The sequence below is a fragment of the Myxocyprinus asiaticus genome, chromosome 16, assembly GCF_019703515.2.
Source record: "Myxocyprinus asiaticus isolate MX2 ecotype Aquarium Trade chromosome 16, UBuf_Myxa_2, whole genome shotgun sequence".
Taxonomy (NCBI): domain Eukaryota; kingdom Metazoa; phylum Chordata; class Actinopteri; order Cypriniformes; family Catostomidae; genus Myxocyprinus; species Myxocyprinus asiaticus.
The window spans coordinates 4236180-4524537 of NC_059359.1; the positions used below are offsets into that span (position 1 = coordinate 4236180).

Sequence of the window (288358 nt, forward strand, 5' to 3'; positions counted from 1 at the left end):
ATAAACAATTGAATTACAATGAGTGAAAATGCCAATTCCTGATGTCTGGAAATGGATTTCATATATCAAGAAATTGGAGAGTAATTAAAGGTATATTAAAAGGCTTTTTTACTAGTTACTAGATATCTGTATCTGTAATGATATCTGTATTTGTAATTCAGTTTTTTATATCAGGAATGAATGGACATTTGCACTAGTAACAACGTAATTACTGATATGAAAAAATATAATTTTTACTAGCGAGAAGTGCACTGCTTATTTGCTACATTTAGAATTTTTCAACTAGTAATACATTCATTATAGAACCCTTTCATTGCATTTTGAATAAGAGTGAATTACAGATCTTTGAGAAATTCTACTAGTGCAAGTGCAATTACAGAAAAATACATATGTATTTTACTAGCTGAAATAAAATGTTTGGTTTCAAGAATTGGCATTTCTGCAAGTAATGACACTGTTAACGTTTTTACTAGTGCAAATGTAATAATTGATATAAAAAATGTGCACTTTCCTTAGTAGTAATCCCATTTCTGATTTCATGAATGAGCATTTTAATTAGTACAAATTTAATTGATGGTATCTACAATTCATATCCAATGATTAAATGCCAAAAGGGCTTGCGATAGAGGCCATGCATTATAGTGATTTTAAGTTTGCGGTAACAACAAAATTGGAGACAATTTATACAGTAAATGACAATTCAGCCACAGTGTTTATTTATGGTGTTTTTCCATGAAGCAAGTGCACAACAGTCCATTCTGGCCAGAGGTGGCATGTATCAATATGTACACATTATATATATATATTTTTTTATTTTTTATTTTTAATTCACAAGCAAGTCTATTTTCAAGTGGCTGCCAAGACGTTTGAGTTTAAAAAAAATACAAACAAATCAAGGTGAGCCGAGTTTAGAGTTTGATGGATGCAATTTGTCATCCTGATACATGCACATTGCTTTACTGACTTCTAACAAAAGGAGTGAAAATGAAAAGAAATACGCTACTGGTATATGGTGATGAAAAAAGTAATTTATAAGTTGTACTTATAAATACTGTATACTGTTCCTGATGCCACTTAAAAAGAAAGGATATACATACATTAAGTTGAAGGACAATAATAATAATAATAATAATAATAATAATAACAACAACAATAGTATTCCTTTTCTCCTAAGGTAATTCAAACATTCAGATAATTGAAAAATAAAGTCCCAATCTATTCTTTGTATAAAAAGAAGCTTTCAAGTCAACAAGGAACTAAAGGACAGTTGTCTTCACAGAAAGGGCTACAGAAAGTTGAAGGAAGAAGGGCCAGATGTATTGTTGCACTTGGTGAGTGTGCTTTGAGCAAATGGGGAGAGGTAGAGAGGCACGGAAGGGGCAGAACGGAGGGGATATAGTGTGTGTATAATGTGGTAATACTGTAAGGGTGATTTATGTGGCATATCTCTTCGTCCACTGTTTGGCTATTCTGTCATGTTCCGTTCTGTTGGTCAAGTACTGTGTGGCGATGCTCCCAACCAGAGGATCAGCTGCAGACACAAGAACATCAGCACATAAATGAGCCAAATAATCTAGAGCACAAATACGAACCACGTTTTTCTATGTAGGGACTAAATGACGTGGTAATTTAAAGGTGAAGTGTGTCATTTTGTGCCACTAGTGTAAACAAACACATTCCCAGACTTAAATTTGTTGTTTTGTTCACACTTTTTCCTAACGAAAGATAGACTTAAATGATGATGAAAGCCAAATGATTAAATGCCATGAATCAATATTTACCGAGTAATCCATTATTGTGTAGAGAGGGGGCTCAAAATGACAATTTCCACCTATGATTTTGGGGCAAAACTAAAGGTAAAATTTTTTTTTTTTAAAACGTTAGAAAGGTGTCGGCATCATTTTATTTTTACACACAGATAAGTAGGTCAATTACCAAAATCAGTTGACTTCAGCACCCCTTGTTGGATTATAAGCCAATGGTGAGAGTCCAAAAATGGGGAAAAAGCACTTTTTTGTGTTGTTTTTCCATAAGTTGGAGTGCCTTTAACTCCAAAAGTATTAAAGATATATTAGGCGTAAAAGTAGCAAAATCAATGCGTTTTCAAACAAAAACACGTTAGTGTGGATGTGGCCTTACAGACTGATGATTATCACCAACCCAAGTCCAGATTCACCACATTCCTTGTAAAATATCACAGAACTATATGGAGGACGAAGACTGCCGTTATTAAAAATAAATGCTTATATAAATATAATTCCAAAGAAAATGTATAAAAAATGTATGTACATATAAATACATAAATAAATGTTAAAATCTGACATACATAAGCATTTATACTTTTATTTCCTTATTTATGTATAATTGTATTAATTTATTTCCACATTTATTTATTCCCCTATTTATTTCTACATTTATGTATTTTTACAAATATTTATTTCTACATTTATTTATTCATGTTTATATTTCCATATTTATTTATTTCTACATTTCTTTGTCCGTATGGTAATGAGGGGGGCGTGCTTTATCCCTGAGGCATAGCAGTTGAACTCCGAATGCTCCAGGGTGGAGCTGTTTGGAGGTCACAGTGACATCTTGTGGTTGACAAAATTAAATATAATTGAAACATAGTCACAGATGGGTGTGGGCGTGCATTAAGAGATTGTGAAATGTACCTGGCTGTGAGTTGAGCGAGTTTAATGGGAAATGAATATCTGTATTAATAATATCTGTAATATCTCAATCTTATATCACTACTGTTTAACAAAATGTATATCTCTATACAGACTCTTTTAAAACTCCCTGCAGGGATTTCTAAAACAGCCGGGACTCTGCTGAAAATTTTGGCTGACAATCTGAACAAAAACTGCGACTCCAACAGATCTGATAACAGACACTTTTTACATTGTCAAAATGTAATTTAAATGGTTTCTGTACTTCTCACTGTTTCTCGCTGCGTGTCCACAGGTGCTGAAGAAATCCGCTCAGTGGCCGAATCACAACGCCAAGAGCAGCCGCTTTGAGCAGTGTGCTTGTAATATGTCAAATGAGTGTGTATTGTATCATTGCTTTCAGTACACGAGCAAAAATATCATCTTAAATATGCACATTTACAGTTAGAAAGATGCCAGCGGGCAAGTACCGTTAAAGATTTACACTGCACGACGCAGCTGAGAGCCCAAGGCCAGTCCGCAAGTAAACGCACCTGTTCTGCCTTCACGCATCTCTGTCCATTAATCCAGGTAGCACACAGCGCTGTTTGCCAGTTGATATTGCTTTACAGAAAACGGCAGCTTATAAGAGGAGAGAGAGAGAGAGAGAGAGAAAGTTGACCAACACTGTAGTCGCACCAGTGCAACCTATAATAATATTTAGTCGCACCGACGAGAAAAACGGTCTGAAAATACCATTTGGTCGCAGTCTGGAGCCCTGGTGTGTTAGTGTTTGACTGGATACTGTAGGCCTACTGTATGGAGAAGACAAGTGCATGCGTGAGGTCTGCTTGAATGAAAGATGCTCTAGTAATCAGTATCCAGTATATTGGAAAAGAATATTGGCAAATACAAATACGCATTGTATTTTAAGCATTTCAGTTGTTTTGCCTCCTATCGCCTTTGTCCAACTGAAAATGAATTGGGACTCTCGGTTACTACGTGCCATGTAAAATGCCCTTACAGTGCATGTCCTTGGCGGGCGCATTGCGCATGATACGTTAATTCCTGTCATTCCTGTGTAAATATATTTATATTCTTTCCCATAATTGTACATATACATGATGATTTTATTGACTGTGTAGTATACGGAAAGCAATGTGGTAGACAATACACACTTGCTGTACATGTTACAGACGTGCCCCAAAGCAGCAGCTGTGTAGCGTTATGCATGGGCATTGAGCGGATTCTCTCTCTTTCCCTCGCCCTTTTGCCACCCTCGCTGAGCTGCCTAGTTTGGCTATACCTATTCGGCAAGCTCCTATCGCCAACATCAGCACGTTTGCATTACATATTACGTATTACATATGATACTGGATCATTTCATGTGCACACCCTGCTTTTGACAATGTAAAAAGTGTCTGTTATCAGATCTGTTGGAGTCGCAGTTTTTGTTCAGATTGTCAGCCAAAATTTTCAGCAGAGTCCCGGCTGTTTTAGAAATCCCTGCAGGGAGTTTTAAAAGAGTCTGTATAGAGATATACATTTTGTTAAACAGTAGTGATATAAGATTGAGATATTACAGATATTATTAATACAGGTATTCATTTCCCATTAAACTCGCTCAACTCACAGCCAGGTACATTTCACAATCTCTTAATGCACGCCCACACCCATCTGTGACTATGTTTCAATTATATTTAATTTTGTCAACCACAAGATGTCACTGTGACCTCCAAGCAGCTCCACCCTGGAGCAGTCAGAGTTCAACTGCTATGCCTCAGGGATAAAGCGCGCCCCCCTCACTACCATACGGACAAAGAAATGTAGAAATAAATAAATATGGAAATATAAACATGAATAAATAAATATTTGTAAAAATACATTAATGTATAAATAAATAAATAAATATGGAAATATATACATGAATAAATAAAAATGTAGAAATAAATAAATGTGGAAATAAATTAATTCAATTATACATAAGGAAATAAAAATATAATGCTTATGCATGTCAGATTTGAACATTTATTTATGTATTTAGATGTACACTTTTTTCTTTTTTTACCTTTATTTGCAAATATATTTATATATTTTTAATAACGGCAGTCTTCGTCCTCCATAGAACTGCAACTACAAGAAAACCCTGTGGTGTATACTAAATGTAACCACATATAAAACGTTAAAGCAATTACATTTTAAGTTGAAGCTGAAGGTTTTGAGTCTCACCTGGGTTACAGTCTGTGAGTAGAGAGCAGATGGACAGCAGCACCTTTGAGATGGTGAGAGCTGGACTCCAGTTGTCCTTCAGAATGTCCAGACAGATCACACCCTGACTGTTGATGTTACAGTGGTAGATCCTCGTTCGAAAAGTTACCTGGGAAAACATACCAAATTCATTGGAAGACTAAAAGGAAGACTGATTTTCTTTTTTCCATTGGATCGCTAGAGAATGTGCTTGCTTGTCTTTCGTAAAGTGCTTCTACGTTTGATTTACAAACTTTTTAAGTAGGCTAAGTACTAGGTGATCAGCACCATCTATTGCAAAGGTGTGAATGTGCAAGTGGCGAGTATTTATGTTGCTTTTGGTGTAAAGAGGCCATTTGTCAGCAATTTGTCCTGCCTTTTCAAGTTGCGTTCGATATGAAAAAGCTTTGAGGATTAGGTTTAGCTGTATGTAAACAGCATTTTTTCGGAAAACTGAAATCGTGCACCAACACAACACATGCAAATAAATGACTATGAACAGGTACATTTCATTCTCAGAATTCCCCATGTCTTCATTTCTTTAGTTAATATTTGTCAGGCCAGATAGAGGCCATAACTAGGGCTGGTATTGACACAGATTTAACAAGATCTTAATTTTGATAAAATTATTATTAATTTGGGTATACTTCCATTATAATGTTCATTTTGCTAACATACAAAATCAATTCTCCCATAGCTAATGCTGTAAATTATACAGAAAACCTTCTAAATTTGTACATTATATAAATATTAATTTTAAAAATGAACAACAGGACCCAAAACTATGCAGTTCAATACAGACATAATAAATCAAAACAACCAAAACTGGTAAATAAAACATCTTGGGATTTTAAGATTCAATATTGGGATCATTCAAATGAAGATTGCGAATAATCGGAAAATCAATGTTTTTTTTATTTATTTTTTTAGCCCTAGCTATACCACACTAAAAAGGAGCTTAAATCATGTCAGAAACAAACTTTTCCATTTTTGGGCAACATTTTCCCCCTGCCCTTTATGAGGGCACATTTTGTCATACCACAGAAAAAAAAAAAAAAAAAAAAGATATATATATATATATATATAAACTATATTGCCAAAAGTATACGCTCACCCATCCAAATAATTGAATTCATGTTTTCCAATCACTTCCATGGCCACAGGTGTATAAAATGAAGCACCTTAGCATGCAGACTGCTTCTACAAACATTTGTGAAAGAATGGGCCGCTCTCAGGAGCTCAGTGAATTCCAGCATGGTACTGTGATAGGATGCCACCTGTGCACAAAGCAAGGTCCATAAAGACATGGATGAGCGAGTTTGGTGTGGAAGAACTTGACTGGCCTGCACAGAGTCCTGACCTCAACCCGACAGAGCACCTTTGGGATGAATTAGAACAAAGACTGCGAGCCAGGCCTTCTCGTCCAACATCAGTGTCTGACCTCACAAATGCACTTCTGGAAGAATGGTCAAAAATTCACATAAACACACTCCTAAACCTTGTGGAAAGCCTTCCCAGAAGAGTTGAAGCTGTTATAGCTGCAAAGGGTGGGCCGACATCATATTAAACCCTATGGATTAAGAATGGGATGTCACTTAAGTTCATATGCGTCTAAAGGCAGATGAGCGAATACTTTTGGCAATATAGTGTATATATAGTGGTGTAGTAAATATAGCAGAACATAAGTCAATTTAAGTGTGAACTAGAAAATATTAAGTAAATTCTACATTCAAACCTGTAAAAATGAATGCTCTAGCCTATAAGTATTATTCATGATTGTTTTATTTTTACAATGCATTATCATGTATTAATCCTAAAGTAGATAACCTTTTCATATTTATTTGATAATTTGAGTAAATTTCACTGGTAAATAAAACAAGTTAATCTTATATACTTTTTGAAGCTGGTCTTCCCAGCATGCACCAGGCTTGAATAATTAATTAGCTTGCATGGATTCACTGTTTGCAAATTATTTACACCATTTCTATTTTAAATTTTGTTGTCACGTTTGGCAACTTGTTGTTTTGTGCAGTCTAAAGGCCTGTTCACACCAAACCCGTTTTCCCGGTACGAATGTTCGTTCCGAACAAGCTTTTTCTCCCAATCTGTAATGCCCAATTCCCAATGTGCTTTTAAGTCCTTGTGGTCACCTAGTGATTCGCCTCAGTCCAGGTGGCGGTTGACGAATCTCAGTTGCCTCCACATCTGAGACCGTCAACCCACGCATCTTATCACGTGGCTTGCTGAGCGCGTTGCCACGGAGACATAGCGCGTGTGGAGGCTTCACGCCATCCACCGCGGCAACCACGGTCAACTCACCACACGTCCCACCAAGAACGAACCACATTATAGCCACCACGAGGAGGTTACCCCATGTGACTCTACCCTCCCTAGCAACCGGGCCAATTTGGTTGCTTAGGAGACCTGGCTGGAGTCACTCGGCACGCCCTGGGATTCGAACTAGCGACTCCAGGGGTGATAGCCAGCGTCTTTACCACTGAGCTACCCAGGCCCCCCTGAACAAGCTTTTGAATGGTAACAATGAATTCCGATGGCACTAATCATGCCCAGTCCGACAAATCGTCCTCCGACAATCCTAAGGGTTTTTTTTTAACTGAGAGTGATCCGATTTTTTTTTTTCTTCGGACTACGATGAAAACTGACTGACCAATGAGATAAGAGATTTTTGTCAGCCGCTGCCGCTGCTCAATCCTGCGCATTGGTGGCGCTAATCAACTGGCAAACACCGGCATTGGACGAGCTGATGATACACACCTGAAAATTATTTACTTAAAAACAAACAGTTGCAGTTCATGAACACTTTGTACTGCAAACATAAACCCGGTCTGTTTTTGAGTGTCTGCTCATGGCGTTTTGTCATGTGCATTATTGAATAAATTAGTGTGCCTGTTATATTCTAATGGCATTAAAAATAGCAGCGAGGTTCGGCAGTTTGTTTGGACTAAGCTCATTTTAAAATATACCATAAAAAGATTTATGCAATGTTTTAGACAAACGAATTGCAGAACCACACTGCTATTTTTATTGCAAAGACAATATAACAAATTATTGCAATAATTTAAATAAAGAAAAGGCAGTGAGCAGTATTATCTTTTATAATATTCGTATATATTATTTATTTATTTTTTTGTGGATTTTTTTCCCCTTTTTCACCCAATTTGGAATGCCCAATTCCCAGTGCGGGTGGCGGAGGGCGAATCCCAGTTGCCTCCGCATCTGAGACCATCAACCCGCGCATCTTATCACGTGGCTTGTTGAGTGCGTTGCCGCGGAGACATAGCGCCATCCACCGTGGCATCCGCGCTCAACTCACCACGCGCATCTTTTATGTTATTTAAATTTTATGCATCCTATTTTATCCTAAACTGTTATTCTCAATGCACATTATTCCACATGTATTTATGTCGCTGTAACTTGCGTTATATTATCCAGGCATAATAAAAGAGAAGTTGGATTCAGGAGTCCGCTTGTAAGATATTTGTTGATAAATACATGTGCAAATATAAATAATACATATTTATGCAACAGCGCTTTTTACTCATCTTATATACTCCTAAAAATGCATTAACACCATGAAAAGAACATAATGAAACAGTTATGCCGAATTAGGTAAATAAATGTTTTAACAGCATTCATTATATTAATATCTAACAGCTGAATGTGCAGGGAGGAGACTGGTATAACAACAGCGCCACCTACTGTACAGGGGTGAAACAGTTTCGGACTCTGTGTGAATAGATGTCAGAATTCCGTCAGAGGTTCGTTTCGCAAAATCATCATGGATTTGGTGTGAACAGACCTTTAAGTTCATTTTCTCCTCAAAAATACCCATGATCAAAAAAAAATTATCAGCTGATCGTCACCGTCATCGTGTTTTGTGCACAAAGTATTGAGCAAATACGTGTTTGTAAGGAAAATTCAAAACGTGACATGTTCTAATAATATGTTGAATTAAATTTTACTATGTTTAAGACCATTTATATCATTCTGAATTTACTAAATGTTTAGGTTGAATTCACTCACTTTAATCAATACTGTCATAAAGTCGATTTTACTTTGTTTTATACCATTAAGATTTACTTTGAAAAACTGTGTAAAAACGTGCGAAATAAATAGCAAATTTTACATCTTTTTTTTCAGTGTTAATTTTTTTAAGCCAAATAATTCAATTAAACTCATTTGAAATTCTCCGACTGAATAATTGGATTGTAACTTATCAATTTAAAATCAATATCAGCTTATATTTTAAGCAATTATATGTATAACTAGGCCTAGAATTGATTGGTAAAAACTATATCAGATGTTTAAAAACAAACAATAACAACAGCTTTGTTCACATCAAAAGACGTTTTTGCGTCTGCACATTTTTTTTTTTTTTTTTATGTTTTTATTCGTAAACATGCACTACTTGGACATCTTTGACTGCTGCACCGCATCTTTAAGACACATTTAAGAGTTTAAATGGACTTTTAAAAGCGTGTCTTGAGATACCTGCATTCTGTTCCATTCGTCGCACAGCGTCTCACTTCTTTTTATAGCAAGAATATGTTTGTTCAGAACAGCCCCTTAAAGGGGCATTTTTTTGCCAACAATTTCAGGGGCATTTATTTCACTTTTGGTAGCATTTTTGCCCCAAGTCCCCATTAATTTATGTCCCTGCCTAACATGCAGGAGGCTTGAATCTGAAGGAGCTACAGGAAGAATAAAAAACATCAATGTGTTCTGCGTATGGGAGACATCTAAGTGCCTGGGGCTTTCAGGGCAAACCTTTAATGGACCCTGACATTCCATGCCTGAGATTCATGACGGTTTAATTGCCACTAGAACGACTTCCACTATCCTGCCTCCCTACAAACCCACAAGAGCTAGAAGAACAAAAGCATTATATTATATAATGTGGCCCTCATGCAAACAAACATCTTAGTTTACAAGGGGTTTAAGAGAGCGATTGAAAGTGGTTTAATAGGACAATGGAAGACACAGGGGGCCCAGGGCCGCGTGCCACTGAGACATGCTGGGGTGTCTGCTGCTGTCAGTCTGGGTTCTATTGGTGGGGGGCTGGGAAGAGAGATAGCGAGAACTGTCCCTTGAGGCACAAAGAGAGAACAAGAGGCCCTATGATCAGACTAGTGCACCTTCCATTACCAAAGAACTCTCTCACACTAGAAAATCACCGGGATAACACAAATAAGCCAAACAACCATTTTCGCTAAAATCTCACCCTTTACTGTCAGAGGTCTGTCACACTCACTGATCAAGAATGGAAAAGGGGTGAAAAATAAAATAAAAAATTTAATCAACCAAATTCGATAACAAAATGGCCAAATGTGACATTTATGTGCCAGATATTATAATTTTTTGCTCTTACCTTGGGGGGTTTAAAAGGGTAGTCAGGTGTAAAGGCGATGTCGAGGAAAAAGACCCCTCCTTCATACACAGAACCTGGCGGTCCTAAAATAGTCGACCTCCATTCATAGATGTTATCTCCTTTGGGACCAGCACTGTTGATGAAACAAAGAAGAGATATGAGAAGAGGAAGAGCAAGTGACCAGTCATTACAGGAAGATGAATCATCATTAATTCATGAGTGAAAAGCCAAAAGGGAACAAGACATTAGAAGACACTGGTGCCAACGGAAAACTCATAAGCATCATGGTAAATGGAACGTATATCATGGAAAATAGGATTTTTTTTGCTCCTTTTAAATAAAAAAAAAATGAAAGTTTGATCTAGAAAGCTTCCTCCTCAGCAGGGCTGTTACGGTTGCAAATTTTTACCCAAAATATCGTACAACAAAACAAAACATTGTTTGCAATGGCTTTAAAATTTCTATGTTACTGCACCAATAACCTTTTGTGCGACGCTGTGTCCACGTGCATGGACGCTGTATTTTGGCTTTGCTATAAGCAATGCATAATTTAAATGAATACAATTTTTCCCCATTCTGATGGTTGATGTGAATATTAACTGAAGCTCCTGACCCGTATCTGCATGATTTTTTGCACTGCAGCCACACGATTGGCTGTTTAGATAATCGCATGGATGATTGTTGGTGCCAGATGGGCTGGTTTGAGTATTTCTGTAACTGCTGATCTCCTGGGATTTTCACACACAAGTCTCTAGAATTTACTCCGAATGGTGGCAAAAACAAAAAACATCCAGTGAGTGTCAGTTCTGTGGACAGAAATGTCTTGTTGATGAGAGAGGTCAACAGAGAATGGCCAGACTGCTTCGAACTGACAAAGTCTACGGTAACTCAGATAACCACCATGTACAATTGCAGTGAAGAATATAATCTCAGAATGCTGTTCTGTGATGCGAGTTGGCACTGTTTTGGCGGCACGAGGGGGACCTACACAATATTAGACAGGTGGTTTTACTGTTGTGGCTGATCGGTGTATATAGGCTATATATACAGTATACATGTATATTGCATAATGAAAATGTCTACATTTAGCATCATTTACATTTTTGCATTGTGACATTATTTTCAGGACACTTAAGTACATTTTATGTATTTTATCACATGCATTTCACAAAAAAAAAATAAAAATAAAAATAAATAAATAAATAAATAAATAAACGTGCTGCTGTACAATTTGTTTTAAATTAAAAAGAGTGATTTCATATAATTGGCAGTATCAACGGAGTACTACTATGATGTATAAATACTTCAGAATGTAAATAATATATATATTTTTTGCATTCATTAATGTGATTGGGGTGGGGGGTAAATATGTGTAAAAATGGCTTCATTTTCTATAAGTTCACATATATATATTTTTATATTGAGAGAATCACCCTAGGAAATTATATTAATTCACGCATAAATAAAATATCAACGCAAGGATTTAAAGCATTGATGCAATATTTATTTATTTTTAATTTTTTTTTTTACAATACATCGAAATGTGATTATATCTGCTTATTTTATTAATATTATTAATAAATATTCAATATTTCCTCATAAAAGGCAAAGATTTAGGTAAATGACTGGGAAAATGTTTACTGTGTGTTCAACACTGCTGATTACAGAAGGCACAAATATTGTATTTTTGTCTTAAGTCTACAATTTGTATGCATATTGAATATTTAGCTATTATGCATTAAATAATAATATAATGGTGAGGCTGAATAAAAACAAAATTTCCCAAATGATATCGCACTTTTTGAGAAAAGCCCCCTACAAATAATATTAGGTCCCAATAATCCAAAAAAAACAACAAAAAAAACTTTGTACGACCCTGTCGGGACTCAATAGGTCTTGCAGTGTAAATGTGGCCTTTTTAATGCAGATGAGTCACCTAAGATCATTTATCCAGAATTCACAACAATATGACACACTGCTTCACAAGACACCGCTAACACTGCACTTTCATGTTAAATTCATTCCTTTTAAAGGCAAACTAGATACTTAAAACATGGAATTTTAATGCAATAAAGGTTTATCAGATAAATAAGAAGCACCTGAAAGTGATACTTTTAAGAAAATCAGCAACTGACATTTATCTTGCAAAGGCGTTTCTATTCCTCTAGCTGACAGCGACATTAATGCATAAAATAAGTGTAAATTCACTCTAACATCTGCTAAAATGATGTTGACAGCTGAGACAAACGTGGTAGCATACTTTAAGAGCACTAGTAGCCATGTAATGGTTTATTTGTCAAAAGGGTCATCATATCTGCTAGATTCCCCTGAGATGAGTGTCATATTTAAGATTTATGGGCCGATCAGTCTATTGCTGGGATGACATTCAGCTCTGAAAGCCCATGATGATAAACAATCATTAGATTTGTTCTCAGTTTTACTGCAGCGGACACAAATACACACTTCAGTCTGCACTGGTGTATTGGAGGGTGGTCTGTCAAGAGGCTTTCCCCCCCCCATTATGCCTACTGCTTACACAGGCAACTGCCATTAAAAGACCACGTCCACAGCAATACATTTTCGATTGAAAACTCTTTCCCATTTCCAAACATCATTTCCCAAAGTATGTAGTAAAGGAAAGTGTTCTTAAAATGCTGTTTTCAGTGGAGGAAAAAATACCGGTCCAGTGTGGATGAGGTGCATAAACATAGGGAAATCAATGTGTTTTCAAAACAAAAACATATTACTATGGACGTGGCCTAAGAGCACGAAACAAAATGTAGTAAGCGTAAGAAATGTGTAAATATAAAGATATTTCAAGGGGCTCCTAACGTCTATGCAGGGGTTTGGTAAAAATCTGTACAAAGCCCTGCCCCATAAACCTAATGTTTTTTAACACAGTACTTTTGATATAGTAGCAATTAAATATGTGGAATTCTATTTTTCATTATTAGGTTCCAAACTTGTAAATATTTTGTGTTAAAAATGTCTCACATTTCAAACAGTGACAACAGCTTGTATCATCATTTTAAGTGCAATTTCATGACATCATATAAATTGATAGAATGTGAAATTAAAAAAAAAACTAAAATGTGATAAATGTTCACTGGCGGCCAAAAGTTTGGAATAATGTACAGATTTTGCTCTTATGGAAAGAAATTGGTACTTTTATTCACCAAAGTGGCATTCAACTGATCACAGTGTATAGTCAGGACATTAATAACATGAAAAAATAATATTACAATTTAAAAATAATATTCAGAACTTCTTAAACTACTTCAAAGAGTTCTCATCAAAAAATCCTCCATGTGCAGCAACGACAGCTTTGTAGATCCTTGACATTCTAGCGGTCAGTTTGTCCAGATACTCAGGTGACATTTCACCCCACACTTCCTGTAGCACTTGCCATAGATGTGACTGTCTTGTCGGGCAATTCTCACACACCTTACAGTCTAGCTGATCCCACAAAAGCTCAATGGGTTTAAGATCCAGAACACTCTTTTCCAATTATCTGTTGTCCAATGTCTGTGTTTCTTTGCCCACTCTAACCTTTTCTTTTTGTATTTCTGTTTCAAAAGTGTCTTTTCTTTGCAATTCTTCCCATAAGGCCTGCACCCCTGAGTCTTCTCTTTACTGTTGTATATGAAACTGGTGTTGAGCGGGTAGAATTCAATGAAGCTGTCAGCTGAGGACATGTGAGGCGTCTATTTCTCAAACTAGAGACTCTGATGTACTTATCCTCTTGTTTAGCTGTACATCTGGCCTTCCACATCTCTTTCTATCCTTGTTAGAGACAGTTGTCCTTTGTCTTTGAAGACTGTAGTGCACACCTTTGGATGAAATCTTCAGTTTTTTGGCAATTTCAAACATTGTATAGCCTTCATTCCTCAAAACAATGATTGACTGATGAGTTTCTAGAGAAAGCTGTTTCTTTTTTGCCATTTTTGACCTAATATTGATCTTAAGACATGCCAGTCTATTGCATACTGTGGCCACTCAAAAACAAACACAAAGACAATGTTAAGCTTCATTTAATGAACCAAATAACTTTCAGCTGTGTTTGATATAATGGCAAGTGATTTTCTAGTACCAAATGATCAATTTAGTAAGGATAAGGTGTTGGAGTGATGGCTGCTGTCTAGATTTGATCAAAAATGACCTTTTTCAAATAGTGATGGTTATTTTTTTTTTTTCACTATTTGTCATGACTATACTTTGTGATCAGTTGAATGCCACTTTGGTGAATTCAAGTACCAATTTCCTTCCATAAGAGCAAAATCTGTCCATTATTCCAAACTTTTGTCCGCCAGTGTATATAAATGTGATAAATAAATGCTATATACAGTATATGTGAAGATGCCCTTCTCGATTTGCTTTTTAAGTTGCATTATGCTTACATTTCGTCAAAAGTCTGGTGAGTAAAAACGAACATTTTCTAGCTTATTCCGATTCTTTCTCCGACGTGTCCATTGAGGGTTGCGATGGTGTATTTATTAATTATATAAATGTATTGCGTTGTAGAGCGGGATTTTGATCAATAGTTAAGTAGCTTACACAGAGTGCTTTTTCAAACTCAAACCATATGAAAATCAAGAGAAATGCCATCACTGACAACCGACTCAATGAGAGATACCGTTACCGTGCCAACCGCATCCACTGCCAAACTTATTCTGTCGAGATCTCACATCCACCCGAGCCAATACACCATTGCTGCTCTTTTCCCAAACAAACGTTCATCCAACACAGAGGGAGAGAAAAAACAAAACAAAAAAAACTTAACCACAACCTACTTATTTCTGAATCCACATAACAGAAACAGTGGAGCAGAACGACAATATATACAGATGCAACGATAGAAATGTGTGAACCAGATATACCATTTATACCACAGTAGATATACTTGCATTGGCCAGGACTGCATACATTATTTACACGAGAGTGACGAAGAAACACGGAGTAAAATACATAGCGTGACCTTATATTATATTAGGGTTCCTACTCTTAAGCCACAATTTTCCAGGACATTTTATGAGCCCAACCGGTGTAATATTTAAGCAAACACACACGAGAGATCAGGATGTATATTGTGGTTATTTTTTTCTGAATTCCATTTCCAACTGTTTAAAGGTGCTGTAAGCGATTTTTTCATGGAAAGGTATGCAAAAATATTTTACTAATCCCTGAAAGATGTTAATGAAATAAGTGTCATGAGATCTCTCACTGGTCTCTGTGACTGCTCTAGATTCTGTATACAGCAAACAAAAATGTGTCTGCGGAATGCGGTCAGTGATGCTTTATGCCTGTCAATCATTTTGCAAATTCTCATAGTATTGTAGTTGCAGCAAATTATTGAGGCTTAATGCTATTTTTATGCCATGTTGCTCATAACAGTTGTCAGTTGAGGGCGCTATTTTGCTACTGTTGTTTTTGACAACCGGTTCTGCTTATGTCGGTCTCAAAAGCTCATTTGGTATCTTTGGAGTGCGGGGGTTTTGAAAAAAAGGGGGCATGGCCCAACGGCTCAGCTTGATAGTTTGTGGAAATTCTAAAATGTTATTATCAAAATGGTGTATATTATAATGAATTTATTAAAACTTTAAATCGAAGGAAAATAGAATTACTTCAATTACATTTTTTTTTTTTTTTACACATTGCATTATTTTTATAGCAGTACATATAAACAGTTTTGTTTTGCCTTTTTTTTTTACCATTTAATGCGTCCATCTAAATCAAGCTTTTATTTTGGCTTTTCTGTGTCATTTTGATGGTAGTTTCTCACCTCTGGATAAGCAGTTCTCTACATGGCCCAGTGTGATTATTAAAACCCCAAAAGCTTTGATTTAATTAAACACATACTGTATATAGTCTGTATGTGCTAGGGACGCACCAATACCACTTTTTCTCTTCAGATATTCAGATATCGGAAATCTCAGTATCGGCCGATACGATCCCGATCCGATACCAGTGTTGTCTTTTTGCATAATCAGTTTAGAATATCTTTACATTGTTGTGTGGAACTAATTGGGCATGCTCTTTAATATGTAAAGAAACACTTAAATATTGTTATAATTTGTAAACAAATAATAATGATAATAATAATAATAATTATTATTATTATTGACTTTTAGAATTTTAAATATAACAGTAATATATTTTAATCATGCACCTTCCACTTTAAAACCCTCAGGCTTTTATTTTGACATTCCGAACTCTCCAGGAAGTCCTGTATGTGTCTGTTTGTAGGCAAGTTTACAGAAGTTTAATTCACTTCTTATTCAAATTCTGGTAAAATGCTCCTCTGGTGCTGTTCTAAATGCATATTATAAGTGAACTGAAATATTGAGCATCTACATCAGAGATGTTGTTTGTGAGTAGCACTCAAATACTGCACACTGTGTGAAGGCTAAAAATAGCCGTGAGTGCTAGCGGCATGTGCATGCTTATGTGTGTGTGTCAACAGAGCATCACCATTCCCTAACACGCTGGCGTAGTATTTACTTATTAAACACAGCCTGTTGCGATTCACTGAGCTATCACACGTCTTAAAGTGGATTTTAATAAAATGCATGAGTCATATGCACTGCTTTAATGGTGTTTTTATGGTTCTTTTATCTTGTTTTTGGAGCTTGACAGTAACGAACATGACTAACACACTGTATCGAATTTGAATCGGGCTCATCAGACCGATACCCGATCCATCTTATAATGTCAGGATCGGGGCCGATACCGATCCAGGTATCGGATCGGTGCATCCCTAGTATGCGCTGTGCACTTTAGGGCACTCTGCTCTCTGTCATCTACAAAACAGAGTGAGTGATGATCATGATGCAGTGTTTTCAGTGGACGATCGGAGGGATTTACACATTCATTTTGAAGCGCGCAGCACCTGCAGATTATTTATTTTATTTTATTTAATTGCAACCTTTTGTGGTTTAATAATCACCCTAAAAAAATATCATGATTTTAATTTGATTAATTGTGCATTCAAACATTAATTTTCCATTCTGTGACATTCTGCGTTTTGTAGCTAGTGCCATTTTTATGACTGGATTCCATGATTCCCATCCGTGTTTTCCACATCGCGGAAATCATTGGGTCCTACATGTGGTAAACACGGTATATGCAAACTCAAATTGTTGTATTATTAAAAATGAATTCACATCCTGTGTTGTAAAGGCCGCATCACCACGCTATCATCGCAGGGTCTGAATTAATTATATAAAAAAAAATCTGTGATCCTACCATTGTCATTGTCTAAAGTTTACAACTCAAATGTTTTTGTAATTAACACTAAAGCAATGTTGGAACGAACAAATAATTTTTTTGCATTATATCAATACTTCTCATAGCAAAGCAGAGATGACAGCAGATGAGCAGAGAATGTAAGGTACAGAGCTTCGTTCATGACAGTCGAACGTTGATGCTGTTTCACAAAATGCAGAAGCCGGCAGTGAAATAATAAAAAAAAAAAAAAAATTTGTATTTGACACCTATTCTGAGTCCCGATTGTTACCATATTTTTTTACATGTAAAAAAAAAAAAAAAAAAAACCTTGTTAGCGACATAGTCTTGGGGCAAATTTGTAAACGTTAAAATACTCACCATTTCAAAAGTATAGCCACAAGACATAAAAATGTGCGTTAACATGGTTTTAGTGTGATAAAATCGTTTACTAACCTTTTCTGTGTAAAGTTTTAGCCAATTTTACAACTTCGCCATGACAATGTAGTCAACAACCCTAAAATGACTGTAAGGACGATTTAAACAACTTTACTGCTCATATAATACATGAGTTTTAGCAGAAGAATTCATGTAAGTGCTTTTATAAAATTATACGTTTCACATTTCTGCCTTTAAACCCAACAAAAATTGGCCCCATTGACTTCCATTGTAAGTGTCTCACTTTAACCTCCATTTTTGCTTTTTTTTTTTTTAAAAAAAGGACGGATGAGTCTAAATTATTTTTTGTGGTAATCAACATTATGCCACAAATGCTGTAACTCTTTTCTGCATAACTATATAGAGTGCATAAGTCGGGTTCTGGAAGTAAATTTCCCGTTAATTTTCTCCATAGGGTAACTTATAAACCTTTAACGACAGACCTACAGTGAGCTCCAAAGTTGTCATCAATGGTATATGACTGTTGAAGCCATCAGCCCACGTTAATTCAACTTCATTATTTGAAAATTATGTTTAATATCGGAATTTCTGGTAAAGAACTACACTGCCAATGATCGCGGCAAACAAAGTGCGGCAAAAGAGCTCTGCAGCGACCGCCCACTCCCATGACGCAATTAAACTGGTCTCCCTACACTCTCAAACTACTTATATATTTGAATACATCTGAATATTTTGCAATAAAATACATATCGTTTCTCTACTTATAATCAGTAGTTTTACACCATTCCATCATTTTTAATCAATTACATAATTCGCAATGCTTCATGTCATTGTAGTTCATTCCCTCATTAAAGACATTAATTATACCGTCTTTGTCTTTTTGTCCAATCTTCAAATAATTTTTGCTTCAAATCAAAGTTTTTAACGTTGTGATTCACATCAGAGCTGGTTGGTTTGGTTCATAGCTTACAACATTTTTATGAAGGATTTTAAGAATTCCCTTTGGAAAAACTGAATGGGAAAAATACTTGCGGAACAAAGACATCTGAAAGAAAATAAATGTACAGACACTGTTGTGAATAACTAGAATATTGTTATATATAGTGATACCATGATATAAAATTACTCATACCCTGATGTACAATTTTGGTCATACCTCCCACTCCTACCCTAAAATGGTAGCTGTACAAGCATTTGACTAAAGCTCTTCAAAGTGTGATGTTCTTTAACACAGAAAATGATCTTAATATTAATCATGCGATAAAAAAAAAAAAAAAAGATTTCCACAGATGTCTGAGGATTGACGTCACTCAGCGCAAAAAACAAGACGGACCTCAAGAACTAAATGAACAATTTCCTTTAAAGTGCATAAAAAAAAAAAAAATAATTAAAAAAAATAAAAATAATCGTATCACTTGTGCATGGAAATCTCATCTTTGCTGAGACAACCACTGAGCTTTTGGAAAGAAAATTATGTAGTAAACTTGGAACAGAAAATTAATAATCTCCAAAGGGAAATCAGTCCAAATTCCCTTTCCATGCGGCTCTTTCAAGCTTTAAAGACTAGATAAAACAAGTCACCTCTGAATGCGAGCTGCATTCGTATGCCAATTAAGGCTTGTAAGGACAGAACTCTTTCTCTGCAGGCACATACGGACCACATGATTTAGCATTGAAACTAAATGACCCACTATAATCCAGTGTAATACATCAGCGATTCGTTCTCTTTATTGACACAGGGCTCTACAGGGTAAGCATTTCCACTTGCATCTGTGGGTCAAAATTACTACGTGCGAATGTGGAAAATGATTTAGCCGTAATGGTTCGAGTGACGTCTGAATTTATAAACTTATATATAACTTTTATAGTACCATCAGAATAAAAAAACTCCCTAACGCATATAACATTATATACAAAATAAAAAAGCGTTTTTTTTTTTTTTTTTTGCATCAAAAGTATACCTGTGACCTGTCATGTGCACGCAGAGACCGAAAGAGAGTGAAGCAGCATAGGCAGATATATCACGTAAAGGAGGTTTAAGTAGAGTTTCTTGCTTGTTTTTTATCTGTCAAAGTAATAGACACCGTTTGAATGATCTGTCACTGTTTTTCAGTCTGGTAAAAGATGGATGCCTTAAAAACATGGCGCAACGATCAAAAACGGTCGTCTAGCGCATGTTACATAGAAAAACAATTACAAAACAGCATATATGAACACATAAACATGCATCTTCAATGAAGAAAGTGAGGTATTTTATGTGTGTGATTGTGCGTCATAGGAAATGTATTGTTAACATTTTATAATAACTTGATAACATTAACAAGCATTGTCCACCCCGTGCCACCAAAACAGTGCCGACTGCCAAGGCATGGACTCTACAAGACCCCTGAAAGTTTCTTGTGGTATCTGGCACCAAGACATTACCAGTGAGGTGGAGCCGGCGTGGATCGGACTTGTTGGTCCAGCACACCCCACAGATGCGCAATTGGATTGAGATCTGGGGAATTTGGAGGCCAGGGCAACACCTTGAACTCTTCATGTTCCTCAAACCATTCCCGAACAATGTGTGCAGTGTGGCAGGGCGCATTATCCTGCTGAAAGAGGCCACTGCCATGAGGGAATACCATTGCCATGAAGGGGTGTACCTGGTCTGCAATGATGTTTAGGTAAGTGGCACGTGTCAAATTGACGTCCACATGAATGGCTGGACCCAGGGTTTCCCAGCAGAACATTCCCAAGAGCATCACACTCCGTCCACCGGCTTGTCTTCCCACAGTGCATCTTGGTGCCATCACTTCCCCAGGTAACGGCACACACGTACATGGCTGTCCACGTGATGTAAAAGAAATGGGACTCATTGGACCAGGCGACCTTTTTCCACTGCTCCAAAGTCCAGATCCGACGCTCGCGTGCCTATTGTAGGTGCTTTCAACGGAGGACGGGTCATCATGGGCACTCTGACCGGTCTGCGGCTACGCAGCCCCATACACAGCAGGGTGCGATGCACTGTGTGTTGTGACACATTCCTCCCGTAACCATCATTAAAATTTTCTGTGACTTGTGACACAGTAGACCTTCTGTCGGTTTGGACCAGACAGGATAGCCTTTGTTGCCCCCGCGCATCTGCTGACCGGGAGCACCACACAAGCCTTGAGGTTTCAGAGATGCTCTGACCCAGTAGTCTGGCCATAACAATTTGGCCCTTGTCAAAGTTGCTCAGGTCTTTACTCCTGCCCATTTCTCCTGCATTCAACACATTGACTATGAGAACTGATTGTTCACTTACCATCTAATCTACCCAGACGTTGACATGTGGCCTTGTTAGGAGATGATCAATGTTATTCGCTTCACCTGTGATTGGTCATAATGTTTTGGCTCACCAGTGTATATTTCTTAACAGATTATCAGTTAAAACTATATTACATTCAGAAAGTTAGATTAATATATTGTATTTTCATACACTGTAAATATTTGAATGTTTATGAAGTACTAATATGTTAAGAAGAATATATTTTTATTTGTAAGATGTTTATGAAGGTGGTGAGTCAGGACTGATGTTTTTTGTTTAACTGAAAGACACAATTTTCACACAATTTTTGTTCCGTTAATCTCAAAACAGCCTTTCTTTTTTTTTTTTTTTGGCAATCAGCCTGGTCTAAATCTTGGTCCATTACTAATCCAATGTGCCTTTAAAGTCACAGATGAGACATCAGCTTTGTCTAAATTCTTTCAAATAAACTGCTACATGATTAACCGTTTTTACAAAAAAAAAAAAAAAAAAAAAAAAAACATTACATTTGAAACCTGATCTCATGAAAATTATGTGACCATGGCAACATTTTTGCAAAATTAAAAACGCAATTGCTGAAGCATTTTGAGGTGCTTCTATGACACTTTTGGCTCACGTGTCGACTCGCGTGCTCTTCAGGACTCGTAACCCGGTTACCAGAATACGCTCTCAGTTGAGCTACAATTTGATCACACTCGAACAAGCTCGTCAACATAGTTAGTTATGCACTGCAAATGTTCAAATGTCCTGCATTATATGAAAAGTGTTTTGATGTAATAAGATAACATTGTGTGACAAAAAGGGCAAAAATTAAGTGTTTATAAACTGATAATCTGCCATTTTACCTGTCATTTGCAATAAAAAAATGCCGTTTAGGGATCCTAGTCTTTAATTCACCAGAAAACTGCCGCAATTTAGCAAAAAAGGTACATTAAAGTGGTTCTATAAGACCTGGTAGTACATTTGGGACGTTTTCGCATTCAAACAAACTCTTTTCACTCTAATAGTTTTCAAAAAAGAAAAACTTTATAACCAAAAGTTGAATTGTTTGCTACAACAAACAGCATACCATCGTCCTGTTTGCTTTTGAACCTTTGCTTTACAGAGCCTCCAATTACTGCAAAAAGAAAATGCGATGCAATGAAAATGTGATTAATAATGTGTGGGCTGAAGGCAAGGTTGCGTGATCTGTCAATGTGCAAAACTAATTAGCAAACACGCACTCTGCCACAGGGTCCGAGCGGAATTAAAAAGAAGCTATAACATAGTGCAGATTTTAAATGAACTGAAATGTTTGCAGACAACAAACGTTGTTAAATATGTGCCTCGTTTACAGTAAGACAGAAATCAGACAATGCTGTGCTAGAGTATAGTTAACTTAAAAAATATAAAAGTTAGGGGGGCCTGGGTAGCTCAGTGGTAAAGACGCTGGCTACCACCCCTGGAGTTCGCTAGTTTGAATCCCAGGGCATGCTGAGTGACTCCAGCCAGGTCTCCTAAGCAACCAAATTGGCCCGGTTGCTAGGGAGGGTAGAGTCACATGGGGTAAACTCCTCATGGTCGCTATAATGTGGTTCGTTCTCGGTGGGGCGTGTGGTGAGTTGAGCGTGGTTGCCGCGGTGGACGGCGTGAAGCCTCCACACGTGCTATGTCTCCGTGGCAACGCGCTCAACAAGCCACGTGATAAGATGCACGGGTTGATGGTCTCAGAGGCGGAGGCAACTGGGATTTGTTGTTTGTTGTTTCAAATCTTTTTTTTTTCTTCTATTGAACACAGCAGGTACATTTTTGCCACTTTTTTCCATATAGTGTAAGGTGACTGGGTCTGTCAAGCTCCAAAATGACAACAACAAAAAAAGCACCATAATAGTAGTCCACACAACTTGTGTGCTATACAAAGTCATATGGACTAGGTAACACTTTCTATGAAGCCCATATTAACAATGCAATGCAAGGACTGACTTTTAGGATTGTCATGTGCTTGTCCATCGAACAAGTAAATTGGTCATTCATTTGTCTGGGTAAAAAAGTAACTTGTGTGGAGAGAAAAATATTTAATTTTTTTCACCTGTGGTGTAAAAAGTGTTTTTTAAAAGCAATATTCCCATCAATATTCTTATTCAGTCACTTGTTTTCCAGCTACACATGATACAATCAAGTACCAACTTACATTAACATTGATTTTCTTGGCAAATCAAATACTTAAGTCATTAAAAGGATAGTTCACCCAGAAATTAAAATTCGGTCACGATTACTCAACCTCATGTTGTTCCAAGCCCACAGAAGAGAGCAATTTAAATGAAATACAAAGGCGGAATGTTAGCCCCAGTCAGTGGTCCAAGGATGAAAGAATAAATGTCATACGTGTTTGCGATACATTAGGTGAGTAATTTAAAACAGTATTTACATTTTTGGGTCAACTATCACTTTAAGAGTTCACGTCAATGCTCACCAGACTAAAGTTGACAAAATGCACCAAAAACTAACAGATGAAATCTTGAAAGAGGGTACCTTGCAGCTAAATCAGTTATGATGTTTATGAATATATATACACACACAAGCATTTGTCTTAAGATGGTTATTTATATTTTCATCTTTAGTGCGTCAATAAGAAATATACAAATATTGTGGAATGTTAAGAAATATTGTGTGCAGTCCACCTCAGAATTTCATGCCCAGTTTGTAATAAGTGAAACAGGCCTAGGCTATATCACAAAAATAGCCAGCTATTTTTTCATTATTGACGTTTTAAGCAGGCTGCTTGTCTGGTCGGACAAGTAAAATTCTCTTTCACTTGCCCCTTTAAAAACCCACTTGTCCCAGACAAGCGTTAACGTCGAGCCCTGCATTGTAAAGGCATTATAATGCATTAGTAATCTCTCATAATACATCTTATAATATGTTATAACTTCACACAAATAATTGTAACCACAATTATAATAATTACCTATTCATTTTGATCACATGCAGCCAATCTTCTTGGGTGTAAACAAAAAAATAAATCTAATTGATTCTATATTGGACACTATTCAATAAACTTATTTTATAAATAACTTCCATTATATATGTTTGACTTGTAAAGTATTGTCTGTTACAAGTTTATGTTATGGCTGTTTATAAGAAGATACTGCTTGTGTAACTTAAAGCAGACAAAGACCACTTATAATATGATCACGTCAAGGTCTTTTGACTGTTTACACTATACAGCACTTATACAATTAACTTTATTAACATCTGCTGCATTAAAATGAGATGTTGTTTGTGTTATAATGCATTATACTCTATAACTATGAATAGGGGAAGTCTTATAATGTATTATAACTGTAGACTTATTATGAGGTGTATTATGAGACATAATGAATTCAGTATAATGCATTTATAATGCCTTTACAATGCATTATAAATATGGGCTTCATAGAAAGTGTTACCACAAGATTTAATTACAAGGAAAAAAAAGCAGTTTGGATATTTTTCAGATTCACTGTGTTCCACTGAAGAAAGCTATATAGGTCTGGAACAACATGAAGGTGAAAGGATGATGATTTGGGTGAACTATCCCTTTAAATAGTTTTATTTTGTGTGTATATGAAGCAACTCTATCTAAAGAAACACTACCTGCTTGATTTTACCATTCAAGTTCATCTCTGTGCAGAACTCTTGTGTAATTGTGTATTTATTCAGGCAATATCTATTATGCAGAGCAGGAGCAGTGTATATAGGAAGAGGAACTTAATTTCCTTTGACCGTGAAATCTCCTGGTACCAATTACAGCTGCAGTGCGGAGTCAAGACGGTCTTTTCATTCGCCTTGTATTTTCACAGATGATATGGGTTCTTTTAATAACACCATCCAATAGCTCATCTCATGTACAAATGTCACGATAATATGCGAAAAATGTGTGTCGAAACAAGCGCTTAAGAGTGAAATATTTGCTCTATCAGGGCCCAAGTGAATATTGTATTGCAAGGAATTTGTTGATATGATGTTGATATAAATAGAATCTATTCCACCTGGCTGTGGTATTCTATTTCAGAAAGTACCATGATGAAACAGTTTTAGCGTTGCGGTTGTTCTTTTAATCTGATGCTCAAGCGAATCTATTAGAAATGCCATGGGGTCAATATTAAAATTTTAAATATTAAAATTAGAGAATTTAGGAGTTACGCTACACGCCAAAATTCAATCAAATCTGCCTTAAGCCACCCGAACAGTCAAACTCAAATGATAGCCTTGGGCCATCCATGAATAATGCATCACAGATAATTATAATAATAAACAGGCTTTGCAGAGTGTGCATGAGTGATATTACTTCTGAAGTGTAAAAATACACTCAGCCATGTACGAGGAGCAAATTGACTTTAATTCTTTCTGAATTAAAACATCACTAAAAGCCCTTTAAACTCAGGAATATGGTAGCAATTTAGCTCTGATGTTTACAACAGACAACTGAAATAAAAGGAACACGGAAAGGATTGCTTTCAAGGAAAAGATCAGTCTTTAAACCTGATAGAGTTTCTTAGCTCACACGGGTAACGGATAACCAAAGAAACGCTCATTCACCTCTTTACGTGTTTAAAATGTCCACATCAGGTGTGAGTTACAACTGCTACTTTTAAAATGTATTTTAGCTGAACTGTAAGCTTTTGTACATGTTAAAATAACTGTGAAATAACATTAACTAGGGCTATTGATTTAACCCTTTAAAGGTGTTTTTAAAGATTTCCTGTTTCAGTGGCAAACCCAAAATTAAAGGCTTATAACTACAAAAAAAACACAAGGAGGGTGAAGTGTTTGGTATCATTGTAAAGAAAACATTTCAGTTGTTTCAATGATATTGCTTATGATACTTTCTGAGACTCTCAGCCTAAGAAACTGCTGAAAAATAAAAGTAACAAATTGAGCCAAAAATTGACTTTTTTTCTTATTTGAAATTATATATCTCTGGGTGTAAATAAGGTGGCTCCGAAAAACTGCTTTTATTTTATTCCCAATCATGTCAACTGTATCAGATTTTTTGTGTGTGTGTGTGTGTGTGTTGATATGACAAAGCAATCAAAAGCTATAGCATTACAAAAATAATTTAGCATAGTGTCCATGTGTCCAAAAGCCTCTCCAAACAAATAAAACATAATTATACATAAGAACTAATTACACATGCAAACACAACAATGTCTAAAGGTCTGCATAGTTTGCAGACATGATTTTAGTAATGAGATTTCACAGAATGAGTTTCATTCTGTGCCATTTGAGTCATCACTGAGTCTGTCATGTACTTTGCGCCATCTACTGGTGGCCATATGAAACACTGTGCTTCGTGTGGATTATCTAATGATCTGTGCATCCGATTACCTTGTGTGTGGACTCGTTTGAATGATAATCGCCTCCTGGTATGGTATATGATGTTTTATGGTATGTGATATTTTATGTTCCGTTTATTTTTCGTGAAGTTCCAAGCAAAAACGCGGCATACAAGCAACACCAACATAATGTCAAAGACATATACTCAGCTACTACTCGTTATATTTTTGTCTGTGAGTAAAACACTCTTTGAGAGCTTTCCAACAACATATAACACATGGCTATTTGATGAGTTTAATATTTTTACTGATTGGAATAATATGTATAGTGTAATTTTTTTTAAATAAATTATCAAATTGGAACATTTTCTCTGCAAATTTCAAAGCACTTGTTCAGTTTTAGTCATAATGCCTACATGCATTGGAAAGTAGAGCTTTGAAGCTTTCAAACAATATCTATTTTGTGTTGGTAGTTTTTATTATTTTGACAATTATATTTTTTTTCTAATGGGCCCTCTATCCAAGCTTAAAGGTTTAAATGTGATTCTCATCTCATCGCGTCCTAAAAACACACCGTTCACGACCAGAGATGCTGAAAACTACTGAGACGCGCCGCAACTAAAGTGAGTTGCTCCAAAACAGTCCATCTGACACACGAGTACATAGAATAACAATTAAAAATAGCGCTAAATGCTTGTCCGCTTCCACAATACATGTTTATAATGTAATGTATTTAAATTTTCAGAATGATAATATTTTTTACATATTATTTTAAGTATTATATATTAAATAAATTACCTTTATTTGGGGGCCTTTTTCAGTAAATACTGATATAGTCGATTAATTAATCGGCAAATCATCAAAACTGATGCGATTAAAGATTTTAATTGATTGACAGCCTTACTAACAACAAATCATCAACAATTTCTATTGCATCATATTTAAATAATCCGACAAATAATACTATTTATAAATAATATTTATAACACATTACATGAATAATTATTTTTATTATTAAATACCAAAATCTCTTTATTTGTGGGTCTTTTCAAGAAAATATTGATATATGATTAATTGTTATGAATTCCATTACTTAATCGGCACATCAGGTCATTGATTCGATAACATTTTCATCATTTAACAGCCCTAATATCAACATTAACAATCAAAACATTTTTATTACAACATCCTAACTGACTGCATGAAAAAAACAACGCACTCTGCTGTTCACGTTGCAAACGAATAGCTTGATTGGTCTGGTTAGCTTTCATGAATCAGTCGAACCACTGGTGAATTAGACTGAAACGAACACAGAAGTCGTTGGTCTCAAGCTCTAGCCAAATCAGTTAGACATTCACAACCTGAATCAGATCAGATGTCTTACATTGCTCAGATTAGCCAGCGTCAGATTCAAAATGTGACAAGAAACGGTATGGAGAAATGGTACAGTGTTGTGTAAGCACTGAGAATTTAAAGAGTTAAAGATACATATCCATATTAGAGTGCCAAAGCTTTGTTGTATCTTTGGTGTAAAATAGCAAATAGAAAAAAAATAAATAAAATAAATAAAAATAGTAGGCCATGATATACAGAAATCAAGATGAAAATAAAGCACTATTGTTGTGAAACCTTTCATGTGCTAATTTTTTTTTTTTTTTTTAATGGAATGATAGATGGTGTTGGGATAAACATTGCACAATGTGTTAAATAAACACCTCTACAACAGTCATGCAAACATGCCCAAAAGATGTGGCATTTGGATAACACTTACTGCAAGTAAACAGGCATCTAATGAAATATTTTAAGTGTCATGCAGTGAATGCTGCTGTTCTGAAGATCACAGAGGCAAATCCCTCCTTCCTGTTTGTTCGTGAGTTATAACATGATCTGGGTAAGTAGCACAGCAGGATATGGCATACATTTCCTGCCTTAAAGACAAAGTATCGACAAAGAATCCAGATCAAACGACATACTGCCATACTGTTTTCCCCAATGCTCTATACTGGGAATAAAAGCAGGACCTGAACACATAGGTACAAATGTCTGAAAAGTATTCAAGGCAGTTTCCACGAACTGGGCGCAAATTAGGGCCTGAATCTCTTTAAAAACAAATTAATAGGGTTCCCACACTGCTAACATGCACATAATAATATTAAAATGATTGTGATGATTCCAAACCTGGAAAAGTCATGGAAATGAATACAGTTTTAACAATAAACATTTCATATAGTGAATATACATGTACTATTTCTCTAAAACATTCGGCTATCGAATACAAACTGCTTTTCATGAGTGCAATCACTAAAATGATTTTTTTTTTTTTAATCTGGTAACACTATTTTTTATTTTTAGTTTTAGTTAAGCATGTATAAGTCAGTAATTAAAATTAGTAAAACTAATGCCATAATTATGCCTTTAATATTGTTCAATAAACTTAAAATACCACCTTATAAGTGCAAAACAAACCAATAACTTAAATATTATAATTTAGAAGACAACTTAACCCCCTGTTTTAAAGTGAAGGTTTAACCTATTCAAGTTATTGGTATGTTTTGCACTTATAAAGGTGGTATTTTAAGTTTATTGATATTAATACAATATTAAGACGTAATTATGACATACTAGTTTTGCTAAATTGTTACTAATGAATTGATAAAATCTTAAAATAAAGACAATCTGACTCCTTGTCCTAAAATGTAACATTTACATACACAAGTTATTAATTTGTTTGACATTTTATTAGGTATTTACTGTAGTTTACGCCCTGTGTGCAGTCAGCGAGGATGATGCAATTCAAAATTGCTGATTGCTAATCATTGTATTGTTAATATTAGGGCTGTCAATCGATAAAACTATGTAATCGAATTAATGACATGATGTGCCGATTAATTAATGGAATTAATCACAATTAATCATATATCAATTTTTACTAAAATAAAAAAGACCCCCAAATAAAGATAATTTGGTATCTAATAATAAAAATGATAATGTGTACAAATATAATAAATATGATTTCAGATAATTTAAATACGATGCAGTGGAAATTTGACGATTTATAGTTAACAGGGCCATCAATCGATTTGAATGTTTAATCGCATCAATTACATGATTTGCCGATTAATCAAATTAATCGCATGTATCAGTATTTACTGAAAAAGCCCCCAAATAAAAGGTAATTTATTTAGTATATAATAATTAAAATAATTATAATGTGTATTTAATATTATAATTCAGAAGACAACTGATCAATAATCTTAAAATACCACCTTATATGTGCAAAACAAACCAATAACTTGAATAGGGTAAACTTTCACTTTAGAACAAGGGGTCAAGTTGTCTTTTGAATTCTAATATTTATGCGACATTATAATCATTTTAATTATTATATACAAAATAAATTACCTTAATTTGGGGGCCTTTTTCAGTAATTACTGATATATGCGATAAATCAGCAAATCATGTAATTGATGCAGTTCTTAAGCCCTGTTAACAATAAATCGTCAACAATTTTCCAAGTTGTCTCTGATACAATATTTTTGCAATTTATTAGCAACAACTTTGTAAAACCAATATAATTAATTATAATTACTGTATTTATATAAACTTGAATACCACCTAATAAAATGCAAAACAAACCAATTACTTGAATAAGTAAAATGTACTTTTAATGTGAAGTTATCTTTAATAAAAGATTATAGTAATTTACTAGTAACAGCTTTGTAAAGCCAATTCTAATTAGCTTTAATTGCTGGCTTAATATTGTTTAGTAAACTTGATTTATGACGGATCTCTGAAATTGAGCATTTATTACTAGTACATTACTTTTTACGCAAAACATAAGACAATATGTTTAATAAGTTGTAAATTATGCCTATGGTAGCCTTACTCTACATTTCGTTCATTGTTAACTTTTAGTTTTTTCATGCTTAACTCTTTAAACTCTGAGGGCGTTTTAAAAGATTTCCGGTTTCAGTGGCATACCCAAAATTAAAGGCTTATAACTACAAAAAAAAAAAAAAAGAAAAAAGAAAAGAGGGTCAAGTGATTGGTATCATTTTAATGAAAACTTATCATATTTTTATATGATATAAATTGTGATAAACTGTGATACTCTCAGCCTATGAATCTGCTAAAAAAAAAAAAAAAAATCTTATTTTTCTGATTTGTCATTAAATACCTCAAGATGTAAATAAGGCGGCTCAGAAAAATTGCTTTTGTTTTGTTCCCAATCATGTCAACTGTATCTGAGAAAGATTTTGTGTTGATACGAAAAAGCATAAAAACATAATTACTTAAATAATTACAATAAATTGAATATTAATTCAGCAGATAATGCCAAAATTAAAACATTAAATTGTGTAGTATGATTTTAATTGTTGTCGACAGTTGAGAACCACAGGCCAGAATCAGACAACTGATGCATTTAAAGCTACCTTTCATGCAAGGTTAATTTTATGATAGATAACAGTTTATCTCACATTTCTAAATTTGTGTTAGATAACAGTTTATCTAACAAATCTAATAGCTTTACAACAACACCAAAAAAAAAAAAAAAAAAAAGGAACGGGACATCAATGTACCCTTTTCATGGAAAGTGCCTTTATAATAACTAATTATTTTTATACTTTGTGTCTGGCCATTGGGCACATTTTAATTAAATGTCTTACATGTGAAACCTATGCTAACGGTTCCTTTATCCTGTTTGATTTCCAGGTTTTAAGATGGAGGCCTTCCACAGTGATGATCAAGATGAGTCCACCCTGCCCCTCCCCCCTCATGAATATTCATATCATCCCTGCTGCAGCTAATGGTCAGAAGGTGAAAAATGACTCGTGCTAATTCCCCGAGGATCGTAATGCTAATCAACAGCCAGTGCCTTTCCAAGGAAAAGAGAGCTGACATTCTGATTGGCTGCTGATGCGGCACCTTACAGAGGAGAATGTCAAAACGGAGAAACAGTCGCATGCACTGCAGGTATTCAGCTAGAGACAGATGCAACAGAGCAAGGTATCAGGGTGGACATTATGACCAAAGCTGTACATCACAGTAGGAATAATTTTAGCTAATGCTTTATCACAATGTAGTAAGCATACGCCACTAGACTTTACCACAGGTAAGGTGTTTTCTTAAGACTAGGGTATACTTTTTTTGTTTTTTTCCATGTGTAGTTTATTTTTCAACCAAAATCCCAATAATAATCAGAAAAAGAAGATTAGGTGCATAATGTGGGACTTTTAACACTAAATAAGCCTGAAACACATCGGGGACTCTTATGTGATGAAATGATGGCGACTTGGCTCCGTTGCTATGCTCTATTTTTAATATTTACCAAATTAAGCTTTTTATAGCCTATATATTATTCATTATTCACCATTTATGAAGCTGGAGACACAGTGTATGTGCTGAAGAGAGACATCTCCATGTAGTCGCATTTTTCTTTGCATTCCCTCGCTTCAATAATAATAATAATAATAATAAATAAATAAATAAATAAATAAAAAATAAACAAAACTAAATCCGCAGATTTTTGCCGATCACCGATAATTACAAAAAGCAACCATCGGCTCCGTTAAAATATTCTTTATTATTTTATTTCTTTTTTTATTTTCTCCCCAATTTGGAATGCCCAATACCCAATGTGTTCTAAGTCCTCGTGGTGGCGTAGCGAATCTCAGTTGCCTCCGCGTCTGAGACCGTCAATCCACGCATCTTATCACGTGGCTTGTTGAGCGCTTTACCGCGGAGACCTAGTGCATGTGGAGGCCAACGCTATTCTCCGCGGCATCCATGCAACTCACCACACGCCCCACCTAGAGCGAGAACCACAAATTATAGCGAACACGATGAGGTTACTCCATGTGACTCTACCCTCCCTAGCAACCGGGCCAATTTGGTTGCTTAGGAAACCTGGCTGGAGTCACTCAGCACGAACTGGATTCGAACTCGTGACTCCAGGGGTGGTAGTCAGCGTCAATACTCGCTGAGCTACCCAGGCCCCCAAAATATTCTATTTTTAATATTTACAGAATTAAGCTTTTTATAGCCTATTTTACTATTATTATTATTTCACAATATATTTAGTTGGAGACACAATATATGTGCTGATGAGGGACATTTTCATGTAGTCGCATTTCTCTTTTGCATGCCCTCGCTTCAATAAAAAATAACAACAATAAAAAAAAAACTATTGGCAAAGATTTTTGCCGAAAACCGATAGTTAAAAAAACAACTATTGGCACCGATTAATCTGTAAAACCGATATATCGGACTATTTCTAGTACAAACAGTATAGCTGAATCACTACTGGTAAACACATTTGTCCTGTTGCACGGTTACGGTTATTCTGCCCTGCCCTACCCTAACAATGCATAAAACGAAGATCACCATGAGCCATCCAACCGTACATCACATCACAGTGAGTTTCTGGTTTGGTTATTTAGACTCTGGCGGCGTTATTAACTTCTTGTAAAATCACAGCTGGTTTCACAACAGCCTACTAACCACATAACACAGCTGGAAAAAAGTGTAACAGAATTTATTCCTAGACCTCGGCATCCAGTCTCAAACAGTGCCTCTTGTTTTCTTTGTTGACGAAATCCTACTACTGTCGATTCAGTTTACAGGCACAAAAACTCCCTGTGCACAAATATCGAAAGAACACCTACAGCTTTAGCGTGCAGGCGGCATAAACTCAAAATCAATTTGAAGACACTATTATTGATATGAAAAGTGTTGAAAAGAAAGCTCTCAACACAAAACACACAACTCAATTCTGTCTCCAGCCTTCTAGTGAATGTCTTACACAGTAATATTGATCAGATACATATACTGTATTACACTGGCATCTTGTTCATCAGTCATCTGGATGGAAAGGATGGCAAGTTTTGCACTGGTAAACACTTAGTTATCCAACTTTGTTTGCATTTTATTCTCAAAAGATGTGTCATTTAAGCTTATGTGAGGCCCTTCGTGATTGCTCTGAAATTTCTTGTGGGCAATTATTCTTTTGATACAAACATGAGGGCAAACAATGACAGTGTAAGTTCCAGTTATGTGCTTTATTAAGGTCTGGCTTTTTCTCTACGGTCCCTGGGGAGCCCTAGTCACTCACCCCCGCTGCAGCACATGTGGCAGCTCTCTTCTCAATCGCCTGCCTGACAGCCTCATCAACACACAATAACCATTATCCTCTCTCTGCCATTATCCACACCACCCCCCCCTCGCTATCTCGCAACAGAAACCGGCACAATAAAGCAGCGCGTTTAGAAACATGTGCTTACCTGCAGTTTGGTGGAGGGTCAAGTGTGATTTCTGCAAGTTCCTTTTGAATCCTGCAATGGAAACATCATTCATTCATTAATTCATTCAATACAAATTATTAATTCACCAAGGCCTCAGTTTCAATGCAGCTGAACATATTCGTCGCTCGTCTTTAAACACATTCTGTCCTAGGGATGGAAATTTAACGATTCTGATTCCTTTTAACAATCCCAGTAAAAAAAAACAAAAAAAAAAACAGAGCATTTACAATCATTCTTCTGTTAAAACTATTTTTGAGCTGTACATTTTTTTAAATCATAATATTTATGGTCATTTTAGGCTTTACAGGGTTACGTCGTCATGGCAACGAAGTTGAAAAATTGGATATAACTTTACACAGAAAAGGTTGAGATTTTATCACACTAAAATCATGTTATCATGCATATTGTTTATGTCTTGTGGCTATACTTTTGAAACAGCGAGTATTTTAACATTTACGGATTGGCCCCATTCACTTCCATTTGCAAGTGTCTCACTGTAACACAGATTTGGTGCAAGAAAAGGAGGGAAAGGTCAAATTGAATTTTTTTGGCAATCAACATAATTCTACAAATGTCAAGAAAAATGCACTTTTGCAAAAATGGAACTGTTTCTGAATTTAACTCCCAAAAAATGTGGTGATAACAAAATTTACATTCAGTCTGTGTAGTGTGTATGGAATTGAATTAAACAACTAGTTGTTAAAGGGTTAAATCTAGGGATGTCGAAAATATTTATATATCGATTATTGATCAGTGCGTTTTTTTTTTCCAACCAATTTGGAATGCCCAATTCCCAGTGCGCTTTTAAGTCCTCGTGGTCGCGTAGTGATTCGCCTCAGTCCGGGTGGCGGAGGACGAATCCCAGTTGCCTCCGCGTCTGAGACCGTCAACCCACGTATCTTCTCATGTGGCTTGTTGAGCACGTTGCCACGGAGACAGCGCGTTTGGAGGCTTCACGCCATCCACCACGGCCTCCACGCTCAACTCACCACGCGCCCGACCGAGAACGAACCACATTATAGCGACCACGAGGAGGTTACCCCATGTGACTCTACCCTCCCTAGCAACCGGGCCAATTTGGTTACTTAGGAGACCTGGCTGGAGTCACTCAGCACGCCCTGGGATTCGAACTAGCGAACTCCAGGGGTGAAAGCCAGCGTCTTTTTTACCACTGAGCTACCCAGGCCCAATTTTTTTGATATATTAAAATTAGCCGTCATTTATATTAGAAGCCTAATTTGCGTGCTTTCCAATTCACTCTGTTGGCTTCTGTTTAACAATCTGCCGTAATAACGTAGGGAAACCACAAGAGGGTGATATAACATTTACTGAAGCCGGTCACAATCACAGACACTCACACACACACACACACACACACACACACACACACACACACACACACACAACGAGCTGATGCGGCGCAGCAGATGGCAGTTCAAAGTCGCGAAGGTTTTTGTACTTCAAGAATAAAGTGATGTTGATGAGTTTGCAGGTTAGTGTAATAACAAAACGACATACTTGTAACTGAAAATACATTGTGTAGGATAAATGAAAGATACACCTGTGCAATATATCATCCAGCGATGGCTAGAGTACATAATCTTTGTCCTTTGTTAATGATTTGGGTCGAATTTAACGGAAACCTAAGCACTTCAGAATTTTGAAGCCAAGTGTTGGCGGTGTGTGCATACCTTCGTAGAAAATAATTGTTTCTAATTTTTGAACGTGCCACGTCGTCTGCCAAATGCGTCCGGTATCCCTTTAATTTACCCTGCCACTCACACTTTACCAAAGTCGTGTTGAGGAATATATTTGAAAAGATAAAAAATATTGCGCAACGAGCAGCCCTGTATATATCTGAAAAAATAAAATAATAAAATACCGAGATAATCAGGCATCAATCCCAAGCCTAGTTAGCTCACCAAAAATGAAAATTATTTCATCATTTACTCATCTCACGTCCTTACAAACCTGTATGACTTTCTTCCGTGGAACAAAAGAGCAATTTTGAATAACGTGGATACAGCTCTTTTTTTATCCATACAATAAACACAAATGGTGACTGAGGCTGTCAGTCACTATTGTTCTTCCGAATCTCCTTTTGTGTTCCAAAAGAAGAACATCATACAGGTTTGAGAGCAAATAAATGACAGAATTGATATTTTTGCCTCAACTATCCCTTTAATGCACAGAAGCCACTCTCATTAGGACACTTCTGCATTTCATACACACACAGGACGACAATTTAGATGATTCACTCCTAATAGTCTCTCTTTGATAACAATTACATTTTACAATTTTCAAAATGCACATCCAGGACCCATCTGTTGCTACATTTAAAGTCTTAACAATGCTGTTATCTTCTGCGAATGATACCTGTCTTTATCTCAGATGCCAAAGCGAGCGAAGGCGTGTGAAATCAGGCAGCTTTTCATTTCCATGAAAAAGTGACTCACTCACTCACACACACACACACACACACACACACACACACACGAGAGAGTGACTCTGACGATGCCTGTTATTTAGCCACACGTTTCCTTCGACAGTCAGCTACGACAGGAAACCATGCATCATCAAAACATCGACCTAGAGTAGCAGGTTACTATTTATGAGCTTTTAAGGCCCACTCTATCAGATGCAAGCTACAATAAAAGCTAAAGTCGTTCAGACCGTAAATTTATGATGCCTACCATTGAAGTCATTATCCAGTTGTGGTTCTGGTTAAAACAAGACTTTGGAATCGAGAACTGGTTCATATTCAGAACTGTCTCAGTGTTTTTTTTTCTTCTAAAAAATTAAAAAAATATGGAACTGAATGACTGCAATAACATGCAATATAAGCATCAGAGCTATTGTCATGACTATTAGCACATCTTGTTTTCTGTTCAGCTGTGAGCATATGTGTGATTGAATCATTTCTAGGATTAAAAAGGCCTCGCGAGATGTGTCACACATGACATGCCTCAAAGACAAACTAAATCCAAAGTATGTGTTTAAGAGAGACAAAGACAGCAAAGCTGCTGGATAAAATGAATGAATGTCACCTTTTTGTTTGCAATTTTATACAATTTATGAATGTATTATGGTTCTATTGAAAGCATTAAACAGACATTAAACAGACTTCTAAGGGTAGTGAATGCATTAAAGGAATATTCTGGGTTCAGTCGACAGCATTTGTGGCATAATGTTGATTACCAAAAAAAATTAAAAAATACAATCAGTGGGGCCAGTTCATGGACCTGGAACATTACTTTAAGAATTGACTTAAAGAGCACCTATTATGGTTTTTCAAATATTACCTTTCATGTAGTGTGTTATATAGCTGTTTGTGAATGTAAAAAAGTCTGCAAAGTTTCAAAAATCAAAGTGCACGACAAATGGAGTTATTGACTCCCAAAAGAATGAACCGATTCTGAACACCTGAAACGAGTCGTTAGTAATTCCAGACTTACTTCCTGTACTAACCTACGTAATTTGGTAACAAAAAACCCACCTCTGGTCTTCATTGGCTGCTCGCGAACAACTTGGACCCGCCCTCAAACACTACACTAAGCGGTAGACCAATCACAACAGACTGGGACATCTGACCAATCAGAGCAGAGTAGGCTCTCTGAAAGGAGGAGTTTAGAACGGATCATTGAACGAGTCGTTTTTGACACTGGGAAAAAAGGTAGTGCTGCAATTTAAATTATGAGCAAATTAAAGTGTTTTTTGACCTTGGATGCATGTAAATCTATTGTATGAGACCTTTAAAACAAAATTAGGCACGTTTAAAAACCATAATAGGTGCTCTTTAATGTCCATTCTTCCTCAAAATAACTAAAAGAATTGTTAACAGGGCCATTAAAGGAACAGTGGAATCAGAATCATTAAATTCCTTAGATGATTGTATTTATATGGATGCCCAACACATCAATGTATATTTTCTATTCAGAAACAGGAACTAACAGCTTTGTCAACATCAATCTAATCCCTTCCCCTGAGGCTTCTAGTATTGCGTAATGTCAAGCACGGAAAACCCTCAAGTTTGAATCTTGATACGCATTAACAAGCAGAGGAAACAGGGTGCTGCAGTCACTGTTATAAGAGGCACCAAAGCTTTGCTCAATGCACGGATTGCATAATTCAATCGTACTGCAGTCAGGCCTTCAGAAAACCTACAACATTGGCAGCGAGGGCCGTTTCACAGCGCGTAGAACAAACAGAAATGCAGTGAAGCACGCTAGAGTCACTTGTTGCAATCATCTACCTGCAGTTCTCTTTCAATCTTTACAGGTAATAAAGAGATCCTTCATATAAATGCTTCTAATGAGTTTGGATCGAAGTTGCAAGCTTTGATGTGGAGCGGTTTACAAAAAAACAGTCGCAGGTCTGTTCTGATCAGGTTACATGTAAATAATAATCTGCAAGTAAGCATATAATTATGGATACACGGATCAACTTTTAAAATAGAGAAGATGCTTCTCATAGCTTTTGTTGTTGACATTAAAGGCAGTGTGTCCAATCAAACTCTATGCTATTTTGATGCAAATTTGTCACTTTTAGGCAGATGTCAACATGGACAGGTTGCGTGACATGCTATCATCCTCAAACACCATGAACAAAACTCCTCAAGGTAAATAAAACATCCTAGACTACATTAAATACTGGTTCACTTGCAGCAAGGATAAACACATTTTGTGCTGACCACACTGCATTTTGTGAGATGTATAATTAGCTGCCAAGAGCATGAAACCATCATGAGACATTTGAAAATAAATTTGGTACATTTTCTGGTTCAGCTCATGTCATGTTATAAATGTTCCATTTTGTTGGGCTAATGCAGTTTATGGTAAAATTAACACATTTCAAGGTTTGATTTTTAAGGACATTTTTGTTCTCTTTTGCACTTGATGTCAAATGTAGGGGTGTGCAATATAAGCAAAAGATTTTTGGTCGATAACATTTTTATGTAAAAGTGATTAAAAAAAAAAGACATGAAGAAATAATGAATCTTCCTATACACATGAAAAATAGGAATGCACCAATGTTTCGGCTGCCGATATTTATATTGACCAAATTAAAACCATCAGCATATCAGTAAGAAGCATGAAAACGCTGATATGAAAAACCAATGGTTTATTTATAATTGATTAGTATTACACTTTGTAAAAACTCAGTGAATTCAAATGCACAATCCAGAAATAATTACAGCCACAATATGTAGAAGGGAAAAATGCCAAAAATGGACATGACTGTTGTGACAGTGAAAACAGTCCTTGCATGTACGCTACAACATGATGAGGGAAACTATTCAAAATGCTTTAAAACCAGCAGACTTTGACTTCTGAGATACCGGTATGATATCCTTGTACATTGCAATGAAGCTACTTTATCAGTCAAGTACTAATTATTAAAAATAATATTTGATCTATGTTATCTCCTCTACAAAATCTTTCAATCCAAGCAAAAATTCAGCTTCTCATACTTGACCGTATAAGCATTTGCTTTGATTCTGAAGCAAATATTGCACAACTGTGATATATATGATTCTCATTCTTCACATTTCTACCAGTATATTATTTTAACCAGTATATCGCCCAATGTAAAATCTGGGTCCTGCAGCAAAACCAGTTGAGAACCACTGACGTAGACCAGCTTTGCTTGACGCAAAATGACAGAAAGTTACCTCTTGGCACTGGTGGAGAGTTTGGCGGCGGTTTTACTGGAGATCTTGGTCTCCTTCTTCTTGGGCGCAACCAGATCGCGCTCCTGCTGAGGAGGTGCCGTCTCCCGCTGCTCTATATCAGAACTCCCTCCACTTGTGCTGGGGCTATCGTCTGGTCTCTGCACCTCACTGGACATCTTGGCCCTGGAAAGACAGGATTTACACATGATTACATTAGCAGACTCTCGGTTGAAGTCATTGGCTGTCTTGATTACAGCTGTGCTGCGTCTAGAAGTGACAAATGTAAAAGCGATTTTAAGAACAAATAATGCAGCAATACAATGCAAGCAGCAGATTATGAGTTTAAAAAATAGGGTTTGATGGTGGTATTCCTGGTAAACAACTACACTACCCGTGGTACAGCAATGAAAGATCCACCAATCGGAAAACTGCAAGCCCACGTAAAAAGCCTAGAAAATACCGCCCACTCCCATGACGCACTCCGAGTGACGCATTACAGTCGGTCTTCCTTCACCCTCAAACTACTTATTTATTTGCATATATCTGAAGTTTTGCAGTAAATGTAAAATATATAGTTTCTGTACTTATAGCCAACAACCTAAAATCAATAGTTTAATACATTTCCATTGTTTTTTGTCCAATTACATCATTCGCAATGCTTCACGGGATTGTAGTTCATGCCCTCGAGAAAGATAGCAAGTATACAGCGTAGTACCTTTGTCTTTCTATCCAATTTTCAAATACTTTTTTGCTTCAAATCAAAGTTTGTAATGTTGTGATTCACCTCGGAGCTGCTGGGTCTGGTTCATGGTTTAGAACTATTTAATGAAGGATTTTTTGAAAAGTCAATGGGAAAAATGAATGGGAAAAATCCTTACATGGCTGAAAAAGTGGGCGGGCACTTTTGCGCTCTATTGATAAACAATAATACATTTCATTCTCTTGCATGAAAAAATATCATCTCTCTTTTCCCCATTAAAAGGTACAGGAAATCTAACCTATAAATTGCTGTTTTAAACCCAAGATGAAATCAAAATTGACGTCTGCTTCCTTTCGTAATGTACGTTCCTGTTGTTTCTGTAAGATGAGTCTTCTGTGCATGTTATATCCCATATCATGAACTTTTATCAAAATGTAACACCCTGTCTACACGTTGTGCAAAAGCAAACTGATCCCATTGTAATCAATGAAGCTGTCTACATTGAAAGCGTCCGTTGCGTTGCATAGCGCCGACAGTAAACGTATATCCCGTTCTACTGCTGACATTCTGCAGAGCTACTTGAGCCACTCTATCATCCTGTCCGTCTGAAATAAAAGGATTTTCCTTACTAAATATCATACGTTTAAATGTGTTTTCCAACAGACACACCCGGTGTTGACAGGGTGTAAGAACTTGCTCTACCTCTGAAATGACTTACCACCATTCAGGTATGGAACACCCATTTCTCACAATGCAATAAATCCTCAATGGATAAAATCATGTCCCGCACTATATTCTTTCTTGTTAAATATATCCCATTTCACTCCGACACACTTCAGACCATGTTTGTAAAATATGTTGACAGTTAAATTAAGAGCATGTCGACAACGCCGCCCCACTTTTCATTCAAGAAGAATTTAAGGCATGTATTTCCTGTACACCACAGGAGGTACACTGATATGAAATAATACTCCTATGTTCTCCCAGACATTTGATCACAGTTAGATCATGATTTAGATGTTTATCTAATCTCTGAGGGTGACGGTGCTCTTTTCAAACGATCATGAGGAATTGTCTCTGTTATCAGAAGATGTGGCGGCAAGGAAAACTCTCTCTTCACAGGCTTTAAAAGCCACATGAGTCCAGCTAATAAATACCTATAGAACTTCACACTCAGCTCATTATTTAAATGGAGATAAAAGAAATGTTCCTCGAGTTGCCAAGCAGGGTTTTCACTGGATAAACTTGCAGTTAGGTCACCTTTTTAAGATTGCAAGTCTCAAATGATCACGGATACACCAAAGTGAAAGTATTAACCCTTCTGAAGAGTGCATTTTACGGGTCAACTCGTTTTGTGATAATGTGGGAAATGAGTCGTAAAACATTTAAACTGCAGCTTGCATGGAGACAGGCCAGAGAGGTAATAGCTAAAAGCCGAGTTCAAATACATTCAGGGTTTTTCAGTGTTTGACACAATCCTGCCTGCAGTTCTGCTAGAGTTATTTCCTTTTAAATAGAGGATGGTGGCTCATTCCAGTCACTGATAAATCACATCAACATGCGAGTTTCAGATTCTGTTTAGCGACCTTTAGTCCTTGGTTCACTTATTCGGGGTAGTGTGTCCTAGTGCTTAAAAATATGGGTTGGTGACTTAAAGGAATAGTTCGCCGAAAATTCTCTCATCATTTACTCACCCTCATGCTATCCCAGATGTGTATGACTTCTTTTCTTCTGCTGAACACAAATGAAGATATCTCAGTTCTGTAGGTCCATACAATGGAAGTGAATGGTGACCAACATTTTGAAGCTCCAAAATGCACATAAAGGCAGCATAAAAATCCATAAGACTCCAGTGGTTCAATCCATGTCTTCTGAAGCGATCCAATCGGTTTTTGGTTGAGAACGGACCAAAATATTCTCCTTTTTCACTGTACAGCAGTGCGATCATGCTTGAAATCATGATCACCAAGAAGACTTCTGATGTCAAGATTTATAGTGAAAAATGTTTTATATTTTGGTCTGTTCTCTCTCAAAATGGACTGCATCGCTTCAGAAGACATGGGTTGATCCACTGGAGTCGTATGGACTACTTTTTTTGGAGCTTCAAAGTTTTGTTCACCATTCACTTGCAATGTATGGACCTACAGAGCTGAGTTATTCTTCTAAAAATCTTCGTTTGTTTGAAGACAGAAAGTAATACACATATGGGACAGCACGAGGGTGAGTAAATGATGAGAGAATTTTAATTCTTCGGTGAACTATTCATTTAAAGGTTTTAAAGTTAGGCTGCCCAAGAGATACTGTACTTATTATAAATGGCCTTGGATAAAACTGCATACTAAATTATAAATAAGTGATTTTTGCCCTCCATTGTACATTTAAGTACAGTTAAAGTTGTGTGCACTCTGTAAAGGTTCTTTTTAAAAGTTCTGTGCACCCCATGCGATTTTACAGTTTTAAATAATTAGGCATCTTTATGGGCTGTATTTCACCATTCCAAGTATACATAAGTAGCCTACCTCTTTGGGGTATATAACAGAATCCCAAAGTACATATTTGCTCTAAAAGGAACAATAATACACCCTAAAAGCACACCACAAAAGTACTATTAAAAGGGTTTGCATCATTTTAAGTAAACAAAAGTAACCTTTTGTGGTATATATTTACCACAACGTCAATGGTGTGTACCATTTGTACTGTTTTGGGTACCACCACAGTGCACGGATGTGTTGTTTTGGGTCAAATATAGTATTCCAAAGTACATATTGGTTGTATAAGAACAATTTTGTACTTAAAAGGGTACCACTACAGGTTTGTACCATTTTAAGTACGCAGATATGCCTCTTTGGTGTATATATATTTTACCCCAAAGTACACATTTACTTCATCAAAGGGTGCCACTACAATGTCAAGGGTTTGTGACATTTTGTGAACATAGAGGTACCTTTGTGGAGTATATACTTGTTGTCAAAAGTGCATATTTGCTCCATAGCAACAATCCAGAAGCGTGCCACTACAATACACAGAGGTATCTTATTTGTATACATCATAATATGCAGGGTATTTTATGAAATCACTGAAGCACCTGGATTCAGTGCTGTCAGATTGCGCTGTAAACGCAAAAAAATCTCCTACTGCCGCAGCTGCATGCGCGATGCGCTTTATAGACGAGCGTCTATTTATGCGGGAGGCCGCGAGCGCTTCGCAAATCCCGCAGAAAATATGCGGATAAAGCGCACCCGTCGAGCCGCGTCGAGCTTCAACTGTTATTTTGTTCCAAAGCCAGGGAAAAACACGTGAGGATAAACAACACACAATCATTCACCCACGATGAGCAAACTGGCTCGGCACAAAGGACAGGGCTCGTCCCGCACATCCCCGCACACAGATGGACAAAAACAACCTCTTTCTTGGGATTTTTAGCGACTTCTCACGCACACGCGAAGGTATTTACCTGCCGAGCGGCCGTCGATGAAGAGTCCCGATACGCTTTTCTTGGATGATACTTTGTAGCCAGAGTCGGGCCGTCCGCTCGTTCTCGTCTCCTCGATATTTAACTGAAGGCAGCAGCAAAAAAGCGATTACACAAACTGAAGCAGCCGGACCGCCTCTGCGCGCGCTCTCGCTCTGGCCGTGATCGCGCAGCGCGTTCACGGTCGCGCCTGTGTGTGTGTGTGTGTGTGTGTGTGTGTGTGTGTGTGTGTGCGCGCGCGCGCTTCAAAATGTGACCTGTGAAGGAGTTAATACTTAAAAGGCTGGTTTATAAATGGGACAAATGTTTGAATTAAAATACAAAACTGTAGTATGCATTAGCCAAAACTGTCAAAGAGCGTAAACAAAATGAAAGAAAGACTCTTAATGCTTTTTACACAGTTTAAAAGACAGACATGGGGGCACGAGATTGTTTCTTGTGGTAGTGGGGATTTTGTTTCATCTCAGTGAGTCTTTTGATTCAATCACCCACCAAATTTATTCAGATTCGTTCACGTATGCGTTTAGTCAACATTTCTACAAATTACATTTGTATCCCATTAGGTAGCAAAAAATTAGCGGTTTTGTGTTATGAGTTAATTCAAATGATTCGTAAAAAAAAAAAAAAAAACAGTATTGGGTAAGCTACTCTTAAAAAGTAATTAATTACTAACTACTAATTACATCTTCTACAGAGTAATTAGATTACTGTACTGATTACTCTGTCTGAAAAGTAATTGCATTACTTTCTAAAACCCTGATCAACCTCGACCAGATAAAAATACAAGGATAGACATGAAACTGTTCTCTTAATTATTTCAAATAAGTAATATAAAATAAAATAAATTATTCATGAACTGGAGAATTTAAGGGAGCAGCGTTAAATTAGAAAACATACGTTTTAACATTAGTCGTTAAATTTTGATTTTAAATTCACTATTGTTTTATATAGAATTGTTCTATAGTCGGGGGGCCTGGGTTGCTCAGCGAGTATTGATGCTGACTACCACCCCTGGAGTCGCGAGTTCGAATCCAGGTGTGCTGAGTGACTCCAGCCAGGTCTCCTAAGCAACCAAATTGGCCCGGTTGCTAAGGAGGGTAGAGTCACATGGGGTAACCTCCTCGTGGTCGCTATAATGTGGTTCTCGCTCTCCGTGGGGTGCGTGGCGAGTTGTGTGTGAATGCCGCGGAGAATAGCGTGAAGCCTCCACGCGCGCTACGTCTCCACGGTAACACGCTCAACAAGCCACGTGATAAAATGCACGGATTGACGGTCTCAGATGTGGAGGCAACTGAGATTCGTCCTCCGCCACCCGGATTGAGGCGAGTCACTACACCACCATGAGGACTTAGAGCGCATTGGGAATTGGGCATTCCAAATTGGGGAGAAAAGGGGAGAAAAATAAAAATAAAAAAACTTTACAGTATTTAACACAATTACATCAGAAGTAACTGTAATTAAATTACTGAAAAATCAAGAGTAATCCCTTACTTTACTTTTTTCAATGAAAAAGTAATTTAATTACAGTAATTAATTACTTAGTAATGCATTACACCCAACACTGAAAGAACGCAGAGCCGTTCTCGTTCGCGATTCAAACAATGCAAGTCAACAAAAACGATTCGTTCAATTGAAAGATTCGTTCAAAAACACCGATTCATACACTCATTTGAATTCGAACCTCTGAGGTCTTACAAATGACAGTTTTTAATCTGTGAAACTAATAAGAAACCTGAGTCTGTTTATTTTATTTATATATTAACTAAATTGTAAATAAAAATGCTGCAATTTTGTATGTTTTCTAATTAAATACAAACATTTCGTTATAAAAAATAAAGAATTACAATTTGAGTAAAAAGTTGATTTTGTACGAATTTCTTAATATTTGGTATATGCACGTTTTTCTTGCTGCCACAAGATTTTACCCCCTCTCCAGCCTGTTGATCATGTTATCCAGCATGATTTGAGAATGTCCCAGAGACCATCTTGTGTGCTTCAATGGATGCAAGCAAATCTAACAGTTAAAGTGAAAATCGCACATGTGCATGACTTTCTTTCTTCTGCTGAACACAAACAAAGATTTTTAGAGGAATATCTCAGCTCTGTAGGTCCATACAATGCAAGTGAACATTAAATCAAACTTCAAAACTTCAAAAAGCACATAAAGGCAGCATGAAAGTAATCCATATGACTCCAGTGGTTTAATCCATGTCTTCTGAGCGATCTAATCGGTTGTGGGTGAGAACAGACCAAAATGTAACAACATTTTTACTGTATATCTTGCCATTGCTAGGCACGATCATGATTTCAAACTCGATTACACTTCCTAGTGCACGCACAGAGCACTAGCTGGCCCTAGGAAGTGTAATCGAGCTTGAAATAATGATCGCCAAAGAGACTGCCAAGATTTATAGAGAAAAAAAGGAGTTATATTTTGGTCTGTCCTCACACAAAACTGATTAGATCACTTCAGAAGACATGGATTAAACCACTCAAGTCATATGGATTACTTTTATGCTGCTTTTATTTCCTTTTTGCAGCTTGAAAGTTTTGGTCACCATTCACTTGCATTGTATGGACCTACAGAGCTGAGATATTCTTCTAAAAATCTTCAGCAAAAGAAAGAAAGTCATGCACACCTGGGATGGCATGAGGGTGAGTAAATGACCACTCAGTTATACAAACTATATTGGTAAACTACAATATAATGAATTATGCAATTTTTTATCCTTTTATACACTGCCTGTTTTGCTACTATTTGCATATTTCATGGATTTCATTAGAAACTATTATATTAATTCTAACCAATTAAACAACAAATTAGTCAATGCTGTCGTTTTGTGACTAGATTACTGCTGTTCATATTAACATACACACACACTGTATATGTTTGTATGCTTTGTATAAATTAAATATGTGCCAGCATGAGGCGGAAGGCTTCCCCAGCTGATTGGTTCCTCTGAAGGTTTCTTCCTCATCTTAGGAGGTTTTTCCTTGTCACTGTTGCCTTTTGCTTGCACACTGTGGGGTTTATTTAGCACTAGTCATAGTAAAGCTGCTTTGGATCAACATGTTGTGGAAAGCACCTATACAAATAAATGTAGTTGAATCAATTTCAAAAGCCTGGATTTCCAAACAGCTGCATAGTAATGACCTCCAGTTTGTGAAAATACTGTATTTACAGTATTCTTTTTTTTTCTCTCTAGCCACATGAGGGCTATTGAGTAATAAAATTGCGTGTCGCTCTGATGCTCTCTGGCTTTGTCTTTTCAGGGGCGGCCATCGGATCAGCATGATAATATGGCAGGCAGGCGGCGAAGGGCAGCCAGAGACTGTGTGTCTGTGAGAATGGAGGAGGCTTCAGTGTCAGTACTTCCTCTCTCACACCCCGTCAGGGCTGAAGGTCAGGGCCAGACTCTGCCGAGTGCCTTTGTCATGGTAACTCCCCTCTTGCTCCCCCTTTAATTTAGTCCTTATGTCCAGCCCCCTATCATTTGTCACAAGTGGGTCTTCCCCACTGCAAACATATACCCCAAAAAGACATCTCGTTGTACTTTAAATTCTACAAACTTTTGCTGTTATAGTGGTAACCTTTTGGGACGCATAATTGTTCTTCTAAATAAAGAAACAAATACCTACATGGGCTATATGGCACCGCTGTAGGAATTGGCGATATGACGGTAGAAGAAATGTTTCAAAATTTTGCTATGCCATTTATATCGTAGATATGTTCGTGCAGCTATCAAGGTGGGTAGAACTGCTTTACGTTATTTACAGAACATCATTACAATGCGAAGGGGAGTTTACTTTCTTTTTTAAAATTCTCCCCAATTTTGGAATGCCCAGTTCCCACTACTTACTATGTCCTCGTGGTGGCACAGTTACTCACCCCAATCCGGGTGGTGGAGGATAAGTCTCAGTTGCCTCCACTTCTGAGACCGTCACTCCGCGCATCTTATCACGTGGCTCATTGTGCATGACAGCGTGGAGACTCACAGCATGTGGAGGCTCATGCTGCTCTCTATGATCCACGCACAATTTATCACGCGCCCCATTGAGAGCGAGAACCACTAACCGCTACCACGAGGAGGTTACCCCATATGACTCTACCCTCCCTAGCAACCGGGCCAATTTGGTTGCTTAGGAGACCTGGCTGGAGTCACTCAGCATGCCCTGGATTCGAACTCGCGACTCCAGGGGTGGTAGTCAGTGTCAATACTCACTGAGCTACCCAGGCCCTCACAGGAGTTTACTTTCTTAATAGTTTGCAGTTGTGCAATTTGGGTGCAATACAGGTGTGCGTATATCAGCTGTTTTACTAACACTTTGAAAACAGCTCATTGAATCATATCTATTTGTTTTATAGAATTAATTTTACTCTTTTTAATCTTTGGTTTTTAATTCCAGTGTTGCTGTAAAGCTGTTTTTGCACTGATGCTAAAATGTGTAAATTCAGGCATATCATTAATTTGTTATGAACAGTGTTGGGTAACTTACTCAAAATAAGTAATCCAAAACAAATTACTAACTACTTGTCTAAAAATGTAATCAGATTACTTTACTGATTACTTATCTAAAAGTAATCACATTACTAATTATTTTACTTTTAAGTTACCTTCTAACTCACTGTCCTAAAAGTTTTTTGTTTTCTGCTCAAATTCAAAATGTCTGTTTCCACATTCATTTGTCGCACACACTTCAGCTGCCACAGAAAAGCTAACAGACGTACATATGAATTCGTATTTTGAATGTAATATACATATTAATTTAGTGCAAGTAATGTACTTAAAAGGAATTACTTTAATTGAAAGTCAGTAATTGTAATCTGATTACAAGAATTTAAAATGTAATGTGTTACACTATTTATTTTACTAAAAAGTAATTAGATTACAGTAACTAATTACTTTGTAATCGGATACATCCAACACTGGTTGTGAATAATTTACTCATTTGTTTCCCATCCATCAAACTCCAAACACCTATTTTGAGCTAAATTTCAAGTTAAAAATAACTACATTGTGATGCATGCCATTACTCTGATATAAACTTCATCATACTGTGATATAAGGTTTTGGTCATAATGCAAGAATGAAATTTATGGTGTTGATATGGTGTTGATATTGACTGACAATCATTCTGCTGTAGCGCTCAAATATCAATTACGCTAACGCGTTAAATACGTGTTGCGTCAGGCTTGCTGTTCGCAATGCAAAACGTAACTTGTTGTAACGTGTCTTGTAAGCGATTAATGATACGGCAAATTTGAATATGTGCAAAACACGTATGAAGTATGTGGAGTATTTTAATGCCTTTTAATTGGTGGTTACACCACTTGACATTTTAAAAGCCGTTAAATCAATGAATGTTTTTCAAAGATGTATGAAGCTATGGACACAAACATTTTATATCTTTGAATTTCACACGTGTTTTAAACACATTTTTGTTTTTATATTTCTTAATAATATATAACCTCAGACAACCTTATTTGTCAATGACACTAATGACTTATATTTCAAACCGTTCATCACACAAAGCTGTCTTATAACTTTAAAAGACTTGAAATGTAGCACATGCCAAATGGACTAATTTGATGTTTGACTGCCCCTGTTCATGATGAACTGTTGTTGAATGGAAAAGAGCAGCTCAGAGATTCTGCAAAATATTTCCTTTTCTGTTCGACTGATGAAAGTAAGTCATATGATCATTATAGTTAAGAACATGAGGGTGAGTAAATGATGACAGATATTCAGTTTTGAGTGATCTGCTCAATAAGGGAAAGTGAAACTCATAGGACTGTTTAGCTTCACCAACACCTTTGATTCAGTGATACCTGCCAAACTGTGAGATGTTTTACATAAATTTGTTTGTGATGAAGGCTTCAAATCAGTGCTGCTGGACAGCGGGGGTGAGAACAGGACATGTTAAACTCTTGTAGTTTGAATGAGCAGTGGGTTTTATAGACCAGCTCCCCTAACAGCTATTTGCTGTTTACAAATCACCAATTACTCACTCACAAATGGATTTTTGCTTCTGTAAACTTTTACAGAAGCAGAGAGCAATTAATGGATAACGTCTTTTATTCCTCTCAAAGTCATGTGCAAAGATTGGTATGTATTTTTTACAGGCTCCCTCAACCACTACAATACACCTCATTACAAAAAACGCCCATGCTTCTATTAAAACATACCGAAGAATGAATTTCATGTGGCTTATGTGTTCAGTCATGTACAAAGAGGCCAGTATTAAGGAAGTCTCCTGGGGCATTTTGTGGGTAATGTGCACATTTGAGATGGTTCTAGAACCAACGTACAAAAGAAAACACCTGCCTTTCACAACATTGGGGCTTTACAGTGTAAAAACACAAATGTTTACTTTGTCTGATAACTGAACAAAGCCATAAAGGGTATGTTAATGAGTATTACAATAATCTTGAAGGGTTTTATTTGTTATCAGTGGCCAGTTACATATATCTGAGTCAGTGTGTTTGGAATAACAAATACACCTGTTCAGGAACAATTGTGAAAGTGAGTATGCTGGTGTTAACATGGTACCATATCCAAAAATAGCATGATATTACCATAGTACATGTCCAAAAACATGGCATTATCATGGTACATCTCTATAGGGAAACATGGTATTCACATGGTACCATTTCCAGAAAACCATGGAATTGCCAGGGTATAGGTCAGAAAAACAGTACTACTACATGACTAGAGAAACATGTTATTACCATGGTACATGTGGAAAAACATGGTACAACCATGGTACTACATGCCAAAAACCATGGTATTACCATGGAACATGTAAAAAAACAGTATCACCATGGTACATGTCTTGAAAAATATGGTATTACCATGGTACATGTCCAAAAAACATGGTAGTACAATGGTACCATATGCCAAAAACCATGGTATTACTATGGTGCATTAAAAAGGGGAAAAAAACATGGCATTTACATTGTACCCTGTTTGAAAAAAAAAAACACAAAAAAAAAAAACAAACAAAAAAGAACATTGTATTACGATGTTATATGTCCAAAAGCATGATCTACCATGGTCTAAAAACATAGTATCACCGTGGTACATGTATAGAAAAACATGGTATTACCATGGTAAATGCCAAAACCATAGTATTATTATTGTTCATGTCCAAATAACATGGTAGTACAATGGCACCATATGCTAAAAACATGGTATTACCATGGTACATAAAAATAAAGAAATAATTAAAGAAATAAATAAAAATCATGGCATTTCATGGCCTTTACTGTACTTAGTATACTGTTTGAAAAAAATCATAGTAATACCATGGTGCATGTCTAAAAACAGTATTGCCATGGTACATGTCTAAAAAAAACACGGTATCACCACGGTGCATGGCCAAAACATAGTATTACCATGATACATTTCTATAGGGAAACATGGTATTCCCATGGTACATGTCCAAAAACATAGTATTACCATGGCACATGTCTAAAAAAATGGTATTACCAGGGTCCATGTCCCAAAACATGGTATTACCAGGGTACATGTCCAAAAACATGGTATTACCATGGTACATGTCCAAAAACATGGTATTACCATGGTGCATGTCCAAAAACATGGTATTACCGTGGTACATGTCCAAAAACATGGTATTACCATGGTACATGTCCAAAAACATGGTATTACCATGGTGCATGTCCAAAACATAGTATTACCATGGGACATCTCTATAGGGAAACATGGTATTCCCATGGTACATGTCCAAAAACATGGTATTACCAGGGAACATGTCCAAAAACATGGTATTCCCAGGGTAAACGTCCAAAAACATGATATTACCAGGGTACATGTCCAAAAACATGGTATTCCCATAGTACATGTCCAAAAACATGGTATTACCAGGGAACATGTCCAAAAACATGGTATTCCCATGGTAAATGTCCAAAAACATGGTATTACCAGGGTACATGTCCAAAAACATGGTATTACCATGGTATATGTCCAAAAACATGGTATTACCATGGTGCATGTCCAAAACATAATATTACCATGGGACATCTCTATTGCGAAGCATGGTATTCCCATGGTACATGTCCAAAAACATGGTATTCCCATGGTACATGTCCAAAAACATGGTATTACCAGGGAACATGTCCAAAAACATGGTATTCCCATGGTAAATGTCCAACAAAATGGTATTACCATGGTACATGTCCAAAAATATGGTATTACCATGGTACATGTCCAAAGCATAGTATTACCATGGTACATGTCCAAAAACATGGTATTACCATGGTGCATGTCCAAAGCATAGTATTACCATGGTACATCTCTATAGGGAAGCATGGTATTCCCATGGTACTTGTCCAAAAACATGGTATTCCCATAGTACATGTCCAAAAACATGGTATTACCATGATACATGTCCAAAACATGGTATTACCAGGGTACATGTCCAAAAACATGGTATTACCATGGTACATCTCTATAGGGAAGCATGGTATTCCCATTTTACATGTCCAAAAACATGGTATTCCCATGGTACATGTCCAAAAACATGGTATTACCATGGTGCATGTCCAAAACATAGTATTACCATGGGACATCTCTATAGCGAAGCATGGTATTCCCATGGTACATGTCCAAAAACATGGTATTCCCAGGGTAAACGTCCAAAAACATGGTATTACCATGGTGCATGTCCAAAACATAGTATTACCATGGGACATCTCTATAGCGAAGCATGGTATTCCCATGGTACATGTCCAAAAACATGGTATTCCCATGGTACATGTCCAAAAACATGGTATTCCCATGGTACATGTCTAAAAACATGGTATTACCAGGGAACATGTCCAAAAACATGGTATTCCCATGGTACATCTCTATAGGGAAACATGGTATTCCCATGGTACATGTCCAAAAACATGGTATTACCATGGTACATGTCCAAAAACATGGTATTACTAGGGTACATGTCCAAAAACATGGTATTACCATGGTACATATCCAAAAACATGGTATTACCAGGGTACATGTCCAAAAACATGGTATTACCATGGTATATGTCCAAAAACATGGTATTACCATGGTGCATGTCCAAAACATAGAATTACCATGGGACATCTCTATAGCGAAGCATGGTATTCCCATGGTACATGTCCAAAAACATGGTATTCCCATGGTACACGTCCAAAAACATGGTATTACAAGGGAACATGTCCAAAAACATGGTATTCCCTTGGTTAATGTCCAAAAACATGGTGTTACCATGGTACATGTCCAAAAACATGGTATTACCAGGGTACATGTCCAAAAACATGGTATTACCATGGTACATGTCCAAAGCATAGTATTACCATGGCACATGTCCAAAAACATGGTATTACCATGATGCATGTCCAAAACATAGTATTACCATGGTACATCTCTATAGGGAAGCATGATATTCCCATGGTACATGTCCAAAATATGGTATTCCCATAGTACATGTCCAAAAACATGGTATTACCATGGTACATGTCCAAAACATGGTATTACCAGGGTACATGTCGAAAAACATGGTATTACCATGGTACATGTCCAAAAACATGGTGTTACCATGGTACATGTCCAAAAACAGTATCACCATGGTACATGTCTAAAATACATGATATTACCATGGTAAATGCCAAAAAACATAGTTTTATTATTGTACATGTCCAAAAAACATACAAATAAAGAAATAAAAATCATGGCATTTACTTTGTACCCTGTTTAAAAAATTACCCTGGTGCATGTTCAAAACATAGTATTACCATGGTAAATGTCTAGAGATTAATACATATACAATGATAATACTATGTTTTTGTACATGACTAAACAAACATGGTACATGTGCAAATACATGTAATTACCATGGTACAGGTCAGAAAAACATGCATGTTACATGTCCAAATAACATGGTATGACCATGGTACCATATACCAAAAACCATAGTATTAGAAAAGTAAAATAAAAATCATGGTATTACCATGGTGCATTTAAAAAAAAACATATTATCACCATGGTACATGTCTAGAGAAACATAGTATTACCATAATAAATGCTAAAAAATAAATAAATAGTAGTATTATTGTACATATCCAAAAACATGATATTACCATGGTACATGTCTAGAGAAACATAGTATTACCATAATAAATGCCATACCATATGCCAAAAATCATGGTGTTAGAAAACATTTAATAAATCATGACATTTCCATAGTACCCTGTTTTAAAAAAAATAAAACTCATGGTATTACGATGGTGCATGTCAAAAAACATAGTATCACCATGGTACATGTCTAGAGAAACATGGTATTACCGTAATAAATGCTACAAAACATAGTTTTATTATTGTACATGTCCATAAACATGGTAGTACCATAGTACCATATGCCAAAAACCATGGTATTTACATGGTTCATAAACCATGATAAGGTAATGATATTTTCTGTAAACGTATTCACTAGAACAAAAAGAAGTTCAACGGGATTATAGGTGATATGTAAGTCATCAGATGTATATGACTGGATTTATTTTGTAGCCTATACAGTTAATCTAATGTAAATGCTTTAATCATATGTGATTTGAACACAAGGTGGTGCTCATTGCCTGTGTTCTCTTATAAAATGTTTAGACAGCCTAGTTGAGCCAACACACACTCTGAAGGTCTGCCCCTACACACCCTTAAGCCACTATGATGACAACACTGTCAGTGTGATGTCACCTCTGCCCCAGGAGGTGAAGACAGCTTGAAGATTATGTGTACTGCAGGAATGCATGCACACACACACACACACACACACACACACACACACACACACACACACACACACACACACACACACACACACACACACTTTTAGTTTGAATTGTTTGTTTGGATCCTTGTGCAAAAAATTGTCAAGTACAAATACCTTTAAAACAAGAACAAGATTTAAAGTAAGATTTGGTTTATCATGTTTTGTTTTAAGTAACAAGTAAAACAACTAAAGACAATTTGCTAATGGGGAATAAGAAAAATAAACTTAATTCAAGAAATATTGTCAAAAAATAAAAGTAAATAAATTATGCAATTTTAGTAAATGTATGTTTAGATATTGTAACCTAAAAACAAGGCAAACATTCGGATTAATAAAATAATTATTTGTAGATGGTTTATTTACATCCCACGACCCATGCAGGAAGTTTATATCAGAGACATAATACTGTAAACTGTAAAAGTCAGTTGTGATAAAGATGCTGCATCTTACAGGAAATTGTTGTTTATTGGGATAAACACATGTTTACAGATTTAGTAGTTGAAGAAAGTTGTGATTAGGGGCATGATGTCAAGCCTTCAGTTTAGAGTTGCCTCGATAATAAATTATATTCATTAAAATTTAAAACAGTGTGACACTGAGCTTTTTTTGTACTTCAGTCATGAAAGTGGCTCTGATTTAGGATTGTTTATGAAAAGCCTCTTGAGTGAAGTTATTTTATCCAAGGCAGATGTTTTGTTTGCTTTGAAACTGCTTATATGGAGCATCTAATTTCTCCCGGCTGCTCTGGTGAGTGTGAAATAAATACATAATTTCAATTAAATCTTTTTTATTTTGACATATGGGTTGATGGCTGACAGCTCCTGTGTTTTAGGCAATGTTGTATTTTATGAATTCAAACACTTGGCTACTTAAATATGTAAACCCAATACTTTTGTAGTGAAAGTAAAAATAACATTTCAGGATAAGAACTGATCATTTATCAAGACTACTCTTATTGTCCTCTTTAGCTCTGGTCCAAAAGAGGGCGCTATGTCGCAAAAAAAGTTTACGCTTACAATTGTTAAGTCTCCATATACATAAGTCAGGCATATGGGGTATCGATTAAAAGCTTAGAGTCTGAACTTTTCATAGATAACCATCACTTCTGCATTTATGTTATATAAAATAACAAGATAAGGCCTGAAAACATTTGCGTCACAAATAAGCACCACCTGGAGGTAATGTGGTAGACATTTTAATATGAATATAAAAGTCTTTCAAATAGCACTTAAATAGACAAATAATATATCACATGAAAGCTCTCTTTCTCAGGAATGCAACTTTACAGTTTATTTTGTTGCCATAATACCACATTTGAAATATTTTCAAAAGAATTACAAAGTGAAATATGATTTCTGTAAGACATAAAAACCAATGTCTCTTTTATTCGCCGATCACTGCTTCTGTAAGCAGTTAGGCAGGTTTCTACAAAATGAGCCATTTTTAACTTCCCTGTGAGATTGCTTGTGTGATGTAAGGGGGTTCAGTGGAAAGGAGGAGGCGAGAACCGGGTTGACAACTTAAATAATAATTTAATAAACAACTTAAACAAAACACACAACCAAAAACACACAGTACAGCTGCCTGCAATTCTCTCTCTCTCGAACTGTCGTCCCCGGCCGCCTTTATCCCTCGTGCGCCCCATCAGGCTGATTGGGGACCGGGTGTGTCTCATTCCAGCCCCCGGCATGACGTACATCCCCCACCCTTCCTCTCCGGGGGGGGGGCAGGGGCCTTATGCCCCGACTGCCGGCGGGTCCTCCCTGCCTTCCTCGACCTGGGAGGAGACAGGATGGGAAAAACAACAAAATAAAATGGCGAGGTAAAGGCCAACACGGAGCGACAGAGAGAGAGAGAGGAGAGAGAGAAAAAGAAACTCACCGGTTCTCTGATGCGCCGTCGCGTGGTCCTTGATCACTACTCCACCCTCTCAGGCGGACTGCAGCCGCTCCTCCCCGGGCGGACCGGAGTCAGACCTCCGACCCCCAGCGGACAGAATGCCCCTCCGCGTTCCCGGCGTCCCGTGGGGACACTCCTCCGCCCCTGGCAGCGGCCCTACCACTCCAGGCGGTCGGGGAGTCGCTTCCCTCCTCCCCCCGCAGACGGCGGTCTTCTCTCGACCCCTCCACGTTCCCGGGGGACGGCAGGGCACTCCTTCGCCCCCGGCAGCGGCTCCCTCACTCCAGGCGGTCGGGGAGTCCTGTCCCCACTCGCCTCGCGGACGGCGGCCGTTCCCCGCGTCCGGGTGGTCGGGCTACTCCGTCCTCCGTCGGACGGCAGCGGCGCTCCCCTGGGTGGATGGCAGTGTCGAGGACTCTGCGACGGGAATCCCTCCTCCTTCCCGGATTTCGGCACCAGTGTAAGGGGGTTCAGTGGAAAGGAGGAGGTGAGAATCGGCTTGACAACTTAAATAATAATTTAATAAACAACTTAAACAAAACACACAACCAAAAACACACAGTACAGCTGCCTGCAATTCTCTCTCTCTCGAACTGTCATCCCCGGCTGCCTTTATCCCTCACGCGCCCCATCAGGCTGATTGGGGACCGGGTGTGTCACATTCCAGCCCGGCCCCGCCCTCCTCGGCTCTACATGTGAATAATCCAATGTTATATCTTAGATGTCCAGAACAAAATATGCGGTCCAGTAGGAAAAGCATGCTAAACATCATCGGAAATATATGTTATTTATATTTGTTATCATCGCAAAGGGAAGGATTTTAGCTTTCTAATGACACCTAGATTGAGCTTCTAGTACACTCAGGGGTCGAGATATTCGATGAAACAATGGGGGTGGTGCATGAACCGAAAATTAGACTTAACGTCTATGGACGAGCACATCTCTGAGAGCTAAAATCCGTTAGAGCACCACCTACATTTCAGATTGGCATTTTGTGGAGGAAGGTGATAAAGGAAAAGTTCCTTCTGCCATCTAGTGGAATAAAATAAGACATTTTGGAGGGAGATGAAGTGAACAGAACCAGAATTACATGTTTACAAAGTTAGGACAACAAAAAAAGATAAAAAAGAAAAACAATCTATTCATCATAAGATTGTAAACATATACAATATATTTATGAATACCTAGAGTCTTTTAATTTAGGAGGTTTCTGAAAAATCTTTTACCAAATTTTGGCAATTATTCCACAGTATGTGTAAATTGTAAGCTTTTAAATTTGAGTGTGAAAAGTTGCAGGCGACAGCCCTGAAATGCCCCAGAGTTGAAGAGGTTAAGAAAAGGGTTTTTGTTAGATTTTGAAATGGTACTGCTGCTTACAACTGGAAACAGAACAAAAATATGTTAATATATTTAAAGTCATTTATGTTACAGATGCTTCAAATATGAACAATATCATGATAGTGAAAAACTATTTGGCAGATAAAGTGGCTACAAAAAGTTTAGGAAACATAAAATATAGGAATTGTATTGCAATAAATAGCAAAATATAAAACCAGGTGGCATCTGCAAACAAATGATGCCAGAGCTTTTCTTAGAACTAACTACCTGAGCCATTATTGCTCAATGACTTTATAATCAAATACTTTTTGTGGCTACTGTATCACTGGTTTGTCATATAATAGGGGAGAGGGCTACAATTTGACGCTTATCCAGCAGAGAGCAGTAGCAGAATTGGAGCCAATCTTCGTGCATTTCCTTAAGTGTATTAAAAATGAAACGCTTCTAAAATGTAATTATTTGCCTCTGTTTGACCTTTTAGATTGAAGCAATTAGTAGAGCTTCTCTGCTATAATCCATCTGTCTTGCCTGTTGAATTCAAATATATAACCAAAGTGCCCCAACCGGAAATACATTTGGAATACAAAGGAAATGTAATAAAAAACTAGATGATATCTTTTTATGAAGAAAATGTGAGTGTTTTTTGCCCATGCAAAAGTGGCATGCACATTGCTAGGGTATTGTGGGTGGTTGGCAGGGCGTTCCTATGCAGTGTTCAAGATGTTTTGAGTGTTTATTGATGCTAGGCCTGCTGACTTCATGGTTGAATCGAAGCTGAAGTACACAAAAGCACAGCCTATTTATATTTTCAAGAGCTTTTGTGAGCGGCAACTTATTGGCAACAGTTATTTTCGTCTCCACCAAGGGAACAGCTCAGTAAACCATAAGCAGGTCTGTGGTCAAGTGAAAAATTGATTTTCTAAATAAATAAATAAATTAAAAAAATAAAAATAAAAAATCCCATTTTGCATTTATTTTGCAGTCTAGTACAGTTCCAATAATGTGAGAACGGTTTGCTGATGGGGTCAAGACAGTCTGCTGACATTTTACCGCAGTATTTATCAATGTTGCAAAAAGCTCATTCTCACCCGTGGATTTGACATGTTTCCACAAATTAAATCCATGGTATAGCATTGCATCATATAGGTGGAGAAAAAACCTAGTGAGTATGAAACCATTTTAAGGCAACATTGGCGTACTCCTAATGCGACGACTGTTCCAAAAAAGCACATTAAAGAATTTCCTTTGCATTGCAGAAGCGTATGTTTTATTATACAGTTTGTGTTTGCAATATTTCTATTAGGCCCTGACCTCCATTACTGTATTGATTAGATGACTCATGGTATCCAACTTGCATAGCATAGCTTATTTTATATGTAAAGCACTTTAGTTTTACGTTTGTTATAAGCAATGCCAGACATTTGTGTATGCAGTTTTTCCAACAAAGAGACTTGAGAGTGCTTAATAGAAATAAATAATTAAAAATTACTACATCAGAGGGTTTCAAGTGCTTAAACAGTGCTTCAGTTTCAGTACCATGAATAAAAATTTAAGATAGGGATCTTAAAGTTTAGAGGGCCAGTTGTCGGGATACAGTCTTTTTATGGGGTTCACTATAAGACATGAAAAATACAATGTCTGATGAACTTACTTAGCTTAACTGGGGTAAACTAGAGCTAACCATCTTAGACAATACATTTCCATTTCCAATTTGCTTACCCTGTGATCCATTCAACCAAAACAATCAAGATTGCGGCCCATGTTGTTGCGCCGTTGTTGTGCCTGATATTCACTTTGATAGCTTTGTTAAAGATAAATGTTACTTTTTACAACCTTCACATTGTATTCCTTCAAAGGCGACGGGAAGTTTACTCAGAATTGCTGTCCAGCAATGGAGCATGAGGACAATTATGTATCAGACCGTACATGGAACGGTGATTTTGCATGCGCTGCAAGGGGATTTAAGAGTTTTCATACATTTCAGTGTAGAAAACACTTGAAAATGCCAGTGAGAGAACTGTCAAACAGTTCAAAAATAACATTTCTCAACGCAAGATTGCAAAAAATGTAGGTGTTTCACCATCTACCGTACATAATATTGTGAAAAGATTCAGGGAATCTGGAGAAATCTCAGTCCGTGTAGGACAAGGCCAGAAACCACTGTTGAATGTGCGTGACCTTCGAGCCCTTTGGCATTGCCTGACGGCATTGCATGAGAAACCGTCATGCTACTGTGTTAAATATAGCCGCATGGGCTCGGGAGTACTTTGGAAAACCGTTGTCACTTAACACAGTCTGCCGCTGCATCAATAAATGCAACTTGAAACTCTATTACGCAAGGAGAAAGCCACACATCAATTCTATGCAGAAATGCCGCCGAGTTCTCTGGGCCTGAGCTCATCTCAGATGGTCTGACAGACATGTGTGCTGTGGTCAGATGAGTCCACGTTTCAGCTTGTTTTTGGGAAAAACGGACGTTGAGTTCTCTCTGCCAAAGACGAAAGGGACCATCCAGACTTTTATCAGTGAAAGGTGCAAAAACCAACATCTGTCATGGTATGGGGGTGTATCAGTGCCAACGGCATGAGTGACTTGCATATGTGTGAAGGTACCATAGATGCAGAGGCGTATATTGGGATTTTAGAGAGACATATGCTTCCATCCAGATGATTCTTTTCCCGTGAAGTCCATGGTTATTTTAGCAAAACAATGCCAGGCCTCATTCTGCACGTGTTACAACAGCGTGGCTTCATAGACACAGAGTGCGTGTGCTTGACTGGCCTGCCTGCAGTCCAGATCTGTCTCCTATTGAAAATGTATGGCACATCATGAAAAGGAGAATCAGACAAAGACAACCACGGACTGTTGAGCAGCTGATGTCTTGTATCAAGCAAGAATGGGCAAGAATTCTGCAACAATTAGTATCCTCAGTTCCCAAACGATTAAAAAGTGTAATTAAAAGAAAGGTGATGTAACACAGTGCCTCTGTCCCAACATTTTTTTGAGTGTGTTGCAGGCATCAAATATATATATATATATATTTTTATATTTACAAAATACAATTAAGTTGGCCAGTGAAAACACTGGAAATCTTTTCTTTGTACTTTTGTCAGTTAAATAAAGGTTCAAGAGAATTAACAAATCACAGATTCTTGTTTTTATTGCATTTTACAAAATGTCACAACTTTTCTGGAAATGGGGTTTGTATATAAATGTATAGTCTGCATGTGCTGCGCACTTCACAGTGAATAAAGTGATCTGCTCTTTGTCATTTATGTGCACACAGAGCACACGTGATGTTAATGATGCCGTTAGCGTATAAGCAGCGGCTTCTCACATTCACTTGCTGTTGAAGCTCATGCAGACTGTATATTTGTTTAATTAAATTTCAGTCTTTTGTGGTTTAATCATCAGACTAAGTCTAGGACATACCACAATTTCAATTTGATTTATTGTGCATGTGTACATTCATTTTATCCCAAATATGTCAAATTCTGTGACATTCCGCATTTTTCCGTTAATTACGTTTTTTTTATGACTGGATTCCACAATTCCGTTTGTGTTTTGCACATCATGGAAATCACAGGGCCCTGCCAAAGATGAGCAAACTATCTTAGGCTGGTTGAATATGGTTTCTGTTTCTATTTGTTTGTTTTTTCCGGAAAGTTTAGCACTGAAATTCATGTTGTTCTAACCAAATCTAAAAATCAATCAGTTTTTGTTTTTTTCCAACTGTCTGATATTCAATCTAATATCCCTATCCTGCAGCACATAGATGCCATCTTTCTACATCAGTAGAGTGGATCAGGTTTTTTTTCAGAGACACATCGGGAGATAAAGTAGATGATAACTTTGGCAATGGTGCTCTTTACTCTTGCTAAATGGCTTGGAGAGCGCTGTGGAACTTCAAACACACATTTATCTGGCTCAGACAGGGTCTTGCGGCTGTAAATAATTAATGCATATGTCTGTATGAGTTTTCGAGTTCGTCCTGTGGTGGCGATTGCAGTCATTGGATACATTTTACATTTGAGCATCACCCACTCTACATTAATGTTTGTTTTTAATCACTGTGTGTATTCGGGGCCCATTAGCAAAAGGGCCATAAGTGCTACATATACAAATATCTCATGAACTATGTGTTTTTAGTGTATAACAATCTTTCCGTTCATCATAATAGACTAGCCTGGCTTTTCAAGACAAATTGCATGCAAATGTGCTGTTTTTGTAAGTGGAGCTGCCCTTTAGCTGGTCAGGACATGTTATGAGGTCTTTTGTCTTTATTACCTTGTCAAACATATTGCAGTCAGGTACATAAATCTAATCTGTATATTAGGAGTTTTCTCCTCTAGTGTGTTAAATGAGTAGCTGTCAGTTAATGCAGTCCATAAATTAGCATCATTAGACTCTAGCAAGATTAGTGAAATTATATTGTATAAATAAAAAGATTTGTTGCCATGTTTGGTAATTATAAACTTACAAATGAATTTCATTTTTGTCTAAGAGCATTTGCTCTTGCAATTAATTCAGGGTATATTTACAGCTAGAAACTAATTTCTTATCCAGTAAACGAGCAAGCATAAGGCTTTCAATCTGAGATAACTTTGCCAATTTCTTCTTATTGACCTCTGCAGTAACTATTGTGTTTGCTTTACCCCAAGTTCAACTCCATTTCCTCTACGAAACTGTAGACAGCCTTTCCAAATTCTGTGCCAAGTTTAGATGTCAGGGGTTTAAGATGAATTAAGAGATTCTTTTGCACCCAGAAGAGTTTAGGCTGAGTCCTAAAACATCCGGGCCTGCAGGGTCAGCTAATCTAGTCCTGACAGAACTCTCCCCAAATCTAGATTGCCAAAGGGTAGGAACAGAGATTGCTCTGAGATTTGGCAGCTGTTTGGTTTTATTTCTGTATAGAGCATTCGCTCTTGATAATAATACTTATCAAGAATAGTTAACAAAAAGTCCCATGAAGAAGCATATTTCACTGTAGGGTTCTTGATGTGGTGATATTGTTCTTTGGGGATTACGAAAATTCATCATATGGTACTTAAAAGGTTCTCTGATGGCATTAAATGTAGCTTGAAACAGTTGTCTTAGGGCATCATATGGATCTTAAAGAGGGTCTCCTATGGCATTATATAAAGGTTCTCTTAAGGCATCATATGGAACTTGAAAAAGTTATCTTAGTGCATCATATGGAACTTAAAGAGAGTCTCCTATGGCATTATATAAAATTTCTCCTATGGTGTCATATGGAACTTAAAAGGTTCTACTATGGCATCATATGGAACTTGAAAAAGTTGCCTTAAGGCGTCATATGGTACTTAAAATGTTCTCCTATGGCATCATATGGAACTTGAAAAAGTTGTCTGAGGGCATCATATGGAACTTAAAGAGAGTTGCCTATGGCATTGTAAAAAAGTTCTCCTATGGCATCATATTGAACTTAAAGAGAGTCTCCTATGGCATTATATAATAGTTCACATATGGTTTCATATGGAACTTAAAAATATTCTCCAGTGGCATTATATAAAAGTGGTGTCATATGGAACATAAAAAGGTTCACCTATGGCATCAAATGGAACTTGAAAAAGTTGTCTTAGGGCATTATATGGAACTTAAAGTGTCTCCTATGCATTATATAAAGGTTTTCCTATGGCATCATATGGAACCTAAAAAGATTCTCCAAAATTATTATATAAAACTTCTCCTATGGCACCAAATTTAACTCAAAGAGAGTATCCTATGTCATTATATAAAGGTTCTGCTATTGCATCATATGGAAAACATTTTCCTAGGGCATTATATAAAAGTTCTCATATGTTGTCATATCAAAATGAAAAAGCTTCTCCTATGGCAAAAAGATTATCATATGGCATACGTAATGGTTCTCTTATGACATCATATGAAACTTTCCTTTAAAATTATATAAAGGTTATGTTGAGGCATCATATAATGGTTCGCCTATAGCATCACATGGAGCTAAAAACTGCTCTTATGGAATCAGGCTGTAAATTCTTTTTTATTCTAACTGGAATCTTTATTTTTGAGAGTGTTTTTTCAGCAGGATTACATTAGATTTAGGAAGACAGAAAGTGCACTGACAGCATCAATGGGCCTTATCATGTCTATCATCTCAGAGTGAGATCTGTCTGAGCTTGACCTTGAGTTGATCTAGAGCTGATAGATGCATTGGAGATACATTCTTGCCTCTACTCTTTATTTCCCAAGGTGAGAGGAGTGTTGGTCATACCAACCTCACACTTGAGTCATGCAGACGTTTTGTGAGCAGGCAGGAAAGAGTGAAAGGGAAAAGAAAGGCTGAGCTTTGTGTGTGGCAGATTCAGTGCAATCATCTTAGAGGAAAAGACAGTTATTCTTGTCCCTAAAGCTTCCGATTGGGCTCTGCAGATAGTGGTGGGTGACAGGAGGATTGATTATCTGTCCCAGAGCCCATCTAAGAGACATTCTCTTCCTCTGGCCGATTGTGGAGTCTACAGCTAATTGACCTCAGAGCATTTGTGCTCTTAAAGGAAGGACAGTTTGCGAGAATGCTTAGAGCTCTGCATTGTGGGAATACACAATGAAAAAATAATTGATTTGTACCTTAACTGCATTTCTAAATAACAGCCTTAAGTGCACATCCTCTGCTTATTTATTTTTAAAGATATCAATTAAATGAGACTTTCAATCAATTCAAGGATGCTTCTGTTTTAAATGTTCTATTTTTTTTTTTTTTTTTTTGCAGTATTCATTAAGCAGACAGTTTTATCCAAAGCAATCAACATACATTTATTACAAAGGCAGGCCTCAAAGGCCAAGGTTCTCTTATGGCATCAAATGGAACATAAAACGTTTCTCCTGTGATATCATATACAGTAGAAGTTACAAAAGTTCTTTGATGACATCATATGAAGAAACCTGAGGTCTTATATGGAGTGATATTATAATTTAGGCCTGTAAACACACATATATATATATATACACTACTAGTCAAAAGTTTTGAAACACTTGACTGAAATGTTTCTCATGATCTTAAAAATCTTTTGATCTGAAAGCGTATGCTTAAATGTTTGAAATTAGTTTTGTAGACAAAAATATAATTGTGCCACCATATTCATTTATTTCATTATAAAACTAAAATTTAAGTTTTTGAAATTGATGACTTGGACCAAATAATCAAGAAAAGCAGCCAATAAGTGCCCAACATAGATGGGAACTCCTTCAATACTGTTTAAAAAGCATCCCAGGGTGATACCTCAAGAAGTTGGTTGAGAAAATGTCAAGAGTACATGTCTGCAAATTCTAGGCAAAGGATGACTACTTTGAAGATGCTCAAATATAACACAGTTTTGATTCATTTTGGATTTTGTTTAGTCACAACATAATTCCCATAGTTCCATTTATGTTATTCCATAGTTCTGATGACTTTACTATTATTCTAAAATATGAGAACAAAAAAAATTATAATAAAGAATGAGTGTTTCAAAACTTTTGACCGATAGTGTCAAAATTATTCATGGAGGAAATTGTGGAAGAATGCACGTTAATCATAAGCATAAGGAATATGATGCTCTATCCCAAATTGTCATAATTATTTTGGCTTGACTTGATTTGCCAGACTCATAGAAAATAATCCATCTTAATTGGGGATGGTTGGATCCATATAAAAAGACATGCCGAGAAGACAAATAGTCTTGATAAAATAAGTGTCTTATTCCTGATCTCTTTTTGGGAAGGTATGAACATCTGTGCTCACTTCTTCCATCTCTGGAATATTTTCCTTTTACGCTTTCAGTAAATGACTAATGTCCCATTCCCGCTTTTTCACCTATAAAATCAGCTCTTAAATTATAAACAGTATTTTGACTTGGCTGACACTGTTCCGGATAGCTCCCACCTGTAGGAAAGGAAAATCACAAATGAGATCTCTTTAATATTTCAGTTGTTTCTCCTAGACTGCAATTAGATTAAAATCAACGTGAAACTTTATTTGCAACACATTTTACTTCTGTAATGTGTTGTATTTCCAGGGAAAAACAGATATTTAATGACAAAAATGTAAATAAATAAATAAAATAAAAATATGGAAGAGAAAGACTTAAATGTGCGCTCAAACACCCACAGATAGAAAATAGTAGCATAACTATTATTTTTTATTTTTTATTTTTTATTTTATTTTTTTGTAAGTTGACAAAGTATATTTAAGAGCAGGGTTGGGATGGTTACTTTTAAAATGTATTGCACTACAGATTACAGATTACATGCTATAAAATGTAATTTGTAATGCATTCCAATAGATAATTTAAAGTCAGTAACATCATCTAAACACTTTGGATTACTTCAGCACTGGCAGATTTTTTATTTTATTTTTTAATTTTTTTTTTCCACTTGTTTTGACTATAAACAAGTTAATTACAAGTAAATAATAAATCTGCCTGTACAGTAAGACAAAATATACTTAAAAATACATTCTCTGAAAAAGGCCTAAATATTGTATGCAGTGTAGCTTCTAAAACAAGTAAAAGTCAACTGATCTTGTTTTATGGATTTTTAAATATTTTTACAGGAAAACAATACAAAAATTATTATGAAGAATACGATTTTTGCCCTTACATCAAAGGTCTTACTAGAAAAAAAGAAATTATGATCTAACATGAATTTTCTTGATAAAAAATATGATCATGCCTGGTAACGTGCATGTAAAATGGCTAGAAATAGAATTTTAGCTTAGCGTAAAGCTGACAATTTACACAAGGATTATTTCTATTTCTTGTGCTCCAAACTTACTTCAAACATACTTCTCTGTGTGCTCGTATGAATGTAACACATCTTAAGAAAGTGTTTCACCGCTGTTCAAATGCTCCTCGGATCGCATCATTTATATGGATAAATGTTTTCCAACTGAATAAACGAAATATTAAATGAAACAAAAGACAATAAAATGCAAAGTAATCTCTTCAGTAATCAAAATACTTTTTGAATGTAACTGTATTCTAAATACCAATAATTTAAATTGTAACTGTAGTGGAATACAGTTACTAATATTTAATATTTTAAATACGTAATCCTGTTACATGTATTCCGTTACTCCCCAACCCTGTTTAAGAGTACACTAGCGTATAGATCAACAAGAGATCAAACAATGTCTCAAATTGTGCTCAGATTTGCCAACAGTCTTCAATCAAAAGTCTGAGATTTCACATCAAATCCTCACAAGAGCAAATTATTTGAGGTATTCTGCCCTACAAAGCCAAATGTAGTAACTACACCAACACTGAAACTGAGAAAAATTGCTTTAAAGTTGTTTGACTGTCCAGCTAAATGTGGATTATAAAATAATCTCACTATGTTTTCTCTGAATCTGAGCATAACTGAGCCAAACCTGTCTGTCACAGGACAGACCATCATCTAAGAGACTATAGTTTCGGTCCTAACTCAATTTTGATTACTGCATTTTCCCTTTGCAGGTCAGTATCAGTTTTATAACTCTATACTCATATAGTGTGTCAACAATAAAAAATCTCATTTGTGTCTACTTTATTTTTACTACTTCAGTAAAACACAAATAGGAGCTCCATTAAGTCTCCTGATCTATGAAAGAGCAACCTCTGTGCAATAGCATTTTCATCTGGGCAACCCTGAGGCTGCATTTTCCTCCTGATCCATTTACACAGACTGGTGTTTACCAAAGCAATTCAGGTTAAGTGCTTTTGTTCAAGAGTGCAGCTGCCCTATTCACACCTGGGAAAAGATGATAATGCAATTAGGATCTCCTTGCCAAACTATGGACGTCAAATTCTCTATATGCTATCGGTAAGCCCTGTTTGAATGAAACTCTTATGGCAAATGCCACCGTTTGGAAAGCCAAAGTTTCAGAGATGAAGTGGCTTCTCACCCCCTCCTGCCTAGTAGCACCAAAGACAGTGGAGGTAATTGCATATTGATAGCAGAGCCATAATTAAGGATGATGAGCTTAGTGGCAATGCTATCTGCGCAGGATCTCATCCAAAAGTGGGGTGTGATTATGCCAAAGGTCTTCCATTGAGTCGGGCAGCCATTTATCAGGCTCTTTCACTTAAATCTGCGGCATAATTTAATTCGGTCAGACAGCGAATGCATTGAATGAAATGCCAAGTTGAACGGTCAATAGTTTAGAAATTGACTTGTGAGATGAAGTCAGACAACGGCCTGTTATTGATTACAGAAATCAGTATATTAGCTATTGACAAAATGTCGCCCGAAGGTCCAGCTGGCTCACAAGGAGAATTACGACATGGTCAAAAGTATATGTGACACCTGAACAACACATTCGCACCCTAAGGCCAGAAATATGCTGTACTTTCCACAAGTATGCGCATGTACCCAAATGTGAGCGCTTGGCCAACGCATTACTAATGCATGGTCTGGTTTAATATGCTTAACATGCATGCACAAACCTCAATACTCAAGGGGGCAATAGAGTTATCTTCAACAGTCTGTGCTATTAAACTGGATGTGTTATTATTCAGGTAAATTGCTATAAATATAAAGGCTGTTGATTTAATGCGTTAATTTAGTGCGATTAATTATATGCAAAATAATGCGTTAAAAAAGTTTGACTGATTGATTGACAGCCCTAATAAATATTTTGACTTTTACTAACTTGCTCAGCAATTTTATCTTCAAATTGTTGCTCTACTATGACAGTAGCTGACTTGAAAGAGAAAGCACATTGTAAAAGCCAACAGTTTACACTAATATCCGGTATAGCGCCCCTTGTGACAACGTTGAGAATGCAATGACAACTTACGTTGCGTTATGAATTGCGTTGTGTAATGAATTATGAACTGACACATTTTGGAACACAACTATGCACAAAATTGAGCTTGTGTAGTTAGAACCGTCTGCGTTCACTTTGGTTTGCTGGTATCAGCTTGTTTGTAGTGGTTTTAGGCACTTTTTAGCTGGTTAAGCTGGGAGATAGGGTCACCACCTGTCCAGGATTTTCCAGGATCGTCCTGGTTTTTGTCTGTCTGTCCTGGAAAAATGTGATTCCATTCCAGGACGCGAAATGTCCCGAAATTTCAGTATTTTCCCAACGCATTCAAACATATGAACCCTTGTTTATAAGCACACTATGCAAGGTGGAAAATCAAATGCACTCTTTTAATTAATCATAAGAATGTCTAATTGATTTAGTGAACTGTTTTTTTCGGATGATTGAGATTGAGATTTTTCAGATTTACGCATTTCAATTTCATAACATTTCTCCATCAAATTGAATTTTGTGATCTTTAACTAAATTAAATTAGTAATTCTTAAAATATTTTCTTTGCCTAGAATTTGCAGACATGTACTCTTGACATTTTCTCAACCAACTTCTTGAGGTATCACCCTGGGATGCTTTTTAAACAGTATTGAAGGAGTTCCCATCTACGCTGGGCGCTTATTGGCTGCTTTTCTTTATTATTTGGTCCAAGTCATCAATTTCAAAAACTTAAATTTTAGTTTTATAATGAAATAAATGAATATGGTGGCACAATTATATTTTTGTCTACAAAACTAATTTCAAACATTTAAACATACGCCTTCAGATCAAAAGATTTTTAAGATTTAATTTTATTAAAAATTACACAGATCATTTTGATGGAATTTTGCTATGAAATTGAAATGGGCATCTTAAAAATAGGCGAGAGTATTGATGTTATTGTTTGATTGAATTATATGCTATACATGCAGTAATTTCCATATCAATCAAGAGGTAGCCTAAACAATCAAAAAATAATATATTTTATTTCCTGTATGATGGCCAGCGATACGTTTTTTCGTCATTGATCAGGTGTCCAGGAATTTTACAGGACCAAGGTGGCAACCCTACTGGGAGACCAGATGAAGACCAGCTTAAACCAGCTAAATCCAGCTCAGGCTCGTTTAAGCAGTTTTTCAGGACGCTATGCACCTGCTAGACAAAGGTGTAGCTCAAACATCTGAACTGGTTAATTACAAAGGGGTGTCCATTTACTTCTGTCCGTGTAAGGTATTTGTTTTGTTTGCCTTTCCTTTCTTGTTGTGCTGTTCTAAAAACAAAAAAAAACAAAGCGTGTGTTGATGCTTTGATTAGATATGTCTCATCTGGTGTGTATCAAGTAATGTGTGTGTGTTTGTGAACCCGCAGGGGACAGAGCTTTGTGAGAGTGATGGTCCGTGTCTACAGGACTGCAGTGAGGACAGTGTCAGTGTCAGCGTGACTGATGGCTGGAGCTTTGAGATGGGACTGTGTTGGAGGTAGTGAAGCGTGTAATGAACGCTAACTCGCCACTGTTCTCTCTTCTCCTTGCACCTCTGTACCGTTCTCTTGGGCCAGGTACATCCTGTGAATCCTGTATAAGTATCTGGGTGTTTTTTAATGAGCTGTGGTTTGGGCTGTGCGGTATGACGGTATATACCATTGCAATGGTAGAAGTGTCAAGAGATTTTCTACATTGTTTATCATTGTAAATATATTTGGGTGGCTATCAGTGGCCAAGACTGCTTTGCGTTATTTACATGTGAAGAAACATGGAGTTATGTAAATATACAAAGTGTGCGTGTCCCAAACAAGTCAAGATGAGGAAAAATTGTTATTAAGAAATGAAAGGTAAAGCGGATTTTAGATGTTCATTGTTATTAAGCATCATCGCAGTTTGTTTATTAATATAGAATTCAACTGATAAAATGAAATATAAACTGATAAAACTGATTTTATAAAGGATAGTTCCAACTCTAAATTCTAATTGGATGAGCCACAATCAAATCCGTTGTTAAATAGCAGATATACGCATACCTGTGACTGCACAACTGACATTTAACAACAGATTCGATTGTGGCACATCCAATCAAAATTAAGAGTTTAAAGTTATTTTTACAAGGGTTTTTTTTATACATATTTTTCTTTATATTTTTGTTATTAGTTTTTTACACGAAGGTGTTCTTTTCCTTTCCTATTCATTCAGGGGGAAAAGACCTTGCGGAGACCACATCATGCCCAAAAGGGGAGGTCAACATGTGGCAATACGACACATGGGCTCAGCAGCCACACATGGAAGAGGCGCTGTGATAGGTCCCGCCACGAAAATCTGGGGGGGGGGGGGGACTCTACAAACACAGCGACCGGGGACAGAGAGAGCTCTGCCCAAGAGAGACGCGGGTCCACCGACAGGGAGATCGTACCGCGGAATATACATCACAGGGTTTACCAGAGTAATCGGCACCTGTGGAGCACCTATTCCAGTACAGGGCATATTAGACCCCATAGTGGGGCTGGCTGCGAACTCCTCCGCCGAGTTCGCGAACCGTAGGGATAGGGAGAAAGGACATCCAGGGTCCACGACTTCGTGAACTCAACTGGGGGTAAAAGCGTACGTTTTCGCCTCAGGGGAGGGGAAAGGCGCTATACGCAAGCGATACACCCAGCCAGCTGTTCCGTATTACTGAACTCTACCTGTTCGTACCTGAAAGAACACGGGATGAAACCGGCTCAACCCGGAGATTGTGAAATCTCGCGAAAGTATTGGGTGTTGCCCAGCCCGCTGCTCTGCAGATGTCTGCTAGAGAGGTGCCATTGGCCAGTGCCCACGAGGATGCCACACTCCTTGTAGAGTGTGCTCGAAGGGGCGGGCACGGCCTGGGTCTGGTAGGCCAATGCAATGGCGTCCACAATCCAGTGGGCAAGCCTCTGTTTGGAGACGGCGTTCCCTTTCCGCTGTCCACCCAAGCAGACAAAGAGCTGTTCAGAGCGTCTAAAGCTCTGCGTGTGATCCAACTAGGTGTGCAAAGCATGCACCGGACACAGCAACGACAGGGCTGGGTCTACCTCCTCTCGAGGCAGTGTTTGCAGGTTCACCACCTGATCCCTGAAGGGGGTCATGGGAACCTTGGGCACATAGCCCGGTCGGGGTCTCAGGATGCGTATTTGCACAGCCCCCGGGGTCAGCTGTGTGCCAGCGCATCTGTCCCGAGGGGGGCTCCCATCAGGGAATACCAGAGTGGGCAGTGGGAGGATTCCCAGGAAGCGAACAGGTCTACCTGTGCTTTGCCGGATCGACTCCAAATCAGCTGGACCACCTGGGGTTGGAGTCTCCACTCTCCGCTGAGCATTGCCTGACGCGACAGCACATCTGTTGTGGCGTTGAGGCTGCCCGGGATATGAATGGCCCGCAGCGACTTCAGCCGCTGCTGACTCCAGAGGAGGAGATGGCGGGTGAGTTGCAATATGCGACAAGAGCGTGTGCCGCCTTGGCGATTTATATATGCTACTGTCGCTGTGTTGTCGGACCGGACCAACACATGCTTGCCCTGGATCAAAGGCAATAGCCTCCGCAGGGCGAGTAGTACAGCCAGCAACTCTAGGCAGTTGATGTGCCAACCCAGTCGCAGCCCAGTTTGGAGGCATCTGTGGTGACCACAACATGTCTGGACACTTGCTGTAGGGGAACTCCTGCCCATAGAAATGCAAGGTCTGGCCAAGGGCTGAATAAGTGGCGGCAGAGCGGCATGATAGCTACGCGATGTGTGCTGCAGTGCCATGCCCATCTTGGGACTCGAGTCTGGAGCCAGTGCTGAAACAGTCTCATATGCATCAACCCGAGCGGCGTGACTGCCGCTGAGGAAGCCATATGCCCCAGGAGCCTCTGAAAGTGTTTCAGTGGAACCACTGTCCTCCACCTGAATGACTTCAGGCAGTTCAGCACCAACTGCACATGCTCGCTTGTGAGGCGCAGTATCATTGAGACCGAGTCTAACTCCATGCTGAGAAAAGAGATGCTCTGAACCGGGGAGAGCTTGCTCTTTTCCCAGTTGACCCGAAGCCCTAGACGGCTGAGGTGCCTGAGCACCAAATCCCTGTGGGTGCACAGCAACTCTCGAGAGTGTGCTAGAATCAGCCAGTCGTTGAGGTAGTTGAGTATGCGGATGCCTACTTCCCTTAACGGGGCAAGAGCTGCCTCTGCGACTTTTGTGAAGACACAAGGGGACAGGGATAGGCCGAAGGGGAGGAACTTGTACTGATACACCTGGCCATCGAAAGCAAACCGTAGGAAGAGTCTCTGTTGAGGCAGAACCGAGACGTGAAAGTACGCGTCCTTCAGGTCTACCGCCGTGAACCAATCTTGATGCCGGACGCACGCCAGAATGTGTTTCTGCGGAAACTGTGTTCCCTGCAAGCGACTTAAAGGAAGACCAGGTGACAAAAAAATGGCAAATGACTGTGTGAGTCGTAGCACAGAGAAGAGAAGCTTTCCTGTGCGGAACTTGGGCAGAGGAGCGCCGAAGCGAAGAGGAGGAAGAGGCAAGGGCGTGGAGAAAGAGTACAAGGAGTTCGTCCTAGGAGGAGAGGTTTTGTTGAGTTGAGGTTGGCCACACCCCTAAGGTGTTTTGAGCCAATCAGAAGTGTCTTTTGCTGGGTCAAATGATAATTTCTGTCCTTCCCTCAAGATAATTAATTTATGGCCCATTGTGTGTGAATCAATTACATACCAAACACTTGTACTTTCTTATTAAATTACAGTTATAATGCATAAAAAAACTTCCTACTAATTAGTTTGTTGGTTTTAAACAAGAATAATACATTACACATTATGAAAAACATAATTGTCAGGGTTACTACCAAGTTAAACCTTGAATGAGAGTTCTAGGCACTTTGGCTGATTATGTGCAGGATAAAATTACAGTAAGTTTTGTGATTGTCAAAGTTCCTGGATTAAGATGAGATGTCCTGATATGTGTATACACTTGAAAAGTTCATTTGTACATTTTCAGTTATGAGCAGAGCATTTGTTTTGTGTCCTGCTAAAAAGAGTTCAGCGGTTCAGATCCAGTGTGTGTCTGTTCAATCTCTCTGTCTTGAACAATGAGAATAGTCATTTAGTATATAATTAAGTGTTTGTGTTTGTAGCAGGGTGGAAGGCGGGGCCGGGTCGTGATTCCACACACCCGGCCCCTAATAAGGCTGATTAAGCCCGAGAGGGATAAGGCCGACCGGAGACGGCAATGTGAGAGAGAGAGAGTTACGGACAGCTGTCCGACACCTGTGTGTTTGTGCTTTTGTTTTAGTTAATCATTAAATATTATTTATATTGTCAAACCGGTTCTCGCCTCCTCCTTTCCATTGATGTGTTACACTGGTGCCGAAACCCGGGAAGGAGGAGGGATGCGCTGTAGTAGAGTCTTTGCCTCTACCATTCACCCCAACGGAGCAGCCGCGGCCATCCGCCGGGGGACGGAGGAGCCCGGCCGCCTGAGAGTGGAGGAATGGCCGCCGACCGCGAGGGAGGAGGGGCTCCTAACCGACCGCCTGGAGCGGGAGAACCGCTACCAGGGGCGTTGGAGACCCCTTTCGTCCACCAAAAACGCGGCGGGGCTTTCCGTACGCCAGGGGCCGGAGGACTGCCTCCAATCCACCTGTGGAGGTGCGGCTGTTGTCCACGAGAGGGTGGAGGAGCGGCCGAGGACCAAGCTATGGTGTATCAGAGAACCGGTGAGTAAAATCACTCCTCTCTCTCTCCTGTTGCTGCTCCGCGTTGGCCTTTCCCTCTCTTTTTAAATATTATTTATATTATCTTAAGTTGGTACCGGCACCGTTACGGTGTGTATGTACTGTGTTTTTTTGTTATTGTTTCCCTCCCCTTGTTCCCTCCCTCATCCAGGAAGGCGGGGATGACCTGCCAGCAGACGGGGCAGAAGGCACGTCCCCCCCCCCAGGGAAAGAGGAGGGGGGATGTACGTCATGCCGGGGGCTCTCCGGCCTGAGAGAATGAGGGAGGAATGTAGCAGGGTGGAGGGTGGGGCCGGGTCGTGATTCCGCTCACCTGGCCACTAATAAGGCTGATTAAGACTGAGAGGGATAAGGCTGACCGGAGACGGCAATGTGTGAGAGAGAGAGAGTTACGGACAGGTGTTTGCGCATTTGTTTTAGTTAATCATTAAATATTATTTAGATTTTCAAGCCGGTTCTCGCCTCCTCCTTTCCATTGATGTGTTACAGTGTTGTTCTGACTGAATGAATGGAACAACGGAGCTTCTTTTGGATTTCTGGAGATCGTGGAAGGTCAGGCGTTCCACAGGAAATGTCTCATGTTCCCTAATTAGTCTAATTTAAGTGTAGCAAATAGTTTATATCGAAAGACAGAAGGAGTGTCTTAGATTTCCATGGCAACCATGGGGGTATCTTCAGAAGATGGCCTTTAAGTCATGTGAATGATTATTAACATGATGGTTTTCTGGTATGTGCTATCCTAGACAAGTCTCCTTTGTTCATTGACAGTTTTATTGGCCAGATGTAGGTCAGATCAGACTCCTTGGCACCAGCAGAGCAGAGTCTTTAATTTATGACGTTAAAGAATTTTGGGGCTTCTCTGTGTCCTAGTTTTAATAACTTGGAAGGAAATATCAGCGTAGCCCCAGGATTCAAGTCATCTTGCGCAGAAATGTAATTGTTAATTCTTAATTTCCTTCTGCCTGGTTAGCCAGATCCTACAGGTGATAGCAGCAGTGATGACAGTGTGCTCGTGGTTTTCGAATTACGTACATCACTTAAAGCGTGAAGGCCAACTAGAAGGCCTTGACTGGGACATATCATAAGACCACCCACCAAGATAAATGTGTCTGCCAAATGAATAAATGTAAATGTATTCATTTATAGATGATTTAGGAGTGGAAAGCAATTGATACATAGGCAAAAAGGTCAATGAGAAAATATTTATTTATTAGGCATGTTAGGCCAGCGGAGAAGGTTTTGCTGGCCCTGAGAATTTGCCACTGCCAAAACGCATCTTAATACTAGGTGTAAACGGGGCCTGAGACACAACTTAACTTCACAGGTCTTCTTCAGTGTGTCTGATATCAACATGCAGGGACACAGATTAGAAGAACACACATCTGAAGCTCAGTTAATACAGGTACTCCACTGGCCTTTCTTGACCAGACCAAGCTGCAGTGTGGACCAGACTTTTTTTTGGCTATGTTATATTACTTCCTCTATTGCTCTCCTTATCTCCTCTAGTGTGCCCTTGTGACCAGTGATGTGGTGGGCTCACTTTGACACTTCCATGCTGGTGGGTGTAAGCGATGATGTTGGTTGGCCTTCGGTCACAGATGGATCCCATATGCTTGAACACACCTTTATCTTCTGTGATGGATATTTCCCTCCCTAACACCCTCACGGCACACACCAGTGCCCTCTTCTTTGCATATTCACTTGGTATGTTCATGCCTTTATAAATGCACACACACACTCACTTTGTTTATAGGTTGGTACGTTTCACGAGAGTCCTTGCTGCATTGACAAGTTTGCGTGATAAATAGTCGAGAGCTTCCCATTATGGGTGTTCTGTGAGCGCATGTTTTAAATACAGCTTGTGTCAAGTCAAAAGGTTCCTCCATTCATCTGTAGTTGATGACTGACCTGCGAAATGTTGCATGGGCAAAAATTGTGCCAAGGAGGCAGATACAGTATTATGAGCAAGAAAATAAATGAAGTGATACGAAAAGAGAAAAAATGGTGTTCTGCAGAGTGTTGCGGAGTAACTAACTAAACTTAGAGTAAATCGTCCCCCCAAAATTAATATTCTCATCATTTATTCCAAACCTGTATGCCTTTCTAAAGTGGAACACCTCCCGGTTGCACTTACATATATATATATATATATATATATATATATATATATATATATATATATATATTATAAAAGTAAATGAAGACTGGCTCTGTCAAGCTTCAAAATGATAAAAAAAAGCACCATAAAAGAGTCAGAAACATAGTTCTTATGACTTGTGCGCTATATTCCAAGTGTTTTGAAACCATATAATTGCTTTGTTTATTTACTGATAATGTTCCCCTTTGCCGAAGCTCTGAAATGAACTACAGAAATTACACAGACAACTAGAATGCCATGTTGATGCTGTTTTACACCAAATGCCATTGGTTTTTGCAGTCTTGTGACTGAACATCATTGATGTTTGATTTGAAAGTTACATATTTTCAGTGAATTAAATTTCAGTCTGTTCGATGTGCAAATCTATCATATGGCTTCAGAAGGCCATAGAAATATTGAGTCATATGGACTATAAAAATTTTGGTAATACTTTCTATGAAGCCCATATTTATAATGCATTGCAAAGGCACTATAATGCATTAGTAATGTCTCATAATACACCTTATAATATGTTATAACTTCTCATAAATAATTGCACCCACAATTATAATACATTATAATAATTACCTATTCATAGTTATACATTAGAGTAAAATGCATTATAACACAAGCAACATTCAATTTTATCTGCAGAAGTTGTAATGTATTATATATATTTGTAATATATACTGTATATTAGGTATGCTTTAAGTAAAGCAAAAAAAAAAAAAAAAAAAAGCAATGTCTTATAAACATCCATAAGATATTTTTAAGTGGTTATAAGTCATGCTGGAAGTTATATACATTACACATGCACAAAATAAAAAATAACACACATTCAATGTAAATTTAGATATTATGAAAAGCACTTGTAAAGCTACATGGTTAAAATATATCAGAAATTCTTTCTTGAGAACAAAATATGTATGTTGATCACACATGTAGCCAAACTTCTTGGGTGTAAACACACCCAATAAAAATAAATAAATTAATTAATTAATAATAAAAAAAAAATCTAACTAATTCTATACTGGACTCTATTCAATAAACTTAAATGTTTGTGCATCTTATTTGGAGACTTATTTAAAAACAAACAAACAAACAAACAAAAAAAAAAAAACACTTCCATTATATAAGTTTGACATGTATTGTTTGTTACAAGTTTATGTTATTGCTGTTTATAAGAAGATATTTCTTTTGTAATTTTACTTAAAGCAGACAAAGAGCACTTATAATATGATCACATCATAAAGTCTTTTGACTGTTTACACTATGCAGCACTTATACAATTAACTTTATTAGCTGTGTTAAAATTGGATGTTGCTTGTGTTATAATACATTATACTCTAAAGCAGGGCTATTCAACTTCATTGGCAAGTGGGCCAGATGGCAAAAATCTCTGCGGCATGCGGGCCCAGCCAGAAAATTTTGTTAACGAAAAGCTGCTATTAGATATTGTGTTATTGTAGGCCTATAATATTTGAAAATAATAAAAAAATCAACTAAAAAGTGCTTTGAAACTGGTCCATAACTGACAGAGTAAATCAGATTGATAGTAAAAATTTTATTGAATAATAACAGTAAAATTAGTTAAAGATGCAAAGATTTAAACTTTTCAAATTGAATGTTTTCTTGAATAGAACTTTTCTGCTTCTCCGAACTCACGCTTGTCAGTCATCCATATTTTTAGTTGTTTAATCTTTCCATTTCGTTAATGATTATTTGTACTGTTTTGCAGATGGTTTTGCTGGCCCTGAGAATTTGCCACTGCCAAAACGCATCTTAATACTAGGTGTAAACGGGGCCTGAGACACAACTTAACTTCACAGGTCTTCTTCAGTGTGTCTGATATCAACATGCAGGGACACAGATTAGAAGAACACACATCTGAAGCTCAGTTAATACAGGTACTCCACTGGCCTTTCTTGACCAGACCAAGCTGCAGTATGGACCAGACTTTTTTTTGGCTATGTTATATTACTTCCTCTATTGCTCTCCTTATCTCCTCTAGTGTGCCCTTGTGACCAGTGATGTGGTGGGCTCACTTTGACACTTCCATGCTGGTGGGTGTAAGCGATGATGTTGGTTGGCCTTCGGTCACAGATGGATCCCATATGCTTGAACACACCTTTATCTTCTGTGATTGATATCTCCCTCCCTAACACCCTCACGGCACACACCAGTGCCCTCTTCTTTGCATATTCACTCGGTATGTTCATGCCTTTAAAAAATGCACACACACTCACTTTGTTTATAGGTTGGTACGTTTCACGAGAGTCCTTGCTGCATTGACAAGTTTGCGTGATAAATAGTCGAGAGCTTCCCATTATCTGAAAGCGTTTAAAAAAGCGCCGCTCCTGCACGAGACACTGTAAAACATTGAGACTTGGCGTGAGTTCCATCCAGCGCAAGTTTCCGTAGGAAAACAACTAAAAAACACGGGCTGGATTTTGCTCACTGGCCACCAGTTGAATAGGCCTGCTCTAAAGTATAACTCTTAATAGGGGAAGTCTTATAATGTATTATAACTGTAGTTATAATTATTTATAAGAAGTTATAACTTATTATAAGGTGTATTATGAGACATTATGAATGCTGTATAATCACTTTACAATGCATTATAAATATGGGCTTCATAGAAAGTATTACCAATTTTTTTTTTACTTTAATGGTCCTTTTTTGTCATTTTGAAGTTATTTAAAGGAATATTCCAGGTCCAATACAAGTAAAGCTCAATTAACAGCATTTAAGGCATAATTTTAGACTTGTCCCTCTATTTATAAAAAAGAAATCACTAATACAGTAAAGCTCTTAATTAGCATGGAATTGAATGGGGTCAGTCCATAAATGCTAAAATACACATAGTTTCAAAAGTATAGCTGCAAGACGTAAACAAGATACATGTTAATATGAAATCGCTTAGTAACCTTATTTACGTGAAATTTGACAAGCAACTGTTTCAATGTGGCTTCCCCAACACTGGTTCTGCAAAACAATTTAGAGGAAGGTTTCAGGAAGGCTTCATACCAGAATAACAAATTACTGCTGATTCTGATGCAAGAGCGAACATGGGCACATTGTTTCAAAATGGAAAAAATGAGCATGGTGCGTTTACAAGGTCTCACGCATATAGTGAAGACGAACATCTGGAACCTGTGTTTGTGCCACCTCTCTTCTAGCTTATTCTTAATGTATATAATATTGTCTTTGGTTCAACACATGTCTCATGGAACTTGACTAATGAAAGCTACTTATGTAAGCTTAATACAGACCAGAGCCCTGTCAGGCTTCATTTTTGTGGTTAGTTAAGATGATTGTGGGGTTTGAGTTTTTCCCAGTAGGCTTAAGCTTTCTTTTCAGAGAGGTTTGTGGCCGTTAACTCTCTGCTAATGTTTTACTCTGATCCTAACCAGGTATGACGCAAAAGAGCAACAAACATAAATCCTATTTCTTTTATGTTAATCTCAGTTTTTGTCTGCCGGTCGCTTGGTGTCTATTTCTATTACATTGCACGGGATAGTCACACCCACTGTAAAATCTCATTGGTCCAAAATCATGCACCGCACAGCTGTATATTAACCCTTTAAGCTCGGAGGGTGCTGGCGGGCCAGTGAGAAAACAAATTAATCGTCAGTAAATTAATAACAGTGCTGACTAACACAAAATAAAGTTTAGAAGCTCTGCTTTCCAATGCATGCAGGCATTATGACCAAAACTAAACAAGTGCTTTGAAATTTGCAGACAAATCAGAAGTGTTCAGTTTTGATAATGTATTAAAAAAATTGCACTGTACATATTACTGCAGTCATTAAAAACATCAGACTCATCAAATAGCCATGTGTCATATATTGTTGGAAAGCTCTCGATGAGTAGATTACAATCAAATTTGTTTTACTCACAGACAAAAATATAGTGAGTAAATGTCTTTGACAGTTATGTTGGTGTTGCTTATATGCTGCATTTTTGCTTATAACTTCACGAAAAATAAACATACAATATCACATACCACTACTTACAGGAGGTGATTATCTTTCAAACCAGTCCACACACAAAGTAATCAGATGCATAGATCATTAGATAATCCACATGAAGCACAATGTTACATATTGCCACCAGGAGATGGCGCCATGTAAATTAATGATGCAGAAAAGGCACTCTTTCTGTGAAATCTCATTACTAAAATCATGTCTGCATGCTAGGCATACCTTTAGTCATTGTTGTGTTTGCATGTGTAATTAGTTCTTATGTACAATTATTATGTTTTATTTGCTTAGAGTCTTTTGGACACATGGAGACGTTTTTGGACACTATGATGAATTATTTTTGTAATGCTATAATCTTTGATTGCTTTGTCATATTTTTCTCGCATACAGTTGACATGATTGGGAACAAAAAAAGCTGTTTTTCGGAGCCACCTCATTTACACCCAGAGATATATAATGACAAATAAGAAAAATAAGAAAAATTACATTTTTGGCTTAATTCTTTGTGTAATTGTTCATCAGTTTCTTAGGCTGAGAGTTGCAGATGATTCATAAGCTATATTATTAAACAATTTGAAAGTTTTTTTTTTTTTTTTTTTTTTTACAAAGATACCAAACACTTGACCCTCTTTTATTTATTTATTTCTTTTGTTGAGTTATAAGCCTTTAATTTTGGGTATGCCACTGAAACAGGAAATCCTTCAGAGCTTAAAAATATAAACAAGGTAAAACATAAAATATGTTCTGATTGAATGTGATTTTGTTGCTTTGTGCAGAATTTTTGCTTTTAGTCAAACAACTTCTGAAAAAATGGAAAAATATTTGACACTTGAACTTATTGTGTCCTGTTTAGAACATGGTATTTTAATACATTTGGAAAGTTGCAAAGTTAAAAATGAATTCTTAATGTTGCAATGGATGGTTTGCCCCTAAAACTCATTAACCGCTGTTTTTAATGAGAGTACAAATATAATGGGTTAATAATGCTTGCTAGTACTTTCATATCAGTTTAAAAGAATATTCCACGTACAATACAAGTTAAGCATAAGCTACAGAATTTGTGGCATTATGTTGATTTCCAAAAATTTGTCCCTCCTTTTCTTTAAAAAAACCAAAAATGTGTGTTACAGTGAGGCACTTACAATGGAAGTGAATGGGGCCAAAAACTACTAAAACCCTAAAACGACTGTAAAAATGATGATTTATACAACTTTACAGCTCAAATAATACACAAGTTTTAACATAAGACTTCACGAAAGTGCTTTTATAAAATTATTAGCTACACATTTCTGCCTTTAAACCCTCCAAAAATTGGTTCCATTCACTTCCATTGCAAGTAAATTTTTGGTGGTCATCAACATTTACCTCAAGTAGGGCCGTTTCTAGGCATAATCGCCTAGGGCGACTGCCTAGTGCTGGGGGGGCGCCAAAGAGGAGGCCACCGCAACGCCCCCCCCCCGCAATAGGGATTTTGCCTAGGGTGCCAGAATGGTCTGAAATGACCCTGACCACAAGCATTGTGCTTTTAAGAAAAGAAAGAAAGAAAGAAAAAAAAATGTTCAACCCCTGCATTTAATTCCATTCCCTTGCGCTTCATCTAGCTGTTTTTAAATGCAAGAATGCTTCCTCTGTGAACGCCCTTTATAATGCTTTAAGTTAACTTGAAATGACCTAACTTTGTTAATGCACGTTCCTGGTTTTATTGTACATGTTTTATCAGTGTACGCTACTCCAAATATAAAAAAAAGAAGGTGAGGCTTCGTAATCTTTTATCAAAATATAAATTGCTCTGCCTCTAAAAAGTCTTTCCTTTTCGGCTGATACCACCAAGCCCTCTTCTCTTTTCACAATCCAACAAATTCCTAATGGATAAAACCGAGTCCTGGCCAACATTTTCGTAACTTTTATGTACGATTTGAGTTGCAAACGGCCTTTCATGTTGACTGATACAGCTCATGTAATATTCTTCTAAACAGAAAAAAAAAATAAAATAAATGATGCCTGTATGTTTTATGTAACTTATTGAGAGGCATGGTCCAAATTTTATCACTGTAATTCACACTTTGTTGGACGTCATGTCACATAAAAAAAAAATTTCAAAAAAGGACTAAAAACAACAATATAGTGAAAGTGTCAACAGGAGTAGCTTCAGGCAGCATTATCTCCATGACAGAAAATCTCAGGGTGATCTTCAGACAAATGACTCTGCTTTCCCCCCTGATCTGAAGTCCTCTATAAGATTAATGTGATCCCTGCAGGAGGGTTGCGAGCTCTAACATGATGAAGTAATTGCTCCTCTCTGAGCCTGCTGCCTAGAGTCGACTCATTTAATTGTATAAATATTATATGCACTGCATTATCTTTACGCATCTGATTGCCATGTTCAACACATAGCATAAGAAATGTGCTGCTTTTACCTATCTAAAAATTTAGTAAAGGGGTTGTTTCTGTTTTGCAATACTGAAAGTACCTACTGAAATCTGTAACTTTAAAAAATGTACATGCTCACCCAAAAATAAAAATTCTGTCATCATTTACTCTCTCTCATGTTGTTCCAAACCCACACAACTAAATTTCTGCAGTGGAACACAAAAGATAATGTTAGGCAGAATGTTAGCCTCAGTCACCATTCACTTTCATTGCATCTTTTTTCCATACAATGAAAGTGAATGGTGACTTAGACTAATATTTTGCCTTGCATCTCCTTTCGTGTTCCTAAGTGTTTGAAACTAAATAAGGCTGAACGAATAATGACATAATTGTCATTTTTGGGAGAACTGTCTCTTTAATTGTGCAACTTAAAAGAAAACGAATTAATATGATTTCAGTATTAAAAATGGTGAATTACACATTTTATCCAATATATTTAAAAGTGCTCTGTAAAAATATTGATTTTCCAATGAATCGCGATCTTGATTTGAAGAATATTGATTCTTAAAATGCAAGATTGATCTTTTACTCTATGTATATCCCTCCAGTGTTGGGTGTAATCAGATTAAAAGTAATTACTGTAATCTAATTACTTTAGTCAAAAAAGTAGTGTAATGCATTACATTTTAGATTCTTGTAATCAGATTACAGGTACTGACTTTCAATTAATTTAATTACTTTTAGGTACATTATATGGTTATGTTTATTTCTAATATATTATTTATGTAGAATACATGAATTATGACCCCGTAACAAGTCAGTGTGAAGGAGAAATTAGGTGCTGCTGAGTGTATGATTGTAACAATGAACAAGAAAGAAATATAGACATTATTTTTAATTTGTTGAGCGGAAAAGAGTTTTCAAATGAAGTAATTAGTAACGTAATCTATTTACAATTTTAGAGAAATAGTTAGTAATTTGTAGTGGATTACTATTTTAAAGTAACTTACCCAACACTGCAACCCTCTACAAAGCAAGTAAATAACACATATGCGACCAAATTCCATGCTATGCGACTAAAAATGTCTGTGATTACCCACTGGCCTGTAAATGTTCAGATTACATTCGGCAGTGATTGAGTAATATATTGGCAAAGAAGTTTAGTGCTGAGATCCTTTCACAGCGTGTTGAAGGTAAAAGTTTGGTTTGACTCATTTGTTCCACACAAAATGTCATTGTGTTCCAAATCCCTGTTAGTTTGAAAGAGGTATGCTAAAAGGGAAGGCAACATAAAAAGGATGCGTGCAACTTTGGTATGGAAACAAATTAATGTTTATTAAACAACCCATAATTATAATAAGAAACTCAAAAGGGGAAACACACATAATCAGGAAAGTTAAAGAAGAAAGTCAACATAACACTAACGAGTAACTTAACACAACACAAAACTAACAAACAATTGAAATACCTAAAATTCTTGAATGTAAATTGGTGGTGACACAATAGGAAAAAACTGAGCATGTTTTAAACGTAGAAAATAAACTAACCACAAGAACAGAAAAAGGGCTTGTTTGCTGGACTGGTAAACTTATCTTCTCTCTCCATGCTCTGCTTCAGTGTCTTTTTTGTTCTCAATTCAATCAGTGTCTGCTCAGATGAGCAGACGAGTCACAGGTGCGTAAAGGCAGACCTAAAAGAAACTCACACGCTCGAAGAGAGAAAGAAGAGAGCGTGAGTGACAGGTTCTGGGCAAAGTGAAACAGTTAAAACAAACAAGAAAGGGTACTAAACAGAAAAAAAAAGAAAAAAAAAAGAAAAAAACAATCACAAATCCTTACCCCCTAGAGAGGGCATCTGCAACGATGTTCTCAGCTCCTTTTTTGTGTTGAATGTCAAGGTTATAAGTTTGAGCCATCAATGCCCAACTCATCAAACGTTGGATAAGATTGATTAAGATCTTAATTAGGAAAACCAACGGATTGTGGTCCGTATAAACCATGACAGGAGTGGAGGTGGAACCCGCATACACATCAAAATGTTGTAGGGCAAACAACATAGCCAGTGTCTCCTTCTCTATGGTGGAATAGTTCATTTTATGACAATTGAACTTGGCAGAGAAGTAAGACACTGGATGAGAAATGCCATCAGCACCATCTTGAAGCAGGACAGCTCCAGCTCCTGTTGCACTGGCATCCATCTCAAGCTTGAATGGCCAAGACAAATCAGGAGATGAGAACACCGGAGCACTACAGAGGAGAAGCTTGGCATGCTGACACTCATCAGACCAAATAAAAGGTACTTTGGGACTACACAATTTTGTTAAAGGGGCAACAACCATAGAGAAGTTCTTACAGAAACACCAGTAATACCCAGTCATTCCCAAGAATCTTCGCAGATCTAATCTACGCTAGGGTAGCTGCCACCTTCACATCCACTGGACACACTTGACCATTGCCGACCTGCTTCCCCATACGTTACCGTCGCTTTTGTGAATTCACATTTAGCTAAATTCAATGTCAGGGAAGCTGCAGCAAGTCGATCAAAGACAGTGCGCAGTGTTGACAATGGTATCGCCACTGGAAATCACACATTATTGTCAGAAGGTACTGACAACCAGATTTAGTGCGAGGGAGTGGACCAATGCAATCAACAATAACGTGCTCAAATGGTTTGCTGACGGCTGGTATAGGATGAAGAGGAGTGGGCGGCACCACCTGGTTCGGTTTGCAGGCCACTTGGCAGGTATGACAGGTTTTACAATGCTGAGACACATCAGCTTTTAACCCCAGCCAAAAGAAATGTTGGAGCACCCTGTTATAGGTTTTGGTTATACTAAGATGCCCAGACCAAGGGTGATCATGGGCCAAAACTAAAACATTCAGCCAAAATTTTTAAAGGACCACAATTTGATGTACCACATTCCAAACATCTGAATCCTTATCATTCAACGGATGAGCACTCCATTGACGCATCAACACTTCATTGTTCCAATGAAACCGATGACTACGTGACTGCTGTATCTCTGTATCAGCGTTCGAGCAACATTTTTCTAATGTAGGATCAATTTTTTTGGGCATTAATAAGTGATTCACATGAGATGGGCAAAAAGGCAATGGTTTCTGGAATGATGGTGGGACTCTGAGTTAGTTTAGTGACACATGAAGTCCCAGGGAATACATCTTTCCCAAGAGCGTCTGCGAGAACCGACTCACCTAAGTCTACGTCATTCTCCTGAACCGTGCGTTTTGCTTGTGCGTGCCTAGTAATCGCACTGACAGAGAACACATCTGGACATTTTTGTGCAAGTTCAGGTTGCAGATCAGTTTGTGGAGTATCGGTAACATGCAAAGCTGGCATTACTTTACCCCCGGCAATATCATTTTCCATAATTCTTTTGTAAAGTGTACCCAGAATCAAATGAACGCTTAGCAAATACGGTGCTGCACAGAAGTTACCTTTTGTTTGTTTAAGTAGAGAGCTGTATGTTCTGGAACACAATTCTTAAACTCTTCAATGAGCAAAAGCTCACGCAAGGAAGTGTAATCGGTAACTTTACATGCCTTAATCCACCTGTCAAACAGTATACACTTCTCCCAGGCAAACTCGACATATGTTTGAGAGGCAGATTTTTTGTCGTGGGAAAACGCTGTCTATAATGCTCAGGCACCAATTCATATGCACAAAGAATTACATTTTTTACAGCTTCATACTGAACGCTTTCTTCTATAGAGAGAGAAGCACACATCTCCTGCACTTTAAAAGAGAGTTTACACTGTAACATTAACGGCCAGGCCTCGCTTGGCCACTTCAAAGAAGTAGCTATTCATTCAAATGCCTGAAAGTATGCTTCGACCTCTTTCTCATGAAAAGGTGGAACTATTGCAATGTTCTTTGCCACACTAAAAGGAAAAACAGGGGAAACAGTCAAAGAATCCATCAATACTTATGTAGCAACGGAGGCTGGAACAACTGAGTCACTTGCAACTGCTGTGGGGTATGATAACCCAACAGCAGCCCCAGACTCAGGACTACCTCCTGACACACACATTTTTTGGATAGCCCTGAATCTATTTGACCAGCCTGTAATTCTAACTGCCTCAATCGGATTTTTGTATCCGCATCAATGCGATATACTTCAGGCTGATGCTGCAGTTCATCTCTTTGCACTTGAGCTCCATCTTGAGCCTCTAACTGCAACTGAGCTAACTGCACTTTTAAATGCAAATGCAAAGACACCGGTGTTGCTTCATTAGACAGTGATAATGGCTCGAACTTGGGCATGGAAAGAGGTGGTCCTACCTCTGCACGATCACTGGCAAGTGGATTGACTGGATCACATACAGGTGGCCGCGGTGAAAATTGCTCCACCTTTTCGGTGACAGCTGCCTCTGCTCGAACACCACCCATTGCCGGTAACACTCCTTTATTAGTTAAACCAGTCAGCAAACAAGCCTTTAAGTATTTTTTAAGTAGTGCTCTATGAGTAGTATCTCATAATGTTGTAAAAATAAAATAATAAACAAATTGCCCTTCCTACAATTTGCTATTACCTCAAAACCTGGTTGATCGATAAACTTGTTCAAATCAAAGGTTGCCATTATCAACAACCACCAAAACTGCAAGCGCAAAAAGAGCAAACATAGGCAACATGTAATAAGCAACTCTGGACCTAACTGCCTAGCCAAAACTAACTAAAATCTCTGTAGTCTTCAGAGGATTACCAATTGAGAGGTAACCCCCCCCCCAACACACACACACCCACCACCCCCCGCCAATACCTCCAAATACAACAAACCAAAATAATAAAAAACAAAAAAACAAATTAGTAAACTGTAGGAAGGACACAGCTCAGCTGGTTTACTCTACCTACCCGGAACCTCATTAACTCGATCAACAGAATTCAGTGCTGATCAATAAATAGATTGACTATCCCAGACGAGCCCCCAATTTATGTTACGAACCCCTATTAGTTTGAAAGAGGTATGCAAAAGGCGAAGGCAACATAAAAAGGATGTGTGCGACTTTGGAACGGAAACAAATTAATGTTTATTAAACAACCCATAATTATAATAAGAAACTCAAAAAGGGAAACACACATAATTAGGAAAGTTAAAGAAGAAAGTCACATTAACTCTAACAAGTAACTTAATACAACACAAAACTAACAAACAATTGAAATACCTCAAATTCTCGAACGTAAATTGGTGGTGACACAATAGGAAATAACTGAACAAGTTTTAAACGTAGAAAATAAACTAACCACAAGAACAGAAAAAGGGCTTGTTTGCTGGACTGGTAAACTTATCTTCTCTCTCCATGCTCTGCTTCAGTGTCTTTTTTGTACTCAATTCAATCAGTGTCTGCTCAGATGAGCAGACGAGTCACAGGTGTGCAAAGGCAGACCTAAAACAAACTCACATGCTCGAAGAGAGAAAGAAGAGAGCGAGAGTGAGAGAGCGAGAGAGAGAAAAACAAACACCCGAAGTCACAAACTGTTACAACTGAATAATGTCTCTTTTTAATACCCTTTCTGTTCTTTAAAGTCAGTTGTTGGTCAAAAACAACTAAATAGAAACTTTTAATTCTAATCACACATACTGTAGCATGAATGCGGTAAAGAAGCCATCAGACTCTACCCTCGTTAATATATGCTCAACCAAAATACTTCTGTTAAATGCTGCTGAACTGTCGCTATTCTTAAAAAGAGTACCATTTTAGCATTTGCTCTACATATCAATGTAGGATGTACAAATTATGCATGTAAACAACAGACATGTAACTGTAACAAGGTTGCAGTGGGATAGGAGGAGGTGGGAACTGGCTGAACTGTCAAAATAATGTTTAATGCAAACAAAAAGACACACAACACAAACTCACACATGGCAGCTGCATGTGGCTCTCTCTCTCCCGAAATGCCACGTTCCGCTGCACTTATCCCTCTCCTCGGCTGATTAGCCCAATTGGACGCTGGGCATGCGTAGATCACTGGAGCAGTGTGAAGTTCCCTGTTGCTTCAAACGCTCCACCATCATTCCGGTCCCCAAAAAAACCCAAATCACAGGACTTAATGACTACAGTCCTGCCGCTCTCACATCTGTGGTCATGAAGTCATTTGAGAGACTGGTTTTTGCCTACCTAAAGGACATCACTGGACCCCTGCTGGACCCCGTTCAGTTTGCTTACTGAGCAAACAGGTCTGTGGATGATGCTGTCAATATGGGACTGCATTATATCCTGCAACACCTCAACAGATCTGGGACTTATGTAAGGATCCTATTTGTGGACTTTAGTTCAGCCTTCAATACCAATATGCCTAATCTTCTCTCAACCACAGTGACCCAGCTCTCCGTGCCCATCCCAGTCTGTCGATGGATCACCAGCTTTCTGACAGATAGGCAGCAGCTAGTGAGACTGAGGAAACTCACATCTGGGACCCTCACTATTAGCACTGGTACTCCTCAGGGATGCGTTCTCTCTCCACTGCTCTTCTCCCTGTACACGAATGACTGCACTGCAAAGGACCCCACTGTCAAGCTCCTGAGGTTTACTTAGAAAAACACATTTAGAGATCCCTAAGTTTGTATTTGCGCTCCATCAAGCTGTGTTTTGAATGCAAGAAAGCGTCCTCATGTTGTGCTGTCTGCTGAAGGGTTGGTTTGTTCTCTGTATAAGCTGCGTGTTGCCTATACAACTGAAGTTTTGCTTACTGCCCCCTGTAGAAAAGAGGTTGTACTTCAAGCTTGAATTGCTTGGGAATCTTTCTTATTACGGTCCGGGGACATGATTAATTGCATATTTTTCTTTTATGCATTATTTTTTATATAATTAATCGCACTGAATTAACACATTAAATTGACAACCCTAGTCTTAATATATATGATAAAATATTAAATTCACATTTTTTAAACAGAAATTTACAAAGAAAACAAAACCCTACAAGTGCTCCTACATCTTAATAACCTCACTGGTAATGTTAGCTAAAATCAACGGGCATTGACAATGTTCCTCCATGGACTAGTAGCTTGGCACGAAATCAGATCCTTTATTTAATTGGACAATTTTGAATTTCTCTTCTTCTTGGTATGAGGTTTATAAAACTAGCCCAAGCATGGTAGCAGTGTCCCTACAGCTCAGCGTTGGGTGAGAGAGAGAGGGCAAGCGTGCATCAGGCATGCTTACGCACCAGGAAACCTTTAACTCACCATCCCTATTGTTCTGGAAAGGTCAGGTGCAACCGAGTGGAATGAGAATGGAATGAGATGACAAGGCCGAAAGATAACGCACAACAGAGGGCGATCCAGGGTCACAGCACTTTGTTTTACTGGATCTTTAACACTCAGGACAACGGCTCGGCCATGATATAGTGCTCAAAGCAACAGTACTAGGTTATGCTGCAGGTCTTTCTGAAAAATTATACCCTTAAACATAAAATGGACCTCATAAATGTGGGAAAAGCCATGCATTTTTCTTCCCTGTGCATGCATGTTTTTGCTTGCCTTCATGGTTTTACAGCATATGTTTGATCATATTTTTTTATGTTGTGTGTGTGTGTGTGTGTGTGTGTGTGTGTGTGTGGGTTTGGATGGTTTACGAGGACATTTTTTTTAAGGTTACAAACTGGTAATTACAAGGATAGAACAGAATATTTATATGCTATAAATGTGGTTTATGAGGACATTTCTAGAGTCCCCATAATTCAAATCGCTTAAAAAAACATACTAGTTTTATTGAAAATGTAAAAATGCAGAAAGTTTTTTGTGAAGGTTAGGTTTAGGGTAGGGTTAGGGTTAGGGGATAGAATCTATTGTTTGTACAGTATAAAAATAATTATGTCTATGGAGAGTCCTCATAAGGATAGCCACACCAACATGTGTGTGTGTGTGTGTGTGTGTGTGTGTGTGTGTTTTAAAAGCTTTTAGAAATTTCTTACAAAAAAATCTACCATTTCCTGATGCCTGTCATCTGTAGTCATGGCGACTCTGCATAATGCATAAGCAGCACTCTAAGTCATTGAAGAGCATGGGGAAGGCAAGTGTTGATTTTAGCAAAGAAAAATGTTCCTCAAATGGTCACAAAAATTTTAAAAATGTTAACCATAGTAATTGAGATAAAGGTTTCATTTATACTGTTAAACATTCTGATTTTTTTCCCACCAATATCATACACAGATAGAATCTTGTTGAATGCATATGAACAGCAAAAAAACAAAACAAAAAAAAAAAAAAATATTGTTATTTTTTGCATCTAATTTGGGCCATTTTCTAAATCCGATACTTCATCTGTATCAGGTCACCTGACCTACATCTAAACACTCATATCCAATGCTCATCTTATTTCAGGATTTTTCATCCAATTTACAAATCTATTCCTGGAAAATAATTGCAAAATATAAATGAAAATGGAAGTTGTAGCCACTGGGGACGACTCTGTGGTTCTTTTATTAAATGTAATAAATTACTTGTGGTTTTGAGAGTGTACAGACAAAACACTCTTACGGGTAGAAATAAAGGGCACATTTACACTGTTTACACTGATACAAATCAAATTTTGTTGCATGCATGTAAATAGCAAAAGCAGTGGGGGTTTTTTAGCATCCAATTTGGGCCATTTTGTAAATCCGATACATATCTAAAGCAGCACTTCCATTCCATGTGTTCAAGAGAACAAAATAGTCTCAAATCGTCTTTTTAAAAATAGAAATGAAAATGGAAGTTGAAGCCAGCATCTCATTAATAAATGTAATACATTATTTGCAGTTTAGAGCATGCAGATAAAACGCTCTGACAAACTTCATGTTTGCTAGCAAAGGTTTTATGCACATCTTGGAAATTGGTCACAAAAACTGTAAAAACTTTGAAAATCAAAAAGTAATTGTTAGAGATAAAAGCTGAATTTACACTGATAACCAGTTTAGATTTTTTTTTTTTTTCACTGACCTCTGTCACAGATCAGGTCTTGTTGCATGCATATAAACAGGAAAAACACATATTGTTTTAGCATCCAATTTGGGCCACTTTAATCCAATACATAGCTGACATATGATCATCTCACTACATCTAAACATTCATATTTGATTCTCCTCTTAATTCAGGATTTTTCATCATTACACAGGTTTCTATCTAAGTTGCGAATTTAGTTGGTGCAAAAATTCTTCGTGAAACAATTCGTGAATAAAGCACCGTTTTCATTCCATGTGTTCAAGAGAACAAAATCATCACTTTCCAGGGACATTAGTACAAGATAGAAATGGAAATGGAAGTTGTAGCCATTGTGGAAACCTATGTGGTTCTTTTATTAATTTTAATAAATTGCTTGCGGTTTTGAGAGTGTGCGGAAAAAACACTCCGACTAATTCATGTTATATGCATTTGGTAAATTTTGGTCACAAATTTTGCATCTGACAATTTAGATCTTGTTGCAGGTATGTAAACAGCAAAAACACTGATTTTTTTTAGCACCCAATACATATCTCACGCCATCTCACTACGTCTAAAACTCATATACGATTCTCCTCTTATTTCAGTATTTTTCATCATTAGTCAGGTTTCCATCCAAGTTGCGAATTAGTAAAAAATCTGAATATTGTAAAAACAATGTGCGAATAAAGCAGCGCTTCCATTCCATGTGTGGAGTGGTGGTGGCATAGTGGGTTAAAGCACAGAACTAGTAAGCAGAAGGTTGCTGGTTCGATCCCCACAGCCACCACCATTGTGTCCTTGAGCAAGGCACTTAACTCCAGGTTGCTCTGGGGGGATTGTCCCTGTAATAAGGGCACTGTAAGTCGCTTTGGATAATGCATAAATGTAAAATGTGTTCAAAAGAACAAAATAGTCTGAAATCATCTTTCAATATCATACAAAATAGGAAGTGGAAGCCACTGTGGCTCTTTTAATAAATGTAATAAATTGCTTTAATCACAAAAAAAAAAAAAAAAAAAAAAAAAAACTTTAAAAGTAAAAAATGGAAATTGTGTAGAGATAAAGGTCGAATTCTGACGGTGCATCCAAATTTGGCCACTTTCTAAATCTGACTAAATCTCACTCCTAAACTTACATATGGTCATCTTACTACATCTTAACCCTTGCATCCAATTCTCCACTTAATGTAGGATTTTTTTTCTCATTTGTCATGTTTCCATCCCATGTGTTCGAGAGGGAAAAATCAACACCCCTAGGGAAATTGGTGCAAATTAAAAAATTCAATGGAGGTTGTAGCTACGTGGGAAGCCACTGTTTTATTAATTGTAAAAAATGTATTGTGGTTTAGAGCACGCAGCAAAATGCTCTGATGAACTTCATGTTTGCTAGCCAAGTATTTATGGACATTTTGGAAATTGCATATGGAAATTACACTTTCGACATTTTGGCCACAAAGACTGTGAGAAAGTAAAAAAAAAAAAAAAAAAAAAGAAAGTTAATTGGTACAGATAAAGGACACATTTACATTCTTAAACAGTTTCATGTTTTTTTTCACCAACATCTGACACATAAAAATACTGATTTTATTTTCCATCCAAATTGGGCCCTTTCTAAATCCGATACATATCTGACATCTGGTCATCTGACAACAGGACAACATATAAACACTTGTATCTGATTCTCCTCTTTCCAGAGGATTTCCATCCAATTTGAAAAATCAGAACATCACGAAAACAATTTTCGAATAAAGTAGTTTTTCCATGCCATGTGTTTATGGGAACAAAATCGTCAGATTCGGGGATATTAGCACAAAATAGAAATGGAAATCAAAGTTGTGGCCACTTTTGCTCTTTTATTAGATGTAATAAATTGCATGCCATTTTGAGAGTGCACAGACAAAGCGCTCTAATGAACTTCATATTTTGTGCATGTTTCATGCACATCTTGGTGTTTCCATCTACTTTTAATGCAATATCCCAAAATTAGCATTCAAATACCTGAATAGAAACCTATTTATTTTTTGCCATATATGATTTATAGGCTCAGGTTAAAGTTCTGAATCCATGGGAAGTCCTACATGTAAATCATAAAGGGAGAACACAATTGGCAAATGAGCATTTAGAGCGAGAGCAGTTCATATTATATAATACACCTGAATAGTTATGAGCTGTACGGGATGCAAACATGCTCCAAAAGATTGACAAAACTGATAGCATGACGCTGCACTGTCTGGCAGGGTAATAATGTAAACACAGTCAGTTATGTCTAAAGTGAATATAAACAGAGAGAGAAAAAAAATTGTGGATATGTGTCAAGATATTACAGTAGATCTGTGCATTAGGCCTTGCAATGTAAATGCAGCCACATTTACAAGATTTGACTGTTGTTTCCAAAGTTACTTACAAATAAACGATGTACCATTATATCATCTTGGTAATATAATGGGGTACAATAGTGCTGCTTACCAGTAATGCAGTTACTGGAGGTGAAGGGTGTAGTTTTTCAATCAGGAAAACTAAATACATTTTATCTCCCTTGTTCTTCTCAGTTTACCCAAACAGAAGTGGCTCTTGCCTGATAATTTTTTTGGGCTTACTGAACCAAGGAAATTCAAGGACTTAGAGTCTACAGCAAGAGCCAGGGCCTTAATTAGAAAAGGATGATGGGAGGGAATGAAAAGATGGAGGCTTGGAAGGCAAAGATTTGCACTCAGATCAAAGGGTATATGAGGGATGACAAATATCAGAGAGCCAAAGACTGCTGGAATTCTATCTAACCCTCGGGAGAGGGAGAATGGGGGGCTGAATCTATCCATCTTAATGTTTGCCCTGCTTTTCTCTCTGATATGTTTGGCGAACAGAAAAAAAAAATATCTTCTGGAAATGCAAAACAGGTGGAGTTTACTTGCGTAGGGGTCTGCGTAAAGGAATAGTTCATTTAAAAAAAATAAAATAAATCTGTCATTATTTACTGACTCTCGTGTCACTCCAAAACCATATGCAACTCAAGAAGAATTTTCTAAGAGCATTTCCTTAGCTCTTGCCATACAAAATCAAATCAAATCAAATCAAATCACTTTATTGTCACACAGCCATATACACAAGTGCAATGGTGTGTGAAATTCTTGGGTGTAGTTCCGAGCAACATAGCAGTCGTGACAGTGATGAGACATATACCAATTTACAATAACATCAAATTAACACAACACAATTTAAACATCTGTTATACACATAATTACACTCAACAATATACAAATAATAACATACACTGTACAGTATACAATACGCACTATATAGATACACATTATTCAATAAAAATAAAAAAATAAATATATAAAAAAGTATATATAGTATATATAGAATGTACAGTATTGTACTGTATTGACATTCAGCTGTCGGTTGATAGTCAGTTATTAAGAGAGAATATAATATAATAATAATATAATTTATGACAGTCCGGTGTGAGATATAAGAGTAAGGGTAATAAAGTGCAGTGCTGATGTATTTTGATCATGAGAGATCAAGAGTTCAGAAGTCTGATTGCTTGGGGGAAGAAGCTATCATGAAGTCGGCTGGTGCGGGTCCTGATGCTGCGATACCGCCTATCTGATGGTAGCAGTGAGAACAGCCCATGGCTCGGGTGGCTGGAGTCTCTGATGATCCTCCGAGCTTTTTTCACACACCGCCTTGTATATATTTCCTGGAGGGAGGGAAGCTCACCTCTGATGATGTGTCTGGCAGTTCGCACCACCCTTTGCAGTGCTTTGCGGTTGTGGGCGGTGCTATTGCCGTACCAGGCGGAGATGCAGCCAGTCAGGATGCTCTCTACAGTGCAGGTGTAGAACCGTGTGAGGATGTGGCGGTTCATTCCAAACTTCCTCAGCCGTCTCAGGAAGAAGAGGCACTGATGAGCCTTCTTCACAACGACTTCAGTGTGGATGGACCATGTGAGTTCCTCAGTGATGTGGACACCCAGGAACTTGAAGCTGCTGACTCTCTCCACTGGTGCTCCATTGATGGTGATGGGACTGTGTCTTCTCTCCTGAAGTCCACCACAAGCTCCTTTGTCTTACTGACATTGAGGGAGAGGTTGTGCTCCTGACACCAGTGTGTCAGAGTGTGCACCTCCTCTCTGTAGGCTGTTTCATCATTGTCAGTGATCAGACCTACCACCGTCGTGTCATCAGCAAACTTAATGATGGCATTGGAGCTATGTGTTGCCACACAGACATGTGTGTACAAGGAATACAGTAGTGGGCTGAGAACACAGCCCTGCAGGGCTCCAGTGTTTAGGGTCAGTGATGAGGAGATGTTGCTGCCTATTCTAACCACCTGGCGTCTGCTTGACAGGAAGTCCAGGATCCAGCTGCACAGCGAGCTGTTTAAGCCCAGAGCCCGGAGTTTCTCATCTAGCTTGGAGGGCACTATGGTGTTGAATGCTGAGCTGTAGTCTACAAACAGCATTCTCACATAAGTGTTCTTTTTTTCCAGGTGGGAGACAGCAGTGTGTATTGTAGATGCAATGGCATCATCAGTGGAGCGGTTGTTGCGGTAAGCAAACTGCAATGGGTCCAGTGATGGAGGCAGATATAGTCTCTGATTAGTCTCTCAAAGCATTTGCTGATGATGGGGGTCAGAGCAACAGGACGCCAGTCATTTAAACAAGTTATTTTTGATTGTTTTGGAACAGGCACAATGGTGGATGTTTTAAAGCATGTGGGGACTACAGACAAAGAGAGGGAAAGGTTGAAAATGTCCATAAAAATACCAGCCAGCTGGTTCGCGCACGCTCTGATGACGTGGCCCGGAATGCTGTCTGGGCCCGCGGCTTTGCGGATATTCACCTGTCGGAAGGATCGGGTTACATCCGCTACAGAGACGGAGAGTGAACTAACCTCTGTAGCTTCAGCCGCGAGAGCTCTCTCCACGAGAGCGGTGTTATTTCCCTCGAAACGAGCATAAAAAGCATTTAGCTCATCCGGGAGAAAGGCAGCGGTGTTCCTAGCGGAGTTTTTATTCCCTTTAAAGTCCGTGATGATGTTAATTCCCTGCCTCATGCTTCTAGAGTTGGTGGTGTTAAACTGTCCTTCAGTCTTGCTCCTGTACTGGCGTTTTGCGGTTTTTCGGAGGGCATAACTGGCTTGTTTATGCTCCTCCGCTTTCCCGGAATTAAAAGCGGAGGTCCGCACATTAAGTGCCGCGCGAACATCACTATTAATCCAAGTTTTCTGATTCGCATAGATCCGTACTGTTCTGGTCAGAACCACTTCCTCTACGCACGTTCTGATGAAACACATTACGCTATCAGCGTAAAGCTCGATGTCATCATCAGAGGCAGACCGGAACATCTCGTGATCAAAACAGTCCTGTAGCGTAGAGTCTGATTGGTCCGACCAGCACTGGATCGTTCCGAGGGTGGGTGCTTCCTGTTTCAATTTCTGCCTGTAAGCGGGCAGAAGCAGAATGGAAGAGTGGTCCGATTTGCCAAATGGTGGGCGGGGGAGGGATTTGTAGCCATCCCGGAAGGGAGAGTAGCAATGGTCCAAAACCCGGTCCTCTCGTGTGTTGAAACTAATGTGCTGGTGATATTTTGGTGCGACTGATTTTAAACTGGCTTTATTAAAGTCCCCGGTCACAATGAACACGGCCTCAGGGTGCGCGGTTTCCTGCTCACTTATACTCCCATACAGTTCCTTGAGTGCCCGGTCTGTGTCGGCTTGTGGGGGAATGTACACAGCAGTGATAATGACCACTGTGAATTCCCTCGGTAGCCAGAATGGTCGACACAGAAGCATAAGAAATTCCAGATCAGGAGAGCAGAAAGACTTGATAGAATGAACGTTCCTCTGATCACACCAGGATTTGTTGATCATAAAACATACACCACCTCCTATAGTTTTACCTGAGAGGTCTTTCGCTCTGTCCGCTTGGTGCACGGAGAACCCCGTGGGTTCAATGGCTGAGTCTGGAATCTCCGCAGACATCCAAGTTTCCGTAAGGCAGATAATCCAGCAGTCCCTTGTATCTCGTTGATAAGAGATCCGCGCTTTCAGCTCACAGAGCTTGTTATCCAGAGACTGAACATTTGCCAGAAGAATAGTGGGTAGCGGGGGTCGATTTGCGCGGCGTCTTACTCTGATGAGAACGCCGGCTCTGTTTCCCCTTTTCCTTTTGCGTTTCCGCGGCCGTGCTGCCCAGACAAAGGGCTCCGCAAACAGCGGGTCGGCATTGAGGAATGTGAAGTCCGGTTTATGGTGAGAAATTGCTGAACCAATGTCCAAAAGTGTTTGTCTGTCATAGACAATAAGGCAGACAACATCCAAGACTAAAAAACATAAGAATTGTGAACAAAACAAACAAAACATTACTATATTGTGTAATATTTCGAACTGTTCTGAGACCAGTGCAGATAAACAGTACACTGGAGGTTAAGTAATTTACTAAATAGGGAGCAAGGGAGCATCTATTAGCTCTCTATGCAGCTAAGTGCATTCACTCCTAAAATCCAACCAAAAGTTCAGTTTCAGGCTGAAGATGATGTTTGGACCACTCAACATGTTTGGCAGACATGGGACAATGGTAATCAGTACATATATTCAGAATTTATAATGTGTAATTTTATTTTAACATGGTTGGCAGTGATTGGATGATGCTGGACATTACTTTGAATCAGAATTAATTATGCCAATGTCTGATGTAATGTCTGTAACGTCTCACAAACATAAACAGAAAACACTCCTGGAAATATAAACAATTTGATGAAAAAAAATCTGACATTCTTTAGCTTGGTATTATTATTTTTTTATTTTATTTTTATATTATATTTTTTGGGGATTTTCTCCCCCAATTTGGAATGCCCAGTTCCCAATGTGCTTTTAAGTCCTTATGGTCACATAGTGATTTGCCTCAATCTGGGTGGCGGAGGACGAATCCCAGCTGCCTCAGCATCTGAGACTGTAAACCCGTGCATCTTATCACGTGGCTTGTTGAGCGCATTGTCACGGAGACATAGCGTGTGTGGAGGCTTTACGCCATCCACCGTGGCATCCATGCTCAACTCACCACGCGCCCAACAGAGAACAACCATATTATAGCGACCACGAGGAGGTTACCCCATGTGACTCTACCCTCCCTAGCAACTGGGCCAATTTGGTTGCTTAGGAGACCTGGCTGGAGTCACTCAGGACACCCTGGGTTTCGAATTAGCGAACTCCAGGGGTGGTAGCCAACGTCTTTACCACTGAGCTACCCAGGCTCCCTTATAGCTTGGTATTATTTAAAATTTCACAACTTAGTCCAGCTGTCCACATATGTGGACATACATTTTTAGGAAAACTATTTGCTCTAGAAATTGTTTATTTAATATCTTTGCATGTTTATTAGGTACTACTAGTTACAATTCAAAAAGGGAAATGGAAAATGCACGCAGTAGTCACACTCGGGTCTCACGAGGTTAATGCTCTTTCGAGTTTTAAATCAACAAAACCGACCTCCCTACCATTGACCTTCAACCTAAGCCTAACCGATAGTGTCAGAAAAAGCAAATGTGAGATCATTATTATTTTATTTTTTTCATTTTGTGGTGCTTATATGACACTTTTGGCACACGTGTCGACTCGCATGCTCTTCAGGACTCATACCCCTGTCCTTTGCATCGCAAGTGCAACGCTCAGTTGAGCTACCGCGCAATTCGATTGCGCACAGACAAGGTTATAATGTAGTTGGTTATGTAAAGCAAATGTTCAAATGTATCGCCTTACAAGTCATGCGCTATAGTAAAAGTGTTCAGATGTCATAAGAAAGCATTATGTGAGGAAAAGGGCGAATATGAAAATCTGCTGTTTTACTCTTGATTTTTGTGAAAGTGAATAAAATTAATTGTTGTTTAAGTGCCACTAGTGTTCATTTGACCATAAGTTTGATCTATATCCAAATCTTGTTTTATTGTTCCCCCTTTGTGTGCTAGAGGATTTCATCTATAATTATCAGTTCATCTTCCCAGGATGAAAGAACTTTTAATCAACAACCGGTATGTTTCTGTGGAGCAAATCTGCATATTTATTTGCTTATTGCCTCCCTCTGTTGACAGCTGTTCTCTTGTTGACAACTCAGACCAACAGAAGCTATGCTGAATTCTCAATGTGGTACACAAAAAGCAGGAAATCAGCCTTTTCCTGATTTGAAACATGCAAGCGCCCCTTGGCTTTTGGGAAAGAATCCCAGCTCCTTTACGGCAGGACTTCTGATGGTTCACACACTGCCTCCATCCAACCCTGGGTGGGTTTTATGAGCAAATTCATTGTGCATTGCTCAAGTGCTGGAGGACCCAGGCATTGGATGAAGACAAACCTCTGTAGATTTGCCAGAAATGTGACAGCCGATAAAGAACCTTTTTTTGAGATGTGTTTATTTTGACAAATGACATTTTGGATGGGATTAACTATATGGCATTGAATTTTTGGGCTTGCATGTTTATTTTGTTTGGGCTAACGGGTTTGTGATATGACTCATTAACTGAATCCTGCTGCCTAATTTGCTTTCCCGTCGTGTTCATGGCTAAAAGTGTAAGCGGATATTGGTGGCCCTGGAGTGAGCTTTCGCTAAACTTGGTGCAAGTTTTAACAAAGGGTCCTGAGGAAATTGCATTCACCTCTGGATTTTGGGGGTTGTAAAAACAGTTATTGAAATGTTTTTCATTGGAGGCCTTGACATCGGGCCCTCGCTATATGTAATAGACTGTTGGGGAAGAGAGACTAAATTTAGCAAACATCTTAAACAAGTCCATATGAACACAAGACATCTGGTCCATGACATTGATGAAAACCATCTGATTCTAGTTCTTAACCCTTCTATGCATTACCTTGATGTTTTTTTTTCTTTACTTATTTTGTTCACATCAAGAAACTGAACATATACACAGTGATTGGAGGAATCTTTTGCAAATATATGGTCAATATGATAGTATTTGGGTGTTTCTTGAACAATGGCCATTTTGGCCCTCTGAAATTTTAGAAAAGAAACTCTCTTTAATGCACTTTTCATTCTCTCACTCACTAGAGTTTATTTAATTTGTCTACAATATCTAACAGGAAAATGCTGTCATTTATGTCATTTTTCTGAGCCAACGGTTTAATTGGTACCATTTCTCAAATTATCATTCATTATGTGGTAAAAATGGCATTTTAAGCATTTTTAGGATAAAATGAGAGACTCCTTTGTCTTTCTAAGGCTATTGTCATAGCTGGGTGTTTCTTCAACTTAGAGCAATGTCCTGGGGTTAATTTGTATTAAAACTAAGATTTGTTTTTTCTTTCTATTTTTTTTTTTTTTTTTTTGTATATGAAGGTCTCATTAAAACTGACTTGGAAACTTTTTATCAGGCCTTCATAATTTACTTTTGGTACTTTTCAAATGCCTTTTATGTATAGATTTGACTGTTTTTCTATTTTGGCTTTGTCCCAGAGCCAGACTTTCAAAAATAAACTATGAAAATCCATTTTAAAAATACAAATTATTACATTTTTAAATATGATTATCTAAAGAAAGAGTGAAATAAACAAAAACTTTTTAGTATTTATTGTGTGAAATTGATTATTTATTTAAAAAAAATTACTATGTAATTTATATATATAACATTTTTTGATTTTTTTGGTTTCTCCTTGGTAACCAAATACAATGTTAAATAAAACATTTGTAATATATATATATATATATATATATATATATATATATATATATATATATATATATATATATATATATATATACACACACACACACAGTATAGGGTTAGGTTAGGGGTTAAAGTGTTAATTTGTATAGAATAAATATTGAAATGGTTTGTTTATTTCACTCTTTGTTTAGATGATCATAGTTTAAAAATGTCAAAAATAAATACATTTTATGATGGTTTTTCACATTTTGAAAGAATGGGTCTGGGAAAAGGGTAACACAATAAAAGGCATAAAAACATAAATTAAATAAAAATGTTTACATTTAAGTAGCAACAATACATTAAATGTTTTAATATGATTTAATATAACAAAAATAAAAAGTTGAATTCTAAAAATGTAATACATAAAGTGCCTGTAAAGAAACACCTAGTTATAACCTTGCTTTTATGTCAAAACGAATGAAAATATACTGACATGGTTTGATAAATGCTGTAATCGTTCATAAACTCCTTTCCGATCACATTACATCCAGAAGGTCTAATTGCATGACTTGTTTAGCTTTTAGAGGCCTCTTAAGGTGAACATGAGACTTTTTAAAACACTAAGAGCATAATTACCCAGAACGAACAAACGTCGACAGGAAATTAATGAACTACAGCCAACTGTTTCAAAGTTGGACTAGTTACAAAATGTTTTTTGGGCCAAGTTGTGTATTGAGTCAGTGAACTGCACTCTATCTGAGAAAGAAATGTTGAATTTTGTGGACAGAGTTACGGATTGCACTGCACTGTTTGTGTGTGTGTGTGTGTGTGTGTGTGTGTGTGTGTTTATGTCAATATCAGGCATCAGCTGGCACTTTGGCGGTCCCATTCTTGTTTCCTGTAAAAAAACTCAACTCACTCTCCAAAGAAACAGACCACACCAGAGTTTTGTAGCTTCTGCATTACAGTGCCAAAAATCAACTAAACAGAACTGTAAAATGTTAATGAGGTTGTAAATTGTTTTTGAGTGGCAATTCACTCAGCAGTTCGCACAATATTTGTTTGTAGTGATGCTGGGAATTTCAAATAGATATTGATTCTGTTGTCCTCATAATATAATAAAACACCAAATATTATGTAATCAGCACACTGCATTTGTTAAAGAGCTTTTTGAAGCTTTAGTGCTATAGATACAGTCAAAAAAAAAAAAAAAAAAAAAAAAAATATCGCATTTTGGCTGCAATCTTTTGAGCCATACTGCAGTTTCTTAGCAGCACCAGGCCACCTCAAAACAGAAGTTTTCATTTATTATTGTCTCGTTAAAGTTTTGTTATTTGATTGGTACCTACATTTAAAGTACCTGCATTTAATTACATCTGTAGTTACACTGTTAACCTCACCCCTAACCCTTAACCTAACCCTTACCCTAAACCCTATCCCTACTCCTAAACCTACCTGTACCTCAACCTCAGTAGCACCAAATATAAATCTTGTAAGAATTTTGCAGGACAACATGTAGTTACACAGTAAAAACATTGTATTGTATGTATTTTAATGTTAGTATAGTAGTTAAAGACAACAAATATAAAGTGGTACAGCAGCTCTCCACTCCGAATATGTCCAGTTTTTTTCAGGTATCTACTATTGTACTATTAAACTACAGAACAGTTTTTCGTCATGTTTCGTCATGTAACCAAATATATTGCATATTTCTCCTCTTTTCCCTCATAGGAATGCATGAGTAACTATGGTAACAGGGCCCGATTTCCTCCACGCTAAAGCAAAACCTGTCCCTATAGGCTAAGAAAGCAGAATTCCATGTGCATGCAACTTTGAAATTCATGGGTAGATTACGAATCAGATCTCTCTTATATTCGTTTCTTGGGTCACATTATGTCATTCAAGTCATGACAAATCTCGAAAAGATTTAGCATGTTTATGTGGGTATGACATATTGATAAGATATTGGTCTTGGCAGACTAGATCTGCTACGCTGCTGCTGCAGAGCAAGTACAGAGATTTGCTACTGCTAGAACATACACATTAGAAAAACACAAGGCATGCTGCATCAAGCATGTATGACATGCTGCTTCACAATTAGACATAAATAAAATCTCCATGTAGCAGATCTAGACAAGTGGAGCTGGGGAGGTGGAGGGTTTCAGAGAAAAATCTTGCAGCGCACAGCAGTAAAACCGACTTGCAAACTGAGCAAAATTAAATGAAGATTGGCTACCCGATTACACGATAAAGGACCTATCAGCTCACGCCGTGTGAGCCGATTGGCTTGACATATCACAGGTAAGCGAGCTGATTGGCTAACAGACAAGTTTAAAGAACCCATCAGCTTGTGCCATTAAGAGTTTAATGCCTGAACTTAGTCATTTATCAGTGATTTTTCTCTGTCAATGTTAAAAAACAACAACATCCAGAACCAGCCGCGGCATGTGCATTTTAAGTCTAGGCCTTCTGTGTGATTCATGCCATTAAGAAAACACAGTTTCACAATGAATAAGACGCCGTATCCTCATCATACATTACGTGGCAGTCAACTAATAATACCAATTGACATTTTAAAAACACGTCCATGCACAAAAGCCAGAACCAAGGAGGTCTAATACCAAGAAAAAGCTCTCTAATAATATTTGCGATTTCAATTTTGCTTGCAATAAATTTTGTTTCGTCAGGGTACACGGTTACTTTTCAAAACTTGATCCGACACTGAATGCTCAAGCAGCCTAATTTACACTTAGAAAACTCCTGATGTTGCTATAACAATGCAAAAAGCACTTACCAATTTGCTTGAAGTGAAAATTAGTCCTCCTTTCCTGTTTATTTAATCAATCGCACAATCATGCAGAACATCTCAGGTTTTTAAATCCATAAGGATCTCTTTCTCAACGGCAATACCAGCAGTGATGACAGCCGACTCGTCAGCAAGATCTCGCGCTCTTCGCTTTCAAATTACGTACATCACTTAAAGCGTGATTGCGTCACTCAAGGCCAGCTACAAGGCCTGGACTGGGACATATCCTAAAGACCACACCCACAAGAACAAATGAATCAATCTGATTGGCTGATGAATCTGACAATCTGACTTTAGATGCCTATTCACTGCAGTGTTGAGGGATTCTGCAGAAATTCTGAAGGCCTGACGGGGTGGAGCTCAGACTCACGTGCTGCTTCGGCTAAGGAGCATGGCTTTGGGCATGCGATTTGTGAAAGAGTTGTCACACTTTGCTTGTAAGCATCAAGGAAAAATTCTGATTGGATAAACTTTGTTTTTTGCTATTCATTGGTAGATGAATTAGGAGTTGAAAGTGATTGAAAATACATAGGCAAAAAGGTCAATGAGAATGAAAGGATGAAAAAATATTTATTTAGTAGGCATGTTGCTGCAGCAGGGTTTACTTCTTATTTTCTTCATCTCTTAATTGTGTGGAGCACACATGCAAAAACGTTCCCTCTGTTTATCTCCTTTCAACTGTCTGTTTTTGTCTGTCTGTCTCTTGTCTTGCATTCAAATATTCTCAGAGGCCTCACTTATGAATCATTCTTTACCTGCTCTTCAGGACATTATTGTACTTCAGACTTTAAGCAGGTCCTCACCTGTTTCAACTTCACTTCACTATAACTTGTCTCAGTTGCGCTAGACGATGAGGAGTTTTAAATAAGAAAGGGATATGGACGTCAAGGGTTTCCATTTTGCACGGATTCATTGTCTTTCAAATATACTTTGATGGGACTTGTTGTGTTAAAAGGACAGCGCTCGAGGAGCCATTTTGACAATTTAATCTTCTGTATTCCCTGAATTATACTTCTGCGTCAATAGCATGCTACTGCAAACATTTAATTGAAAATGCACTGAATCAATCCAGTGCATGTTTATTTTTACACAGTGCACTTCATTTCCTTTGCTATTTCCCCTTCTCTCTATATACAGTATATACTGTATATATCTATGTGTTAAAGGGATAGTTCACCCAAAAATGAAAATTGTATCATTTAAACTGTCTTATATGTAGTACTATATTATAACTGTATTATTACCACTCCTCTATTCTCATTGATGGCTGTGCAGTAGAGATCAGCAGTAGTAACAGCTACGAGCACAAATTCCTCAGTGTGCACATCAATAGGGATGGGTAAAAATACAGTTATTCTGATGCATCGCGATCTTGATATAGATTCTTAAATCCTTAGATCGATTCAAGTTCCGAAACTAGCGTCTGGCGCTTGATATGCTTTAAACGGATTTGCGCAGTGCAGTTGAAGCCTGGTTTTCATGTGAGTGTGGCGCGAGACATCACAGAAGCTCGCCCAAGTGATGTGCTCTGCTCATCAACACTCTGCATGCCCCAAAATAACATTTTTCTTAAATTACACATCATCACCCTTGCTTACATTTATCATGATTTTACAGTAGGTACAGTAACTATAGTATTTTGACAGAATAGGTGTTAATTAAATTTAGTTTAAATTCACATAGTACCTTAAAGTAAAAATTCACTGTCAAATTCAAAAGGTTCCAGATGCTAAGATTATGCAAACTGTACAAATTATGCATGAAAATAATAAACATGTACCAAAATACATATGCAATATAACATATGCAATTTGTCATATATTATAGTAAGACATCATATTTATTGATGGAATACATGGAATTTGTGCATTTTTAAAAATCTAAAATGTGACCAAATTGATGAAAAACTACTGATGAAATAAATTTGTCAAATGAATCATTTCATAATGTACCAAGTTAGAAGGTCCCCTGTATAATTTACATAATGTACCCATATGAATTGATATTGTATTGAATTGCGAAATTTGTTTCAATACCCAGCCCTACTCGTCACTGAAGACTTTATACTCCCTGTCATACATGCTGCCAGGTAAATTGCAGGAAAATCATTGGGTTGTCCTTACTGGTAAATGTACCACATGTGCTGTTTACACATGAAACCACTTTCCATCTTTTTTCCATTTTGCTACCATTCACACATCAGCACAAAATGCCGTTAAGTCTATGAGACTGAACAACACCATATGCGATGACTTTAAATGAGACTGTTGAACAACATCCGAAGGCAGAGATGCTATCTGTGGCTGAAACGCACAGTAATAAATACATATTTCGCTACACAGGTCTGCATGAAGAACATGGGTTCATCAGAGAATACAAGGGAAGTCGCTAACTGTTCCTTTCATCTGTCGGGAAATTTATTCATCCACTCAGTTAAAGAAAAGTGCTCTAGTTTCACTATCTGACCAGTTTGTTGACATTTTTCTTACTTCCCAGTCACCGGTGTAATACAAAGTAATTGCGTCATCTGTGTCAGAACATTTTTATGTCAGCGTGCCCTGACCTCGTACGAACCAAAACTGGTAATCTTATGGCTCTGTTCGCACATCACATCTGTATGGAAATGTATGGGTAATGATACAACTACGCATTACGGAAAACTGCAAGAGCAAAATTTACCAGTATTTTCAAAAGGGTTGTGTTCACACATGACCTCTAAACTGGAAATTGTAGGTAATTTTCTGGATAAGGCTGTAGGTGTGAATGCGACTTGATACTTTAATTGTTTTTTGTCCTTTGATCTTTAAAGTTTAAATCACCATCCACTTTCCTTGTATGAAAAACAGAAGGTCAGAATTTTTGGCCTACATCTTTATTTTCATTGAAGAAAGAAAATAGTATGGGTTTTAAACAACATGAAGGTGAGTAAAATATGGTTTTTGGGTGAACTATTTCTTTCAAATGAGTCTCCTGAGGAAGTTGGGAAATACTACAAATAAATCAATTGTGTCACCAGGTCTAAAACAAAATATTCCTCTGCTGATTTAAATTCTTATTTGTTGTGTGCTTTAAATCATACAAAAGCTTCATTGCTTTCATCTCCACCTCACCGTTCTCTTGCGTACTCTCTCATTTCATTGTATCAATGGAAAAAAGATTTATTTTACTAGCAGCGTGTGACCGTTTGCTAAAAGCAAGGGGATGTGTTTTGTATCTGGCAGTGGCATCATTTAGATTGAAACATGTATGTGTGTGTGTGTGTGTGTGTGTGTGTGTCATCACTCAAGGCTCTTCTATTCAGCACTCTAACTGGTAATCACACGCGCTCATCTTTGTCTGCCTAATAAACATCTTGCTGGAATTCCTCAAGGACGTACTTCCCCCTGTATCCCACCCAACGTGATGACCATTTCTCAGCTGTCATCCACCCAGCATCCTGTGCAACTTTTGTCCTTTCATTCTTCCCTCCGTTCACTGCGTTAGGATAGTGGAATGATACTGCAAAAGATCATACGGTATTTAGCAATTCTGGTTCAGATTCTGATTCCACTTAACAGTTCCAGTTCCTTAATGACTGCATTAATGATCCTTATGGTCCTTACTATACTTAACAAATATACTAAGCGATACTACCTGTTAGTAATACGTTTTAGTGTTATTTATTTAATAGAGCACAACAGTGCCCGCCCTCTTTTTCAGTCATTTTGGTAGCCATTTTTCCCATTCATTTTTTCCATAGTGATTGATTGAATCTTTAATAAAATAATTCTAAACCATAAACCAAACCAACCAGCTCTGATGTGAATCACAACATTACAAACATTACAAAAGCAAAAAAACGGTTTGAAAATCGAACTAAAAGACAAAGGAACAAGACTGTGCACTAAACGTCTTCAATGAGGGAATGAACTACAGTGACAATAAAAAGTACTGTATGTGAAGCCTTTGGAATGACCTGCATTTATATATAAATTTGTCTTAAAATCTGGTTTGATCTTCATCTTAGTTAAAATAATGAACAAACACAATTTGTTTTAACTAATAACACACAAATTATTGTTTTGTTTTTGTACATACTGAATACATCATTCAAACATTCACAGTGTAGGTTGGAAAAAGTTAGTGAATCCCTAGGCTAATGACGTCAAAAAAAGCTAATTAGAGTCAGGAGTTGGCAAACCTGGCATTCAAAGAATGCAGTGTTTCCAAATCCTGGTCATGGAGTTTCATTTTATAAGTCACACTTATTTGACAGACCCAATTCTGCTCATGGAGCCTCTACTAACAATCTAATGAGTTGAATCAGGTGTGTTAAATAAGAGAGACAAGAACAATTTGCAGTGTTGGGGGTTTTCCAGGACCAGGATTGGGAAACACTAAAATAATGAAACGAGATTGGAGGTGCGGGTTAGAGCTACTTTGACTTAGAAAAGCACTCAAACATTTTGAGTTTGCTATTCACAAGAAGCATCTGCTGATGTGGACCATGCCACACAAAAAAGAGATCTCAGAAGAACTACGATCAAGAACTGTTTTCTTGCATAAAGCTGGGAATGGTTACCAAGTTATCTCGAAGAGCTTAGATATTCATCTGTCCACAGTTAGACAAACTGTCTATAAATGGAGACGATTTAGTACTGTGGCAACTCTCACTAGAAGTGGCCGTCCAGCCAAGATGACTCAAAGGGCACACCACAGAATGCTCAGTGAGGTCAAAAGAAACGTAGAATAACAGCTAAAGACTTAAAGAAATAATTTTAACTAGTTAACATCTCTGTTCATGAATCTACTATATGGAAAACAAACAGAATTGTGTGTGTTGTTAGCTTAAGCACACTGTATTTGTATATACATGTGACTTTGATGAAGATGAGATAAAAAGAATTTGACCAATTAATGCAGAAAACCACCGAATTCCAAAGGGTTCACATACTTTTTCTTGCCAGTGCACAATCACTTTAAGTATTGCAAATCATGTAATCAAATTGAAAACGATGGAAACATATAAAACTATTGACTTGGTTGTTGATTACAAGTATAGAAACAATATATTTTAATTTTATTACTAAATAATCAGATATTAAGAAAAAATATAAGCACTTTGAGAGTTTGGGGAGACCGACTTTATTCCGTCATTCACAGTTGCGTCATTCATCATTTCCCTTTAGGATCATGGGTAATCAGGGTTGGGAGGGTTACTTTTGAAATGTATTCCACTACAGATTACAGAATACATGCTGTAAAATGTCATTTGTAACGTATTCCGTTAGATTACTCAAGGTCAGTAACGTATTCTAAATACTTTGGATTACTTCTTCAGCACTGGTAGATTTTTTTCACTTGTTTTGACTATAAAAACTCTGCCAGTACAGTAAGACAAAATACACGTTAAAAATACATTCTCTGAAAAACCTTAATATCTTATGCAGTGTTGTTTCAAAAACAAGATTTTTACAGGAAAACAATACAAATATGATTATCAAGAATATGATTTTTGCCCTAATATCAAAGGTCTTACTAGAACAAAATTAATTATGATCCAATGTGAATTTTCTTGATAAAAAAATATGATCGTGCCTGGTAACATGTGCATGTAAAATGGCTAGAAATAGCATTTTAGCTTAGTGTAAAGCTAACAATTTACACAAGGTTTATTTCTATTTCTTGTGCTCCAAACTTACTTCAAACTTACTTCTCTGTGTGCTCGTATAAATGTAACACATCATAAGAAAGTGTTTCACCGCTGTTCAAATGCACTTTGGATCGCATCATTTATATGTATAAATGTTTTTCATCTGAAAGGACTAAATATTAAATGAAACAAAAGACAATAAAATGCAAAGTAATCTCTTCAGTAATCAAAATACTTTTTGAATGTAACTGTATTCTAATTACCAATGATTTAAATTGTAAATGTAGTGGAATACAGTTACTTATATATTGTATTTTAAATACGTAATCCCGTTACATGTATTCCGTTACTCCCCAACCCTTTGGGTAATGTAGTTATTCAATACAAATTCAGCTATTAAATGCACTTTTTTGAAAAATAAAGTTAAAAATAACACAGACTGATGGCTTCAACAGGAGCATATACCATCGATAAACATCCTCAGAACTTACGGTAGGTCTGTTTTTAACCATTTCGTGCAGTTGGTGATCAATTAACACTGTAACACTTAGCGGGTCAAATTGACCCGGCACAGTTGATCAATTCACAATTTGCTAATTTTCCCCCAACTACTGTTTTAAAATTAATAACCAATCTTCCACTAATTTGCAAATGTAATATTTATAAAATGTTCAAAGTGATTTTCTGCTCAGTGATGTCATACTGTGGCAGTTTATGGTGACCACTTCTTCAATTCAGAAGTATAATAAATTATTCCATGAATCTAATGATTGTTATGAAAGTTCATGCAGCCCCCTCGCAACATTGGGGCGTTCAAGCGAAAACATGTTTGTTTATCTAAAAACAGGTCCGCCACAGCAATAGTGACAACAGAACACAACACAGCTGCACAAAAAAACAGAGAACAGAACTTAATAAACATGTCTGAAGAGTTTGTACTCGAAGAATTGATGCATTTCTATCATCAACACGCACAAGAGATCAACAGTCAGTGAATATTTTCACTAAATAATACATTAGATTTCAGTTTGTTTCTCACCAAACCTTATCGTATTCTTTCATAACAATCATGAGTCTCATGGAATAATTTATTAGACTTCGGAATTATAATTTTATGTTCTTTTGAAACTTGATGAGGTGGTCACCATAAACTGCCACTGTATGACATCACTGAGCAAAAAAAATTTTTGTGTTAAGAAAAAGAAAGAAAGTCATATAGGGTTATAACAACACAGGGGTGAGTAAACAATGACTGAATTTTCATTTTTGAGTGAACTATCACATTAAAGTTAAGTTTATGTAAATTGGTGTTATAAGTTTAAATGGGTCAAATTGACCCAGAACTGTATTCAAGGGTTACAGGTTATCATTAAAAATACATTTCCCTGTGAAAAAATGAAGGCGATTATTACTTCCGAAACGAGAGAGTCGTGCACTATTAAAGTACTTTTTATTGTGACAAAACTCTGTTCTGAATGTGTATCTTATAACTAAACGTATATCACGTCATATGAACAACCCATTAGTAATTTAGTAAAACGATTTAAGTCTCACGGTCCTTAAATATACACAGCACAGTAACATTTTGAGTTTTACATGACGAAAGTAATAACTTGCTGTTTAGTTAATAAGTCAATAAACAATTTAATCAGGACATTAGACGGATTCAAACCAAGTCAAACTCATGTGCTTGAATCTTTTTGACCGATTGGAACATTTTGCAGACAACATCATAAAGTAAAGTTTCATCTTTATAAAAGTCATGGTTCTGTAACCGTGACAGTAGCTGGGGAGGATTCAATCATCAATCATAGGTTCAGTGGCTTCTTGTGGATTTATTGGACTTTCAGTGTCAAAGGTTGATGATGTGCACATTCTTTCCCAGCATTAACGGCTGTATGACAGCAGTTAGAAAACGCTAAATAACCTTGAGCATTTGAGCTTCATAGAGTTCAGCTAAATTTATGGACACAAGGATATCCTGTGGAAGATCTTTTGACGCTGGAGCTGCATCAAGAATTTAGAGATGGTCCCTGAAAAACAGAATTAAGCCTATGGTGTAACTATGGTTTGTGTTGATATTGTTTGAGGGATAGTTCATCCAAAAATGAAAATTCTGCATTACTTACCGACAATCATGTTGTTTTGAAAACCCGTATGACTTACTTTGTTCCATGGAACACAAAAGGAGAATTTTTGAGGGAAATCGTGGCTTGCTTTTTTCCATGTAATGAACAAGGATTTTGCTGCTTGTTCAATTTGGTTAATTAACATGAGACAAAATTAACACAATTTTGAACATTTTATCTTACTTAATGGCATTGCGTGCAAACAATTTAAAGGGATAATGAAAGTTCTGTTAGTTAACCCTCATGTTGTTTCAAACCTGATTAATTTTCTTTCTTCTGTAGAAAACAATAAATGTTAAGCAGAATATTAGCCTCAGTCACCATTCATTTTCATTTCATTATTTTTTTCATACATTGAGAATAAATGGTGACTGAGGATAACATCTCTTTCTTATAATAGATTTGTAATTTTTTGGAACAATCCCTTTAAATTTGTAAAAATGGAATTTAATTTAAGCCATTTGCTTTGGGACTTCATTAATAATTTTGACCACATCCGGATGTACAGAAATCGAGATCCAGTTGTGTGTGCAAGTGACCTAAGTTCAAATCCATCTTAATAGTCCTTCTAATTTTTATTATGACAAAGCATAACAAAATGAAATTTTTGCTACAAAAAAATAAATAAATAATAATACTGTCAAACAGTCAAATTCTGCCTCAGATGCTGTTGATCAAGCTTAACTTGTATTGAATACGGAATATTCCTTCAATTTGTTAGAAAGAAGTCTTAAATAGTCAGAAATGTAATTGTGTGGAAAGGTCTTCCTCAATTTTATAAGTTCACGGATTATTTTTTAATTTTAGAGTGTTCCACTGAAGAAAGATTGTCATATGGGTTTGGAATGACATGAGACAGAATTGATTTCTTTAATGGATCTGAATGACCAGCATGTTAAGAGAGTACATAAATCCATTCCAAAGCTCAACATCAGTGCTGATGACACTCAGGCAGTCCCTTCTGTGCTGTTTGCCATCTAAGTATGTGATATAATGGTCACTTTGTATTCCATCTGGTTTTAAGAACAAAATAGTCTGAAATGAACTTGCCCTTAAATTGCAGATTGAAGAGGTGGGTGGCTTTAGACTTATCAGAAATGCACAAGAATCACTGTTCATGTGGGTCATTCCTGTTATGCAGTAACTTTTAAAAAATGAATATGCTTGTATTGTATTTTAATGTAGTATTTCTATGAAAAGCCATACCAGACTTTTAGAATTATGGTCTGGTCAAGCTCATGCACTTTATTAATATATAATGTAACAAATTACACAATTGCGAGAAAAGTGTAATTTAAGAGCTAAAGTTAACCATCGCTCAGTGAGAGACTGAGAATTAGCTTAAAGGGATAGTTCACCCAAAAATGAAAATTCAGTCATTATTTACTCACCCCTGTGTTGTTATAACCCTATATGACTTTCTTTCTTTTTCTTAACACAAAGGGAGAAACTGTGAAAAACATTTGTGTTCAGTGATGCCATACAATGTTTATGGCAGTTTATGGTGACCACCTCTTCAAGCTTCAAAAGGACACAAAAGTATAATTCAGAAGTCTAATAAATTATTCCATGAGACTCATGATTGGTATGAAAGAATACAATAAGGTTTGGTGAGAAACAAATCGAAATCTAATGTATTATTTAGAGAAAATGTTCACTGACCGTTGATCTCCTGTGCGTGTTCATGATAGGGCACGAGAGCAAAAGTTCATGCAGCCCCCATTGTGACATGGAGCGTTCAAGCGAAAACGAATTTATCTAAAAACAGGTTTGCCACAGCGATAGTGACAACAGAACACAACACAGCTGCACACAAAACAGAGAACAGAAATGACTAAACATGTCTGAAGAGTTTGTATTCGAAGAATTGATGCATTTCTATACCCAGCCTTATTTATTAACGTTTTTTTTACGTTTTTGGACCTGTGCTAGTTCACAGTGGATGGAGTTTCCTGCGCGATATATGTTACTGCGCGATAATGTTACTGCGCTATATTATCCAATATATTATGACATATGATGGGGACATGTAAATGTACTGCATATAACAGAAAAGACCTGTATGGTCCCTCTTCAGTATCGTGCTTAAAGCTCTTTGCGATTCAGGCTCTCCCCTGGCTGTGTTTATCCACAGGCTTCTATTAATCTGACTCATGCAAACATCTTCCCTCTCTCTCTCTTTCGCTTGCTCCCAGAAAATGTGATTACAGACAATGTTTTGGTCCCTGCAGGAGTTTCGCAAGGCCGTGTTATTTCCAGCGGCATGGACATTATCAGCAAGACAAACTCTGCAAACACTGTTCCTGTCAATATCTGCATCCCACAGTCACCTTTGTCATTTTAATTTTCTCTCTGCTGAATCAGCTGCACAGTTTCTTTGCGGTTGTATGTTTTCACCAAGCCTGACTCGTTTTAAGCTCACGTATATCAAATCCATATTGACCCGCCGTGCTGAAGGCTTAAGAAGCTCTGGCAGAAATCGATGGCCTCCTATGGCAAGATCGGCTTCAGCTGTACTTTCCGATCCGTCACCACGCGGCTCTACTGATTCATGTTTACAAAAACTCACTGGCTGCCAAACCCCCAATTAATGTCTGATTGGCTAAACTCAAGTAGCAAGACAGTTGTTACTTATAAGTATGGAAAGAAAGAACGAAAGAAATAAGAGCCTGATGGTGTTCAGAACTGTTTTAGATGATTGAATTTGTTGTATTACTGTCCAATTTGTTTTGCGTTACCATCTACACTAATAAGTAAAACGGTGAGATGATGAATATCGATGTCCGTCAGGACAAGTCAAGTCAAGTCATTTTTATTTGTATAGTGCCTTTCACAACACACATAGTTTCAAAGCAGCTTTACAGAAAATCATGCATTAACAGAAAATGAAACCGTATGTGGCAGTGGGGGCGTGATTGAGCATCCATCTGGGGAGAGAGAAAGCAGTACGAGTGGGGTTCTATGTGGATTATAGAAAAGTCAACGCAGTGTCTAAATTTGATGCCCACCCAATGCCTCGTATTGATGAGTTGCTCGATCGGTTAGGCACTGCTCGTTTTTACTCGACACTGGAATTGACAAAGGGTTATTGGCAGATCCCCTTGACATCAATTTCCCGTGAAAAAACGGCACTCTCCACACTGTTGGGATTACACCAATTTGTGACACTTCCGTTCGGTTTGTTTGGGGCTCTGGCCACGTTTCAGCACCTCATGGACCGAATCCTCAGACCGCATTCTGCTTACACCGCTGCCTATTTGGATGATATCATCATTTATAGCAATGATTGGCAGTGGCATATGCAGCATCTGAGGGTGGTTCTGAGGTCGCTGCGACGGGCAGAGCTCACAGCAAACCCTAAGAAGCGCGCAACTGGGCGGGTGGAGGTATGGTATCTGGGGTTCCACTTGGGCCATGGGCAGGTGCGTCCCCAAATTGACAAGATGACAGCGATTGCGACCTGCCCGAGACCCAAGGCCAAAAAGGGGGTGAGACAGTTCCTAGGGCTGGCTAGCTGTTATAGGAGATTTGTGCCTAACTATTCAGATGTCACCAGCCTGCTGACTGATCTCACTAAAAAGGGAGCTCCAGACCCAGTCCAGTGGACGGAGCAGTGCTAACAGGTGTTTACGCAGGTTAAAGCCGCACTTTGCGGGGGGCCACTTTTACATGCACCTAATTTCTCTCTCCCTTTTGTATTGTAGACAGACTCTTCAGACAGGGGGCTGGGGGCTGTACTCTTGCAGGTGGTGGAGGGGGAGGAGCGCCCCGTGCTGTACATCAGCCGCAAGCTCTCCTTGAGGGAAACAAAGTACAGCACCGTGGAAAAGGAGTGTCTAAACATCAAGTGGGCAGCCCTCACTCTCCGTTACTACCTGCTGGGATGGGCCTTCACCTTCTGCTCAGATCACGCCCAACTCCAATGGCTCCACCACATGGAGGATACCAATGCGCGGATCACCTGGTGGTATCTGGCTCTCCAGCTCTTTAAATTCAAGGTGGTCCACAGACCGAGGGTGCAGATGGCTGTCGCCGACTTCCTTTCCAGAAATGGTGGGGGGAAGTGGTAGACAATCCAGATGGCTCCACAGCCTGAGTCGGGCGGTGGGGATATGTGGCAGCGAGGGCATGGTCTAGCATCCATCCGGGGAGAGAGAAAGGGGTAAGGGCGCTGACACCTGAGCTAAATTATGTCTAACACCTGTTTCAGTGAGCATGGGGAGAGCGGCATATAAGCTGCCACGCCACCAGCAGACGGGGAGAGAGTCAAGGGCAAAAACCTTATTGTGGAGCTGATGAGCTATTGTTGTGAAACTGATTAATTATTATTGTGAAGCTGAAGAGTTATTATTGTGTAGCTGCTGAGTCATTGTGAAGCTGTAAAGCGCTGGAGTATATTAAAGCCTTACTTGTGAGAAAACCGCTCTCCTGTGTCCTCCTGCTGTGGAGGTCTTTTTCACCGTAATATCTATAAAGTCTTAGAGTCATCATTGTGTAGTTTGATTAAATATGATTGTAAATTGTGTATAAAAATAAGTAATTAAATAATAATTGTATTTAGAACACCAGTGAGCAAGCTGAAGGTGACTGTGGCAAGGAACACAAAACTCCATAAGATGTTGGTTAATGGAGAAAAATAACCTTGGGAGAAACCAGGCTTACTGTGGGGGCCAGTTCCCCTCTGGCTAACCAGCATGAATATAATGCCAATATTAGTTATTTGTGTGCAGTGCAAGCCATGATTTAAAATGTGTAAACTAAGTAAGTGTTAAGGGCCAGTGTTTAAACAAAGATTTTGAATGAACTGTAAGATTAATAACTAATGTCTTTGAAGTTCATCCTGGATTAACTGCAGAAATTCACATATATGCATTGTCCTTTGTTAGTTGGCTGATGAAGGCTTTTGTTGGCAGTTTATTGATAGTCTTTGTATTCCATTTTAAGAGTGTAGTCCATCATTAGACCAAGGTGACGCTGGTCGAGATCAGTGAGGTGCTTTGCAGTTCAACCGGCCGGTCATTTCATTGAGATCTATCCTAAGTCCAAGGTTCAGGCAATGGCATATGAAGTATCCCATGTCTTATGGTTGGAGTTCGCATCAGTTCATCTGCTGATTTTAAGCATTTTAAGGCTTCATAAATGTGCTCCCAACTCGAAGACTGTTTCAAGAGGTAGGCCTCCCGTCTTCCATGGTCGATAAAATGATAAAGTTGGAACAGTGGGAAGGTGGTACTTCAAGCTTGAAATTATCCGATGGTAGAAAAATTTCTTATAAAGTGCAACCATTCCAGATTCTATAGGGGAATTGATTTTTAACGATAACTTAACAATAACTTATAAACCTTTAAAGATAGGCCTACTGTGAGTTCCGAGGTTGTTGATCGATGGTATATGCATTTATTCAAGCCATCATTCTGCATTATTTCAACTTCATAGAAAAAAGAAAATCCACCAATCAGATGAACACGGCAAAAAATCTTTGCAGCGATCGCCCACTTCCATGACCTACTGTGAAAGACACAATCAAGTATTTATTCGATACATCGATGTATTTGAATATATCTGAATATTTAGCAATACATGTAAAATATATTGTGACATAGTCTTTTTTATTATCTTCCCTGAGGTCCACTGATAATGTTACATTTTTTTGCACCAAAACAGTCATAATTTAGTAATATATGATCATTTTCCACCCTGTTTTTAGCCCTCTGTCTGAAACGTTTGGTTTTGGCCTAAGCGGCATCTTAAAACTTCAACGTAAACACCCACTGTTATGACTGGTTAACATCGTGCAGCCCCTCAAATACAGCCATATTTGAAACTCAATCGGAAGAGAATGAGCAGCTCCACAACATTATAAAACTAAGTTGCAAGGTTTACACATAACGCACACTGTAAGCACAGCAGCGCCATTAACTATCAAACAGTCATGAAATTTGAAATATTTTAATGAAACTGTTTACTCACAGTTTTGCTCGGGTCCAGTAGAGTTTTTAACTGTTCCATCCTTCAATAACAATCCCCTTGCAAAGCTTGTATCGTATTATGACTGGTTCACTACCAATCCACACTGATATGAGCCAAAAGAAAATGCATATACGTAGTCCAAAGCAAAATGAAGATGCACACACATACAGTATCATCATGCACTATTGCTGGGAACGCATCAAAATGGTCAAAGACAGCCATCTAGTGCATGTTTACATACATAAACAAATCAAAATAGTGCAGATTGGCGAAATAACAGTTTGTTGAGCAGTTTGTGCTCAAAAAACAAGAGGCAGCAGCTGAATGACAGAAAATTGCATCTCCTTTTCAGAGTTGTATTTTGACACCACGTTTTTTAAAAGAGGCGTGAGATACATAACAATGGTCAAAGACGTCTGTCTAGTGCAGAGCATGTGAGCGAAGTGGAGCGGTGTGTGACGCTCAATAATCCGCTCCATGCGTGTGCGCTCCGATCAGCCACTCAAGGCCCAAGTGGACATGTGACTCTGCTCAAGTACTGCTCACACTCACCGTTAAAAAAAAAGTTTACTCAAATTTCGCTCCGACATGAAATTTCTCTGTAGTATACTTGTTTCCAGGCACACACATACACACCCAAGCAACTGCCCCTTTGCCCACATGGGCTGAGGTGCCCCTCTGGGTGAAATATAGGTTATAGGCCGACATTTATTAAATAATCAAATGCTTAGTAATGTACACTTCTGAAATTATGTATTGTTGTGTTTTAGTATATAATAAAACCTCGCCTGGTTTACAACGGCTGTTAGATAATCGGTCTACCAGACCTTCATTATCATTTGCAATCGGTCAAATATTTCTCTGTTAGCACATATGCCATTGAACATCTTCAAATAATGCCATAACATTTTCAGTTCTAAATTACCTTTATTTACTTTAAATAAGTTATCAAACATGCCTCCACAAGTGATAAAACATATATGTGCTGGCGCAGAAACTCGCATTCGTGCAAATTCCCGTTTTTCAGATTAAACTGGATCTGAGGGACACAACCGACCCAGAAAAACACAATCTTTTCAACTATAAAGTTTGTTCGAGTCGTTTATGGCAGTAACAAAAACATGGACTGGTATCAGGAAATACAGGTACAAGTGAAATTCATAATTGTTCTTCAGTTGTCTCCATGGAATGATTATTAGGCTTCTGTAGATTTGATACATTAATAGGTTACTTATTTAATGCTATCAGACTTTAGGTCTGTAAATTAAAATGAGCAATTTCTCATCCTAATTTTGTGTTCAGCTGTAAAGTGTGTATTAAGTTATCCAGAAATTAGCAGTGAATGTTTTTCTCTTTTTCAGTATTGTTGCTTGATTAAAATTCCCAACAATTTTATATGTACGAATTGTATGCAATGTAAAGGACTGTGGTTAATTATATAATAATTATTATATTAGTAGATACCATGTGCCCCCTTTGTTTTTCCTTAATATTTTTAAAGCAGCATAAAGTGAATCTGGACTTTATATGCATCAAAAGATCATGTGTTGTGCATGCACTCTTTCTATGTAAAGCAGGGTTTAACCTTGGATTTAACAAATAAAAAATAATAATCCTGCATAAAGTAAGATTTTGTCCAATATATACTGTATATATTAGATGAAATCATGTTTAATGATCCTGAAACACATAAAAATTATTTAAGTTACGAATTACACTGCCTTCGTTTAAGCAAAGTTGTTTTTTTCTAATGGACACACATTTATGGATTTTTCTCTGCGCATGAATGCAGCAAGCTGTGTTGGAAAATGCTATCCACAACCACTAATCTAGAGTCAGTTTTTTATATTTCACTTATCATTAAGGTGTGGATTTGGCTTTGGGAAACAGACCAGTAGTTATGTGCACTTTATCCTGAAGCAGACATCAAAAGCAACAGGTGGTCGATTAAGTGAGATAATTCCATTATTAAATTCTCAATGCGAGAGAGAAAATCTTTACCAATCAACTGCTCAATTGTACAATGAAAGCATGAAAGCAGAATGCTACGCCTGCAAATTAAGACACACTGATCTGCAAGATCATACATGTTTATTAGTTTTGATGCAGGGATTTTGTGTGTGTTCACCGGGATTCAAGGAAATACAGTTGTGCTCAAAAGTTTGCATACCCTTGGAGAATTTATAATATTGTAAAATTTTTAAAGAAAACACGAGTGAGCAGGCAAAACACATTTATTTTATTTCTTATGGGATTCATATTCAACTGTAGGTTATAACAGAATGGCATAATCATAAAACAAAACATGGCAACAAAGAAAAAAATGAAATGACCCCTGTTCAAATGTCTGCATACCCTTAGTTCTTAATACTGTGTATTGCCCCCTTTAGCATCAATGACAGTGTGCAGTCTTTTGTAATAGTTGTCTATGAGGCCCCAAATTCTTGCAGGTGGTATAGCTGCCCATTCATCTTGGCAAAATGCCTCCAGGTCGTGCAAAGTCTTTGGTCGTCTTGCATGAACTACATGTTTGAGATCTCCCCAGAGTGGCTCGATGATATTAAGGTCAGGAGACTGTGATGGCCACTCCAGAACCTTCACCTTTTTCTGCTGTAACCACTGGAGGGTCAACTTAGCCTTGTGCTTAGGTTCATTGTCGTGCTGGAAAGTCCAAGAGCGTCCCATGCGCAGCTTTCATGCAGAAGAATGCAAATTGTCTGCCAGTATTTTCTGATAACATGCTGCATTCATCTTGCCATCAATTTTCACAAGATTCCCTGTGCCTTTAGAGCTCACACACCCCCAAAACATCAGTGAGCCACCACCATGCTTCACAGTGGGGATGGTTTTCTTTTCATTATAGACCTTGTTGACCCCTCTCCAAACATAGCACTTATGGTTGTGACCATAAAGCTTTATTTTGGTCTTGTCACTCCAAATTACAGTGTGCCAGAAGCTGTGAGGCGTGTCAAGGTGTTGTCGGGCATATTGTAACCGGGCTTTTTTGTGGCATTGGCGCAGTAAAGGCTTCTTTCTGGCAACTCGACCATGCAGCTCACTTTTCAAGTATCGTCATATTATGCTCCTTTTTCCAGAGCAGCCTGTATTTCTCCTGAGGTTACCTATGGGTTTTTCTTTGTATCCTGAACAATTCTTCTTGCAGTTGTGGCTGAAATCTTTCTTGGTCTACCTGACCTTGGCTTGGTATCACGAGATCCCTGAATTTTCCACTTCTTAATAATTGATTGAACAGTACTGACTGGCATTTTCAAAGCTTTGAATATCTTTTTATATCCTTTTCCATCTTTATAAAGTTCCATTACCTTGTTACGCAGGTCTTTTGACATTTCTTTTCTGCTCCCCATGGCTCAGTATCTAGCCTGCTCAGTGCATCCACGTGAGAGCTAACAAACTCATTGACTATTTATATACAGACACTAATTACAATTTAAAAAGCCACAGGTGTGGGAAATTAACCTTTAATTGCCATTTAAACCTGTGTGTGTTACCTTGTGTGTCTGTAACAAGGCCAAACATTCAGGGGTATGTAAACTTTTGATCAGGGCCATTTGGGTGATTTCTGTTATCATTAAGATTTAAAAAGGAGCCAAACAACTATGTGATGATAAATGGCTTCATATGATCACTATCCTTAAATAAAAGATAGTTTTTTTTGCATGATCAGTCATATTTTCAAAATCAATGCCAAAATGTCACAATTTCTGCCAGGGTATGCAAACCTTTGAGCGCAGCTGTATGCTTTGCCAATATACAGTATTATTAAGCTAACATATTCAATTGAGGGTGCTCTAACGTTCACAACCCTGCAGAACCGGGCCTGCATCTAGCTGGCAGCTGCACTGACATGATTGCAAAATAACAAGATACCTTACTATCTACTTATCTATTAATTTATTATCGAATAGTAGTGTAGCCTACTAGCTCAACTTTTGCTGCACTGCTGTGTTTGCTTAGCACATGCTCCTACTCTCTGGCAATGTGACGCATTCCAAAAGCTAATTCTCACAGTCTCTCCACACTCCCTTTCGATTTCCTCATTCTTAACTTTGATTTGTATACTTTGCATTTATTTAGGCTATAAGGTTTGAAACTTCACTAAAACAATGTTTGATCTCCATAACCTCAAGCCTATTGCTTATTTCGCAGGTTCCCAAACCAGCATATCACGAAGCGCATTCTGGGTTGAGCGAGCGGCACCGAGCGGCTTGAGCAAGCGGAGTGGAATCTTTAAAAAAGGCTCCCTCTGCTCAGGTGAAATTATCACCACTCCACCATGGCCGTAACCAGCTATGAGGTCACAGAAGTCCGGACCTCTGTAAATTCTTCATATTCAAAATTAAAATTTGAAGATATATGCAACTGAACAACACGAAACGACAATTTTGAATTCCCTTAGGTCAGTTCATATCTCGCAAGTTCACAATACAGTGCACGTGGCATCTGTTACTTTTCTCTGCGCTGGTCAGAATGGTCCAATCACAGTTGTTTATTATTTTCTGAATGAGGAGTTTAAAAACTGGTGCAGAGGGTTTCCATCCACAGGTATGAGTCCCTGCAATTGTCTTTTTTTATATATATATATATATATATATATATATATATATATATATATATATATATGTTTTTAATCATTAATCGACTAAATTATTGTGAAAAGATCCATACAGCTACAAAACAGCAGCTTGACGGTGCTGTCCGTGGCGCCTGTTACTTTTCTCTGCACTGGATGAGGAGTTGAGAAATGCCTGTATAGATACTGCTGTGGTGGGGTTACATCCACAGGAACGAATCATTGAAATTATCCATTTTTTACTAAAAGTTACTGTACAGTTTATAAATGTCTACAATCAGATATAAAACATCCAGAGGGGATGTTTTGGGGATAAATGGAGGATTCAGTTTTTAGAGCCTTAAAGTGCCCCTGCATGAAAAAAAGTTTTGTGTCTCAAAGGATACACCTCAGCAATTTTGGTTTGTTTCTCACACAGAGCTATTGTATGACTTTAGAAAAAATGGAAATAGCACATGAGTCACTGAAGAAAAAATAATAGGAGTTTGGAATTATTTGAGGGTAAGATAACAGAATTTTGGGTAAACTATCATTGGTCATATTTTGTTTATATCTCACCCTGCTTGAGAAACTGATTGTATAGCTTACTGATTGGTGTAGGCATATCTTACTATTTGTAACTGTTACTTTATTAGTAACTACATGAGCATTTAAGCTATGTTCAGACTGTCAGTCCAAATCCGATTTTTTTATCAGATCCTCATGATTGTCTCTCGCAACTCATCAGATCCGATTTGTGTATCCCATCTTAATCTGCATCGGTATGCAAAAAACCCCCCAAAAAACCAGAGTGGAATGGAATAAAGATTTTAGCATATACTGTAACATGGCAATGTGTAGCCGTGGTGCTGGACTGGTCTAATGAGGCAGCGGGGCTGGCATGCGCCGCTTTATTTCATACTGCTGTCTCCACTGGTATCACAGTTAAAAGAGGTGTGTGAGGTCCCGACAGACTAGCAGTGAGTGGTGGACTCGTATGGTAGCCACCTTTGATGGAACAATGTTGCTGTCGGACTTCAGAATACACGCGGGAACATTCGCTATTACATTTCATTTTTTTCTGCCACCACTTCCTGCATGTTTCCTGCAAACTTGCCTTTACATAGCGTGAGAAAGTGATATACAGCAAAAAAAGCCACTTGAGGTCTGATCAGAGCGGTCAGACTGAAACGGATTTCCAGAAATGTGATTTGAATAGGATTTCAAACCACATATGAATGTAGCTTGAAACGGATTTGTAAAAATTGTATTTCATGTGATTTTGTGCCATTCAGAGATGCTAAATATGATCGGATTTGGACTAACAGTCTGAACAAAGCTGAAATTGAATGCATGTTTTTAGAGTAGAATGACTTTTATATGGCAAAATATCAAAGAAAATTGTATTCCTTAAAAATCAGTACTTTTGTACATTTCCATTGTTTTGAATTGATTAGCAAGTCAGTTACAATGCTTCATGAGATTGTAGTTAATTCATTCATTAAGAATGCACCTTTGTCTTTTTGTCTGATTTTCAACTACTTTTTTGCTTCAAATCAAAGTTTGTAATATTGTAATTCTCTTCAGAGCTGGTTGGTTTGGGTCATGGCTTACAACTCTTTTATGAAGGATTTTATGAAATCCCTATGGAAAAAATGAATGGGAAAAAATACTTCTGGAACCAAAATGACTTAAGAAGTGGGCAAGCACTGTTGTGCTCCTTTATGGAATTTATGTACAGGTCAGAGGACATGCTTACATTTTTAAAAGGCTATTTTTTTTTTTCATAAAATTAAGATTTTAAAATTAAGATTGTAAAGGAATATTCCAGTTTCAATACAAGTTAAGCAGAATAAACAGCATTTGTGGCATAATGCTGATTACCACAAAAAATTATTTCGACTCGTCCAACCGTTTCTTTAAAAAAAGCAAATATCTGGGTTACAGTGAGGCACTTACAATAGAAGTCAATGGGGGCCAATTTTTGGAGAGTTTAAAGACAGAATGTGAATCTTATAATTTTATAAAAGCACTTACATTAATTATTTTGTTAAAACTTGTGTATTATTTGAGCTGTAATGTTGTTTAAATTGTAATTTTTACAGTCATTTTAGGGTTTATAGCGTTACATCATCATGACAACGAAGTTTACACAGAAAAGGTTAGCAAATGATTTTATCACAGCAAAATCATGTTAACACGCGTATTGTTTACGTCTTGTGGCTATACTTTTGAAACAGTGAGTATTTTAACATTTACGGATTGGCCCCATTCACTTCCACTATACGTGCCTTAATGTAACCGAGATTTTTGCATTTTTTAAAGAAAAAGAGGGACAAGTCCAAATTATTTTTATGGTAATCAACATAATGCCACAAATGCTATCGATTGATCTTAACTTGTGTTGAACACAGAATATTGCATTAATTTGACAGCTCTTTTAACAGAAAAAAAAAATGCGCACATCACCCAATGGTTCAACCTCAGCGAATCAATGTTACTTTTATATCAGTGAACCAATCAGATGAATCTGGGGGCGGGATTAACATCCAAGTGTATTGAGCGTGTTCATTAGCAACAGTGTGTGAAAGTTAAAGCGTCTATAAATGCACATTTTGCTCAGTTCCATTACGCTCCATCTAGATTATAACACAAGAACGCATTTTGTATGAATGGCTCCTTTTCTACTTCCAGGGATATTTCACTCAAAAATGACAATTATGTCATCATTTACTCACCCTAATGTTGTTTACAACATGTATGACTTTCTTTCTTCCATGGAACACAAAAAGAGATTAAACAGAATGTTAGCCTCAGTCACCATTTACTTTCATTGTATGGAAAAAATATGCAGTGAAAGTGAATGGTGACCGAGGCTTCTCTTTTTTAGAATGTAAATGAGGGTGAATAAATGATGACAGAATTTTCATTTTTGGGCAAACTATCCCTTTAATTGCATTGCTTTAATGTGTTTGGAAGTCAGGATTTACAAGAACAAAGCAGTAGTTCACAATGTAAAAGTTCAACTCTGAAACACAGAGAATACACAGCATTTTAACTGAAATATCTTTACATTAGGCTCTGCTGTTGCCAAAGGGGCTTATTTTTCCGTTTGACATCTGGTGCGGCCCCTGAGTGAACATGCTAGAGTTGCGATGATGTCAGGCCAGCATAAGAATTTAATTTTCAGCTGTTCAGGCTGGGAACCCATTCTGTAGAATGTATTTTTCCCTGTGTCCTGAGAATTCGCCATGAAAGGAAATAGTGTTTCTTGCGTAATGGTGACAGTGCAGCTATAATTTAAATAAATAGAAAATTAACATACTCTTTTACCACAGATGCTCAGCATGTTTATTTATCATTTAATTGTCTGAAATGTATCATTTATAATGGTTACAATAAATAGTTTTAATTTAATTCAGAACTGTAAACATAACTATATGTTTATATTTTCTGAAGAGAATGTGAGTGGTGTTTGCCTGTGCAAAAGTTGCTACGGTTTTCTGTGCATATGGTTTTAGCACATTATTAAGCAGCTGATAGGTGGTTTTCTAGGTGGTTGGTGTTTAAATCAAACGAGCCCACCAATGTGGTTTGATTTGATTTATCACAGTTTGTTAAATATCAGTGAATTGCCTAGATTTTGCTAGCACTTTAATAAAATCTTTCTTGTGGCTGATGTTGAAAACAAAACGCATCTCTGAGCCCAAATAAATAACTAACTTGTTTCAGCACATACCACTATTTACACACAGCAAAATCTTATTAAAAAATAAGGCATGAGAGAGTACCAGCATGAGACAGAAAAAGATTGTTGTAGCGTGTTTAATGTATGTTTTGTTAGCACAATGAGGATCTATGAGCGGAGAAACGTGATCCATATCGCAGTAGTTACCTCACTGAAAATCTGCTTTTAATAAAAGGGGTTTATTTACATTTATATTTAGTCATTTAGCAGATGCTTTATCCAAAGCGACTTACAAATGAGGCACATAGCAAGCAATTTGTCATACAAAGTTTAACAACATTTTCAGTATAGGACTGCCAAGCTCTCACAGTGGCTGGAGATGCTAGCACGGAGGAAAGAGACAGACAAGTTTTTTTTATATTTTTTTTTACATTAAGTGCAGGTTAAGTGCAGTAGTAAGTGCAATTAGTGTTGCTTTGGTTAAGTGCTTGCGGAACAGTTGTGTTTTCAGCTGGTTCTTGAATATTGAGAAGGTAACAGCAGATTGTGTGGAGGTTGGAAGTTCATTCCACCACAGAGGAGCAGAGAAAGTGAACGATCGTGAAATAGACTTTGAGCCTTTTTGTGATGGGACCACCAGGCGTCGCTCATTCATAGACCGTAGAGAGCGAGTTGGAGCATAGACCCGAATAAGTGAATTGTAGAAGTTGTGGTTCCACTGGCTGTCCTGAAAGCCAGAGTCAAATCCTTGAACTTGATGTGGGTGGCTACAGGTAACCAGTTGAGTGAAATCAAGAGTGGGTGACATGAGCCCTTTTTTGGCATTCTGGACCATCTGCAGTAGCTTAATTGTGTTAGCTGGAAGGCCAGCCAACAGAGAATTGCAGTAGTCCAGTCTTGAAATGACCAGAGCTTGGACCAGGATCTGTGTAGCGTATTCAGACAGGAAAGGTCTGATTTTCCTGATGTTGTAAAGTGCAAATCTGCGAGACCGGGTGGGTGATGAGATGTGAGCAGTGAAATTAAGTTGGTAAGATGAATAGTTAGGTTGTGGTCAACAGATGGGTTGGCTGGGATCATGAGGAGTTCTGTCTTGGCAAGGTTGAGCTAAAGGTGTCGTTCCTTCATCCAGGCCGAAATGTCAGAGGGGAAAGCAGAGATACGAGCTGAGACAGTAGGGTCATCAGGCTGGAATGACAGGTAGAGCTGCGTATCATCTGCTTGGCAGTGGTAGGAAAAGCCATGTGCCTCAATGTCCGGTCCGAGTGATGTTGTGTACATCGAGAAGAGGAGGGGTCCAAGCACTGATCCTTGAGGAACCCCAGTGGTCAGCTGGTGTGTCTTGGACAACTCTCCTCTCCTGGAGACCTTAAATGGTCTGCCAGTGAGATATGATTCAAACCATCCAAGCGCAGTTCCTGTGATGCCCAGGTCAGAGAAGGTGGACAGGAGGATCTTGTGGTTTACTGTGCAGCAGACAAGTCAAGGAGGATGATGATGGATGATTTGGAGTTAGCTCTCGCCAGTCGCAGGGTTTCAGCTACTGACAACAGGGCAGTTTCATGGGAATACTGGACTCAGGTTCATGAGAGTACTGGACTCGTGACTATTCTACAAGGGTCAGCACGAGAATTTACTTGCGTAGTTATAACAAGATTATCATTGTTTATAACAAGATTATCATTGTTTATTACAGGGATAGTTCACCCAAAAATGAAAATTCTATCATCATTTATTTCAAACACATATGACTTTCTTCTGTGTAACACAAGAGGAGAGGTTTGGAATTTACAGTCACCATTGACTGTCAATGCATCTTTTTTCCATCAATGAAAGTGAATGGTGACTGAGGCTAACATTTTGCCTAACATCTCCTTTTGTGTTATAAGTGTTAGTAAATGATGATTTTTTTTTTTTTTTTTTTTTAAATTGCAGTGTTTTGCTAATCAACTACTCGTTTACAATCTTCACTTGTTGCAGATTATCGTATAGTATTTGAAGGTGGCTGGTCTCTTCAAACAGTATTCATTGCCTTCGTGTGTGACTCCTTTAAAGGTGAAAGGCACATTCATCTCTGGTTCTGTGGGCTTACATTGAGCCCTCATGCCATCCATTATAGCCCACAGTCACAGCGAACAACAGCCATTTAAATGCATATGCTTGTTTGCACTTATGTCCGAATATATTGTTTTATAGACTGACATGCTGCACGGAATGACAAAAAGGTCGTTGTATTATTGCTGCAGAATTAATTCACCGAGGGCGATTTTCTGCTGATGGAATCATGATGTTATTTAATTTGTATATGAAAATGGATTTTTTTATGGTGTGTGTGTGTGTGTGTGTTTCTTGTAGAGGATGTTACTAAAGGTTAGTGAGGCTCAAAAGTTATCAGCTATGTTTCACGCAAGTATCAGTTTTGTCTTAGATATTTCTCCTACAGTTCTGTAGGAGAAAGATATAGACACAAATGAGACGATAGTTGACATAAAAGAATATGTAGCTAAACATTTATTGTGGATGGCATAGCTAAGATTACATGGTCTTCAAATAATTTGATCAGACATTTTGGAGTTTATACTGAAATCTTTGTCTTTTGATTGCAGACTTTGGAATCTTGATTATTCTGAGCACAGTTTGAGACATTTTGAGATCTCTTCTGAAACTCTTTTTTTCAGGCCAAGACGGTCTAGTTGGTCTCCAAACTAGTGTTTAGCTAGTTAAGATGGTTGGCCAGTTGGTCTCCCATTCTGAACAGCTGACAAGTGCCCAATTACCCTTTAAAACCATCAAAACAGACCAGCCTTATCAGCCTAAGGTGGTTTGTTGGTCTTTGTTGGTTTAAAATGGTGTAGTTCATCTCAAAACTGGTGTTTAGGTGGTTAAGCTGATCAGCCAGTAGGCCTGCCAGCCTGAACAGCTGACAAGTTCCCGAAACCTCTTTAAAACCATCAAAACAGACCAGCCTTATTGGCCTAAGGTGGTTGTTGGTCTTCGCTGGTTTAAGAGAGTCTAGTTGGTCTGAGAACTGGTGTTTAGCTGGTTAAGATTGTTGGCCAGTTGGTCTGCTAGTCTGAAAATCTGATGAATGCCCAAAACCCCTTTAAAACAATCAAAACACACCAGCCTTATCGGCCTAAGGTGGTTTGTTGGTCTTTGTTGATTTAAGATGGTCTAGCTGGTCTCCAAACTGGTGTTTAGTTGGTTTAGCTGGTCGGCCAGTTGGTCTCCAAGCCTGAAAAGCTGACAAGTTCCCAAAACCTCTTTAAAACCATCAAAACAGACCAGCCTTATTGGCCTAAGGTGGTTGTTGGTCTTCGCTGGTTTAAGAGAGTCTAGTTGGTCTCAGAACTGGTGTTTAGCTGGTTAAGATTGTTGGCCAGTTGGTCTGCTAGTCTGAAAATCTGACGAGTGCCCAAAACCCCTTTAAAACCATCTAAATAGATCAGCCTTATTGGCCTAGGGCGGTTTCTTGGTCTTTGCTGGTTTAAGAGAGTCTAGTTGGTCTCCAAACTGGTGTTAAGCTGGTCAGTCAGTTTGTCTCCAAGCCTGAAAAGCTGACAAGTGCCCAAAACCTCCTTAAAACCATCAAAATAGATCAATCTAACCTAAGGTGGTTTGTTGGTCTTTGCTGTTTAAGACATCTGTTTGGTCTCCAAACTGGTGTTAAGCTGGTCGCCCAGTTGGTCTCCCAGCCTGAGTAGCTGACAAGTGCCCAAAACCCATTTAAAAACATTAAAACAGACAAGCCTTATCAGCCAAGGGTGATTTGTTGGTCTTTGCTGGTTTAAGATGGTCTAGTTGGTCTCCAAACTGGTGTTAAGCTGGTCGGTCAGAGAATTTTCCGGCCTGAATAGCTGACAAGTGCCCCAAACCCCTTTAAATCATCAAGCAGACCAGACTTTTTGGCCCAAGTTAGTTTGTTGGTCTTTTTCTTGTTTCCTTTAAAACCATCAAAATAGACCAACTTCTGGCCAGACTGGTAAGCTAGTCTGAGCTGTTTTTTCAGCAGAAATATTCATTATAGGACATTACTCAGTCTCTGCATAGAATAGTTGCACGTTATCATCCTCATCCTGTTCTTTTGAGTTACCCAGATCACCTCTTCTCTCTTTCAGATACTGGTTAGATCTTTCAAAACACATGCAACCTCCTACAGCCTGACTGTTGATCAGATAATGGCGTAACTAATGAAAAGCGTCATGAAAGTGACAGAATGATTCATGAAGTTTCCCTAGCTGCACTTGCATGTGGTTCGCCATGGACTCCCTTGGGCACAGCTGCTGTTAAACGCAATTCATTGTGACAAATAATGCAGTATCGCTGCTGTGACACCTCAGAGTTAAGGTTAAAAAACACATTTGCCAGCTCGGATGAGTAGAGGCTCTGCAGCTATAGATACAGTATAAATGCATTTACGGCGAGTAGGCTGGAGGCAGGACGCAAGAGGCACGGGAAGGATTGGGAATTCGGGATTAATTGAAAACATCTGTGTGATGATGCAAAATATCTACAGTCTCCTAGCTGCACACACTCAAAATGCACAGCCTGAAGAGACGAGTTTTTCTTTCTTTTTTTTTTTTTTGCCGATTTGTTTCCGTTTCTCTTGAACTCTGTGAATGGAGGAGACTGCTTTACCATCTCTTTGTTTCGGCATATGTGTTTGTTTTGTTGTTCGAAATCAAAGCCTCTGATTTGTAGGCGATACATGTGTGGCAGCTTTGGAACGGTCAATTCTTCCTGACCTTCAGAAGAATTACAGTGAACCAATCAAGGAAAGATCTGAGAGCAAGCCAAGAGGGAGGACGAGGGTCAAGTGTATGTGTGATTTTGTGTCTGTGATGACATACTCTCTTTAGAACTCGCGCACACAACACACACACACACACACACACACACACACACACACACACACACACACATATTGGTGCAGCTATCAATATGAGGACTCTCAATAGACATAATGATTTTTATACTGTACAAACTATAGATTCTATCCCCTAACCCTAACCCTACCCCTAAACCTAACCCTCACAAAAAATGTTCTGCATTTTTACATTTTCAATAAAACATTGTTTAGTATGTTTTTTTAAGCGATTTAAATTATGGGGACACTAGAAATGTCCTCATAAACCACATTTATAGCATAATACCCTTGTAATTACCAGTTTATAACCTAAAAAAGTCATCATAAACCACTTAAACCTGCCCACACACACACACACACACACACACACACACACACACACTTAACTTAGTTAGATAAAGGAGGATACACCATAGACTACTATTCTTTTTATATAAAGCCAACTATAATGATTACAGACAAACCCCAAAATATTTTTTGGGGCATTTTTGGAAAAAACAACCACCCAGAACACCCTAGCAACTGTTTAGCAATGCTCTAATAACCACTCAAAGCACCTTAGCAACAGCATAGCAACACCCTGGTAACCACCCACAACACATCGAGAACACCTTAGCAACCACCCAAAACACCCTTGAGCCTACATCACCCTAGCAACTGCATAGCAATGCTCTAATAACCACTCATATCACTTTAGAAACAGCATAGCAACACCCTGGTAACCACCCACAACATACAGAGAACACCTTAGCAACCACCCAGAATACACTAGCAACTGCATAGAAATGTTCTAATAACTACTCATAACACTTTAGCAACAGCATAGCAACACCATGGTTTAATATTAGTAAACTAAGTAATTGTTAAGGGCCAGTGTTTAAACAAAGATTTTGTATAACACACTTAGAACACTGAAGCAACCCCATAGCAATGCCCTGGCAGCCATTCAGAACACCTTAGAAACCACTAATCAGTACACTATTAGCCACTTAGCAACGCCCGAACAACCACCCAGAACAACTTGGAAACCATCTAGCAACACCGCAGCAACCACCCAGAACACCTTAGCAACAGCATAGCAACACCCTGGTAACCATCACAACACACTGAGAACACTTTAGCAACACCTTTAGTAACCCCATAGCAATACCCTGGCAGCTACCCAGAACACCTTAGAAACCACCTATCAACACACTAGCAATCACCTAGCAACACCCTAACAACCACCCAGAACACCCTAGCAACCACATAGCAATGTGCTAGAAACCTCTCAGAGCATCTAAGCAACCACATAGCAATATCTCTGCAACAACCCGGAATACCTTTAGAAACCACCTAGCAAAACACCCAAAACAATTTCCACTTAGCATTGCCCTAACCACCACCAGAACACCCTAGCAACTGTATAGCAATAGTCTAGCATCATGGTAGTGACTTTTGCACAGTCAATCACCACTCACATTTTCTTGCTGGATAAATAAATAAAGCAAACTAGATGTAAAAATCTAATATACTTTATTCATAAATCATTTTAACTTTAAGGATGTCACCATTTCACTGGAGAGAGAGAGCATGTGAGAGATGAGGTGAGGGAGGAGGTGAAAAAAAGAGAGATAAGGAGAGAGAGAGAGAGAGAGAGAGAGAGAGAGAGAGAGAGAGAGAGAGAGAGAGAGAGGGAGAGAGAGCGCTGAGGAACACTCAGACAGAACAAATAAGCAGCCACTGCTCGACACCACCACAGATGCTGATATCGGCATCGCGGAGAGAGCTCGTTCAATGAGGAGTCAGATTACAACGGGAGAAAATCACATCGCACGGAACCACAGCTGATGATAAGAGGACAGAGCTGAGAGCTGCAAGAGAGTGACAGACAGAGAGACTTCTTCTAAAGTAGAATCTCACAAGGGGCCAGTTGAAACAGACCACAAACACTCACAGAGCCACCAAGACATCGCAAGAAAAAATTACGGACCACAGTGTTGTGGAAGCTCATGTGGTCACGGTTCCCCTCTCAAACCACAGATGAGACTCTTCTGAGATCATGGATTCACTCTTGAAGGTAGCTGTGTATGGGGACGCCACAGATCTGGATGTGTGAGGACCATGGAGAGCATGTATATTGGTAAGTGCAAGCTGTAATCTAAAAAAGGGGACTGATGTTCTACTCACTTCACAAATCAGTGCAGCACTGTTGGTTTTCAGTCAGACTCTGCACCTTGTCAACTATTACCACGGCGTGAGTGCTGTTTGAAAGTCTGTGGATGTGTTTTATAGTCTCACTGTCTTGGTTTCATAGTGGGGATTTCTTACTGAGAGCGTTTCAGAGTGGAGAGAGAACAAGGTTGTGGTTTGCCATGAAAGAGCTATGGAAAAATATAAAGGATTAGAAGATTTTGGGAAATGTGTGTCACAGCTTGTTATATGTAATGATGTTTCTTGCTCTATAAGCGCGATTTTATTTTTTGTTTTACATAAACAAATAGTAAAAGTCAAATAGTTTAAATAGACGTGTTGAAATGTTTGTGGTAATCAAAATCGTCAATTGAGCTTAACTTGAACTGAACACGGAACATTCCTTTAAATAGCTAGTCCTGTGATTTGCCATAATTTTGTTTTATTCAATTTAATTAATTTTTTTAAATTGTTTTTTTTACAAAAAGTACAAATATTTCATGTAGTCTCTCGGCATGAATTACAATAATAAACAAATTCGAAAATGTGGTTAAAAATCCTTTTAGATGGAGTATATCATGTCACACTGCTGTCGTTGTTTGACAAGTTGCATTTTGCGATGCATGAAAATCTGTTATAATCATCAAAGCTACACTGAACACGTATTATTGACGTGCTGCATAGCTAAAACAGATACTTTTTCTCCCTGTCCATCTAAAATATTATAATTTATTTATAAATAGAAATAATACCTATTAAATAATTTTTACTATGAACTTTATGTGTTATATATTTAAATAACTTGCTATCATATAGCAAATGTTTACTGAAATCAGTTGTGAGTCGAATCTCCTGTGTGCTTTGCATAAAAAGCACTGTTTGTGTGATGCTTCCTATGTAGGCAGTAAAGAGCAAGTCAGCTTACTATGTTTTGGAACAGATCCAGGGTCCATGTCAACTATATGAATGCACTGCAAACATTGAACATGTTCATACACATAGAGTATACTCCTCCAGGGCAGGAATCTTTATTTATTCAGTGCTGGTTGAGCAGTCACATATGGATGCTTGTTTGGATCATATCTGTGTTGATTCTTGTCTGTAAATGGTCTATTAGCTGACATGACTAGATTTATTTTAAAGGTAGAATGTTAGAAATGTGTCTGTTTGACCTCTGTGTCTTTAGCCCAGGGTAGATCTTGTTTTGATGTGGCTGGTGACAGCACAAACTGCAGTGTGGTCAACCCCAGATCTTTTATTTATTTGTTTAATGACCTCGGATTGTAGAGCACATGGGTAGTGTTTCCTGACCACTGCTAGTAATTTTTTACTAAATATCTGAAAACAAGATAAAATAATCTTTTCTAGTTCTTTAAATTTTCTATTGTCTTCACCTGATTTGATTCCGATTCACAAGCTCTCAATTCGATTCATTTGGATATATTTCAGTTATAATGTCAATTTTTATTACATATGATAGAAATGTTCTCTCTGCTTATGCTATAATAAATACAGGGGACCTTCAAACTTGTTATATATTAAATTACAATTAATGCCCTTACAGTGGAAGTAAATGGGGCCAATTTTTGGAGGGATTAAAGGCAGAAATGTGAAGCTTATAATTTTATAAAAGCACTTACATTAATTCTTCTGTTAAAACTTGTGTATTATTTGAGCTGTAAAGTTGTTTAAACCATTGTTTTACAGTCGTTTTAGGGTTTTAGGGTTTGTTGACATTACATTATAATGGCAATGAAGTTGTAAAATTGGCTATAACTTTACACAGAAAAGGTTAGTTTACCACACTAAAATCATGTTAACACGCATATTGTTTACATCTTGTGGCATTACTTTTGAAACAGTGAGTATTTTAACGTTTACAGTTTGGCCCCATTCACTTCCATTGTAAGTGCCTCATTGGAACACAGATTTTTGCTTTTTTTAGAGACAAGGAAGGACAAGTCGAAATAATTTTTTGTGGTAATCAATATTATGCCACAAATTCTGTTGACTGAGCTTAACTTGTATTGAACCCAGAATATTCCTTTAAAAGATATAATAAACACAACCAAAACTGACTTTAATGTAAAAGATCAATCATGGGATTTTAAGAATAGAAAATCTTAGGTATATACAAAAACATTTTTAGAATATAATTCTATAATAATTCTTTGCACAAATAATAAATTGTACTAAATTGGTGCACGATATCGCAACTGGCGATAGGAATGTTCCTTGTTCATTGTAAGTTAAACTTTATGTTCAGCATCTGTGTTGCTCAGTTTGTAAAAACAAACAAAAATCACAGTTACAGTAATGCACTAACTATGAAAGGCACTACAACAACAACTTTTATTCCCCTATACACAAATCACGTGTAAAACAGCAGATTATCAGTTCATAAACACATACTTTTCTCATGACAGGGGCGAACTGGGAAGAGAAATCAGCCATTTTGCGACCCTCTTCAGCCTGTCGTGGCCCGTTCGGCATAACGCAGCAGCCCGTTTCAGCTTATCGTGGCCCATTCGGCCCCGTTTCGTGGCCGGCCAACAGGGAAGCGTCCCTTTTTTCCTGATGGCCAGTCCGCCACTGTCTCATATATCGAAACACTTTAACTATAACGCATGTCTTGTAAGCCGATCTATATTAACATTTGCATTACATACCCAACTACATTTACAAGCTTGTTCGAATGGGATCAAATTGCATGGTAGCTCAACTGATAGAGCGCTGCACTTGTGATTGCAAAGGATCAGGGAATGAGTCTTTAAGAGCACACGAGTCGACATGTGAACCGAAAGTGTCATAGAAGCACCACAAAATGACGTTGTTGCTTCAGCAATTGCAGTTTTAAAAGTCAAAGTTTACTTTATTGTCCCCAAGGGGAAATTTGGTGTGGACTCCATGTTGCTACATTTACATTTATGCATTTGGCAGATGCTTTTATCCAAAGTGACTTACAGTGCCCTTATTACAAGGACAATCCCCCCATAGCAATGTGGAGTTAAGTGCCTTGCTCAAAGACACAATGGTGGTGGCTGTGGGGATCGAACCAACAACCTTCTGCTTACCAGTTCAGTGCTTTAGTCCACTACGCCACCACCACTCCATGCTATGTGTCATTCAACATTACAATTACCCATAGTACAGCACACAAACACAATAAAAAGACATTCAATCAATGTGAACTGCTACTAAAAATTTGCACTGATACAGGCACAAATGAGTTCTTAAATCTATTTAATTTACAATGTGGCACTCTGTATCTTCTTACAGAAGGAAGCAATTCATACTGTGAGTACAAAATTGGGATGGATCACTCAGAATTTTCTTCACCTGGCTAAGTATGCACTCATTCATCCTTAAAGCGTTTTTTCATTGGATATTTCAGTTATCTTGCATTGGGACCTAACGCACCTCCAAAAACATGCTCAGGGTTGCCAGGTTTTCATTTCACATTTCCCTTTTCTGACACTATCAGTTAGGTTTAGGTTTAAGGTTTTGGGGTAAGGAGGTTTTGTTGATTTAAAACTCGATAGAGCATTAACCATAAAAACATCAACTGTTGGGAGAAAAGTTTACTCGCTTATAGTGCCAATCAGTGGACATTTCACGTCGGAACTGCTGCATTACGTGTAATGAACAATATAATATCATTTTGCAAAAAAGTCACATAGTTTTCATGAGATCTGGCTGATTTTGCCAGGTTTACTGGCTTTAATTGAGGGGCGAGTCAATAATATTTTCTGTTTCTGAACATACCTTTAAGATCTAAACCAGACATGGGCAATTTACGGCCCATAGGCCGGATACGGCCTGCCACATGGTTTAATCTGGCCTGCGGCTCATTCATCCTTAAAGCGTTTTTTTCATTGGATATTTCAGTTATCTTGCATTGGGACCTAATGCACCTCCACAAACGTTTAACATGCTCATGGTTGCCAGATATAAGATGCAAACCCCCCAATTAGAGATTTATACTTGCACAAACTGTAAATATTCTGGCTAATGTTATACTTATTTTGTACAATCTGGCAACCGTGCATGGGAGTGCTCTCTTTCTATCTATCGCTTTCCCCTTTGAACAAACTTAGAGATCTATAGTGCGATATTTTTTTGCTCAAGGACAAGTATGATACTGTGTATCCATTCTTGAGGCTGTTTAGTGCTTATAAAATATAAACAAAGAGCATCATTGACACTCGAGCAAAAGCAAGCGAGAGACGAATATGTATTATTTATTTGTGCAATTTAGAAATGTTGAAGTCTCTCGCACCTGTATTTTAACTCTTGCAGTAATCATTTATTATAGCCAAGCAGCCTGTTTTATTCAGTTGTGTGCTGAATGGAAAGCCAACCCATTGGCGGACAAACTATTGAATCATGATCCTTTTAGCGGGATGTTTTGAGAATAAAATAAGTAAACTGGCCCGCATTGCGACAAACATTAAAGGTTCTATAATTTTTGATTTTTGTAATTTTTATTAAGACAGATCCCTGATGTAGAGAGTGTTAAATTGAATAATAAATTACCAGGGAAGTAGAGATGGGAAAAATAAATAATTTATAATTATGCTCAGCCTTTATTCGTTTTTTTTTTAATGCCTGCTAGAAAAGTATCTACCATTGTAGAGCAATACAATACTTTAGGCAATTGCAGAATAGTCCCATTAGTCACATATACACTCCAGAAAATTGAGTACTATTTCTGGGCTTAAAAGATACAAGAACCAAATCAATGTGGAACATTGTTTCTCAAAAGGAGTATAATGTGGCCCCCTATGCACTACTTATGCCCGATGTGGCCCTTGTACCAAAATAGTTGCCCACCCCTGATCTAAACAGTTCTTTATATCATCAAATGTGTTTAACATTTTAAATGAAATTTTGAAAGGAAAGGTTTCTATGTAGTGTGTGTCTTGAGTGTCCTTTGAGTGTTTTAGTCGGATATATAAAGAGACATGTGGAGAAAGCAGTCTGGATCAAGTCTAGGAGAATCCGAGCGATGCGCAAACACAGCAGCGGATGTCCATTAATTATTTACGTGCCATCTTTGTCCTCCAGACATCATCTATTTTTCTCTCAATCAGCACTGCTGCGAGCAGCATGAGCTGTTTTAAGAAAACGGGCACATCTGAGGAGATATGGAGATGGCACTACAGACAGTTTCTCTGGCACACACACATAGACCCACTTCTCGCCTCGAAGTTTCCTTTTTGTGATAGCTGTGGCAGAGATAGGAGCGGTTAGCTGTGTGTTTAAGCTATGTTTAATGGACCTGATGGGTGTTGATGGAGTGAAAAGGGTCAAAGTTAACTCTTGGACTTATTTACAGTAACCCCGAAAAGTCAAGCCACACTTAAAAATGTCTTTGCATTAGATAACAACATATCAAACCAAGAGGCTTTTTTTTTTTTTTAAGCTAATGTAAGTTTTTTCTTCTCATTTGCTATCTTAAAAGGCAGAGTTAACTATAATTAAGCTATTTGTAGGTTAACCAAAGTGGTCAGCCAATAGAAGACAGAGTAAGTGGTGACACTAGTTGCACAGGAGTTAGACACTTAACCTTTAGAAAGATAATCATTTTGCCATTTTGTTTCCTTACACATCATGGCAATGATACACCTTTATGGTCGGAAAATATCTAGTAGGAATATCTAATTACACACACACACACACACACACACACACACACACACACACATATATATATATATATATATATATATATACAGTATGTTTAAGTGTATAAGTGTCCAGATACATTTTGGGCTGCTGTTCAATCTCATCTTCTCTTAACCAGGCTTTCTCCTGGTCCCTTGCAGAAGGTCTTAGATACTTCCTTAGAAGCGTGAGGGATTTCTTTAAGCACTTGAGTTATAGAGCTGGTCTCCATAGGCAAGAAGGTGCTGAAAATATAGCTCACCGAAGCAGCGTAATGACTGACTGCAGGGCAGAGAAGATTGGATATTTTCCACAGTTTTGTTCTTTGAAACAGAAAACAGAGCCCTAAAAGAAAACCACACGCTTGCTCATGCAACAGGCACTGTGTCAAAAAGCCTTGTAACTATTACAAGGCTTTTAATCTCATCAATTTAACAAGTCCTGTTGCTTTAAAAACAAAACAAAAAAATAAATAAAAAAAAACACAAAATCACTTTACTTTTCTTTGCTTGTGTTGTCATAAAGCGCTCATAAAGGTATCAGTGCCTGCCCACTTATTCAACCTTCTTGGTTCTTTAAGTTTTTTTTCCATAGGGATTTCATAAAATCTTTAATGAAAGAGTTCTAAGCCATGAATCAAACGATCCAGCTCTGAGGTAACAAACTTTGATTTGAAGCAAAAATGTATTCAAAAATCGGACAAAAAGTCAAAAGTACCAAACTGTACTTAACGTCTTTAATGAGGGAATGAACTACAATCCCATGAAGGACTGCGAATGATGGAACGCTGGAAAATGATAAAACTACTGATTTAATATTTGGTAATAAGTATAAAAACAACTAGTTTAATGCAAAATATCAAGATACATATACAAATGTACAAGTAGTTTGAGAGTGTTGGGTGCGTAATGGGGGTGGATGGTTTTTGGCGCACTTTGTGTGCTGCAACGCTGATTGGTGGATCGTTTCCCTTTAGGATCATGGGTAATGTAGTTCTTCACCAGGGTTTCCACTATTAAAATCGATTTTTAAAAAATGTTGATAACACGGACTGACAGCTTCAACAGAAGCAAATAACATCATTTAACAACCTCGGAGCTCACGGGAGGTTTGTCTTTAAAGGTTTATCGTTGTCGTTAAAAGTCAATTCGCCTATGAAAAATGATTTGGATTTTTACTTCTGGAATCAGACTGATGCAGTCTATTGGGGGGAGCGACATTGTTTTGTGGCTTAATTTAGTTGTGTTTTGGCTTAATTTTGTTGAAATCTGGCTTATTTTTGTTGTGTTGTGTTTTTTGTTTTGTTTTTTTCATTGTGATGTGGCTTATTTCCGCTGGGTTGAGTTTTTTCCATTGTATTGGAGCTTAATTTCATTGTGTTGTGGTTTATTTCCATTGTGCTTTTGTTTTTCCATTGTGTTATGGCTTGATTTAGATGTGTTGTGGCTTATTTCCATTGAGTGGTGTTTTTTTCGTTGTGTCATTAAAAGTTTATATTGTCACCTTTTAGGAGTACACTAGCATATAGATGACCTCAGGGCTAATAGACACGGACTAAAACCCACAAAGCTCAAAACTTTAAATGCAAATTACATGCTTCCAGCATTTATGTTTTGGTCGTTTGGTTTAAATGGTCTTTTTTTCCAGAAAGATGTTTTCTTGAAAGTTGTTTCAAACCTCATAATGCTTTTAAAAGCCCTGAGGACATAAAACACAGATGCTTTGCTCTGAAGTAGACCTCCTAGTTAGTGCTGGAGAACAGTTAATCACAGTTCCTGGTGTCACTCAGTTTGCGGTTTTTCTTGCATATTTAGTTCTGTTTTCTTGTTCATTGCCTGGCTCAGTGACAGCATTCTTCTAGCGTGATGTCATGTGTCATGTCAGAGTCAAGTCGTGGATGTGAAAGCCTGAAGATGACATGTTATGTTGAGGGAGAACGAAGACGTGCTTGCACTTGCACAAAGGCATGTGGTGTATCAAACCAGGGCTGTAACAAGGGAGTGTTTCTTTATTATTCTCTTTTTTATTTTTCCCCTCCAAAGACCTGAAGGACTAGAATAATTAGTAACGGTGTGTTTTGCAATCCATTTTAACGTGATGCACAGAAAACATCCCTTTGGAAAGAAAAAAGATAATTTTGTAGTCCACAATGAGAATAAAGGGAGAAGACTCAATACAAGGAGAGAAAACAAATGTATTTTATTTTGGCTATGGCACACCTAACTAAGGTGGCTGAAAAGTGCACAACACAACCAAATAAGCAAAGCAAATTAAAGCTAAAATCACAATGGAAATAAGCCACAACACAGCAACATTTTCCGAAAATGCATCTTTTTTTAAATCGTCTGACTGTGCATGAGAGATCATGAGGCTGATGCAGAGAGCTGCTTATCCCACTGCAAGTCACTATAAGAGTTCCCCAGTCAACCAGTCACAACAGAACATTAACCGGTGAGCTAAGCATTTCCCCTGAACGCTTCGCTCTCCAAGCGGAGGCTATAGCCTGCATACAGCCTATTTTTGTGGGCCCAGGATACCTTATAAGGGCTGCCGGTACGCAAGAATAGCCGCAGGTACTGTGACGTAATTTTTGCATTATCGCCCGGTAAGGGTTCGAGCAAATGTTGATGAAATTATGTGCATTAAGAGTTCTGGTAGAAACCCAACCAGGTATTGGCCAGAGCACATATAAGTACAGTGTTTAACAATTTATTTTCTGATAATTTTGTTGTGTTGCGTCTTATTAATTTTGTCATGTTGTGGATTTATTTAGTTGTGTTGTGGTTTATTTCCATTATGCTGTTGTTTTGTGGCTTATTTCCGTTGTGTTGTGGCTTATTTCCGTTGTTCTGTGGCTTTTCTTTTTGTGTTGTGACTTAATTTCATTGTGTTGTAGTTTATGCATTGTGCTGTGGTTTTTCCGTTGTGTTGTGGCTTATTTCCATGCTTCACAGTGGGGATGGTATTCTTTTCACTATAGACCTTGTTGACCCCTCTCCAAACATAGCGCTTATGTTTGTGACCATAAAGCTCTATTTTTGGTCTCGTCACTCCAAATTACAGTATGCCAGAAGCTGTGAGGCATGTCAAGGTGTTGTCAGGCATATTATAACAAGGCTTTTTTGTGGCATTGGCACAGTAAAGGCTTCTTTCTGGCAACTCGACCATGCAGCTCATTTTTGTTGAAGTATCGTCATAATGTGCTCCTTGAAACAACCACACCGTCTTTTTCCAGAGCAGCCTGTATTTCTCCTGAGGTTACCTGTGGATTTTACTTTGTATCCCGAACAATTCTTCTGGCAGTTGTGGCTGAAATCTTTCTTGGTCTAACTGACCTTGGCTTGGTATCAAGAGAATTTTCCACTTCTTAATAAGTGACTGAACAGTACTGACTGGCATTTTCAAAGCTTTGGATATCTTTTTAAATCCTTTTCCATCTTTATAAAGTTCCATTACCTTGTTACGCAGGTCTTTTGACAGTTCTTTTCTGCTCCCCATGGCTCAGTATCTAGCCTGCTCAGTGCATCCACGTGAGAGCTAACAAACTCATTGACTATTTATTCACAGACACTAATTGCAATTTAAAAAGCCACAGGTGTGGGAAATTAACCTTTAATTGCCATTTAAACCTGTGTGTGTCACCTTGTGTGTCTGTAACAAGGCCAAACATTCAAGGGTATGTAAACTTTTGATCAGGGCCATTTGGGTGATTTCTGTTATCATTATGATTTAAAAAGGAGCCAAACGACTATGGCTTCATATGATCACTATCCTTAATTATAAGTCATATCAGTCATATTTTCACAATCAATGCCAGTATGTCACAGTTTCTGCCAGGGTATGCAAACCTTTGAGCGCAACTGTATGCTTTGCCAATATACAGTATTATTAAGCTAACATATTCAATTGAAGGTGCTCTAACATTCACAACCCTGCAGAACCGGGCCTGCATCTAGCTGGCAGCTGCACTGACATGATTGCAAAATAACAAGATACCTTACTATCTACTTATCTATTAATTTATTATCGAATAGTAGTGTAGCCTACTAGCTCAACTTTTGCTGCACTACTGTGTTTGCTTAGCACATGCTCCTACTCTCTGGCAATGTGACGCATTCCAAAAGGAATATTTGCTAATTCTCAGTCTCTCCACACTCCCTTTTTTTGCATGATCAGTCATATTTTCAAAATCAATGCCAACATTTCAAAATTTCTGCCAGGGTATGCAAACTTTTGAGCACAACTGTATATGACCTATCACGTCGCATGCACAGACTGTGGAGACAGCCTGTTGATTTCAATGTGATTTTCTCAACACTTTTTTATCCTCTGAAATAGTTTACAATGGCTTTCCAATGATCAAAATATATTTATGCAATTTATTAAATGTCCCATTGTATTTGATAAACTGTGAAAGATGCCAGAAAGATATGTTTAATTTGCACTGAATGAACTTAAGAGCGGTTCAAAGCTCTTGTTAATTTATGAATGTTTTTACGAACTACCTAGATAATGATGCTTTTGAGAAACGCGCCTTAGAGATTAAATACTACTTAAGTGCTGCTAACGTTCTACTTAGTGCTGCGGGTAACCCAGCTGAGATCTGTTCAATATCTTAATTGTTTATCCAGCAATGAGATTAAATGAGATTAATTAGAGCACAAATGGAGTCCCCTGCTTCTCAGATTTTTCTCCTGAGAAAAAGACTCCAGTAATATCACATACAGTATGTTTCTTAGAGTTTAGAAGAGAGCAGTAATGTCTCAGACTGCGCTCAGTTTTGCAGAGATACCAAAGTCTGCGAGAGATTTCAACATGAACTCAAATATTTTTCATAAAGTTCTCCTGAGACCAAATTATCTGAGATATGCTGTCCACGTTATTTTTATAGCTCTATATTCCTACTGGGTGCCAAAAATTGACAATTTTAGGAGAAACATCTGATAATTAAATGTGTGTAAATGCAAATGAGAACTTCCCATTTAAGTCTTCTTAGGTTTGAAAGAACAACCTCTGAACAATCCCATTTTATCCCCCACTGCATTGCTTTGGGGTTTTATTTTTATTTCTTCTCTGGCTTTGTCTCCATTTAGATACAGAAAACATTTTTATTTTTTTTATTTTTTTTCATTGGTGAAGTAATGTAATGTGCTTTTAAAAATCTGCCTTTCCAATCCCTCCTACACAAACAAGCCATCTACTTTTGTTTTCTGCCACTGGTTTATGTCTCTCCCACTAGGCCCTAGAGTTCTTGCCTACTGCTATTACAGATAACAGCCAATACAGTCTCTATTTGACACTAAGCATATTGCACAAGTTTTAATAGTTCTGAGGGAGTATGTTAAATGGTGAATGGCATAGCAGACTGTTTTGGTTTTGAGGAAACATGTTACGAGAATCATGATGTGTATTTCATAGTTGGTAGTATCTAGATTGTTGGCAGCGATCTGGCAAAGTGTGTGGCAAAGCATTGTGGCATAGAAAAGAAAATGAAATGTTCTGAATCATCACGTCTTGCTTAAATTGATCTCATGAACTGCACTCATGAACTTTTTCTAGATCATTATCCTTGTTGGGCCAGGAACAACATTGCTATCAATTGGATTTTAGTGTTTCTGGGTTGAACAACATTCTTATCAACCTTTATAAGGATTTTAGAGATAGTTATCAACTAGTTAGTTCTGGTCCACTAATGTGATTAGAGAAGAGCGATGATACTTTGTACAACATTGATGATAATAATTGCAACAATCGGTAATTGATTTGATTACGAAAAGTTGCCGTTAGGTCTGTGTACACTGCATCATTCGTTTTTTTAAGATTACAATGAAATTGTTTTTTTATTTGGAAAAACTGTGCACTGATGGATCACAATAAAACCAGTAATGTGTTCATCTCATAACTCAACTGCATAATATCTCTCTTTCTCCTCGTCTTCAGGTAATGCCTGTCAGAGTGGACTGGTGCCAGCGCTGGTTCGAGCTCCACTGCCCGCTGTACCACCCTCACTGGGCATGAAACACTTCCTCCCCTTCACTCTGGACAGCAGCTCCGCACTCAGCCTCATTCCCAGCTTCAGCACCGTGAGTCACACACTCACATTCACAAACACACACTCACAGCCTAGAGGTGCTAATGAGCCTCTCTGTGTTGTTTAGCTGGTGGTTACACACACCGTACATGGTGGTTTGAAGAGGGTGTCATTTGTGATAATTGTCATTCGAGGGGCTATTCTGGGGCTTTTTGCAGTGGAACAGTTAGCGCTGCATTCTGGTTATGTAAAAGCAGTTGTTGCCGTAGCTAGTATGGGTTATGAACTCTGCGTGCAGTTGCTGTTTATACAATCTCCACATGCCTGATGTTTCGGAGAAACATCAGAGACAAAGTTGATACTTAAATACTTACAGTTCAGCCAAAAATGATGCCATCATTTACTCACCCTCATGTCGTTCCAAACCCATATGACTTTCTTTCTAATGTAAAACTCAAAAGTAAAAATTCAAATTAATATCCTGGAAAATCTTGATGTCCGTTGCACGTACATGAGCACTATGACTAGGGTTGCCACCCGCCCCAAAAATACAGGATCATCCCATATTTAAAGATAACATTATGTCATCAGTGCATCCCTTTTTTGCTCTAAAAAGTTTTAGCATATACATGGATGTGGATTTTCACTGAAAAATTACTTACAATAATGGTTTGTTTCTTACAAAACCTATCTTAGGCCTTTAGAAGACTTGGAATATGACACACGAGCCGCAAGGGCAACTTTAACCACTTGCGACCCCACGTCCACATGCATGGACTTTGTATTTAGGCTTCACTATACGTAATGCATAATTTAATTTCATTTAAACTGACTGATCTCAGTTTAGAAGACTCTGTGCTGTCAGTAAAGCGTTAAACTTTCGTCATGTGACAAAACAACAAACGGCAACAAAATTACATCTGGAAAGAAACCCGATTACTTTTTTACATTGAAACCTGTTTGAGTCAAAAGATTAGAGTCTCAGTTTCATCTGATATGTCATTTTTAAAATTTGAGCGATTTATTGCAAACGGCACGCTGTTAATCACAATGAACATGTTCATGGACTGTATGTCAGTTTCAGTTAAAATAGCCTATATTCACTGTATATTATCATACTGAGAATTAATGGATGCATCCAAAAACTGGAAAATGTTGCTTTGAGAGGCTTTATATCGAGTTAGGATGAAAATAAAAAGTGTGAAAAAGACAGTAGTGTCTAAATATTTGTATCTAAAATAAATAAATAAATAATGTTTTTGTCTTGTTTACCATGTCCAAATACTGTATGTCAAAAAATGTCTTAATATCATTAAAACAATATTATATAACTTAAAAAAATATTATTAAAAAAATAAATCATAATAATACAAAATTTTTCTTACCCCATTTGGAATGTTTTTTTTTCTTTCTTTTTTTTCTTTCTTTTTATAAGCTTAAACCTCATTAAATTTTATTACATTTGTTTGAAAAGAAGTTTTAACATCTTATGTCATTTTTATCCATGTATCATTTGCTCATTTCATATTCAATTAGGAATTCAAAATCAGAAAAACAAAATATTATTCATTTACAAAACCAATATTAAAAAACAAATAATGACTTGTTTATAGTAATTTCGATTTAATGGTCAAACTAAAAATAGGAAATTGGAAAAATAGCCATGGGACACTGTGCGTTTTGATTATTTGATTTCACTAATATATGGATTGAATATTTGATTCGCACATCTGGGTGGGCCTGAAACGCCCCTTTCTTCTGATTGGTCAACGTGCACAGTCGTCTTCTCAATGCTGTGAGACAGAATAAAAGTTCTCTGCTGTTTAATTGTTCAGATGAATTCGTCTCAGTTAATATGAAATCCTTTACGATTTATTCTCAAAAACTCGCCATGTTTATTGCAGCTGAGCTATCACTCTCATCAAATAGTCAAACACAGTGCCTACACACAACTGTAAATTGTTCACTGCATGCAGTCAGGGTTTCGTCTTCATGCGATTCAGCATTAGGACAATCATTGCCATGTGAAGCAATTGATAAGAGTGATACACACATGTCGGTGCGGCTATCCTTATGAGGACTCTCCATAGACATAATTATTTTTATACTGTACAAACTATAGATTCTATCCCCTAACCCTAACCCTACCCCTGAACCTAACCCTCACAAAAAACTTTCTGCATTTTTACATTTTCAAAATAACATCATTTAGTATGTTTTTTAAGCGATTTGAATTATGGGGACACTAGAAATGTCCTCATAAACCACATTTATAGCATAATACACTTGTAATTACTAGTTTGTAACCTAAAAATCTGTCCTCGTAAACCACCCAAACCCGCCCACACACACACATACACACACTCACACACACTCACACACATATTATTAAGATGGTTATTAAGATTAATCCCTTGCTCTGTATGCCAAATGTCTTCTCACAGTTCTCCTTCTTCGTGCCACACAACTTGTTTTATTCATGGTACAAGTGGTACCATGCAGTGCAGGTATGACATTCACAGTTAGGGTGACCAGATATCACTTTAAAACCGGGGACAGTCCCGATCTTACAAGTCATGTACCACGTCACGATGGATTTACAGTTGGGACACCTTTTGTCCTAATAATTAGTCTAAGGCAGCTATAGTTTGAATGCTTTAAATAAGCGTTTTAAATTGACATCATGTTTAGTGCATTTTTGAAATGAGAAATCATCAAAGAGTATTGAAAGAATCGGTTTATTTTCATTTTTACATAATGCAGTGCAATGAACAAAGCAAGATACGGTTCAGGGAATATACAGACTTAACGTGGGGTGCATCCAAGACAGATGAGCATTCATGCCAGTGAATTATAACAGCTTCAACAGTAAATAACAAATGATAAATAATAATAATAATAATAATGATAACAAATAAATTGGAAGATATTATTGCATTTAATATTTAATATAAGACAATCAGTATTTACATGGCAGCGAAGAGTGCTTATTTCAACCTCAGATCATTCCGAAATCCATGTTTTTGTATGGGAATATGGGTGGCTTTTACCTACTGGTTCGTATACGCAGCAGTTTTGTGTGCCTTTTATTATCAGACCAATGTGAAGGCTATGTGTAAATGCTGACTTTAAATGCACTGGTCGAGCTTTCATGAACATCCTTTAGCATAATTTCCATGATGAGCAAGTCCCTCACACCTAAGCTTCCAGAGCAGGGTAAAGTTAGTTTTAGGTTCGATAATTTTTGGATATTCGGTTTCTCGTACCCGCGCTCTCTGCTGGCGGCAAGTTTTTAAAGATTTCGCACAATTGTCTAGATTTTATGTTATATAAATATTAATGTTATATAACTATAATATACAGACATAAAACACTACACTCAGAGCTGTCAGTTGGTGTGGCTGCAGAATTCTGACTGAAAATGCTCCGATGTGCTTTCATTGCTTAGCGTACTTTAGGGACCGTCTGAAAATTCCACTCACTATTAAACACAGGTGGTGTCCAATCACTCATTCAGTTGATGTGCAAGTTAAAAAGAAAACTTTAAAAGTACACTTTTACATTCCAAATGTTGTAGTAGGTTGCCAGTTAATATACTGAGCTAAGACTAAGTCCAATAATATTAATACAGTATTAGATTATTTAAAATAAATAAATAAATAATAATTCACCAAAATGTCATTTCACATTCCAAAGGTTATAGTAACTTCCCAGTGGATAGACTGACAAACTGTAAAAATCTCACCAAACTTTGGAATGTGAAAATAACTTTTTGGTGAATTTTAGTTTGTTTTTAAAATAATCGAATTCTACTCATATTATTGGACGTACTGTAAAAATCTCACCTGTAGTAAGTCAGTCTATCTACTGAGAACTTACTACAACCTTTGGAATGTGAAAATAAGGCAAATATCCAACAAATATCGACAAATCCAACAAATTACCCTGCAGTTAAACGTAAGCCTGTCTTTACAATGTAGGCATATGCTTCAATAGTTTTATGAATGTATGGTTATTTTCGTCATCTCAATTAAAACCATGCCTTTTCAAACCGGAGCAACGTCAAAGACCGCAGGTTTATGTGTAGGGCTGTTTGATAAATCTGGCTGTTTGTTCATTATTTGTTCATTTAAGTTCATAACGTATTACGTTATGTTAACATATACAACTTTTAATATGTACTTGAATATTTTGGAAGTAACATTAACCAAGATTAATAAATGCTGTATTGTTTATTGCTAATGTAGTTAGATAAAAATCTGCATACAAATGAAAATTTCAAATCAAAATAACATTGTCAAATGGATACAATCCACATTTAAAAATATAAATTACCCACCAAACCCCAGTCAACAGCGACTGTGGCAAGAGGCAAAATATTTCGTCAAAAGCTTGGTTTCTGTTTTTTTTTTTTTTTTTTGGTGTGACATTGGGTAGCCCAGCATGAAATCTCATTGGCTTGAAATCCTGCTCCTCATTAAACACTGCGTCACAACTATCTCGCATTTTGTGTGGACAGACAAATTGCTTGTCATATCGTGCCAAGTTAGCACACAGTGTTATGCTATTTCTAAAAATATTCTCAAAATAGGGCCCTATGAAATCCGTTTGATTTTTTCCCAAATTCCCTTTGATTTTTTTCCTGAATTCCGTGTTTTCCAATTAATTTTTTTGAATTCCGTGTTTTAAAGTTAAACAAATTTTATAAATAAAAGATAAACTGAAAAACAAAACAATTATTTCTCACCATACCATCACATTATTTTTATCAAATGAAGTACTTCTATACAGATCCTTGCAGAGTTATTGTTTTTGTCAGATACAGTGCTGCACAGCAGAGCATCACAATATAAATGAAAACATCGATGAAAACTTTTATATATTACAACAGCACTCTAGCTTGTGAGATATTGCTTAAATATAATGTAATTATTATTTAAGTATTATTATTATTATTATTATTATTATTATTTACTACACTGAATATTACATTTTACTATACAGTAGTAGTATATTTCTATTGCAATATTTTCAATTTCATGTGTCTAGTTAAATTGAGCTTTTATTATGGCAGAAAGCTGAATGAAGCTTTTTGAATTAGTGTGTTTTTGACGACAGCTTCACAACTCCGGATAAGCAGTTCCCTGCTTAAATGCTTAAATATGGCTTATATGTGCATATTAAATTGCAACTGCGATTTTATTATATAAATATATAGTCTGTGCTGCACACTTCAAGCTTAATGTGCACTCTGCCGTCTCTAATCGATTACAAACACTGGCCGCGCATGATGCTTATGCTTATGATGTGGTGTTATCAGTGTATGAGCATTCGGCTTCTCACATTTCCTTTGAAGTGTGCAGCACATTCAGACTGTATATTTATTTAATTCAATCTCAGCCTTTTGTGGTTTAAACATCAGACTAGGACAAATAACAATTTTAATTTGATTTAATAAGTATTAACATGAATAATTACACAATGAAATCTCATTGGTTCAAATTCCCACTCCACAATGCTTTATAATAGACCCTGATTCCACCTGATATTACGATGCGTGTCACATGTGGTCAGATGAGACACATCGCTGTTTACACCTGGTCACATAAATGCATGTCCTGTGACCACTTGTGCTCAGATTTGGAATGGAGGGTCTTTGTTTCATGACGACATACATCAATCACAATGTCACTGTGTTACTGCATGATAATAAAGCACAACAAAGTCAGAAAAGACAAAGAAAGTGCGAAAAAAATGGCGTGCTGTTTCTCCCAGATGCGACTGAAATTTAATCTAAGCACAAACGCAACATGTCAAGCAGAATTATCCGTTATTTTAGTGGATTACCTGTATTAAAGGAGCTTCAGGTGTTCGTGCTTGTCATCTGTGTTGATATCAAACACACTTAAGAAGATCCGTGAAGCTCTCGTGATCGTGTATGAATCCACTTTTTTATTTTCCGATTGGATGGTTATTTAATTTTAAAGCCTCTTGTAAACGGCAAAGTTTAAACTCTTGTTTTAGTGCAGCATATGATTGGCAAGTGAGGGATGGCACTTCACTGCTGCCAGGACGCATACAGGACAGATTAGTGTTTACATCTCAGATGTTACGTGGACTCATGCATTTTTGCCCACATTCATATGTGGTTTTTGTGATCCGATCGCATGTCATCGGATCATCCGAAATGCATCTTAATACCCGGTGGAAATGGGGTCATAAACATGGCATATCTTCTGCTTGGCTGTTTTTGTTCATGCACCGTAATATTAAGATTTCAGTGTGGAAATGTCTTGCCGCTGGAAACTTCTGCCTGGTTAGTAAAACATTCAGACACAGTTATTACTCTCTAGGTCATACTACGATAAATTGGTGCTACTAGGTTTTATCTGCATGGCTTGTCCTGGCCCATACAGAGGTCTGGCCTGATATGAGAATTCTTAAATATCAGAGAACAGTTTTTGGAGGTGAATCTCAGGTGGTTGGAGAATCGGAGCAGATTAAGTGTATCTGATGCAGATTCAATAGAACAGTTAAGCAATGCTTTATAGAGCCTATCAGATGAGAAGAGCAGTAGTCGATGCCTGTGAGGTCATCCAAGGGCAGATGCATCAGCGAGCCAGAAGACATACTGAGAGCAAAAAATATGAAGAGCTGATTGGATTCTTCTTCACATGGCTTTGTTTAAAGGAATAGTTTCTTTATGAAGGAACATTCTCTCATTACTTACTCACCCGTATGTTATTCTATATCCATATACTGTTATTTTTTCAGTGGAATGCATAGTATTTTCACCCAGCTCTTTAAATTGTTTACAATGGCAGCTCATAGAGGATGTCAAGCTTTGAAAAGGACAACCACTGAAGAATAATAAAAATAGTTCATATGACTTGTGCACTATATTCTTCCAAAGTCTTCCAAAACCATATGATATGGAAGCAGGTTAAAGAAAGAGTAACATGTTAAAAAATGGCGCATCAACGTCATTGACGCCAAAACGGGATTGGCTCTCACCTGTGTATTGAATTCTGGACACGAATATGGGCTTGACGTGAGCTTCGGGGGAGGGCAAGATTATCAGTGAATAATTTCTGTCTTAAATCTCTATCTGTTCCTCACATAAAGCTATCGTATGGCTTCAGAAGACTCTAAATATATACCTCAAGTCGTATGGACTCATTTTATGATACTTTTATGGTGTTTTTTTCCTCTTTTTGTTGGAGTTTGACAGATTTGTTCCCTATGAATTGTTGTTTTATGGCAAGAGCTGCAGAAAACTTCTTTAAAAATGTCTCCATTTGTGCTCTATGGACTTAATAACAGCCTGCGGGTTAACAACGATCCTTTAAAGGCTGTAAATAATGGGCAAGCTCTGGGCGTGTCGAGAAAAGAGACAACAGTGAATGAATGAGGCTGAACAGTTTTCAGTTAAGGCTTTTCTTCTTCCCTTGAAAATACCATTTATCTCGAATGAAGCCCACATTTTTCCTGAGAAACAATACAAACTCTATTTCCCCTGTAGAGCAGTCAGCATCATATGCTATTGATTTCTCCCTGAGCTGTTCCACAGAAAATTGCTCTGAAGTGGAACTCTGGGAGTGACACATGAACATCAACGGTAACTGCTTGGCTGGCCGTATCTTAACCTGTCTATTAGATGAGCACTATGGAATGGAAATAAGTAGGGATGGGACAATATGGTTATCTCAATATTCAGTTCAATATACGATATGAGGTTCATAATTCTGTATATAATCTCGATTCGATATAATAACACTTAAGTAACAAAATATTACAAAAAAAAAGTTTCTGAAAAAATGTTTGAGCAAAATACACATTACAATTTCTTATCAAAATAAAGTTATTTAATACACAATATAAATGCTCAAAGTTTAAATAATAAGAGTTGCTCATATACCTTTCTCTATAAGAAAAGATCACAAACAAATAAGTTTTCAAAAATAGTGAGATGCAGTCAGGCTGATCAGGTGCAGAACAAGCAATAGAACTGTCCTGAAAAAGTATGTGAATGTGTAAATTTATATTTTTTAATCATTACTAGAATCACATTTTAACTGTAAAAAAAATACAAAAATTCTTCATTCTATTAATTAATATTCTATCATGAAATTTTATATATAATAATGATATGAGCCATCACTGTTTGAAATAATGTGTACAGTTTACAAGTAATAACTTTGAGTTTACATTCATTTGTTTATGAAATGGTAAAAAAGTACTGTCACTTTAAGAGTACAATGAGCGGTTCACGTGTTCCGGTTCAGCGAACATTAACGAGAATCTCTCGGTTTCTTTAGCGTATCCATGCTGTGAAATTAAAATTAATATTTATTTTTACTTTTTTATCTGACTGTAACGAACAGAAAGGATATTAAAACACATTATTCAATGATAGTGGAGTGTGCCTTATCTTTAATGGACACACATTACACGGAGGAAACAATCTGCTTTAATCTCATGTACTTTTCATCAAAACAAGGCGATTTTCCAGGTTTTCCAGTTCTTAAAGTTCTAAAAGCAAAATTCAAGCACTTTAAGGACCTTGTGTGAACCTTGTAAACAGTGTAGAAAAAAGCACAGTAGGGGTAAAATCAAGTGATAGAGAGATCGTGATGTTTGACGGGTTATTTAATTTATGATCACATGGACAGAAAACAATGTTGCACATTTTGAAATATTGAGTTATGCCATGATACGGTTCGTAATTGTTTTCTTTCGAAATTCGATATATCATCCCATCCCTAGGAATCAGCAATGGTATATTCATATCTGGGTCAATAATCATTAATGCTGTGATTCTTTATGTTTAGTGTATTCCTATATAAAACTATTAAAAACTATTAAAAACAAAATCAAGCCTGGTTTTTACTTGATGCAGCCGCTTGTTAGCGAGGGTTCGAGCAGACAAAGTGATGTCATCACGGCTGCCGCCTAGTATTTGCAAGGCTATGTTTCGCACAGTCATGCACATGGCAATTTTTTTTTTTTTACTTTTCGTGCGGTGCACGCACGGTGCTTCAATCTGATTGGACGAATTTGAGGAAAGAGGCAGGGCAAATGTGCCTGTGCCTTTGATGCAGAGTGAAACTACTGTAAATAATGTTAAAAGGCCAATGTTTTCACAGTGAAATTACCTGTTGAAGCTCCTCAGTTGAGCTCAGTTTTGAAAGGCAAGTAAGCCTATTTATCCACTATCTATTGTACACTGAATAAAAGGGTCTAAGCATAAAGCATTTAGATGTTTCCATTGATGGTATAAATAATGGGGGGTTGTACCAAAGAATCTACGCCCCTAATTGACCTAATGTTACGGTACGTTTCATCTTCTCTCATGCTGAATAAAAATATTGTGAAAAATGCAACCCAAAATATCTTAGAATATAGCATATAAAGTATTGTGAGGTAAAATGTCGCAATAACATGATATATACATTTTTTTCCCCCACCTCTAATTAACCAATAAAAAATGTCTAATTCATCTTAATTGGACTTTGTTGTTTTGTGCAACAAGTGTTGAACTTCCTGTTTTATCGTAGGGCCATAGAAGTAGCGAGAAGTAAAGGGACATTAATACTGGTAAAAAAACGTAAAAATAAAATAGCATGCCTTGGTTTCAGCGTGTTCATCATTAAATGAAAACTCTTGCAGTGTAGCTGCACGGATGATCTATACAGACATCCTTAGAAACGAGCTTGTTCTGTGTTTGCATTTTGCTCTAACAAAAATAATTGTGTGTTCGCTGATGTAATGCCGCATTACACTTCATTGTCTTTTGCGCTAACTCTGAGTGGCACTTAATCTTCTTACTGAAATATTAATGTGAAAAATGCAATAAAATATCTTGGTGTTGCAATATTGATACAGCAGTGTGAGGTAAAATATCGAAATTCTTTTAAATAATGACCCCCCACCTCTATCGAATGCACACCCAGACCCAGTTTTTCCTTTATTGCGTTTGGCTTTCGAATGTGCTGACACGAACAGGGTGTGTGTGAGAGCTAGGTGGGGTGAGCGTCCTTTCACTTTCTCATTGTTTTGGGCTGCAGTGTAGTAAACAGACACATCCAGCTGTGACGGTTTCTCATTCCAACCTTTTTGTCATTCCCACAGTGATGGTTTGTTCCCTGGTGGTGTGCCAGCGGCCTCTCCCTGCTGGAATGCACTGATAATACCCTGGAGCGAGTACAGATTTTTACTGCGATGTTTTTTGCCAGGTCGTCTGTGCAGCTTTGTAATATACTGCATTCTGATTAAAACAATTTGTGCATTGGAGATGCAGCATCGTTAGGGGAAAAAACAGATACAAATCTGCGCCTGGAGGGTTTAGCTTGCTAAATTGTCATATTCCATGAGCCGTGTGTTTCTGTACACATGAAGCGTTTTTTAACGTTTGAGTCATTTGTACTATTGTTTTCAATAAAGCACCACTCCTTGTGACAGCCAGGTAACGACAATGCAGTGTCGACACATTGTGATGTCTCAAAAGATCACATTCAGCAGCTTAGAGCATGAATTTACTGTTGTGACACTGATGCTTTTATTGTTACAAACTGTAATAAACAATTTTGGTCCAAATTATGGGTATTATTTATTTATTTATTTTAATTTGTGACAAACAGCACAAGTCATTTCATTATTCGCAGCATCATATCAAGACGAAACGCCACCTGTCACAAAAACATGAAGAACGTTCATAGTTTTGTTTCTTCTATTTAATTTTAAAAATGAACAAATCAATGCATTTAATCAATAAATATGATATTATATTGCATATATAATTTTTTGTTACATGTTTATTGTTTAATAACATAATTTGTACTATTTACAGGTATTTACATTGATTTGTTGAAGACGTGTTAAAAACCAGTTCTGTCTCTTAGAGCATCTGCAAATTAGCGCATGTTAACGAGAGAGACTCAATCAGCTTTATCTCATCTGTCCTACGTGTGATTAGAATTACATTTAGTTTTTGATCAACAACTGACTGTAGAGAACAGAAATGGTATTCAAAGAGACATAATTGAATGAGAAATGGGTCGCGTTGATCTCGTCTTTCGACACACATTATACGGAACAGCATTTACTCTGAATATGCTGTGAAAGGATCTCGCTGCTGAATACTGAACCAATATACTACTCAACTAGTGAGTGAAATCTAAACATTTACCAGCCAGTTGCCAAATATATACATTTTAGTCACATAGCGCAAAATTTGGTTGCTAATGAGAGTGATTTTCTCTCATTGTAGTGGAGGGTTACGTATAGAGTAAAAGATCGATCTTGGGATTTAAGAATCAATATCAAGATCGTTCAAACGAAGCACGTGATGCATTGGAAAATCGATATTTTTACCCACCCCTACTGCTGAGTATAATAAAAAAAATTACAAAAATAAATACATCCATTTAAAGAATAATGAATAAAACAAAACAAAGAAATCTCACCCAAGCCTATTTTTACTTACATTTGACATTTAGCCTCTACTTTATTATTATTACAGTTTGATTTAAACGTATTATATTTAAATTCTTAAAAAGATCACTAGTTGACTGGTGAGTATAGTAAATAATAAAAATAAATAAATAAATAAAATAAATGAATAATAAATCAAATTGGTCTAATTTAACTTACATTTTGTGCTTGTTGGGTGTTAATTTTGGGCCTTATGTGTACTACACTGTAGCCTCAAGACTTTGTTTTATGTAGTATGTATGAAACCACGTTGGCACCATGTTTGAAGGGTGAAGTCAAGACATCCTGTTACACTTCACGAGGAGCCCTTAGTAATGAAAGGCACACCTGCCATTTACACTCTCCAGAGTACCTTACTTGAGTCTTCAAACACAAGCTTTGCACTGATTATTATGAGTTCAGCGTGAGTTTCAAGAGCACTATTTAAAAGAACAGCCTAAGGCGATGCTTGCTGTTGTAATGTAGTCACCCCTGTTCACATCCCTCCGCTGTTTTACATGCACTAATACATGATATACAACCAGAGCTCTCGTTCTTTAGGGTCAGCTAAAGTTTTCTGACTCTTTACGAGGGTTTTGCGTCACTAAGAATTGAATTGTTAATTCTATCTGAATGTTGTCATACACATATATTAGGTATTTCCAGAAACAATAGGGTGATTCTATAGCGAAACCTGTATAGAATGTGTACTGGTCCTATTTTACTCTCAAATAAAAAAATAAATAAAATTGCTGCAAACAGCAATGCGGATTCATCATCAAAACTGCAAATTATGTAAAAATTGACATGGTAGAGACATGTACTTCACACATGTACACAACATTTTATTAATGTATCCTACACATACATACTGAGTTTCAAGTCAATTGGAGCTATGGTTCAGGAAGAGTAGATTTTTGTAGTTTTGGACAATTTTGTATAAATACAGGAAAATCTATCATGGCGGACTTTATGGGTTCTAGAGGCTTTTTTGTTCCTCATGAGAAATGAGGCATATACCAGGTTTCAGAAATTTTGGACTTATGGGGTGGAAATGGCATCACTTTGAAAATTGACAAATTGGGGCGTGGCCTGTAGCGCCACCTATAGGCTCACGTAGCCCATTTTTGGTGTGGTAGTTACTCGTAGCCTGTAGTATCAATGTGTCAAATTTCAAAACTTTTTACTGAGGAGATCTTGAGTTATTGGGCAATTTAGAGCTACAGGAATAATAATAATAAGAAGAAGAAGAATACTAACAAAAACAATAGGTTTCCTCCCACTGGAGGAATCCTAAGAAAATAAATAATAATAATAATTAAAGCTGCAAGCAGCAATGCGGATTCATCATCAAAACTGCAAATTATGTAAAAATTGACATGGTAGAGACATGTACTTCACACATGTACACAACATTTCATTAATTTGTTTTTAAACATTGCAAGAGTCTTCATATGAACTGGAGATTGAATCAAAGTATCGGTTTTATGACTAGCGGATTTGTAAAGCATTATTTTAGCGTTAGCGATAAATAATAGTAAACTGTAATTTTGTCATCTTTTGACATATCAAGGTGAAATTTGGCACAGTACTTCAGAGTGATGTCACCTTGAAGCCCGTTAGGTTGGAAAAAACATTAGTCAAAATGACATTTGATTTTTTGGACATATGGATATTGAGAGAATGTGGACATTTACATAAATGCACACCTTTCAGCCATTTTGTATTGTATTCATTTTTGCTAAATATCAAATTGAAAGACATGTATCCTACACATACATACTGAGTTTCAAGTCAGTTGGAGCTATGGTTCAGGAGGAGGAGATTTTTGTAGTTTTGGACAAATGTGTATTGTACAGGAAAATCCATCATGGCGGACTTTATGGGTTCTAGAGGCTTTTTTGTTCCTCATGAGAAATGAGGCATATATACCAGGTTTCAGATATTTTGGACTTATGGGGTGGAAATGGCATCACTTTGAAAATGGACAAATTGGGGTGTGGCCTGTAGCACCACGTATAGGCTCACGTGGGCCATTTTTGGTGTGGTAGTTACTTGTGGCCTAATTGTAGTATCAGTGTGCTAATTTCAAAACTTTTTACCAAGGAGATCTTGAGTTATTGGGCAATTTAGAGCTACAGGAATAATAATAAGAAGAATACTAACAAAAACAATAGGTTTCCTCCTACCAGAGGAGTCCTAATAATTATTATATTTTGCTTATAGAAAATGAAGCCTATTTTTAGGGCCATTAAGATTATTTACTATTGTGACATTATTTTCATGACAGTTACGCAGATTTTACGCCCCAATTCTAATTACCATAATATGAAAAAGAGGGTTGTTTTGATGTATTATTTAAATTGTGTAGTATTTAAACATCATAGTTGTCGCACCCCTTCATGCCACCATCCCTTCGTGTTCGCAGACTCTTAGTTTGACACTTTCATGGACTTTTATGTTGTAGTTTATCCCCACACTACAATTCCAAGCAGGCACTGTCATCATCACGTTCACCTTTTTCCATTCAGTGTTCCCAGCTGTTCCTTGTGTTGTCATTTCCCATGTCTGTATATATTCCCTTGTGTTTCATCATTCAGGGTCTAGTCTCGTCTATATTAGCATGTATATTTGTCTCATTGTTGTATTTATCCTTGTACCTATCATCTTCCTAATTCTTAGTTATATTTCAGTTTGTATATAATATATATATATATATATATATATATATATATATATATATATATATATATATATATATATATATATATATGTCGGTGATTCTTCATTAAACTCTGCATTTGAATTCAAACTGCATCCCTCTCCATGACTTTTGTGCTCTGCCGTATAAAGTGAATTTTAATGGTGTGGCACTAAAGGACTGTTTTCGGGCTGGGTTGGAAGAATCAATTAATTCTCTAATGCAGTGTTTCCCAAACTGGGGTACGTGTAACCCTGGGGGTACGTGAGGTGACAATGAGGGTAAGCGAATACAATTCTTTACTGTCCTTTAAATTTCATCACAGTCTAAAATAACGTTCAAACCCAGATCATGTATTTCTCACTGGCAAAAATAATTTTGTGTGCCCTCTAGTGTAGAAACACCAAAATTGTTGTGTCATAAAGGTCAGATAAATATGCAATGATATCACCCTATCTTTAGCGGTTAAAAATAAAATTGCATCTACTCATGCGTCGTGCGTCACACATCTTTTTCGCCAGCCCAGCACACTGCTAGGTGACGTAGCTTAGCGATAGCAAGTAAAATGGATACTTCACTGTTTTACCAGACTCGCAAATGTCAGTCGGCCACGATTTTAGTTTGTTTGTTTTTTGTTTTGTTTTTTGCTTCTGCAGTTTAAAACGTATTTGTATTTAAGGTTAGATGCATAGGGAGATTTGATTCTGATGGTATAAGTTCATAAGCTTTGATGACAGGTGTCAGACATCCGGTGCGTCCAAGTAATTTTCCACATTCACATGCTTTACATTGTTGCATGATGTTTTTTCAGCAAATGAGCTCAACCTTGCTAACAGTGTCAAATGTGACATAAAAAAGCACCTTGAGCTGAACACACAATTGCACAGATACAGATGCTGTACTTGCAATGATGCACAATTCCAGGCACAGAACTGAATGCTATTCTTGCATACCACGACGCGGTGGAGTTTTCAAGTTATGCATTTATATCATATCAAGCATACCCATCTCAATCAGTAAGCCATTTATTCAATATGTATATGATTAATATTCTGTAATGTACAAATATAACATGTTTAATATAAGGGAGTTGTTTTACAAAGATAACTGTGTTATATTTCAAAATACCTTGTGTGAATGTTATCTATGCTTAAGAGAGGGGGTACGCGAATGGATGTTGAATGTTTGGAGGGGTACGCCACTGTAAAAAGTTTGGGAACCACTGCTCTAATGCCATCTGGAAGAATTGTATGGGACCTCCAACAGTATATTGACTTGCCCTTTGTTTATGTGGATCAGCCTTCACTGTGGGAGCGATGGAGGAGGACTACACTCATGCAGTAGAGTGATGGAGGAGGACTACACTCATGCTGTAGAGTATACCATTATGCTTGCCATGGTCATCGAGCCATGCCCAACCCTGCCACGGGCAATGAGCCAATTCCCACGCCTGCCACGGTCAATGAGCCAATGCCCACGCCTGCCAGGGTCAACGAGCTAGTTCTTGAAGCCTTGTCCATCCCAGAGCCGGCGTTGCAAGCCTCATCTGACCCAGAACCAGCTTTCACGCCTGCTCCAGCCCTAAAGGAATTTTTGGGGGGCTACACTGGTTACAGTGGACTCCGAGCTCCCTTCAACGGAGACCACTTTCTCCCCAGCCACAGTGATCCTGGAGATCTCCTTCATCAAGCCTCCCACAGCAGTGCTCACAGCCGTCCGGAAGAGGAGAAGAAGGGCTCCTACTCCCCAGTCGCTGCCAGTGCTCATGGCCACAGAGGTCATCCCCCTGTCACTGCCAGTGCCCACGGCCACGAAGGCCGTTCCCCAGTCACTGCCTGTGCTCACGACCACGGAGTTCATTCCCCAGTCGCTGCCAGTGTTCATGACCACGGAGATCATTTCCCCGTCACTGCCAGTGCCCACAGCCATGGAGGCCATTCCCCTGTCACTGCCCATGTTTACGACCATAGAGGCCGTTTCCCAGTTGCTGCCAGCACTCCTGACCACGGCGACTCCACCCTCTGAGTCTTCCATGACTCCGCCCACTCCTCCAGAGATGACTCCTCCAGCAATTCTGTCTGCTCCTCCTGAGAATCCTCTTCCAGTGGCTCCGTCCATCTCTTCTGAAACTTTTCCTCCAGTGGTTCTGCCCGCTCCTTCTCCCGAGACTCTGTCCACCTCTTCTGATACTCCTCCTCCAACGTCTCCTGAGCCACCTACTACTCCAACCCCTGCAGCTCCACCTCCAGAAACTCAATTCCCTGAGCCTGCTGAGGCTCCGCCGCTCCACCTCCTGCAGCGCTTTCTCCTGAGCCGCCTACTGTTCCAACCCCTGTGGCTCCACCTCTAGAGACTAAATTCCATAAACCTCCTACAGCTCTACCTCCAGGTCCACCTCCTGAGTCTCAAATCCCTGATCCTCCAGCAGTTCTGCCCACTCTGCCTCCGGCTCCTCCTCCTGAGTCTCCAGTCCCTGCTCCTCCTACGGCTCTGCCCACTCTGCCTACGGCTCCTCATCCTGAGTTTCAAGTCCCTGCTCCACCTCCTGAGACTCAACTCTCTGAACCAACTGTGGCTCCGCCACCTGAGTCTTCACCACCAGTGGCTACGCCCCCTGTGGCTCCTCCCCCTGAACCCCTTCCAGTTCCGTCCTGGTGTCCTGATCCTCAGCCAGTTGCCTTCCTGGAGCCACCTCCCAAACCGCCGGACCACATACCCTTCCTGGAGCCACCTCCCAAACCGCCAGACCCCGTACCCTTCCTGGCGCCACCTCCCAAACCTCCGGACCCTGCTCCCTTCCAGGAAACATCTTCCTGGCCTTCCTGCTCCTTCCCGGTCCCCAGTTTGTCTGCCAGCTCCGCCTTGGGCTTACAAATATCTGTCTTTATTTATCAAAAGTAATCAGATTAGATTGCCTAAAAAGTGTAATGTTAAAGATTATGTTACTATTTTAGTAGTGTAATTTGTAAATAGTACCAGATTAAATTTCAGAAGTAATCTACCCAATACTGTCTACATATCAGGGAATGAATGGGCATAATAAGTCAAAATGAATTAGGTAATTATTTGATTTGTTGCAAAACTTGTTTTAGACCAATGAAATTCCTCTGTTGTGTGACTGTGTTGAATGCCTTTCAATTATAATTCAGTAAATTCCTTCCTTCCTTCCTGTCATTTCAGTTCAAATTTCTGCTCATGCATTAAAAGGGAGCCCATAGTTGAATTTAGATTTTTGCCCAACTCTGCGCTTTACACTGGAAGCGGAATCGAAGAATTATGCTTTCATTAAATGTTCTTTTACAGTAGCTTGGGAAATGTAATTCATTCTCCAGATAATTTTAATGACTTAGAAACTTCATGTACTGTAATGGTTATACAAATCATGTGGACAGGATAAAAGGAGAAACAGTACATTATTATATTATTTAGAGCATTTGTGATGCATGTTTAGCATTTAATTTATGGTTACCTTTAATTATTTAGCAAACGCTTCTGTCGAATATGAATCATTACAAATGAGGAAAAACACAAGCTGTTTATCATATAGGAAGCAATAATATTAGAAGTTCTGCAGTACTGAATTTTAAGGGTAAACCAGAATACTGTTATACAAATGGTAAAACAGAAGTGTACAATTAGACCATACCATACGGCGACTGTTCATAGTGACTACATCTGTGAAAAAAAAGTGAGTACATTTAAATTTTTCCAAACTGTCTTCCGCTGTTTCTTAAAAGTTGTAGTGATTTCAGCAGATCGGATGGACTTTGGAAACTCCATACACCACAGCAGGACAAAGAGAGTGAAGGTCCGGTTTCTAGTAAGTGGCTTTTACCTTGTGACGGTAGCACCAGTCCTCACTCACTGACCACAGAGGACGAGAGTCTGCATAAACCTCTGTGTGATCTTATTCGCTGATTTCTCTTTTAATGCCATGATCAATCCTGTTCACAAGCAAGGGCGAATAGCCATCAGAAGATGAATGTACCTCATTCATGGATCTCATTATGGAATTCACAACCCTTTTCCATGAGGAACACTTGAGTGAGCGTGAACGATCCTTCACTTTGAATAGAATTCCAAGAGAATTCTGCAGTAGTTGCAAGATAGAGCCAGTTAGCATCAGGGCTGAGCTATATATTGCATAATATTCATGATATATTTGCAATGACTTTTCTGCCAGTATGATATTAGGAAACATTGTGAATATTTTGATGATTTTAATGTGCTTTTATTTCACTATTAAGTTTCCCAAAGATCATGTCATCACAGTAGTCTGGCAATCCCTCCTTGCCTTGTGTCTCACAAGTATGAAAGCATAAAAACAGATGAGATGTTTAATAGTGACTCTTATTTACATTTTAGTTTCTGTGAATCATTGCAATCTGTCAAAACTCTCATTCAAAGTTTTTATCATGTCATCACTTAAAAAATGTTCACAAAAGTGTCTTTGTTGCTTTTTTACATACTAAAAATTTATTTAGGTAAATATTGCTGTCTATTAATGTTTTTAATGTTTAGAGATATTGGTATAGATAAATGAAAATGATTAAATATCATTCTCCCTTGTGTTCATATAGTGAAAAGCAGTCAGGAAAACATGCCTTGACTATTTTTCTTTCCACACTAGACTTAAACCATTTCAGAGCAAATACATAATTTATAGATACAGTATAGAGATGGATGGATGGATGGATGGATGGATGCATCCCAGCCTTATTTGGTACAGTCAGTTTCAATCAATTTAAAAGTTGTTTAGGGAGTCTGAAGGCATTGATGAACTTTTAAAGGTTCGATGCAGCCTTTTGTCTCCTAAAATGTTTTCAAAATCTAAACATAGCTCTGTTGTTGTTGGTGTGTTGAGACCTGTGTAGGAGGCACTTTGGCAGAATCTGTGATTATAGTTCGTATGCTCAGTGAAAACCCCACTCGCAGAGGAGAATCGAGATAGAAAAGGAGAGATGAGTGGGCAAGAGCTTTTCATAACACACATAAACAGCTGCAGGAAGCTTGACTCCAGGCTAGAAATTATGAAAATAGACCCTCGTCCACCTGTGGAGGTTACTGAAGTGCTTCTACACATAGCTGTTAGATAATTTCTTTAACTGAGGAACCAACCACACTTTCTTGACACTAGCAACAGCACATGATGAGAACACATTCTTGCATTCAAACACAGCTGGATGGAGCACAAGTCGGACGTGTTTTTCTACGCTTCAAAATACGTTTAACTTGACACAGCGACCTAAAAATGCTGTTTATGATGTGATGCAACCAATCTGCCGCATGTGTACATTCTGTAGATACGTCCTTAAAAAAGCCCTTATAATAAATCTCAGACAGATTGAAGAATTTAATTGCAAAATGGATTGCTGTTGACTATAGGCCAATGATAGGATTACGTTCAATAATATGAAAATAAACAATATATTGCCTTCCCAAAGCCATTTTTGTATTGTCTTATCAATGCTTAATTCCTCTGCCACAATAATGTAATGCATTTTAATTATCTAAATTATTATATTTATAATATATATTATATTTATAATAATTTAAATACGACTATTTATAATTATTTAATCATTATACAGTATATTGAATTACTGTTATTTATTAAACATTTATACATGAATGATTAATTGCAATTTATATCTTGTAATAAATTTGATTAAAATTATTTGACTGATTGCCCTAGTTTTAACCCATCATTAACACTCTTCGGCTAGCCGCATTCTCCTCTGTCATTAATTTCCGGGATGTGCACGAACAGGAGAAATATCACCAAATGAACACCTTAGCAGAACAAAAACATCCTGAATGGTCTCATTAACATTATATGACCGTGGAAATTTTTTGCAAAATGAAATAATGTGCCTTATTACACGTTTTGCTGTTGTTTCCCAGTGAAATGTCACGGTCTTCATAGTCCAAAGTCCAACACCCTATCAGGTGAGCTACAGCAGAAGTTAATCACACTTGAATAATTTGTAAATGTTGGTTAGACTGTAATAAAAGCATAGCAGTGTGTGAGTAATAGAGCAAAAAAGAAGAGTTTATAAAGTCATAATCAGCACAGTTGTTGTAGCACCTCTAGTGTTAATTTTACAAGGAAACTGTGGCGAAATGTAGATCCTGGCACATACAATTCAGTTTGCAAAAATGTAGTTATAGTTCATTCTAATGTTCATTCTATGAGACTAGGTTGAAAATATCAGTTAGTCAAAAATTTTTGTCTTACTAAAAGAAGCCTGTTTTCCCAGTAAGTATAAATTAGCCTAAATTCACTTAAGTAGCAACGCTACTAGTCATGCATAGCCAGAATTTTGACTATCAGCACAAAGTCCACTTTGCAGCTTATTCTGGCCAAGAACTGCCCATTTAGACATGAAGAGATTGTTTGATCGACATGTAAAGTGACTAACCACTGCTTGTTTTACTTTAAGATGTCATTACAAATGGAGAAATCTGAATTAGATGGGACCACAATAACAGACCAAAGGAAAAACTTGTTAAAAATTGTGAAAATCACTTCAAATTACAAGTGAACGACCCCACTCCCAAGTATTCTGATTTCTAAATATGAGTTAATGTGATTTGGCCAGAGGTGGGTAGTAACGCGCTACATTTACTCGGTTAAATTTACTTGAGTAACTTTTTGGGAAAAATTTTACTTTTAGAGTAGGTTTAAAAGTGGGTACTTTTACTCTCACTCAAGTAAATTTCTAATGAATTTTTTTTACTTTTACTTCTTTACAATGGGTGGCATTACTGTCGTTACATTACTGGGTTTAATTTTAATTAATGTGTAATTTATTGAGAGATTACTGAATGGGACTTTTACAAGAGCGGAAGTTCACACAGCTGCGCTTGCTGAGCCACTGTCACAGACTGTCACTCAATCACTGCAGCAGCATCAAACTCTTCAAAGTGAAACACTTTCTTTGCTCCGCACAGTGAAAAAAGAATAGTTTCATCATGCAGTGCCTTCATTTAACACCAAGACAAGCGGATATTTCAAGATTAAAATCACAGCTCCAATTTAAGTTTTGGTTCTAATCCTAACGCTGGCTTTTCTGTGTAATGAGATGGTCATTTTCAGGGTGATTCTGTAACTGGGCTCTTATGACATCAGTTTTGAAGTGTACATTTTTAAAACAGTGCAGCAATATATCAGTGCACTTTGTCATGCGTCCCGCATGTAATAAGCAGTATTTATGCATTTACTCGGGGGTACTGGAAACTATCGCAGCTACTTCAGGCAGATTAACTGTATAAATCCATCTAAACATCCAAGTTAAGTGTAAATCACTGCCATTCGCGTGATCGACAACTGGAGCGTGAACAGACAGCATTTCTGTACATTTCTGAGGTGTACGTGAGAGATGTGCGGGCGCAAGGCAATCGTATGGCAAAGAGAGTGGCTTTGTCCTCAATCGTTCACTCATTCACTATTTCCTATATAGTGGATGGCAGTTAGTGCACTATGTCTCAGCAGTAAGTGAAGGATATTAGTGAATTCGGACGTGAGTTTCGGAGCTCTGGGTCTGTCGCAGAAACAACGTCACATATGAAATTTTAAAATACTTGGGCCTTACTTGTTATTCTTATTAAATAATATATTTATACAATAAATCTTCATTCTGTTTGTCATTTTTAATATATACTGTGTGTTAATATAAAGAACAAGCACATTTGGTCAAATAAAGAGTACATTTTAAAATGTATCTGTGTGTTTTGCCTCTCTATATGTTATTATGTTATTTTAATCAAGTAATGATTTGTCAAAAAGTAATTTACTGCATTCAGCATGAAATAAAATATTGCAGGAGTGACGGAAGCAGTAAACTCCCAGCTCGTACGTCTTTCCCGTGGTGGATTGTGGGAAATTAACCATTGTCGAGTGTACATCAAATGTACACTTGAAATTAGAGTGCATTGTGGGTAAGAATGAGTGAACAAAAGTAGGAAATGAGTGGCTCACTCAGAATTCAGACACTCCTACAAAACAGGGGACACTCGTATAATAGTGCACTATATAGTGGATGGGGCAGTTTCAGACTCAGTGAGTGAGTTGGTGCCCTACGTAGGCTGCATACTCTGCATTTAGAGAGCAGCGGTACTGCTGTACAGAACTAATTATCTAAATACTTTCAACACTGAAAACTGTAACTACACTGAAATAAGAATCTGAACAGGACTTTAAAAGCTATGAAATACTGAAAGAAGGCATTAATAAAGCATGATCTTGCTTGGTTTATATTTCAGCATTATATATATTATGTCCTTGTGGTACATTTTCATGTTTTCACTGTAATAATTACTAGAAATGTGTCCAAACCTCTCTTCTTACTGACAAATTAATCCAGATCTGACAAGAGCCCTAAAAGGGATAGTTCACCCAAAAATTACAATTTTCATTATTTACTCACCTTCTTGCCACCCCATATGTGTATGACTTTCTTTCATCTGCTGAACTCAAATGAAGATTTTTAGAAGAATTTCTCAGCTCTGTAAGTCCATACAATGCAAGTGAATGGGTGGCAACATTTTAAAGCTAAACAAGTCAGCATAAAAGTAATCCATAAGACTCTAGTGGTTAAATCAGTATCTTCAGAAACGATGTGATAGGTGTGGATGAGAAACAGAGAAACAGATCACTTTCACATTCTTCTTCTTGTGTTTTTGGTGATTCACATTCTTCTCTGCATATCGCCCCCTGCTGTCTAGCAAAAAAATGACAAATATTGATCTGTTTCTCACCCACGCCTATCATATCACTTCTGAATACATGGATTTAACCACATGGATTTAACAAAATATGTTCCATTCACTAATTCTGTATTACATGTTCAATGTGTATTATGTAATGGAATATTGGGGAGTAAACATCTATTATGTCATTTGTGAAAGTAACGAGTAACTCACTACTTGAGTACTCTTTTAATTGGATACTTTCTTACTCTTACTCCAGTAATTATTTATGTTAGTACTTTTACTTCTACTTGAGTACAGTTTTTGGCTACTCTACCCACCTCTGGATTTGGCCAAGTTAGGTTTAGAGTAATCAGATTTAAGAGTAAGGTTTAGGGTTAATGTTAGGCTTAGGGCTTATCAACCCATCATTTCCATTTAATTTTAAAGGTAGGTTACAGTTGGGGTTAGGGATATAGGGTTAGGACTATGTTGATCCAGGAACATATTTTACTGGGCAAAATCTCAGCCCCTAGCGAGACCGTTCTTATGTCCATCTGTGCTGTTTTTCCAATAAGAATTGGTTTCCTCTGTAAACTTTTGTTCTTTGACCGTTACACCACATCTCACTGTTTTTACAGCATCTGGCGCATAAGCGCCAGGTTTTTATGATGCAGTGTCTAGTTAAAAAACGTAAACTTTTAACCCTTCTATGGTAATGAAAAATGGCACCTCCTTTTGATATTCACTGCTATTTTTGACCAGAAGGTTCAGATGTGTAACCCTTTTTTTTTCTACTGATGATAATGATACCTTTTCTTGTTCGCTGAAGAACAATAAAATTATGCATTTCTTTTGGGATTTTAGGCTATTTTTATCTTATTTACATATACATTTATAATTTTTACCATTAATTTGCATATACAAATAATAAAATAATTACAAAAAAAAAAAAAAAAAAAAAAAATACATTCAGAACCTACACTTCAAGATATACTTATATTTAAGAAAATATAAGAATGTGACATAAATTGGAGGCAGATTGGTGCCACAAAACATAAATAATATGACTTGAAAACCAGTGGTGGAAAAAGTACTCCATAATTTCCATACTTATGTAAAAGTACTGATACCACACAAAAGTATTACTTAAGTAAAAGTCATCCATTAAAATACTACTTAAGTAGAAGTAAAAAATACCTGATTTTAAAAATACTTAAGTATCAAAAAGTAAAAGTATTACAAATTCAAATCTGTTCATATTATAAAATCCGACCCATTCATGTTGCTATGTTTAAAGCCATATAATTCAATTAATATTGGATACAATAAATATGAACTTTTATAGTTAATGTTTTCTCTTGAATTTTCACATGCATGTTTTACTTTTGTTTAGTTTTATTTATTTAGTTTATTTTTATTTTATTAGGGACCTGAAATACAAATTAACATGTGCTTTAATCTCTGTGTACAATGCATCTTTAAAATTTTTTGGCTGAAATTATGTTCTTGTATTGTCCCTAAACAAATAAATAAATTAAGTTGCAGGTGTATAAGGAAGGGGCATTTTATTCAGAAAATAAAATGTAGTTCATGGAAATGAATATGAACAGAATATAAATATTCAAACAGTAATATCAATAATTTTATTATGTATAAATTCAACATATTTACTGAGCAATTTTGAGTTAAAACTACCGTTTTATTAAATAGTTACTACACTACAAGTTATTAACAATAGGGCCTAAAGTCTCGGTTACTGTCATAACCTCCGTTCCCTGATGGAGGGAACGAGACGTTGTGTCGATATAGTGACACTAGCGAACACCTCAGATCTTTGAGAAAAGGCCAATGAGAATTGGCGAATCAGGGAATGGAGGTTACGACAGTAACCGAGATGTTCCCCTTCTGTCACTCACTCGACGTTGTGTCGATGTAGTGACACTAGGGGTCCCTATAAGAAATGCCACAACTAGCTGAACCATGTTACGTGGACTGCCGGTACAGATGCAAGCAAGCTGCTGCGTTCGTAGTAGCAGGTGCACCAGTCTGCATGTAGCCTCCCCCAACACCCCAAAAAATGTTGTATAGTTCCCCACATCACTGGGGGAGAAGAGATGTATCTAGTATGGAAGCAGGCTGCGCCAGCCGGTCTTTTCTCACTATGTTTTCTCTCCACAGAGTATTCAGTTATTTGGCTGGGGCCATTTTAACGCTCAAAATATGTGCCGGGGAAGGTGTTCTTTTCCTATCCTATTCTTTCAGGGGGAAATGACCCCGCGGAGACCACATCCTGCCCAGAGGGGAGGTAACAAGTGGCAAGCACGTCATGTGGGCTCAGAGTTGCACATGGAAGAGGTGCGATGGTAGGTCCTGCCTGAAAGGGGAGGAGCTCTACAAATATGGTGACCGGGACAGAGAGGGCTCTGTCGAAGTGAGACGCAGATCTGCCAACAGGGAGACCATACTGTGGAAAATACATCCCAGGGGGTTACCGGAGTAACCGGCACCTGTGGAGCACCTACCTCAGTAAGGGTATATTAGCACACGTACGGGTTCTGGCTGTGAATTCCTCCGCTGAATTCGCAAGCCACAGGGCTAGGGAGGAAGGACATCCAGGGTTCAAGGGTTTGTGAACTCGCATGGGAAAAGAAGCGCACATCTTCGCCTCTTTGTAGGGGAAAGGCGCTATACGCAAGTGATACACCCGGTCAGCTGTCCGTATTCCTGAACTTACCTGTTCGTACCTGACAGAACACGGGACGAAATCGGCTCAACCCAGAGATTGTAAAATCTCGCGAAGGTATTGGGTGTCGCCCAGCCCACTGCCCTGCAGATGTCTGCTAGAGAGGTGCCATGGGCAGTGCCCACGAGGATGCCAGACTCCTTTTGGAGTGTGCTCATATTCCCGAAGGGGCAGGCACAGCCTGGGCCTGGTATGCCATAGTAATGGCATCCACGATCCAGTGGGCAAGCCTCTGTTTGGAGACGGCGTTCCCTTTCCGCTGTCTGCCAAAGCAGACAAAGAGCTGCTCAGAGCGTCTAAAGCTCTGCGTGCAATCCAAGTAGATGCGCAAAGTACGCACCGGACACAGCAACGACAGGGTTCACCACCTGATCCCTGAAGGGGGTTCTGGGAACCTTGGGCACATAGCCCGGCCGGGGTCTCAGGATTACGTGAGAGTCACCCGGCCTGAACTCCAGGCAGGTATCGCTGACAGAGAACGCTTGCAGGTCCCCAACCCTCTTGATGGAGGTGAGCGCAATCAGGAGGGTCGTCTTCAAGGAGAGGGCTTTCAACTCGACTGACTCTAGCGGCTCATAGGGGGACGCGTCCTTCAGGTCTACTGCCGCAAACCAATCTTGATGCCGGACACACACCAAAATGCGATCGAGCACTCATCCCGCTCCGGAGCTCCGAAAGGGACACTAAGCTGGCCCTGTGGCAAGCTGGTCTCCTCTCGGAACTCACTGGGGGCAAACGAGCATGCTGGGGAATGGGAGGTCCGCGGGGATTTACCCGGTGGAGCCGCACCCATTGAAGCCCCCAAATTGCCTCCAGCACCAGCCGGGCCGGCCTCGTACCCGGAGGTAAAAGGTGAGACATGGGGGGCAGCTAGAGTGGCTTTCCCCCGGAAGAAGGAAAGCTGCAACTGCAACGTTGCCATGGTCATATTCTCACAATGAGAACATGAACCATTCACGAACACTGCCTCAGTGTGATTGGTGCCCAGACACGTACGGAAGCAGAGATATATCGACCGCATCCAGGAATCACACAAAGACGGAAAGGCATCTTTATAAAGATGCATCTTTAAAAAGATGTTCAACATCAATGTGTGTGCTCTAATAGAGAAAATATACTCTTTAGCAGGAATATACACTCTTTTAGCGAAGTACCCAGGGGTGAAATCTGCACTCGTTGTGCAGGAGTGGACCGTCAGGTTTGTACACAGCTTGGGTCAATTGCATCTTGTCTGTGTGCTTGAAAGCATGTTTAGTTTAGCGCGCCACGGTGGTCTGACACAGACTGCATGCACAGCATGAGTGCATGTGCTGAGTGTCTGTGCTCGTGTTGGCTGCTGTCAATCAAAAACACTGAACACTGTTCTCTTCTATTTTCGCAAACAACGAAAATTTATTTTTACATCTGGGTAATGAGTAACGAGAGGGTATTTATCAGAGTAAAAAGTATTTGTTTGGCTAAAAAAATTTAGCAAAGTAAAAGTAAAAATTTCAACAAATTTAAATACTCAAGAAAGTAAACATTTTGAAGCTCTGTAACAGATAAAGGATGGGCAAGGAGGAGGCAGGAACTGGCTGAACAGTAATCATAAAGTTTAATAAGAAACTCAACATAAAACAAATATAAATAAACACAGACACACACGCAATGCGGCCATGTGCGCGTGCCTGCAGGCAGGTCTTCCCCGCCTTTTGGAGCCCTGGGAGATGAAAAAGGTGAGAGGGAAAGGGCGAGGTGGAGCGACAGAGAGAGAGAGAGAGAGAGGAGAGAGAGAGAAAAATTGCTCGCCAGTTCCCGGACAGGCTATTGCCTGGTCCTCAACCGGTCCTCCGCCTTCTGGTGGATGTCAGCTCGCTCTTCCTGGGCAGATGGCAGCGAGTCCTCCGGCTCTCGGCGGCCAGCAGTGACCCCTTTGTCCCTAGGCAGATGGCCGTGGCTGCTCCCCTGGCAGATGGCAGTGGTGAGGACTCCGCGACAATGCATCCCTCCTCCCTCCCTGGTTTCGGCACCACTGTAACCGATAAAGGACGGGCAAGGAGGAGGCGGGAACTGGCTGAACAGTAAACATAAAGTTTAATAAGAAACTCAACAAAAAACAAACATACAAGTCTCTCTCTCTCTCTCTCTCTCTCTCTCTCTCTCTCAAACTGGCGCCTCCAGCTCGTCTTTATCCCCCTCCCAGCTGATTAGCCTGATTCTGCCCTCCTCCTCATCACAAGCTCCTTAAGTACAGTATCAAAGTTTTTGTACTTCATTACTTTACAACACTGTTGAAAATTATGTCATCCCAGTAACAGCCAGTAGATGGCTGTGTAGACTACTGTGTTGTCTGATGGCTTGTTGTAACCTAATTTTATATTTTACCACAAGATATGCATTTGGATATATATTTAGACATTATCAAAATTTTTATTTGTCAAAGTTTATCATTTTAAAATGGATTTGAAGTGTCAATTTTTTGGAGTTAATGTCATTATGCTTGCAATCAAACCTGACCATGGTGTTACAAAGAGAAGATACAGAATAAGCATTTTTCAACATCAAACATAAAAATGTAATAACTCAAAGTAAATGCATAATAATGTCAAGAAATTTAACATTGTGAAACAGAAATAAACTGCAAAATTCTGAAAATTCAATTAGAATATAAAACAGAAGAATCAGAGTAAACATTTTGCAATTTCAAACTTTCTATAGTAAAAATGTAATTTGCAAATGTGTGTGTGTGTGTGTGTGTGGGCAGGTTTGGGTGGTTTAAGAGGACATTTTTTTAGGTTACAAACTGGTAATTACAAGGGTATTATGCTATAAATGTGATTTATGAGGACATTTCTAGTGTCCCCATAATTCAAATCGCTTAAAAAACATACTAAACAATATTTGATTGAAAATGTAAAAATGCAGAAAGTTTTTTGTGAGGGTTAGGTTTAGGGGTAGGGTTAGGGGATAGAATCTATAGTTCGTACAGTATAAAAATCATTATGTCTATGGAGAGTCCTCATAAGAATAGCTGCACCAACATGTGTGTGTGTTCTGCATTGTGAGTGTTATTGTCTCACCCCTTCATTTCTGAGTGTATGTGTTTAGCATTGTGACTGATTTTTTTGTTTGTTTTTGTTTTTTTGAGAAATGTAAAAAAAAAAAGACAAGAAAAAAAGCTCTGTGGTATAATCTTAACAGTTCATTTTTCTGTGTGTGTAAGTGTGTTTGTGTGTGAGTCAGGTGTGTATGTTTTACACTGAGGATGTTTTAGTGTCTCACCCTGAAATTTCTGTCTGTTTCTTTTTTTTTCTGCTTTGTGGCTAATTTATTGATTGTGTTTGACCAATAAAAACAAAAACAAAAACAAAAATTGCTCAGTTTTTTTTGGGTCTTTCCCATTCATTTTCAGTGGTCGGTCAGTTTTGACTGAGATTACCAAAAGTGTCACTTTTTTTTTAATGACCACTTAGACAATGAATCAAGCCCATTGTTTTTTATTTTATTATTATAATTTTTTTTATGTTCAGGTGGCAAATGGAGGAAAAGTCACCAAGTCTTGTACTGCTCAGATTAATTAAACCATTTTTATTAAATGAGGAAAATGTATTTCGGTCAAAAATGAGCAAATACCATAGGAGGGTTAATAACCTGTCTAGAGAAACAGTTTGCCAAATTTAGCTATTGCATTAGATGTACTCCCTCTTTCTCTTTTTAAGTGTGTATGTGGACTTAGGGACGCTCGTGTTTTTTGCATCCTGTGCTGTTTTTAAAAAAACATTACTAAATGGACATATTTGACTGCCACAATGGTCAAATACATCAGTCTAGTACATTTATATAGAAAAAGAATTAAAAAAACAGCACAGATGGATGCAAAAAAAGTCAACGTTTTTTAGATGCCGTGTCAAGTTAAAAAGAACATCAACATGTTTGGTTTGCATTTGGTGTAAGCGGACCCTCGAGTACTTAGTTATGTGTTAAAGTTTAATACTTAGGATTAGGGGTTTTGAAAAATCCCTAATCCTCAATAGCAATAGTGATGCTTGAAAGCACCCCTTATCCCTTACAATTTCCATCCCTAAGCTTGACATTTTAGCTATTTTAAATTGTAGTGGCTTGTAGCTTGGCAAGCTCCAGTTTCAGAGTAGATTCCCCAGTACGAGTCAGCAGAGTATATCAGCACCTCCTGTATCACAGCAATACAGGCAGAGTCACAGAAAGAGAGGTAAGATGCCTGTTTTTTGTGTAATGAAAGGGTTTGGTGTGTGTGTGTGTGTGTGTGTGTGTGTGTGTGTGTGTGGCATCAGCTCTATTCAGAACAGTGCTTTTTGTTTCAAGAAGAGGTGGAAGAAAAGTATCTCAATAGAACCTTCTTGCGATGGTCACTTTAACCATCAGCCTCCTTTCTCTATATGCTGTAAGTGAGTGCTTTTTTCAGTTTAAGATATGATGCAGTTTATTCTGCAGGGCTGTTGTTTTTCCTGCAACCATATCTTGTCCTCTTTCACATTAGGGACGTGCATTCTGTTGTGAACAACAGATATAGTCATATTTACACTGTTAACCAAGGCCACATCCACACTAATCCGTTAAAGTTTGAAACCTTTGTGGAGCGTTTTCGAGCATTCTAGTGTGAATGAGAGATGTTAACATAGCTAAATCAATCTGTTTTCAAATTAAAATGTATTAGTATAGGTGTGGCCCTATATATATATATATATATTAAACAATATTTTAACATTATTTTTTAATATGGATGACATTTATACTCATTTATCTATTTTGTGATTTCCCATGTGATTTTATCTGATGTATTTTTTATCAGTTTAATCCTTGAAGTGATATGCGGAATTTTAGTTTTTACTTCAATTTTAATATCTGGCATAGATCTGATCTTGCATGTAAACAGCGAAAACTGTTTGGTTTACTTTCACACATGGTGGTACTAAATCCGATATGTATCCAATATTTTGTTATATAACAAGTCTAAACACTTATATCCAATTATTTTCTTATTTCATAATTTTATGTCATTAATATCCACTGGGTCAGTGACATGATGCTCATGTTTTTGTCTGGATCTATTATGTTATTCAAAATACATTAAAAATGCAATTCACACAAAACAGTTTGTTGAATGCACATTTACTATGATGAACATGTTTTCATTTTCTGAGTTTAAGCCCTAGAAAAAATATAAAAATGACTTTAAAGATGAAGTGGTGTAAGAAGTGGTGTAACTGCTCGAAGACAGTAAAAAAATAAAATAAAACAAATAATACAAATAAATGAAATAGTCAATGATATGTAAATAGTCTCAATAAAAGCTGGATTTTAGAAGTGCAGAATAATCTTTTATTATATATTTTTTAAACAAGCACTGAAACACTTGTTTTACAAAATTATTAATTTTTAAAAACGTTTTTCCACCAAATTAAAGTCAAGTGGTGTAACCAACATGCAGATAGTCCCTTATGACTGTGTGAATTTTAAAAAAATATCAGATATTTTGTCATTTTTATGAAAAGGCACATTTTGTTCAGGTCAATTGGAGTAACCCTAAGAAAACTTCTTGATATTCGTGACTCAAAAATTTATATGTGTAAAAAAAGAAGAAAAAAAAATACAAAATTACATATAGAAATATGTTTGAAGACTTTTTTTAAATAAGTTATTAAGTTGTGTACACTCACATGTATTCAAGGTGCAAGGAAAGTATTTTAACCCCTTAAACTCTGGTGCATTTTGGGCTGCTGCCCGCAATTTTTCACACTCAAATTTAAAAGCCCACCATTCACACATACTGCAGACTAATTGTAAAAAAAAAAAAAAAAATCATAAATAATATTGTTCGTATTTATAATTTAATGATAAACAGAAATAAAAACTTTTTTTTTTTTTTTTGTCCTAAATTTGTAAACATGTAATTCAGGTTCTCTTCACTCTACTGCACTTTGAAAAGTCTAATTTTATTCCACTGGGTGGCAGAAAGCACTAGAAAAATATTTTTTTTCTCTATCAGATTCCATCACATTATACAGATCTGAAATGTAGGTGGCACTCAAATGCATTTTAGCCCTCACAGATGTGCTCGTCCATAGACATTCAGTCTAATTTTCAGTTCAAGCACCACCCTTGTTTTTTCATTGAATATCTCAGCCTCTGAGTGGACTAGAAGCTCAATCTAGGTGTCATTAGAAAGCTGAGATCCTCTCCTTTGCAATGATATATAACATTTAATTATCAATAGTCGAAAACATGTTTTCTTATGATTTGTTTTGCATATTTTTCCTTCTGGATGGCATATTTTGTTCTGGACATCTAAGATATATCATTGAATTATTCAGCCAAGCAAGATCACAGACAAGTAAACAATGGGTAATTTTTTAGAGAACTTCCTAAGGTAAGCACAGATAAAAGATATGTTTGTATTTGATGACTCACAGAAATCATATTTTGCTTTGTGTTTCTTTTGAAAATCTTTCGAATTGTGGTATTAGGGCAACATAATTAACTATACAGTCACATTCCTGAAAGTAAGAGCTTTCATTTGATATATGACTTGTCCATGCATGTGCTATGTGAAGGACTTTTATTTTTATATGAATATTTCTATCCCATTACCTCTAGGGGGTGCTAATTTTCAACGAGAATGTTTTGATGCCTTATTTTGTTAATTTAAGTAAAAAATGCAGAAGTGATGGTTATCTCTGAAAAGTTCAGATTATATGCCTTTTTTAAAGAAATAATTTTTTTGTAGTAAAGCAAAAAAATGTAGAAGAAAAATGTATTTAAAAAAATGAATGAAATCAACATTGATACAAAGATTACATTTCTATGATTTTTACGCGTGTGTTTTTAACTACATTTTTAAAAGATGTAATTTTTTTTTTTTTATCACCTCAGACATCCTTATTTGTCAAGGAGCCTTGTAGAGTGTCTGTGTCTAAACAAAGTTCATGAAAAGTGTCTCATTTACTAGGAACTACAAGGAGGCACTGTAAAAAGCAAAAACAAAAAGTCCAGCATTCCGGATTTACCCGTATAGATTGTGTTTTGGATGATGGTACCAAGTATGGGATGCCGATTTGCTGGGTTCCCCAACAGAATTCTTTAGTAGCTTAACCAGCAAGACTTAGTCAACAAGCTTCACTTAAATTACCATGCATGGTTTACCAGCATTTTTTTTGATGGCTGAAACAGCACCAAACAAGCCTGAACCAGCATGGTCTAAAGCTAGTCTTTTCAGCAGGGAATGCTAAGAATAATGAACTATCCCAGGAAAAATTTCACCTTAGACATTGTTCTGTTTTATTCTGTGCCTTCTAATGTTCCACCTTTGAAAGGCATGATTTATATTTATACATCTCATTTAATTTCAATTCTCTTTCACTACAACCCTCTGGCACATGCCATAACTCATCATTACGTGTGCAATAAGTCAGATAAACAGTTCAATATTTAATTTGTATCCTCAAGATTTGTTTTGGTGCTATCTGGGTCTCATGGGTAGATGATTCACCCTCCCACGCCCCACTAGTACGCTTTCATGAACGACTCATTGAGCTAATGCTACATGGGTTTATCAGCACGGGCGAGATCACACTGTTCATCATCCTGGCCCGACCTGGCCTCCTCATTTCAATCTGAATTGCAAATTTCGCCTGTAAAAATCAATAGACGCACGGATTGTGATTCACACGTGGGAGTGTAATTGGGAAAAACATAAGGGCTGGTATTGCTTCTGACAGCAAATTTATCCCACTTTAGTTAATAGTAAGTAAGGCTGCCGTTGGAGCTGGATTCGCTCTTCAAAATGTAGTCTACATTTTCCCTCTCGCTTTTTTTTTCTTCGACAGAATAAACTCTTTCTAGGTTTCACTGAACTGTTTACCACTAAGGCAGCTCTCTTGGAAGGCCCGTCCAATAGCTGCATTCATAAACAACAATCAAACGAAGCTGTTTAATTTGTGATGTTCTGAACCCACTAGAATGCTCACGGATATTTTGAGAATAGCTTAGCTTAACATTTAACCGGAGATACCAAAGTTTAAATGAAATAGTTCAAGCAAAAAAGAAAATTCTGTCAACATTTTCTCACATTTTGTCTAAACAAAGAAACAACAAATTGTTGTAGCCCATCCGCCTCAAGGTTCGACTTGTTGTGCATTCTGAGATGCTATTCTTCTCACCACAATTGTACAGAGCGGTTATCTGAGTTACCGTAGATTTCTGTTTGCTTGAACCAGTCTGGCCATTCTCTGTTGACCTCTCTCATCAACAAGGCATTTCCATCCACAGAACTACCGCTCACTGGATGTTTTTTTGTTTTTGGCACCATTCTGAGTAAATTCTAGAGACTGTTGTGTGTGAAGATCCCAGGAGATCAGCAGTTACAGAAATACTCAAACCAGCCCATCTGGCACCAACAATAATGCCATGGCCCAAATCACTGAGATCACATTTTTCCCCATTCTGATGGTTAATGTGAAGTTCCTGACACATATCTGCATGATTTTATACATTACAATGCTGCCACACGATTGGCTGATTAGAGTATCGCATGAATAAGTAGATCTGCAGGTGTACCTAAAAAAGTGGCCAGTGAGTGTATATAGGCAATTTAATTTATCAACTGAAACGTGACAATTTACATTTTGTAATAATTTGTACAGTCGTAATGAACAGAAATGCTAATTTCTTTTTTTGTGTTTCCACTGACTTGAGAGCCAAACGATGATGTAACTGACTATGTTACATAACCTGCCTACAAACAAACAAACATAACACATCTCTGTCTTTGTTTACAAGTCTTATGTCGTAGTTGGGAGAACATATGTTAACAAAGTAATTTGTAACTGGTTCCTGGTTTGAGACCGGCAGGTTACGGTGCAGAGCATATATGAATGAATTAGCATTATTTATAATATTTAATAAATAATTATCATAATTCTAAAGTTAAATTCTGAAGAACAGTGTAAACACTGTGGCTCTGTGCCGATTTATTTGTTTGAGTATCATGATCAGGTGGCCAGTGGTGTGAGTTCGGTGTGGGACTATCTGTTTGACCAATGGAAGACGGTGGTAGTTTTTGGGTAACTTGTTTGAAAACAATCATTTTTGCAGTTTGGGCTCAGACCCACTTCACCTTTAAAGGAATACTTCACCCAAAAATGAAAATTCTGTAAATTCTAAATTCTGTTTTGAACCTTCTAAGATGCTTCAGTTGAACTTCGTAGTAGATTGAAACCAGCGTGGCTCCCTGAGGTTAATCGGTCCCGGCACAGTGTTTGTTTTTCCATCCCTGATGTCATCTGTTATTGTCAAAGAGAAACAGGGTTTCCTAACCGAGCCCAGCACAACATGTTTAAAAATGTGAGGTCATCACTAAATACAGATGGTTTCTCTTTCATTTTCTTTCTGTCTCTTTATTGCTCATTTTCTGCATTGTTTGCATGTTATCAGCTGCTGATTCCACTGCAAAAAGTATTTTCTTAATTAGTGTTTTTTCTCTTGCTTTCCAGTAACAATATCCAAACATCCTTAAAACAAGATGGTTTATTCCATGACAGATCAATCAAATTTCATAAACTTCCTCAGAAATGTTTGACTTTCCTAATACTTTTTTCTGAGGAAATATAAACATGAATGATGTTGAAAGCCAACATATTAAATGCCATAGATCAATATTTTCTGAGTAATCTATTATTTTGTAGAGGAGGTTCAAAATGACAATTTTCGCCTATGATTTTGGAGAAAAACTACAGGTCAAAAAACAACCTCAGAAAGGCTGCAGCATCATTATTTTATTTTTCCACAGAGATTGGTAGGTCTGTTACTAAAATATGTTGACTTCACCACTCCTTGTTGCATTATATGCCAATGGTGTGAGTCCAAAAATGGGAAAAAACACTTTTTTTTGTGTTGGTTTTCCAAAGTTGGAGTGCCTTTAACTTCAGAAGTGTAAAATGTATCTTAATATCCTTTTAGATTCTGTTTCAAAATAAAAATAACTTTTTGTATCTTCATTTTTAAGCCCTATAATGTTAAATGGGGCTCTCAATGTGGCTCAACCTCATCCCTGTTTAAAGGGATAGTTCACCCAAAAATGAACATTTTCTCATAATTTACTCACCCTCACGTCATCTCAGTTGTGTATGACTTTCTTTCTTCTGCAGAACACAAATTATATTTTTAGAAGTATATCTCAGCTCTGTAGGTCCTCACAATGCAACAGAATTGTGGCCAGAACTTTTAAGGTTCAAACAGCACATAAAGGCAGCATGAAAATAATCCATAAGACTCCAGTGGCTAAATCCATGTCTTCTGAAGTGATATAATAGTTATAGGGGAGAAAACAACCTATTTTCGCCAAAAAACAAAAAAAGAAGAATTTGATAGTGAAAGTGGAGATTTATAGTAAAAAAATGACCTAAATATTGACCTGTTTTTCTCCCACACCAATCATATTTCTACTGAAGACATGGATTAAACCACTGGAGTCGTATGGATTACTTTTATGCTGCCTTTATGTGCTTTTTGGATCTTCAAAATTCTGGCCACCATTCACTGTAAGGACCTACAGAGCTGAGATATTCTTCTAAAAATCTTCGTTTGTGTTCAGCAGAAGAAAGAAAGTCATACACATCTGGGATGGCATGAGGGTGAGTAAATGACCCAGATACATTTACTTGAGAAGCAAATTTGTTTTATCTTGTACTGTTTTAAGCATAAACCTCACTGAATTTTTGAAGATTTATGATAAAAAACATTAAAAAAAATATCAGTGGGGTGAATAAATAAATAAATATAGATATATATTTTATTCTAAATATATTCTCTGAAAACAAGTCTTATCTTAAGCTTGTTTTTATGCTTCACAAGTAAATGTATTTTGTTTTAAGGATGTTTAGACATTTTTCCTGAAAAACAAAACTGATATATACTGATTAATAAAATTATTTTTACAGTGTGTCTGGCTGGTTATTCTCCAAAAATTGCACGATCCTTCAGTTTTTACGTGTCATCTCCTTTTATTTGCCATCTGTTAGATTTATGCTGCAATTATATTATGTAACATTTTTTCAGATACGTTGTCCAAGAATTTTCCATGCTCATTTCAGAGATGTATGCACATGTGGTACCAATATGACATGGGTAGGTACGAAATTGACATCAAACCATAACTTGCTACAACTGATTGGTCTGATTTTGTCTAATGGAGAAAAGCGTATTAGGTTTCTAAACTACATATTACTTGTCCTGCTTAAAGTGAAATTAAAAATATATATTTAGGACTTCATAATATGCAGCTGGGTGAGAAAGGGGATTGCGATTTTGTGCTTGTATGACTTTGCCAGCTTGGCTGACATCAGGTTAAAGGGATAGTTCACCCAAAAATGAAAGTTCTAACTTCCTATTGACTTTACTGAGGCAGTATGTTAGTCTCAGTCACCATTCACTTTCATTGCATCTTTTTTCAATACAATGAAAAGCTGAATAGTGAGGCTAATATTCTGTCTAACATCTCCTTTTGTGTTCCATGGAAGAATGTCATACAGATTTTGAAAACCGTTTGTGTGAGTAAATGATGATGCAATTGAAATTTTTTGTTTCTGGAGGTTGTGTTTTGTCATTGTGTCAGGCGGGTAACAATGTTGGCATACAGCATACTGCGGTGGTAAATGCGCTAATAAAATCTGTTCTGTTTTTCTTTCAGATGGATCCTGTCCAGAAAGCCGTTTTACATCATACGTTCGGCATTCCCGTTGCCTCTAAAAGGAGAGCTGTCGCATGCAGCGTGTGCCATCTGAGGTTTAACTCACAAGTGAGTGTCCTCTGAAGACATATGATAGCTTTGTGTGAAGAACAGACTGAAATTTAAGTCGTTATTCCCTGGAAAAGCCTGCCCTCCACCCAAACTCTCAAATCTTATTTGCATTTGTGTACAGTTTACAGTTTACAGGTTGTTGTGTATGTTGCAAATGAACACAATTTCAAGCATGCCAAATGGAGAATGACATTTGAGGGCTGCAATGGAAGGGAAGATCTTCAGTGAATTCTGACATTCTGAAAAGTGATGCATGCATATCCACTGAGCACTGAGGATGTTTTGAATGGCCAAGACGATCCTTCATCCATCGCTTGTCATTTTCAATTCAGGAGAACTTCCGCCAGTGTGGCACACTTTCATCAGAGCTATTTAATCCAAATAGAATTATTTAAAAACAGCATTTCCCATATCCTCTCTATTAGGGCGGCCATTTATGCTGTCACTGTCTTATAGTGAGCTGTAATATTCACAGGATTGAGGTCTATCAAACAATAATCACAGCTCATTATGGGCATCAGTCAGGATTTTGGGCAGGTGACCAATCTGATCTCATGAAGCTCATCTGTAACCAATCACAGAGAGAGTCTGGGGGAGATTATGCATTCAAATCACGCCACATGCACAGCAGAACTCATTATTGGTCGTTTGTGCTTCGGCTCCAATCAACTCCAATCTGAGCTCACGAACCATGGGAGTTACTTTATGCGGCATATTTTCAAAAATAAGAGGACTTCTGTAGAGTTACACCCAGGAGTCTAGCCAGACGATCTGGCGACTTTGGAAATTGAAATTTGGTTATCAATCACCACAGGCCTAATTAAATGTGAGACACTTGTGTAACGAGGTAAGCTGGGCAAGGAGGAGGCGGGAACCGGCTAAACAGTCAACGTAAAGTTTAATGATAAAACTCAACATAAAACAAACATAAACAAACACAGACACACATGCAACGCAGCCGCGTGCATCGCTCTCTCTCTTTCGAACTGGCACCTCCGGTTCGTCTTTATGCCCCTCCCGGCTGATTAGCCTGATTCAGGGCCGGTCGTGTGTCCTCACGGCCCGGCCCCTCCCTCTTCCTTGTCACAACTTGGTTGTGTATTCTTAAAGGCATTTGATTTGAATTATAAATGAGTCAATGACAAATAATTAGATCCGAGATGATAAAAAGGTCAAATCTTTTAGAAATCTAGTTTCAAATGCATGTGCCTTAGAAGTTCTTTGAAATTTAAGCTTTGTATTCATGTCAGTTTCATAATTTAAAAAAAAACAACCTTTTTTTACCATTTTCAACAAAACAAAACAAAACAAAACAAAAAATTATTGACTCTTAAAATGTCAAGTGGTGTAGTCCCCCAGCCACTGGAGGTTGCGTCAAGAAGGGCATCCGGCGTAAAACCTGTGCCAAGTCAAATATGCGGATCATGGATGACCCGCTGTGGTGACCCCTAATGGGAGCAACCGAAAGAAGAAGAAAAAAATGTCAAGTGTGTACATTGAATAATATTTTAAAACAAAACTGCATCACTGATTATTTAAGTAATAACACAACATTATGCCAAAATCCTTATGCCAGTTTCTTTTTTCAAGAATTTGTTTTTTATACAATCTCTGGACAGTTAGACCACCTAGACATTTTTAAGTTTCTTTACATATATATATGTATATATATATTATATATTTTTTTATTATTTATTTATTTTGTAGAATCTATGGACAGTTTCACCACCTAGACATTTTTAAGTTTCTTTTTTCAAGATTTTTGTTTTTCTTTTATTTTTTGTACAATATCTGGACAGTTACACCACCTAGACATTTTTTTTAAGAATTTATATTTTGTTTTTTACAATCTTTGGACAGTTACACCACCTAGACATTTTTAAGTTTATTTTTTAAGAATGTTTGTTTTGTTTTGTTTGTTTGTTTTGTTATGTTCAGTCTCTGGACAGTTACACCACCTTGACATTTTTTAAGTTTATTTTTTCAATATATATATATATATTAAAGCATTTCTGTTTTGTACAATCTTTGGACAGTTACACCACCTAGATATTTTTAAGTTCCTTAAATAAAAATAAAAATATACTTTTTATGATATATGCATATTTATTTTTTCAGAAACTGAAAACATTTTTTCTTAGTAGAGCATTATAATCTTTTTTTTCTTTTTTTTATGAATTTCATTTTTAATGTATTTTTGAATAACTAAAGTAATAGTTTTGCCATACATATTTCTTTTTTTACGTGGAACACAAAAGGAGATGTTAGGCAGAATGTTGGTATCACTCACCATTCACTTTTATTGCATCTCTTTTCCATACAATGAAAGCAAATGATGACTAAGGCTAACATTCTACCTAACTTTTTCTGTGTTCTATGGAATAAAGTTAGGCATTGTAACGAGGCTGGTGAAGATGGAGGATCTAAGTGCAGCTTTTAATGGAAACAAAAGATGAACAAAGTAACTGAGAATAAAAATGAAAACAAAACACAGGGAACCAGGTACAGAACATGACAAAACATGTGAAGACTGACAAAGGAAACCTGGTAAAACAAGGGCTTAAATACACAGGGGCTAACAAGGGAATGAGGAACACCTGTAGAAACAATCAGGGGAAAACCAATCATAAAATGAAACTACAAAGGACTACAAACTAATAGGAAACAGGAACGTGGGAACTAAACAAGAATTTCAACATAAAAGTCAATGCAAAAAACAGGGAATATGTGACAGAGCCCCCCTTTTAAGGAGCGGATTCCAGATGCTCCAAAAAACAAAACAAAAAAACAAAACAAATTGTCCATGGGGTGTGGGGGAAAACAGGTAGTTCAAGGGGGCACAAGGGGCAAGGGGAGAAGAGGAACAAGGAAAAGTTAGGGAGGCTTGAGACCAAAGTGGAGCTGGAGGGATGGAGAGCCAGGGCGACACTGCAGGCTCGGAGGACCAAGCTGGAACCAGAGGTTCAGAGGGCTGAGGTGGAGCTGGGGGCTCAGAAGACCGAGGCAGAGCCAGTGGGAGTGAGGACCAAGGAGACCAGCGCAGATCAGGCGGATGGCCAGGAGACCAAGGAGACCAGAGCAAATCAGGCGGATGGCCAGGAGACCAAGGAGACCAGAGTAGATCAGGCGGACAGCCAGGAGACCAAGGAGACCAGAGCAGATCAGGTGGGTGGCCAGGAGACCAAGGAGACTAGAATAGATCAGGCGGGTGGCCAGGAGACCAGAACAGATCAGGCGGACGGCCAGGAGACCAGGGAGACCAGAGCAGATCAGGCGGACAGCCAGGAGACCAAGGAGACCAGAGAAGATCAGGCGGATGGCCAGGAGACCAAGGAGACCAGAGCAGATCAGGCGGGTGTCCAGGAGACCAAGGAGACCAGAGCAGATCAGGCGGATGGCCAGGAGACCAAGGAGATGACCTCAAGTTGGGGACTGGGTCAGGAGTCCTGGGAGGCGGCCGGAGCCGCTGGGGGAATAGTCTCTGGGGGAGTGGGCGGAGCCGTGGAAGACACTGGGGGGTGGAGCCGTGGAAGACTCTGGGGGCGGAGCCAGGAGAGGCTCGAGGGGCGAAGCCATGGAAGGCGGAGCCATGGGAGGCTCAAGACAAAGAGTTCTGGATGAATGGGAAACAACCTCCATGGTCGCGAACATGTGAAGAGACTTGGGAATGACCTCTGTGGTCGTGGGCATGGGAGGAGGCTCGGGAACGACCTCTGTGGTCGTGGGCATGGGAGGAGGCTCGGGAACGACCTCTGTGGTCGTGGGCATGGGCAGAGACTCGGAAACGACCTCCGTGGTCGTGAACATGGGCAGAGACTCGGAAACGACCTCCGTGGTCGTGAACATGGGATGAGACTTGGGAATGACCTCTGTAGTCGTGGGCATAGGCAGAGACTTGGAAACGATCTCCATGGTTGTGTATATGGGAAGAGACTTGGGAACGACCTCTGTAGTTGTGGGCATGGGCAGAGACTCGGGAACGACCTCCATGGTCGTGAACATGGGCTGAGACTTGGATACGACCTCCGTGGTCGTGTATATGGGAAGAGACTCGGAAACGACCTCCATGGTCGTGTACATGGGAAGAGACTTGGGAACGACCTCTGTAGTCATGGGCATGGGCAGAGACTCAGAAACGACCTCCATGGTCGTGAACATGGGCAGAGACTCGGAAACGACCTCCGTGGTCGTGTACATGGGATGAGACTTGGGAACGACCTCCGTGGTCGTGTACATGGGAAGAGACTTGGGAACGACCTCTGTAGTCATGGGCATGGGCAGAGACTCAGAAACGACCTCCATGGTCGTGAACATGGGCAGAGACTCGGAAACGACCTCCGTGGTTGTGTACATGGGATGAGACTTGGGAACGACCTCTGTGGTCGTGGGCATGGGCAGAGACTTGGAAACGACCTCTGTGGTCGTGTACATGGGAAGAGACTTGGGAACGACCTCTGTAGTCATGGGCATGGGCAGAGACTCAGAAACGACCTCCATGGTCGTGAACATGGGCAGAGACTCGGAAACGACCTCCGTGGTCGTGTACATGGGATGAGACTTGGGAACGACCTCTGTGGTCGTGGGCATGGGCAGAGACTTGGAAACGACCTCTGTGGTCGTGTACATGGGAAGAGACTTGGGAACGACCTCTGTAGTCGTGGGCATGGACAATTTTTGAGTTAGGGTCTTCATGGACCTACGCACCGACATTAGTGGCCGATCATACAACTTGGAGACAGGGGCCGTGAAAGGCATTTTAGGTGAACTATCCCTTTAATACATCCCTAAAAAAATAAAAGTGTCCTGTCATTGATCCAAATGCAGTCCATAATAGCAGGGGAAAAGAAACCTAGTTAATTCTTGAAGTGCTTTGCTCTTTGCCTGCCAAACACAGCAACAGTGTCTTTAATTTGCTTGTCTGATATTTGATTGATAGCATCATTTAACTGAGTCCCATTGCAGGTGCCCATCTTACTTAAATGCTCACTGGGCAACAACGGACTTCCTCCGCGCATGAGCATCAGCTCTCGGCTGTCACAGTGGCAGCTCTTCCATGTCACGACTTTAATGAATGGTTGATTGCGGCATAGATTACACATGACATTTATCTGTGTCACTGCTTTCTCCCCTGCGATTGGTTGTGCTGGAAGGTGTCGAGAAACATCCCATTTATCTTACTGTTCAAGCCATTTTCATAAAAATATCCCACTCAAATGATGTTACTTACAAACACCAGCAATATAAATCTATATGATCCATATTCCTGCACTGCTACTTGTACAAAAACAATATATCACAGGCGTTTAAATTGTTGTGGACTCGTTTTGCTTTTCATAAAGGTTTATCTTCCTTTAACATTTTTACAAACAAGCTGGTACTGGGAATATTAGCATGAAATAAGTTGTTAGCCAGGTCCAAATTAACAAGCGTCAAATAAGTGTAAAAATTGGCTTTGGCGATTAAATGAAATGGTTACTTGCCAGTGACCAGAAGATAGTCTGACCTTCACTGATCTAAGTGACACTAGTGATTCAATTCAGAAGCTTTCAAAGAAAACATCAGTCGAAACTTGCACATCTGTAAACGACCACCGGATTTACCATCAGAAGTTTGTCTAGGAAGCCTTAATTGTTTTTGTCTCTTAATAGAAATAGGCCAAAATACAGTTTCATGGCTGTAAGAAACATTTAGGGCATTTTCTCAATTCACCCATCAGTGTCTAGCATTGGCCCATATGTGTAAACCATGCTTGCCTCGTTTTTGATGGAGTAGTCTGGTGACTACCTTATTTATTCACAGGAGTGTTTGAGCGTCCTTTATAGTATCCTCACAGCTGCGGGCAATGTCAGACAGCCGTCCATGAGTTAGCGCCGAGGTAAACAAGGGCGGCTGAAGGCCGTTGCATATTGCCCGGTCCCACTGAGTCATAATAAATCTAGTTTGAAGATGACTGCAAATAGCACAGTGTGTTTGAAGCTTCCTACATTGTGCCCACGCTTAATAAAAGATTTATTTCCTACAAAGTCAGCTATCATGAGCTGGAACTGAAACCTCATGCACTGAAGACTTTGAGAGGAGATTTTTCTTACTCTGTCAAACTCTTTATTCCTTGATATTACTCTGAAAAAGGCTCTGATACAAACTGGTGAGCTGCCTTGCTTTCTACTGCCTGCATAGGTAGCACCCCACCTGAAATTAAGCGTCTTAAAGGGATAGATCACCCAGAAATGAACATTTTGCCAGCATTTACTCACCCTTATGTTGTTTCAGACACCGGATGACTTTCTTTCCTCCATGGAACACAAAGGAAGATTTTAGGCAGAATGAGAGCCTCAGTCACCTTCACTTTCATTGCGTCTTTGTTTCCATACAGTGTAGCTTTGGGATTGAATTTCAAATGGTATTAATTTTAGTGAATCAATTCATTCAGACAGTTGTCTTTTTTTTTTTTTTTTTTGTAGCAAAACATAAAGTAACATGCTGCCGCAAACAAGTTGCTGATGTTCGGCACTATGTTAACTACTCATAAAAAAGTCATAAAAGTACAGTGGCAAGAAAAAGTATGTGAACCCTTTGGAATTATCTGGTTTTCTGCATTAATTGGTCATAAAATGTGATCTCATCTTCATCAAAGTCACAGGTACAGACAAAGCATAATGTGTTTAAGCTAACAACACACAAATTATAATCTTTTATTTCTTTATTGAACACATCCCATTAAACATTAACAGTGGAAAAATTAAGTGAACCCTTGGATTTATTAACTGATCGATCCTCCTTTGGCAGCAGTAACATCAACCAAGTGTTTCCGGTAGTTGCGGATTAGACCTGCACAACGTTCAGAAGGAATTTTGGATCATTCTTCCTTACAGAACTGCTTCAGCTCAGCCATATTCTTAGGATGTCTGATGTGAACAGCTCTCTTGAGGTCATTTCACAGCATCTCTATTGGGTTAAGGTCTGGGCTCTGACTGGGCCACTCCAAAAGGTGTATTTTATTTTTTTGAAGCCATTCTGTATTGGATTAACTTCGATGTTTAGAATCATTGTCCTGCTGCATCACCCAACTTCTACTGAGCTTCAGCTGGTGCACATTATCCTGTAGGATATCTTGATGAACATGGGAATTCATTTTTACCTCAATGATGGCAAGCGGTCCAGGCCCCGAAGCAGCAAAGCAGCTCCAAATCATGATGCTACCTCCACCGTACTTCACCATTGGGATGATGTTTTCATGTTGGTATGTGGTGCCCTTTTTACGCCATACGTATGCTGCGTGTTCTTCCCAAAAATTCAAGCTTAGTTTCATCAGTCCACAAAACATTTTCCCAGTAGTGTTGTGGAGTGTCAAGATGGTCTTTGGAAAACTTCAGGTGCACAGCAATGTTTTTGTTCGAAAGCAGCGACTTCCTTCATGGTGTCCTGCCATGAACACCATGGCTGTTTAATGTTTTCCATATAGTAGACTCATGAACAGAGATGTTAACCAGTTGCAGTGATTCCTTCATATCTTTAGCTGTCACTCTAGGGTTCTTTTTACCTCACTGAGCATTCTGCGGTGTGCAGTTTTGAGTCATCTTGGCTGGACAGCTACTTCTAGTGAAAGTAGCCACAGTACTAAACTATCTTTATTTATAGTCAGTTTGTCTAACTGTGGAAAGATGAATATCTAAGCTCTTCGAGATAACTTTGTAACCCTTTCCAGCTTCATGTAAAGCAACAATTCTTGATCATATGTCTTCTGAGATCTCTTTTTTTGCGAGGCATGGTCCACGTGTGCAGACACTTCTTGTGAATAGCAAACTCTATGTTTGAGTGCTTTTTATAAGTCAAAGTAGCTCTAACCCACACCTCCAATCTCTTTTCATTAATTGGATGCCAGGTTTGCCAACTCCTGACTCTAATTAGCTTTTGTTGATGTCTTTAGCCTAGGGGCTCACTTACTTTTTCCAACCTACACTGTGAATGTTTAATGGGACGTGTTCAATAAAGACATGAAAGATGTTTGTGTTGTTAGCTTAAGCACATTGTGCTTTACCTGTACTTGTGACTTTGATGAAGATGAGATCACATTTTAAGAACAAGTAATGCAGAAAACCAGGTTCAAAAAGGTTCACATTTTTAATGCCACTGTATTTGTGTTTGTAGTTTTATTAGTTGCATTTATTTATGTTTTACCGAGATCCTGATGTTTTGTAGTGCCATATAAATACTGCTGTGATTTCTGAAATTATTTATACAACATATTTTGAGTTACATTTTAACAAGACCCCCCTGCAAAACAAGCTGGTGGAAGGAGAGAGTAAAATCTTTAGATTTGGTATGTTTTTTGACCACTTCGTTATTTTGATTATATTTTCGTTTGAAGTGTGATTTGAATTAAGAAATATATTTGGATTTAATTTTTTCATGTTTCAATAATTTTCTAAATCAAAATAGACCTGTAGAAGTGAAGTGCATGCCGATACAATCACTGTTAATATTAGCTATGATTTGTGTGTCAGTAGATGAAAGTAATTAATAATACTTATTTTCATCATTTAATTTTGGCGCCTGCATCCATATCCTGAACCACATTTTCCTTGCGTATAAAAGGAGCGTGTTACATTCGACAAGGACACAGTTAATGCACAAAATAAAGTATTTCTATTCTTCTAATTTATTGCATAAAGCATATTTACACTACCAACTTCTTACGAATGGGTTGTCTTTATTCATATCACTGGTGCTTGACAGGGAATGGACTACATAATAGGACGCAGGTGCTGCAATTACCGGAGTAGAACTTCCGAATTAAATTGTACTTGACCCAGCCCATTAGCGCCTTGCGTGCACGATTTCACCAAACCCACTTGCGTCTAGACTTAAGAAAATACTAAAACTTCATGGCCATGCCCACTGACTTTGCACTTATGACATAGCACTAGCACTCTTAATATAGGGCCCTTTATCTCTAAAAAGATGCAACAACTGAATGAAAGTGAATGATGACTGAGACTAACCTACTGCCCAACATCTGATTTTTGTGTTCCACAGAAAAAAGAAAGTCAAATGGGTTTGGAACAACTGATTTTTGGGGAACTCTCCCTTTAACCTCACAGATGGGGGGGCGCTCGGTTGTTTGATGTCGACAAAATGTGACCGTGTCACATTGCAGTCCAGCTTGTTTGTGAATGGCTCAGAGCTCCTTTATCCCTGTCTGTCTTCTAACACCTGGTCTGGGCTGGCCCTCTCCACGGGTTGGCCCGTTCTCTGTTTTCTAGAGCCAGGCACTGGCCCACTACAAAGGCACCAAACATGCCAAGAAGCTCAAATACTTGGATGCCCCGAAATGCCTCAAACAGAAGAGTTCTCTGGTTAGCAAGGAAAATACCAACAAGGAGCCGCCTGAAGGCCACTCTCCCACGACAGTGGCCAGCAACACTGATGGAAAAGGTAAGAGAATATTATTTTTAGTTCTAAGGCAAGCATCACTATAATTGTAGCTCATACTCAGGGTTAGGCATTTGAATAAACTTTGCTGCGTGACTTATCCCGCACCATTTGTGCTACAGACAATGATACCTCAAATCATGTGGCTTGTCTACTAAAATAATAGCACACCTCTTTAAAAAAAAAAAAAACAGACTCAAGTTATTTTTTCCTAGAAGACAATAAAAGGGTAAAAAAAAAAAAAAAAAAACATAGACTTGCATTGAACTGAGCCATATCTAGAGTCAAATTCATAAAATTTGACATGGTCTTTCCACCTCTGTCACAAAGATCTCTCTCTGAACTGAAAACAGCAAAGAAGCTCCAAGAATCAGGTCATAATTTGCATGACAGGCGCTGTTGCTGTTTCGTACAATAATGTTGTTGATACTACACCATTATCTCTGCAGTACAGAACTGCCAAGTTAATTTGCTCGGATGGAAAATCAGCATGAAGCCCATTCTAGAATTTAGCTTTCATTACAGGGTTCCACTGGTCATGGAAAACCTAAAAAATATAAGAGAAGTTTTAAACTGTGTTTTCAAGGGCTGTAAAAGTCATGGAAATGGAGTCATTGACAAATAAGTTTGCCCAGGATAATACAAATGAATAATAATAATAAAACATCTATTTAAATTTTTGTATCCATGTTGGTTTCATGCAGTTTTTAAAAAATAAAATTAAAAAATAAAATTAAAAAAAATTTACAAAATGTTTTCAAACATATTTTTCAAGGTAAAACTTTTTTTTTTTTTTTTTTTTTTTTTATAAATATCATGAATTTTAATTTACAAATATCAAGAAGTTTTCTTGAACTGAACAAAATATGCCTTTTAAAAATAAAAAAAAATACATAAATATCTGAAATGAGTCCTCCCTGTTTTATGTTGCAGTTAGGGCTGTCAATTTAACGCGTTAATTCAGTGTGATTAATTATATAAAAAATAATGCATTAAACAAATTAACGCAGTTAATCATGTCCCTGGACCATAATAAGGAATATTCCTACCAGTGGAACAATTCGAGCTTCAAGCATTTCAACCTGTTTTCTCCAGGGAGCAGTAAGCGTAACTTCAGCTATATAGGCAACGTGCAGCTTATACAGAGAACAAACCACCCTCACAGACAGCAGACAGCACAATATGAGAACATATTCGTGCGCTCAAATACAGCTTGATGGAGCACAAATCCGAACGCAGGGATCTCAAGACGTGTTTTTCTAGGTTTAGGTAGCTAGTATTAACTTGACACAGCCACCCTAAAACAGTATGTTTATGACTTGACGCAACCAAAATGAGACCACCTTAGAAAAGCCCTTATAATAAGTCTACCTCAGACAGATTGACTAATTCAATTGCAAACTGGATTGCTGTGAACTGTAGGCCAATGACTGGCTTATGTTACATAATATGAAAATAATATATTGGATTCTAAAGCCACTTTTTGTACTGTCTAATCAGTGCTTTACTCGACTGCCACAATAATGTATTACATTTTAATTATATGAATTATTATATTTTATAATATATATTTGTAGTTGTTGTTATTTAAATATAACTATAATTATTTCATCATAATATATTAAATTATTGTTATCTGAGGGGCTTTCTCCCCAAATATTAATTGCGATTAATTTGATTAATTAATCAGCATACCATGTAATTAATTTGATTAAACTTTTTAATCGATTGACAGCCCTAATATATATATATAAACAGTATGTGGTCATATGTACTACTTTTATGGTGCTTTTGAGGTGTTTGTTTTTGTGCTAAATGGAACTACACAGTTAACTATGTCATTGTATGGGAAAATTCTTTAAAGAATTTTACTTTTGTGTTTGACAGAAGAAATAGCAGCATACAGGTTTGAAACAACATGAGGGTGGGTAAATAATTACAGAATTTGAACTATTTCTTTGCATTTGTGCTGCCCTCCTTACAGAAACAATCCACCAACTCTATGAGCCAAAATGAAATGCATTTTGTTTTGTCTTGTACTAGGATGTTGACACCACACAGATAAACACAAACAGATGTGCTAACATCAGCAGTTTGCATTCTCTGTACACCCTGAAATCCAGCACAACACAATTCTGTTACTAGTAGTTGTTCTTCACAGCACTTTGTAACTCCGGAATGAAAATGCACGGATTGGTGACCTGCCTCTGCTCTTATCAGAAAAATAACCGAGCTGGTATTGTTTGCATTAATAACTCCTATGAATAACGAAGGGCATCGTGACCTGGTAGAGTACATGAGCGTGTGAGAAACCTCCAGATATGTCCGATAAATCATGCGAAATCATACTGAACGCAGCATGACACTGAGCACTTCTATCCTTTTTCCAGAGTTTGCGGCGAGCTGGGCGTTTGTTTGTCAAAATGCCACTCAGTAATGTATATTAATGTGCATAGATGTCAGAGAGATGAATAGTGGGAGCGTCTGAAAGCTGCATTATCTGGAGTTTATTTGCCGCATGTAATGAAAAGCAGAGGTTCACACGCTAATAGGGCGGCTTCAGAGAGCAGATAGTGGAGCAGGCGATCGTCTGTTCTTTTAGAGTGCCTATATAATGTTTAATTTCAAGGTTTTTCTATTGTTAAATAATAGTCATTTGTCAGTGCTTGGAAATGAATAATGTGTGGGAAGTGAATATGTGTGCATTCGAAGAAGTTTTTAGTTTTTTCTCCAACCTTAATTTTACTGCATGTTTTAGTATACGGTTATTCAGTAGAATCCTCCCGCACTGCACATCTGACATAAAATGATAAGACACAATCTGTGCATACTAAGGGGCTGTAGAAATGGACTGGGAAAACCAACTTTAGTTAATTTGTTGGCTTGTGTATTGTCTCTTAATGTTCGGTCACACTAGACTGTAAGTATGTGACATTAAAGACCACACAATGACTTACAGGCTTTTTAATCAGTTTAAAGGGGCCGTTAACCCAAAAATAAAAATTGGCATCATTTACTCACCCTCATGTTCAGTGTTAATTTATACATTTTTTATTTTTATTTTTATTTTTTTTTTGGGTCACAGTTTTAGTCTTTTGACGAAAATGTTGTCAATCTTTTTTCATGTAATTTTTATTAATTTTTAGTCACTTTTACTCTGATTAAAATGGCTTATGATGTTAGTCAAAGAAAATAACATATTTTGGTTGACAATAATGTGCAAAATGACTTCAACCAAATATTCAAACTTTTCGAAACAATCTATAAAGATTTGCTAATTTAATTTAAATTGGTAATTCTCATGAAACCTGTCAAGAAAATGTCCTGTTCCTATTTTAACTAAAAGTAAATAAGATATAAATTATATTTTGCGTATAGAAAATCAAGCCTATTTTTAGGGCCATTAAAATTTTCTACATTTTGACAGAATTTTCATTAAAAAAAAAAAATAATAAAAAAAAATAATAATAATAATAATAATAATAATAATAATAATAATAATAATATATATATATATATATATATATATATATATATATATATATATATATATATATATATATATATATATATATAAATTGTATTATTGATTTGAGGTTAAATATGACAAGGATGTTTTCTTGAGAGGTTTTAATGAGAATAACCCAAATAAAAATATTTTATTTTATTTAAACATGTATAAAACATATAAAACATAAACAAAATACAATATGTGAAAACTCTAAAATATTAGCTTTTACTGGATTGTGACTTCTTCATACTTGAATTTTCCATGTTTTGAACAGTTTAGGATAATGCATTACTTGTAGCATGTTTTTATGGAAACAGCGTACTCAAAACGAAAGTTAAAATCATGTAATTATTGCCATGATGTGTCTTTTTCGTCTTTGTCTCAACAACAGACATTTCCATCACTAATTTTGCTGAAGAGATGAACACAGCTCATGTTGTTCCAAACCAATATGACTGACTGACTTTCGTGGAACTCAAAACATCTCGTTAGGCAGAATGTTCTATCTCAGTCACCATTCATTGGTCATTTTTCTATACAGTGAAAGTGAATAGTATTTCACAGCATAAAGAAACTCATATGGGTTTGGAACAATATGAGGTTGAGTAAATGATGACAGAATTTTCATTTTGGGTGAATTATCCCTTTAACCAGCTTCACCAGAGAGGCCATGCTAATCCACCAGCTAGACTAGCACCATCCTATAAAGAAATTTTTCTATAAAGAAAATAGAAACAAAGTAAGAAAGGATGAGAGCTGAAAATGACATGTAATCAATGAGACAGCAGTGCTTTAACCACCGAGCTGTGAGAGTCACCCCAAATGGAGATCATCTGAAAGAGAACATGGTCATGGTTCTTTGATGTGATGCCCAAGATGGGCAGAGGGCAGAGAGTTTTTGTGTGTGTGTATGTGTGTGTGTGTGTGTGTGTGTGTGTGTGTGTGTGTGTGTGTGTGACAGAGATGCCTCCAACTCTGTTCCAGTCCAGTGCGGCAGGAAATGTACCCTGATATTAGCTATTAAAGAGCAGATTGTCAGGGGAGGGATGCCAGCTCACACAGCTGTACAATGGAGGCAGAGAACAGCAGTCAGGGAAAGAGAAGAGAGAGAGAGTGAAAAAGAAGACTTAAGGCCATTTCACATGACTCGTTTCCAGGGTAAGAGAATAGATGGGGCTCTGTGGCTTCAAACTGCCCAGTTCTTCCAATGCTTCAGGTTTTGTGGCCCAAGACTACCAAAGGAAGCTGGACACCAGGGTGCATACAATGTAAGCTAAGGAATTTTAGGAGAAACATCTGAGATATGTTGGTTGAAACATAACTAATAACTGTATGAAGTTTTATGAGCTTGAAAGAGCAACAAAGCAAGAGAGAGAGAGAGATAGAGAGAGGGGGGTACAAGCTGCGGCTTGTTCTGTCATCAGCAAACCTGACATCCTTTTCCAGCATCTTTACTGTCTATTATTGCACTCAGCCATTCACCACGCACTGGGCTGGAAAGATCCCTTACATAAACACGGACATTTCGGTCTGGCAAACCTGATGACACTGCAATGAAAAAACTGTTCTTCTGTATACTAGAATGTCAGTTCTAGAATTTTCGATTAATGGCTTATTTTCAAAAAGACTCTGTCTTCGAATGGCATTCAAAGAGAACCATTTATCTATGTAATGGAGAAACAGATTGGAATGTCATTTTTACAGCACACTATTATCTATTAAAATAACAAGGGGCCTTATTAAACAATTGGGGCCTTATTTTCACAGAAAGCAAGGAAGGAAGAAAGGAATGAACGAAGAAAGGAAGGAAGGAATGAAAAATGGAATGAATTAGGGATGGGCATTATCATGTAATTTTGTTGTCAAGTACTCTAACTAGGGATGTGCCCGAAGCCGAATACCTTATGATTTCACGTCGGAGATCATCTTTCCGTCTCTTAAAGTTGACCAAATTTATATTCACATCAGCAATTAAGGAAATTATCTGGTTAAGACTTTATTCCGAAAAAAGTTAAAATGCTCCATAAAGGTTTAAATGTTCCATTCATCTAATGAAGGGATGAAAGAAAGGAAGAAAAGAAGGAACAAAGAAAAGTAAGGAAGGACAGCGCAAAGAAAGGTATGAAGTAAGAGATGAAAGCAAGGAAGGAAGGAAAATGAAAGAAAAGGAGGAAGGAAGGAATGAAGAAAGGAAAGAATGGAAGGAAGGAAGGGATGAAAGGAAGGAAGGAGCAGAAAATGGAAGGAAAGAAGGAAGAGACAAAAGGAAGGAAGGAAAGGAGGAAGGATAGAAGGAAGACAGGGAGGATGGGACAAAAGAAAGGAAGAAAAGAAGGAACAAAGAAAAGTAAGCAAAGGAAGGAAGGATGGAAATAAAGAAAGGGAAAAAGGAAAGAAAAAGGATGAAGGAAGAGGAAAAGATGGAAGACAGGAAGGAAGGGATGAAAGAAAGGAAGAAAAGAAGGAACAAAGAAAAGGAAGGACAGAGCAAAGAAAGGAAGTAAGAGATGAAAGCAGTGAAGGAAGGAAAATGGAAGAAAAGGAGGAAGGAAGGAAGGAAGAAAGGAGTAGAGAAAGGAAGGAAAGAAGGAAGAGACAAAAGGAAGGAAGGAAGGAAGGAAGGAAGGGAGGAAGGGACAAAAGAAAGGAAGAAAAGGAGCAAAGAAAAGTAAGCAAATGAAGGAAGGAAGAAAGGAAGGAACAAAAGATGGAACAAAGAAAATCAAGGAAGGATGGAGCAAAGAAAGGAAGTAAGAGAAGAAAGCAATGAAGGAAGGAAAATGGAAGAAAAGGAGGAAGGAAGGAAGGAAGGAAGGAGTAGAGAAAGGAAGGAAAGAAGGAAGAGACAAAAGGAAGGAAGGAAGGGAGGAAGGGACAAAAGAAAGGAAGAAAAGGAGCAAAGAAAAGTAAGCGAAGGAAGGAAGGAAGGAAGGAAGAGATGAAAGAAAGGAAGGAAAGAAAGAAGAAATTAAGAAAAGGAAGGAACAAAGAAAGGAAGGATGGAAGGAAGGAAGAGATGGAAAAAAGGAAGGAAGGAAGGAACAAAGAAAGGAAGGATGGAAGAAAATGAAAGAAGGAAGAGACAAAAGAAAGGAAGGAATAAAGGAACAATGAAAATTTAGGAAGGAATGAACAAACGAAAATAGAAAGGAAGGAAAAAACAAAAGAAAGAAAGAAAGAACGAAAGAAACAGAAAGAAAGAAAGAAAGGAATGCATAGACGGACGGACGTCCCGCCATTAGCTAGATCTAGCTATCGTACAAAGTGTGAAGAATTTCTAGATGAGATATTTGACGCAATTAATAATAAAAACAGAGGACTGACAGGAGCGCGTGGCCCTCAGGGACTGATTTCACAAGTCAGTGTGATTCATAATGGGGCGTAATCACGATAATTAGAGTGCTTAATCCAGCATCATGGTGAAAATTTAATCAGAACTCAAGGGAACTTACTGATTAGTCCGTCTAATAACGAGGGTGGAAGGATCCTTACTGCCCTGTAATTAAAGAGCAGAGATTGGCAGCGCGCTCGGGCATGTCAGCGGGGCCAGAAGCGGATGAGAGCAGGAGAGAGTGATAGAATGATGCCTTGAAGGAGCAGGTCTGGCTTTATCACTCAGATCATGGTCCTACTGGGCCCCGAGGCCCCAACCTCTTTGGAGACCCCCTCTTGTCATTTTGACCAGGGAGTTTTTGGGATCTCTTGGTATCTTCAAGTTTAAATTCAAGTTTACATTCTGCAATTGTTACTTAAGATCTCTGTGGGGTGAATACACTAAGAAGGAATTGTACTTGGTAAAAGCACCGTTTATTTGAATGTGCTGTGAATGTTTCATGCGTCAGGCAAATAGCGCAGAATTTTTTTTTAATAAAGCACCTATATTTTGTGAATCTAGTGATCTTAATTTACATAGAAAGGAGCCATGTTTGCACAAAAATGAATGACAATGACTTAATTTAAATACTCAAGATGCAGAGCATTTTCAGCGCTGATTGCACTGGTATTGTATGTTAATGAAGTGAGAAATAGGTCATTGTGCTAAAACGTTCACAAACCACATCTATTCTCTGCGCAAAGTCTAAAATCAGCTCCTGCATTTGCAGTTTGTGAATTCCACCAGCAGATGATATCAAAGAGCTATCGTTCACTTTTAATACTAGCCTTGATTTGTGCATCAGTAGATCAATATGATTCATAATAATAATACGATTAATTTGTATAGTGCCTTTCCAAAGCTCAAGGACGCTGTACAGAAATTAAACATTAAACAGAGAAACATATAACAAATATACATTACAAAACAATGACAAATAGGAGAGAAGCAAAGCATATTTCAAGCATGTGAGACACGGGTGAGCAGGACGAGAGCCAAACAGTCCTAGATAGGCTGATAAAGAACATACAACACATACATCGAGGTCTGGAGCAGTGCAGGCAACAAACAGAGGAGGGGATACATTGCATACAGCCCATTTACATTACCAAATTCTCATGAATGGGCTGTCTTCATTTATATCGCTGTTCCTTGACAGGAAATGCAATGCATAAAATCATGCAGGTATGGGTCAAGAAATTCAGAGGTCAGAGGAGAATGGCCAGACTGGTCCAAGCTGACAGGAAGGTGACAGTAACCCAAATAAACACAGGTTACAATATTGCTATGCAGAAAAGCATTTCTGAACATACAACATGTTGAACATTGAGGCGGATGGGCTACAGCAGTAGAAGGCCCCTCCGGGTACCACTACTGTCAGCTTAGAACAGGAAACTGAGGTTGCAGTGGGCACAGGCTTGCCAACACTGGACAGTAGACGACTGGAAAAACATCGCCTGGTCTGACAAATCTGGATTTCTGCTGAGCTACACAGATGGTAGGCCCACTGCAGTCTCAGTTTTCTGTTCTTGGCTGACAGAAGTGGAACCCAACGTGGTCTTCTGCTGTTGTAGCCCATCCGCATCAAGGTTCAACATGTTGTGCATTCTGAGATGCTATTCTGCTCACTACAATTGTACAGAGCGGTTATCTGAGTTACCGTAGCCTTTCTGTCAGCTCGAACCAATCTGGCCATTTCCCGTTGACCTCTCTCATCAACGAGGCGTTTTCGCCCACAGAACTGCCGCTCATGGGTTATTTTTGTTTTTCGCACCATTCTCTTTACACTCAAGAGACTGTTGTGAGTGAAAATCCCAGGAGATCAGAAGTTACAGAAATATTCAAACTAGCCCATCTGGCACCAACAATGATGCTACGGTCAAAATCACTGAGATCACATTTTTTCCCCATTTTGATGGTTGATGTGAAAATTAACTGAAGCTCCTGACCCGTATCTGCATGATTTTATACATTACACTGCTGCCACATGATTGGCTGATCAGATAATCGCATGAATAAGCAGATGTACAGGTATATCTAATAAAGTGGCCGGTGAGTGTATATAGTGTCAGATCACTGCAGACCTCTTACCGTGAAGCAGTCACGGGTCCCCTTTTGCCCTGGCCATAATTAATTCTGCTCATGGGGTTATTTGATCTCATTGTATACTGTAGACTATAGTCGCCTTAAAACATCTAAAACACCTTGATAGTTGATTGATAACAGCCATTATGGCCATGAATTAGAGGCAATTGATCTCTCTCTCTTATCTTCTTTTACAGTGTCTCTCTGTCTCATTCTTATTCCTTTGGAACACAGGTCAGTGCACATGGGCACATAGATTTCTACTTCACTGACAGACAATCAAAGTAGCCTGAACCCTCGCAAATGAACCTTTAATGACTTATTTTCAGACACAAAAACTGTTCAAATTGATGCACAGTGTTGGGGAGTAACTAATTAAAATTAGTGAAGCTACTTATTAAGTGTGCATGTAGAATAAATTCACAATCCTTCAGGGCTGCATGATATGGTCATACGTGATTATTAAACTGCAAAAGGTTGTGATTAAATCCATACACACGTTTCAGAATTAACGGCTGATGCGCTGTTTTTGTGCACGCCCACGGGGCTCATAATGTTTTCAGCGCTCTCAGAGCAGTTCACATGCATTGCAAAATCAAAGTACTGCAGGTTCAAGCATTTGTGCAATTCCAAACATTAGTAACTGCTACAAGTTATTGGACAAACCTACAAACAGAGGAGGAGATGACAGTGTTTCACCAGATGTGGAACATTGTAAACTTTCAAATACACACTGCACTTTCAGTGTCAAAGTAAAAGCTCCAGGTGAAGCAAAAAGGACAGGAATATATTACTTTCATATAAAACAAATCTAATCCTCAAAATAATAATACTAATTCAGTATTAATATAATGATAACCTTAACTATGTCCCACAGTATTAATTTAGTATTATACAATATTCAACTAGGTTCCACAAAATAAGTGGGTGAAGTCATTTTTGTACACCTTGTTCATTCACAAAACAGTTTAGTAAATTAATTTTAATAAAGTTGTATGAAGGTAAATAATGCATTTTTATATAAATATAAAAGTGCATATCATTGAAAATAATTAAATAGCATTCTCGCTTGTATCCATTTAATGAAAACATAATGAAAACATTATTTTTCATTATTTTGTAATACATTTTTATTTAATGCCTTTATGCCTTTGTTATATAGAATCTACTTGGCTACAATGGATTTTTGGATGAAATTATATTAAAAAAATGTTTTTTAAAAAAACCTTGGAGCCAATTCAGAGCAAATACACAATTATCGAGATATATAATGTATACACTGATGATGAGCCAAAACATTATGACCACTCACAGGTGAAGTGAATAACGTTGATCATCTCCTAACAAGGCCACATGTCAAGGTCTGGGTAGATTAGATGGTAAGCGAACGATCAGTTCTCGTCGTCAGCGTGTTGAATGCAGGAGAAATGGTCAGGAATAAAGACCTGAGCGACTTTGACGAGGGCAGAATTATAATGGCCAGACGACTGGGTCAGAGCATCTCCGAAACGGCAAGGCTTGTGTGGTTCTCCCGGTCAGCAGTGGTGAGTACCTACCGACAGTGGTCCGATGAGGGACAAACCACAAACCGGCAACAGTGTGTTGGACACCCAAGGCTCATCGATGCACGAGGGCAACAAATGCTATCCTGTCTGGTCCAAACCGACAGAACCTCTACTGTGGCACAAATCACAGAACATTTTGATGGTTATGGGAGGAATGTGTCACAACACACAGTGCATTGCACCCTGCTGCGTATGGGGCTGCATAGCCGCTGATCGGTCAGAGTGCCCATGATGACCCCTGTCCACCATTGAAAGCACCTACAATATGCACGCGAGCGTCGGATCTAGACCTTGGAGCAGTGGAAGAAGGTCGCCTGGTCCGATGAGTCCCGTTTACTTTTACATCACGTGGACAGCCATGTACATGTGTGCCGTTACCTGGTGAAGTGGTGGCACCAGGATGCACTGTGGGAAGACGACAAGACAGTGGAGGGAGTGTGATGCTCTGGGCAATGTTCTGCTGGGAAACCCTGGGTCTTTCATGTGGACGTCAATTTGGCATTTGCCACCTACCTAAACATTGTTGCAGGCCAGGTACACCCCTTCATGGCAATGGTATTCCCTGATGGCAGTGGCTTCTTTATCAGGATAATGCGCCGTGCCACACTGCACACATTGTTTGGGAATGGTTTGAGGAACATGATGAAGAGTTCATGGTGTTGCCCTAGCCTCCAAATTCCCCAGATCTCAATCCGATTGAGCATCTTTGGCTCCACCTTGCAATTTACAGCACTTGAAGGATCTGCTGCTAATGTTTTGGTACTAGATACCACAGGATACCTTCAGGGGTCTTGTTGAGTCCATGCCTCAGCGGGTTGGTGCAGTTTTAGCGGCACGCGGAGGACCAACAGAATATTAGGCAGGTGGTCATAATATTTTGGCTCATCAGTGTATCATCAATTGGCTAAAAAAATATAATTTGTGTAGCCATATCGCCCAGACCTAGAATGATTTTTTTCAGGAGCAAGCTTGACTATCTACTTTTAAACTGTTGCTTCACAAAATACCCACATAAAGTGGACTGTAGCTGTGCCAAACCTCCTGTGGAGAGAATTTGGTTTGGTGGTTTGTGATGTTGGCTTCCTGTTGGGAGATGAAATTGAGGCTAACTATCAGGTCAGCGCTGCTGCTCACTTGTTCATCTCATTTACTCGTTATCTCTCGTTCAAGGTGAATCTGCCCATAAACAGCTAATGACTTTGTGGGCTTTTTGACACTGGCGGTAAGTTGATTAATGGCCAGTAGAGCTGTGTTGAATAGCTTCTTCATTGAGTGAATAAAACTGAGAAATCGTGCAGGATGGAAAATATTCACAGAGCAGTTATGTCAATTGCTCTGTTGATCTGTTCACATTATATATTTTTATCTGCACTTTGGTCTTTTTCTAAAGAAGGTTTAGTGCATTTAGAGCTATTATTTTGAATCAATAAAGTCAACATGAAAATGTCTTTCCCAACCCTTTATATTTCCCAACCCGTAATCTGACATATTTTGGAGTGAAACAGAATATTAGATGAGAAAATGGTAACAATGTACAATAAGGTTGTATTTGTTAAAATTAGTTAACTACATTAATATGAACTAACAATGAACAATAATTTTACAGCATTTCCACTGTTCATTTCTACACATACTTATACATTTTTAAAAGTGAAATGTGTTGGATGTTAACATTAGTTAAAGGGATAGTTCACCGAAAAATGAAAATTCTCTCATTTACTCACCCTCATGCCATCCCAGATGTATATGACTTTCTTTCTTCTGCTGATCATAAAGATAAAAAATCTAAGCTCTGTAAGTCCATACAATGCAATTAAATGGTGGCCAGAACTTTGAAGCTCCAAAAAATCACATAAAGGCAGCATGCAAGTACTCCATAAGACTCCAGTGGTTTAATCCATGTCTTCAGAAGTGATATAATAGGTGTGGGTGAGAAACAGATTAATATTTCAATCTGTTTTTACTATAAATCTCCACTTTCACTTTTAGAATGTGAAAGTGAAAGTGGAGATTTATAGTGAAAAAGGACTTACATATTGCTTCTGAAGGCATGGATTAAACCACTGGAGTTTTATGTATTACTTTTATGCTGCCTTAATGTGATTTTTGGAGCTTCAAGGTTCTGGCCACCATTTAATTGCATTGTATGGACTTACAGAGCTTAGATGTTCTTCTAAAAATCTTCATTTGTGTTCTGCAGAAGAAAGAAAGTCTTACACATCTGGGATGGCATGAGGGCACAGGTGCCGATCCTGCCGAACACCCACGGAAAAGCATGAGATATTTCCCATTAATTTTCTCCATAGGCATTTACAAAAAATAATAATAATTTAATAACTATTTCTCAGCCTTGACCCAAACCAGAAAGCTCTTATTAATTAACGACATTAAAATGTTTGATTTGACGCAAATAATTTTCAAAAATCGAAAAAAGCGATTGGTAATTGGGAACTTCTCTGAGTGGTGGATCTCACTGTTCTGGCAGAGATCTGTCTGGACCCAGAATAATTATTTGTTAGATTTTACAAGACACAACTGCAGATTTAACTCTTGAATAATGAATTCATCAAGCGCACCGCCGCACAGAGTAAAAAAACTTTGTAATTGAGCAGGCTGAGCATGAACACTCTTATATTCCTTCCTGTTACTTAGGATAAAAATGTTTATAATTAATGGGCATTTGCTGCATGCGTGGAAGTGTTCATGCACGTGCTGTGCTTAGCCCAAATTACACTGCTTTGTTCACACTGCAGGAAAATCTGATTGTTCAAACTTAAGGTTATATGTCGGCAGATCTGATGAGGACATCCAAATATTAACACATTCTTCCAGTGGCGTAGGTTTCATTTGAACTTTGGGGGGGACACTGATGAGACATAGCATATTAACATGGCCTGTTTTCTCAAATATTGCTTATAAATACTGCATTTTTTATTATTATTATTTATTTATTTTTATAATGAAGTGAACACTTAAAATTAGTGTTCTGTATAGTGTCATAACACTTAAGATAAAAACTCTTTTAATAGAATTCTCCATAATTATAGTGTTATCACAGTGGTGTTCTAACAGGTATCACTGACTGTATTACCTTATTAACAAGGTTTATTTTAATTCTATCAAGCTTTTAAAGAAACATATAATACATCACCCATGCCAAAAGTGGTTACAATTATTCATAAAGTTGTTTTTATTTTACATTAGGGTTATTTAACCTATCCTGGTATTTGTATCATGATAATATTAATAAGTAAATTGTAGCATTTGGTGACATTATATTCTGTGATTTCTCATACCCGATTAATTTACTATATCCACTACATCCATCCCTCCCGCACTTCGGGCCTCTAGCGGGTGAGGAGGCTTTTCAAACATATAGAATAACAGAATAAGTGATGGGCAGAGATATTTAGCGCAGGGAGTGTTAGTGTTAGCCTACTCACTAGGACATTTTGTTTTAAATGAGAGAAGCAAACAGTCACAGAATTTAGCGCCAGACCGAACTGATGCTGACTGGAGCGAGAGAAGTGCCTGTCTGTGCGGGTCAACGGTGCGAGGATCCGCCTCTGCAATTTCGTTTGTGCTTTTGCTTTGAACCCCCATTCATTTCTGACCCTGGTTTGAAAAAAATGTCATATGCCTAATGCAATCTCTGAGTAGCCTACGTGTAACACTAGAGAACAGAGCTGCACAATAGGGACAGACGTATGATTGGGGGGGGACAATTCACCCCCTTCTAAGCATTGGGAGGGACGTGTATCCCCCGTCTCTCTACACAGGGTGGGGGGGGGGTTGGTTCTCATTAGGGCACCCACTGGCAGAAATATAAATCAGTGCCTGTGCATGAGGGTGAGTAAATGAAGGGAGAATTTTCATTTTTGGGTGAACTATCCTTTTAAATACTTTCACCTATCCCAGCTTTATATCAAAAGTCAGCTTTAGGTAGGGTTGCCAACTGTCACAAATTAGCCAGGACATCCTGTACACTGGCTGAAACTAAGACTTTTGCCTATTGACCCAAATTTAAATGTCGTGCCATATTGAAGTCATTTTGCACTTATTGAAGCTGCAAAATTCTGTAAGAGGAAACCCCATCTCCCCCACCGCTGGTCGAACTGCAAAGCGTCCCGTATTGAAGCGCACTAAAAGCTTAAGTGCCCCGTATTCACGTGGCGAAAAGTTGGCAACCATAATTATTAGTAATGCACTCTTTTACAAAAGACTTAGAGACTTTTGCAACATTTGTTTACTGTGAATAGCTTTAAGTTATGCAAGTAGCATGTTATAGTGCACAAACTTGTCTTTGTGGTTGACAAAAGCTCCAACAGTTGTTGTGACTGGGGGTTTATTTTTTCATTAGACCCAAACCGTCATCCTTAAAGTTTTAAGTAGAGAACTTTGGTGTCTCTGGTTGAGTTCCTGCCTCTCAGTTACTGTGGTCAAACTCGACAGAAGTGTCCATTGCAGATTTTATAGAAACTGGAGCGTAAATGAATTCTCTGTGTGCCGAGGCGTCATGGTCAATGATGCTTCTCTGGTGGGAGAGAAATGGCTCCATTTGCTATCGCCGTTGTCGCCTTAGTCCAGGGCTCAACAAGCTAATCTTCTCCAGCCAGCTGGTGAGCCTTTTTAACACTGATGCAGGACTCTGGACCGTTGCCTCCAAACTTGCTCCAAAAAGACTTGTTTTCTTTTTCAACCAATGGGTAGTGAAGGGAGGTGGTTAAACTTCAGAAAATGTTGATTGTCAACCACAGGTGCTCATACTAAATATATGAGCTGTTTTATTTTCTCTTCATTTAATTTTAAGGTTAAGGTTAAGACGTTTTTTTTTTTTTTTCAACCCTGTTACTATAATTTGTGACATGTTTGTATACATTTTAACATTCTAAAATGGGTGCTTTTATTGTTTTGTAGCAATAAACATTAAGTAAATAAATAAATATATAAAAAAATCACAATCAAATTAAAAGACAATATATATATAGATAGATAGATAGATAGATAGATAGATAGATAGATAGTGTGTGTGTGTATCTATCTATCTATCTACTAATATATACAGCTGTACTCAAAAGTTTGCATACCCTGGCAGAAATTGTGAAATTTTGGCATTGATTTTGAAAATATGACTGATCATGCAAAAAACTGTCTTTTATTTAAGGATAGTGATCATATGAAGCCATTTATTATCACATAGTTGTTTGGCTCCTTTTTAAATCATAATGATAACAGAAATCACCCAAATGGCCCTGATCTAAAGTTTACATACCCTTGAATGTTTGGCCTTGTTACAGACACACAAGGTGACACACACAGGTTTAAATGGCAATTAAAGGTTAATTTCCCACACCTGTGGCTTTTTAAATTGCAATGAGTGTCTGTGTATAAATAGTCAATGAGTTTGTTAGCTCTCATGTGGATGCACTGAGCAGGCTAGATACTGAGCCATGGGGAGCAGAAAAGAACTGTCAAAAGACCTGCGTAACAAGGTAATGGAACTTTATAAAGATGGAAAAGGATATAAAAAGATATCCAAAGCCTTGAAAATGCCAGTCAGTACTGTTCAGTCACTTATTAAGAAGTGGAAAATTCGGGGATCTCTTGATACCAAGCCAAGGTCAGGTAGACCAAGAAAGATTTCAGCCACAACTGCCAGAAGAATTGTTCGGGATACAAAGAAAAACGCACAATATGCCCGACAACACCTTGACACACCTCACAGCTTCTGGCACACTGTAATTTGGAGTGACGAGACCCAAAATAGAGCTTTATGGTCACAACCATAAGCGCTATGTTTGGAGAGGGGTCAACAAGTATTGTGCTCCTTGAAACAACCACACCGTCTTTTTCAAAATCAATGCCAAAATTTCACAATTTCTTTACAAAAACTTTTGAGCACAACTGTATGTATATATATATATATATATATATATATATATATATATATATATATATATATATATATATATATATATATATATACATATATTTTATTCACGATAACCTGGGTATAACCGGGTTGAATGGTTGAAATTGATGAATGCTGTCAACACTACAATATTTGTTAAAATGTAGAAAATGTTATAAGATTATTTACTTGTCTTTCAACCATGCTGTAGAAACAGGGTTAAATATTACATTTTTTAATATCATTAAAATTTGTTAATAATTAAAAATAAAAATTTACTTAATTCAATTGAATATCAATTCAACAGAATATGTAAAATATTATGACACTGTTGTGTTATTTTAATTGTTACAGTAGATACAGCTGAGAATGTCATGAAGCCTGAGGATGAACAGGCCAAAACCACACAAAAAAACATGGCAGTTGTGCATGTTGTGCAAGTTGTGCAAAGTGTACTGTATTTATGGCCACATACACTGCTGCAAGGCAGGTGGTAAGATTCGCGATAGGGTCCGTTCCTCTTTTCTGTTGATCCAGCAGCACTGGTCAGAAGAGGAGCTCTGGGATAAATAAGAGACTACTTAATGGTTGACCAAAATAGAAAGACATAATTCAGCATCGATCGAGCCCCTGCCGACTGAAATGAAGAGAGCGTGTCTCTCTGTTATTACTGTACAAAGAGTCCAAACTCCTCAGACATTGATCAGAGCACCCTGCCAAGACCAGACCTCATCTCGGGACAATCACAGGCTGTTTATCTTAATCTGTGTAATTAATCTTCATGTCAACTGCATTAGGTAATATCGAACTCAATATCTGACACACAAAGAAGAGAATGTTTTAAAAGCAGAGAAAAGAGTGAAAACTTGCAGCCAGAATGGGAGTGTGCAGTTGATGGAATAATGAACTTATGCGTTATTGACAATGGTACTAAAGGACCCTTAAGAGGTCAACAAATAATTTATGGCATCAGTAGCTTTTGTACTTATGTGTGCCTGCTTATTCATCCATAAGACATACCAATACTCAACTATAGAAGATGTATAGTGCATGTAGTCTGACTTGTACTGTATTTGTTCTGCAATAGTGTTATTGTGAGTCCAAGAGGTGCTTGTTTTACAAGAGACAGTATTTCATTTGACTAATGATAGATGTTTCATTTGATTATATAGTCATTTTATTTGGAACTTGATGCATGCAAGCCAAAAGATAAGATTTTTCATAACAAATGAATAAGTCTGGCATCAGTGCAAAAATAACGTTTCCACACTAATACGTTTTTGGTTAAAAAAAAATAATTTTAATTTTTGAGTCATGAATATCAAGCAGATTTTTTGGGATTTGTTTTGAGGGTCAAAAGTTTTATTTTATTGTATTATTCTAAGAAATAAAAATAAAAGATGATTCCAAATATATATATATATATGGGCATTTATATATTACCATAAAAAAAATTTAAAATGTTTTTGAAATTAAGTTTCACACTCGCATGTATTCAAGGTGCAAGAAACGTCATTAAAGCTTTTTTTTTTTTTTATTTATTATTTTTATTTTTTTAGAAAATGTATAAAACATGGACACAAAGATTACAGTTCTACAAACTTGACAAACGTGTTTTAAACCTCTGACAAGCTTATTTGTCAATGACTATATTCGAACGCAGAGATACACTTGCCGATAATTGAACATTATTCTTCTACAGGTGGAATTCCTGGAGAGCTTGTGGCCCCTTCATCACCGTCTTCTCCCCTGATGTCAGGCCCCGTCACGGGCCCCACTGAAGCAGAGTCTACCTCAGTATCAGGAGGGGAGGATGGCCCCTCCTTCACAGCCAGCACGCCTCCGCCGGTGGAGCCCGAATTCGAGCTGAATTCAGAGACAGAGGAGGAGAAATCTTTACGCCTGCTCTACTGCTCCCTCTGTAAGGTGGCCGTGAACTCGGCATCACAGCTGGAGGCTCACAACAGTGGTGAGGAACATCTCTGCATGAGCGTCTTGTATTCAGAATGTCCTGATTTACCTTGATCAATATCACAGATCAATATTACAACAATACAATATTAGGAGAGACTGTGAGTATACTGTGTTACAGAGATTTTTACACCAGTTAAAGGAATTTGTTTTGTTGTTTATCTTTAAAGGAATATTCTACCCATCAATTTCAAACTGATTTTAAGTTTATTGCAAAATATTCAGATATGTACAATTATATAAGTAGTTTAAGGGTGAAGGGAGACCGACTCAATTACTTCATTCACAAAGCGGGAGTGGGCGATCGCTCCGAGGCACATTTTGCGGGTTTCGTTGGCCGCAGTTCTCTGATTGGTGGATCTTTCTCTGCTGTACCATGGGTAGTGTAGTTGTTTTCCATGAATTCTGCTGTCAAACATGATTTATAAACAATGAAGTTGAAATAACGCAGACGGAAGGCTTCAATGGACGCATATACCATCGATGAACAACCTCGTAGCTCACGGTGGGTCTGCCTTTAAAGATTTATAAGTTATCATTGAAAATCTATTAGTCTATGGGTTAAATGAATAGGCTTCGTTGACTCTCAACATTATTTTTCATAAGTATGCGCTTTTTTTTAATTGTTAACTGCATCTCAGTGTGGTCAAAGTCGTCAAAAGCAGTGGAAGCAAAATAGCGTTCTCACACAATACATTTACAGCTTAGTTTCCTGCTGCCCATAAATGGGCTTTCCTGTGAACATGCCAAATGATTGACAGGCAGAGAGTGCTTTAAATTTCTGACTGGCTAAACAAAGAATCTGACAGTGGCCTGCCGTCTCATTTTTATTTGCTGTTTATAGAGTCCAGCGCTGTAGACAGACATGCATGATATTTCAGGACTTCTTATTCAGTTGTGTCAGGAAATAGTGACATTTTCTGTGTGCCATTACATTAAAAATTTGCTTACAGCACCTTCAATAGTTGAGACAAAAAATAACTGAGAAATAAGATGTAGCAGCCCTAAAGATCAGATATACAGTCTACTAGTTTTGTTTTCTCTGGCAACAGTGAATCATTAAGATGATAAATGTTTTGATCCTGCCATGTTTGGTTCCTCAGGCACTAAGCACAAGACCATGCTGGAGGCACGGAGTGGGTGTGGCTCCATCAAATCCTTCCCCAGGCCAGGTGTCAAAAGCAAGCTAACTACACCCACTAAAGCAGACACGGGCCTGCAGAACAAGATATTCCACTGTGAAACCTGCGACGTGCACGTCAATTCAGAGATACAGCTCAAACAGGTATCAGCTTAACATACTCCAACAAATTACTCTTATGAGTTGGCTCTTTTGTATCTACAGCGCAAAACACACAATTTGACCAGTGTAGTCTGATTCCCGAACAAATGATTCTTACGAGCCAGTTCTTTTGAATCTACAATGCGAAACACACAGCGTGACCAGTGTAGTCCGATTCCCGAACAAATGACTCTTACGAGTCGGTTCTTTTGAATCTACAGCGCGAAACAAACGCCACAACCAGTATAGTACGATTCCTGAAAAAATTACTCTTATGAGTCAGTTTTTTGAATCTGCAGCGCAAAACACACAGCGTGAGCAGTGTAATCAGATTCCTGAACAATGACTCTTATGAGTCAGTTGTTTTGAATCTACAGTGTGAAACACAGCACGACCAGTGTAGTCCGATACCTCAACGAATGACTCTTTTGAGTCTGATGTTTTTTAATCTACAGCACGACCAGTGTAGTCTGATTCCCAAACAAATGACTCTTACAAGCCAGTTCTTTTGAATCTACAGCCTGAAACACAGCATGACAAATGTAATCCGATTCCCGAACAAAGGACTCTTACGAGCCAGTTCTTTTGAATCTACAGTGCAAAACACACAGCATGACCAGTATAGTCCGATTCCAGAACAAATGACTCTTACGAGTCGGTTCTTTTGAATCTACAGGGTGAAACACACAGTGCAACCAGTATAGTCATATTCCTGAACATATGACTCATGATTCGGTTCTTTTCAATCTACAGTGCGAAATAAACAGCATGACCAGTGTAGTCCGATTCCCGAACAAATGACTCTTACGAGTCAGTTCTTTTGAATCTACAGTGTGAAACACAGCATTACAAGTGTAGTCCGATTCCCGAACAAATGACTCTTATGAGTCGGTTATTTTAAATCTATAGCGTGAAACACACAGCGTGACCAAATCAACTTACATGACGAAAAATACTAATTTTTTTGAATTTCAATGCTTCAGTTTATTTTGATCAACTTTTTCATTAAACAAATTTAATGTAATGTTTGTGAAATAAATATTGCAATTGGATTTTTAATTTGGACTGAAAAGTTTGTCTATCTGCACAGAGAAAATAAATGGATTGGACATTATTATACAGCTGTAAAGTATGTAAGAGGAATCTGTCAATTCAATGAAATCTCTCTCACATTCTGTGTTTGTATCATCAGCATATCAGCAGCAGACGCCACAAAGACAGAGCCGCAGGAAAACCAGCCAAACCCAAGTACAGTCCGTACACCAAAACACAACGAGGACCCACCAAACACACAGTAAGTTGCTGCTGCGTGTGTAATTTCTGTGCCACTAGTGGCAACAAATTTAATTGCAATCTTTTTGTTTGAGTGGCTCGACTGGGCCAGACATAACAACATTGGCTCAACCAATGGCATGAGTTTGGGGTGGAGTTACCTGTTTGGAAGAAGTGGCAATGTATGAAACTTGTTTGAAAACAGTCATCATTTTCACAATTCTGTTTGTGCCACTAGTAAAGAAACAACACACTTCAACTTTAATGGTGTCCGTTCAAAATGTTTCAAATTCAGATATTAAATGGTAGATTAATGCCATTCCATGTTTCTTAAAAGTATTTCACAATATTCACACTGTTTTTACCTTCCCTAATGTGACATATGTACAAGTAAAACAGAATATTTAGTGGGGAATAATGGAGGGGGGGACTTGGTTTTATCCAGTGATATTAGGGTTGGGAACTAAGAACCAGTTCCATTTAAAAAAAAATATCGGAACCGAATGATTTTCATGACTTTTGGTTCTGTTAACAGTTCTCAAACGTGCAGGACACTGTGCTAAAATAGTGTTTCCTGCACTATTATTTAGCATCATCTCAACATCACTACAAAGTGAAACGTATGGCGCAACCAGTGTAGTCTGATTCCTGAACAAATGACTCTTATTAGCCAGTTCTTTTGAATCTACGCTGCAAAACACATAGTGCAACTTTAAATATTGACCTGAAACTATTGGATGTGACTAAAGGATGTACTCTTTCTTTGTGTACCACCTGTCCTCTACCCAGCAGGTGAAGATGCCAACAGTTAAAGAGCTGTGCCCACCACTCACAACCAGGATAATGTCCTCTCACCTGGCAGCTGTCGCTTCAGCAGCCGCTGCTGTTGGCTCTGCCTTTCCATTGCGTGCCTGCCATAACCCCGCCCTCTTTCAGACTCAGTCCCTCCCTGCCGCACTGCTCCGTACCGCCCCTGGGCCAATCAGGACTGCTCACACACCTGTACTGTTTGCCCCTTATTGACCTTTGAACTATGATTTCTGGCAGACCTCATGTGCTTGGATCATTGCCGTCACCCTCATCACCTCATGACAGGCACACTGGCCACATCTAATGCGTGATATCGCAATAAGTTAAAAATGAAGCCAGGTATCTATGCATTGCTGTTTTCATGTGACACACTGATGTTAAGCTATAAATGTTCTTGTCAATATTTGATTTTTGCAATTCAATATCATCATCATCATCATCATCATCATCATTGCTTATGAGTAAGATTAATTGGTGAATTCAAGAATAATTTGTGGACTGACAGACAAGGGTGAGCATAATTCAGAATTTAACAATTGGCTCTCTTTCAATTCATGAGTTGGAATTGGAATTGATTTGGCGACGCCCCACAGGATGTTAAATTTGACCATTACACCATTCATTTGGACTAATTATGCCTATTTACTGGCTGATATGTAGAATGCATTTTTTCTTCAGCTGTTCGGCAAGTTCAATATTTATTTTAGAATATTTCGTATATATATTAAATATACACATTTTAAAGCTGAAGTGTGTATCTTCTGTTAAAATACTTTGTCCTAGTCCTTCCTTGATATACAGAGACAACTATAAGTAAGCCATTCATAATTACATTTTCTTGAAAACTGTAATCACTGTCTCTTTAGTGCTATGAAAATTCCCGTTTTTCCGTGAGTGATCCGTAGAGCATGCGTTGGGGGCAGGACTATCTGTTTGCTCGATCTACAGAAGACTATTTGGAAAGCTGTTTGAAAAGATTGATTTATTTTTGCAATTCCGTTCAGTGGTGTAGAAACTTCACACTTCAGCTTTAATAATATTTTTAAAATATTAATAGTACTTAACAAAAAATATATTTGAAATGTTTAATAAATTATAGCAAAATTAATGCTTCATAAAATTTGTAAAAAAATTAAATATATATATATATATATATATATATATATATATATATATATATATATATATATATATATATATATATTTTTTTTAATTTTGGTATATATATATATATACAGTATATATAAATTAAATAAAAAAATCATATGTGTCATTTCAAACATTTATTGTTAATATCATCTAATGTTTGTGGAAATACCCCATATTTTGTGTGTTTGAAAGCATGTTTACAGCTAATTCCTACTGAATAATGCAATGCATTATTAACTACATATACGGCAGTTAATTTCTTTCTTTAATTCATTAAATTAAAATGACAACTCTGTTGTATCATGCGTGTTACCTCAATTCAAATCAAATTTCGAAATTTTAAAAGAATTCTCAATTCAACTCTGAATGTCGCTCAACTCTGACTGAGTGATGCTGTTTGTGGGGAAAATGGAACATTGTATTTCTTTGCTGTTTTGCACTTTAAGTCCTCTCAGTTGTAGATCTTTTGTGCTTTCCAGCTGTATGTGTGCTGTACCTGTTTTTGTGTGTGTATGCAGGATGTCGTGGAAAATAAGTGGGTGTTTTTCCAAAGTAGAATCCTACTGATTCATGTCAAAGCAAGGTTAAAAAATAAAGTGGGATGTTTGCAAAGCAGATGAATATGTAAATTTGTGGGAGTGTGTCTGCCTCTGTGTGTGTGTGTGTGTGTGTGTGTGTGTGTGTGTGTGTGTGTGGGGGTGTGAGTTAACAGGCTTTTCACCTAAAACTGTCCCTGGAAAAATCTAATGAATATAACATTAGTTCCAGGGGCCAAAAAGCTTGTCTGTCACTTCTTGCAACGTGGTAAAAATAAACAATTTCAAATAAAGAATCCTGCTTTATCAAATCTCATTTGCGGGCTCTCTGGTCTTATTTTTGACTGCATTTTTAAAAGTTGCGATTGGTCATGTGCAGGGGTTAAATTTGGACTTTGGAGGTGGGGTAACCCTAAAATTGGGTGGCTGGTGATTCTGTTGCCTTAGATGAGATATTTATTGACAAACACCCCCCCCCCCCACTTTAGTGATACTTTCATGATGTGTTTTAGTGCTTTTTGGAGCTTGACTGCCCCGTTCACTTTACAGAATGCTTTCATATTGTATGGGAAAGATCGGCATGCATATTCTTCAAAACATCTCCTTTTGTGTTCCACAGAAGAAAAGAAAGTCATATGGTTTTGGAATGACATGACGATGAGTAAATAATGTCAGAATTTTCCATTTTTGGGTGAGCTATTTCTTTAAAATGAGGCATTGTTTTTAAATTGCAAGTTAAAACCTATATGCTGTCGCAGTGTTCTTTGGTTTGGTTTGTTGATTAAATAATGATAACTGGATTGTGATTTTTCTGTAAGTGAGAGTCCCCCAGCCACTGGGAGTTGCGTCAGGAAGGGCATCCGGCGTAAAACCTGTGCCAAGTCAAATATGCGGATCATGGATGGTCTGCTGTGGTGACCCCTAACGGGAGCAGCCGAAAGAAGAAGATTGTGATTTTTCTCCTGGTACGGTTAAAAATCATTCTGTACTCTATCAAGGACGTGACCTTCCTCTCAAACTTAACACACTGACTCCTACATACAGATGTTCACCATTAGCATTTGAGAGACAGTAAGACAACGCCAAGCATTTCGTTCTGCTAGCATTATTGTTTGTCTGGCTTCAGTGCTTTTGGACACCAGTGCAGCCGTCAGTTTTCAGCACGGATTTACGCAAGAGAATTCCAGAAAGTTCATGAGAAGGTCCGCTGAGAGAGGACGCTGTTTTCAGGCCCCGCGTCGACTGAATTATGAGCTTTTGACAAATGTGACTCGTACAGGGATGTCAGAAAGTGAAATTGATGGCAATGGCGTTTCGCAAAGCATACACGATCTGGAAACAAAGTCTTGTTTAAAAACAAAGTTTACACTGGCATTTTAAATGCAATTTTGTTTTAGTTGAAAAGAGGAACAATTATAGATTTTTGTTATTAGTGACTGCACGTATGACTCACTTTTACCGTGTCAAAGACCAAAACAAGCAAAGTTGAGAATTGGTGTTCCCAATCCATTAAAGGGATAGAAAATCCAAAAATGGAAATGTTGTCATCATTTACTCACCCTCATGTCATTCCAATCCTGTATTTTCCATCTTCAATGAAACACAAAAAGAGATATTAGGCAGAATGTCCAAGCTCCTCGTTTAAATTCAACAAAACGGATGGTGGTTTATACTACAAGCTCCTAAAAGGACAATGCGCTATATTACATATCTTCCAGTTATACTGTACATTGTAAAACTGTCTGTAATTTTAATGGGAAAATAATATAAAAATGCTACAAAAAATTGTTAATTGGTTAACAGGTAGTTACCTCACCATATACTGTGAAGAATTATACTTAACAAGACAATAAATGTAATTTTAGCGTAAAATATTGTAAAAATGTATATTATATTACTTTTCAGTATAACACACACAGTTTGCTTTTCAGCAGGACACACACACCCACACTCAGGTCAGTCTCTCTCTCATTCCTCCGGCAGTCTGGACTACCCTTTTAACCGTCTCCAGCTCTCACAGCAACACAAAACAGCTGTTAGAGGTGATTTTTCACAGGTGTCAATCCTTACCGCTCTTCCTCTCCTGGCCTCGCTGTCCACAGATGTCGCTCGGCCACGCCCACATCACCACAATTGTAAATTTTTTTGTTTTTGTTTTTTAGATGTAAAAAGTATGAGTTTACCTTATATTAAATGGCTAGGATTTATATTATGTTTAACAAGATATTATTTTTAAAAAGACAATACAGGTAATTTTACTGTAAAATATTGTAAATAAAAATTATGATGTAAAAAGTATGAGTTTACCTTATAGTTAACAGATAAAATGTATATTGTGTTCACCAAAAATGATATTTAACTAGACCATGCATGTAATTTTACTGTAAAATACTGTAAAATAGTTTGTTTGTTTTTTTAGATGTAAAAAGTATGTTTATCTTATACTTAACAGTTAGGATTAATATTGCCTTTAACTAAATATTATATTCAACAAAACAATACAGGTAATTTTACTGTAAATTATTTTAAAATTTGTCTTTTTAGATGTAAAAAGTACGAGTTTACCTTATAGTTAATGGATGAAATGTATAGTGTTTTCACCAAAATATTATATTTAAATAGACAATGCATGTAATTTTACTGTAAAATATTGTCAAATTAGTTTTTTTAGATATAAAAAGTTTGAATTTACCTTATAGTTACTGATTTTTATTGTGTTTAACAAGATTATTATATTTATTATTATTAAAATATTATTATATTTAACTAGAGAATACATATCTCTACTATTTTTACTGTAAAATATTTAAAAATATGTTTTGTATATGTAAAAAGTTAGATTTCACCTTATATTTAATAATGGTTACAATTTATATTGTGTTTAACAAGACAATACATGTACTTCTACGTTAAACTAGCAATAAAATTATGGTGAAAAAAATAAATAATAAACAGGTGCTCCCAGAAGTCCCTGTGCAACCCATTACATTTTATTATATTTAATTGAAATAGTTATGTTATAGTTATTTATTGACATATTCTAATTTGTTATATCAGTTATGCACATTGGGTGTTTTATATTACATTTTATGTTGTTGAATCAATGTTTATTGCATTAAATTAGTGTAATTTGTGTTACCCTAATTGTGATTTTCACGAAAGAAAGTCATAAATGTTTGGAACGACATGAGAGTGAGTAACTGATCACAGAATTTTCATTTTTGGGTGAACTATTCCATTAAAAAAACACAGTGTCAGATTCTTAGAAAAGGTCTAACACAACTGGTAGTGGAAACATTTGCTCATTTCAATGTCAATCCATTTGAATTTCAAATGAAAATGTAATTGATCTGCTAACAGTTTTCGAAAGAGTTCAGAATGCATTTGAATCACAGCGTCCTTTGGGACTTTATTCAAGTGCTTGGATTTATTTTCAGAAATCCATTTTTGTACCCTGCCGGCGATCCATAGAAACACTTTTCTTAGCACTCGAAATCTTGCACTTGTCTTTAATTGCCCGGGGGGAGCATGACAATTAATGGAACATGACGATTGCTGGAATCCTCGTAGGATGAGCGATCAAATTCAAGTGCTCCAGTCATCAGTGCGCAGCTTTCAGTCCTGATCATGACAAATGCAGTAATTAGCATTCTGATGCAAGAGAAGCATGACCTCTTTATTCCTGCAGGTTTATACTGTGGTGTGCTAAGTGCACTGGGCCCTTCTCCATCCATGCAGCCGTGCTGAGAAAGACTGAATCCGGCATGATGCAGCACGAATACTCAGCAGCTTGTCCTGGAAACTTTATGAATCATGTCAGCAGAGCTTACAAGGCTATCTGAAGTTTTAGTCTTGTTTTGAAACATTGAAGCACTCATTATGATTGTTATCCATCATCATGACGGACATGATAATAAAATGAGTCTTAAAGGGATAGTTCACTCCAAAATAAAAATGATCTCATCATTTACTCACTCTCATGCCATCACGGATGTATATGACTTTCTTTTTTATGCAGAACACAAACAAAGATTTTTAGAAGAATATCTCAGCTCTGTAGGTCCATACAGTGTAAGTGAATGGTGACCAGAACTTTGAAACTCCACTTCATGCATTTTTACCGATCAGATAGCTATCCGATCATGAAATAGGGTTGTCAGCTGTCCCATATTTGCCGGGACGTCCTGTATTTTGGCCAAAACGAAGGCACCTATTGTCCCGTATTGAAGCAGCAAAATGCTCAAAGGGGGGCTCCCCTTCCCCTCTCATCACAGTCTAGGAGAAATAACTGAGACATTAAAGAGATCTCATTTGTGGTTTTTGTTTCCAATGGGTTACTAAACTTAAGGCCTTTAGAGGGAAGAAAACGATTCCCTTTGAAACATGTTTTCCATAAAAGCATTATAATGTTTGCCATGAGAGCGGCTTAAGGAATGGGGAGTGAAGGAAAAAAAACATAAAATCTATCATTAAGAAGATATCTCAAGAGTCCAGCAAAGAAAAGTCCAAATCCCTTCAGCAGTTCCAGTTCATTTCCACAGGAGATAAAGTGTGTTTTTATGAAAGTTATTCACACTGTCTGAGGGCAACTGTTGTTAGGGATTTCTGCATGAAAGCAAGAGCATTTTTGGTTCAAAGATTAAAACTGTTTCGAAGCAGACCAGGACAGATTTGGGTACATGTGCATATGGCACGTATGTGTGAATGCTTTACTTGCAACTGATCAAGGCCAACATGACATCTGACGTCTTGAAAAAGGCTATTTTAGTCTGATTTGCTGTATTTTATACAGTGTTTGCAACCCATTTTGCTTCTGTAATCTTATGCATTTCCAAGTTTTCAATTAACACGAAAAAACAACAATATGAGAACTATCCCTTTAAAAACATATTTTTCATACTATCCACCTAATATTGCAATGCGTATGCAAGTAGTTGCATTATCCCTAGATAGATAGATAGATAGATAGATAGATAGATAGATGGATAGTGTCGGCTCAACTGTACACACAATAAAAGAAAGTGTATTGATATTTAAGTTTAACATTTAACTCTATGGACCCATCGGTGGGTCCAAAGGGGGGCGCTATATCGTGAATAAAGTTTGCGCTTAAAACGTTCAAGCCTCCGTATACATAAGTCAGGCATATGAGGTATCATTTGAAAGCTTAGAATCTGAACTTTTCAGAGAAAACCATCACTTCTGCATTCGCATTCGTGTTGAAAATTAGCGCCCTCTAGAGGTAATGGGGTAGAAATATTTATATGGTAATAAAAGTCCTTCACATAGCACCTAAATGGACAAGTCATATATCAAATGAAAGCTCTCATTCTCAGGAATGTGACAGTACAGTTTTGTCCTTATACCACAGATCAAAATATTTTCAAATGAATCCCAAATTGAAATATGATTTCTGCATGTCATCAAATACAAACGTCTAATTTATACTCCGATAACTTCTGCTGTAAGCCCCAGGTAGCCAAAAACATTAGCTTGCTTGGCTGAATAATCCAATATTTATTTCTAAAATGTCCAGAACAAAATATGCCATCCAGAAGAAAAAGCATGCAAAACAAATCATCAGAAAAACATGTTGCCGACAATTGATGATAAAATGTCACTGCAAAGGGGAGGATCTCAGCTTTCTAATGACACCTAGATTGAGCTTCTAGTCCACTCAGAGGCCGAGATATTCAATGAAACAATGAGGGTGGTGCATGAACTGAAAATTAGACTGAATGTCTAAGGACGAGCACATCTGTGAGGGCTAAAATGCATTTGAGCGCCACCTACATTTCAGATCTGTATAATGTGATGGAATGTGATAGAGAAAAAATATATTTTTTCTAGTGCTTTCTGCCAACTTTCTGTTTATCATAAGATTATAAACACATACAGTATTATTTATGAATTATTTTGAGTCTTTTTTTCTATTTGGGGGGTTCTCTGAAAAATGACACCAATTTTTTTTTTTTTTTTAATTAGTCAACAGTATATGTGAATGGTGAGTTTTTAAATTAGAGTATGAAAAATTGTGGGCGGCAGCCCAAAAATGAGAGGAGTGATCCCCTTCTACCAGTATCAGTAAAGAAGAAGCTGCTGTAACATTATTTAACCAATCAGGTCAGAGTAAAATGGTCAACAAAAACCCCATTTGATTGGTTACAATTAGCAGGTAGATGGATTATTTCTGGAAAATATTTTTGCCACAAACACAAGTCGTTTACACTTGCAATACTTCAGAGCCGGCCCAGCCTATTAAGTGACATATGCGGTTGTATAGGGCCCCGCGGCCATCAGGGGCCCCAATACCATGGGTTCAGTATAGCCAAATAATTATTTGAAATAAGTGTAAATAGCACTGGACACACAGCCCGGCTATATGCATGCCTATAATCTGATGGAACCTATCAAAACTATTAAATTGATTGCATACGCTTCGAATGGACATGGGGAGAAGTTTGTGCATTTGACCTTCCTCAGCCTAAGATCTGATGTGATGGCATGAGTTCGACAAATGGTTAGATGCATGTGCGTTCCGGGTTCATGTCCACATTTTGCCAATTTCACTATTCTTCCCTTATCAATCCATGTAAGTGAAGACAGTGGCTTTACATGCCAAATAAAAATGAACACAAAAGGTGTAAAGAAAGCATCTGAGGGGAGTGTGACATCACTGAAAGTAGCCTAAATGTGGTGTTCTCGTCATGATCGGGGGGCACACTAAACGTTGGGCAGTGCAGAGAAGGGGGTCGGATGGGTGCATGCATGCCTTTCCCGGTCTGGAACGCATGGTTTGAGGCCTTTTCCAGCGGCTCGGCTTTTCACAGGGCAGCTGAAAGCAAGGGTCATGGTGGTGACTCGGTTACCTGTTTCCTGGACCTGAAGAGCCATGCTCCACATTTAAAGAGAGCAGTGATGAGGTACCATTACGTGACACATCAAGTGTGTTTTGTGACACATCAAATGTGTTTCTTCCCACTGCCAGTGATACGTTAAGTTTAGTCACAATACTTATACTACATACACTGATGTTTTTCGATTATATACTGTTTTATTATACACCAGTGTGCAAATAGCACATACCACTCAGGGGCGGAGCCAGGAGTTTTTCACAGGGGTGGCCGGGCAGGGGCCAACGATCAGTCTGTGGTGGCATTGAAATTTTCGGGCAGTACATGTTAAGTCTTGTGCCCAAAAACGGCAATTGCAAGTGGGGTGGCCAATGGGGTGCAATTGGCCACCCCCTAGCTCCGCCACTGATACCACTGTTTACAGCAAGTGTAAATATAATCTACTGTAGTCTATCATACCTTAATTTGGTCATTTAATTCTTTCTTATTAATTTCCATATAACTTCATTAAATATATTTATTTGTGTTTATTTGTGCATGTGATAGGTGATTGTTTGTTTGTTTGTTTAAAAAATTATTTTCTCTCTTTTTTGTTATGCTCTTCATTTACAGCCTTTCTTTCTTTGCTGGTTTGATTTGATTGCAGGTTTGCAATGTTTTTGGCCATATTTAGGCGAACGAACAGTGCCAAAAGTGTAAGTGCAGAAAAAAAAAATAATAATGTCAGAAGAATACAGATCAAATGTATTTTGTGGTAATCTGAAGTTACAGATTCACAACACAAGAATTACACTTATGAAAATAATTAAAATATTACAAATCTTTGTTTCTTACACTTGCGACTTAATTTACACATTTACAAAATGTTCTGTGCGCATGCGTTTTTTTTTTTTTTTTTACTCTTGCAATTTGATTTACACTTTTACAAATCTTACTCTGCAACATGCAAATCTTTAAGGCACTAATTGACTAATTTCCAGAAGAGGTCCACAAGTTAAAAAATCCTTAGTTAAAAAAATAATTTGGATAAATACCAGATACTCCCTTGGCGAGATCACAATCCCTTGGTTCTTTTAATTCTATAAGGGATGTAATGGTTTGTTGGGTGTGACAGTAATATATGCAGCGGTTTGAGTTATCATCTTAATAGGACTGTCAACACAGTGTCATCACAGGGCTGAAAAGCACGACAGGAGATGCAAATCGTGCCAGAAAACAGCTCGGATGTCCACAGTATCACCTTGTTGTTTCAATGTCCAAACGTTTACAAGAGTCCTGAACTAGCTTCGATAGAATTACCCTCCTATAATATTGTGATTCTTGAGACATGGGACAAAGCATGTCCCAGTTCACCTGCTGTTAGTTTTAAAAATAGCAACATGTCTTCTTTGAGGTTGAGCAGAGATGATCACTAGAATGTTCTTAAAGGAATATTCCGGGTTCAATACAAGTTACTAAATACAATCGACAGCATTTGTGGCATAATGCTGATTACCACAAAAATAATTTTGACTTGTCCCTCCTTTTCTTAAAAAAAGCAAGATTCTGGGTTACAGTGAGGCACTTCCATAAACAATCTGTAAACATTAAAATACTCAGCGTTTCAAAAGTATAGCCACAACATGAAAACAATATGTGTGATAAAATTGCATACTAAACGTTTATGTAATTTTGATTTACCAAAGCACTATTTTTTTTATTTGGTGGAAATGGGTTTCCATAGTATAAAGCAATCGCACAAGCCCTTCAACACATCAGACAGCTGCTTTCCTGACCGATATAGTCTGCTGGTATTTTACTTTCTATGTAAAGTTATATACAATTTTACAACAGCGTAAACTCTAAAACCCTAAATGAACAGTAAAAACTGATTTAAACTACTTTATAGTTAATAATACATAAGTTTGAACAGAAGAATTAATGTAAATGCTTTAAAAAAAAAAAAAAAATCCTTTTCACTTCCATTATAAGTGCCTCGCTGTAACCTATTTTTGCACTTGTATTGAACCCGGAATATCCCTTAAAAAAAAAAAAAAAAAAAATTATTTCATGTTATCTAAATTTTGTTTGATCAGATAACATTCTCACCTTAAACCCCCTGTCCTCAGATCATAACTGAATACTTCATATAGACTGAAATATGAAATATTATTATGTATCTTAAAAAAAAAAAAAACAACAACAACAACAACAACAACAAAAATTACTATATATGCCCTGAAAGAATGAGGTTAATTTTAAAAATCAACACTGTCAGATATTATGGAAAACATGTATAAAATCAGGAAATAGCGTCTTCATACTGAAGGTCTTCTATCCATATTTTACCTCTGCCATTCACTGCAAATTCTGTCAGATTTTCTGTCTTGACTGTTGTGACAATTCAGTATATAGAGTAGAAAATTAGTTTCAACCTAATTCTCCTGTATTCTTAATACTTTTTGAGTTGGCCCAACCCCCTTCTGGAATAACTCCGCCCTCGTTTTGAGTTTCAGTCCCCGTTTAGAGATCTCTGGGCTGCAGCAATCCCTACTGGAAGACCTGGAGTGTTTTGCATCACCTGCACACTAATTAACTCAGATTCATTCTGACTTACTGCACTGCAGTGCAACGCTATGGAAATGTCCAGAGCAACCAATATTACACTCTGTATCTGTTAGCAACTTGTTCAACCTATATTGGGTTGGGTAAATGTTTTTGTCCTAGCAGCAATATCTACTGTGCCTCATCTAGTACAGCGGAGAAAGCACACTGTCTCCATCTGCTGGATGGTAAAGGAAAGCAGATATGCATGTAAGAGGAGAGGCTCTTGTAATGACACAGGGAATTACAGTGGCACAAAAAGTGTTTGAACACTCAGGCCACCCTTTAATATCTGCTTGTCTTTATATATATATATATATATAATTAAGTTCTAAACGAAGGTTGGAGAGAAACAAGTTAATTTAATAATGTCAATAAACCGCTGCTTACCTCACTACTGGTGTTGGGAATCGATTCCAAAAAGAATCGATCTTTCGATTCCGAGTCGTTGGGAATCGAGAATCGACTCCATATCTTGGAATCGACTCCGCTCATGGGCGTGATATAAGTGGGGTTTTTTAGGACCACTAATAATTAGACATTACAGAAGCGAAAATAGCACTCATTTGAATTACAAAATTATTATAAAATGACTGCAGCTAAACAGTCATAATTTACTGACTGATTTGGTAGACAGTCAGCCATCAATAAATTTGCTCCGTTTGTTAATCTGTATAATATGGAAGCCCATTTCTGCCAAAAAAAAAACAAAAAAAAAACAAAAAAAAAAACAAGTGTGCTGACAAATGATGAGACAAAGTCATAATTTTGAGATTAAAAAAAAAAAGTCATAATTAATGATAATAAAAAGTCTTGATTATGAGATACTAAATCATAATGAGATGTTAAGTCATTATTTTGAGATACTAAATCATAATTATGAGATTACAGTTTATCTCATAATTTCATTTTATCTTATAATTATGAATTTTTATCTCACAATTTGTACTTATTTTATCTCATTTTGACTTAGTATCCCATAATTATTACTTTTTATCTCAGAATTCTGACTTTTATCTCATAATTTTGACTTGATTCCCATAATTTTGACAGTATCTCATAATTATGACTTTTTATCTCGACATTTTTACTTTAATCTCATAAATATTATTTAGCATCTCATAATTTTAATTTAGTATCTCATAATGACTTCCATTAACTCATAGTTATACTGCATTAGTTTGGTCTGCCGGAACCGGAAACACTTCTTATATTGTATGATTCTGTTTTAAAGTGAATGACATCTACGCTAATATTATTCTATTTGTTTCCCTGTCTCAACCTCGGGATACATATCCTGAGGTTACCAGAGCCTGCCAGATCCAGCTCTGTTCCTGCCTGATGTCCGACTCCACTACTACGTGTTGCTGAGTGATGATGACTAACTGCAGCCTGTGCCAGCCAGATATCACTTCAGTCTACTTCGATGGACTTCACAGATGATGAACTGATGTCAGCACCAACCGTCAGACATGGGATACTTCACTGGACGCTGCCTGAAAGTTGGATTTAAGATGGACTCAGCTGGAAATAAATCTGCTACAAGCTTACAGTCGAACTGCAGTGCACCTCACTGATCTCTGCCTGCATCACCTTGGTCAAAGGATGGACTACAATCTTAAAAAGGAATACATAGATAATAAATTAATTGCAGCCTTCATCCGCCAAATAACAAAGGACAATGCATCTGTTTGCACTTCCGCAGTTAATGAAGAATGTCAATTCTAAGACTTTAGTCATTAATCTTATAATTAATGCACAAGCTTTTTGTTTAAACATTGGCCCCTAACACTTACTTAGTTTACTAATACTGAATCCTGACATGTAAAACACATAAATTACCAATATTGGCATTATATTCATGCTGGTTAGCCAGAGGGGAACTGGCCCCCACAGTGAGCCTGGTTTCTCCCAAGGTTATTTTTCTCCATTAACAAACATCTTATGGAGTTTTGTGTTCCTTGCCACAGTCGCCAAAAGCTTGCTCACTGGGGGTCTAAATATAAATATAATTATTTACAATCATGTTTTTTGTTTTTTATTCTTTTTTATTATTATTAAACTGCACTATTATGACTCAAAAACATTACTATATTACAGCTTTTTCTGTTAAAGCATAATTTCGTGTTAAGCTGCTTTGAAATTATGTGTGTTGTGAACAGCGCTATTGTGATGAGGAGGAGGGTGTGGCCGGGCCGTTAGGCTGCACGGCCAGCGCTGAATCAGATGATCAGTGGGAGAGCGAGATAAAGGGGAGACGGAGATGCCAGTTTGAGAGAGAGAGAGAGATGCACGCGGCCACGTTGCATGTGTGTCTGTGTTTGAAGTTAAGTTTGACATTAAAACTTTATGTTTACTGTTCAGCCGGTTCCCACCTGTTCCTTACCCATCCTTGAACTGTTACATCTATATAAAACAAAAATGACTTAGTATCTCATAAATTAATTTTTATCTCATAATTGACTTTTGTTTCTACATTTTGACTTTTGAAACCCATAATTATGAATTTTTATCTCAATATTTTGACTTTAATCTCATAGATATGATTTAGCATCTCATAATTTACTTTTTTAATCTAATAATTGACGTTATCTCATATTTGACTTTTTCTCATAATTTTGACTTGAATCCCATAATTTTGTCTTAGTATCTCATAATTATAAAAGTTTATCTCAACATTTTGACTTTAATCTCAGAAATATGACTTAGTATCACGTTATGACTTAGTATCTCATACTTTTCTTTTTTTTATTTAATAATTGAATTTTTTTTATCTCATATTTGACTTTTTCTCATAATTTTAACTTTTTATCTAAATTTTAACTTTTGAAACCAATAACTTTGACTTAGTACCCCATAATATGACTTTTTATATTATGAATTTTTCTCATCATTTTGACTTGAATCCCATAATTTTGTCTTAGTATCTCATAATTATAACTTTTTATCTCAACATTTTGACTTTAATCTCAGAAATATGACTTAGTATCATGTTATGACTTAGTATCTCATAATTATGACTTTTTATCTCAAAATTTACTATCTCATAAATTTGACTTCAACATAATGATTTATCTCATAATTATGACGTTTTAATGTCATAATTATGGCTTTTTATCATAAAATTATGACTTATCTCATTTTGATTTACTAAAGCACAAATCCAAAGTATATAAAGCAATTGCACAAGCCCTTCAACACATCAGACAGCTGCTTTCCTGACCGATATAGTCTGCTGATATTTTACTTTGGATTAAACAAATAATCAAGTAAAATGCCAAATTTGTGTCAAAAAAATTGCCGTACAATACCAACTTCAATGTTACTACACCTGTCTGCTAACAGTAAGTTAGCTTCCCAGTTCATATCAAATTTTCAAAAAAATGGTAGGCTAAAGTTCAATTGATCAAAGGACTGCACACACAAGGCGAATGTAATGCAACATTTTTACAGTACGTTTCAAACTTTTGTATTTTTTTTCATTAGCCTACATTTTACCCAATATTACATGAATACATTAAAATTATTCTATGAAATCAAGTTAGCCTACATTTAAATACAGGCTTAAATATACCTTTACATTACTTTCAAATAAAACTAGTGTATTGTTTCGACATTTTATTTAGCGACAAAAGATAGTGGGCAATAAACCTCATTCTAAACAAGAACAACTAAAGAGTGGTAACAGGCAATTTCATCTATAGGTCTATTTAATAGAAAATGGAAAGATCTTTTGTCATTCATGTGATCATAAATTGCGCAAAGAACACTTATTTTGCGCCGTTTATTGAGATTTAACGTCACCTCCTGTTTTTCTTTTTTTTCAGAATCGAAAAACAATCGAGAAAATGAATTGGCTCTCGTAATCTATTCCATCGATTCTGAAATCAGAATCGATTACAAAAGTTCTGCATTCGAACAGGCGTACTCAGTACTCGTTTGTGCCAAAAATATCGTCTGACAGAATTTTTAGCGTGTATACCAAATGCATCTATCAGATATTTAAACAACCTGAATCAAATCTTGACAGCATGTATGTATACAATTCACCGCCTTTATTGGAAATATACTAGTACGTGAACATTTAAAATCAATCAGTCTCTCAGTGTTAATAAATTACACTGTTGAATCCATTTGGTTTGCAGAACGCCTGCCTTTACCTCAGCTACCCGTGGTACTTCAGGTGTTGTTAGAGTCGGCTGTATCCCATAATGATGAAATCATTTTGTATACAACAGAGAGCCACAATAATAATAAAAAAAGCACAACTTAAAATTGTGCAAATCAATAGGTTCTTAGTAATAAAAACAGTAAGCATTTTGAAAGAGGGTACAAGACAGACCACTGAATACATGTCAAGTTCATTTGTTAATAACACTACATACATTAAAAAGACCACCATTTAAACATGATTCTCTGTGAAAAGATGCTTCAAATAAGATGGAAGGCTGTACAGTGTGCAAATTACTGTCCGTCATGGCAAGAGCTTCGATACACAGATGTATTTTTTCTTTTTGCCCACAAATAATTTTAAAGCTGATGTAACTTTTTCGGTGTTAAAATATAACTGTAAGCCAATCATAGGTACATTTTCTCAAAAACTGTAAACACTGTGTCTCTGTGGTGCTATAAAAATTCCCGTTTGTTTTGAGAGACCCGCCCAGTCAACATTCCTCAACCAATGGGCGTGAGCTGGGGTCGGGACTATCTGAAAAACTGCAGGGGGGGTGTGTATTCAGAAAGCTATTTTGAAAACATAATTTTTGCAATTCCGTTCGGTGGCGCTAGTGTCGCAGAAATTACATACTTCAGCTTTAAATGTCTTTGGGTCATCAGAGAAAACATCTTTTCAACCGTTCTCCCAAAGACCTCAGAGTCTTTTATTTTGAAAGGCTTCGTTTCGTCTCGTTGTAAGACGGCACATAAACACGTGCCATTTTAATTTGCCTGCAAACACGTGCCTCAGTCCTCAGAGTACATTTGAGAAAACAAAACTGCAGAGCATCACTGACTAGCAGATAGTGACACAACTGACTTCCAGTAAGATTAAAAAAAAAAAAGAAAAAATAGCTAGGGGAACATCCTCTAAAATGTTTGTCTTTTCTGTCCTTTATGTAACCATTTCCAGGCCCACACGGAATTTGCACCCACACAAAGCTCTGTAGATTTCAAGTCAAAATTGAACGTTTAACATTCACAGAAATCTAAACATCCCCCCTTGCTTGTTTATCAGAGTAAACATGAAATGCTGTTAATAACTCCTTTTGCTTCCAATATCTGATGCATTTTTGAGTGAATGCACTTTTACCATCTGGAATTGATTAGATGGTGAAAAGTAGGCTTTTAAAGGAGAGGGGTTTAAAAAGTAAGAGGTCTTGGTGACATCAGATGAACAGGAAAGTAGTTTCAGAGGCGGAGCAAGTTGACATTTCGATAAAAGATTACAAAGACTGACACTTTATGTTATTTGGAATAAGGTGCACCAATAAAATGTGCACAATAAGAACAGTAATATGCATGAAAGTAAATAGGTTCAATTTAGATTTCATGTTGACTAAATATTTTGGCTAATTTATCAAGCTCACAGCTACCAATAAGAGTGTAGTGCTCTCAGCTGCATTAAACACATTTTACCATGTTTAAATCAATATTTTCTGCCTTCAAAATCAGTGCAGAAAATGATAGCAGATGGGCCTGATCATTGCTTGTTTAATGCAACAATAACTGTATAAGCAAAACACAGAGATGGAATACAGTCTAAATTAATAATAATAATTCATACAGCAGGTTGAACATGTTTCATGTTGTATTTTGATCTTTATTCCCAAAGACCAGAGATCTGATCCCGCCTTCCCGTAGAGCTGGACGACTTTACGAGCAATGTGATGGATGCACCTGAAGTCGCCAGGCTCAATGTTTATCAGAATCTCATCAGAAGAACTTCATGGCCTGTTTTGTAAATATGGAAGTTGGTAACAACACCAAACAGTGGTAAGGCAGGTTATATCAAGGACAGCAGGTGCATTGTGGAATGCTTTACTAGAACAACACGATACTGAATCCAAACTACAATCCACAACTTGGGTCAGATTCTGAAAAAGCAGGAGGGGGATCTGGTTTATTATGAACTTTTTTCTTCAGAAAACAGCAGTCATTTTAAAACTTTCTTAACTTTCTCTATCCGATTCAGTTTGACCCACCCAGGTCATTTGCAGGCCCACACGGAAGCAGCATGCGCAGAAAGATTTGCGGATTTTTGTAATTCACAAAATTCTACGTATTGCCCACCCCTTGTTCTTTTAATATTTTGGTTTGTTTGATAATGCTTTCAGCTACCAATGAGAGGTCACCGCTCCATGTTTTCCTCCAAATCAGCGCGGAAAATACGATTCCGTCTGGGTCTGGTAATAAGGTGACCAATTCCACATACTAAACACGTACAAACACACTCAATATTTCACTCTCTCTTTCTTTTTCAAAGGGGTTTGTTCTCCTGCTAAGTAGAGTTAAAAATGTGTATTAGCTTTTGTAGTGATACATGCATCCAGTAGATGGCTAAATTTACATATTTTCTTAAAAATAAAGAGTAAAAAAAGTATTAGAAACACAGCTATACAGAGTCTTTAGCTAATCCAAGGAGCGAGGATTGGAAGGAGGAGCCCCATGTCCAGATGTGGTGCAGTTGGGAGGTGAGGAGTGTCGCTGATCAGTTGCTACAGCAGGGGCCTTTCGTGGGCTGTGCCGTTTCTGTTAGATCCACACCTCGGTTGCGTCCTGTGTTAGCACCGGCGGGCTGGGGCTCGTTCTTGGGCAGTTTCTTTGCTAAGGTGCACAAGCAGACAGTGGAATATATTTAGTAAATAAGAAAAGATTCATGTTTGCACATCTCTGAAGAGCAAAAAGTAATTGCCAATCTTTCAAAACACAACATGAAATGGCATTCACATCCCATTTTACTTCTGTAATGTGATGCGATGCGATTCTTACTGAAAATTGATTGTTTGAACAGGACTTTTTTTTTTATCCATTGGGAATTTGATTTTGGAGGCCAACAAATCTCTTCAAACACCGCCAGCACCCACATTTGAGGAGGCTTTTTTGACTGGGTCATGGATGCTGAAGGTCAAATTTAACCTTGTGAGCATCTCCACATATTGCGATGGCAGGGCTCTACATACAATTTTTGGTATAGGCACGCTCGTGGCCCCAAGTCCTTCGGATGAGACGATAAACTGAGGTCCTGTCTCTCTGTGGTCAATAAAAATCCCAGGGCACTTCTCGTAAAGAGTAGGGGTGTAACCCCGGTGTCCTGCCAAATTCCCCCCATTGGCCCTTATCAATCATGGCCTCCCCATCCCTGAATTGGCTATATAACTCTTCTCTCTCCTCTCCACCAATAGCTGGTGTGTGGTGAGCATACTGGTACACTATGGCTGCTGTCGCATCATCCAGGTGGATGCTGCACACTGGTGGTGGTTGAGGAGAGTCCCCTGTTCACTGTGTAACACACTTTGATGGTAGTGTCAGAAAAGCGCTATAGAAATATAACATTCATTCAACATTCATTAATTAATTCATTCTAAGTGAAAATTTTAAGGGGCACGGTCAGAGCTAAAACCTTTTTTTATGATACATATGTAACAAAAGATACATGGAAAAAGGACATTAAACACCTTTGATAAACTTTTTTCTCTCCTGTTAACAATACATGCAACACCTGACTTATCACCCTAATGAACATCTGTCATTAGACATTAACAAACATTTGGTCTACATACTGTATTTCTGAACATATTAGAAGTTCATGAACTTTAAAATATGTATGAAAATACAGTAATCAAACTTTCATGACATTTATAACTATTTCAATGTAAAGTTAGTTCAAAGTTTAAACTATTTGTTAAGCATTAGCCCCGTTCACACATGAAAGCAGGTAAATTACAGGAAAAGCGTTAGGTTGCCTTTAATGGTAAATGTACCAAATGTACTGTTCACACATCCCATCAATAAGGAAATGTATATGTAATGATACAACTTTGCATTAAGGAAAATGCCAGAGCAAAATTTACCAGTATTTTCAAAAGGGTCGTGTTCACACATTAATTTTCTGGAAAAGGCTGTATGTGTGAATGTGACAACTGTGTAATGCATGAATGCATGTTAATGTTTTTTGCATTATGAAAATGATAGTGTTAACAATATATTTTCTATGACGTGCACATAAACTACCTGACATTCATTACTGAAGATGTCTGTTTTTGCATTTTCCTATGTAAACATGCACTAGACAGCCGACTTTGACCGTTGCGCCACGTCTCGCTGTTTTCATGAGCACTGCAATTGTAAGACATCCGCCATTTAACGAAATGTAAAACCTTGAAAGATAATTCAAAACACTGTCCATCATTTTGACAGATAAACAAGCAAGAAACTCTCATGGAAAACAGCCATTTTAATGCAAAAATAATGGAGTTCTTATTCTGATGTTACTACATTAGTTCATAAGTTTAGGTGTCACTCACGCCAGTTTGCCAAAATAATTTCACATTTGCATGAAGTAAATTTCACTTGCAAATGCGGGTGATATAATCGCACTGTACAGCCCTGCAATAGTAACACTTTATTATGGTAACAACAACTAATAAAAAGGTAACAATTTATTAGTTGTTGTTGTTTTTGCCATAACCTGTACTGTATTAATATTAGCTCGCACAGGCTAGGCGTCAGTTAAAAAGGAAAATAATTTCAGAGGCAGTGGAAGTTATTACATTATGATGTAAAATTACAAAGACAAAAGTTTTGTTTCTTTAGAATAACATACATTGATGAATCATACACAATAAGACCAGGAACATGTAGTAAGTAAATAGGGTAAAAATTTCAAGTTGACTTTGAAGGAATAGTTCACCCAAAAATGATAATTCTCTCATCATTTACTCACCCTCAAACTCATATTACTTAATTTTTCTGCAGAACACAAACGAAGATATTTTCATGGAGATAGGACATGTTTTTGTCTATACACTGCAAGTCAATGGGGTCCAACACTTTCATCTCACTCTAGAGGTTTAATCCTTGTCTCTCTCACTGCATGTATTAGGGACATCAAATAATGGATGTCACTGTATTTTCTTAAACTCAATAACAACAAAACTGAAATATTATTAATTGGCTCCACTACTCAAGTAAAAAGAATGAACCTGTGCTTTGATATTGATGGGCTGATCTACTTTACCTTTATCTGCCGTCTCGGTCCCTTAAATCTTCTGAACGTGGCCTTTTGTCTGTTCCTAGATCTCGATTGTCCACTGTAGGTGGAAGGTCATTCTGTGTTGTTGCTCCTAGCTATGGAACACATTACCCCTTACTCTTCGTAATATCTCCTCTCTATCCACTTTCAAGACCCAGCTGAAAACGTATCTATATGCAGAAAACGTTCTTTTTTTTATTATATGTATCTTGTATCGTTTATCATGTTATGAAATGTATTTCTGAAATGTACTTATTTTAAAGCGACCTTGAACTTTGGGAAAGGCGCTACATATATAAAAGTACTTCTTCGTCTGAAGCGATTCGATCGGTTTTGGGTGAGAAACAGACCAATACAAAACTCCTTTTAATATAAATCTTGCCATCCGCAGACTCCTTTACACTTCCTTGCGGTTGACGCATGCACAAGGCGCTGTACACACACCCTGTACATGTGCATGCACTCTGCACGTCAAGCGCGAAGAAGTGTAATCAAGTTCATTCATATCATGATTGAGGCGTTAATGATCAAGCTTGAAAGTGCTGGACCCCATTGACTTGCATTGTATGGACAAAAACACCTCATATCTCCATAAAAAAGTCAGGGTTTGAGAAGGAATAAAGGTGAGTTAATGATAAGAGAATTATTAGTTTTGGGTGAACTATTCCTTTAAGCTTCACTATCTAATATGGCTGCACAATTAATCAAATATATAACCAAGATCAAAATTACAGCTGCCACATTTACACAAATACAGTGTCAAACACAGCATTCCATTGAGGTTTACTCTGTATGCGCAAAGAAAATAAAAATCTATTTACAATGTGGTTTTTGCAGCAGTGGAGTATTAACCAATCACAGACATGTCCACTCAATCTCTGTGTATAATACTGTCAAAATTTGAATAGCATAATAATGTGAAGTTCACTGGGTTTTTTTTCATCCCATTTTCTCTCCAATTTGGAATGCCCAATTCCCACTACTTAGCAGGTCCTCGTGGTGGCATGGTTACTCACCTCAATCCGGGTGACGGAGGACAAGTCCCAGTTGCCTCCGCTTCTGAGACAGTCAATCCGCGCAACTTATCACGACTAGTTGTGCATGACACCGCGGAGACTCACAGCATGTGGAGGCTCACGCTACTCTCCGCGATCCACGCACAACTCACCACGCGCCCCATTGAGAGCGAGAACCCCTAATCGCAACCACAAGGAGGTTACCCCATGTGACTCTACCCTCCCTAGCAAACGGACAAATCGAAACTCGTGACTCCAGGGGTGGTAGTCAGCGTCAATACTCACTGAGCTACCCAGGCCCCCAAAGTTCACTGTTTTACGGATTTATGGATGTATAAATTAGTAATAAAGTCATTCCGAAACAGTTCTCAACTTGTTTTGGTTGTGTAACCTACATATATGGCATGCATATACCCCAGACAAAAGTGTTTAACGTAAATTCTATGAATCAAAATTGATCATAATTACAATATTAAGAGAAATAATTGACACTATGATTTGTCATAATCGTGCAACTCTGCTTTCTACTATTGTATTTGTAACTATTTGACACAAAAGTACTGGGCCAAGCTAGCTTATAACTTACCAATGGCCATAAAAATCTCATTCACGTTCATTGAAGTCTTTGCAGATGTTTCCATAAAAAGCAAACTGTTGTCGTCTGCATATGACTGCGCATCCTGTGTACAGAAAAAAAATAACTTTCAGAACCCAAGCAGACTCTGAAGTCTGCACGCCATGTTTGTTTGTTTGTTTATAAACAGAACCACAACTCATTTGTAAAACCAACAGGAAGCGTGCGGCTGTTTAAACATTACAAACCTGAAAATCCAACGCTCTCTTGTTGGCAAGATCTGCCTTGTTTCCAGCCAAAGCTATTACAATATTTGGACTGGCTTGTCTTTGAAGTTCTTTCACCCAGTTTTTTGCACGTTCAAATGATTCCTGTAAGGAAAAAAAAACATTCCTTTTTGTAAAGTACTTTCTCCAGACATCTAGATGTGAAAAGTAAGCTTTCGTTTGTGCTTTGCTTAGACTGCAGAGTGGGTGTGAACTCACTTCATTTGTGATGTCATACACCACTATGGCTGCCTGTGCTCCTCTGTAGTACATGGGGGCTAAACTGTGGTAGCGCTCTTGGCCAGCTGTATCCCAGATTTCAAACTTCACTGTTGTATCATCCAAACATACTGTCTGAGTCAAGAAGGCAGCTAGAGAACAGATACAGGGTCAGATGTTGCCATCATGGCTTGTATTACACAATAAATTAAAAGGGTCATTTCTAGGGCTGCGGGGAAAAAATGATTTTCTGATTTATATTAATTTGAACAATCAATATATTGACTCTTAAAATCCCAAAAATGATCTTTTACTCAATGCCAGAGGTGATTCATTACAAGACAACATAAAAACTTAAAATCACTACTTTATTTGTATCTTTGATCTATTTTTATTTGTTGCTTGCAATTTGTTTATTTTATTTTATTACTGACTGTTTACTTGAATAATTGCTTGAACATGAAATGCAAATTGGTTCATATTTTGTGGTAGTATCGAAATTAGTTTTGATAACAGTCAAATTGCTTTCAAATGTACATAAAATATATATTATAACTGAAAAATAAATGAACTGTAATCAAATTAAAATTAATCAAAATCAGAATCTATTCGAGAGCTTGTGAATTAAAATCAAATATGGAAATCTGAACTGATACTCAGCCCCAGTAATTTCAGATTACTTTTTATCTCTTTATTATATATAAATTGGCTTATATTGGCTTATAATATTAGTAACGTTTCTGTTCCAGAAATTTAGTTTTTAACCTTTTAAGCTGGGATGGGCCCGCTCAGAAAAATATAATGACCAAAATATTAATAACTAAAGTCTAGACCAAAACAGGTATCGTTTTAAAGCTTAGAAGCTCTACTTTACAATACATGCAGGCATTATGACCAAAACCGAACAAGTGCTTTGAAATTTGCAGACAAATCAGAAGTACAGCACATATTTGTAAATGATAAAAACAACAAACTGATCAAATAGCCATGTGTCATATGTTGTTGGAAAGCTCTCAAAGAGTAGAATACAACCAGCGAAAACATAGCGAGTAAAAGCTAAGAACATGTATTTGACATCCATGTTACATGTTAGGTATCAAACCATTTTTTAGAGCAGGTGATTATCTTTATATTGAGCCCACATTCAACATAATCGGATGCATAGATCATTAGATAATCACACAGTGCATAATGTGCTATCTGGCTAAAAAGATGTTAGCTTTCATTGATCAGATGACTTCATCCGAAATGTAGTATTTTGTCAAGCATCATGGAATGCTAAACCAATCGTATTAGGATTCAGACTGCTGCAACCAGAAGTAAAAGTCATCCAAATATGGGCAGTGAGGATCGTTCACTGTAATTACAAATGGCCACCAGGAGATGGTGCCAAGTACATGACACAGACTCGATGGCTCAAATGACACAGAATGGAACTGAATGAGATTTCGTTACTCATGCCTGCATGCTTTGGAGAGAGCATACCTTTAGTCATTGTTGTATTAGCATGTGTAATTAGTTCTTATGTACAGTTATTGTTTTATTTGTTTGGAGACATTTTTGGACACTAGGATAAATTATTTTTGTAATGCTATAACTTTTGATTGCTTTATTCCATCAACACAAAATTGTACTGTTACAGGTGACATGATTAAAAAAAAACAACAAAGAAAAATCAGTTTTTTTGGAGCTACCTTTTTTAAACCCTGAGATATATAATGTCAAATAAGAAAAATAAGAAAAACAAAAAACAAAAGTTGGCTCAGGTTTTTTTGTGATTTTTACAGCAGTCTCAGAATTTTCAAAAAATTTGAAAAGTTTTCTTAAAAATTATATCAAACACTTGACCCTTGTTTTTTGTCGAGTTGTAAGCCTTTCATTTTAGGTATGCCACTGAAACGGGACATTTTTAAAAACACCCTCAGAGCTTAAAGGGTTCATTACAATTGTCCACCCTCTCTTTGACTCTTAGAATTACAAAGGCCCTTTTTGCTGCATTTCTTCACATGTAAAATTAGAGCAGTTTGCTGCAATTTTCATTAGTTCCTCTGGCTTTAGAAATAACAGTCTCTATCCTACTTCCTCCATATTACCTCACTGTGATTGGACGAGCCATGTTCACGTGTAAATGCAGTCATGTATTCAAATGTAATCATTTATGTACAGAATGAGTCGCATTTAAATAAATAATGCTCTGAAAGTTACAGTATGTTTTCATAGTACATCAAAGCTTTTATCTCAAAGATCAATTCATGATCTGAGCACCTTAACATCAGATATGACAAAAGACGTGGCTCAATCCTGACATTTAGAAGTCAAATGAGACTATAGTTTGTTTATTGTATACAGTAAAATAAATGTCATACCTCCTATTGTGCTTTCCTGAAACTCGTGAAACTGTCCTTTTACAAAGCGCAGCACTAAACTTGACTTTCCCACAGCGGACTCTCCCAGCAGCACCAGTTTAAACTGACAGATCTTGTTGCTGGCGTTTGGCCCGTTTGGTCTCGTTGCTCCGCCTCTTCCTGCCATGACCCTAAAGCCCTGATCTCCTGTACTGAAGTCAAGAGGTGCTTCTCAAATGGTCACTCCCAGATCTGCGGAAATAAACAGGACTTAAATCAGTTCAGACTTTTTTCACTGGTTACCAAATACATATTAGAAACACTGTAAGTGTTTGTAATATATCAGGGTTGCCTAGTCCTGCCCCAGCAGAGTTTGGTTTTAGCCTCTTCAAAAGAGGGCGCTATGTTGTGAAAAAGTTTACAGTTAAAAATTTGCAAGACTCCGAATACGTAAGTCAGGCATAAGGTGTATCGTTTGAAAGCTTAAAATCTGACATTTTCATTAATAACGATCACTTCTGCATTTATGTTACATAAAGTAACAATAATGCCAGAAAACATTCGCGTTGCAAATCTGCGCCACCTAGAGGCCTTGTGGTAGAAATATTTATATAAATATAAACGTCTTTCAAATTGCACTTAAATAGACTTATTTTGCTGCCCTAATACCACAGTGTGAAAGATTTTCAAAAGAATCACAAAGTGAAATACAATATTTGTAAAAAATCATATACAAATGTCTCTTTTATGCACCGATCACTGCTGCTGTAAGCCCCAAATAGCTAAAAACTTTATATTTGCTTAGGGCTGGCCGATATGACGACATATATCGTGGCAATGATTTAAAGTGTCAATCGATAGAGAATTTGCTATATCGTGTATATCGCCATATGTAAATATCCATGTGCGCTTCTTGGGCTTATCTACAATTGACACTGAGTGAACTGAAGAAACATGGACAAGGACTTTCCAGCAGCTGCCCAAGCAAATTTAATGACCTTCATCTCGCTATTGGCGCTTCAAAAGCGCTAAATATTCTTCTCATCTGACACGTAAATGTTTCACTTGACTGTGGCGTGCGCTGTCTCTGGAGCTCTATTTGTGCTCCAGAGACAGGAGTGCTCAGAGCAGGATCACTTGCGCTACTCAATCATTTTTGATCCAGGAAAACCCCAAATGGAGAAAGAAATCTCCAAAGAACTCCATCTAAACTGTTAGACGGCCGATATTCTGACTTATTTACTTATCGGCATCGGCCTTGGAGATATATATCAGTTGACTGACTATTGATGATAAAATGCTATACATCTTCACAAAGGGGAGGATCTCGGCTTTCTAATGCCACCTGACTTGAGCTTCTAGTCCACTCAGAGGCCGAGATATTTGGTGAAACAATGGAGGTGGTGCATGAACTGAAAATTAGAGTGAATGTCTATAGACGAGCGAATCTGTGAGGGCTAAATGCGTTAGAGCGCCACCCACATTTCAGATCGGCATTTTGTGACAGAAGGTGATAGAGGAAAAATCTTCTAGTACTTGCTGCCATCTAGTGGAATAAAATAAGACTTTTTGGAGGGAGATTGCGTGAACAGAACCAGAATTACATGCTTACAAAGTTAGGACAACAACAAAAAATATATATTAATCATAAGATATCAAAGATATCTAATATGAAACAATTAGAACATTTTTTGACAGTTAGTCCAGAGTATATGTAAATGGTGAGCTTTTAAATTTGAGTGTGAAAAAATTGCATGTGGCAGCCCAGAAATGCCCCAGAGTTGAAGAGGTTAAAGGTATAGTTGATGATGAATTTACATGGGAAATTATTGTTGTGTCTGACTGAAATCAAACTCTTAAAGTGCATGTAAACGTACTATGTCGCAGCGAGTAGGTTGCTCAGATAGCATAACTGGATAAAATTTAAGCTTGATTCAAAGAAATGGAAATCCCATTTTGATTAAGCAAGACCCAGATCACCCTGAAGTATATAAAACTTGTTTTAGAAAGAACTTCTATTGTGTATTTGTCATCCCATCAATTACATCCATAGCAATGCTGTCACATGACTGAATCTAGACTACAGACATCATTAAGGAACTGCAGGCTTTGTTTAGCCTTAAATATTCTTTGTGCTTTGACCTAAAACTCCTTGCCGTCAGCGCTGTGTCCTTAAAGATCATTATGCAATAATATACGTTTCAAACATTAGAAATGCTACATAGTTGTCACATGACCTCTTTACATGCATGAATAATTCAGAAAGTGGCATCCGGTTAACAACTTGTACATAAAAGCAAATATATGCACTTTTGATCCAATTTCGTTTATGTACACTGCACATTTGGGCAAATGCAGTATGTTACCGGGGTATTCTATGCATACAGATAATTCACATCATGTGCATAATATATAATGCAGAAACAGTAACTAATTCCTAATAAGCAATATATAATTAAAGTATGAGACACAATGACTGTGCAAAAAATACAGGTCTATTATTGAGAGTATTAAAGTTCATGCCAAATTGAAAATTCTGTCATCATTTCCATACCCTCATGTTGTTCCAAACCCATATAACTTAAAACTAAAACATCCTGCCTAACACATCTTTAATGTTCCACAGAAGAAAATCATACAGGTTTGGAACAACATGAGGGTGAGTAAATGATGACAATTATTATTTATGAAATGACTATTTCTTTAATGATCAGTCAAGCACATATGAACGCTTCTAAACCCCTTTCACTTAAAAAGCGATGCTTAATAAACATTTATTAAGGCGTTAATAACAAATGTTTATTAGACAGGACTTAATGGGCATGTAGCACAATCTGGCCTTCCAGAACAAATCGCACAAGGCTCTTAGTCGCGAACATTCTGCGTTTACTGTACAAATCAAGAGCTAACTTTAATTTTAGAGTGAAAAATAACATTAATCATTTTTAACATTATAGTCATTTTTTGAAGCTCGAGCTGCCTGTTTGCTTCAGATGCCATCTGTGCCAATGAAACTCTTTCTCCTCCTCGTTCTATCGAACTCACACATGGACACAGAGAGCTCGTTGACAATCGTGTTTAAACCGTCTCATAGGTGCTTTTACCGAGACTGTCAGTTTCTCCGCTGCGGCGGTTCAAACATTTCCCGAAACACAGAGCTAATGCTGCTAATGCTAACTGAAAAACAGGCCGCGCGCACAGACAACACAACTCTAAAATAACCCATTCAAAAGCGAGAACAGCACAAATGACTGTGCAACCGTGTGGTTTATTTAAAAGCCAGCCTAAAACAAACCAAGACGGATATTAGAGTAAAAATGTTAAAGCCCAACAGGCTCGTACCTTCCTCTCGGATCCTCCCAACTTCCCCCTTTGCATCAAAACTGAGGCGACGGATCGGATGACTGGGACTGACGTCACATCGCGTCAGCGAGAAACCGGCCAATCAGAAGAACGTTCTGACGAGACCTTGGCCCTGGCCAGATACCACACTTGCGGTCTTGGTCATTTGAGTGCGCGTGCACGCGACAAGAAGTAAGTGCTCAAGACTGTCCCATGTCTAAAACATGCCAAAGCTCAGTGCACTTAACCCGCACTAAATCCACACTAGCGCGAATACTGCTTTGGAGCGGTCTTTCAGGCTAAGTGTATCCCAGAGTTCGTCACGATCAGGAGCCACACCCCGCCTACCTGAGCCATCGGTGTATTTTCGCTTTTCAACATAAGTTATTTATTATAATCAGATAGTGAAACGTAAGTGAAGCATATATTTATTTTTGTATAAATTAATATATTTAACGTTGTATAAAATGTTTGGGATGACTTAATAGCAGCATCATAATTACAAAATACTATTTAAGTGTATATTTATATACCTATTTATTATCCTTCTCATCCAATAATCACATTATTTAGTTTGTTCTTGCCTAATACTGCTGTTGATTTTGGTCATTTATCAGCCAGTGTGACATACAATATTCAGTCTAGTAAATGTTGTTTTAAAATTAAACAATTATTAACTACAACCACGGTTTCTCATCTTTATGTATTTAAAATATATGTTGTAATGCTTTTAATGTGTTGTATGAAACCACATACTGATAAGTTGTGTAAAGCAGTCTTTGGTCATCTTATATAAATGACAAGCCAAAGCATATCATAGAAATGGTTTGTATTAGTAGCTATTAATGGATCAAACAGATTTATAAAATAAAGTTTTTATTTATTTATTTTTTATTACATTTATGCAGTGTATTGAGAAACAAAGTAGAAAAAAATTGCTTATATTTCATATTTTACAGCAATTATGGACAATGCAATTTTACAGTTAAACATTTTTTAATGTGCAAAGTATTGAATATAAAATAATGAACTTTTACAATTATTTTCACACAATAAAAACATTATAAAACTTTACTTACATATTTTCTACAGCACAATACACTTCCAACAACCAGTAGTGTATTAATAAATGAAAAGATGGGTAAAATTTTCAGTTTTTTATTATTTTAAGTATTCTATAACAGTCACCGCTACCAACAATAATCAGGTTTCAGCTGAGTGAAAATACAAAAACAGCTGTCACAACCAGCACCAACATCTTTAAGTCTACAAGTGTCAAAAGTCATCCACACACTCGCAGTCTTCAGGTGTACTTGCACACTAGTGGCCAAACACCGGAAATACGTAAAACAAGTGGGTAAGTAGGCAAGACCAAAACCGCAAGTGGGGATATTGGAACAGGGCCCTTTTTCCACAGACTGTGATGACGCGTTTCCGCCTTATTTAGCAGCGTAAATCTCGCTTTTTTTTCTTTTAATATTATAATTTTTTTTAAATATTGAGTGACAATTTATAACATTATGCTTTGTGTTATATTACCCTGGAATTAGTTTTAAAAAACGAATTACCACAGCTACGAGGGGGTTTCTATTACAGCTACTGAGAGAGTTACAGTAAATTTGGCATCTTCCATCTGACTGTCTTAATCCACCGCGCTCTATATTTTATTTTCCTCTTCTGGAAAGTCATTCAAATGTAATAGTGAATTTTTTCTTTTGGTCTGGGAGCAAATGTGTAGGTGAAAATAATATTGGCCATGATCTGCCATTCACTGCGTTTAAAAACCAGAAGTGTGAAAAAAAATGTGTGTGTATATATATATATATATATATATATATATATATATATATATATATATATATATATATATTAATAGTTTAGTTAAACTTAATTTATTGGTATTCACTATCAATCTAGTCATGCGTTTTATCAATATTCACTGCTTTTTACTTTACATAGACACGCACATAAACGTTCACATGCATATGGAAGGAGATACATGAAAATATATTTGATCTATAAATAATAAAATTATGATTTCAGTAGGCTACTTTCATTTAAAAGCTCATTGGCGTTGCCGGGTAACGCAATGTAAACAAACTTGGATGCATGTTTGTAGGGTGATGTGAAGGAGCTGCCGAAAAGATGTTGTTTTTTAAATTGTTAATAGGTTTTAAGTGACTCTGAATTGCCAGTCTCCGTAGGTATGAGTCTCATAGAGCGGAATACACCATCCACCCGGAGACGCAGGGACACATTTCCAAATATCCGTGCGGTAATGACTAATTTGTTTTCAGAAGTAGTTGTGATCTTTTGTCTAGTGTCCTCAATGCACATTTAGAATAATAATACGCACAATCTTACGCAATACTCTATATGTTCATTTCCATTTAAAGGCAGGGAAGCTCATTCCAGTAGGTGACAGAGCAAAAGCCTGTTTGCAGGAAATTACACCAAGGGTGGGTCATTTTGAGAAACAATGTTTTTTTTTTTTTTCTGCTGAACTGGATGTATTTTTAATGATTTTTTGCCTTTTGGATTCCTACCTGAAAATACAAGATTTTTATTTGATTTCTGCCTTTGGATTCCTACCTCAATTTTTATTTATTTTTTATTTTTATTTTTTATGCATATAATTTTATTTATATTATTATTTCATTTTCAAACACTAAAATTATAAAGTACTAAATTTGTGCACCTAATATATTCATGATATAATCATACAGTCTTTAACTCCACCTGTGGTGAGGAAGTTCATCAGTTCTGCTCGGCCAGCTGTTGGAGCAGTCCGAGTGTTCCATGGAAAAGCAAATGACCCTGACATTGCCAGCGCTGTAGTTCATGGTGTGAGCACAAAAACGTCAATAACTGTGAGTAAGGAAGTCATCATGTCTACATAATCAAGTCTCATAATTAATCATTCATTACTGATATTTCAACATGATATTTTAGGCTGGATTATTGATCAACCCTACACCAAAGACACGCTTCCAAGATAGGCTACGTCATCTTCAAGAAATCAATAATGCCACCAATCAAAAAGCTCCTCTTGGGAAGACACGAGTTCAAGGCCCTGGTTTACCAAGTTGGCTGGACCCTGAGAAAACAGCTTTCGGTTTCACAACCCTCCGGTGTAAGAGATGTAACAAAACCTTACTATAGTGTAATCATGAATGGACTCTTAATGGTGTACGGTAATAGTTATAAATATTAGAGGTCGACCGATAGTGGATTTTGCCGATAGCGATAACTAAACAGGTGGAAAAGGCAGATAACCGATTAAATCGGCCAATAGTTTTTAAAATCAATTTACTGAATGTAAAAAAATCTAATAAAAAAAAAAAAAAAATCAATGTTTTTCCTAGCTGCACAAAGAGTCCAAAATAAATAAAACCCCAGAAGCGGTTTATATTGCAACCAAAATCCCAATAATAACCATAAAACAAAAAGTTTAATTCGGTCCATAACGCAGGACGTTTAACAGTAAACAAGTCTGAAATACACAGGGGACTCTTATTTTGAAAAGTATGTGCTCCCAGCTCACACAAACACATACAGGAAAATAACATGCAATCATACAATCATCTACAAAGTATTACAATATAAACATTATAAAGTAAACATTGCCATATAGGCTAATAAATACTGTGTGAGCAGTAATTAATCAACAGCAGATCATCAGCGATCCAGTAATAAAGACTTTTTCCCTTTTCTCTAGGGACACCGTCAGTCAAAATCAACATGAACATTAACTTATGATTAATGTGTATCCACTTCACAACAAAACCTCTTCAGAGTGCTCATTTTTTATAACCTTTATAAAAAGGAATAATTATTTTTTTTTTTTAAACTATCGGTAACTATTGGCTTTGATTTTTGCCGATAACTGATAGCTCCAAAAAGCAACTATCGGCACCGATATATCGGTCGACCTCTAACTATAAGTCAGTCATTTGTAGGTTAATTTCTAAAACTGTAAACACTGTATCTCTGTGGTGCTTTAAACATTCCTCTGTTTGTTTTGAGCGGCCCATCCAGCCTGACACAACAAACTTGGCTCAGCCAATGGCGTTGAGTTTGGGGCGAGACTATCTGTTTGTTTGATCAACAGTAGACGGGGTGTATTTGGAAAGCTGTTTGAAAACATCTGTTTGTTTTTGCACTTTTCAGATTAAACCAAACAAAGAAAATTATGCCATTATTTACTCGGTCTGTTCCTCATATAAAGCTATCATAAGGCTTCAGTAGACTTGGAATATTACACAGTCATATGGACTACTTTTGTGGTACTTTTTGGTCATTTTGAGAGCTTCAGTCACTATGAACCACCGTTGTATGGAAGAGAGCTGTGTGAAGAAGACCCTTTAAAAAAATCACCTTTCATTTTCCATTAACAAAAATTCCTAACCCTCATCTTCAAGTTGAATCCCAAATACCCAGTATTATCTCTTGAAATTGAAGAGAGGGGGCAAATTCTTTTATATGCAGGTTCTAATGCTGGTGAGGTCATCAATCCCCCCAAAACTGCACATGAGGTGGAGAAAGAGGCGAATGAGGGACATCAACTCTACATTCGCTCACATGGCTCATATTTTGTAGGTCAGTTAGAATGTGGGCCTCAGTCTTGTGATTAAACGTATGTTTCAAAACTACTATATCTTGTTGTGCTTCATGTTACTTTAAAAAAATCTACTATTTTTGGCCTTTTGCCACTTCAGGGGAGCGTTTGGACAGGAAGTATAACTGGAGTCACTATGAAAGAGACAGTAGGTTTGGTGTCCCGACGCCTCATCGCAATGATGGGAGGAACATTTCCAGATCCCTCTACTGGCCCTGTGACACACAAAAGTAAACAAATACACATTTAAATGCACTATTACTTCACATTTTAAGCTTTTTTACAGCTGAATATCTTAAGCTACAAAGTGGTTTTGTTATGTTGAACATTACTAACATGTCTTTATGTGCATTTGTGCAAGAGGGTCATTCTATAAAACAGACGCCTTTTCCAGTTTGTTATGGTGATATGTAAAGTTATAGATTAATAGATTTTAATATATGTTGGGATATAATTGTATAATTGAGTCTTCAGAAACAAGGCTGTATCAAGGTTGAGTTTTAAAATTTCATTTGACATTTTAAACCTTGTGTTCATGGTTGTAAACTGCAAAGTGCTTCTTAGGAAGTGAATTTAATGCTGATTTTTCTACATATATCCACTTTTCAATGGTTAATTTACTATACCAAATCATTGTAAAAGTATTGATATTTTATAAAAAGGAACCTTATCTTGCCCTTGAACAGTTTCACTTCTTGAAAGGATGATGTCATCATGACAAAGTCTTTTAATGTGTGTAGTCATTTGTTTTGTTTTTTTTACACATGGCACCTGTTTTGTAGTATGACACAAGAATCACACAGACTGAATGAACATGTTTAAAGGGATAGTTCACCCCAAAATTGACATTTTCTCATCATTTACTCACCCTCATGCCATCCCAGATGTGTATGACTTTCATTCTTCTGCAGAACACAAAGATTTTTAGAAGAATATCTCAGCTCTGTAGGTCCATACAATGCAAGTTGGTGGCCAGAACTTTGAAGGTCCAAAAAGCAAATAAAGGCAGCATAAAAAAAATCCATAGGACTCAAGTGGTTAAATCCATGTCTTCAGAAGCGATATGATTGGTATGTGTGAACAACAGATCAATATTTAAGTCCTTTTTTACTATAAATCTCCACTTTTGTTTCCACATTCTTCTTCTTTTGTTTTTGGCAATTCACATTCTGTGTGCATATCGCTACATGCGCAGGGAGGAGAATTTATAGTAATACAGGACTTAAATATTGTTCTGTTTCTCACCCACACAATTTTATCTTTGCTTCTGAAGACATGGATTTAACCACTGGAGTCATCTGGATTACGTTTATGCTGCCTTTATGTGCTGTTTGGACCTTCAAAGTTCTGGCCACCATTCACTTGCAGTGTATGGACCTACAGAGCTGAGATATTCTTCTAAAAATATCATTTGTGTTCTGCAGAAGAAAGAAAGTCATACACATCTGGGATGGCATGAGGGTGAGTAAATGATGAGAGAATTTTCATTTTTGGATGAACTATCTCTTAAATGAACATTGTTATGAATGTCTGTAATTCCTGATAATCATATTATTATTTTAATTCATATTTAAAACATTAATATTCAATACAATAATATTTATAACATTATCACAAATGGCCAGTTGAGTAACCCTCATGTCTTAAGGCACAACAGCGCAAAATTAGTTGCAAAATGCTGCGACAACTTCAGAGAGAGGACTCAGCCACAGATAGGCAAAGTTCATGACCCGTAAGTCCCGTCATGTTAAATACATAGGTATTTATCAAAATAAATATTTTTGTTGAATACTAATGACATTGTGACTGTTGTATAAATCATCTTTTCTGTCTTTCCATGAATTTATAGAATTGTAGAGACGCTACAAGTTCCCAGTGATCACACATTTGGAGTGTTGATGAAACCTGACAGCTGTGGTAATTTGAATTGTCTATCACATTTTGAGTTTGATATGTCAGAAATAAATTAGCAGCCTCTAGTGTAGAGAACTGGTTCACGTTAGCAATTCTTAGTGCGAAATACTGTACATTGTTGTGAAATCCAACTTGGACATTACAGTTATCGGTCTGAAACGGAGAGAGCTCTTCGAATCTCATGAAAACATGTCCTGGTCACATTTCATATTTCAAATAAATTAGAAACTATATTTTGCATAAAGAAATTCCCCCAAATTTGCTTTACTGTGATGCAACTAGATGTTAAAACTAAGTTTTTTGTAATTCCCATTATTCTCAGTGGTGAATCTCATTAGTTTAGCAAGACTTACTTAGATTTTTTATATACACTGATCAGCCACTACATTAAAACCACTGACAGGTGAAGTGAATAACATTGATTATATCATTACAATGGCATCTGTCAAGGGGTGGGATATATTAGGCAGCAAGTGAACAGTCAGTTCTTGAATTTCATGTGTTGGAAGCAGGAAAAATGGGCAAGCGTAAGGATCTGAGCGACTCTGACAAGGGCCAAATTGTGATGGCTAGACGACTGGGTCAGAGCATCTCCGAAACGGCAGGTCTTGTGGGGTGATCCCGGCATACAGTGGTTAGTACCTACCAAAAGTGGTCCAAGGAAGGACAACCGGTGAACCAGCGACAAGGTCATGGGTGCCCAAGGCTCACTGATGCGCGTGGGGAGCGAAGGCTAACCCGTCTGGTCTGATCCCACAGAAGAGCTACTGTAGCACAAATTGCTGAAAAACTTAATGCTGGCCATGATAGAAAGGTGTCAGAACACACAGTGCATCGCAGCTTGCTGCGTATGGGGCTGGGTAGCCACAGACCGGTCAGGGTGCCCATTCTGACCCCTGTCCACCGCCGAAAGTGCCTACAATGGGCACGTGAGTGTCGAACTGGACCATGGAGCAATGGAAGAAGGTGGCCTGGTCTTATGAATCACGTTTTCTTTTAGATCATGTGGATGGCTGGGTGCGGGTGCGCCGTTTACCTGGGGAAGTGATGGCAGCAGGATGCACTACGGGAAGAAGGCAGGCCAGTGTAGGCAGTGTGATGCTCTGGGCAGTGTTCTGCTGGGAAATCTTGGGTCCTGGCATTCATGTAGATGTTACTTTGACACATACCAACTGCCTAAAGATTGTTGCAGACCACGTACACCCCTTCATGGCAACGGTACTCCCTGATGGCAGTGGCCTCTTTCAGCAGGATAATGCGCCCTGCCACACTGCAAAAATTGTTCAGGAATGGTTTGAGGAACATGACAAAGAGTTCAAGGTGCTGACCAATCCGATTGAGCATCTATGGGATGTGCTGGACCAACAAGTCCGATCCATTGAGGCCCCACCTTGCAACTTACAGGACTTAAAGTTTCTGCTGCTAACATCTTGGTGCCAGATACCACAGGACACCTTCAGAGGTCTAGTGGAGTCCATGTCTTGACGGGTCAGAGCTGTTTTTGCGGCACGAGGGGGACCTACATGATATTAGGCAGGTGGTTTTAATGTTGTGGCTGATTGGTGTATATATTTATACCTCCATAACCAGGGCAGCAGTACAACAAATACTACCATGATGTATAAATATTTACCTCCCCTCCCATCCCCCTCGGAATCTATGCCCCTGGGTGCTGATAAACTGATAAGAAGCACGAGCAGCGCTTCCATGGAGACAAACGCTGATCACGCTCACCAAGCGACACCTGCAAGCACATGAGCAGAAGAAAAACATAAACATTGGACAAAACCGGACAAACTCACAGAGACTGCGACATCATGAAAATGCTTTAGTGTGTCAAGAGGAAGTATCTACAGTATTTTATATTTCCAAACATTCCTTTTGCAAATAGAATAGAATAGAATAGAACAAGAAGTCCTGCAACAGATGGTATGGCTTGCACAGAGCCCAGATCTCAACATCATTGAGTCAGTCTGGGATTACATGAAGAGACAGAAGCAATTCAGACAGCCTAAATAAATAGAATATGCTTGGAGCAACCTATCTGCCAACAACCTTAAAAAACTGCGCAGTGCCTAGTGTACATAGGAGAACTGGTGCTGTTTTAAAGGCATAGGGTAGTCACTATGCACTTTGTATAAAGTTAATTGATAAATCAAAATTATTCATAGCATTATTTTTTAAAACATCCTCCCTATACAACATTTTTCACAACTGACTCAGGTGCAGGCGACCTTGTGCATCAAACTCCAGCTGGCCAATATCTGAGAGGTACAGACCGACAGCGAGCACTGGTCAACGCTGTTCGCCAGCACCTTAAGAAGACCAACTTCCAGAACTTCAACTCATTACTAGAAGCTTTCAGATACTATGACAAGGTGAGAAACCATTCATGTAGTCCATGCTAATATTCATACATTTCAGTGCATGATTTTAAGGACATATTTGTGTACTTTGTATGATAAACAATTTTGGTGCTGGGTTTGGACGGCACTTGATGTTAAAATCAAAACAAATCAGGGGAAAAAGCACTGGTCTTGATTTGTTTTCTTTGATTGTCTTAATCTCTTGCTGCAGAAGAGTCAGGGGAAAATAGATAAAGAGGATCTGAAGGACGTTTGCCAGCATTTTAACATGATCATCAGTGAGCCAGTACTCAATGACCTCATCGATTACTGTGATGTTGATAAAGACGGACTCATCAATTTCATGGAGTTTTCCAATTTTCTCAACTGGAAAGACAAAATGCCAATCAATAGGGTGGAGCAGAGCATTCTGACAGGAGGTGGATTTAAGTGCACTTGTTTTGTATATGGAACACATGCTAATGAGATCCATTATGCTACTGTATACAGTTTTGGGGGTGGGTCTCATATTTAATGATGCAGCAATAGAGCACAACTGTAGGGTTCTGGAACTAGAATATCAATTAATTTTCTCCATAGATAAATACATTTTTAGAGATAATGTATACAAACTTCAAGACAGACCTATGGAATAGCATATGCTTTTGCAGAACCCAAAAGTGTGTGATTTCAACAAATTTTTTTTTTTGTTTAAATGTCAAATTCTTGACGAAGAACGACACTACCTGCAATACGGCAGAGATATCGACCAATCAGAGAAGTTCCTTGGACCGTGGAAATGGAAACCATGCCAAAACAGCTCAGTAATGACCATCCACTCCAATTAAGAAGTGCAAATTTAAATAGCCAATAGTTTTATATAGTTCTGTTGTTTAGGATTTTATTCCATCATTTGTGATGCTTCTTGGAATGAGTAGTTCAGTACCACATAAAAAAATTTAAGTACACAGTCGTGTACCTTTGTCCCTCTTCCCCATTTTCTGCTTTTTTGTTACAAATAAAATTTGTAATGTTGTGATGATTCATCCTGGAGCTGGTTGGTTTGGGTCAAGGTCAAGAACTCTTCGCTAAAGAATGTTTTGAAATGCCTATGGAGAAAATGAACAGGTCAAACATTTCCAAAACCAAGTTAACTAAAAAAAAGCAGGCAGTCGCAGTTGCGCTCTATTTTTGTATCAGAATAACCAACACCAGTTACTAATAATTCACGTGTACCTTGTAGAGTGCATGGCATGGACAGCCCCAGCCAACATGCAGAGAGCAGACCTCCAGGAATCTACTACTGTGAAGGTCTTGGTCACACCTGAGAATCTGGAACCTGTTCAGGTGGGGAGCACCAGGAAGATTCCTAAAACCCTGTCCAGACCAAGAAAGGTGCAGGAGGATAGATTCATCACCTCCTCTTCTGTCATCAATGCTGTTGTGGGTGGCTTTCCCACTACGAGTGAGTTACACAGAATCAATCAATCAATCAGTCTGTCAGTCAGTCTGTCAGTCTAACTTTTTTCACAAACTGTGATGTGTTTCCCCCTTATTTAGCAGCGTAAATCCAGCTATTTTTTATATTTTCAATGTTTTAAAGGGGTCATGTCATGAGGAATAACATTTTCCTTGATATTTTGACATATAAGAGGTCTTTCTACTATAAAAACATACTGTACATTTCAGAACTCAAAACTTAATACCCAATGCAATAAAAGCATTTATTGAAACCAAACTCATTCTCTACTTCCACGACAACCCTACGTCATTTGGGGTACATTTATGCATGACCACCTCCTACAGCTCAAAAACATTATCACCTACTTCAAATCATCACACCCTTGGCCCCACCCACTTGTGCTTCAGTTCAGTTCAGCTTTCGCCCATCTGTGCTATTATTAATTGTTCATGTATGAAAACTGGATAGACGTCTCTGACCGTTTAGATGCGTTTCTGGCGATGTGCTTTTAAGTGCAGGATGATACGGGAAACTGGATGCATTTTTCTGCTCATATCAGCGTGGATTGCTTGTGAACAGTCATAAAATGATTCAAGCTTTGCAAAGGAACTGTTACTGAAGGATGTGGCAGTTAAAAACACTTGGACCTGATCAGAAACTTAAGTAAACTGCTTTATTCATGAATATTTCAAATGTCATGACTGATAGTTTATGGTGCTGACACTGTTTACACCGGGCGCGTCGACACAAACTTTCTAAACTGTTTATTTGTGTTGTTGGAAGTAGTAGCGCCAGCGCGTGCAGTGCAAAATGGAATGGGACATTGGTTTACTGTCGGTGCAATGCAACGCGCCACAACGGACGCCTTCATGGTAGATAGCATCATTGATTATAATGGGTTCTATTGCTTTTGACTCAACTCTCATGTCCAGTGTAGACAGGGTGTGAATGTTAACAGTTGTGCTTGAGATTAATAGGTTAATATATTTAGATGCAATGTTTTGGATGTGCGTTATGTGTAACCCCTGAAATTTTGTTTTCTAATGTTGTGGAGCTTGTTCATTCTTTTCAGATTGAGTTTCAAAAATGGCTGAATTTGAGAGGCTGCACGATGTTAAGAAATCATAACGGTGACCGTTTACATTGAAGTTTTAAGGAGGCACGTATGCCAAAATCGAGCATTTCAGACAGAGGGCTAGAGACAGGGTGGAAAATGATCGTATATTACAAAAAAAATTTTCATGCAAAAAAAACTTTGCTTACACTATCAGTGGATGTCATGGAAGTTAATAAAATAATAAAAAAAGAGCATTTCATGACCACTTTAATTATTTAGTATATTTATAGCATATAAACATGCTTTGTGTTATATAATTCATGAATTTGTAAAAAAAAATAAAATAAAAGTAGTTACCACAGCTGCGATGGAGTTTCAAAAACACTGTCTGAGAGAGTGACAGTAAATTTGGCATCTTCTGACTGTCCTAATTCACAGCGCTCTATTTTTACTCTTGTGGAAAGTTGAGGAAACTTGATAGTGGATATTTCTATTGAAGTTGAAAAAAATGGTCAAGCAATTCCATAGTGCCTTGGAATACTTTAACAACCATCCAGCAACCACTTGGAACACCTTAGCAACTGCCTTTCACAACTCAAATCTCTTTTCAAACAGGCAAGGCTTAAGGGTTAGTTCACCCAAAAATACAAATTATCTGATCATTTACTCACCCTCATACCATCCCAGATGTGTATGACTTTCTTTCTTCTGCTGAAAACAAACAAAGATTTTTAGAAGAATATCTCATCTCTGTAGGTCCATACAATGCAAGTGAATTGTGATCAGGCTTTTGAAGTTTCAAAATGCAAATAAAGTCAGCATAAACATAATCCATCAGACTCTAGTGATTTGATTTAAGCGCAATTACACTTCCTATAGCACCATCTAGCACTCTGCATAGGCGTCAAGCACTAGGAAGTGTAATTGAGCTTGAAATCATGATCATGCCTAGAGTCTGCAATGGCAAGATATACAGTGAAAAAGGAGTTATATTTTGGTCTGTTCTCAACCAAAACCAACTGGATCACTTCAGAAGACATGGATTAAACCACTGGAGTTGTATGGATTACTTTTATGCTGACTTTATCTCAATTTTGGAGCTTCAAAGGCCCAATCATCATTTACCATTTGCATTGTGTGGACCAACAGAGCTGAGATATTCTTCTAAAAATCTTCATTTGTGTTCTGCAGAAGAAAGAAAGTCATACATCTGGGATGGCATGAGGGTGAGTAAATGATGAGAGAATTTAAATATTTGGGTGAACTGTCCCTTTAACTTGAAATAACTTTCAGACAAGGCTATGTCCAGCAAACATTCAAAGTTTGTCTGGTCAAACTTTTCTCTCTAGTCAAGCTGTTATACTGTCATTCTATATTGTTGTTTTCTTTTTGTATCCAATGCTAGATTATCACATATATGGGGTACCATCAGTTCGGACAGATCTACCTGCCCCTCGTATCAAGCGCATCAGCGACAGGACAAACTACGGTGATGAAGCAACAGCGTATGATCTGCTGTACCCCCCTCTGCATTCACTCTACGGAGTGCATGAAGAACAGTTTTTAGGCCCTCGCACTAAAGATGAGGTGAGCTTTGATGGCAATCATGTTACATCACCAACTACTCATAATAAACTAGTGATAAATGACATAGTCAACATAAAATCAAAATTAACCTTATTTACTTTCTGAACATATTGTGCACGATTTATTGGTGCAAGTTGTTCCAAATAATAAAACATGGATAAAATCAAGTCTGGTCCAACATTGAATATCCTGTTTCACTTGGAAAAACATCAGTAAATTGCGAAAGCAAAACAGGTTGCGAACGTGATTTCATGTTTTTTAATTTACACATGCTATAAATTCAAGATGTCAACATGTTGACCAAAAGGATATTATTTATCACTCATAGATAGCAGAGATATTCCAGAAAGTGGGTCTCGAGTTTGCTGAGGATACATTTGAGGAGGCCTGGAAGCTGGCGTCCATGAGACATCCCACTGGTGACGTATGTGTGGAGAGCTTCCGAAACGTTCTCCGTGAACTACAGGCAAATTAATCTAAACTTTTCAGTATTTTCCTTTTTCATTTGAAAGGATTTATTTACTGAAAAACAAGAGTTATTAAATAGCGTGATCTTTAACCAGTGTTGGGGAGTAGTTAACTAAAAGTAGCGACGCTACTTACTTTACTACATTTTTCAGTAGCGTGACAATAGCTTAAGTGTCTTTACAATGTTGCATTTCCTGTTAGGAGCATTATAGCACTGTAGTGTAACAAAATGCTACATTTGTCACATTGTGTCATAGTTCATGTATATAATCCGGTTAAAATAAACGATTCCGTTATGTTCAGCGTTGGGAACTCTGATTCATTTTAGTGAGTTGGTTCTTTCGGACGGTTCATGTAAATGAACTAGTTCATATAAATGATTCTATGATTCACTTGAGCCCCGTGCAGCCTTAAAGGGACTTTGCCTTCTTTTTTGAAGCGAAATATTTAGCTAATTGCTGTCGCTTATCATTATATTTCGATTTAGTAGGACCCACTTTAACTACTATGTACTTAAGCAGGTAATACAATGTAATTATTATGCACATACAAATTGTTGCATTGTACTTGCATTTAAAGTACCTGCATTTAAATACATCTGTAGTTATTAACCTTATCTCTAACCCTAAACATAACCCTACCCCAACCCTTGCCCAAACCCCTGAACCCTATCCCCTAACCCCTATTCCTAAACCTACCCATACCTCAACCTCAGAAGCAACAAATGTGAATTTTGTGAGAATTTTGCAGAACAACCTGCTGTTACACAATAAATACATTGTATTCTATGTATTTTAATCTTAGTACATAGTAGTTAAAGACACATAATATAAAGCGGGACAATTCAGGGATATAAAATAGGGCATCTTCTAGTTTATTATTGTACATTAAGTATAAACTTATGTTCAATTTAATGTTGTCACCCTATTTGTTTCATACTTACTAAAATTAATTATGATTTTAACTAATAGTTACTAGTAATAGTAACCATGATTGTAGTAACCCTGTTACCATGGGTTTGCTATAGTAATATTGCAGTAACAATGGTTCATTTTGTGGTTACTATGGTTTTACTACAAGTACCATGGTAAACTATGGTTACTGTAGTTAAACCATGGCTAATTTTCATAAGTGAATGTCAACTTCATTAAATGTAAATCTATCAAGTGACATTGTTGAATATAACATCACCCAATTGTTATATTCTGTATCTAAAAAATTTTTTGATTGTAGTTGAACTATTTTTTTTTTCTCACTTTTTACCGTGTTCTCCTAAGGCGAAGTATGTAATCTCTGTGCCACAGAGCAATGTTTTGATAGCGTCACAGTGTCTTTACATTTTTCAGGGAGCTCAAGTTGCAAATGGCTTACATATCCAGTTGCTGTCTCTGCATATTAAGAGGGATAGGAGAATTATTTTAACATGCAAACTACTTATAATTATAAATAAACATTGGTAACATGCAAACTAGTTATAATTACTTCACCACTGTTTAATCCGAGGGAGGAGGTTTAGACCCTCATGACTTCTGCAACTGCACTATTTTATTAGTTGAGATGCATTATTAGGTCAGTGGTAATTTCAGCCATGTTATTTGTTTAATTTAGTCTCTTGTCAAATGAGGCGGAGTGTTGCAAGGGGCCTGGCTGCAATAAAACATGCCCTCAATGTAGTGTAATAATAGCTTAGTAATGAATTTTTTCCTCCTAGGATAACATTATTGAGTTTACTTACTCTGCATTTAGAGCTAGAGCGAGCTGAAGATTGCTGTCAATTATCATAAACACCCAAAGGACTTTATCATACACCGTTGATTACCAGGTGTCAGTGTGTGTGTGCATTTTTCCAAGTATTGTTTGGCAAGTGTCGTCATCTATAATTCTGGGACATTTTTGCTAATTTCTGTGGTATTTTTGCTCTGAGCCCTGGTCTAGATTTTAATACGGACCTACAGGGCTGGGTAAAAATATTCTGAGTTTCAGATTAATCTCGATCTTCATTTGAACGATCCCGATAACGATTCTTAACATACCAAGACTGATCTTTTACTTTAAAGTTTACTTCAGCTTTGGTTGTATTGATTATTCTATATGTTAAATAACAACTGAACGGCATAGTTTGGGCCCTGTCATAATTTTTTGTAAATTGTATAATTTACAGCAATAGCGGAGAAAGCAAAATGAACATTATAATTCAAATATCCTCTAATCAATCAGAATCATATCTTATCAAGATCTCATTGAATTGAGAGCTTGTAAATAACAATTGAATCAAATTGGAAAATCTGTTTCGATACCCAGCCCTACTGACCTACTGTTTTCCTCAATTATAACAGCTCTTGGTCTAGTTTCAATCTAATCTGTTTGTAAAAGGGTATTATAGTTTATCTTTTGAGTTTAACAGTTTGACAAAGTTGAATGTACAAGCAAACATACAAACAGACATTACTGGAAGAATTGTCTTATTCAACATCAATATAACGCATCAGAAATGTGAGTTGTTGCATAGTACAATAAATAGATTAAAAAAAGCAAATATTTCCTCAATCCAGAATAAAAGCCCAGAGGAGAGGAAACAGCTTTGTAAAGCACATTAATGTTTTTGTTTTCTTTTGTTCAGTTCAGTTGTCGTTGAAGCCGACGTGATTAATTTCCTAATATGGTATTAAGATATTTATTTAAATTGAAACAGGAGGTATGAACTCCAATGTTAATCATATTATGACTTGTTTGAATGTACATGACAGAACACCCACGCAAGTTGAACAATCCATTACTGCCAACACAAATTGTAATAATCCCACAGCCATATTTTGAAATGATTTAATGAATTTCAGTCAATGATAATTTGATGACTCCCTGTAAAGCCATAAATGCATAAACAATGACGTTTTCCACAGAAACAGGATGACATTAACATGTGAGTGAGGACAGCTTCCTGTCACTTTAACAAAGGATTTGTTTTAATACCCAAATTAGGTGATAATTGGTCTGTGGTTGAATCAAATATGACTGTGAAATGTTGCCATTTATCTTTTTTGGAAATCTTAAAGTCTCATCCTTGGCCAGTTTCATATGACAATTTAAGTGCATCTTTTCCATACAGTTCCATACAGTCATGTTGGAATGTTTCGTTGGCTCTGTCAGTAGGTGTACATGCGCTAAAAGTTTGATTTCAATCGAACTAAAATGATAATTCGTCTTTTTAAAATGTCACATACACACTTTAGTTTAGTGTTGTGGATAGAGGTTGACCGATATATCGGTTTTACCGATTAATCAGTGCTGATAGTTGCTTTTTGGAACTATATGTTATCGGCAAAAAACAATGGCGATAGTTGCCTATATATATATATATATATATATATATATATATATATATATATATATATATATAGGGTTCGTACACATTTTGACTAGTACATTTCCATGACTTTTCCATGAATTTCCAAAACACTTTTGCAGCTTTTTCTAATGTTTCTTCTAGGGCTTTGTTTATTAACGCAATTAATCATGTCCCCCGGAATATTTCTACCATCAGAGGAATTCAAGCTTGAAGTACCACCTGTTTTCAGCAGGGGGCAGTAAGCGAAACTTAAACTGCATGAGAAAAGCGCAACTGTAGAACAAACCACACTCACGCCGGGTTCACACATCCTCCATGCACGGGGCATGAGTGGCGCATTTTCATTTCGGCGCCCATTTTAACAGATTAAACCATTCCCACTGCAAGCGTGAGTCGTGAGGTGACGTGTCCCAGACGCAGCAGTGAGCGGATAGTTTCGGCATTGAGGCTATTTTTGCCGTGCAGCTCACGCTGAGCTCAGCGGCTCTGGGTGCAGTACAACACTAAAATAATCAGGAGATTATAAAAAAGACACAAAAGCAAATCAAAATGATTCAAACCCAACCTATAGTACACTACAATTTATATGTCTACATGAAAGTAAACTCAATAAAATAGCTTAAAATTTTAATTAACTGCAGAAACTTTTTGCCATTCTGTGTATATAGGTGTACAGTATAGACACAACATTAACCAATCACAACCAAGTGTGCTGATAAAGATGATGTGCACGTGACTGCCCGCTGTTGTCCTTGAAGCAGCAATAACCTCAGCTTATTATGATCTTATAAAAAAAAAGAACTGCCATAGGACCCAATAGATAACTTCTGCGAAGAGGCGCTGCTGTTTCTCACGTAAGAGACGCGGCCAATGTGAATGTCCACGCGCCACTCGCACCTCGCTCACGCCCTGCTCACGGAGGATGTGTGAACCCGGCGTCAGGCTTGCTTGACACTTTTTGCAACATCACAAGATGAGAATGCGTTCTTGCGTTCAAACCACGTTTTACTTGACACAGTGACCTAAAAACGCTTTATGGCGTGACGCAACCAAAGCAATTTAAAAGCATTCGTTTGATGCACGTTTACATTGACGCGTCCTAAGAAAAGCCCTTATCCTGCATGATGGGTCTCACTCGTGGGGTTTTTCCTCGAGTTGTTTCCAGTGCCATATGTGGGTCACCGTCCAGTCTGGGTCGGCCCCTGCCGTCAACTCGCGATGAAACCTTCATGAAACAAAATATTAATTATGAAAACAACTACCAAACAAGGTTTTGGTTGTTAAAGGGCTGGTTCTACCAAAATTCGCTCACTTATGCTGTTCAAAAGTCATATGACTTTTTATTATTTTTGTTCACGGAACACAAAAGGCAGCTTAATCTCATTGGCGAAATTGTTTGTTGACTACGTTTTTTTTATTTTTGTCAACGATATCGAAGACGAGATGAAAAAGACACATCATGATGAATATCAAACTGTTTTTAATTAATACATACTGTTGACGAAAATGACAAAAAAATTTTTTTTTACTTTTTTTTGTTTTTAACATTTATTTATTCTTTTAAAGAAAAATATAGAAAGAATTGATTGAAATAATCCAGCACTATGTTACGCGCTAGTCAGAATGAGTAATTTACATTATGAACACGGTGTTTCTTTAAAAACGCGCTACATGTAACGCAATATCCAAGATTGTCTGAACGTGAGGAATTTACAACAGAGTGACTTCTAAAAAGTAGTTTAACCAAATATACAAATATTTTTTTACATTTATAAAGTTTAATCTGTTGCAGTTTGATAAGTTTTTGTCATTTTGAACGTTATCGTCAACTAAAATTTTTATTTTTTTGACAAATTATATGCCATTATAGTCTGAGTAAAACTGACTAAAATTAACAAATATAACATGATGAAATATTACTTAAATTTAAAGGACATTTGTCTCAAAAGACAAAAATGATGACTAAAATAAAAAAATCTGTAAACATTAACACTGTTAGCCGCCATTCATTTTCATCACATCTTGTTTCTATACAATGAAAGTGAATGGTGACTGAGGCTGCCTAACTTTTCCATTTGTGTTCTGTGAAAGAAATATATTACAGTTTGGAACAACATGAGGTTTAGTAAATGGTGTCAGAAGTTTTATTTTTGGGTGAACTTTTCCTTTCATTTTTTATACACAACAGTTATAGCTGGTCCTCTCATTTGACTAGCGGCATTTGCACCAGTAGATTTGACGGAACAAAACAAAACAAAATATGGCCATATTGCATCTCAAATTTAAATGACTCAAAATCAACTTCTTGTTCAGCTTATGTCTAGGACCGAATCACAGCCATGCTTATATTTAGTACAACAGCACTCTTACCTCTGTGATTTTATTTAAATATCAACCAATTTCTATAATGGTGTGTGCATCCATACTGTAATGTGAAAACATTGCATATCATACATCAATCACGTCAAAACTCAGTCAGAACAAGCAAATCGCACAAATTAAAAAGGCTTAGGTTTAGAAACGTGTCACATCAGTAGAGCGATCTGAAGTATGATGTTTTCACAAAGTTAACTTAGAAACGGCACTCTCGCTGAGCGACAGCCGACTCAAATGTGCAAATGTGACAGATGGAAAGATGTTTTGACACACGAGAGAGAGGCACGAGTATGCAAACAGCTCAGAGCGAACCTATTAGCATCTATATATCCATCAAAGCAGTGCGCAAAACAAATGTCTGTCATGAGGGAGAAATCCATTAACTACATTTAAGATGATTTGAAGCTGCGCTGGAATTCATCAGTCAGACTTATGGCTGTGTGTAATTCACGTAAACGCTCTCGAAAGTCTGTGTCTACGGGGAGAAAAGTTTGTGACATCAGCTGTTGTTGCGAAGACAGTTTACACATGCGATGAAATGAGTTTGACTCCTAATTATGTTTTGTTAGCAGCTCTTTGAAAGTATGTGCTGCTTTGCAGTATGTGAAATTTACCCTTGAGTGTCAAACATACAGCAGCTATGCGTAATTGGACTGAAAACTAACTCTGCTATGAAAAATTGTTGGATTGCAGGAAATGTTCCTTGACATGCAGCAGTAGAGTGCTTCAAAGAAGCAATTAAGTCGGATAATCAGTGCATTTATATAAGCGAAACATCAGATCATAACATTGAAATGTACATTCACATAAAATAGCCAAAAATACTGCAATACAATGCTTTCTTATATTTAACCACCCGAGACCCGAGCGTGACTGCTGTTTGCATTTTCCATTTCCCTTTTTGATTTGTAACTAATAGCATCTAATAAAAATTTAAAAAAAAAACAACATTCTAGAGCAACTAGTTTTCCTAAAAATGTAGGTCCACATATGTGGACAGCAGGACTAAGTTGTGAAATTTTAAATAATACCAAGCTATAGAAAGTTAAACATTTTTTAATCTAATTGTTTATTTTGTTTCCAGGAGTGTTGGTTATTTATGTTTCTGAGCCGTTACAGACATTACATCAGACATTAGCATAATTAATTCTGATTCAAAGTAATGTCCAGCATCATTCAATCACTGCTAACCATGTTAAAATAAAATTACACATTATAAATTCTGAATCTATGTACTGATTATCATTGTCACATGTCTGTCAAACATGTTGAGTGATCCAAACATCATCTGCAGCATGAAACTGAACTTTTGATCAGATTTAAGGAACGAATACACTTAGCTGCATAGAGAGCTATTAGATGCTCCCTTGCTCCCTATTTAGTGAATGACTTAACAGTTCGAAATCCACCTTATTTTCATCCTAACTCCATAGAAAGCCTCTGAAAGCAATGTTTTCCATCTTTTGATTGCCATTGTGATAATGCACAGTAAAAATAGGATTTCTAAGGAAAAGATGCTTTAAACTACACATTAGTGTACACTGCGTTTCGCAGCGTGGCGTTTCGCAGTAAATCGCTCAAATTTAAAAAATGGCATATCAGATGAAACTTGAGACTCTAATCTTTTGACTCAAACAGATTTCAATGTAAAAACTTAATTAGGTTTCTTTCCAGATGTAAATTTGTTGCCGTTTCTCCCAAAGACAAACTCTGCTGTGATCGGCGGCATTTTGTTTTGTCATGTTTTAACCCTTAACTGGCAGCCCAGAGTCTTCTGAACTGAGATCAGTCGTAAATGAATTTAAATTATGCCAAAATACAACATCCACGTATGTGTACACAGGGGGTCGCACAGGTTAAAGAAGTACAAATACTACCATGATGTACAACTAATTAAAAATGTAAATAGGAATGAAATCTTTTGCTTCACAATATTACAAATTGGGGGGGGGGGGGTGCTTGACCCTATAGCATTGTGTGCATCAAATATGAAACACAATGTTTGACAGCTCCAGTTTCAGTCTCTGTTCAAGCTGATGAGCCAAACAACCTATAGTATGTAAGTTTCACATGTTTATGGCACCATCTAGTGGTTATTTGTGAAAAAAAGTGGTTTCAATGTTTATATTAATTTATTTAAAATGGCGGCGGACTTGCGCAAAAAGTGACTTATGTTGGGATAAATGACAGCTTATTTTAATAAAGTAAAAGTGACAGTAATTATTATATTTTTTATGATATTTTCAATTGAGTATTTGCTGAATATAAGACACTTGTGCTTGGTTAAAATGTTGTATATTATTTTACTGAAAACCCCTCTTTGTAATCCATGTATCAAATATGATACAACAGTCTTTTGAGAAATATCTCTCAATCACCATAACATTCAAATCATGCCCACAACACACACACACACACACACACACACACACACTCATAGAGCTTTGAAAATTCTGACATATACATTTTATAAGATATATTTAATAATATTTCTGTGTATTTTCATATCTGCAGCCTGCTCTGTCATTATAAAGATCTCATTATTTTACATTACAAGCTATGATGATGACATCTTACCATAAGTTCCTGAGACCCAACGAAAAAAGTTTTACAATTTCAATTTAGTGTTTGGTGCATAAAATACACATGATAAAAATTGTTTATTGGCAAAAGAATATTTTATTCATATTGTATCTGATGTGCTGAATTGAACTGTGATGCATTTCAATCCATATTTATAGACCAAGGAGAGGAAGTTGTCATGGCCAAACTCTCAAACATTTGGTATCTCTGAAAAGCCCAGGGAGTTCTCTGATAATACCCCAAGATTTACCACTGTTGAAAAACTTAAATTAATTAAATTAAAGCCAAATCTATCAAATATGATATATATATAAAAAAAAATAAAAAATAATAATAATAAAAAAACATGCATTTTAAAAAAAAAAATATATATATATTTTTATAGTCTGTCTTATGGTCCTAAAAACAAGTTTATTGTCAAAAAATGTGCATTTTCTGACAATTCTTTCATATGTCAGGCTTTACAGGGTTAATTATCATACAAAGAATGTCACAAAAACACTACATGGTCCAAAATATAGGCTTAATTTCCTTTAACCAAAATATCAGAGAAGTCCATCTTGAAGACACGGGTGCTCTCGGGCTCGGCACTGGACAGGTGCCAAAACCTCATCATGATGTAACAGAACTTCCTGCCTATATGAGAACATGAGAGACGTTCAACTCCATCAAGATCAACCCTGTTTGGCTTAACCCTTCGGTTTAATGAGTCAGTCCTGTCACACAGTACATTCTCCAGCTAAATAATCCAGGTATTTCTTCATTTTTTTCTAATCAAAATGTTTCAATCATAACACACCTTGGGAATATTGCATTAGCTGGTTATATATTTATAGGCTTTTCTTATGGCCTCAATATCATTTCCAATCCTGTTAGTCTTTTGTTATATCCATTCAACTTGAAAAAGGCCAGTTCTTAATGACGCCATCCTTCAGAAAGTGACATCATTTTGGGGAGAAAACAACAGCAAAATGTCTGTAAATATTAGCAATAGATTTGATAATTTGGTTGGTTTCTCACTCTAAAACACTATCCTGTTTTACACATTTTCAGAAATCTGTATGATATAAAAATTTAAGAAGATTGTTAAAATATATATAGATAGATTTATTAACTTCACACTGACACCCTCATGTAACTGTTAATAGTCGTGTTATTGTGTACATACTCAAATTATGATTAAAGTTTAAGTGTTTGAGCTTGACAGTCTTGACCAGGGCATATTTCTGGAAGTCTGGTATTCCCTTTTATAGAAATACCTCCTTAAATTACAACTAAAGCATATTCATATTTTTTTTTTTTAAGTTACAGAGTTGAAAAGGTACTGCATATAACAGGAATGACCACTCACCTCTCTGGTCAAAGAATGTAGGAACATCCTCAGGAAGTAGAAATACGATGTCATCAAGAGAGATCGCAAGATGTCTCTTTTGGGTTTTATATTTCTTTGGGACACTTTCAACAGCCTATAAACAAGATAAAAATATATTTACCCTAATTAACATACCTCTTTCGACATCACACTTCTCAACTCCTCAAACTCGACTTTGGATAGCATCGTGGAGGCATGGACCACTGCCTACAGAGAAAGATGTCAGTCCCATTGTTTTACTAAAGCAAATCACAATTTAGTGACTTGTTATTAGTCATAGAACTAATATATATATATATATATATATATATATATATATATATATATATATATATATATATATATATATATATTACCAAGCCAACTAATCAAAGTATTTTTGGCTATTTTGAGATTATCAGCATCACTGAATTATTACCATGCCCACTTTCACAGGCTGATTACCTTTCCCCTTATGTCAGTTCTAAAAACATAACAGTTAAGTTAACAAACATTTTCTGTTTTCAAACTATATTATATTGAATTTGATTAATATGTCAAATACATATTTACTTGCAGCATTTTGGGCTTTTCATTTGATATCTTGAAATTTCAATAAAAATAAAATAATATATTTAATATATTTTGAGACAAAATCCTTTATTTAAAGTTTATTTTTGTTTAGATGGTTAGTATCTGGGGAAAAAAGTCCCCTTGTTGCAGGGGCTTCTAGGTAGCTCTGTAGGTCCATACAATGCAAGTGAATGGTGACCAGACCTTTCAAGCTCCAAAAATCATATAAAGGCAGCATAAAAGTAATCCATACAACTCCAGTGGTTTAATCTATGTCTTCTGAAGCAATATAATAGGTGTGGGTGAGAAACAGGTAAATATTTCAGTCCTTTTTTATGATAAATTTCCACTTTTACTTTAAGAATGTTAAAGTGAAAGTAAACGTGGAGATTTACAGTAAAAAAAAAAGGACTTAAATATTGATTTGTTTTTCACCCACATGATTTTTGATGCTTGAAAGGTCACCATTCACTTGCATTGTATGGACCAAAACAGCTGAAATATTCTTCTAAAAATCTTTGTTTGTGTTCTATGGAAGAAAGTTATACATGTCTGGGATGGCATGAGGGTGAGAAAATTATGAGAGAATTTTCATTTTGGGGTGAACAGAAAATGTATATAAACAGAAAATTGGAGCAACGTTAGCTAAAGTGGTTATTAAGAACAAGTGTGTACTTTATATATTTATATAGAACTGTTATGTGTGTGTGTGTATATATATAGATAGATAGATAGATAGATAGATAGATAGATAGATAGATACACACACTGTATATACACCGATCAGCCACAACATTAAAACCACCTGCCTAATATTGTATAGGTCCCCCTTGTGCCACCAAAACAGTGCCAACTCGCATCTCAGAATAGTATTCTGAGATTATATTCTTCTCACCACAATTGTAAAGAGCGGTTATCTGAGTTACCATAGACTTTGTCAGTTTGAACCAGTCTGGCCATTTTCTGTTGACCTCTCTCATCAACAAGGCATTTCCGTCCACAGAACTGACGCTCACTGGATGTTTTTGTTTTTGGCACCATTCTGCGTACATTCTAGAGACTGTTGTGTGTGAAAATCCCAGGAGATGAGCAGTTACAGAATTACTCAAACCAGCCAAACTGGCACCAACAATCATCCATGCGATTATCTAATCAGCCAATCATGTGGCAGCAGTGCATAAAATCATCAGGAGCTTCAGTTAATGTTCACATCAACCATCAGAATGGGGAAAAATTTAATCTCAGTGATTTGGAGCGTGGCATTATTGTTGGTGCCAGATGGGCTGGTTTGAGTATTTCTGTAACTGCTGATCTCCTGAGATTTTCACACACAACAGTCTCTAGAATTTACTCAGAATGGTGCCAAAAACAAAAAACATCCAGTGAGCGGCAGTTCTGTGGACGAAAAAGCCTTGTTGATGAGAGAGGTCAACAGAGAATGGCCAGACTGGTTCAAACTGACAAAGTCTATGGTAACTCAGATAACCGCTCTGTACAATTGTGGTGAGAAGAATAGCAGTTGCCGCTGTTTTGGTGACAGGAGGGGTAATATTAGGCAGGTGGTTTCAATGTTGTGGCTGATCAATATATATATATATATATATATATATATATATATACACTATATTGCCAAAAGTATTCGCTCATCTGCCTTTAGACCATATGAACTTAAGTGACATCCCATTCTTAATCCATAGGGTTTAATATGATGTCGGCCCACCCTTTGCAGCTATAACAGCTTCAACTCTTCTGGGAAGGCTTTCCACAAGGTTTAGGAGTGTTTTTATGGGAATTTTTGACCATTCTTCCAGAAGTGCATTTGTGAGGTCAGACACTGATGTTGGACGAGAAGGCCTGGCTCGCAGTCTTCACTCTAATTCATCCCAAAGGTGCTCTATCGGGTTGAGGTCAGGACTCTGTGCAGGCCAGTCAAGTTCTTCCACACCAAACTCGCTCATCCATGTCTTTATGGACCTTGCTTTGTGCACTGGTGCGCAGTCATGTTGGAACAGGAAGGGGCCATCCCCAAACTGTTCCCACAAAGTTGGGAGCATGGAATTGTCCAAAATCTCTTGGTATGCTGAAGCATTCAGAGTTCCCTTCACTGGAACTAAGGGGCCAAGCCCAGCTCCTGAAAAACAACCCCACACCATAATCCCCCCTCCACAAAACTTCACAGTTGGCATAATGCAGTCAGACAAGTACCATTCTCCTGGCAACCGCCAAACCCAGACTCGTTCATCAGATTGCCAGATGGAGAAGCGTGATTCGTCACTCCAGAGAACGCGTCTCCACTGCTCTAGAGTCCAGTGGCGGTGTGCTTTACACCACTGCATCCGACGCTTTGCATTGCACTTGGTGATGTATGGCTTGGATGCAGCTGCTCGGCCATGGAAACCCATTCCATGAAGCTCTCTACTCACTGTTCTTGAGCTAATCTGAAGGCCACATGAACTTTGGAGGTCTGTAGCGATTGACTCTGCAGAAAGTTGGCGACCTCTGCGCACTATGCGCCTCAGCATCCGCTGACCCCGCTCTGTCATTTTACGTGGCCTACCACTTCGTGGCTGAGTTGCTGTCATTCCCAATCGCTTCCACTTTGTTATAATACCACTGACAGTTGACTGTGGAATATTTAGTAGCGAGGAAATTTCACGACTGGACTTGTTGCACAGGTGGCATCCTATCACAGTACCAGGCTGGAATTCACTGAGCTCCTGAGAGCGGCCCATTCTTTCACAAATGTTTGTAGAAGCAGTCTGCATGCCTAGGTGCTTCATTTTATACACCTGTGACCATGGAAGTGATTAGAACACCTGAATTCAATTATTTGGATGGGTGAGCGAATACTTTTGGCAATATAGTGTATATTTAAAAGTAATAAATTCAATTAAATATTTTGTAAGTTTTTAATAACTTAAGCTTAATTTTTATTACTCAAAAAAATCTTGCTATATCTAAAGTATTTTTATATGGTGACAAATCTGGTCAGATCACCATTATCTCTCGTCTATTAATGTCCCCATATTTGCTATAAATCATAGACCTGCCTTTGCATGACTTTTAATCAAATCAACAATCTTCTCTTCAATACAAATAAATATATTTTTCATCGACACACTTTGGGACCACAAAAACATCATATTTTACATTTCCTTTAGTGGAACCTTTAGTTGTACCCTCTCATACCAACCTGTTTCACGCCATTGTCAAACTCCGCATTGAACTTCAAGCCAAAATAGAGTTCAATTAAAAGCAAAATAATCTTATTCCTGATCCATGTGATAGGATCCGGTGTGCCCACCACTGTGATGCCAGGTTGACGAGTGCCCTTACAGTCTCTGTCTCCATCTTTACTATAATGTCTGTATTCCTGCCCAGCGCAGAATGGCGCAGACTTTTGGCGCAGACGGTGTCACGCGCGCTTTGGAGAGACTGCACAGCTGACATAGAGATGCACGCGCTAATGCGCCCATGGTTGCCAACGGGTCTCCTCTTGCTTTGCAACAAACAGGTTATTCCTCCTGTAAGAACAGGCCATGGGTGCGAGTTCCCGTCATGCAACTAAACATGTGGAGCGTTGCATCACGGATGCGCATTTCTTTGGGAATTGCGCAAAGGTGAGATGGTCATTATTATAAAGCGCGTAAACGAAATACGTCCCGAGCCCATTGTATCTTCCGGCAACCTTAAGAAACTAACCTCATACCTAGTACCCATAATGCCTAGTTTGGTTCATCACTGATGTCATTTCTCCGGTAGATGGCGGCAAAGACCCGTGTTTCCCACGCGCGCTCCCGCGGCACCCGTGCGCACACTGTCGGGCATCATGGACATTCATTTTATTATGACGAAGCAGGTTATTTCCTGCTTATAGTAATGAATATATGTAAGGGGAAGTTGTCACAAAGGTTATAGCTCAGTAACTGTATGATTTTGAGTCAAAAGTCCGATTATAGAATTGTTTTATTTTTTTTTTTTTTTATTTTTTAATAGCAGTGGTTTTGAATGTTTGTTTCAAACACCTACTTCAAAACTATTTTTGAAGTGAATTATATGCTTCAGACTTAAAATCTAGCATCATTATAGTTTTGTAATAGCTCTTGGATAAACAAGTGAACACAATGAAATTAGCATACAGTAAAATTATATTGCATAAAATTAGTATACATTTAGACAAGGGTCAACTATATAGCCTAAAAAGGTCGATTTTAACTGAAAAGTTGAACTGTGTTCTCAAGAGAAGGGTAATTTTATAAATGTAAACTCGGGGCAAGTTGTCACATGTTTTTTTAGCCTGTATGTTGTAATTTTATACAGTTTATTAATTACAATACCTGTTGGCCACAACTATGGTTTGATGTTTTTGCATGTTGGTTTTACATTTTTGCATTTTTTGCAATCACATAATTGTTTTACTGTTGAAATGTTGCTGCGAAGCTCATTATAAGCTGTTTAACCGCAGGTTTTGTGACAACCTACCCCATATACTGAGACTATATGGGCATGTTTTCACAAAAGGTTAATGTGTTCGATGAACAGTTTTTTTTTTAGGTCAATAATGGTGGAAATGTTCAGTGTTTTTGGTAGCCAATATATTAAGGTGGGTGTCTTTAAAGTATTTGGACACTTAAGCCACACTTAAAAATATCTGAATGTCATTTGCATCAGATAAAAAAAAAAAAAAAATCAAAGCAAGTGGCATCTGTGCTCAAATGCTGCTAGAGATTTTCTTAGAACTAATTTCACTTTTCTGAGCCATTTTTGCAGTGATTTTTAAGCAGCTGGTGTGAAGGTGATTTTCTCCTCAAGTTCACACAGTTTGCTGACCACAAAGTGTCCAATTCCTTCTTCATTTGAACACTGTATCTATTATTTTATCATTTAAAACCTAACAAACAAATGCCTTTTGGTGAAGTGTTTTGCTTGAAACCTCATAATGAATACTTACAGTATATAATACATAAAGAACTATATAATGTATAAACTATTGAATTAACAGAGATATGACTAGGTTAGGCGTGTTTTCCTGATGAATCATATGCAAATGAGTGACACAGGTGGGTTTAAAATGTGCCCACCTCCCTTAAACTAGAGTCATCACCCAAACCTACCTCACAGGTGCAGAACATCATTGTTTGAGAAGCTTAAATGTGATCAGCGGACCAAAACATCATTAAATTCCTGCTGTTTCTGCTGATTGCAGGTCATAAGCTTTTGTATTTGCCTGCTCTCTGTGTTTTCTTTTGAAAACGATGATTATTCATTCAGGGTTGCACATTAAAAAAAAAAAAAATAAAAACAAGACGACAGACACCTGCATGATTTACCCGCCTCTCCGAATTCTGTGACTATTTTTATTGATAAATAATTGCTATTGCAGCTCATCATTATTGAATTTGTGCTCAGATATGGAAACCTTTCTAAGATGTATTATAGTAATTATCTATGTCAATCCGAAATGCTTTTACATCTGCGGCTTGAATTAACAGAATAATAAAAATCTTGCAGCAGTTCAGATTTCAATTAATTACTTCGCCAGACTGATTCCAAACTTTAAGTCACGATTTAAATCACAGAAAGAAACTCATAACAAAGTACCTCAACAGAAAATATAAACCAAAAAACTTTTGTCATCATGTCAGTTCTTTTTATGAATATATATACTGTATATATACAGTATATATAGGAAATGCATGCATATGGCTTTTGGTGAACACAACAAACCTAAATAGTTTAGATTGCCATCAGTCAAATATCTATAATCATAGCATCCAGCTGCATTTTTAAAATAAATGTTATTGTGTGCTGTAGGTTTAGTATGTACTGCTATCTTACAATCTCACAAAACTTGCCATTTTGTGCATGTAAATACATATTCTAGCATGCAAACACAGAATGTCACATATACATTCACTTGTTCCTGGATGAAAATAGTTGGATTATTAGATGCTTGTATGAAGAATTTATCATTAATGGCTCAACTCCAACTTTGACGTTGGATGATAAGCAAAATCAGTGCAAATATTCAAGTAATAGGTTCCTGAATTTTTTCCCAACAGACTATTATTTTTTATACTTGTTTTTGTATCTATGCATAAATTAAAAAGTCTGCGGATATTTATTATTCATCTGAGATGTGATTAATATGCAAAATTATGCAAATTAAGATGCAATTAGGCTCCAATTCTCTAGTGGAATTTTCCATTATAATTTAATACAAAGTAACAGAGTAATTGGTGTCACGTGTAATTACGGTTACTCAAGTGTACTTTCAGGCATGCAAATGATGTGCTATATGTTGGTTATCCGATGCAAATGTGATGTTTTAACAGGTTGCGAACACCAAAAGTGCAATTGTACAACTGCAACGTGACAGTCCAACAAACATGTGTAGAGCGGGACATAGAATATTGCATTCCATAATTTAGATACTGTTTAAGGGCAAATGTCTGATGTGCATAATGCATATGAGGATGAGTGACATGTAATACTTTTGAAAAGTTGACATATCCAGCTATACTCCATCTAAAACTATTGTAAACAGCATTTTGCTAATTGTTTCTTTTAATACGCATGGAGCTTTTCGAGGCTCATATTAATTGAGAGACTTCATGGAATATTTGTGCATTTAAAAATTTTATTGCAATGAGCAAAAAGATGGTTAAAATAGTGATAAACGTAGGTAAGTTCACCCAAAAACTCTGTCGTTACAAACCATAGTACTATTTTTTTATTTATTTATTTTTTTTTTGGAAAATGTTGACACTGATCTTTTTTTCCATACAGTGACAGTGAATGGTGACTGAGGCTGTCATTCAGTCTCTAACATGTTCCACAGATGAAATAGATTAATTCAGGTTTGGAACAACAAGAGGGTGAGTAAATGATTACAGAATTTTCATTTTTGGGTGATTCTTTTCCTTTGAATGAAATGTTGACCAGTCAAAGCACCTAAAATACCGTTTTTTAATCTAAAATCTTGGACGAGCTGTGCATCAACTACCTCTCTTTAAAGTGTCAAACTATGTAGTCCTCCTTTCCCAGCCCAGATGTTAAAGCCAAGAAAGACAAATGTCAAACTTTCCCGGGTGATTAACAGAGGCAGAGCATCTCAAGTGTCTTCAGAGCTCAGCGCCTTCTTGGGAGGTAAATTGATTTTGAATTGTTACATGGCTGGTTACATGACTTGCTTGACATCTAGCCCAGTGACATTAGAACACAGATGTTCCGTTCATTGAGCTATGCCTTCCTTTTTTCCCCCTGTATATCCCCCTCTCCCTCTCCTCTTCTCGATCAGTGTTCCGAACAAAGACATCGGCTCCCCCTCCTGCCCTCCCTCCTCTATCACCGCCTCCGCTCGGTCCCCCTGCCTGCAGAACTCTCTCAAAGAACATAATCCCTCAACAAAAATCGATGCACAAAGGAAACTTGAGCTCAATCCTATAACGCAGAGCCGTGGCAGACAATACCTCCTTCCCACCAGCCCGTCCCTGCCTCTTTAAGAGCGCTACATGCCCCGTGGCAAAAATCAGCCTTTATCCCTCCCAGCCGGGCTGATTAGAGGTGTCCCGCTACGGGTTTTGCCCATTAGTGCATGGCAGAGCTCTCAGGCTGCCCACTTGCCCATTTCTCAAGGGTCTGTTCTCACCCATAGTACTGAAACACAGTCGATATCTGCTGATACATATATCCTATCTTTTTTTACACTCTTAAAAATAAAATCTGAGCCATGGCACAGTGGGTGGCGCATGTGCTCAAGGGGACACAAGGTTCGAATCCAGCCTGCGTCAGGTCCTGATGCCAATTTCCATCCCACCTCCATCTATGTTTCTATGTGCTCTCCATCAAAGAAGGCTTAAACACTGTTAAATAAATAAATGTTCTTCAGTTGTATGAAGGCACAGCAATGAACCCTCTAAAACAGTGGTTCCCAAACCTGTTCCCGGAGGCCCCCCAACACTGCACATTTTGAATATCTCCCTTTTCTGACACACCCAATTCAGGTCTTGGAATCTCCACTAATGGCGGATGAGTTGAATCATGTGTGTTTGATTAGGGAGATATCCAAAATGTGTAATGTTGAGGGGCCTGCGGGAACAGGGTTGGGAACCACTGCTCTAAAATAAATGAATCAATAAATAATGACTGTGGCAAGGAGGAGGGTGGGGCCGGGCTGGGATGACGCACGCCCGGCCTCTGATTCAGGCTAATCAAGCCCACAAGAGGGATAAAGGCAGCCGGAGGCTCGCCTCCTCCTTTCCCGGGTTTCGGGACCAATGTAACAGGGTAAAAGGGAAAGGAGGAGGCGAGAGCCAGCTTGACAATATAAATAATCATTTAATGATTAACTTAAAGCAAAAGACATATAACACAAACGCATACAGGGCAGCTGCCTGTAGCTCTCTCTCTCTCTCCCGAACTGCCACCTCTGGCCGCCTTTATCCCTCTCCTGGTCTTGATTAGCCTGATTAGGGTCCGGGCGTACGTCATCACAGCCCGGCCCCGCCCTCCTCCTTGCCACAATGATAAATAACCTTCAAAATATTTAATGATTCAATCAATGAATCAAAATCTTGCCTAGAACAATTTCTTTCATTCACTGTAAAGGCTTATATATGTAGATGAGTAATAATTAATTGAATTTAATTGAATAATAATAATATAAAAAAATATGTAATGTTAAACAACCTGGAGTATCAAAGATATAAATAAATAAATAAATAAATGTGAAATAACCCTTAAAATCAATCAATCAATCAACCAATCAAAGTCTTAGCAAAAAACATTTTTCACAGTATATGGTTATAAATTTAAATTATAATTAATTGAATTGATTTAAATAATGTATAAATAAATAATAATTTTAAAGAACCCAAAGAATTTAAATCAAAGTATTTGAATGTATAAATAAATAAATAAATAATTATAAAAAACAATAAAATTATTAAGTGAATTATTATATAATAATTAATTTAATTTAAATGAAATACAGTCGTATATCCCTGTATAAGTTCTTGAGTTGGCCAATTGGTTTGATATTTCATTGTTGGTTCTTCAGATCAGTGTTTTGGTTTCTTGGATCTGTAGAGCACCTGTTCATAGATGATTTTCTAAAAAAAAAAATTGAATTAAAAGTTCTTTGTGGAACTTAAAACTGTTTTCCAATAGTATCAGGCCACGCTCACACTTACACGTTTCCGGTTAAAAATGCATTAATTTCGCTAAGTTTACGCCTCTCATCCACATCGGAACGGCATTTTCATCCACCAAAAACAACGCATTTTGAAAGCGCGCTCTATTACTGCATACTTTGGAAAATGATGACGTTAGGATACTGAAAACAGAAGTTTCGAACTTAAACGGATAAGTATGGATGTGGCTTTAGGTGGCAAAACTCTGGAACCTTTATTTTCAAACATTTTATTTTCCTGTTTGAACCAAAAGTCATGGGTGTGTTATTGAGGTTTAAATATTGAGTATCTGGAGAGCTAGGTTTTTATGATTTGTTTGTGAGTCAGAAAGTGGTTGGATTGTTCTCATGGAGGTTTATAGTAAAGGCCTTCTACTGCCAGCAATCCTTAAAGGGATAGTTCACCCAAAAATTATAATTCTCTCATCAATTTACTCACCCTCATGTCATCCCAGATGTGTATGACTTTCTTTCTTCTGACACAAACAAAGATTTTTACAAGAATATCTCAGCTCTGTAGGTCCTTTCAATGAAAGTGAATGGTGGCTAGACCTTTGAAGCTCCAAAAATCACATAAAGGCAGCATAAAATGACTCCAGGGGTTTAATATATGTCTTCTGAAGCGATGCAATAACGTTGGGTGAGAATCAGATCAATATTTAAATTCTTTATGACTTAAATATTGATCTGTTTCTCACGCACACCTATTTAATGGCTTATAAATACATAGATATAACCACTGAAGACATGGATAACTTTTATGCTGCCTTTATGTGATTTATAGACCTTTCAGGTTTTGACCATCATTCTTTGACACCTTTGACATGAGGGTGAGTAAATTATGAGACAATTTTCATTTTTGGGTGAACTATCCCTTTAACAGCAAGTCCAAGTTACTGTCTATTTTTATATTCTTTTTATTTTAAAAAGTAAAAAAATTGTTTTCTTCCATAAAGACACTCAGTTGTATCTAAACAAAGTTGATGATCTTGTTTTAAAGGCACTGCATTGAATGTCAAATTTCCACATCAGGTGTTCAGACATGACATGAAAAAGCGGCTTGTAAGAAATAAAGGAATTTGCAATAAGGTGCAACAAAAGATGCGCAGCAGAGCTTGGCAGGAACTCGAATTGGGTTTGTGGCATCAGCATTGCGTACAATAATATAGGCCAAATGCAAGCAAATGTTTGCCAGCATTGTATTTCCTGCATGTGGCAGTTTAATAATAGCGCCTCAGCTTCCAAGATGCACAATAATGCTGCTACCTGAATCTCAGCCAAAGCATCTTTAATGCGCCCCCTTAGCTGCAGGAACTTGGGCTTTGGGCATACAAGTTCGCAGTGGGGGAGCGTGGGTGTGGCCGATGTAATCTTGTGTTCGAGGCGTACATATGCAGCCCGGTTTGTCTGTGTGGTCTTTCTGTAACTCTGCATTCGCAGAATGGCATTCGAACGCAGCCCCCGTGTGAAGATTACATCGACAGCTTGCAGAAACTAGGCCACGCTGTGATGTTTTTGAGGGTGCACGCTCTCTGTCCTCACCTGGCTGTGATATCATGGATAGGGAAACGATGTGTCGAGCCGACACATGTGGGGGATTTGTTTTGGTGTACATCTCTAGTCGGCATGTGCCTTGTTTTGGAGATCAAGTGTGAATTGAAATGATGTTGCATAATGGAAAATGTGGTATATCATCATGCCTTAACTAGACATGTCTGTCTAAATGTGCGATTACAATAGACCTTTAAGGTGATTTGTGTAATTTTTTTTATATTAAAGGGATAGTTCACCCAAATATTTGTAATTCTGACATTATTTACTCACTCTCATGTTGTTCCCTAACATCTTCTGGATTTGGAACGACATGAGGTGTGAGTAATTGATGACAGCATTTTCATTTTTGAGTGAACTATCCCTTTAAAATACTTTATCAACTATAAGTAAGCCATTTGTAGGTTGACTCTTCCAAAAAGTGTAAAAACTGTGGCACTTTCAAAACATTGCTCTCGAAAGTAACAGTTGCTCAAACAATGGTGTGAGTTGGGGGCGGAACTATTTTTTTCTGACCAATGACAGATGGAGGGAGTGTTTGGGAAACTCATTATTTTTGCAAATCCACAGGAGATTACAGCGTTAAAAATGTATCCATGTTTCTATTTATAATGGTATAAATATTGGGGGGGGGGTTACCTCGACCATCCCAGAGCCAGCGCCTGAAGCCTCGACCGACCCAGAGCCAACGTCCTCGCAGTGCTCTCGGCTGTCTGGAAGAGGAGGAGGAGAAGGGCTCCTGCTCCCCTGTCGCTGCCTGTGCTCTCGACCACAGAGGTTGTTTCCCTGTCACTGCCTGAGCTCACGACCACGGAGTCTGTTCCCCCGTCGCTGGCTGTGCTCACGGCCACGAAGTCTGTTCCCCTGTCGCTGCCTGTGCTCACGGCCACGGAGTCTGTTCCCCTGTCGCTGCCTGTGCTCACAGCCACGGAGTCCGTTCCCCTGTCGCTGCCTGTGCTCACGGCCACGGAGTCTGTTCCCCTGTCGCTGCCTGTGCTCATGGCCACGGAGTCCGTTCCCCTGTCGCTGCCTGTGCTCACGGCCACGGAGTCTGTTCCCCTGTCGCTGCCTGTGCTCACGGCCACGGAGTCCGTTCCCCTGTCACTGCCTGTGCTCACGACCATGGAGTCTGTTCCCCCGTCGCTGGCTGTGCTCACGACCACGGAGTCTGTTCCCCTGTTGCTGCCTGTGCTCAGGACCATGGAGTCTGTTCCCTTGTCGCTGCCTGTGCTCACGACCACGGAGTCTGTTCCCCCGTCGCTGGCTGTGCTCACGACCACGGAGTCTGTTCCCCTGTCGCTGCCTGTGCTCATGACCACGGAGTCTGTTCCCCTGTCGCTGCATGTGCTCACGACCACGGAGTCTGTTCCCTTGTTGCTGCCTGTGCTCACGGCCACGGAGTCTGTTCCTCTGTCGCTGCCTGTGCTCACGGCCATGGAGTCCATTCCCCTGTCATTGCCTGTGCTCACGGCCATTTTGGTATCATTCTGGTTCCCGAGTGCCCTGCTCCTGCCCTGCTCCCGTGTGCCCTACTCTGATCTCCTGAGCCCTTGCCTACCGTAGCTCCATCTCCTGAGCATCCTGTGGTTTCCTGGGACTTCATTCCCTAAGACTCCTTTGGCTCCGCTTCCTGTGGCTCTGGCCCCATGGCTTCCACCTGCTGCTCTGTTTTTTGTGCAATTTCTGAGAATAAAATGGGTATTTTTTATTTATTAAAATATTTTATTAACATTTTTATTAATTTAATATTTTATTCTAACTTAAATATTATAGAATAATAAAAAAATTATTCTAATATTTATAAGCCTAAACGTTATAGTATTAGACTGCTGTTTTTGTTTATCATTTATGAACAACAATTCTGAACAATGTTTAAACATTTCCCAAAAGTACACAAAAGAACTACATTTCACTTGTGTGTAGCAGAGACTATTTAGCAGAGATGGGTCACTTCTATTTAAATGAATGGGAGAAATTGGAATGCCCACCCAAGGATCTCTAGTGCCCAACTGTCAACGGATGTAGACCGAATGTAAAGGAAGTCCCGCCTTACAGGTAAAAGAGCCAATCACCTTTTAGATACAGACATCGCCTGTCAATCAACTCACTAACGTGCATGCGCACTAGCTATACAAACAGGGAAAATTGCGTGTTTTAGCGCAATATGAGGTAAAGAAGCACAATTTATGATTCCAATATTATTATATTTTTATTGCTGATTTTATTGCTGATTTTATTGCTGATTTCAAATATGTTCTTTGATCGTAATCTTGACCAACATTTTCAACATTTTTCAGTGTCCCCCCATTCAAGTAGATAGGAGCTGCACTGGCATGACTGAAAATAGCCTGAAGATAGTGTTCCAAAGATGGTCGACATTGGACTGACTTGCTAGAATGACTTTGCGTGTAATGTTACACTTTGGACAAAAGGCGACTGCAAAATGGCAATTAACAACAAAAAAGTGCTCCAAAGACTAAAACAATCTTTTTTTCTTTTACCTTTTTTGATTGTTCGTCGAATTAACGCTTGAACAAGTGAATCACAAAGTATGAAAGTTGTGTTTTTGGCACGGACTCTCGGCTTTTGGTCCTATGCAAGTACACAAACATGAAACAGGCATTATTTGAAATATATTCTATGCAGATGTGTATTTTCTCTCTTTTAGTAAATATGTAAAACAAAATAAAAAATAAAAAATCACAGAATAGGGAACGGTATTGGGAATAAACACAGTAATTTGGTCCTTCTCTTCATGGATTACTGTCACTCTCCATCAGGCACTGTGTGCGCTTGCCAGTCCTGTTTGCAGTTTCTGGGCTTGTGTTGTACCTTGAAATATTTGCCAAATGGATTTTATAGAGGCTGTAATTAAATTTAGTCCACCTTCACATGCTTTAGGAGGGCAGAGGCAGCCTCTGTTTTGAGTGGGTTTTCCTGGTGGTATTCTCAAACGCAGTAAAGCCTTAATGTCCAGATTAACTCATCTGTTGTGTGATAATACGTTTAAATTTGTAGAGTATATGTTTGAAGAGAGAATTAGATACAAATAGTTCTCATGTAAGATGGAGTAAAGGGTGCTGTCATCAGGAGTTATATCACATTTGAAATGCCACTGACCGTAAAATCGAAGCAAATATATCAAATATACATATTATAAATGCTTAAAATGTGCCATGTATACTTTAACCTAAAAATTAACCTGGTAATATTAGGATGAGAATGCATTTTAGACTCCTAAACTAATACGTTTGATCAACATTACCTTGACTTTAAAGGAATAAAACAGCCAATAATTAAATTACTGTAATATTTTACTCAGACTCATGTTGTTCCAGACCTTTATTCATTGGAACATAAGAGTAAATATTTGAATATTACCCAAACTGCTCTTTTCCATACAATCATATACTACTTTGGTAACACTTTACAATAAGGTTACATTTGTTAACATTATTGCACATGAACTAACAATGAACAATACTTTTATAGCATTTTATTATTCTTGGTTAATGTTAATTTCAACATAAACTAATACATTTTTTAAATCAAAAGTTGTATATGTTTACATTAGTTAATGCATTATGAACCAACATGAACTAACAATAAACAATTGTATTTTTATTAACTAACATTAACAAATATAAATACTGTAAAAATATATATTGCTCATTGTTAGTTCATGATACCTTATGCATTAACTGATGTTAACGAATGCAACCTTATTGTAAAATGTTACCACTGTTTTTTACTGTGTATGCATACAGGAAATGTTAATCCATCAATGCATTCTTATTTTGCAGGATTTTGAGCATGTCTTCCTACAAATAAAAGCAGCCAAAAACTACACTAAATTATGCATACTTTATTTCTTTGTAATATAAAATGTTGTGCATTTTAGAGGAAAATGTCAAATCAGTTCATTAATATACAATATTTTGCAAATTATAAACTTGACTTTATATACAGAGAAATGGTACCGGGTTGTGTACAGCAATAATCACCAGTATATACTTTGCAAAATGAAATACTTTTTCAGATATACCGTATAACTTGGTAATAGACCAATGTATAGGCCAGGCTGATTAATCTACCAATATTTGGCCATTTTTGAGGCCTATAATAACCATGTCCAATTGATCGATAAACAGTTGACACTTGACACAGATTCCTAAAAACACAGTGCTTATGACTATAGATGCTGAAAACTAGTGAAACGAGATGCAACGAAAGTGAGACGCTCCAAAAGCGTCCGTCTGATGCATGAGTACATAAACCAAATATTTAAAAATAGCTTAGATGGAAGTCAGCCAATAACAAGGTTATGTACAGTGATATGGAAATAAAACAACATTTTGTTTTTACTTTATGAATTGTAGAAATGCTTGTCTGCTGCCACAATATATGTAGTGTATACAGTGTTGATTGTAATTCTAATTACAAAGTAATTAATCATTGTAACACTATTGAAAAATAGTGTAGCACATTACATTTTGACATTTTTGTAATCAGATTACAGTTACTCAATTTTAGTTAAGTTAATTACTTTACTAGGTTTACACATATTTTATTTTATTTTTTTATTTTTTATTTTCTCCCCTTTTCTCTCCAATTTGGAATGCCCAATTCCCAATGCACTCTAGGACCTGGTGGTGGCGTAGTGACTCGCCTCAATCCGGGTGGCGGAGGACAAATCTCAGTTGCCTCCACGTCTGAGACCGTCAATCCACACATCTTATCATGTGGCTTGTTGAGCACGTTACCGTGGAAACATAGCGCGTGTGGAGGCTTCACGCTATTCTCTGCGGCATCCATGCACAACTCATCACACGCCCCACCAAGAGCGAGAACCACATTATAGCGACCACGAGGAGGACACCATGTGACTCTACCCTCCCTAGCAACCGGACCAATCTGGTTGCTTTGGAGACCTGGCTGGAGTCACTCAGCACGCATTGGATTCAAAATCGTGACTCCAGGGGTGGTAGTCAGCGTCTTTACTCGCTGAGCTAGCCAGGCCCATGGGTTACACATATTTCTAAAATACGTATAATACGTTTAAAACTTGAATTACATTAATATGTACATCTGTTTGAGCTAAAGGGTGTGAACCCCCTGACGAGTTTATGAACTAGGAGGAAATATAGATATTATTTTGAATTCGTTGAGCAGAAATACAAAAAGTTTTCTGTGAAAAATAATTAAGAAAGTAACTTAAAAATAATTAGTAATGTGATTACGTTTTATGATTAAGTAATAAGTCAGTAATCTGATTATTACTGATAATTGTTTAGTTTTGTAGTGACTTTTGGAGTAAATTACCCAACACTGATTGTATATGATGTAATGTATTTGAATTATCTGAATTATAATAATTATATATTATATCAATAATATTTTAATTGTTATATTCTACATTATCTTTCATTTGGAGGCCTTTCTCAGTAAATATTGACATATGCGATTCATTTTATTAATTAATCTGCACATCATGTAGCCTAATTATTGCATTTTAAACTTTAATATATTAACAGTTCAGATTTTTCCTGAGTTACTTTTTTTGAGGAACTTACCCAACACTGATTGTATATGATGTATGTAATGTAATTGAATGATCAGAATTATAATATTCATTATATATATTTATATACTGTATATAATATTTTAATTGTTATATACTAAATTATCTTTAATTTGGGGGTCTTTCTCAGTAAACATTGACATATTCGATTAATTGTGATTAATTTGATCGATTAATCGACACATCGTATAGCCTAATTATTGCATTTTAAACTTTAATAGATTAGCAGTTCAAATTTTTACTGAGTATTATTTTTTTGAGTAACTTACCCAACACTGATTGTATATGATGACATTTCTTTAAATTATCTGAATTATAATATTAATTATATATTAGATTTATAATATTTTAATTGTTATATACTACATTATCTTTAAATATTGACACATGCGATTAATTGCGATTAATTAATCGGCACATCATGTAGCCTAATTATTGCATTTTAAACTTTAATAGATTAATAGCTCAAATTTTTACTATCAGTGTTATATTAGCCATCAGCCACCCTGCTTTCTAGATATCTGCATAAAAAAGTGTATTATGGTTTACCAGTAGCGCTTTCAATGAAGTCATCTTTCTTATAAATCATGGTATGAGTGCTTAATGTGAAAGCGTTACACATGCACACAAATTACTTACTGTCGGCCCATAATTACCACTGGTTCACTGGCCCTTTTGGATAGTAGTTATAGTGACATAATTCATTAGCGTTTGCCTAAAAAAATGATTTGAAATCTTTAAAGTGCTCCTTCAAGCATAATAGCTTAAGGGGGCCCACATGCAAGACTGAAGTGTTAAACGGTTTGTTGAAGTCAGCTGGCCTGCGAGAGATGATAAATATAAATTATAGTTAATATACTGCATCAGTAGTTTTTAAGAAATAAAATGTAGCTGCTGACACTGAAGACTGCAACGGCAGCAGCCCTTCACGGATGCACACCACGAAATGCACAACGCCTACAAACAGACACTTCACTTTCACAACTCTGAGAGGTTAGTGCATTGCTCATGCCTGGGTACACAAATTTGATTACAAACAACATGTTTTGTACACCTGAAACTCAGACACGTACGAACAATAGTCAGTGCATTCACAGGGTGTGAATACCCTTATTTGATTAAGAGCAGTTTAAAACTTTACACTTTAAAAGTAGAATTTGTTTTTGAATTGCAATGCAATCTACACATTGTCTTGTTTATGTTCAGAACTTAATTTGATCAAACCGCATGTTGTAACTGGTGAAAAAGCCTTCTGGGAACAATATGTTTTTCCCAATGATGCGGTGGTGTATTTTTATCATTTATAAACTAAAGGTGCAAATTAACCAAAAGCAGGAAACTGTGAAATATGATCACATGACATGCAGAGCAGGTAGAAATGTAGATTTAATGCTAACTTGACATTTATATTTTGAAGGATACTGTTTCTGTGGTGCTACCAAGACATGAGTTTCTAACTTTATACTCAAGGTTGTAACCCACTTCTAAGAAAACCCCATATTGATCGACCACTAATCTGAATATTAGCTGGCAGAAGCGTAATGGCCATTCAAAAGAAGGGGGCATGATTTAGATCTTTGATAACTTGATTAAGATCAATTGCACGATTATTGTCGGTTAAGAAAAATTTTCATTTTTGAGTAAATGATGAGAGAATAAAAAAAAAAAAAAAAATATATATATATATATATATATATATATATATATATATATATATATATATATATATAATATTATTTTAAACACTGCAGACTAGCTACTTAAAATAATGTCCAGTTCTATAGTGGTTCGTCATCTGGATTTTAGGACTGAATTTGATGAAAGTATTACGTAGTCTAATAGTCGCTCCCACCGGCAAGGCCCTCTTTGTGCATGCGACTTGTTCTTTTTTTCGCACCGGGTGACTAGCATCGTATACACAGCATTCATCACTTTGTCTGGTCTTTGTGTGTCTGCTTTTGAACCAAACAGCAGGAATTATTAGGAGCTTAGCACATAGAGGGACCCAATGTGACTGTGACTCTGTAAGCCATTTCCAAAACCCAAGCCACCCTTCCTTATGTAGGGCAGGAAAACATTCATCCTTCCCTGTCACATTTGTGCGAGCATTTTCTAGCAACCGTAAAAAATAATATTGAAGCAGAGAAATTTTCTGACAGTGTATTTAATCAATATTGAAGGTAAATTTGGGTTTGATTGTTAAAGGAATAGTTCTGTCAAGCTCCAAAACTCACCACGAAAGTAGTCTGTATGACTTGTGCACTATATTCCAAGTCTTCAGATGCCATATGGTAGTTTTGGGTGCAGAAAAGACAGAAATGTAAAGCTTCATTCACTGAAAATCGTTCCCAGAATTTAAAGGGATAGTTCAACCCAAAATAAAAATTCTCTCATCATTTATTCACCACCATGCCAACCCAGATGTCTATGAATTTCTTTCTTCTGCTGAATACTGAATACTTCTGGTTTTTAGAAGTCGTTTTTATTTGTATTGCGCTTTTTACAACACACAGTTTCAAAGCAGCTTTACAGAAAATCATGCTTTAACAGACAATGAAACTGTAATATCTATAAAGTCTTAGAGTCATTGTGTAGTTTGATTAAATATGAATGTAAATTGTGTATACAGACAAATAATTAAATAATAATTGTATTTAGAACACCAGTGAGCAAGCTGAAGGCGACTGTGGCAAGGAACACAAAACTCCATAAGATGTTGGTTAATGGAGAAAAATAACCTTGGGAGAAACCAGGCTTACTGTGGGGGCCAGTTCCCCTCTGGCTAAACAGCATGAATATAAAGCCAATATTAGTTATTTGTGTGAAGTGCAAGTCATGGTTTAAAAGTTTATAAACTAATTAAGTGTTAAGGGCTAGTTTTTAATGAACTGTAAGATTAATGACTAATGTCTTTGAAGTCCATCCTGGATAAACTGCAGAAATTCACATAGATGCATTGTCCTTTCTTAGTTGATGAAGGGTTTTGTTGGCAAATAATTGAAAGTCTATGTATTCCATTTAAAGAGTGTAGTCCATCAATAGACAAAGGTGATACAGGCAGAGATCAATGAGGTGCATCACAGTTCAACCGGCCGGTAATTTCATTGAGGTCTATCCTAAATCCAAGGTTCAGGCAATGGCATATGAAGTATCCCATGTCTTATGGTTGGAGTTGGCATCAGTTCATTCTCTGAAGTCCATCGTAATAGACTGAAGTGATGTCTGGCTGGCACCAGCTGCATTTAGTCATCATCACTCAGAGACACATAGCAGTGGAGTCTGACACCAAGCAGGAACGGAGCTGGATCTGGCTCTGGTAACCTCAGGATATGAATTCCGAGGTTGAGACAGGGAAACAAATATAATAATATTAGCGTAGATGCCATTCAGTTTTTTGCAGAGTTATAGAGCATGATAAATGTTTCTGGTTCTGGCAGACCTAACTAAAGCAGCCTAATTGTGAGCTGATGAATTAGGTGCATGCCTGGCTAAATAGATGAGTCTTTAGTCTAGACTTAAACTGTGTGTGTCTGCATCCGAACAGTGTTAGGGAGACTATTCCATAGTTTAGGAGCCAAATAGGAAAATGATTTACGTCCTTTTGTGGATTTTGATATTCTAGGAACTATTAACAGGCCAGAATTTTGCAGTCGTAATGAACTTGATGGAATATAGCATGACAGAAGGTCACTTAAGTACTGTGGAGCTAGACCATTCAAAGCTTTGTATGTAGTTAACAAAATGTTAAAATGAATACGAAATTTAACAGGTAGCCAATGTAACGTAACGATGATAAAATGGGGCTAATATGATCATATTTCTTGGTTCTAGTCAGCACTCTGGCTGCTGCATTTTGAACCAACTGAAGTTTATTTATTGAACTTGCAGGACATCCTCCCAGTAATGCATTACAATAATCTAGTCTTGAGGTCATGAATGCATGAATTAGTTTTTCGGCATCAGTAACAGAGAGCATGTTTCGTAAATTCGCAATATTTCTGAGGTGGAAGAATGCTGCTCTACAAACATAGGAAATTTGATTTTCAAAGGACAGATTGCTATCAAATATAACACCTAAGTTCTTCGCTGTAGAAGATGATGTAACAGTACATCCATCGAGAGTCAAATTATATTTTAGCAGCTTATTTTTGAGGTTTTTGGTCCAATAATTAGTACCTCTGTTTTGTCAGAATTGAGTAGAAGGAAATTTCTGGCCATCCAATCTTTGATTTCATTGATACACTCTGCTAATTGTGAGAATTGTGAAATTTCCTTGGGTTTCGAAGAAATATAAAGTTGGGTATCGTCGGCATAACAGTGGAAACTTATTCCACGATTCCTGATAATATCTCCCATGGGAAGCATATATAAGGAGAGAAGCAGAGGCCCTAAAACTGGTCCCTGTGACACTCTGATTTGACGAGGAATTGTCAAATCAAACAAAAGTTAAGTATCTTTTGTTTGACTTGACAATTCCTCGTTTACATAGACAAAGTGGCAGTGGTCTACTACAGTAAATAGGACCTAAACTATGCTAATTCAAGTCCACAAATTCCAACGTAATTCTCCAGCCTATTCAAGAGAATGTCATGATCTGTGGTGTCGAAGGCAACACTAAGATCTAAAAGCACTAGAAAAGAAATGCTAAGAGCACCAGGATGATTAGAGCAAGTAATTTGTAACTCTGATAAGTGCAGTCTCTGTAATGTGATGGGGCCTAAATCCTGACTGAAATTGTTCATATATACAGTACTATTTCTCTGTAGAAATGAACATAGTTGGGAGGACACTACCTTTTCTAGTATTTTTGACATAAATGGGAGATTTGAAATAGGTCTATAATTAGCTAATTCTTCAGGATCAAGGTGTGGCTTCTTAATAAGCGGTTTGATAACTGTTATTTTAAAGTTTCTTTGGACATGTCCTAAGGATAGCGAGGAGTTAATAATATTAAGAAGAGGTTCTGAGATTACAGGGAATACCTCTTTTAAGAGCTTAATTGGTATTGGATCTAACATACATGTTGTGGCTTTTGATGTTTCGATAAGTTTTGTTAGCTCTTCATGACCTATGACAGTGAAGGATGATTATGAGACACTGTTTTCTGAGGTGCTGTGACAGACGATTGCATAATTCCAATTTTATTTTGGATTATTTCAATTTTATCAGTAAAGAAATTCATGAAGTCATTACTATTGTGCTGCGATGAAATATGTGGTTCAGTTGAGGCTTCATTCCTAACCAATTTAGCCACAGTACTGAATAAACACCTAGGATTGTTGTGGTTATTTTCTACGAGTTTGCTAAAATATGCTGACCTGGCAGCTTTTAGTGCCTGTCTGTAGCTACAGACACTATCTTTCCATGCACCTTGAAATACCTCTAATTTTGTATTCTTGTATTAATTTTCCGAGCTGCTCTCTTGAGAGCATGATTGTGATCATTGTACCATGGTACAGGGCTTTTTTCTTTAATTTTCTTTAATTGAAGGGAGGCGACAATATCAAGAGAAGACTGTATTTATAGTTTCTGATATTACTTCAAGTTCTTCTAGACTTTCTGGCTTATTGAGTATATGAGATAAATCTGGAAGATTATTAGTGAAGCTTTCTTTAGTGGTCGAAAGAATAGCTCTACCAGAACGATAGCGTGGTGTAGATTGAGTAACATTAGCTGATCGCAGCATACGAGAGACGAGGTAATGATCTGAGATGTCATTGCTCTGCAGCAGAATTCTATAGTATCAATATATAATCCATATGGCAGAATTAAATCTAGCGTATGATTGTGGCGATGAGTTGGTCCTGTCACATTTTGTCTGATTCCAAGAGAGTTGAGAATATTGCTAAATGCTAATCCCATTGCGTCATTTTCATTATCTAAGTGAATGTTGAAGTCACCAACAATTAAAGCTCTATCCACAGTAACTACTAGATCTGATAGAAAATTAGCAAATTCACCAAGGATTTAAATGTTTTAAAAGGATTTAAATGTTGATCTGTTTCCCACCCACACATATCATATCACTTCTGAAGATATGGATTTAATCACTGGAGTTGTATATATTACTTTTATGCTGCCTTTAAATGCTTTTTGGACCTTCAAAGTTCTGGCCACCATTCACTTGCATTGTATGGATCTACAGAGCTGAGATATTCTTCTAAAAATCTGCATTTGTGTTCAGCAGAAGAAAGAAAGTCATAAACATCTGGGATGCATGAGGGTGAGTAAATGAGATAATTTTCATTTTTGGGTGAACTATCCCTTTAAGGCCACTTCCACACTAGTCTGTTTTGTTTGAAAACTCTGTTTTCAGTTTTCTATCATTTTCCAGAGCATGTGATAATGAGGAGGGTTTTCGAAATGCTTTGTTTTTGGTGGAGGAAAACTCCCGTTTTTGTGATTATTAAAGCATATTCAACCGAAAACGTATTAGTGTGGACGTGGTCTAAAACTGCAGCATTACGTTTGGTTACTACACATGTGAAACCAGTACTGGTTTGCTGTCAATGACGTCAACAAGCCATTAATGAATCTGAATGCGATTGTGGGCTAGACGCAAGCTTTAGCAGAGGGGAAGATTTTCCATTAGGAACGACTTAAATATCAGTCTGTTCCTCGCATGAACCTATTTTAGAGCTTCGAAAAACTTGAAATATAGTGCACAGATCATATGCACTGCTTTTATCACTCTTTAATTGTGTTGTTTGTTTGTTTGTTTTTTGGAGCTTGATAGATGAAAAATTCTACCTTTTAAAAATAACAGCATACACATTTGGAATGACACGAGGG

General features: G+C 37.5%; 4 protein-coding genes across 7 annotated transcripts; 2 read left to right on the top strand and 2 right to left on the bottom strand.

Annotated features, from left to right (window-relative positions):
* Nucleotides 1-680: 680 nt before the first annotated feature.
* LOC127454314 (ubiquitin-conjugating enzyme E2 E2) lies at nucleotides 681-43785 on the bottom strand. Its single transcript, XM_051721428.1, has 6 exons — nucleotides 43620-43785; nucleotides 39466-39648; nucleotides 33774-33824; nucleotides 10288-10420; nucleotides 4881-5028; nucleotides 681-1531 (listed from the first exon to the last, which is right to left on the bottom strand). The coding sequence occupies exons 2-6, from the start codon at nucleotides 39639-39641 to the stop codon at nucleotides 1434-1436; spliced, it is 606 nt and encodes a 201-aa protein (XP_051577388.1). The 5' UTR covers nucleotides 39642-39648; nucleotides 43620-43785; the 3' UTR covers nucleotides 681-1433.
* A 29265-nt stretch (nucleotides 43786-73050) lies between these two features.
* LOC127454302 (zinc finger protein 385D-like) lies at nucleotides 73051-214537 on the top strand. 4 transcript variants are annotated; one of them, XM_051721407.1, is made up of 11 exons: nucleotides 73051-75601; nucleotides 75706-75903; nucleotides 78075-78243; nucleotides 78348-78545; nucleotides 144703-144845; nucleotides 182105-182212; nucleotides 191479-191650; nucleotides 209795-210061; nucleotides 211167-211348; nucleotides 212538-212639; nucleotides 213410-214537. In XM_051721407.1, exons 4-11 carry the CDS (start codon nucleotides 78413-78415, stop codon nucleotides 213638-213640), a joined length of 1338 nt encoding a protein of 445 aa, XP_051577367.1. In that variant the 5' UTR covers nucleotides 73051-75601; nucleotides 75706-75903; nucleotides 78075-78243; nucleotides 78348-78412; the 3' UTR covers nucleotides 213641-214537. The 4 variants fall into 4 exon arrangements, with proteins under 4 accessions (XP_051577367.1, XP_051577366.1, XP_051577369.1 ...); XM_051721406.1 differs by lacking the exons at nucleotides 75706-75903; nucleotides 78075-78243 and having other exon boundaries at nucleotides 213407-214537; XM_051721409.1 differs by lacking the exons at nucleotides 73051-75601; nucleotides 75706-75903; nucleotides 78075-78243; nucleotides 78348-78545 and adding an exon at nucleotides 115630-115990 and having other exon boundaries at nucleotides 213407-214537.
* A 14354-nt stretch (nucleotides 214538-228891) lies between these two features.
* Nucleotides 228892-241708, bottom strand: LOC127454174 (ras-related protein Rab-5A-like). The gene is made up of 6 exons (XM_051721184.1): nucleotides 241562-241708; nucleotides 238241-238471; nucleotides 235875-236026; nucleotides 235638-235760; nucleotides 235402-235495; nucleotides 228892-231371 (listed from the first exon to the last, which is right to left on the bottom strand). The coding sequence occupies exons 2-6, from the start codon at nucleotides 238404-238406 to the stop codon at nucleotides 231256-231258; spliced, it is 651 nt and encodes a 216-aa protein (XP_051577144.1). The 5' UTR covers nucleotides 238407-238471; nucleotides 241562-241708; the 3' UTR covers nucleotides 228892-231255.
* Nucleotides 241709-243463: 1755 nt separating this feature from the next.
* efhb (EF-hand domain family, member B) lies at nucleotides 243464-255357 on the top strand. The gene is made up of 13 exons (XM_051721861.1): nucleotides 243464-243836; nucleotides 243958-244020; nucleotides 244288-244431; nucleotides 244514-244694; nucleotides 246050-246160; nucleotides 246280-246409; nucleotides 247828-247911; nucleotides 248029-248096; nucleotides 250317-250471; nucleotides 250671-250878; nucleotides 251682-251903; nucleotides 254363-254544; nucleotides 254873-255357. The coding sequence occupies exons 1-13, from the start codon at nucleotides 243768-243770 to the stop codon at nucleotides 255017-255019; spliced, it is 1764 nt and encodes a 587-aa protein (XP_051577821.1). The 5' UTR covers nucleotides 243464-243767; the 3' UTR covers nucleotides 255020-255357.
* Nucleotides 255358-288358: the final 33001 nt, after the last annotated feature.

Bases quoted from the DNA above. Each gene is read 5' to 3' on its own strand.
- LOC127454302 (XM_051721406.1), top strand. From the start codon at position 78,413: ATGATGTTGGTTGGCCTTCGGTCACAGATGGATCCCATATGCTTGAAC. The intron at 191,651-209,794 runs GTAAGAGAATAT...ATTCTTCTACAG, and splicing joins CAGCAACACTGATGGAAAAG to GTGGAATTCCTGGAGAGCTT. The intron at 212,640-213,406 runs GTAAGTTGCTGC...TCCTCTACCCAG, and splicing joins GAGGACCCACCAAACACACA to CAGGTGAAGATGCCAACAGT.
- efhb (XM_051721861.1), top strand. From the start codon at position 243,768: ATGAGTCTCATAGAGCGGAATACACCATCCACCCGGAGACGCAGGGAC. The intron at 246,161-246,279 runs GTCAGTTAGAAT...TTGCCACTTCAG, and splicing joins ACATGGCTCATATTTTGTAG to GGGAGCGTTTGGACAGGAAG. The intron at 250,472-250,670 runs GTGAGAAACCAT...CTCTTGCTGCAG, and splicing joins CTTTCAGATACTATGACAAG to AAGAGTCAGGGGAAAATAGA.
- LOC127454314 (XM_051721428.1), bottom strand. From the start codon at position 39,641: ATGTCCAGTGAGGTGCAGAGACCAGACGATAGCCCCAGCACAAGTGGA. The intron at 10,421-33,773 runs GTAAGCACATGT...TTTCATCAACAG, and splicing joins GACCCTCCACCAAACTGCAG to TGCTGGTCCCAAAGGAGATA. The intron at 1,532-4,880 runs GTGAGACTCAAA...TTGTGTCTGCAG, and splicing joins ACTCACAGACTGTAACCCAG to CTGATCCTCTGGTTGGGAGC.
- LOC127454174 (XM_051721184.1), bottom strand. From the start codon at position 238,406: ATGGCAGGAAGAGGCGGAGCAACGAGACCAAACGGGCCAAACGCCAGC. The intron at 236,027-238,240 runs GTATGACATTTA...TCTGTTCTCTAG, and splicing joins TCAGGAAAGCACAATAGGAG to CTGCCTTCTTGACTCAGACA. The intron at 231,372-235,401 runs GTAAGTTATAAG...TGTGCACCTTAG, and splicing joins TGAGATTTTTATGGCCATTG to CAAAGAAACTGCCCAAGAAC.